The sequence below is a fragment of the Chaetodon trifascialis genome, chromosome 12 (genome assembly GCF_039877785.1).
Source record: "Chaetodon trifascialis isolate fChaTrf1 chromosome 12, fChaTrf1.hap1, whole genome shotgun sequence".
NCBI classification, from domain to species: domain Eukaryota; kingdom Metazoa; phylum Chordata; class Actinopteri; order Chaetodontiformes; family Chaetodontidae; genus Chaetodon; species Chaetodon trifascialis.
In genome coordinates, this window is record NC_092067.1 from 4,057,564 (window position 1) to 4,340,970 (window position 283,407).

At 42.4% G+C, this 283,407-nt stretch overlaps 13 protein-coding genes and 1 long non-coding RNA gene across 16 annotated transcripts; 6 read left to right on the top strand and 8 right to left on the bottom strand.

Moving 5' to 3' along the window:
• Positions 1–736: 736 nt before the first annotated feature.
• On the bottom strand, positions 737–5,908 carry rgcc (regulator of cell cycle). Its single transcript, XM_070975330.1, has 5 exons — positions 5,754–5,908; positions 5,280–5,453; positions 2,608–2,715; positions 2,405–2,467; positions 737–1,472 (listed from the first exon to the last, which is right to left on the bottom strand). Exons 1-5 carry the CDS (start codon positions 5,779–5,781, stop codon positions 1,465–1,467), a joined length of 381 nt encoding a protein of 126 aa, XP_070831431.1. The 5' UTR covers positions 5,782–5,908; the 3' UTR covers positions 737–1,464.
• Positions 5,909–8,285: 2,377 nt separating this feature from the next.
• On the bottom strand, positions 8,286–24,025 carry f5 (coagulation factor V). The gene is made up of 25 exons (XM_070976498.1): positions 23,865–24,025; positions 22,879–22,961; positions 22,330–22,452; positions 21,577–21,789; positions 21,314–21,475; positions 18,529–18,750; positions 18,254–18,419; positions 17,559–17,739; positions 16,982–17,078; positions 16,648–16,853; positions 15,521–15,668; positions 15,161–15,373; positions 12,876–14,907; positions 12,579–12,747; positions 12,143–12,379; positions 11,552–11,768; positions 11,117–11,296; positions 10,827–10,943; positions 10,643–10,714; positions 10,420–10,505; positions 10,124–10,279; positions 9,874–10,018; positions 9,236–9,387; positions 8,719–8,901; positions 8,286–8,594 (listed from the first exon to the last, which is right to left on the bottom strand). The coding sequence occupies exons 1-25, from the start codon at positions 24,023–24,025 to the stop codon at positions 8,448–8,450; spliced, it is 5,868 nt and encodes a 1,955-aa protein (XP_070832599.1). The 3' UTR covers positions 8,286–8,447.
• Positions 24,026–25,469: 1,444 nt separating this feature from the next.
• slc35a5 (solute carrier family 35 member A5) lies at positions 25,470–33,875 on the top strand. Of its 2 annotated transcripts, XR_011602940.1 has the most exons (11): positions 25,470–25,555; positions 26,280–26,439; positions 26,589–26,687; positions 26,775–26,908; positions 28,538–28,605; positions 28,981–29,169; positions 29,477–29,677; positions 29,764–29,891; positions 31,728–31,996; positions 32,169–32,345; positions 32,911–33,875. XR_011602940.1 is itself a non-coding variant. In XM_070975805.1 (10 exons), the coding sequence occupies exons 2-10, from the start codon at positions 26,313–26,315 to the stop codon at positions 32,235–32,237; spliced, it is 1,284 nt and encodes a 427-aa protein (XP_070831906.1). In that variant the 5' UTR covers positions 25,470–25,555; positions 26,280–26,312; the 3' UTR covers positions 32,238–32,626. The 2 variants fall into 2 exon arrangements, 1 of the variants encoding a protein (XP_070831906.1); XM_070975805.1 differs by lacking the exon at positions 32,911–33,875 and having other exon boundaries at positions 32,169–32,626.
• A 10,197-nt stretch (positions 33,876–44,072) lies between these two features.
• raph1a (Ras association (RalGDS/AF-6) and pleckstrin homology domains 1a) lies at positions 44,073–104,559 on the bottom strand. 2 transcript variants are annotated; one of them, XM_070975328.1, is made up of 20 exons: positions 104,324–104,559; positions 85,430–85,494; positions 75,118–75,252; positions 74,871–74,979; positions 74,623–74,762; positions 74,183–74,431; positions 72,966–73,118; positions 72,506–72,682; positions 67,243–67,317; positions 59,241–59,318; positions 54,211–54,285; positions 53,148–53,232; positions 50,890–51,011; positions 50,682–50,747; positions 49,899–50,042; positions 49,617–49,727; positions 49,225–49,323; positions 48,982–49,102; positions 48,732–48,862; positions 44,073–46,584 (listed from the first exon to the last, which is right to left on the bottom strand). In XM_070975328.1, exons 3-20 carry the CDS (start codon positions 75,250–75,252, stop codon positions 44,200–44,202), a joined length of 4,455 nt encoding a protein of 1,484 aa, XP_070831429.1. In that variant the 5' UTR covers positions 85,430–85,494; positions 104,324–104,559; the 3' UTR covers positions 44,073–44,199. The 2 variants fall into 2 exon arrangements, with proteins under 2 accessions (XP_070831429.1, XP_070831430.1); XM_070975329.1 differs by lacking the exon at positions 67,243–67,317.
• A 16,824-nt stretch (positions 104,560–121,383) lies between these two features.
• Positions 121,384–125,365, top strand: cd28 (CD28 molecule). The gene is made up of 5 exons (XM_070975244.1): positions 121,384–121,456; positions 123,303–123,538; positions 124,517–124,673; positions 124,798–124,961; positions 125,256–125,365. Exons 1-5 carry the CDS (start codon positions 121,384–121,386, stop codon positions 125,355–125,357), a joined length of 732 nt encoding a protein of 243 aa, XP_070831345.1. The 3' UTR covers positions 125,358–125,365.
• A 12,484-nt stretch (positions 125,366–137,849) lies between these two features.
• On the top strand, positions 137,850–140,093 carry LOC139340520 (uncharacterized). The gene is made up of 3 exons (XR_011602952.1): positions 137,850–138,134; positions 138,605–138,725; positions 139,882–140,093. It is a non-coding gene; the product is annotated as an uncharacterized lncRNA (long non-coding RNA).
• A 13,623-nt stretch (positions 140,094–153,716) lies between these two features.
• LOC139340459 (trace amine-associated receptor 13c-like) lies at positions 153,717–154,836 on the bottom strand. The gene is made up of 2 exons (XM_070976297.1): positions 154,664–154,836; positions 153,717–154,533 (listed from the first exon to the last, which is right to left on the bottom strand). The coding sequence occupies exons 1-2, from the start codon at positions 154,834–154,836 to the stop codon at positions 153,717–153,719; spliced, it is 990 nt and encodes a 329-aa protein (XP_070832398.1).
• A 22,275-nt stretch (positions 154,837–177,111) lies between these two features.
• Positions 177,112–178,341, bottom strand: LOC139340333 (trace amine-associated receptor 13c-like). Its single transcript, XM_070976110.1, has 2 exons — positions 178,169–178,341; positions 177,112–177,931 (listed from the first exon to the last, which is right to left on the bottom strand). Exons 1-2 carry the CDS (start codon positions 178,339–178,341, stop codon positions 177,112–177,114), a joined length of 993 nt encoding a protein of 330 aa, XP_070832211.1.
• Positions 178,342–202,273: 23,932 nt separating this feature from the next.
• LOC139340374 (trace amine-associated receptor 13c-like) lies at positions 202,274–203,505 on the top strand. Its single transcript, XM_070976164.1, has 2 exons — positions 202,274–202,446; positions 202,686–203,505. Exons 1-2 carry the CDS (start codon positions 202,274–202,276, stop codon positions 203,503–203,505), a joined length of 993 nt encoding a protein of 330 aa, XP_070832265.1.
• Positions 203,506–212,846: 9,341 nt separating this feature from the next.
• LOC139340375 (trace amine-associated receptor 13c-like) lies at positions 212,847–214,054 on the top strand. Its single transcript, XM_070976165.1, has 2 exons — positions 212,847–213,019; positions 213,235–214,054. Exons 1-2 carry the CDS (start codon positions 212,847–212,849, stop codon positions 214,052–214,054), a joined length of 993 nt encoding a protein of 330 aa, XP_070832266.1.
• A 21,865-nt stretch (positions 214,055–235,919) lies between these two features.
• Positions 235,920–237,145, top strand: LOC139340363 (trace amine-associated receptor 13c-like). Its single transcript, XM_070976148.1, has 2 exons — positions 235,920–236,092; positions 236,326–237,145. Exons 1-2 carry the CDS (start codon positions 235,920–235,922, stop codon positions 237,143–237,145), a joined length of 993 nt encoding a protein of 330 aa, XP_070832249.1.
• Positions 237,146–241,907: 4,762 nt separating this feature from the next.
• On the bottom strand, positions 241,908–243,083 carry LOC139340499 (trace amine-associated receptor 13c-like). The gene is made up of 2 exons (XM_070976344.1): positions 242,911–243,083; positions 241,908–242,724 (listed from the first exon to the last, which is right to left on the bottom strand). Exons 1-2 carry the CDS (start codon positions 243,081–243,083, stop codon positions 241,908–241,910), a joined length of 990 nt encoding a protein of 329 aa, XP_070832445.1.
• Positions 243,084–257,838: 14,755 nt separating this feature from the next.
• On the bottom strand, positions 257,839–259,020 carry LOC139340454 (trace amine-associated receptor 13c-like). The gene is made up of 2 exons (XM_070976291.1): positions 258,848–259,020; positions 257,839–258,655 (listed from the first exon to the last, which is right to left on the bottom strand). Exons 1-2 carry the CDS (start codon positions 259,018–259,020, stop codon positions 257,839–257,841), a joined length of 990 nt encoding a protein of 329 aa, XP_070832392.1.
• A 13,770-nt stretch (positions 259,021–272,790) lies between these two features.
• On the bottom strand, positions 272,791–273,867 carry LOC139340451 (trace amine-associated receptor 13c-like). The gene is made up of 2 exons (XM_070976285.1): positions 273,695–273,867; positions 272,791–273,607 (listed from the first exon to the last, which is right to left on the bottom strand). The coding sequence occupies exons 1-2, from the start codon at positions 273,865–273,867 to the stop codon at positions 272,791–272,793; spliced, it is 990 nt and encodes a 329-aa protein (XP_070832386.1).
• Between the last annotated feature and the right edge of the window lie 9,540 nt (positions 273,868–283,407).

Below are 283,407 nucleotides of genomic sequence, written 5' to 3' on the forward strand. Positions count from 1 at the left end.
GAAGCATATCTGCCTATAGTTAGTGACATTTGACCTCTGATGATCAGCAGACAGAGGGGTGCCTCTGACATTTGGTTACTTTAGCAACACCTGCTGCAGGGCCAAGATGGGGTCACACCCTCTTGTCTCCCTCCACCTCTGAAAATAGACCCTGTTGCTACAGAAGTTACATAAGCTCCTGTTTGTTGAGTGGTTGATTAATGAGCACATAAGGTAAAAGACATAATGTCTATTTCAATTTCAGTGTGTGCTGTTTACGTACTTGGAAGGAAGTGAATACCCCACCCCTTCATACACCATTTGCACACAGTCTGTTTTAATGAGCCTTACTCTTTGGTGGACTACAGTACAAATCTGTATCCACATTCCAAGAAAACAAATATGTAATGCTAAGATAAAATTTTGGAGGGAGATCAGCAGGTCACTGAAACACATAAAGAGATAGAGACAAGGACACACCAGGGAGGTGATGTTGACGGGTTAATAAAGTGCTGAGGTAGTGAAGAGCCAGCTGTCATTCAATGATACCCAGTGTGTTACTGCTCCAATTCAGCCAGTCAGCAGCTCTACACCTACTGTGTGGTTTGATTTTGCTGTAGATACAGCAGAAGGTCTTTCTGACAAAGATGATAAATATGCTATTTGGTTTAACTTCAGATGGGGCTACATTGCTGAAGCAATGTGACAGAAGCCCAAAGAAGCAGACGTTTCAAGTCCAAAATGAAGAGAGGAGGCATGTGGTAGTAAAAGAAAAATACTTTAATATTAACTCTGGCAGGCATTAGCTGTATTAAATACACATATAACTTTCCATTTTTATCAGAATGGATTAAGTTTTCAGTTCACATTTAAGTACGTAACCAACTTTATTCCAGTCAATGAGAGTCAAAACTTAATCTGAATGTTCTGTTAATACCAAGGCAGACATAATTTGAAACAATTATTATTTACATGAGATACAAAAATATATTTCACAAAAAAGACAACAAGGAGCTCTATAAAATTACAAATATATTTCTATTGTAAAAGCTATTTTTTAAATACTCTTCCAGCTCAAGTTTTGGATGAGGGGGTGTAACCTGGTCTGTGTAGTGGGGGAATTTGAATTTGTGATTCTGACAATATGTCTCCACAACATTTCATGTAATCCATTACATCAAGATGAAGTATTCTTGTCCCCAAGTTCCCTAAAAGGCTAAGTTTGACCCTTCCTGCAGCCCTTACAGCCCAGTAGCCAGATGGCCTTGAGTCAGAAGAGCACTAACTTCAGGAGTGTCCTTTATAGAGCTGATGCCGTCTTGGTGGAGCTGCTAGGAAGTTGCTGTGCCATCCAGCTGTATCATGGTGGGCCATGGTGGGTGGGTTTTTGTGTGGGGGCTGGGCACATGTTAGCTGCTTGTGGGGGGGTGGGGGTGGGGGGGTCTCCCTCATGGTTTGAGTCCAGGATGACTTTTAGCCTCCTTCTCACATGCCTAAAAACAGACAGACACAGACAGACTTGGTTAGAATAGGACTCCCTGGCTCCTTGGTTGCCAGCTCTATTCTCTGACTGGTGAGCGGTCAGTTTTACAGGCTGGTCATCATAAACACTGGCGGCCCTAATAAACGCCATTCTCCAGGGCTAACGGGGGGCTGGCTGGCTGCCCAACTGGCTGATTGAATGTCCAGAGTTACAGAGGGACTGGACGCCTGCGAGCTATGAAAGACGGACATTCAGTGGCTGAAACACAGAACAGAGCAGGGCGGTGGAAGGAAAAAACATGGAAATAAAGAAAGTGTTTCAACTCCCACTTCAGTCTCATTCCATTCCTGACATTTTCAGTTCAGTTTTCAGCCCGTGTTTTCACCAGCACGCATTCCTCATACTCTGATGCAAGTTTCAACACTCACAAGCCTCGTAGTAAAGAAGAGGTCCAAAACAAATTAGCCATGAATGTCTATCACCCATAAGCTCTGTAAGCTACTAAACAACACCCTGTTGCCTTCTTAGGTTACAGTTTCATTCATGGACACACGCAGAGATTTATCTTTGTTGTACTATAGATGAAAATGGGATAAGAGGAGAAAATGGGACAAAATAGAAAACCCATGGCTCACTATGTGAGTGTGTACCCTTTGCATGGTGTTGGTAGCAGCACTTCCTTCAGATTTGAGTGATGGCTGAAAAGGGATACCCTTCCTTTCTCTCCAGTGTAACCCCAGAGGCTTCATGGTCCACATAACATGCCCCAGCTCCCTCATAGTCCTGACACATTAATTTCCGTTAGAAACCCAAGGGGAGTGACACCTGTGTCACTTTCTGAGTGGTCGTTAGCATAGCTGACATAGCGAACAAATGCGGACGTCACCAGCACACAGACTAATTCATCAGGGGTTCTAACAACTAGGTTGCATTAGCACTTACTCTCTAATGTCTTGTCAAGGTCAGCAATGAAGTCCTCCAGTTCTTTAGTGTCACCAAGTTTCGCTGTGAGCAAAAGACAGACATTCAGACTTCAAACTAAGAATAGCTAAGAGTTCTAAGTATCTTCATCACACATTATAAAATGATTATGTCACATATGTGTGTGCACACGTGTGTGTTTAAGCATGAGGAGTGTAGCTCACGTTTTGGTGACATAAGAGGAGGTGAGTTGGTGGTAGGTGAGAGCACGGTGGGGGAGTTCAGCCTCTCATCACTGAAGCTGAAGCTGTTTCTGTTGAGTGAGTCTGCACCTGTTTGAGAGAGAGAGGACAAAATGCAGACAAATTAGATTAGATGAGCGTTAACTCATGTGTACTCCACGCAACACACACACACACCAATCTGATGTGTGTCAGTGGAGCATCTACAGGGTGTAATCACAGCATTCTCCTCTAATGACACCCTTCCTCTATGGCCTGTCACACGCATGCATGTGCTTGTATTTGCACACACACAAACATACTTCAGCACAGCAAAGTGTACAAATCTCTGGTGTTAAAACTGTACTCCAAAACCAATCCTGACCCCTGAGAGGATATGATCACTGGAATGACATTTTCTCTGCATTTCCATCAACAAAAGTTTCTGTTATGCTACACTGGACAACTCCAAAGCAAAAAATACCATTTGCAACAATAACTCAGAGACTGAATGTGACTCCATTGTGGTTGTACGTGACAGCAACATAACAGGTCGTCCTGATTTTTATCTCTGATATGTTTGGAGTCTGAGACAAGAGCAAAGCTTGTTCTTATTTAGGCTGCTGTTTCTGTCTCTCCTGAGCCACCCAAACTCTAAACAGATGATAACATAAATGATATCGTGGCTACTATTTCTTTCTGCCAGATCACATTTCAAGCCACCACATAACATATCTCATCTAAATGAAGGAAGAGAGAAAGAGGAGTACGACTTTTTTAAAACTCGACTCCTGTAATACAGGATGAGATGGCTTGTCTGACTTGGCTTTCACATCCGGTTGTAGAAATGTTGAACTGTAGTGAATGAGTAAACCTTCCTAACCATGATGACTATGTGAGTGAGAAAAAAAGCGTGAGGGACAAAAAGCAGATTAGGCAGCACTTAAGCAGCCCCTGTCTATCTCAGTCCTCTGTGCTGAACTCCAGCAAACATTAACGGTGTCTCAGATGTCGACCACTTACTCACTCCGTCCTCTCTGACCTGTACCACTCCCACCACTCAGCACTGAACACACAGCGTGAGAGACGCCACACACAAACACACACACACACACACACACACACACACACACACACACACACACACACACACACACACACACACACAGACATGAAACACTCCCATTTCTCAGCCTTCATTTCTGCTCTTATATTCACTTCTTCTCACAACCTCCCTCTCCTACCTTCCCTCTGTGTCTGGCCCTCATTCATATATGCAGACTCTTGGGTGGATCAGTAAGACCCTGCACAGTTTGTGTCATTTATCTGCACCTTCAACAGTTCATCCATCCATCAGGATACAACACAATAGGCTGTCGCGGCGTGGGACAGGTCCCTCTTCATTTGACTGCCATGGAGAGGACAGAACTCATGCAAGAATCTGATCCCTTAAGCAAATCAACAAGCTCATTTGCACCAGAGACACAGGTTTGAACACCTTCCCCCTCCTTCATCACTGATGGTGCTTACTGCAAGAGCATTAGTGTGGTAAATACAATAAGTCTAGCTAGATTACTAGACACTGTAGAGATTGATGATACGCACATAACACAATGGAACTCCACTTATTATGCAGCAAAAAAATCAGCATGATATTCTATTTGAGTCACATAGGTTTTCCATAGAGGAGTCTTGCATGTGACTGGAAGGCGGTCACATCTACAGTTAATGAGACAGTCCCTCTTCACTGCTAAATAGTTCTACAGACAGCCTTTCCAGAAAAATGAAGACTATAAAGATCTCGTCAAATCTTCCCTTGGAAGTCCCAATCCACTCACATGTGTTTGGGAAAGTATTTCTGCTCCTGAGGAACTGAAGCATATTTCTCTAGTAAGTGTAAGCATATGAGGCTATATCCCGTTCGGGTTAGAGGCAGCCCAAGGCCAGCTCTGCTGCTGGGGAAGCAGACTTTTAAATATCTGTATGTAATACAGTAAACTATGACAGTAAATCTGTTAAGAAGCAGTCAGAAAGTGGGGGTAGGTGTTCCAAAATGTGCAACAGTAGCTTAATCTGAAGCCACAATCTCTGGACTATGATCAAGCATTTCTCTCTCTCTCCTCTCTCTGTCCATGTGCAGTTGTATGTGTGAACATAGCAAAGAAGCATGTGCAACAGTTTGCCAGTGTGCCCAGCTGCCCTGATGGCACATGATAAGAAACCACACACAAGGCATTACAGAGCAGTGGACGAGGAGAAGGAGTCACTCTGACTCCAGTGGAGAGGCAGCGTTAATGAGGCAAAGCTGATGAGTTTTGGGGAAAAGGCTGACTTCTTGGGACTGTATCCTGTGGCAAAAAGAGCAGAACTAAGCCAAACTTAATCATTCGTCCCTCATCTCCATTCTGGAGTCTCAGGTGTCAAGGAGGCACTGAGATGCTGTCTGGAGCCATCCCTGGTTTAACCCTACTGTATCTATATGACATAAACTGCAGTCTTTATGGGGCCCACCCTCACGATCCCATGATGCACAGCACAATAAGGTGACGTGTTTGTCATTACATGGTCCAAAGAGAATATTTTTGCTGTCACAATTGGTCAACAAAGTCACACCACGACTGCCTAAATCTGGTGAATACAGTTAATCATTCATTTCACAGCACTTGCCAGCTTACTCTCAGAGTCGCTGATGCCGCTGTCGCTGACGCTGGCGCAGCTCCTCCTCTTCACGGTCTTCAGGTGTTCATCGTACCTGAAGTGTCGCTTCTCCACCGGCGACGTGAAGTCTTCGATCACCGCGTCGAACTCACACAGCACGTCGGTCAGATCCTCCTCGTTGGCGATCTTTGCTGCAAGAAAATCATTAATAAGCTCAGTTGAATCAGAGGCTGACAATAAGTCTAGCAGAGAACAGCTAGACCGCAGCTTAACAGGGATTAATATTATGGCAATAGAAAGATATGACGAGAGAAAGATGGGAAATGTATTCCTTTAGAAAATGAACATTAAAAGCAGCCTCGTAATAAACGTCCTATAATAGTTTATAATGGAATGCTGAATTCCAATACTTCAATATATATAGTGGCAAAAAACGTGCAGACAATCTAACTGTTATTACACATGAGATGGAAAAAACAAATTTTATTTACCTTGAGGTTTCAATTTTGGAGACTTCATTATTCCAGTAATGGGGTTTGAGATTATCCAGTACAGTCCCAAAAAGTCTGTGTTATATATACATGTGTAGAGAAGTCCTTGTCTGTCCCCCCGTAAGCGACACTGAAGCTGGAGAGATGTCCCCTCAGGTCCAGGACTGGCGCTTTTTGAGCCCTGCTCAGAGGGGCGGGGACCACCGAGGCAGAGAGGGGAGGAGAGGGTGTGTGTGTGTGTGTGTGTGTGTGTGTGTGTGTGTGTGTGTGTGTGTGCGCGCGCGCCCGCGGTCTACAACCCCGCGTGTGCTGTGACCAATAAAACCGAACACTCCCCTGACGTCTGCCTCATAGAAGTGTGTTTGTAAACAACTTATAGTAAGCTTATGTGTCACTTGCCAGGCAGAGGTGTAACACGGACATATTTATAATCATGATCCAGAGCATTTCAGATTTCGTCACCAGGCAGATCATGACAGAACGAGGCCAAACGGCGCTGAGCAGACGGCCAGATCATTTAGGAAACAACGCGTTCACGTACTCTATGTATATCAGCACGGTGCTCGTGTAATGATTACAGTTTTAAGGTGCCGCCTTTAAATCTGCCTCTACTTCATATCAGAAGTAAACATTTTAGTCCATTACACAATCTTTCAAAGAAGGTGATGACTTTACAAAATCTGATATGTTGTTATAAACCAGAATGTGAGAATATAAAATTAGGCTCACCTTGAAGCTAAAACACTGACTTTCTGCTTACATGTGAATGCATCAGTAACATGTGGATGTACAATAACACAGACAGGAGCCATTCTACCTTCATAATAACACTTTTTTTTCTCCATCTTTCATCAATGAGCACGTTTTGCTTCTGCTTTTACTCAATTACCTTTTTGACAAAAGGATTTGCCAGTGGCTCTGAATGTCTTCCACTATAGTCCATATGATTAACATGGGCCCCTGCCTTGGTGAGCAATTTTCATTCATACAGTGTAAAACCTATATAGTGAAAGCACCTGGGCCTCAACAGTCCCAGCAAGATGAAAAATTATATTAAGTACTGTTTCATTAACATATTTGTTCAGTAGCAAATAAAAAGAGCATGACAATATGATCCAGTGTCATTCCCACAGGGCTGGAATGAGGCTGTGAGCTTTAACTCATGAAGTTTTATCCTTTTTTTCTTTTGAACTGATATATTTAAATAGCACAGAATATATGTATTTTGTATTTAAGTTAAAGATCCTGTTTTTGAGGCTCAGAATGAAAGAACTGCTCTCAGACAGGACCTCAGGCAGGAAGTCATCTGGCTCTCCACAACTTGATCTATTACAATTTTAACAAGTGCAAGTTTATCAGACAAAACTTTATCACAGACATGAGAATGTTTTTTTCCAGGACTAATGTTCAACAAAGGTGAAGTTGGAGCGACATCTGGTGGTGCCCTGTCACAATCGCATCTTGTGTTTTGGACCTTTGAACATTAAGTCTGAATGAGCAGCTGGATGGCTTTCATTTTTAAGACCTTCACCCATAAACAAGACATGAAGCTTCTACCAGCTCTGATCTCTGCAACAAGAGCGTTTCCAAACAGTAAAGTGTCATTATCAATATGTACCACATCTCCACAGTCACACAGTTACACAGAGACTAACAGCTGGTTCTCATCAGTATTCCCAAAGCCAGAGACAGCCAGTTGTCCAACAAAACTACTAGTTTGTCTTCACAGATCAGGGGCAAGCAGGACAGCCATGCTGAGACGTTCACACCTCTGGTGCCTACTTTAACATCATCAGCAAATGGATAAACATGTCATGTGTTTGCAGCTGCACGTGTCTGTTGATTCTGGAAGTCTTGAGGTACTGCTTAACGATGCGCCCGGCCTCAGCAGAGGTGCTAAAAGCAGCACCTTCACGACACCATGAGAAGAAATCAGTGACCACATACTCATACTTGGGATAGCAAGACTCACTATGTTGCAAACAGAATGCATTCATTTATGTACTCACTGAGCTGGACAGTGAAAAATAACAATGACAATCATATTTATTGAAAAATAAATTGAAATATCTACTTACATATTTACATTTATTTTCATTCATTTATGATAAACAGAATGCCATATATCAGCTTAAAAATGCTGCTAGTTTTCCAGAAACACATACAACTATTGACAAAGGAGTTAAGATTGCTCATGCTTACTTTCCAATGAGCTTTAAAGCTTTAACTAGGCATGTGTTTGTAAAATAAAACACTGTAAAATGTAGTCATTTGTAGAAAACTGAAGAATTCTTTGCATTGTATTTGTTCTCAACATCCAAATCTGGCAAGAAAGAAAATAAAATTTTCCAATGGCAGGAGTCCTCATTTATATAACTGTTTAGTTTCACAAGCTGTACGACATTTGAGAAAAGGCTTCAGTAATAATGTACGTATGTGTTTGCTTTTCTTTGTATGCAAAGAATGACGTTTAGTACATTTATGTATTTAGCATCTGTCGTACAAGTGGATCTGGGTGTAGACTACGTGTGTTTAAGTGTTTTGGATGTATGTTTATTTGGATGTAGGTGTGAATGGTTGACCTGACCTGTCATCATTTGTGTGTGTGTGTGTGTGTGTGTGTGTGTGTGTGTGTGTGTGTGTGTGTGTGTGTGTGTGTGTGTGTGTGTGTGTGTGTGTGTGTGTGTGTCTGCATCACTCAAAGTCACAGCCCAGTAGTTCTATTCTCATAGTGATGGAGCCCATCCATCTTCTGGGAATGATTCGGATGAAGCGGGAGAAAATAGGAGGGTAGATGTAATTCTTCACATGGTCGTTGTTGTTTGTATTTCCAACAAATGTCTAGATTTGACGAAAGACATTGTTTAGGATCATTTGTCTAATTTCAAAAAAGCCCAGTTATTAGTGGACTGGTTAATGTATCCTAAATGATGTGCAATTTCCATGTGATTTTGCTGCAGCTCACCTTGAAAGGGAGGGTCTCATCATCTGTGTAGTGGTTCCAGTGTATCCCATTGCTGCTGTACTGCAGAGTGTAGGAGATGACATACATCTCTTTCCCCAGGGATTTAGCTCCTTGCGTTATGATACCTGTGATCTTTTTAACTTGGGGCAGCTCCACCTGAAGCCACTGCTTCATGTCATTATGCTGTGGAAGAAAGGGCAGAGAGAGAGAGACAGACAGACAGACAGACAGACAGACAGACAGACAGACAGACAGACAGACAGACAGACAGACAGACAGACAGAGAAAATAGGGTTGACTTGTGGATTGTTATGCGCATGCATATATGAACAACAAAAGGAATTCGGATGCTATTCAATTCACATATTTTTAAGGATCTTGCCAGCTGCAGGTGAATGCTTACGGATGGGAAAAACCCTCAGATCCTGTGTCACAGGAACAGCGACATTCTGTGTTCTACCTGATGCTCACTAGAGATTACAGTGCATTAATTTTGACCTGTCATTAGCATGTGTACCTTAGCCTGCCATGCATTGATGGTGCCTTGTCTGTTGAGGCGGGCAAGCGAGGGTCTCCAGGGTCCCCAGTACCAGCTGGTTGCTATGGAGCTGGCTGTGATGTGATAGTCTTTTATCAGTCCGCTCTCCATCCCCAGAGGCACCGAGCAGCCTGAGGCAGGAGATTAGAACTGTCACATTTACAGGATCCCCAACTCTATGACAATACACATTCATTTTGGAGCTATTTGGAAAAAGTATTTGTAAAACTGGAGAAATGATTTATCATCACAGTACCACCTATGGTCAGATTTACAAATGCTTTTGCAAATTGCTCAAAATACTTTATCTCAAGTCCATAGTGTATGTGCATAGCAAAATACTGTATGGTGAAATTACAAAAAAATGCATTGAGTTCTTTAAAAAAAAAAAATAATAATAATAATAAAAAAATATATATATATGCTCTTTGGAGAATGTATTGATGAAACAGATTGATTTGCATATTTCACATATTTGGAAAAACAAAAAAGATGGAAAAAAAGTGTGGCCTATATCAGGAGATGAGGCTTTATTTAAGGAATACATGAATATAAAATTTTTGTTGACTTGTGTTCTGGCTTGCCCACATCCACCTACACATGGAGTAATATCATACCATCAAGCTCACAGCCGTAGAACTCCATGCGCACTGTAGCCATGTTGTACCAGTTGATAGGGTGGAGCCTAATGAACCGTCCAACCACAGGAGGAAAGAAGGTGTTTTTCTTTGCCTCATATGCTTCCTGGTTCCCAGTGAATACCTGGTGAAAGATGGAGAAAGAGACAGAGAAATAAAGAGGTGATCACACACGGCTCTTAGTTTGTGGCTGTTTGCATTGTTAAAGGAGGTGATCAACTTCCCCAACCTTTCTCAGGTCCCTGCTGTCGCCCTTATAGAAGATCCAGTTCCGGCGATTGGTGCTGTAGGAGATAGAGTACTTGACCACATACTGGGAATAGAACAGCTGCCTGGCTCCCTGGGTGGCCACCTGGCTGATCACAACTGGCCTCTGGAAGTCCACCTGTAAAGGGGTAAATCCAAAGGTAACAGGTTGTATTCACAAGACAGTGCAAATATTCAAATCAAGTCACACACACACACACACACACACACACACACACACACACACACACACACGCTTATTAGACCTGCAACACATACCTGAATCCAGCTGGAGTTCTGCTCTGTGCTCCATGCGTTGTATTTACCCTGATTGTTTAATCTGGCGAGATGGGGCTCCCAGTATCCTTCAAAGATGGAAATATTGTCATACTTACTCCTGGAGCTTTACTGCAATACTTTTGCAAAAACTTTTCAAATCATTTTGATTGTAGTATAACCACATTGTATTTGTGGTTAAAACGGTGTAGGCAAGTGTGACTACCTCTAGTGTTGATCGCTGTAATCTGGTCATCCTTTACACTGCCTGACTGTAGACCCAATGGACGGTAGCAGTCTTGGAGTAGACACACAAGCAAAATCTCAGTATTAAAACATAGCATGACAGTATGTCAGTGTAGTCAGAAAATAATGCTGGAAATGCAGTAGAGTGTTTTAAGTATTTGTACCATTATCTAGAACCAGAAAGAGAGTCTGCATGCCCCTCTGTTGGTTGAAACCAACTTCCGTCTCCAGCTGCCATAGGCCAGGTTTTGTAGGATACATCTCCAGAGTAGCAAAGCTCCCTGCAAAGACATTTTAGTAAAGTAATTAAGCTGAGACATACTGTCTCTAATACATTGATGACATCAAATAGTAGTAGCTATTCTCTGCATAACAATTGTTGCGGTATTGTCAATCCAAACACTGTGTGACTTCAATTCAAAACTTGAAAGCACAAAAGCATTATATTGCTCACCAGGCAGTAGCGGATAGACAGCCTGTCTGTAGCTGGTGGTCTTCTTGTGGAGGAACGTCTGTCCGTGGAAGTGGACACTCTGAAAGTCTTTGGGAGATCCCATGTTGATCAGGTGCCAGCACACAAGCTGGTTGGTGTACATCCTCAGACCCTTCAGGTTGTATATAATGCCATTGATGGCTTGGGAACAACAGACAAAAATACTTTGTAAAACTGTCAGTAAGCAGTTTGTTTGCAAATGACCACATTCTGTTTGTTTATTTACATTTTAAACTGCATCCCAACTTTTTGGGAATCGGGGTTTTATGTTATCAACAGTGGATGTTCATCGTCTGTGTAAATTAGCATGCTATTTAATTCTTGGTTATCGCAGTCAAAAGATTTTGGGTGGAGGATCATTTAAACCAGTTTAGTTGAAGGTATATAATGCATTACAATGGAACTTGAGGTTCTCCTTGAAGTTGGGGTCCATAACTCTCCTTCGGTTTTTCCTCTGTATAATCTCATGGTTCTTCTCATAGTACCAGCTCTGCGACTCATCAAAGGTCATGAAAAGCAGTGTGAACTCCCTCATGTCTGTTAATTCTCTGTCCACGGTGCCTTCTCGGCACACCAGCAAAGGCCCAATCAAGCCTGAGTGTATATCCCTTTCCTAAGAGACAGAGCATACACTAGGGTTAATATTAGTTTTTTAAATGTGAATACATTCCAATGTGCTCAACCCAAACACATAGTTTAATATATCACATTTAGTTTAATCTTAATGTGAAGCTCCTATACGTAAAATATGTATGTGATTCAGGATCTTTCAAGTTATTTGATGACATGAGTTTGTAGAAAAGTGACACAATGCTAGTACTGTAATTTGTGTTACTTTCAGCACATTCATCTTTTTCCACAATAAGATCCTCTTGTTCTTCATATGTTGACTTTAATGTCTATTTGTAATTGTAATTTCCTCAATGTCTGACACACTAAATTTACAGTATAGTACATTTTTAAGCTTTTCATGCACAAATTACTCACAGGATTAACACCTGAATAGTAGGCCCAGGTCCGACAGTGAGACTCGCCTGGATTTGGCCCAACCATAGAATGAACCTTCCACATATATGTGAAGGTGGTACCAGGTTGAACCTCATTGTCATATTTATACCAGTATTTAGAGCCATCTTCATAAGACAGACCCTCTGTCTGCTTGGTATAGGAAACGCCATTTGGGTGTAAGGAGTATGGACGGTTGGCATTGTTCCTGAACACCACCTACAAGACAAAAAAACATTTGGTTGTTTTGGAAATGTCTAACATTTTATAGGACAGTTAGATCAGTTTCGCACAAAAATTGTAAAAAAAAAAAAGAAAAGAAAAAAAAAAAGGGGAAACAGCTGCCCCCCAGCAGGAAGTTACTGTGCCCAGCCAAGAAACAGTTTGAAGCTGATACAGCTGATGCTGACAGTCTTACCATGATGCTTTGTCCAACCTCCGCCTTTATGACAGGTCCCAGGATGCCTAGATGCTCATCTATTTCTCCACGGATTTCAGGTGTGCTGAAGCTACTGTCCATGTAACTTCGGAAAACCACCTTGGTGAACTTAGTTTCTCGACTCATTTGTTGTGAGTTGTCTTGCCTCCTGTGGGATAACAGGATCTTAATTCAGCTTTGCATGTCTATAGATGTGTACCCACTGTACACTTTTCCAGTCAATAATGTCTTTTTAAATGTCATATGATCTTTTCTTATTGCTATCACTGAGCTTACCTCTGTCCATAGCCAGCATAGTCCCACTCAACCTCCTCTGCAGCAATGAAATAAGTCTTGACATTTGGGCCTGAGAATTTTAAGTAGTATTTAGTTGTCTCATCCAGGTTGAGATTCTTGATGTCTTCATGACCGCTGTAGGGGTCTTTGTACATCACATATTCATATTCATCTTCTTTCACATTATGCTCTTCCAGACCTAGATGATCTGGTTCATCCCCAGGAACATATAGCTCGTAGTCACTGAAATCAGGTCGGGGAACACCAATGACCACAGGCATGTTAATGAGCTCCTCCTCATCAGAAAAAGGTTGTGGGGCTTGGGGTCGTGACCCACGTGGGGTCATGCCTGGATTGAACCCACGAGGAGAGAATGGTAAGCCACTCCTGGCCTGAGGCTTGTATTCCTTCCTTTTCTTTGTTTTCATGCCTTGGCCCTTCTGGGGTCTCTGTCGGAGGTTCACCCTCTTGATCTTTTTTGGGGTTGGTGTTGTTTGAGGGGTCTCTTTCCCAAAATATTTCTTCATGTAATCAGGAGTCTCCATGGGTACCATTTGGTGATTTCCTTCATAAGTCCAATTGTGCCCCTGTATTTGAACGGATGTGGTTTTAATAAAATCTGTATTGTTTTCTTTAAGGTAGATAAACACTTCTTCACTGCTGTCAGAGGGGCTTAGCTCCTCAGAACTGCTCTTTCTCTCTGCATCACTGGAGATGGACAGGTTACCTGAAGCCACATTGTCATTGGAAAAACTTTGCACAGAAGATGTGTGGTTCAACTCGGCATGAAGAGTTGTGACATTTTCTTTACTCTCTGAACTAATCTCCCCTGATGAATTTGATAAGGGCTCATAATACACTGTGACATTCTGTAAGGGCCCAGCTTCAAGCAATATATGTGTTACATTTTCAAGGCTGGAATTGGTTGGATTTGCCACAATTTCAGAGGAATTCTTTTGAAGTCCATACTCTGCTGGCGCTGCTGTGGTGATCAGAAAGTTGCTGTCGCTGGTGTTGTTGTCTGGTGTTGTTGCTGTCGCTGGTGTTGTTGTCTCCACCTCCAACTCAAAGATGGTCAAATTGTGTCTGTCTGTGCTGTTGATGCCACCCTCTCCAACATCAGCCGCTGGACCTGACAATGAATGGTTTGTTCCGTCTCCTGGCATGTTAACATGGTTAGTTGCTGTGTCATTCTCATCTTCCTTTTTTGTACTGTTTAACAGAGAGGTGACATTGCCCTCTGGTGTACTGTGGAGATCACTGGTACTCAAATTGGATAGAGGAGAGTAAAAGAACACATCCCCTCTGGTGAGTCTCTCCTCAGAGCCTTCTGCCAAGGTCCTGTCCACAGAAGTCGGGATATCACCAGTCAACGTTACATTCATTCTGTCAGTCTCCAAGATGGAACTGGAATTTCTATGTAATGTTACAGTAAGATTGGTAATCTGTCTTGATACATTTCCAACCATTGATAATTCTGTTGCATCATGAACTATTGCTGTTGTCGATGGAATACTACTGTTCTGCATATGAGTTGAATTCTCTCTGATGCTAGCTGCTGTAAGGTTTAGTGCATCTACCACCTTCCAATTTGGGAATGTCTCATTTAGTGCATTTGCCTTTGGAATAGAGGTCTCACTTGTCCTTTTTGTCCCTGTTAAATTAGCGGTGATATCTGAATCACCATCAAGCACATCAACAGCATCATAGTCAAGGAAAGAGAGGTCCAGCTCCTCCACATCTGAGATACTAGACTGGTTCTTCCGAGATCTGAGACCTAATTCATTTGCAAACATTTCTGTGTAAATATCTATCTCTGCTGGTGTTTCTTTCACAGGTTCTGGCTTCTCTTCTTCTTTCTTGATTTCATCCAAGCTTGGAGGCTTCCACACAGTAAATTCTTTGAACGATGCTGGATCATCATAGTCACTGTACTCATACTGGTGGTCACGATAGCACTCAACATCTTGAAACTTTGAGCGCATTCCTTTGGTTGTCTCATGGGAATTCAGAGAGGCCAGGAGCCAGACACCTGGTTCAAGAGAGACACATAAAAATCATCATAAAAGATCAATCAAAACTGAGCAGCTGTCACTTTCCACATAACTATCAATTATTTCTATGAATATTATACTTAATATCACCCTCTCATATATGTATATACAGCATATTGTGTTCGTGTTGTCACAATATTTTCTCAAGTTGAAAGTATTCCCACAGGTCAAATATTTGGATACACAATACACAATTTGATATTAAAAAAGATATTGTAAGCCCTGACTGACCAATGTTGTCCATGTTCATATTGATCGACTCTCCAGTCATGGGGTAGAGGCTGAGAAAGTCCTCTGTTCGCTCATTCAGTTCAAAGGTATGGCCGTAGAACGTCGCTGTTTGGATGTAGTTCTGTGCTCCGATGCTGGACACGTGCCATGTTGCAACCTCACCATTACAGAAGCCCAAGAGTGGGCCACTCTCAAACGCATAACCATTGATTGCTGTGAGGAAAATTTACATGAAAATTAGTCATCTGAATGGCAGCTGAGGGCTATGCAGGTAGATGTATGAACAAATGATGGAGGGAATATATCATATCTTTTAGAATGAGCTTTTATAAGCTTCAGTCTGATTATGGCAAAACTTACTGTGCATGACATTGGAATTATAAAAGTTTGGGTCTTCCTTGTTGACTTTGGATCGATCACAATATTGGCGTATGTTGGATTCCAGGTACCAGCTCTTATTCTCATCAAACACAGCAAACATGGCATGCTGCTCCTTGTCTGCTTTCAGCTGTTGAAACAAAACCTCCATTCATTTTCAAATATCTTACCTTTATCGTATATTTTTGATTTCTGAATTTGAGTTTTCATTTTAGCAGTTCTCTCTTTAAACATATTAAGTAGGATATGTCTAAAGAGGACAGAGGAATGTGCACATTCGCCAGAGTAATATCAATAGTTTAACAAATGTTAAAAGTCTGTGTAATACAAAATTAGTGTAGCTAAACATTTTCCTCCTCTCTCATAGGCCAAGAAAACCATTACAGGTCAGTCCTAAAAAATACAAGACATCGTTCATTATCACAAAACCACAGAAAACATCAATTGTAACTTCATATGTTAATGTACAAATGCAACAAAAATAGAAACTATGTAAATAACTAACTCACTCTTTGTGGATTATTCATGCTGAAAAATCACAAGTCTTATTCATTAAAGACAGGTTAAGAGTTTACAGCCATTTTAGGAGCTCTGGGAGGTTGTTCTTCTGTTGCACTGTGTAACTAATACACTAAGAATGACAACGCTAACACATTGATATTAAGCAGGTCTAATATTTACCATGTCCATAATCTTAGATTAACATTTTAGCATGCCAACATTTGGTAATTAACACGAAACACGAAACCATTAGTTTTGCAGGTATTTCCTAAAAAACAAAATCCTAGAAAATTTCCAATTTTGACCTGATGATGGCACTAGATGAAGTATTTACAAATCATCCTGAGAGAATGAAGGAACGAATGAACCATGAATGTCTGTACCAAATTTAGTAGCAATCCAATCAATGATTGGTCATTTCACTAAAACCACAAACATGAATCGGATGGTGGTGCAAGAGGATGCATGCATGAAATTAATAGTTGCTGAGATATTTCTGTGTGGACCACACTGGAGGATCAACTGATGGACAGACAGACAGATAAACATTGCCTTTTCTACAAACTATGCCACTAGCGTGCCTACAAATGAATGGAGAATCTTTTTACCTGCACATTCCTGACATTGAGGGACTGACTCTTGCAGATGAGGATCGGTCCTATGAGTCCTGAGGCGATGTCACGTGGTGTGTCCACTGCACTGTGGTATACCCGCGTCAGACATCGAGAGTCTCCGGCCAAGGGCTCATCCTCTTCAACTACTTTCCATACGTAGGTGTATGTCTCCCCTGGCTGAACACCATGATACTGATTGCCTGGCAACAACATTGAGATACAGCTCATAAATTTTATTGTAATCATTCTATATAATCAAACCAGAGTCGATAGTCCACTGTACTCAAGTATTCAATCCGTTTGTTTTCAGTAAGGAGACATTAAGTACCTCCTGCTGGGTAGGTGGCTCCCTCTTCTGACTTCTCTATTGTCAGTCCATGTGGATAGATGCTGTAAGGCCTGGAGGCCATGTTCTTGAAAACAATCTGTAAAAGGACAGAAGGATGTGTGAGGACACGCAGTCTGTAGAGTCTGTGTTAGAGTGACCTTGACTTGTGAGTTGGCTCTGTGCTCACAGTCATTGATTGAGGTTAAAGTGCTAACTTTAATCTTTAATTTGATAGTGTCTATATCCACAGCAGTTGAACAGTGTAGAACTGTAGAACTGTAGATTTTCTTATATAGTTCTCCAACTTGAGGAGACAGTTATTATATTAACATAAACACAAAATTAAATGATTTCCAAGTCTTTTGCAGTCCATAATTGAACACTATGACCAGATTTCAGCAGATACTTGGTACCTTTCCTGATATTCCTCAGGAAAGGTACCAAGATCAGTTTCAAGTATAACTCGTTTCAGCGATGTTAAATCATGAAAGAGAATTCGATTTTTCTTATATTTTTATGTTTTCATATCATCAAATATACTACATACTTGATCAATTTTAACTGAATATGGTCTCACCTTGATAACATCTCTGATTTGCGCTCTGATCACTGGGCCCAAGATCCCAAGCTCATTTTTCCTTTGCTTGGTCTCTAACCTTTCAGTGAATGATTCATTTTTGTATAGTGTGTAGACTGCCTTCTTGTACTTTCTACCTATACGTGTTGATGACTGTGTCAGGTACTGGATCTTGAAGTCCCTACACAAAAAAAAATATTTTATTTAATTCGGAGACATTGATATAACTTCCAAACACAAAATCATTTCAAACACTGATGCCACACTGCCTCAACACTGCACTTCAAGCTGTGTGGCACCTGTGATTTTAACGGTCCTGCTGAAATGCAAAACTGTTCTTCCAGTTCAAACAGATCTTAACAAATTGAAGGATTCTCTTAATGGATGCAACAGAGTTAACAATGGAAAATAACTCCTAATATCTTTAGCTCTCACAAGAAGGCAGAAGGGAAAAGAAAACCAGGTTATTGGGAAGAGACACAGTAATCAGCAGCACTATCACAGTCTGTTGTGACAGTAAACAGAGCAATGTATATAACGTCATTTGGAATGCTATATTGATAAATGACAATACTACAGCAGCACCTAAAATTAGTTGTAAACACAAAGGATATATTTGGCTACAGGGGATGTCTTTGTATGCACACCTTTAAAAATGCTATCAAACGCATAAATATGCTATAAATGTTGCTTACTCGTCAATATGCTCATGCATGTTAGGTGCATAGTCCCAGACAATTTCCTCAGCAGCGATGTAGTATTTCCATTCCCTGCTGTGTCGTTTTTGTTCAATGGTCATCTTTCGGCGGGGTGCATTGAAGCCATCACACTTTTTCACATCCACAAAACCATGCATTCCAGCTGCAATGGCAGAAACAGATTTTTTTTCTTGTAAATGTAGTTATGTTGGTAAAAAGCATTCATGCATGGTCAATGATGGATCTATTCATCTGTGTAGAGAAACACTTACCTTCCATGTGCTTGACGGTGTGTGACGAGAGCAGCCAGCGGCCTGTGTGGAGAGCCACCATGCTGGCAGTGGCAGAGGAGCCACTGATAAGGCCCACTGATGACACTTTATGCCCACTATGCTGCAGCACCTGCCCATTCATATGCACTGAGAATACCTCAGGCTCTGAGCTCATACCAACAAGATGCAGGCTCACAGAGGCATAGGCACACAGACTTACATCTGGAAAGAAAAAAGGAGACTGTTGGTCAGTTGGTGGATTTTGTCTTGGAATAGTTCTGTTTATACAGGACATCTGGTGAATGTCTTTTCACTGAATGTACACCGCATAGACCGTGGTGTTTATCATTCATCATGAATCTGTACATACAAGCATGGGTAGAGGAAGCAGTCGGATATTTCATTTGGGTGAAAGTAAATATACACTCTTTCTGAATTTGATGCATTCCAATCAAGTTGGGACAGGAACAACTAAAGACTGGGAACCTGTTTACCTGTGGAATGCTCCAAACAGGCGTTTTTGGAGCATTCCACAGGTAAAGAGGTTCAGTGGTAACAGGTGATAGTATCATGATTGGGTATGAAAGGGGCATCCTGGAAAAGCTCAGTCGTTCATAAGCAAGGATAGAAAGAGGTTCAGGAAAAACTGCGTGGGCAAATAGTTGAACAGTTGAAGAACGTTTCCTAACACACAATTACGAGGAAGTTAGGGAGTTCACCATTTACAATTCATGATATCAAGAAAAGATTCAGAGAATCCACAGAAATGTCAGCACCTATGCTGGGGCTATGCCGAAACCCAGCACTGAATGCCTGAGACCTTTGATCCTTCAGGCAGCGCTGCATTTAAAACCAACATGATTGTATAAAGGATATTACTACATGGGCTCAGGAACACGTCAGAAAACTATTGTCAGTAAACACAGTTTGTTGCTGCATCTACAAATGCAAGTTAAGGCTCTACCAGGCAGAGCGAAGGCCAAATATCAGCAACAACCAGAAACACTATTGACTTCTCTGGCCTGAGCTCATCTCAGATGGACTGAGGCAAAGTGAAAAGGTGCTCTGTAGTCTGACGAGTCCACATTTCAATTTGATTCCTCCAGGTTAAAGAGGAAAAGGACCACCCAGACCGCTACCAGCGCAAAGTTGAAAATGCAAAGGTACACACAGGTTTAGGAACAACATCCAGAGGACGTCTTTTCAGTGATGTCACTGCTTATTCCAGCACTGTGTCACTGTCAAGACACATTGTAAATTTCGTTGTATATATTGTCTATTTTATGTTTTTGCACAAGCTATTGCATGTCTTTTTTTCCACATGCAAGCAAATGTAAGTGTTTGAAAGTGCACACATTCTTGGCCAATAAAGCTAATTCTGATTCTGATTCTACATGTTACAACAGTCTGCCTTCACGACAACAGAGACTCTGGACTGTTGAGCAACTGAAGTCATACATCAAGCTAGTCATACTTCACTAATTAGTGTTTTCAGTTTCACATGTAAGTTGTGTCAGTGTGATTACAGGAAAAGGTAATGTAACACAGTGGTAAATAGACCCCTGTCTTTTTTGGAACGTATTGCAGACATCAAATTCAGAATGAGTGTATAAACTGACAGCAGCTCAATTTGACAACCTCTCACATGAAATGCATTGAAATCACATGCAGGTTGCACCTAAACCACAGAACAACCAGACTTACAAAAAAATGTAAATGTTATTGAGTATAAATTAATATCTTGACAAAATCAAAGTACTTTTATGCAAACTGAAAGTTGTGTTTATAAGTCGTATAAAGCTACATAGAATTATTGTCCCTCCTTAGTACGACTTTGATGTTAATTAAAATACCTTGTCTGTGTATTTAATTGACTAATGGTTGAAAAGGATTTTCAAATAATTGAATTCTGTCTTCATTTACATTTTACACAGCATCCCAACTTTATTTTTTTTTGAATCAGAGTTGTAATTAACAACAGTTCATTGTTAAATAAAAATACTAAAGAATTCTCTAGATCCAGTTTCTCGAGTGAGAGGATTCACAGGTTTTCTCTGTTTTCAAGCCATCTGAAGACATCATCCCCGGAATTCTAGGAAATTAGGATGGGCAGTTTTACTATTCTGTGACTTATCACTGACTAAACAATTGATCAAAAGATAATCAAGAGTCTATTTCATAATGAATATATTGTATAATTATCAAGCAACAGAGACTGATTTTCAGGCATCAGTGTCAGTGGTAGTAGGTAGTAGTAGTAGGCATCAGTAGTCAGTTTAATACACGGCAGTGTGAAGTATCAACTTTACTGTAATGGTTACTTGCAGTTAATCATACTTTAGATCAGAGGTTTAACAGTGATATAATGTATATTTTAATGTTTTAAGTTCCGATGGTGATGTAGTAACTTCCCTTTGCAGCGTTTGGGTAGTTAAATCTACAACAGTAAAGGAATTTGACAGGTAAGTATTTCACATGTTCTAAACGGAAATCATCACCTGCAGAGCACCTAGTAAGAACAACTGTTGTCTGTTGTGTAAAGTGAATGACAAAGAACAACATTTCCCTCTGAGATTTAGTTGAGAAAAGTAAAAATAAATAAATAAATAAATAAATAAATAAATAAATAAATAAATAAATAAATAAATAAATAAATAAATAAAAAATGGAAAAGCTTTTTCAGGTTCCTCAAAGTCACCTGCATATCAAGTTAAAACAAAATCACCAAGGTGGCTCACCCTCTAACTCCATGATGGCAAAATGACCGTCTGTTGGATACACTTACCAGGGAGCGATCCCTCTGTGAATCCGTTGATGGTGTATTTGACATGGTTGTCTGGGGCATGGCTGTTTGGCTTGTACTTGCTCTCTTTCTCATCAAAAACCCCAAAAAGGAACACATACTCTTGATGGACTCCGATCTGTTTTCCCACCTCATTCAGACTGCCTGCAGAGAGACAGAGAGACCAAGTCATTTAGATGCAACAGCCACTGATACTGTGTGATTTTCCCATCAGGCATAAGTGAGAGCACACATTTACTACTTACCTGGCTTGCAGATGAGCAAAGTACCAATGAGGCCGGAGTTGTAGTCCTCGACAACATTTTGGTGGGAGATATAGGTGTAGGTGAGACAGGTAGGGTCATCTGGCTGTGGAGAGACATCTGAGGTCACCTCCCAGTAGTAAACATGCTCACTGTTAGGCTGCACTACGTCATCCTCTTTCTCTTTCTGTGACGTGTTGTCGAAGTAGTGTGCTCCTGCAAAATCAAAGGCATTCAGTTTGAAATGGAAAACCACTGGAATGGTCTAATTAATGAAGTACTTTTCCCAAACATGGTTCTGAAGACATTATTGACTTTCCTAACAAAATTTGTTGACATTCCGCTTAAGTCCCAAAAATAATGAAGACTTAATGAAAACTTCCCCGTAAGATGTTGCAATGACTTTTGCATTCAGAGTGAATTAAGGAGCGCTTAGTATTAATTTCCTACATCCTGAGTGGCACTAATGTCTTGTTATATCCGATGGACATAGACAGTGATTTCCTAAGGCTTAGCAACGCTTCCTGTTGGACTTCAGTACCATCTGCTTTGATAATCTGCTTGTGCTGGTTAATGTTTCAGAAAAAGACAAACAAGGTTGTTTGTTGTGTTGGCCAATGCTGTGTAATTATTAGAGTGAGTAACATCATGAACACCCAAAATGATCCTAACAAATAGCGTCGTTGAGTGTTTCTGGTATCTTCAGGTTTGTCACAACTGCCAGAATCATCTGCAACTGGACTAACAGGCACTCACCCTCAGACTGTTTCCCATAGGCAACCCCATGTGGGTGGATGCTGTACAGTCCAGTTGCCATGTTTCTGAAAGTGACAACAATCGTCTCCCCCTCCTCTGCACTCAGTGTGGGTCCAAGTAGGCCTGCAAAGAGAGACAGACTTAAATTTCTTTGGAATCCCCAACATCATCATTACACACCAGAGCTGGTAACGAAGTGTCATACTGACTCATTACGGTTTTTCAGCGTTATTATTGGTGACTCGCTGACTGTCATTGAACAGTAAGTATACTTTCAACATTGTGTATTTTAATGTACACTAATGCCATAAGTATAAAATATATTTATCCTTTTCGGTACTGCATTATATTGTTCCTGGAAAGGAATAATATGTAACTGTGTCTCTTGTCTCAGTTGAAACAGTTGTTAATTATCTGCTGACTTATTAGCAGGTAGGAAGGAAGTTACATAGAAGTGTGTGGAAAGTAGATTTGGAGACAGAATGAGTGTTTCTTAGAGGTTAGAGCCAGACAGTGTGCGTGTTCATGCAAACCCAGTGCAAAGTTTACCTAACCAGGAGGGATGAGTCTTAGCCTGTATGAAGTCTTTCTCATACTCCCGAAAGACCACTTTCTTGTAGGTTGGACCAAACCTACGGAATGGGAGAAAAACACAAAACATGAATCACACACAAGAACAACAAACCACACACACACCACGCTGTATATCAAAAAGATGGACTTTAAAGATATGATGTCATAAGTTTCCTCAGATGTTGCAACTAATGTGTGTCACTCAGTATGGGTCTTGTGTGTGTGTGTGTGTGTGTAGGTGTGTGTGTGTGTGTGTGGGGGGGGGGGGGGGGGCTCATAATACAGACTGAAACAAGTTTTTAACCTGCAGGGTAAGGACATTTTTGGAAAGTGTCAACATTTTGGCTGGTCCTTACAACTTCCAAGGTCTGTTTGAAGGTTCAGCCTTGGTTTTAAGGGTTGGGTAGAATTAGGGTCAGGGTCAGGGTCAGGGTCAGGGCTGGGGTTTGGCATTGAGTTGTGATGGCTAAGGTTCGGGTAAGGGGCAAGGGAAAGAATTATGTCAGTGAGTGTCCTCACCAGGGCAGCAGTACAATCGTGTGTGAATGTGTGTGTGAGAGACAGGCTGTCAAAGACATTAAACAAGGAAAGACTGGACTGTTTTTACAAGGTGCAAAAAACTTTTCTAACAGACTGCTAGACAGGACTTCTCAGATGAGCTTAGGTAGACAGAATAAATAATAATCACAATGAGACCGAGCCCTGCAATCGGCTGGCGACCGGTTCAGGGTGTACCCCGCCTCTCGCCCATTGTAGCTGGGATAGGCTCCAGCCCCCCGCAACCCCGAAAGGGATAGGCGGTATAGATAATGGATGGATGGATGAGACCGAAATAAAATACAAGAAAATAAAATTGCCCAATACTATAGAATCCTAGAATTAAATTTAATATAGTCTTCAACATCTGTTGTATATCTTACTCTTGTCATTTAATATTATAAATTCTCCAACCAGTGTCCTACCTGTGTGTGTCATTCCCAGAGTAGTTCCAGTCTATCTCAACAGCAGCAATGTAATAGTGTCTCTCCTTGGGTTGATGCTGGTCTGCTTTGACATGGATGACAGCCAGAAGAACCAGGACGGGCAGGAGACACCGGGCTCCAGCCCAGGCACAGAGCTTCATTTTTGGGATCCAATCCTTTGAGTGAGACTGATCTGTTCTGCAAGTGAAGAAGCTGTGATCAGACAGAGAGGACCACCCTGTGCTTTATCTGTCGCTGACACACACACACTCACGGCTGTTTAAACATTATGTCCCAGGGCAATGAACTGTGTCTCGGCATACTTTTTTTTTCCCCTTGTAATTGAAACCTCATGTGTTCTGCTGTGAGTCATACTTAAGGGGTGTGCCTATTCCCAGCATCTCTGAGGAAGAAAATTACATTGCAAATTTCAGTAACCTCAAAATGTTTCAGGAAAAATCATCCCATAAAAACATCAGCGTACATTATTTGTCAGAACATATCAAACTGGTGTAGGATATGAGCATAGGTGGAATAAAACAGCTCTGCTTCCACCACCTACTTCTAATTGTAAGCATATCTCTCCTTTAAGAATTTGGAGTCTGTTATGTAGGAGTCACTTGTCAGCGTTATCCCGAGTACTCATCCAAAATCCTAAACAGTACCAAGAAGGAACAATATAACTTCTGTGTATTGGCCTCCCTTCACTGAAATACAGTATTTATTATTCTATTTGTTTATACTGCACTGCATGGATTTACACTATACCTTCCCTTTACCATATTATATAAGTGGATTATCAGTACGAATGCATTAAAGAGTACATCCACCCTTGATCATTTTCACAGCTGTGACGCTTTGGTTGCTGTGATGCAGAAAATCTGAGGTCACAGTTAACGTACAGTATGTGTTGCAAGTTCCTCATTTTCCAGATAGTTTGTGTAATCAATAAATACTAATGAAAATGTCTGCACCCGGCTGAGTAGCTGCTCTGGATGAAGGACAGAAAAGCAGGAAAGGACAGAGGACAGACAGGCCGGTCTGTGTGGGTTCATGAGAATTACTGGTGAGGAAACATCTTGATTATCATTGTTTCATTGCTAATTCATATACAGTTTGAAGTGTTTCAGAGTGGGAATATTTCAGGACAAAAATAGCCAACAATACCCTTTAAGGAGACACAAAATATTTATACTAAATATCAATATTCCCAAAATAAATTTATCACATTACTAGGATAGAAATTGTGCAATTTCCTCCCCCAGAAACGTATTTAAACGTCTCATAACAGGACAAATACACACACGTCTGCACATACATAGCAGCTCTTTGTTTTAGGTGTTTTGCCTGAAGGTTGTTGGATTTTCTTCAAGAGTCGCTGCAATTCTTGCTTAATATGTCACTAATTCACTGTGTGAATAAATAGAAGAAACAAAAGTCAAAAGTAGGTTGAAAAAAGACTTCCTGCAAACAGTTATTTATTCACACACAGCAAAGATAGGACAGACTTCAATCTCCTCAGGTAGAGATAATTCAAAGTCCGTGTACACACGAGTTTCGCGGAGTTGTAGTGACGTCAACGTCAACAGTGGACTGTGGCAGTGCGCCTGCGCAGAAAAATCAGGAAGCGCAAGGGTCGGTGGAGGCAACACAATACTTCAGCGATGTCTTGGGAACTGGGACAATAACAAGTAAGTCTGTTTTATTTCCTCAGCAGGCGATGTCTTCATTAATATTTGTAGGAATAATGAAAGGAATACGCGTATTGTTTTTATTGGAGGTGTTTAGGAACATGACGTTGCAAATGATGCTAACTTCACGTTAGCTTTGAGTTTAACATTAACGTTACGGGCTTCGTTGCTCGTTTGGTTCAATTCTTGACTTCAGTGTGTGAGTAGAACAGCTTACATCCCTGACAAAAATGTAGCCGTTGAGCTTTTGTTGTGAGTATTTAGCATTTTAGAGCATTCTAAGGTAGACCTCAATACTGCTAGTAACGATTATCGATCTGTCGCTATGTTATTTGTTATTATTTTTCCTTTACTCTGTAAGATGTAGGAAGATAAGAAAAGATTCCCATCGCTAGTCACAATCCAAGTGATTTCCAGCCTCACTATCTTGCAGTGTTGTTTTCATTTACCCACATTTCCTTCATTTCCATTTTTTTCTGGCACTGACAACTGTTCATCTTCATACCCTGCCAGCTGTGACTGGAGATTGTTTGCAGACTTTTCATTGAAAGCGTTTGAGCTGGAGAATATGACTTTGTTGATCTCAGTATTGTTTGATAGAGATACACTAATGTCACCCATTCCTTTTGCAACACAGATTGTAAAACTGAAACTCAGCACACCGAAGATACTGAGCACCACTCTCGTCCCTGCACTACATGTCTGTGTTTTCTTTGACTTCCAGCAGGTTTGACTGCATCCAGTTCCAGTCGGAGCCATGGTGAGCTGCCATTCCTGCTCCAGGCTGTGCTCCCGCTCATCAGCATACACTCTGGCCCTCGGCCTGGGATTCGTATCCTTGGGGACGAGTCGCATCCTGCTGCTCAAATTCTCTGCCAATGCAGGTGACGGATTGACAGTGATACAATGACACTTCAAGTCAGCAGCACGCTTTTGAAAGACGTGTTATAAAAAGGTTTTAAAGTCTTTCTGTGTATTCCATTGAAATGCTGGCAGCATGTTGACTGTGTCTTTGTTGATGGTCAAATTGCAGAAAACAAGTATGACTTCCTTCCTGCTTCTGTCAATCTTCTTGCTGAGGTGCTCAAACTGCTCTTCTGTCTGGTCATGTCGGTCAGGGTCATAGTCAGAGGTAATCATTGACGTCACAGCTGTCGCAGTGTTTTTATGTGTGTGGTGGTAAGGTGTGTTTATTTGCTCTTTTTGGCTTCTTCTTCAGAGGAACGATCATGCAGAGAGCTGGGCTTTTCCTCCAGTGTTTCCCTCCTCAGTTCCCTGAAGTGGGCCGTCCCTGCTTTCCTCTACTTTCTCGACAACCTCATCATCTTCTATGTGATGACCTACCTGCAGCCTGTCAGTTAAGACTTTAATATTTAACTATATGAACAGTATGCAAGGGAAATATTTTGTGTGCTAGGTTTATATTAGGGCGTCTGGAGGAAGTCAGTTGCCATTGTTCAACCACCATGAACCACACTGTGGTTAGCTTAAGGTTAACACGGGGTTAACTGTGCAATGAAATGTGTTGGATAAGAGAGCAGCAATGACAGCACTAGTCATATTAACATATTTACACACACGCACACGCGCACACACGACACATGGCACTATATACATACAACCCTGTTTCCAAAAAGTGAGGACACTGTGTAAAATGTAAATAGAAACAAAATGTGAGGATTTGCAACTCCACATTTCATTAAAAATAGCGCAAAGACAACGTATCAAATGTTGAAACTGAGAAATTTCATTGTTTTTTGAAAACAATATCCTGATGCCCGCAACATTTTGAAAAAAAAGTTGGGAAAGTGGAATGTTTTCCCGTTCTTGCTTGATGTATAATTTCAGCTGCTCAACTGTTGGGGCTCTCCTTTGTTGTATTTTACATTTCATAATATGCCAAACATTTTCATTGGGTGACAACTCGGGACTGTTGGCAGGCCAGTTCAGCACCCAGACTCTTTTTCTACTGAGCCATGCTGTTGTAATACGTGCAGGATGTGGTTTGGCTCTGTCTTTCTGAAATAAAGGCATAGTCTACTTGACAGCACATGTGATCCAAACCTGTAGATATGGTTCAGCATTAATGGTGCCTTCACAAATGTGCAGGTTAGCCATGCCATGTGCACTGATGCACCCCCACACCATCACGGATGAACTGTGTGCTGATAAGAAGCCAGATGGTCCCTCTCCTCTTTGGCCTGGAGGACGTGGCGTCCATGGTTTCCAAAAAGAATTTCAAATTTTGACTTGTCAGACAACAGAGCAGTTTTCCGCGTCACCTCAGTCCATCTTAAATGAGCTTGGACCAGAGAAGGCGGCTGCGTTTCTGATTCTGATTTCTATATACTTTCCTCTTTGCATGGTACAACAGCAGCTAACCTGTTGCCATTTAACCTGATTTATTGTGAGAGGTTCGACTGAGTGTTTTGTTTTAGCTTTTTACAACTTTTCCAGACTCATTTGTCTTTGTGCTATTATCAATTAAATATGGGGTTTCGATTTTTTGTGAATCATCACATTTTGTTTCTATTTACGTTTTACACAGTGTCCCAACGATTGTGGAAATGGTTGTATATGACAAAGAGGATTAGTAAAAGTAAAGTGTATGGAGCAGGTCTAGTGCGTTCTGTGTAACAGTGTATTCCTATGTAAACAGTGCAGACAGTATGCTAACATTATTGCATGAGTGTGTCAGTCCTGGTTGTGGCAGCAGTCATGGTCATGGTGGAAACTATCATTGAGTTTGGTGGTACATGCGGCCAAACTCCTGTATTGTCTACAGCCGGTAACAAGGAGAGCAGTCAGCGTGCGGGGAAGCTGTGGCTGTTGAAACCCTCTTGAGAATTCAGTGAAAAAACATGAGCTAAATGTAGACTTTGCCTCATACCCTACCAGCGTTTACAAAATGTCCTGTCCAAAGACTTCTGCTATCACTGTGCTGTTTATCTCTAAACCAGCTCTTTCTCCTTTTGTTCCCAGGCCATGGCAGTGTTGTACTCCAACTTTGTCATCCTGACCACAGCTGTACTCTTCAGAATTGTTCTGAAGTAAGTGGCTCAGTTGACAACTCTGTAATGTCCTGTTCTTCCATTGGATAGTGTGTGTGATTCATGAGTGTGACTGTAGATGAGAGGTGATGAGTGCTCATCTGTCGATACACTTTTTGTTCTCATTCCCTGTGACAGTGTTTTCAAAGTGAGGTTTGACATCACTACGCTGTAGAACAGTATTGCTGACTGTACTGCACTTATTCCGAAGCTGTACCAAAGCAAAGCCACACTCAGCGTTGCCATTTTTTATTGGTACACCATTTCATACATATCACTGTGTAATTCTTCATGTGTACTAATTTCAGAATATTTGAGATTTTGACACAAAATATAACTCACAGAAAAAATTGTGATTTTCACCTGTTCCATCAGGAGGCGACTGTCCTGGGTTCAGTGGGCAGCGTTAGTTGTCCTCTTCCTGTCCATTGTTTCCTTGACAACAGGATCAGGGAGCACCCAAAAGACTATAGCTGTAACAGGTCTCCACTCAAATCCCCTCTCTACACCCTCCAACTCCTGCCTACTCTACACACAGCTGATGGAGCAGATGAGGAACAGCAGGTAACAGAAAATGATTACAGAAATGCTTTAATAGGCAACGCATGGAACATCTGAAAAAAGTGTTCCTCCGATTTATGATTGCTCTCCTGTAACATTGTTGGACTCACGGTGGGCAGTTTAAATCAAAAAAGATCAAAATCAAAGCTGCATTTTAAAGAAATATAGTGAAGATTGTTTTGTCTCAAAGGGCAAAATATTCACCGTCTGTCAGAGTTGCTAATCATTGCATATATGATGCAGGGAGAACAAATGCTTGTCAGTTATGATGTTTTACTTTGCCTCGTTCACATTTTTTCTCCCATCACAGTGCCAGTGAATCGTGGGTGTCGTCCCTGCCCGGGCAGGCCTGGAGGGACAGGATGGTGGGGAAGCTGCGATCTCTGGGTGTGGGTCACATCTTGCTCCTCCTCCAGTGCTTCATCTCTGCCATGGCTAACATCTACAATGAGAAGATCCTGAAAGAAGGAGACCAGCTCACTGAGAGCATCTTCATCCAGAACAGCAAATTGTGAGAGCGACTGATGGAGAAAATAAGAAGACACAGAGCTCAGTTCTTCCATTCTAATCTGTGTCCTTTGCTGCCTGATTTTGTAGGTATGCCTTTGGTGTGGTGTTTAATGGTCTGACCCTTGGGCTCGGCAGTGAGGCACGAGGCCTCACAATGCACTGTGGCCTCCTCCATGGGCATAACATCTACTCCCTGGGTCTGGTGCTGGTCACTGGTGAGTTAAGAATGGATTGGTAAGGAGTCCTCACATGCCTAAATACCAACAGAACAGCTGATTTGTCAGTGTCTTCCAAAACAGCTGATATGAGTGTTCTGTGATTTGGTGTCCCGATGGTTAAGTGGAGATACTAAGGTATCGACAGGGATCAAAGTTCTCCGTAGCTATGATAATTTCTATCAGTTAAATTCCAGAGAAGCCACCTATGACATCAGAGGAGATATGAAGAGGAAAGCCATGTTACAGCAGCTGCAAGTGAAGTTGTGTCTGTCGCTTCAGAGCTGGAGCTTGTGTTTAGTAGGGCCCTGTGAAATCTATTCTGTTTATTCCAGAATCCGTTTTAGGTTCTCCCAAATTCTGCGTTTTAAGGTAAACAGTTTGTCATTGGACAGATTGTCCAATCATGTGATGAATGAATGAAATTTCAATTCAATAAGAAAAGATTCAAAATGTAATGAATGAATTTGAATTTGTGTTTTATCACACGCATTTTCTACAGAACATAGTTGCTTGAAACACACTGGGTGAGTGCGGTAGTGCTGCATTTGATACTGTACATCATAATATCGACAGACTTGAATACTGGGGGGGTCTCTCTGGCACAGCTCTTAAATGATTCATGTCCTATCTAACTGGTCGACAGTTCTACATGGCCATGAGTGACCAGAGAGGTCATTTTTCCAACGGAAGAGGCTGGAAACTGCAGGCAGGCATGGTAGCAGGACAGAGGTGGAGCCAGTGACCTCAGGTCGACGGCCTGGGGCCAGAACCAAGGGGTGGAGCTGGTCTGGAGCGTGACCATGAGGCAGGGCTGTAAGGTGGAGGCTCTCTCGAGGATGGGCGGGAGGATAACCAGACATGCAAAACTGCTCCGGAGGGCAACCAGGGGCAGACAACTGGGCAGAACCACTTGGGAGGTTAGGCACTAGGACATCCAGATCGCTGGAGTCCGTATGGTGGAAGTCCTTCTGGAAGCTGAGCAGGCAGGAGAGACTGGCGGTAAAGGCAGGACCTCCCTGAAGGCCAGGCAGGAGGCAAACAGCGAAGGCAGAGCCCCTGTGGATGACCGTGCCATAGGCTGCACCCCTCCGGAGGTCAGGCTGAAGGCCAGGAACAAAAGAGGAACCTCTCTGGAGACATCAGTGGAGATCAGGACCACAATCAGGACCTGGCATTCCGAGTGCAGCACTAGAGCTAAGGCAGGATGCTGGCAAGCTGGTCAAGGTGAAGAGGGGAGGCTTGCAGACTGGATGCTTGCTGCCTGGCTGGTTGCAGACTCCGTGCTACTCCCAGCGTGGGAGCGATGGGAGGAATCTATAATGGCCTTTTAAGATTAGCAGGTCCAAATAACAGTTCTGCCTCAGACTAAAATCAGGTCTTAGAGTTGATAGTTCTTTCAAAAGATATTAAAGCAGGCAAAAGTAGAAATAATCTATGGCGGAACTCACCTCCTCCAGATACTTCAGTGGGAAGATGATGTCCCCTGGGTCTATTTCAGGTCAGACCACACTATTGTAGTATTGTATTGTAGTCAGGGTGTAGGGAAACAAGGGGTCGGACCCAAAGGAATGAGACCAAACAGGCAGGAATAAGAAAGAAAAAGAAGCTTCAGTAAAATAAAGCTGATACCAGTCCACAATAAACAGAGGCAACTGACAAATCCAAGAAGTAAGGTGAAATACAAAATCAAATCTAAGAACAAACTAGGAACTCAGGTCGGAAAGCTGAAGAGCAACAAATGCAGACGTCCTCTTGACAACTGAAAGAAGGACTTGATAACTGTCCCCAAAGAAATGTTTGAGAAACTCACACTCCTCTCTGTCTTCTCCTCAGCTGCCTTGGGTTTATCTGTGGCCTTCATCTTGAAATACAGAGACAACATGTTCCATGTGCTGACAGGCCAGATCACCACTGTTCTGGTTACCACCCTCTCCTTCTTCCTCTTCAACTTCCACCCTTCGCTTGACTTCTTCCTCCAGGCTCCCATAGTCCTGCTAGCCATCTTTATTTACAACGCCAGCCGGCCCAAGGACCTGGAATACAGCCTGCAGCAGGAAAAACTGCGGGTCATCAATGGAGAGGTGTTTGAGAGATCCAGAGGGGTAGGGAGCAAACCACAAAAACTACAAATCATCACTAGTCACACACACAAGCCCACACTCTCTTCCACACACACACGTGCGCCAAGTTCTGTGTAGCAAACGTGGCTATTTATCTATAGTGCGTTTTCCTCGGTGCAGGAGGAAAGCTGAGTCCCTGTCTTTTCTGTCACAGGACGGCGAGGAGCTGGAGCTCCTGACAAAACCCAACACAGAGAGTGAATCTGAGGAGGAGTCTTTGTAGTGCTGACTCGCCAACAGATAGTTTCTTCTTCACTGCTGCTCATATTCAGCTGCACCGTGGTCGCAGATTGTATCCGTCAAAGACTTGAATGATGTCAGCGGGTAAACGGTTGGTGTCAGTGTTGATGAACTGTGTGATGAACTCTGTGGGACATTTGTGATAACTAATTCTATTGTGTATATTTTGAAATGTGCCTGTCTGTGTGAGTGCTGTCAGTTTATGTCGTGGAATACACATCAGTATCAGGCCGTATGAAATCTGTGAATATTGCAGATTCCGTTTAACTTTTTCAGAGCTTTATGATTTACAGTTGAAGCACATTTTGTCGCCAGAATGAGTTTCTAATCATGTGGTGGATAAATACATTTTCAGTTCAATAAAATGTTTTTAAAAGAATGAGTGAATTTCTGTGAATTTGAAGTAAAACAACATTGCATTTCACACATACAGCCACTAAGTTTTCAATGAACTCACGTCTTGCATCTGCTGATGTGGTTGCTTGTTGAAGTGATGAGTGGTGGTCATCGCACATGTTCTTACAGGTCTTCTGTGTGTGTGTGTGTGTGTGTGTGTGTGTGTGTGTGTGTGTGTGTGTGTGTGTGTGTGTGTGTGTGTGTGTGTGTGTGTGTGTGTGTGTGTGTGTGCACGTGCATGCATGCATGCATGCATGCAGCCTTTCCTTCTGTTTTTCCTGTCTGTCTCAACAGAACAGATCCCGATCATGTGAAGCTTCATGATGATTCCAGCTGTTGCAGACGAGAAATCACAGATAAGGATGACAAACCCCAAAATGAATACACACAGACTAGTATGTGTAGGTGACACATTCATTTCAAGTCAACGTCTACTTTGTGCAAGTAGATAAAACAGAAAGTATTTTGTATTCAGTTGGAAAGTAAGGCTGCGGTCACTGATGAGTTGAAACACATAAGTTTCTGTGTCGTTCCAACTGGAAACAGTCATAACAGCTGCAAGACCGAAAGCCTTTCACACCCTCATTTTGCATTTTGCAGCTAATGTATCTGTAGATGGTGCTGCAGGTTGTGTCCATAGACCTGCTCCTGTTCTGCTGATCAGGGCCAGAAAAAAATGAATGTGAAGATTGAAAACCTGAATGTGATCATGCTTTCAAACTCTAACCAAATAGTTACAATAATAATAACAACCACTTTTGGTGGTAATAATCCAAAAATTTAAAACAGAACATGAATCTCAGTGTTATGATTGTTAGGTTTCCGAGTATACAGGATCCATGTTAATGTTAATGGTTAACAGTCAAGGATTGTGTCATGGGTGAACCCAGACTGGGCAGAGAATCCAGAGTGACTGAATCCAGGAAGTGACAGGTCCAGTCTCTTCAATGACAGCAGACTGGCAGGGCGCAGATGAGGACAAGTGAGGATTTGGCATTTGAGCAGACACATGAAAAGGAAGGTCAGGAAGGCAGGTAGCAGACAGGAGCACACAGGGGGAGGGAGGGGAGACTGCAAATCTCCATGAAAGGATGGTTTCCCAGAATTAGTTCAACTTTCTGTAACATGAAAAGAAAACCTTTTTCAATTAGCAAATTGCACCGAAGAATGGAAGTCATATTTAGTGAAATGTTCATTAAATAAATCTTGTCAGTCTTTCATTTTCATGGCATCTGTAAGTGAAACAGCAGAAGGTCACAAGTGCAGGGACTGCAATCCTTTCACTGACAAACTTCCTCTAGTTCTTGAAAGAAACACCATGAATAATGTTGAAATTGTGTTGTGCAAGACAAATAAGGACACTTGTATCTCCTGCACATCTGACTAATGGTATTTGAAATGTAACTCAAGTAAAAAGCAATTTACCTGACAGAATAACACAGGGAATGTGTTCTTCCCCAACACAATACAGTTCTACTAAACAGAAAAGTCAAGTGAAAGGTTGTTACATCACAACTGTGACATAGTCTTACCTCTCTGAAGGTTGATGTAGGAACCCTACACAGTTTTCAGGGATCCTGGAGTAATACGTCAGTAATCCAGTAGTTTTATTTCCATGTCATGCCGCACATACATAGACAGTATATACTGCCAATATTTACCAAACTTCAAATAATATAACAAGACATCTTCTGGTGACAAATACAATAACGCTGTCTATACACACAAAGTGATTCAGATTCTGGACCAACATTGCAATCAAGCCATTACAGCCCTCATCAGTGTGCTACTCTTGTGCTTCTTTCATAAGACCTCTGTGCTTTGCCAGAGTTAGACTTAAGTTTAAAGTAAAGTTTTCCAAATTGAAGTTATTACAAATGAACAAATTCTTCAGGAAAACTGAACAATCATTAACTGCAAGTCTATAAAGCATTCATTCTCAATCTTTATAGTCTAAGACATACCCGGAGCTGTAACTTTAGGAGCTACTGGTTAGTGAGTTATCTTACTAACTAGGCTATGCTAACAAGTTTGGCGATAAGCCAGAATATTGTTCATAACATAAGAGCTGTAATTTTACTTTACTCAGCATATTTTTTTTACAATGAACATGAACATTGTAGTGTCCCCTTCAAACTTTTTTGCAACATTGCAGTGTTAGTGTGACCTTGGATAATCTGTTTATGTTGATCCAGGATTATCACTGACAGTGAAGGCCTGGAAACACAGAGAGTGGCCCCCATCATCTGGACCTCAGTGAGTTGGTCCAGAGATCCTGCCAAAAAGGCCAATAACAGTGGTCAAGAAAGTTGCTGGTGCATTATCACAAAGAAGCAGGGGAGAGAGAACAATTGACATTCCACTAAAGAAAACATGAAATTGGATCTTTTCTCTGTGGTTAGGAATGACAAGGGAGATGGGGACTGTGCAATGAGTGATATGGGCTGGCTGTCTACAGTCTTGAGCATTAGCAGTTATGGGACAGTCTAGAGGCTCGAGGGGAATGTGAGATTAGAGGGCAAAATGTTCATTTAAAAAACTCCTCTGCTCCAGAGTCAGTAAGTGTGGGTATGGACATGAACAACTGGTCATAGCAGAGAGTAGCTGGAATTTGAGTTCTGGATTGGGGTGGGGCTTCAGGCTGAGTTTGGTTCATCCGCACCCCAATAGATACAGATGAGCCTAGAGAATAGTTTGCTAGAAAATGTCCAATCTGCCCAGAGTAAAGACACTCACCAGCCGCCATTCTTTGGTTCTTCTCGGCTGTAGTTAATTGTGCCCAGCCTAGTTGCATGGGTTCTTCAGCGGTGGAAAGGACCAAGGTGGAGGCAGGGGAACCAGCAGATCAGTGTACAGCTGGTAGGGAAGGAGGGGGAGTGGAAAGAAACGCCTGTGAGGATGAAGGCTACTGCCTCAGCTGCTCCTTGCAGCATTTTCGCAGTCAAGCATCAATTCGTATGGCTAATGAGTTAGCTGGTTCATCTTGGGCCGCTAATTAATCTGATTTGCTCATTCAGTTCATCTAAAATATTATTTGAAGGGTGTCATCATTCCACTTGGTATTAGCGACTACTATGGGGAACTCAGTGGAGTAGTCCACTATATCCAGCAGGATCCTCCAACAAGGATCTGAGGGATCCCTGCTGGAGGCTCTGCAGCCGTTGAGTGTCCGCCATGATTAGGACGGTCAAATATTACCTTAACAACAATAATACAATAATACATTTTCTGGAAGTCAGATACAAGCTCATTATGAGATTGAAATTATTAGCCTGAAACGTCACGGCCCATGCCAGTGCCCTCCCTCTTAATAATCCCAGAACATAATGTACCTTTGAATGATCTGTGGCAAAGGTCAGCAGTCTTTGGCAAAACACCAGAGCGCACTGGAGGAGGAAGAATCTACATCTATCCAGGTATCCATCGAACAAATCCAGGTCTAGGCAGCTTCACTGTCATGACTGACTGCTGTAACCCTTTTTTCCACACAGACATTTTTTTTGTTGTAACCATACTGGAAACACAACAGAACAATGAATCCATAAGCACTTGGAATCTTTTAAGTTTATTAATTTAAGTTTCTATTTGACAGTTTTGATTGTTTCTCATAGATTTTAAATCAAATGAAGTGTTACTGAATAATCTTAATTTTGATCTTTATTGAATAATTTTAAATTAGCTGTTCACCAAGGTCTCAGCAGTTAAAGTAACTTAATAAATAAGTTCATAAAATGTCTGTTTACCTTTGTTCCTCGGACTTGCTGAATCTCACACTAACCCCCTGATCCCAGACATTGGGATAAACTCTCAGGACTGTTCCTGTCACACCCACGGCCCTGGTTAAATCCTTACTGGACATCCTTCAGTTTGCCTACCACTCAAAGCTGGGAGTAGAATTACCTTGGTGGGCCGGGTGGCACGATGAGAGCCATGTTCTTTGATTTCTCCAGTGTATTCAACACCAACCGGCCTGCCTTGCGGAGAAACAAGCTCATGGCGTGTCTGGCACTGTGGTGAGTAACACATTTGGCCCACAGTGACTGGCCCTGTCACTGTTCACCCACTGCATGTCGGACCTCAGATACAACTTCAAGTCCTGCCACCTGCAGGAGTTCTCAGGAGACTCTGCAACTATGGGCTCCATCAGTGAGGAGAAGGAGGCTTAGTGTAGGGGGGTAATGGACTCCTTAGATGACTGATGTGGGCTGAACCACCTGCAATTAAACACTGGTAATGCAAAGGAGTTGTATTTTAAACAAAAGTAGTTGTTCTGCTCCATTGTGCTGTACAAGAGCGACCTGGCACTATTTTTGTGGCCATGTTGTCTCTCTCGTTGGGAAATAAAGAAAAAAACTGTCTCAATGCGTTCTCACTTCCCTATTTCCATTATGCCACGAGGGGGCGCCACTGTACCATTAATCAGCTATGCCCGCCACAGCTGTCTGATGGCTTTGCTCTCACAGTGATTCTTCATTTACCTCACTAAACACACATGATGGGAGGGAATGGAACAGAACAGTAACTGTTACTCAAAGGTGAAAAGCTTGAATTGACACATTTAGTGTAAATAACTGAAATTTGGTTTACTGAAATAACGGCAAAATAAGTTAAACACTTTTTATACATTTTCAGTGCAGCAACACAGCAAATTATCGTTAATAATAACGATGGTTTCACTGACAGCTGGCATTGTGGCTTGGCCTCCCAGGTGTGTTTGTGTTCATCTGTCTGTCTTATTTATTACCTGTCTGACAAATCACTTCCTGTGTGAAAGTGTTTGACAGCACATTTAATAACAAACTTAAAGAGCATCAAAGCAAAAAAACATGCAAAGATATAGCACTGTTCAGAGAGGGAATGTTTAGGTCCTACAGGATTTTCTTTTCCCAAATGTCACCATCATTCACTGTTTTATTTGAGCATTTATTCACCAATGTTATAGGTTTGGCATAGTTACGATGCACTCGACGGTGTATTTATCCGGGTTCATGTAAATGACAACATTTTTGAAAACGATGTTGTGTGTACAATGTTATTTTTGAAAACGGAGGGGCCAAAATATCCGTTTTCCAACATACCCTGCTACGTGTAAACGTATGGTGAGTCTGCGTCAGGGCATGGCCGACAGGTTGGTCCCAGCCACCTCTCCTCCTGAGCACAGCTGCACCCAATCAAGGAATCAAGACTCACCTGCTAACACAATATACAGTGTAAGTAGCAGTGGTTTAAGACAGCATTCCATATGTCTGTTTATCCTTGTGGTAATGACTGAGACTCCAGAGATCACTGAAGTATTTTTCTGTTGTTTGCCTTGTCTGACTCCTGCCTACCTTCATGCTGTCAGTCTGTTGTTGTGAGTAAACTGGATCTGGACTCTCCCCCTGCCTGGTCACTCTGTTGACTCACCAGCTTCAGTGTGTGGATCTCTTCAACTCATCTGTTGCACATTTTTGAACCATTTATCAGACGTTGGCCTTTCTTTCACATATCCCTGTCTTTGTGTCGGTCTCAGCATTTGGGTCCACTTACACCTGTGACAGAACAATTCAACCAGCATGGATCCAGCTGACTCAGACAGGGTCACTTACATGCAGGTGTATGCTTGTATTGCAGAGGCTCATTATGACCTGTGCAGTTCAGCCAAAGGAGCAGACTTACCAATAGCGGTGGGGGTATTGTTGAGTTAACCCAGTTACCATTCAGAGCAGATCAGGTTATGTGCCATGTCTGGACCTCATACCCCTCTGTTTCCTGGTTAAAGAAGCATAATCCTCAGATTGACGGGTCTAATAACAAACTCTCTGCCTGTTCTGTTTATGTCATTGTCTACAGTCTCCTCCATCTCCAAGACTGTGAAACCACCACATTTGTCCACAGTGACCCAGGAATATCATGATCTCTTTGGGGTGTTCAGCAAGAAGCTAACCGTCTCACTACCCCCTCACCATCTGAATGACTGCCCCATTGATCTCCTCCCTGGAGCTCCATTACTGACCAGTTACCTCTACAACCTGTCACGCCCTGAAAGGCAGACCATGGAGACTTACATCAAGAACCTCTTCAGGGAGCCATTGTCTTTACTAAACTGGACCCCTGGAACACTCACCTGCTGAGGATAAGAGGGGGACGAATGGAAGACTGCATTTAATACAACTCTGGGGCATTTTGAGTATCTGGTGATGTCTTTTGGACTCACTGCTGCCCCTGCAGTCATCCAAGACTTGGTTAATGACTTTTAATTTTATTTTTTTCCAAGGAGGAGCACACAGGCAGGTTTTGCAGAGAGCCTGTAAGTCAATGGAGAAATCCTCAACTCCTCTTCAAACCCACTCCAATTTGAAATGCTGCTACTTCAGCATACTTTCAGCTTCAGACCTTATTCACACTTTAAAACATTCACCAGACTTACAACTTTTCAACCTGTATTCAACTTTTTCAAATCTTTCATACTTTTTTAAATGACAGTTTAAGTTTTATACCTTTTTTTTATAATGGGTGTGTATTGGATGGAATGTTTGCAGTTAAAGTGGGTGACTTCATCGCCAGAGTGGTCAGGAGCTGTAAAATCTTCCAAAAATAACTTCTCTTCAACTCACTCTTTCTCCCACAAGTTTCACTCTTAAGAAAAGGAAAACTTGTTGTCTTTCAGAAAATGAACCTTTTAAAACAATCACGACTTCAAATCTGTGCCCTTCAACTCTCATTGACTTCAGTGTTATTTACCTTTCACATCCGAGGCCCGTTTTTCACTTTATCCACACAATCTTCACATCTACGTCTCGAGCAGCACCTGAGGATGCTCACTTGATGATGACCTACACTTTTTGAACGAGGGACTCTTGTTTGAGTGGTTGTTCTTGCTCTTTTCAGTTAGTTGCAGTTACACACAGCAGATGTTGATTATCTTATTAAACCATTAAATCAGTTTGTTCCTCTGTTCTGAACTCTCTCTCTCTCTCTCTCTCACACACACACACACACACACACACACACACACACACACACACACACACACACACACACACACACACACACACACACACACACACACACACAGTCTTCATCAGATCATCCTCCTCATCATTCTCTCCTTCCTCCTCTTTTGTCTCTTCTTTCTCTCCTCGAACTCTCCGTCCTCCCCTCGTACATTTTCCTCTTACTTTTTCAGCGGTGCAGTGTTATGCATTTTAGCATTAAAGTTTTCAGGCAATTTCACTTTTCTGCATTTCCAGCAATGTTGCCAAATGTTTTTCAGCTCTCAGCATCCACACAGCATTTTCTTCAGGAATTCTGGTTATTACTAACGCCTGCGTTTCCCTACTGTGACTGGTGAAAGTGTCTGTTCTGATCTGCGTTCAGATACTGTTTCTCAGTGTTTTCTCCTTTTGGAAAGGGTCCCCAGAATGCATCAATATTAGAGTGTTTTCCCATTTATGACACCATAGCTCCACAACGTGATCTTGGTTTGAACATTTTATTTAACATAAGCGTCTGGGCAAGAAAACAGGAGGTGATCCTTGTTTTTTGATGCCTCACACAAATCTTTACTGAGAATTATAGACACAATGAGTTTGTCTGACTGTTAACCTTTCTAAGCTGTAACCTTCTGCTTCGTATGGTGCCTTCGAGTGAGAGTCCATTTGAACAATCCATTTATATTGCATTCACCACTTTGTAACTTTAGAATTTCTGATAGCTCAGAGTAGTGACATTCAGGTTCTTTTAAATGTTGGAGAAAATAACTTCAGTTAAAAAAAAAGAACTTTTGTCTACTCTTGCTGTTCCTAAACACGGACTAAAATTCAATTCAAAATCACACACCATATTCAAAACACAAAGCAACATCCACCTTTGTTAGCAAGTTTTCCCACAAATTAAACTACTTGAAAGCCAGGCATATCATAGACTGAACTTCCCTTGTTTAAAGGTAGCCTCACAAATTTGAAACAGTACTTTCATATTCACCGAGTGGAGTAGGCTGACATTGTGACTTTTTTGGTTTAATGTGATGTACAGACTGCTTTCAGGAGCTTCGTTCTCACTGCTCCACTGCATGCATCATCAAACATCACAAAGACAACAAAGTTCACAGTGACTCAAACACAGTGTGATGCCATACCTCTGCCCAAGCCTTCTCAATGCCCGAAACCCATCCATAACACTTTAAATCCCCAATTTCCAACCCCTGGGAACAGTCATCTTTGACCTGTGTAAAAACTCTAGGATTTGCACTTCAGATTGATTCATGTTTCTTATTTATTTGAAATGCAACAGCAGGTTTGACACCAATAACAGGCATGTGCTCTGCTGGGTGTCCCTGAGCAACACATTTCACTCATCAGTTTTAAACTGTATGCTGTTCTTCCGTCACTGAAATAAACCATGATGTAAGCCTAGTGATTCATTTCCTGCAGGGCAGCGGACACAGGAAGTACTTCTCTGGGGTGAATTCTCCACTTCAACAATATATATAAAAAAAAACAAAAAAACGACAAATTTGATTTAAAAATAATTGAAATAATTTTGCAATCGTAATTATCCTTTAAAGTGAAATCAGAGTACTTAAAAATTGCACATTAAAAACCAAAACTGTAGTAGTAATTTCAAATTTTTGGCAGAGCTGTTGCACTGGTGTTGACATGTCATGCAGATAATGTTAATCTAGGAACTGCAAGGATGATAGAAACAGTAAGGTAGACACAGACCTAGGCTCAGCTGCACATAAAGTGTAAAAACTATAGGAAGCCTTTATCAGCTGATCTCGACACAGAAAAAAACGGGATACTTCCCAAGAGCAACAGACTAGCTAACTTAAATGGCTAGGTCACTAGTTACTGATCTGATGTAGCCGCTCCCCTGAAAAAAATACTATCATGACTACCTACCTAACTAACCGACAGACGACATTTTTTCCAAAAATGTTACTAAAAACCACATCGTACTTGTCTTAAATGATATACTGACTAGCTAATTAGATAGCTAATTATCAAAGTGACTCAGGGTGGATCTATTAGGCATCTTTCTCCAAGTGCCACTGCTGTTTATAGTGCTTGAAAGTGCCTCCTGGCACCAGGGTCTGTTTTTCATTTCTTTAAGAGTGCTCTTCTTTCTTTATGTAGGGAATCTCTGAGCACCTAAGGTCAGTACACTCAGGAAGAAAGTAGTGAAAAATCTGCATCACAATTTCCCAGAGCCCAGATTGACATATTTTGAAATGATCATTTTGTCCAGACAAGAATCCAAAGCCCAAAGGTTTTCAGTTAACCATCATAGATGACTAATAAAATCAGTAAATACTAAGATATGAGATGCATTTTGCTTAAAAACATTACTTCAATAATTCTAAAACTTGTTGCAGAATAATTTCAAGTCAATTGACCAATAAATTAATTACCTAATGGCTTCAATTCCAAATATTAATTTAAAATTTGGTTGAATTTGGCAAAATAAAAACTCAGAGGCTCCGTTTTTCACACATTCCTAAGTATCATAGCAGAGGAGGCTGGAGATTACAGTTTAAACAACAAAACAATCTTATTGTTTACACAGCAGAAACAGATGCAAAACACTAAAATTACCCCAAGTAAGAAATAAAGAATTATAACTGGATATGGGAGCACATACATACATTACAACTGTAAAATAACTTGACAGGAGAATTCCGTAATTGCCTCTTCTAATATCAGCTGTCATGACTATTTTCAGAATTACTGTTTCATTAATTAGAAATTAAGGCCTAACAAGGGGTATGTTCTCAAGCCTGACTGTTGTCTCAGCCTTCTACTCTCAGCCAGGTCAGTTGCTGCTTGTTGTCCAACATCAGCTCCTCCCAGGCTTCCTTTTTGCTCAAATTTGGGTTTTCTGGCTGCAGTAGCTGACAAAGATGGCAGTGTGTGAATGGTAAACCTCAAATCCTAGCTTCAAAATGGCAGAAGTTTAATGGCCGACATCACAGAAGTTACAGTCAATGGTTTTCTGCAGGGTATGATGTTACCACACACCTGTGAGGAGAAAGTTTGGTTTTTCAGGCACTTGTTCTGTGGATCCCTTGGGCTTCTCTGATCATATAAGATGCTACCGTATGTGGACACACACCTTAAATAACTAACTAGACAAGTGACTGACCAGTTACTAAGATGACAAGCAAGAGACTGACTGATGAGCCCCTTCTTTCAGACTGAGTTCACTGTAGCTGACTAGATGCTTGGTTTACTTGCAAGCAATGGCCTAACTGACTAGCTGCAAAGCTGACGACTGATGAATTAACAGAATAGTTTTTAGAATTTGTTGAAAGAAGGTGGTAATCAAGTCTTCCACCAAAATGTGCCCAAATTGGTTTGTTGTTACTGAGATAAGCTCAGATTAAAGGAGGTTCTGGTTTAGTCTCTGCGGGTCAGGCCTGATAGTGAAAAAATGATCTATATTAATTTCAAATTTGGATGTCTTATTTGGGCAACTGGGATGAAGGACACATGGATCTAAATGTGCAAACTATTTCCTTACCTTACCTTATGTCCTTCAAGACATCTAACTTTACAGGGGTAAGGGAAGATGTGTGAACCAGTTGGTGTATAGGTCCTTCTTGTGAGATAATATGTAATATTGTGTGATATAATCTGATTTCAAACTGGTTAGCAGTTCAAAACATCTGTAATCTGAGAACAGACTGTCTGATTCTCAAAATAAATTATGAGAACTATTTGTTTCAAGAATTACGTTTTATCCCTTGGAGTCACCAACCAATCAGCCACGAAGCTCTAAGTTTAAAGAAATATGATTTGATAAAATGGTCCAAATATAATCTCAGTAAAACAAGCTGTATACTAGTTTGGTAACTCGGATCAACACTTTGACGATACAGACCCATGTCCAGTCAAACTCCTTCTCTTTTGACACTTCTTAAAAACTTCAAATAATTATAATAATAACAACATATCTTTCCAGTATTAAATAATCTTATATAAAACACACACAAAAAAGTTTGACATAAATGGCATTGCTCCACCCCCTGTTTCACAACATACATTTCTTAACACAACATCCCACTTTTGCATCTGTTGTTCCTTCCATTGATCCCTCCTTCCCTTCATCGGTAACACTACTTCCATTGCCGCGGCTCCATGCAGTACCAGTTATTTTGCAGCAAATTGTCTCTGTTGCTGTTGTCGATCAAGTCTCATCTTCTGTATATTTCAATGCAAAGCTGCACAGACATTGTGAAAAAAGCTTGATAGGTGACTTTTTCTCGCTTGCTTGTATACAGATATATATACATATATATATTTTTACTCATGTCAGTGGATTAAACATGTATTGGTATGATAGCAATGATGAGGGTGATAATAATAATGAGGATAGTAGGAACAATCATATTCTGAGATTAAGAGTCGGAAAGACGGCTTGCTACTACTCGGAATCCAAGGGTGGATGGTTCAGGATGAGGAGAGACGGACAAGTCAAGACAGACATTGAGCACTTCTTCTCTGGAGGAATGATGAGACCTAAATAATCCATTCAGTTCTTTAGGCTCCACCCAGTGTCCTTACTCCCTACCACTCACTGGTCAGTTTGGTGCTTTGGTCCCGTTTTGGAGGCGCGGGAGGTGGGCCTCGCCGCAGCGTTGCATAGCCTGAGATGTTGGCATGTTTGGTGGAGTGGGAGTGTGTGTGGTGGCGAGACAAAGTTTGGGAGTGTCCTCGGACACCCTGCTGCTGCTGCTGCTGCAGGAGCTCAGGGGGAGGAGGTGGGAGGAGTGCCATGTCGTCCATGGTGCCCACAGGCTCCATCTTAGAGGAGGAGATGAGGTGGGAAGAGGTGAGCGAACCATGGCGGGACACTGACTTCCTCTTAAGGGTGCGATTGAGGTCTTCCAGGAAGAGAGGCTTTAGTGCCAGGGAGCCTGGCCCCACTGCTTTCGGGGAGGTGGGGGGGACAGGAGAGGAAGAGGAAGAATAAGAAGACAGGGAGGGAGGTGGGGTCTGAGACAGGGGAGGTGGCGAGAGGGGCACTGAAGTTGTATTGTCATACTGTTTTGTGTTGCTGGCTCGTCGGTTCAGTGTTGGAGGAGGAACTGCCCCCTTCTTCAGTGAGCCTTGTTTCCATGATGATGACGACAAGGAGGAAGTTGCAGATTGCTGAGATGGCTGCATCTGAGGCTGGGGGTTCACCACAGCGACCTTTGGGGGGTGATGGAACTCTGATGGGTGGGGAGGAGGAGGGAACAGCTCAGAGTCACTCGGGGGAGGTGGGAAGTAGTCAGGTGATGAGTCAACATGAGGTGGCTGGGAGGGGGGAGGGGGGGGAGGGGGCGATGGGAACTCAGATGGCTGATGGTGCTGGCCTGTTTGCAGCCCCTGCAGCGCCAATGGGAGGTTTGCCAAGTTCAACTTGCCTGGCTTAGGGAGTGGAGCAGGAAGCGAGGCAGAATCTTTTGATGGAGACCCAGTCACTGACGAGGAGCTGGACGAGGTACCTGTTTGAGGAGCTTGGCCAAATTTGTTGACCAGGCTCTCCACCTTCTTTGGCCTCTCATCCTGGGTCTCACCTGACGACCGGATGGAGGATGCTCTCTGTGGGGTTGGTGGAGGCCCTCGCTTGGTGGAACCTGTGGACGAGGTCGAAGGCGACTTCTTTATTGGGGAGCCTGTCTTGGAGGAGGATGAAGACGGAGGAGGAGGGAAATCTCCTAGGGAGCTGTCAGGAGGGGGTGGAGGGAACTCTGGGGACTGAGGAGCCACAACGCCTCCTGGCTGCCACTTTGGTTTGGCCTTGACTGCTGGAGGAGACTGAGGAGCACTGAACTTAGATCCTTCTATGGAGTTAGAGGCAGGCAGAGAGGAAGGGGCAGAATTTCCGGGGAACTGATTGACAATCTGTTTGACCAAAGAGGAGGTAGCCGCCGCAATGGAGACTGAAGACGAGGAGGAAGAGGGAGAGAGGGCAAGGTTTTTGGAGGAGAGGCTGTGCTGCTTCGGCAGAGTGGGAGGTGGCTGATTTGGGGAATGTCCCGTTGAGAAACTTTGCTGCTTTTTAACTGGCCCGTGGCTGCTATGTGGCTGTGTTGGTGACACAGGTGAGAGGGCAATTGGAAGGGAAGATGGACCTGAGGGTTTGGGAGCAGTTTGAGGGGGAAAACCACCAGTGAAGGTTTTGGGAGGTGCAGGAGGGGGTGCATTGGGGGACAGAGGTTGGAGGACTTGCAGGGAGGTAGGAGGAGAAAGCTCAGCTGTAGGTGGGGGAGGAGAATGATCTTCAGTCACTGGTGGGCTAAAGTCATACACCATGTTGGGAAACTTCTGTGCCAGGAACTGCTGGAGGCCCTTGTTGGAGAGTTGAGTGCAGGAGCTAAGGACTGTCTCTGGAGGTGGGGGCAGAGGCAACCCATTGGTCTCCTGGCTCTCCGGTGGAGGAGGAGGGAGGTAGTAGGCCTCCTGCACTTCCTCCTCCAGTGGGGGTGGGGGTGGGAGAGCAGAAGGGCTTGATGGACCAAATTTCAGTGCAGCCATAGCTGAGCCAGGAGCCGGCGCTGCGGGTGGAGGAGGAGGAGGAGGAGATGGTGGTAGTTGAGGAGAGGTGCTGTAAACAGCTGGGAGGGTATTGTAGCTGGGTTTGCTGAACTGGATGGGAAGGGAAGGCGGGGCGGCTCCTGCCGGTTGTGTCCTGGGCTGGCTCTGGTTCTGTAGGCGAGCCAGTGTGCTGTACTTAATATATGAGGAGGTAGGTGATGGCTGATGGGCCACACTTGCGATGGGGGGAGGAGGCGGAGGTGGAGGAGGTGAGGGCGGTGATGGGGAGGAATCATCAGATGGGATGAGGCCGTCAGTGTAGCTGGTCCGAGAGGGTGGGGTCTGAGGCTGAGAGACAGGGAGGGGCTGTGGGGAGAGGGAAGGTATCTGGAGAGGGATAGGCCTACTGATAGGGTCGATCTTCATCATCTGGAGAGAGAACGGAGAAGAGGGAGAGAAGAAGAAGACAAAAAAGAAGGAACAAGAGGAGAACGGAAGCAAACAGAACGGATTGTGAGAAGAGGGAGCATAGAGGTAGTGAGAGAAGCAGTGGAGGTGAAGAGACAAGAGAAATGAGAGGGAAGAAGAGAGACAAAATGATAACAAGTGAAAAACAAATCTACCACTGTCCTGTGATCCCAAACAATATAAGATGCAAGAACAAAATGCAAGAAATCAAACGGCCAACCAGTGCAGTCTGAGAACACACAGTTACTGAAACTTCCATTGAAACATAGATTAAGGTGCAACCAGAGCATGACATTTTCTCACCCACTGTCAAAACACTGTCCTACAATAATCAGCTCGACGTTACATTTATTAGAGCTTTGTAATTTCATCAGCTGCAAGTGAAGGAGGTAACATCAACTAAGGTCAGTCCATCTATCTGGCCATTCTCTTAACTGTTGAGCTTATAAAAACAATGCTTAGTGCTTAACAGATTTAAATTCTAAACTGTGGGGGGTTGCCGCCCACAAGCTTAGCTTCAGTTTAATGGTTTAGTTCAGGTTTAAACCTGTGTGTATGAGACAAAGTAAAGTGGTCTCTAAAATCCAATTTCTGTGTCCTCAGGTATTTAAACAGACGCTAATAATGTTGTGTTCCTTAGAAACTTCTGTGGAGTTGATCTTAAAGCAACGTCATCACACATCCAATTTAGCTGCAGTGTAGCTATAGTTCATCTGAACCCGTGTTTGTTATTTGCCACTTCTGGATTATCTGGACCCAATCTAAACAGCAGCTATGATGCCAAATGACAGAGCAACAGCCCCTATCAGACTGTCTTTCAGTGGTGTCAAACAGGCTCTGAACTGTTCTGTAAACTGTCTGAAAGGTTGCGGTGTCAAACAGCATTTATCAGGTTACAATCTGGTTTGAAACTGGGTCAAATAGGTTGTAATCTGGATCTAAAATGTGACAAAAGTGTGCCTAATTGTGCCCTAAATTTTATTTGTTGGTTAGGACATTCCATCACACCACAAGGTTAGAACAAATCAACAGTTCAGCTGCAGCCATTTCTATACAAAGTTCACCTGAAACTTGTCATGACATGAGAAGCTTCATACAACACATATATCAATCATATACAACAAAGTGATTTGATGATTTGCATTTGTGTTGGTGGCGGCTGAGCTTCTGTCTTAATTCATCCTGATTTAATGTACTGTACATCATCAGTAGTTGTAAATATCCCCCTCAAGTAAACCGCAACACCAAAGACACCAGAGGCACAGTCCAGTGTTTTGCTGCTTGTCAGCCATTGTGTTGTGTATGTTTTTCGGCCTCTTTAAATTTGTACAATTTAACACTGGTGAAAATACTTGTGAAATACATAATTTAACACAGAGGGTTAAAAAACAGCTGAATAATGAACTCTTTCTGGATTAATATCGGCCCAAATCACTAATAGATTTGAACCAGTCACCTGAAATATTTGAATGGACATTGAAAGCTTGCATTCCAGGTCAGCTAAATTCTGACTGAATGGATTAGAATGCCTGCAAGATCTAGCAAACCAAATATATCCCATATCAAATATATGTTTTTAAAATATAATTGCACTGCTCTATGGCTAACATTTGGATTTGTTATATTGTGAAGACTGAGAGGGGCAAAAGTTTCATCGTTCAAAGAAATTTGACCACCAATGAATACGCAGCATCAGATGAGGGTTTGATGTGAATATAGAGTGTTTATGTTCAGTTACTTAATGTAACGGGAAGTTGTTACCGTGAAGATCAAGAATTATGCTATGCCTGTTTTTCTATCTAAAGCACTACATGGTGAACACAGCTTGTATAAGCTGCTGATGGGAATACAAACTGGGTCAAAGGTCACTTCAAAGCATCAACACAAACAGCTTAGCATTTTAAAGGCTGCAGCCAAACTGTTACCATGCCTGTTACATCACTTCCTGTCTAACCTCCACTCCCTCCTCCTCCTCCTGCACAAAGAGGAACTGGCATACGTCCCTTCACCTTAGAGCGCTGGCAGGGAAGCAGAAAGGAAATGTAGTTCACAGGTAAACATGGGAATGACCAGAAAGGACAGGACAGAGTGTTTGTGTGTGTTCACACCTCTCCTTGCGTTCCTCTCCTCCAGGCATCGGAGAAGATGGAGCTGACAACACTCTGGGAGCGGGTGTGGCCTGATGATGTCATCTCTGATACACCACTGTCCGACTGGCTGGAGTGGTTGGACTGGGACTCTGGAGTGTGGACACATAAGCAGAGGTATGTTTCATTGAACTTTTACTACTGATCACGCTTCTTCTTTTGGCCTTTGAACTTGCCAAAGAATGATCTCAGCCAAAGCGGACAGACAGACCTGGAAGGCTGGAGGAGCTTGATCCTGACTTAATGGAGGAAGAAGAGAGGGAGGACCAATCATAGGCCGCCTCTGTCCTTCTCATTGCCTCCTGGAAATTGATGTACAGCTGCTTCCCATACTGAGAGAGAGACAGACAGACAACAGCTTTAGCTTTAGCATGGAGAGTGTTTCTACACGATCAGATTCAGCATATGATACGGGGGGCAACATTTTGGGTTTTACCACAGGACATGTTACTACCTTGGCGATGCGAATACTGTTGATCCATTGTTGGAGGGTTCTGACATCATCACAGCAGAGGTACTTGATGTACTGAGACTTCTTCTGGATCTGACCATGCTACACAAACACATAAAGTGTGTTACTATGTTTACAAGTAGTGTTATTACTACTACTATTATTATTATTATTAGTACAAGTCCTGTCACTATTGCTACTACAAACACTCTAAAATATATGTAGCTGTAATTAAATCATCTGAAATTTAAATCAAACAGATGTGTCACTACTCTGTTACACCACTAGGTGGCTTTAGAAGACTACGATGCCACAAACCAGACAGTGGTAATTTATTCCAAACCTCATCACTCCTGTGTATACATGAATATATATGAGAGTGTGTGAGAGTGTACCTTCAGCACCATGCAGTAGTCTGTAGGAGCCTTGTACTTGCTCTTGTAGTCCTGACCATGGTACACATTAACATGATCCAACTGGAGAAAACACACCAGGTCTCTGGATGCCTACACACACACACACACACACACACACACACACACACACACACACACACACACACACACACACACACATTGAATTTTAGGTATGTTTTTTTCCGTTTTATAAAAAAAAAATCCTGCTGTGTTTTTCCTCCACATACTGTAGCCCTCTCAGCTTATTGTCATTAAACACACCTTGGCCTTTCCTTTGGGAACATAGTAGATGCCAGATGCCCTCAGCAGAAAGTAGCGTTTCTTCCATGACTTCTTCCCATCCTCTTTCAGCCACAACACTCCCTCCATCTCAGGGACAGACACAGAGCTACCGCCGAAACACTCCTGACACACACACACACACACACACACACACACACACACACACACACACACACACACACACACACACACAAAGAAACAACAGATACTTGTTCAGTTCAGTTTCAGCCTAAATCACATTTTCACCAGTATCAATTTACAGTACGAGCGCATTTTGTTGTGCAACCACATAATGAACAATTATTCACCACTATGACACAGGTTTGTTTTCTAGATCTCCTACTAATTCAGGTAAACTCAGATAATCTGATTATAATCTTTACTGATTTTCTGACATTCATGCCAATATAACATATTTCTACATTGCTATTAAGCAAAATGCAGAGTGGCGAATAATACTGAAACAGCAGTCGGTGGTTTGTAACAATAACGTCCACAATGACAGTGAGCAGAGCCACGGTGGCGTAAAAAACAGGTCATTGGTCAGTCTGGATGGTAGCTCCCAAGATACCTTACGCTGGGCTGAACGAGGTATGAGACAAAAGCTCAGGGGTCACCAGACTTGAGACTAAACACTTTCACTTTCCTGGCTGATGTTTGCATCTCTACTACAAAGAGCATCTTTTTAGAAGAATACCAGCATTCCAGGGTGAAGATTCATTTGAGGAAGCAGCTGTGTACAAGAGAAGCAAACAAACTAACCTCCAACAGAGCCTCTTTGTTTCTTTCAGCCATCTCACATGTCTCCTTCCGCCCCAGCAAATAGTTCTGCAGCACACAGGGAGCAGGTATGAGACAGAAGGACAAGAGAGACAGACAGACATCTGATTAGCATTTTAAAAACACATGGATTTTTTTCATTATACAAGCTGCCTTTTGGTGAACCCTCTGATAAGTGTCTGCATCTCACCTGTGGGTTTTTGAACAGAGCATACTTCTCGATGCGTTCTGTGAACATCAGGCGGTTCTGGCTGTCTCTGGTCCAGTTCAGCAGGTTCTCCACCAGGTTCTCATGATCCTCGAAAATCCGCTCTGTCCAGAGTGAATTCAATACTTAAGGTTAGTTCTGAGTTAAATCAGGTGATCCAGGATAATATATGTGTCGTAAATCAGTGAAATACACCTATCAGTCAGCAGGTAGAGCAAAGTATACAGCAATGAAATGTATGATTCACATATTACATAAATGTGTTCTGTAAGTTAAAGCAATGTGTTTCTATTCTATTATCATCAGATTTTTGGGGATTCTGAAAAATAGTTTCTCTAATTATGGAATGTCCTTTAGCATTAACCACGACGAGAGCCATGATTACTTTTCAGAGGCGACTCCTGCCCAGGTTTTAGGTGCTGAATTCACCCGTAATCTGCAGGTGACAGGTCTTCAAGGTTCAGCTTCCAACTGGAGTAGAATTTCAAGTTAACCTAATGCTTTCTGTGATCTTTCAGCACAGATTCTAATTTGCTTGGGAACGTGAAAATGAAGAGGCCTGTCGCTGCAGAGACTTTCCCCACTCATAACCCAGAGGCAGCATGTCTCGTGGCAGTCTGCTGCCCTCATTCTCTCTCTTTCAAACTCTGTCTCACACCCCAGCTGCTCTCCGTGGCTTTCAGATGTTTTCCTCTGGGGGCTGAAATGGACAAAACCATGTCAGCTGTGACCCACATTGAATATGTGGACTACTGTGTTGACCTCACTACCAAAAAGTGCCTTTTTTATTTGGGGCCAGATGTATTTAGTTAATTTGGGAAATTAATACTTAGAACAAGAAATCAGCACTATTACTGTTATAACAGCAAATACTACAGCTTCAACTACTCCTATGACTATTACTACTAATAACAATGAAAATGAAAATAATTATTCTTTTGAGATTATTATTATACACCATTATGTGATGGTGTCATTTTCTGCAGGGTACAGTGTGAGGCCAGCCTGCAGTGAGAGGGCAAAGGTTATGATCTGACAGGAAGTCAGTCTCTTGCCAAAGGGCACTCAGCAGGGTGGTGGTGCTAGTGGCACTGGTGTGTGTGTGTGTGTGTGTGTGTGTGTGTGTGTGTGTGTGTGTGTGTGTGTGTGTGTGTGTGTGTGTGTGTGTGTGTGCAGGGGGTTTTGTCAAAGGGTTTGTCTCCTGCAGCTACGCACACAACTTATTCTTACCTTAATTAACACAGGGGCCAATTTAAATCTTGCTGGCCTTCAGCCCAGGTTTTAGAGACACATGTGGAATAGATTTGTGTAAATGAAGAAAGGTTTATGTTCAGCTGAACGTGGCAGAACGAGCTACACTTTACCTTCTCTCTCTCTTTCATAACGATGCTGACTGGCTGTTCAGCAGAAGCCCTGAAGATGTAGGTTAGGTCACACGCATCATTGCACCGGACCTACATAAAGACTCTGTGTGTGTGTGTGTGTGTGTGTGTGTGTGTGTGTGTGTGTGTGTGTGTGTGTATGTGTGTGTGTGTGTGTGTGTGTGTCTGTGTATGTGCGTGTGTGTATGTGTTTGTCAAAGAGTATTAAGTGGAGTTGAAACTTGTAGTACAGTGTGTGCTGGCAAACACACATCTTGGTGTGTGTGTGTGTGTGTGTGTGTGTGTGTGTGTGTGTGTGTGTGTGTGTGTGTGTGTGTGTGTGTGTGTGCTAGCATCTTTATGGCTGAAGATCTGTGCTGTGTGATAGTAAGTGGTGAGCACAATCTTACTGACTACAAGCACACATGTATTCAACAATGGCTGTCCTTGAACACACCAGGAAACCTGAAATAGGACACACTACTCCACGTTTGTGTCAAACTAGTAATTAACTAAATCAGGCTGCATCACTCAAAAGGCTTTTCTGTCTAAGCTAGCAAACCATTAGATATGACTTCACTCTGTTGCTACAAAACACCTTTAGCAATTTCAACACGAAATGACTCAACAGTTAAGCTACAACAGCACAACAGCAAAAATGGAAGGCCAAGGTGTTATACTACACATAAATCTATCTTTCTAAAGCTAGCTCATCCAATTATTAATTCACTGAATCATGTGAAATTTGCTATTTGCTGAGATCTAACAGCCAGCAATAACTGTGTATGTACGGAGTATTTCAACAGTTAATAGAACAAAGCAGCGTTTGTGTGTGTGTGTGTGTGTGTGTGTGTGTGTGTGTGTTTTGAGCATGCTCACCCATCTGCAGCTCACTGATGGTTTCCACCAATGACCAGTCAGGACTGTAACCACAGTGAGATTTCTCGAGCAAACTGTCCAAAACCTGAGGAAGAGGAGAGACTGTGAGCTTAACACTGCACTAACAGCACTACCACGGTTAATGGTGCTATTGCTGCTGCTACTAATACTACTACCTACTACTGTTAATGATACTAGTACTACTACTGCTTATGAAACTGTTAATTACACAACAATTTCAAATGCCAGAAGTACTGCTAACACCACACCTACTACCACTACAGCTTATGACACTACTACTAGAACTACTGACTAATCTTACAAATGGTACCACCATATTTCCTCAAATTAAAAAGAAAGTTGTCAAATAAAAGCTGGGTGGTGAGAATTAAAGGCAGAGGAAAAAACAAAGGTGGATAAACTCCCAGTTGTTGTCACATTATCTGCATGCATGATATTTCCATTGCTTTAGTTTAATAAGCTCAAGAATATAATCATGCTATTTTCAACACTGTGTTGTCCTCATTTTAAGTGTTATCCAATTTCAGTCACAGCGGGTTATGTGTGTTATTATCTCAACCAAACTTTTATTTTGTAGTAACGTAAACTGCCACATGGCAGTAGCTATATATCAATTTTGTATGGGAACCTTTCAAGTCAATGAGTTTTGACTGAAGGGTTTCTGTCCACTGAAACGTTAGAGGCCTTTCAATTTGAAATAGATACAGGAAGTGCCATTATGTATGTTTTAACTGTGTCGTGTATTAACCTTAAGTGGATCAAAACGAGGCTTCATCCTTAAATATGATCAATAATACTTATTGAACAAACAGAATTACAAATAGAGGCCTGCCTCTAATACAACACTGCTTCAAAGGCTCCAGTCAGTATTTTAGGAAATATGGTAATATTATTGAATATAATGAAGAATATTACTGCAAATATTACTACTGGCACAGCTACTAGTACTTCTACTGTGACATCTTCTGCTTTTCACCTAACTGCTTCTGCTACATTACTATTATTGTATCCTTACTATAAGTGCAATGTGAGTCAGTCATACCTGTCTGACTGTCTGTCTCTCGTCCACCATCATGGTTTTTGAGCTCTCATCTGACAAATGGACACGAATCACCAACTACGAGAAAGAAAGAGAGAAAATGACCATTTACATTTTTATTGTTAAATCATCCATCCATCCATCCATTATCTTCCGCCTATCCGGGGCCGGGTTGCGGGGGGAGCAGTCTGAGCAGGGACGCCCAGACTTCCCTCTCCCTGGACACTTCCTCCAACTCTTCCGGGGGGATCCCGAGGCGTTCCCAGGCCAGCCGAGTGACGTAGTCACTCCAGCGTGTCCTGGGTCTTCCCCGGGGCCTCCCCCCGGTGGGACATGCCTGGAACACCTCCCTAGGGAGGCGTCCAGGGGGCATCCGATAGAGATGCCCGAGCCACCTCAGCTGACTCCTCTCGATGCGGAGGAGCAGCGACTCTACTCTGAGCTCCTCCCGGGTGACAGAGCTCCTCACCCTATCTCTAAGGGAGCGCTCCGCCACCCTGCGGAGGAAACTCATTTCAGCCGCTTGTATCCGGGACCTCGTTCTTTCGGTCATGACCCAAAGTTCATGACCATAGGTGAGGGTAGGAACGTAGATTGACCGGTAAATTGAGAGCTTCGCCTTTCGGCTCAGCTCCTTCTTCACCACAACAGACCGATACAGCGACCGCATTACTGCAGCCGCTGCACCGATCCGCCTGTCAATCTCACGTTCCATCCTTCCCTCACTCGTGAACAGGATCCCAAGATACTTAAACTCCTCCACTTGAGGCAGGAACTCTCCTCCAACCTGAAGGGAGCAAGCCACCTTTTTCCGGTCGAGAACCATGGCCTCGGACTTGGAGGTGCTAACTCTCATCCCAGCTGCTTCACACTCGGCTGCGAACCGCCCCAGCGCATGCTGAAGGTCCTGGCTCGAGGAAGCCAACAAGACAACATCATCCGCGAAAAGCAGAGACGAAATCTGCCGGCCCCCGAACCGAACCCCCTCCGGTCCCTGGCTGCGCCTAGAAATCCTGTCCATAAAAATGATGAACAGAACCGGTGACATAGGGCAGCCCTGCCGGAGTCCAACATGCACTGGGAACAGGTCCGACTTACTGCCGGCAATGCGGACCAAGCTCCTGCTCCGGTTGTACAGGGACTGTACAGCCCTCAACAGAGGGCCTCCAACCCCATACTCCTGGAGCACCTCCCACAGAATGACGCGAGGGACACGGTCGAATGCCTTCTCCAAGTCCACGAAGCACATGTGGACTGGTTGGGCAAACTCCCATGAACCCTCAAGCACCCTGTGGAGGGTATAGAGCTGGTCCAGTGTTCCACGGCCAGGACGAAAACCGCATTGTTCCTCTTGAATCCGGGGTTCGACTATCGGCCGGATTCTCCTCTCCAGTACCCTGGAATAGACTTTACCAGGGAGGCTGAGGAGTGTGATCCCCCGATAGTTGGAACACACCCTCCGGTCCCCCTTTTTAAAAAGAGGGACCACCACCCCAGTCTGCCAGTCCAGGGGCACTGTCCCCGTCTGCCACGCGATGCTGCAGAGGCGTGTCAACCAAGACAGTCCTACAACATCCAGAGACTTGAGGTACTCAGGGCGGATCTCATCCACCCCCGGCGCTTTGCCACCGAGGAGCTTGCGAACTGCCTCAGTGACTTCAGCCCCGGTGATGAATGAATCGACCTCCAAGTCCCCAGTCTCTGCTTCCTCTACGGAAGACATGACAGAGGGATTGAGGAGATCCTCGAAGTATTCCTTCCACCGCCCGACAATATCCCCAGTCGAGGTCAACAGCTCCCCACCTCCACTGTAAACAGTGTTGACAGAAAGCTGCTTCCCCCTCCCGAGGCGCCGAACGGTTTGCCAGAATTTCCTCGAGGCCAACCGGTAGTCCTCCTCCATGGCCTCCCCGAACTCCTCCCAGACCCGAGTTTTTGCTTCTACAACCGCCCGAGCTGCCGCACGCTTGGTCTGCCGGTACCCATCAGCTGCCTCAGGAGTCCTATGAGCCAACCAGGCCCGATAGGACTCCTTCTTCAGCTTGACGGCATCCCTTACTTCCGGTGTCCACCACCGGGTTCGGGGGTTGCCGCCACGACAGGCACCGCCGACTTTACGGCCACAGCTATGGACGGCTGCATCAACAATGGAAGTGGAGAACATGGTCCATTCGGACTCAATGTCTCCAACCTCCCTCGGGATCTGGTTGAAGCTCTCCCGGAGGTGGGAGTTGAAAACTTCCCTGACAGCGGGTTCCGCCAGACGTTCCCAACAGACCCTCACGGTACGTTTGGGTCTGCCAAGTCTGTCCCGCTTCTTACCCTGCCAGCGAATCCAACTCACCACCAGGTGGTGATCAGTTGACAGCTCAGCCCCTCTCTTTACCCGAGTGTCCAAGACATACCGCCGAAGGTCAGATGATACGACTACAAAGTCGATCATTGACCTCCGGCCTAGGGTGTCCTGGTGCCACGTGCACTGATGGACACCCTTATGCTTGAACATGGTGTTCGTTATGGACAAACTGTGACTAGCACAGAAATCCAATAACAGAACACCACTCGGGTTCAGATCGGGGAGGCCGTTCCTCCCAATCACTCCCCTCCAGGTGTCACTGTCGCTGCCCACGTGAGCATTGAAGTCTCCCAGCAGAACAATGGAGTCCCCGGTTGGAGCACTTTCCAGTACCCCTCCCAAGGACTCCAAGAAGGCCGGGTACTCTACGCTACTGTTCGGCCCGTAGGCCGAAACAATAGTGAGAGACCTATCCCCAACCCGAAGGCGCAGGGAAGCGACCCTCTCGCTCAGCGGGGAGAACTCCAACACATGGCGGCTGAGCTGGGGGGCTATAAGCAAGCCCACACCAGCTCGCCGCCTCTCACCGCGGGCAACTCCAGAGTAGAAGAGAGTCCAGCCTCTCTCAAGGAGTTGGGTTCCCGAGCCCAGACTGTGCGTGGAGGTGAGCCCGACTATCTCTAGCCGGTACCGCTCAACCTCCCGCACTAGCTCAGGCTCTTTCCCCCACAGTGAGGTGACATTCCATGTCCCCATAGCCAGAGTTGTTGTCCAGGGTTTGGGTCGTCGGGGCCCCCGCCCACGACTGCTACCCATTCCACATAGCACCGGCCCCTTCTGATCCTTCCTGTGGGTGGTGGGCCTACGGGAAGGCGGGCCCACGTCGCTCCTTCGGGCTGTGCCCGGCCGGGTCCCGTGGGCAAAGACCCGGCCACCAGGCGCTCGCCTGCGAGCCCCAACCCCAGGCCTGGCTCCAGGGCGGGGCCCCGGTGACGCCAATCCGGGCGACGTACGCTTCCTTGCTTTAATTCCTTTCATAGGGGCTTCTTGAACTGCTCTTAGTCTGACCCGTCACCTAGAACCTGTTTGCCTTGGGAGACCCTACCAGGGGCATTAAGCCCCGGACAACATAGCCTCTAGGATCATTCGGGTACTCAAACTCCTCCACCACGATAAGGTGGCAGTTCAAGGAGGAGTTGTTAAATCATGTCAAAGTCAAATTTTGTTGCTAAAGTCATCATGAGGTCACCTTGGTTTGTGCATATTGTCTGCATGTATAGAAAGTTCTCTTAATAAATTAATGCTATTTTATATGAAGGATTTACAAAAAACAACAAGAACGTTATGTACACGGAAAACAAAACGCATGTGATAATTTAACCAGAGTGACAAATGAAAGGGTGGAAAGAGATGAAGGGACCCCTGAGCAACAGTTAAATGAGAATAAAAGAAATCACCTGTCATTGGTAACGAAATCAGACGCTTTGCATGGAACATGTGTGGTTTTAATTAGGAACAGGTTCCTGTTTCAGTATCAAGTGCACAACAATGTCTATAACAAGCTGGAATTATCAAAGCTATTCTTAAACTTTAAAACTGATTTAGAAGGTTAGCCTGTTTTATGGAAAAAAAATTATTGAAGGACAGAAGAAAAACAGATAAAACTGGTGAATCCTAACTTTTGAACAGTGGTGTACAGACGTGATTGTGCATTTGATACATATTTAAAGCACTAATTTCAAAGTGAATCAACTTTCCATGAACTGTTTGATGTATTCAGTATATGTATGTTGCACACATTATCACAGCACATTGTGTTTTTATAAACCCAATATAGATGAGAAAAATGGCGTATCCACAGTGCATATGCATCATTTATACATCTGACCCACAATACTTTAACACCTATCAGCCAATCAAATGAAAGTATATTTTATGTCCACAGTAGGACATAGTAGGTTGAATGCTTGTCATTTTGTTTTTTGATCATATTATTGTTCAATATCCCTAAAATGATATTGCTTTGTGTGTCTGGTGAATGTGTGTGTGTGTGTGTGTGTGTGTGTGTGTGTGTGAGTGTGTGTGTGAGAGAGAGAGAGAGAGAGAGAGAGAGAGATAGAGAGAGATAGAGATAGAGAGAGATAGAGAGAGAGAGAGAGAGAGAGAGAGAGAGAGAGAGAGAGAGAGAGAGAGCAGCGGCAGAAAGATCCACTGTCACTTTTTTGGAGCTTTGTGCAGGATCAACATACAGACAATTAGACTCAACAAACACACAGACAGGTAGCTGGAAATCTGTCTCTGTGTAACAAATCCAGGTTGTTAATCCAGTCTCTCTCTCTCTCTCTCTCTCTCTCTCTCTCTCTCTCTCTCTCTCTCTCTCTCCTTGTGTCTGTGTGCGGGATTGGGGCTTAACTTGCAATGGTCATTATGTTGAGTGCTGTGTGTGTGTGTGTGTGTGTGTGTGTGTGTGTGTGTGTGCTGACCCCAGCTGTTATTGACCAGCACTTTCAATGTGGAGTAACACTGACCTGACCTAGAAAACTGAGTGCGCTGGACACGTGCCAGATACAGACATATATACCAACCAGCACATGCACAGCTCTGCAGTCAGTCAGACACACACACTCACATAAATGCACACAACACATATTTCTGTACCCTCTTTCTTGTGTGTGTGTGTGTGTGTGTGTGTGTGTGTGTGTGTGTGTGTGTGTGTGTGTGTGTGTTCTTGACTCACCTTTTTAACCTGGGCCTCTTTGATCTTCTCCAGGGCGACTCGGATATTATCTGCCTTTAGCTTGGCAGCCTGCTCCTCCTGCACACACACACACACACACACACACACACACACACACACACACACACACACACACACACACACACACACACACACACACACACACACACACACGCACACACACACACGCGCACACACACACACACACACACACACATACATTGATGACAGCAACAGAGATGATACACCAGTGAGTTGATAGTAACCAAAAGGAGTGACAGACAACACCCGCTCCCTCTCCGTCCACATTACGGACACACATGGTCATTAACATCCACTCATCCTCTCACCTACCTGATTCCTCCAACAGGAATTCATTGTTTATATGTCAGCTGATTTCTCTCAAACAACTAACACTTCTGTGTCTGCTTTGCATCAAACAAAACTACAAAATCTGGTATTTAAAAAAAAAAAAAAAAAAGTCCAGTGTTTTTGTTGGCAAAGTTTGGACAAAGTATCAGTGTGTTCCCGGTCCTGACAGATGACTGTGTGCCATTCGTCCTAACACATAACTCCTGTCACTTTAGGCTTCTTCCAGATGGATTTGTTTACCATGCTAATGGCTTCCTGATGGATTGAAGGAAGAGCTAAAATGAAATAATGTGCAAGCAAAAAAACACAGCAGCCCAAGGTTAGTCCCACCAAGACCCAGGTGCACTGCCCAAGGAGCCCAAACTGTGAGGAATCATCAGACTTGTCTGGTTGGCAGCGCAAAATCTGCTCCTCCTCCTCCTCTTCATAATCATTATCATCATCTCTGTATTATTACGGCTGCAGAGGTATGAGATTGGATTAATGCTCAGACGCTACATGCTGGTAGACAGTTACTGTTTCTCTGAAGGAGGATTATCCAAATGTCCCAAAGACAACACAGATACTCAAACTGCAAGCAATGCCAGCGTTTCTCTGCCGCTGCCAATGACAAACTAGAGGGCAGATGGAGACATGGGAGAGGAAAAAAGTCCAGTCTGTTTTCCTGTGACCACTCAGCAGTGAGACAATCAGCGATCACAGCTTCTTTCTCTTTCAGTTTGATTTGGCACAAACGCCCGGCCTTTCAAAAAAGAATCAGCCGTGAGGAAAATAAAGAGTTGACTGAGGCAGTAGAGAGGGATGGATGGTGGAAGGAGGAGCAGAGGCAGTCAGACAGCCATTCCAGCAGAGCCGAGTGCAGGCACAAACACAAGATCTGGAAGCAAAAATAAAGAGTAGAAATAGAAACGCAAGCAGACATAAACAGAAAAAGAATGACAGTAAATTTAGAAGACATACTGACTATCTGACCAGCGGTTTACACTCTGAGCTGCAGGTTGACTAATGTAGTTATGCACTGATTTACAGACTGACTGACTCCTGCCTTGACTGAGAGCCATATTTGCTCACTAATCAAACAGGAAATCTACTGACTGACCAGCAGACTAACTGACGCCTGGTTATTGATGCAACTGGCTGTTTGGTTTAGAGACTACCTCACTACCTCGCCAACTCGCTAACTGATCGAGGAGCGTCTCATTCCCTGACTAGCTGGTAAATCAAAGTGAAAGATGCTACCTTGTCCTGTCACATCCTCCCTGGCCGAGCGAGACAGAGGGAATGAGAGGGAGACTGAGGGAAGTAGAGCTGGACGGGGTGGGGGAGGGGCGCTGTTGCTGTGCCAACTTGCATGCAGAGGCACTGATCTCTTTATCTCAAGCTCTCATGCCCCCTCCTCGTCGTCGCTCTACTCCTCACTCGCTCAATGCAACGCAGTCTTCCCGGCTTTCCACTTTTCTTATCAGATTTGTTTTTCTCCTCGTTTTTGGCTTCGTCATTTTGTCCTCGTCTCACTCTCTAATTCACTTGTTATCTTTCTCTCAAGCACACTGTCACTCCTAGCGTGCAGTCAGTTTTAGGGGGTGATCTTTCAAGTCACTTCCTATGAGTGTCTGAATGTCTGTGCATGCCTTAATGGAGGTGCTCCACTTAAGCCAGTTGTCTGACACACACGCGCACACATACACACACAAGAAGCATATTGTGAACGAGCGAAAGGGCAGAATGAAATGAAGATGATGGGAACGAGGAAGAGATTAGGAGCCAATCTCCTCATCGGCATCCCCCAAAACACCCTGAAGTGTATACACACACACACACACACACACACACACACACACACACACACACACACACACACACACACACACACACACACACACACACACACACACACACACACCAGACCCAAATTCTCCAAGCAGAAGCAGAGAATCTGACAGTTTAAGCTCATGTACAGCTCCTTAATGACTAGCCAATGTTTTCTTGTTTGGAGTTAGCATCTGTTTATAAGGTTGACAGAGGAGGATCTGATTTAAAAGAAGTAAGGCATCAAACACACTAGAATGTGGTATTAAATATAAAATGTGAACATCAGTGATGGTATTTAAATTTGCCAGCAGATCACATATGAAAAGCTTATATCTGAATCACCGAACAGACACAAAATCAGTTCATAAATGCGTACTTGAGGTGTGTGGAAAAAAAAAAATATTAAAAATATAGAAAAACTATTGTGTTAAAATGTATGCAAGAACAAAATTAAAATAGCCAATGTTATAATGCAATAATAAAATGGTATATAACAAAACAGCCAGCTATGTCTGTTACGTGTAATATGACTGAATGAAAATACATGTTTGCTATTCATTTGTTTGTAGTTGTGAGCACTTACAATGGGTGAAAGACAAAAAATACAAAGCAGCAGTAATGGAAGGTTACAATGCAGCGTTATGTCATGTAAAAATGTTCTGTTGTGTAAATTTCGCATTGTCAATTAGCATTAGCACAGAGTAGTTGTGATGCACAAACACTGGAGTTGCGTAACACTTACTTGAGCTTAAATACAGCTAAAATAATACGTGGAGATGTGAATCTAACAAAAAGTAAAGAGGATTAATTTGGACGAAACATTACATAAGTGCCATCTGTTAGTGACTTTTAACTTTTGAACTGTAAGATAAAAGTCAACATTTTAATGACTGCAAAAAATATTTCATTGAATGTTAGTGTTAGCATGAGTGAGTGAATAAGGTAACGCAGGGAATGTTAAAACACCTACGCCATTATTCTCTGCTGCATGAATTCCCATTAGCATTTTAATGCTAGCTGACACTTCATGTTGTGTCAGCTAGCATTAGAGTGTTTTCACAATTCTTTCTCAACAGAATATCACGCCTGAAGCAGCTGTCTAAAGAGTGTCAGCTATCATCATCATCTTCATCACAGCCATCATAATCATCACTGCCCCCCTCATCTGTGTCGTCATCATCGCACTAACAAAGTGCGCTAATGCAAGGCACTGACCACATGTCTGATTTCCACACAATCTAATACAGCACCGTGAGTTCATTCTCCCAACTCTCAGTGTTATTAAAGGTGTTTTAATGGTTTACTTGTGACAAAAAATCCAATCTAAAAAGGTCTCTAGTGGTTGCTATTTCAAACAGGACAGCACCAACCACCTACTGATCCCAACTGTGTCCTCCAGCTTGACATGCACGTATGGCCATGCATGTATGAGTATTACAATTTGTCATTTTAAATCCCAGAGGGGACTTTGCTGTGGTTTCCCTGGACAGATTTCTGACGTACTTCTCCGATGGGCTTTTTAATTTATTCAGAAAATAAGATCCGTGGTTTACATAGGATAAGATAAAATAAGATAATCCTTTGTTGATCCCACAGCAGGAAAATTTGCAGTGTAGCAGCAGCAAAGGGGGCAGTGTAATAGAAAGAAGCATCAGTAAAATAATACAAATATATGTTGCTCTAAAACACTGTGTTTATCTGGCAAATGCTTTTCAGCAGAACATGAAACTCATTCATTTATTTGGACACTATCACTATAAAACTAAATCCCTAATTTCTTACCTCTTACAATACCAGACATTTACCAAAGTAATCATGGTGTAATTAAAGTATTTCAGTGCGATCACAGATGTAATGAATTAATTTATGAAATGTATTGTAGGGAGTTTAATCACTTCAAAAATCCTTCTATCATTCAGGAAATTAGTGAAATCCCATTTATATATGATAATCCATTCATTCATGCATGAAGCCTAAATCTGTTTCCACTGGACTCCTTTGGTCTGTGATGCTCTCTCACAGCATCATGTTGCATTTTGATTTGGACATAAAATGCTCAGTTTCTAAATATCAGACATTCAGGATCTTTTCTACAGTCTTCTTGTTCTGCAGATATCAGGGTATTTCTCTTTGCCACCTCCCACAGCATCAACGTCATTTCCAGCTTGCGGCATAAACGTTTCCTCTCCATCTCATAGATATTCAGTTGACCTACATCACAGAGCTGCTATGTTAACTTCTGCCCAGGAAAGCTCCTGCTGCCTTTGAAGTCATAGGGAATGTGTCCCTCCTGAGCCGCCATAGGCTCAAAACAGAGCGAAGCGATGAGACTTTTATAGATACAGCAGAAGTGGGCCAGCAGTGTGTGTGTGTGTATGTGTGTTAATAAGACAGTGTGTGGGCGGTTTGCATTTATTGCTGAGGCAGTGTAACACTGACACAGAAATAGTATGCTACATGCAACTACACACACACACTATTGCATGTAAATAGATTCACATACATAATGCTACATCCCCACACACACAGACACACAGACACACGCACACACACAGACACACACACACACACAGACACACACAGACACACACACGCACACACACACACACACACACACACACACACACACACACACACACACACACACACACACACACACACACACACACACACACACACACACACACACACACACACACACACACACACACACACAGAGCTGTGCCCTGGAAGCCAAGTCCATGAGTGTGATAATTACACCTTCAGCCTAATCACTGCTGTAGGAATTAGACTGGCCCCGTAGCTCATAATCTGCCTGGAATCTCATGGCGCTTCATAGCCCCTCCCCAATCTGGGACCACAAATGAAAACAAAATCAAGTTTTTCAGAGGCAGCTCAGAGCACTTTATGCCATGAACCAGGGGAGTCAGACTTACTGCAGGAAGGAAACACTGAGTGCTGATGAGACGGGTTATCTGGGCTTGCTCCACAGCAGTTAAAAGCTGGATTTGAAGCCAGTGGCAGCTGCTCTGAGATAAATGGATCTTAAAAGTAAACCATTAATCTGACTATATTCACTTAAATTGGAACCGCTGTGCCTAGAGTGATGTCTGGAGCCAGGATTGTGCTGTTACTATAAAATCCACTACTGTCCAACACAATGGTGCATCTGTTTGGAAAAGTGTGGACTGTGCAATTTGATAATTCAGGGATGTCCAATAGATTATTAAGTATGGTAGCCTACAGGGATCTGCTTGATCCAAAAAGTCAATGTGACCCCATGAAATTTAAGGAAATGACGATTCTTCTCCAAACTGAAAAGGCTGATAAAATGACAAGGACTTGGAGCAGACTGAAATGTTTGTATGCTGCCATGATGAAGACAGCCAAAGACAAGACATGTCCACAAGAGACAGCCCATTGGCAGCCAGCTGCTGTGAGTGTCTGTGTGTGTGTATGTGGGCACGTGTGCATATATGATCACCTCGTCTCTGCACCAAAGAGGATTATCCCCACAGAGCTGGCACATTCATCTAACATCCAATCAAACTGCCTTATGTGCTTTATCATCCAATCAAATCACGACACTGCCGATCCAATCAGAATAAAGCCTCCTTACTCTCTCTCTCTCTACACACACACACACACACACACACACACACACACACACAAACACACAGATAAATAAAACTTTGCCCTTTGCCATTAAGAAGCCTACAGCTTTAGGTTAAGACCAGCAGAGATGAGCATGAGTGTCTCATATCATCCACAGCCGTCCATCCCGGGACATTCCTCTACCTTGTGTATTACAGCATCAGAAGTTCTGAACAGATGTGACTCCTCAAAACTGTAACTGAATATTTTCTCTGACGTTCAAAGGTTGTTTGGTTTATTTTGTCATGTTGTATACAAGGTATTTGTCCATCCAGAGCACAGGAAAGGCTGATCTGCACCAGTGTCCTGGTCTGGGTAAAACACCACCACCACCACCACCAACAACAATTAGAGTAGTAGCTAGTCCAATTATCGGCATTGATCTGCGTTAGCTATCATCAGACTCATCTACTAAGCTCTATTACAGCAACTGGCTGAGTTCCAAACACTCATTCCCCAACAGAGCAAACCAATGCTGTTTAACAGCTTCCTCTCAGGTCACTGCTGCTCGCTGTAAACTACACACCGCATACCCCAAACACACTGGAGGTGAACTTAACGACTGTTGGGCAAAGAAGAATTCACTGGGATCCAGCATCCAGTACCGTGTCCAACAGTAAAACAAAGTAATGCCTCCCTTTAGGCCCAGCAATGCTGTTTAGAAATAAGTGCAATAAAAAGCACCATGGGCAAGGAGTCATGGTCTCATGACAGAAAATGAGCAGAGCTGAGAAGTATTGATCCTATGTGCAATAATGCAGCCATCAAATAAATGATGAGGGGAACACATGAGCATCACTCAATTGATTTTTGTGAATAAAAGCAGACACAGAAGCGCTGTTGCACTTACCTTCACTTAGTTTCGTAAAGCATCATCATTCATGACTAACATCATCATTACTGTTATTATCATCCCAAACATTTCATTAGAAGCAAACAGTGATGTTGAAGCAGTCTTACAGCACAATCACACAGGGTGTGTGTTAGCAGCTGAGGCTAGTGGAAGGAGCCTTCCATCATTGACACTTTGTCTCTCAACTGTCCAATTAGGGGCAAGACTGCTATGACAACAGACACAACAGATCAGTCTGGCCTTTGTGATTTGATATGCAAATGGCACAAATGTTAAGCCTGCAGTGGTCTCAAACAACACTTCAAAATGGAATATTCTCACAGGCAAAGTGGTGGAGCGCAGTGACTGCAGGCATGCTAGCAGAACTTGTGCTTCTTTCTTTACAATGACTCCTGTGTAATTGCATTCTTGTAAGACTCTTCAGTCCTGCCAGCCACTGGCACATCATAGCAATGAACGTATCACACACAGTGCAGTTTGCTTTCACTCATGCCTTTTCTTATTCTTAAACAGAGCAAACCTTCATGCTTCATAGAAAAAAAGCCAACAGCCTGTGCACTCCGGCTGCAGAGAGCCAACCAACACTGTCATCACTGTAACAAACACCGAGCGTGGCACATGCCTCTGCTTACACGAGCAATGTTTCTCCACACAAATGCACAGGTGAACACAGTAATGGCCAGTATTCACAAAGCTTTACAGATTGACGGCCATTTATGATTAAAATTGCATAGTTTGTATCTACCTGTGTGTCTGACTGTGAATGAAACAAGATGCAAGTAAAAAGAAAGCAAATGTTTCTCCATGAAATCAATAATGTCGTGGTTGCACCACAAAGGCCTTTTGAAGTAAGTTTTTTCATTTGTATTTTTGGACTATAATTGAAACTGTTTAACTAATGGTAATGCATGGAAATCAAGTTGCTGTTCAATTCTATTTTAGAGTCTGTTCAGTCAATAGAAACTTGACCAATGCGAATTTTAACTCATTCCACATGATGACAAACCAGATGAACACAGACAGGTTGGCTACAGTTACACTAGTTTCAAACAGTATACTGGTCCAGCTAAATTACCACGAACGTCAGAGTTCTGTGATACCGCCTGGGGACACCAAGTTGTATTACAGCCTCTGTAAAGCTTTGGGATTATACACTGTGCATCACACTAACACACACAAACTGGTTTCTGAGAGGGAGATGGTGAAAGACGGAGAAGCATCCTAAGCAAAACCGCATGCATGCTCATTTCCTCATGCATAGACATACACAGGGGGACAGGGCGTTGCCATGCATGAGGAGGTTGGTGTCACCTTGGTCAGCAGGTGGGAAGGTTTTCCTGCTATGTTTCTCAGAATCAGAGAGGTTTCCCTGTCCAGATAGGAGTGCTTTAAAGAGAGAGACAGACAGACAGACAGACAGACAGACAGACAGACAGACAGACAGACAGACAGACAGACAGAGTCCTGGTGAATTAATCTGGTGTTTGATTGACTGGAAGTGGCAGTTTAGCAGAAAGCTGTGTGGTGAAGCAGAGCTCAGCGGCAGGAAGACATCAGCATCACTGATTTAAGTGGTCAGAGACTGAAACCTGTGAAGGAGAATGGTACACATAATAAAGAGATTACAGGTATGATGGGATGGAAAGGAACTGTAAGGACACACATTAAAAACATCATATGAAGAAACTTAAGAGCTCATTTTGATGCTGGAGGAAACAGCTTAAGGAGGAAATGCCTGTAATTTGTTGCATTTAATTACTTTTTTGGGGGGTTTTCTTCTGTTTTCTTGTTTGAAGCATTTTGTGCTGTCTGCTCTTAAAAGTTGCTATATAAATAAATGTATTTTCATCTGTCATCAACACACTCAAGCAGTTATTTTGTTATGATTCCATTTATGCGAACTCACTGTCCTTCGACACATTCTACCCTGATTTTATTTCTTTATCTCTTTATTGTGATGTAAAATCACATTCTTGGGAGAAAGGGAAACTTAAATTAGGCTTCAAACATGTCCGTCACAACTGTGACTGTTTTGAAATGAAAGCTTTTAGGGTAAAAGCTTTGCTTCATGTCACCTGGTCAGCCTGACAAGACACTGCATATTTTGGTCAGATACTGTGTCTAGATAATCCTAAATAAAAGGGGAGGCGGCGAGGACGGACGGCCAGGTGGCGAGCACCCCAGCAGAGTGTGACAGACTGAGACTATCAATCAAGCAAATACTTTCCGAAACATATCCCTTTTAGACCTTATTGGATTGAATTGCCTCACACAGAACTCCAATAACATTAAGTATTTAATTCTATTCATTTCAGTTTAGTTGATTTTTCTTGGACTTCTAGAAGCCATGAGAGGAAGTGCATTAAGTGTTTTACCCTGTAACTGTGGTGCTTGTCACCTGCTTTAAACCCAGCTTGTGTAAGGTGATCTGGTCCAGTGATGCTGCTGTGTTGCATTCTGCTGTGCTTCCTGTTCCTGTAGGTGGAGAAATTGCTCCAAATTGTTTCATTCTGTCCTCTCTCCCTGTATGATGGCTGAACGCTGAATGTTTAAATTCGGCCCTGTGTTCATGTTTAGGCACAGAGAGTGTTACTGCTTCCTCTCTGGGAGGAGAGTGTGAGACTGAGGCTACAAACTACTGGGAAACTCACTCAGTGTTGATTATGCAGTTTGAGAAATGTGGATAAAAGCAGTGCAGAGACACTTAAGGCATCCAGTGACATCTGTTGTCTCACTGTACTTGAGACAAACTAAAGTGGAGTGGATTCCATTTCTCTGGGATAGAAAGGTTAAATAATTCAAATAGAAACGGATATGGAGGCACTACAGTTCGGAGAATGGAGGGCGTGCCAGCAAAACAAGGCTCACACACAGGAATTTAACTCCAGCCCAGCGGGATACCAAGCAAATCTATATTCATTATATATTTGCTTAATTATTTACCATATTACTCATATTTACTGACAATGTGAATTCCAGAGACATGGGCCAAATCTGTGGCTCAGTGAGCTGGATATAACCACACACATTCATGCCGTGAGTCACCAGTTCACCCAGAGCAGGTTCCTACTGAGCAGACTGAGGAGAGTAAGGCTGTGGTCGTCAGGGTGGAGGAGGGGTCAGAGGTGTCCTGCTCAGCTTTGTGGAACCTTGGTCCAAAGGCAGTTTGCTGATCTGATCTGATACCTCACATATATATTTTTGTTTCGTTCCAAACAGGAATATTGTTAATATCTGGAGCCCATTCAGAGTTTAGGAAAGATAGAAAGACTGTGGAAGAATGGACACTTCATGTTCAAAAATGAATATGAAATACTATCTTGTCTCATCTTTCATAATCTTGTCAGTGTGTGTGTGTGTGTGTGTGTGTGCTTCAATCACTAGAAATCATTTTATAGAAAGCATTAGTTATCTCTTGATAACCAAAGATTAAAAATAATATTTAGGTCAAACACACACACACACACACACACACACACACACACACACACACACACACACACACACACACACACACACACACACACACACACACACACACACACACACACACACACACACACACACAAGATTACGGTCAGCTTTTCCCTTTGGCCAAGATGTGACCAGCAACATCCAAGTGTGTGTGCATGTGTGTGTGTGTGTGTGTGTTGATCCCCTCTAGGACACTGAGCTGGTACATAGGAAGACTCTGCTTGTGTGTGTATATGTGTGTGTGTGTGTGCTCCTTCCTAACACACACACACACACACACACACACACACACACACACACACACACACACACACACACACACACACACACACACACACACAGGGTTCGTGGTTGCACTTGTGAGTTTAAACCTCACACGCAGGCTGAATTATTAGATATTATGTGCAGGTTTATGTTCTAACTGTGGCCCCTTCCTCCAGAACAATCTGACCTTATTTTGATTAATGATAGATGTGTGAATACTTTGACTTCATCAATGAGTCCATGCAGGATAACCCACAACATGATCCTACAGTCATATTTATTCACGTCATAGATGGTATTGGTACATAGTTCAATATTGGATATAACAATTTCTTTTAGAATAATTTCTGGCTCTACATGTGCACTAAATTGACTTTTTATAGGTATTTCATTTTTAATGGTGATTTATTTTAATAGAGACAGATGACAGGAAATGAGCAGCTACTGTATGACCTGCAACAAAACCGCCTTATCCAGACACCACTTACGTCTCCTTCTGCTTGTCCCATCAAACAAAACAGGCTGATAAGCTTCTTCCTGCTGCCCACCATCCTCGCTAACAGCTCCTCTTCCTCTTTACAACAAATCATTTATCTTCCATTCACTGTACTGTTAATGCATCACACTGTTATCATCTGGAGGCTCATCATGAGACACTGCAGGCCTTATCCAGGCTCAGTGCTGGGAATTTCTTGTCAAATAATCTGGTCTATCATGCAAAACCAGGTAGAATTTGGATTGTGTTTGTTAGTTGAAGCTGTGCATCAAACCATTATGTTCAGTGGTGGTTGCTGCTGCTTGCTCGTCCCATGTGGGGGAATTTAGTGAGTTCTGAATTGTTGTTATTGTCACTGCCTGGAATAGACACTCAGAGCGAGCATGTAAAAGAGAGAAAGACTCAGTGATTCAAAGTGCAGCAGTCCCAGTTTCTAATGAGCAGGACTCATGGGAGCAGCGCTCTGGGACATCGTCTCCTCTCATCTCTCTCTTTTTGTTTTCCTCTGCTTCTCTTTCTCTGCACTTGTATTCTTTTTCTTTTCTTTTCAGTGGTGTTGCTCCTCTCTTCTCTCGCCTCTCTCTGTTTGCCCTCTCGCCTTTGCTTTGTTCTTTTATTACTTATATTCATTTGCTGACTCACTCTGGCCTCTCATCTCATTATCCTAATTTTACTCATTCCGTCACTCTCTTACATTTGCTGTAGTATCTGTGTATGCACTGGATAAACTGGAGCAGTAACCCAGTTTCCTAGTCACTGAACAGGGTTTGTGTTTGCAGAGCAGCTCATTGGGTTTCCTTTTTGGACTGAGCAAGGCACTAACATAAACAAGGTTTCAGGTTAAATTTCCTCAGCATTAGGAAGAAGTGGCCTGCACACTGCATATGCTCCAAGGACATTTATTTACTAAAAGAGGCAACGTTTTGATCCCATGGGATCTTCATTAGGCATTTCCTCAGCAGCCAACAGTGTCAGAAATCACAATATAAGGTATAAAAACTCGAAAAAACCCTGTGAAATTGAAAATTTGATGTGAAAAACAATCTCTGTAATTGGCTGGGGGTTTTTTTCTCCATTTTTTCCATTTTCACATTTGCTAGCGCAGCTGCGAATTGTTCAAATTTGTCTACGCAGGTGATGCAGGCAAGATTATGACCAGGCTTTTCTTGTCAGTATATTCTGGGACAGAAAAACTGAGCGGTTTTGATCTTAAGAGAAGCGAGTACACAGCCTGAAGCAGCAGAAACTGTCAGCACCACAAAGCCAGCAGCAGGAGAAAATGCCAACCAACACAAACCACTGCTGCAGCAAAACCTAAAACAACCTACATACACTATTAAAAACTCAACAGAAAGGGAGGGCGGACCTGCTCCTGATTTGCAGCTCTGGGAAACAATAGGACTGATTTAGAAACATTTTTAGCAGCTGGGGGCAAAAATTCGACTTGAAACCTGAAAATACACTTTGGGTAAATGATATATCTATTTGGAAAAACAACTTGTTTCAAAATCTGATTAAACACATAAGATTTGACAATCATTTCTTTTAAATTGTGCTTCCCACATTGCAGCCAGCAGCTGAATGATGACTGAAAATCAAGCAGCAGTGAACATCTGCTTTTATTACTGTGTGTGCTGTGATTGTCACTTTCAAATGCAGAACACGTCCGCACTGCATTCACGAGTAGACGAAAGATCATTCCAACTAAAACCTAAAAACAACGGGCGGTACAGTAAAAGTAATGTAAATCATATCATATCATGATCCTCACATGGTCCTTTACATTCTGACCCTCTCAGTCGCCCCTTCTAAAACTGCATGTGTGCTAATGATTTTTCCTGTATTTTAAATGCAGCTATCATCTGAAACACATAATCCCTTCATAATCATCTTGAAATGATAGCAGACTCAGCATAATCCTGGTCAGTGGACAGGCTTTAGTGAGATAAATGCAGTCGAAGCAGCATCAGTCCCGCTGCTAAACACCTGAAACATGAAACCGGCGCTGATGTAGACTGCTGTGCCGGGCTCCTCCTGTCAGCACTATGAGAATCATTCCTCAGAGGGTTTTTGTGTTTAATGGCCACATTAGCTAGCTAGCCATAGCATCTGCTTAGGTAACAAGCTCATATTTCTGACTAACCCATTAGCTAATGTGTCTTACAGGCCATCAGCATGTTTGCTAAATGAGGCTGCTGGTTAGTTGAAACCTCCCGTTCGGAAGGTTACGATCAGTAGAAGTGTTTCTTTTATTTAGCCGGCTATCACTGCTATATATGGGCTGGACAAAATAATAGAAATGAAACATTCATTAATTCTTCGGTCAGAAAAAGTGTGTACCTCTGTGTTGTGATGACCTTGACTGGCTCCAGCTGAGGGAGTAGCTGAAGGCTGCTGACTGTCCGGCTCATTGGAGCGAAGCACACTGTCCAACGAATCCATGGAAGAAGCAGAGTTCACAGAAACCCCGGATGCTGAGGTGACGGAGGAGCGCGACGAGTGAACAATTGAACGCACCTAAAGCGGCATAACAGGAGGAAGAGAAGAGAAATGACAGGCATGTCATTCTCAAAGACCAGGAAACATAAAAGTCAGGTGGAGACTTTATGGCCCCAAATGATTGACAGAATTGATATAAAGTTGATAAGCTCAAAATATTGATTAGTTTCTATGAGTGTTTTGCTTCTGAGATACAATTTTTCAGGCTCTCCTGTGGTAAATAAATGTGCTATTTGACACATTTTAATCAGAAACTGTTAGAAGGAGATTGAATAAAAAGGCCGAGGTGACTTTAATTTACCTCATGTTCACTGACTGTGCCAACCGATCCTGTGCGTCGATGCTGGCGCTGAGACGATCCAGGCCGTCGCATTGTGGCTGACGTATAGGAGGAGGCGGAGCTAAGAGAGTGGGAGGAGGTCTGACGAGCTGCTTCATCCATACTGAGAGAGGCCTGATGGGTAAACAGACCGACAGGACAGATACTCGAGGTTAGGCTCATAGATTGTACAAAACAAACAGGAGTGAGCACAGAGGATTTTAGTGGGTGCTTTGGCCTGACAACATAAAGCAGATTTCACACCATCAAGGAAATATGTCATCCCACACATATACTGCTGGCAAAACTCTGGATGAATCAATCTTTTAAATCTCATCAAAAAGGTTCTAGTGCTGCTTCTTTCCCAAATTAAGAATCTGTGTATCTCACTGCATCACACTCACTGGAATCATTCACATGTAAGGTCACATGAGGCCAGGGGTTGCTGCAATGCCAAAGTTGGCGGCCCACCAACACTGAATGAATATATCTGACAGTCTCAGAGACTCAATTTTATACTTTACTTTTAGAACAGAAGAAGAAACTTTATTTACGTTTGACCATTATCCAAACAGCTTAATATCATCAGTGCACTGCCATGTTAGCATGGCCTAGCTGTTCAGTTTCGACTGTACTGAAAGCTCCACTGTGCTGACCTTGTTGCTAAACTTGGGAACTAATTCTTACATATTGGTGAATAACTGAATGTATTTGAATAGTTCTCAGTGAATAAAGAATATGTTGTTGCTGTTGCTCCTTGATGCTTCGATGGCTGTTTGCAACACTGGAATGTTTCAATACACCACCGGTTTCTGGTTTTCAACCAGACAATCCCACACAACAGGAAAAAACAGCATCTAAAAGGTTGCAGCAAAATACTGAACACAGTTGGGAGGAAGCCCATTGTTCAACCACAAACACACTGAAGCAAGTTTCCTTCTCTGCTGAGCAGCAGCTAAGGCTCTGCTTCCAATTCTCCCTGACCTATTTCTGCTGATTTGCAGTATTAAGAGACCCACTGTGTCCCTTTATGCCTGGATTTCTCCAGACTTCCATGAGCCTGATGAGGCAGCGGCTGGTTTGCTTACAGTCAGAAATGTGGTTCACTATGTTCTAAAACCAAAGAGGAATATGAGTTTTTGTTGAAATAATGGATATCAAAACACCAAGCACAAAAACATATTTATACTGAATTTCACCTTCTCCAGCTGGGCAGTGATGTCGTCCAGACTGAAGTTAGAGGCCAGTGCCGGCCTCCCATGATGCCCGGTGGGAGCTCTGATAGTGCCAGCTGGTGATGCTCTCGTGCTGCTGCTGCTGCTGCTTGCCCCACTGCTGCCCCCGCCACCACTAACACTATTACTGCTGCTTCCTCCACCACCACCACCACCGCTGCTCCCTGCTGGCTGCTGCCTGCTGCTGCGGCCTGCAGGGGGCTTCTGACGGACCTGGAGATGCAAAGAAGGAGCGTGTATAGACTCAATGAAAGCTAGCTGACCACGCAGAACAAAATGTGTCATTTAAGTTAAAAAAGCAAATTATAATTGAAGTTATTTTAATGAACTGGCAGAATACACAAACCTCTGATGAAGTTTGTGTGATAAGATACGATACATAAGATGCAGATGTGAATGTGTACCTTGGTGTCGGTCAACCCCAGGCGAGCCATGCTGCCAGCGCTGTTGGGTTTGGTGTTGATGGTGCTGAGTTCCTGCTCGATGGAGCAGAGATCAGCCATGAGAGCGTCGAGGTCCACGTTCTCCCCCTGATTCAATGCCTCTGCAGACCCAGAGAAATCAGAATGTCAGATACAACCAAAGCAGACTGAGAGAGGAAACTTGTGTGTTTTAAAACTAATCAAACTGCACAGGAACTGGAGGGCCTGACCGTTGATGTTGTATATGGAAAATCTGTAGGAGAAGTTGGCCATGTTAGTCTCTTGTCTGAGGGGAGCTTTCTGCTGGGGGGGCTGCTCTGGGCGTCCATCATCCAGACTCTGGAAAGACAAGGAGAAAATAAATGTGTGCGACACCTCTTCAGATTTTAGGCTTACAATACAGGCTTGCTCATTGGCACAATAGTACAGCAATGCATCCATTGTCAGATCAGCTCTGAGCCTCCCTGCTGTCTGTACCTGCGTGAGTTTGTCCAGCTCTCCCAGCCAGGCTCCAAACATCTTATCCAGGTCCTGGTCCTCCTTATCGCTGTCCTCTTCCTCCTCCTCCTCTTCCTCCCTGACTTCAACCTCCTCATCTGATAACTGATCCATCTAAGGAAATGACAAAAGGGGGTAAGAGAAGAAGAGAAGAGAGAAGGGAAAGAAAAGAAATGGCAGGAAAAAGAGATGCTGGTTAGTGTTTCTGCAGTTTCAGGGCAGACTGTGATCTGTCAGCTCTATCTAGTGGCCAACAGTCTGCACTACACTACATGACATTCTGATTTCACGTCGCTCTCTCTTTCTCAAGTAAACAGCAGAAAGTGCTTCAGCTCCTGGATCATCATGTGATAAGGAAGTCAAGGGTCACGGCGCCCTGACACACTGGATCCAAATACTCTGGAACTTGGTTGACTTCTCGAAACCTTTCTAAAGCTCCTTGGCACTGACATTACAACAAAGTTGAAAGCTGCACTTAAAATCCAAAAATAACAATAAAAGCCTGTTTGTGACAGATGACAGCTGGTGCGAGTTAGTAAAATGTAATACTGACAGGCTCTGAAACAAAAGGAATTTAGCAGTTAAAGAAACAAAGTCCAGCTGCATTTAATAAATCACACAAGCTGTAGACTGAGGTGTGTATGAAACATGTAACATTTTGCTCCAGAGTATAAAACTACTGAAAACTATGCCCCACATTGTCCAAAATGCTATCAACATTCCTGATCCCAAACTGAAGGTTTCTAATAATTTGGGTGACCCTCTGACCTTTCCTCCAGCACCACTGGCAGGTCATTCACAACAAAGACCAAAATCAAAAGGCCAGTATGAGCTTCAGAGAACACGTTTATTCCTCCAGCGAGTGAACGTCTATGACTGGCAAACTGTTAGTGTACTTCAGTTCCATGCATACTCAGTGTTTCCTCTAGGATTGTTTTCAGCAGCGGGGGCAGGCTCTCCAGGGAGCCGTGGCGGCATAAACAAATGACACTTGACAGCAGATTTTACTTTTACAACCTATTTACTGAATGGCCAGTTGAAAATTGCTTTTTAAAGGCTGAGTGTGTGTGTGTGTGTGTGTGTGTGTATGCATGCGTATGCACGCATGTGCTATGTCTGTAACCCCCGCTCCTCCCCCTCCTGCTCAGTGCATACACACTGAAGCCACCATCATGTAGTTGACCAATCACGTGCGGCTTGAACGGGAAAAAAAAGTTGAGAAAAAAAACAAAAAAAACCTCAAAGCGACTGACACATCACTGCTGACCAGCGTCATCTTCATCATCTGTCTTTCTCTTCTTAGAGAAATATCTGAACAAGCTCATCTGAAAACGCAGTCAGCAGTTACATCATGGCGTGCAGATATTAGCTTAAAGCTATCAATTAGTTTACCCACGTTGGCGACACTGAGTTGGCACCGGGTCCGATTATCTTAAGCTACCGATATGTTACGTAACGTTAGCTGGCCGTCAATATTTTGCGAATGTCTATTTAACTTGTAAAATCTTTTGTGAGTTATCTTAAGCTAATAAGTCTACCTTTTCTCTGGTAAGTCGCTGCCCTATTTTCTAAGACGACACTCCTCTGACTCTCTGACCTGGTGCCTGGGTGCTTGACGTGACGTCACTTTCAAGGCCGCGCTCTCGCGAGTAATTAACATTGGACTCTGCTGTGAAGGTGGAGACATGCGGCGGTGGTGTATTTGTGACAATTAAAAAAAACAAAAAACAAAAAACAAAAACATTTGAAGGAGCGGTGGCTAGGATTTAGGAATGGCGGCCCACCACTCCTAAATGAATGTAGAGGAAACACTGACACTTCTGTCGTGCAGTGAACACTGCAGTCACTGGACCGTTACAGCTTTAGACTTTATTTCAAAAATCCCAATGCTAACAATAAGTCAACATTAGACTGTTGCCAATGCTTGCAGGAAGACAGCACAGTCTGTTCCACCGTCTATGAGTAATAATCATGAACAGGATTTATAAGACAGGAATACAAGAAGTGAGAGACTAAGACAGTGTGTGTGATACATGAGAAGAAGAGGAGATAAATATGCTGTAAATTCAAATCAGAGCGTCTTCCGTGTGTGGAATGGATGTATTCGTGTATTCAAACAATTTTCCCTTGGGGATTAATAAAGGATTTCTGATTCTGATTCTTTAGTCTATAAGGTAACAATAATATAATAATAAGACAACCTTGTTTGAATTGTGAAAACTAAAACTAGACGAAAATAGTCACAGATAATTCTGACTAAAATAAGACTAAAATGCTCAGACTTTTAGTCGACTGAAACTTGACTAAAAAGAGTATGAACGTGACTAAAACTAATAAAAACTAAAATGACAGCTTGACACAAAGACTAGACTAAAACTAAAATTAAAACAGGCCGCCAAAAACAGCACTACTGACCTCTCCTGTCCTTAACATGCACTTGACAGTTTGCCTGTGATTCATAGCAGTGAGTGTAGCGATCCTGTGGTTTGGAAATGTACTCTGGATATCAGCAGGCAAGAATGTTTACATTTCCAAAAGAGCATTGTTGCTACGATCTGATCAAATCGATATCGTCCTCTCTTCTGCACCTCCTCCCCTCTTCCCTCATCTCCTCTTAATCACTTCTCTCCCATCTCACCTCCCTTCTGTAGCTCTACTTCTCTGCTCTCCTCCACCACCATTCTATACTCCCATCTCTCCTCACCTCCTCCTTTTCCTCTCCTCCAGATCTCCACCCAGGCGACCCCAGAGTATTGCCCAGGGCACAGTGTGCTATTCCTGGGTAACCGTTTTGTTGTCGCCCCCCTGTCCCTCTCTGGGGAGAGACAGCTAGCCAACACACACACACAAGATTAGAGAGCAGAATGTCACACACCCACATACAAACACATTGAAAAACACCACACACACACACACACACACACACACACACACACACACACACACACACACACACACACACACACACACACACACACACACACACACACACACACACTGTGAGGAGCGGTGCTACAATTAGATCCCTGTGGTTAGCAAGGTCTGTCATTTAGGCTAGAGGATAAGGCAAGTGTGTGTGTGTGTGTGTGTGTGTGTGTGTGTGTGTGTGTGTGTGTGTGTGTGTGTGTGTGTGTGTGTGTGTGTGTGTGTGTGTGTGAGACTGCTGAGGGACTGGAGGAGCGTTGTGAAAACTCTCACAGCTGCGCTCTTGTACAACAATCTGCTGTTTCCACACTGGCGAATGTTAGATGCGGGCCAACAAATGAACCTTTTTTCTTTGCAGGCTCAATCTCAATGAGAAGAAAATTCCCTTCACGTCGCATCTGACCTCCGCTGGCTTTATCTCGAGAGGAAACGTGGAAGCTCTGACCTGCAAAAGCTGCTCGACACAAATCTGATTCCAGCTCTTTGAGCTCGTCGTTTTGGTTATTATGGCCTCTCATGGCTTGCATCATTAACCTTACTTCCACCAAACAAGAGACAGACAGTGACAAGCTGGTGAACACTGTGAAGCATTTAGCAGCTAAACAGCCAGACATGTCCCTCAGGAACTGTCGGAGGCCCAGGCAGAGCTAAGGGGAAAAATAAAAAATTTGATTTGTCAAGTAGACAGAAACACGGCTGCAAAGAAATACTGGGGCTGCTCTAGGTGTGCTCGATGTGTAAATCAATTACTAGTATTTCACAGAACATATATACTCATTGAAGTTACTGGATTTTGTTCAAACAAAAAAAATTTGCAGGTAAATATTTGTGTCAAACATGGTCTTATATGTTAAACATGTGCTTCTGGATAGTGAAATATACAATACTTATATCAATATTTAACTAATATAGTGATAATAATCACTCTTTATATTTTATCCATATCAACCCAGCTTATCCTTGTGCATTTGTACAGAGAAATACTGTGATTCTATATATATCTACTGCATATAAAGAAAATGTGTGCAAACCCAGATGGAGCCCATATACACATGTGTATGGACCTCTTTTCTGAGGGTTGTCCAATGGCATTCTGGGACACGCAGGACAAACAGAGAAGACACACTGTACAATGTTTAGAGTGAGCATGTTTGGATTTAAGAGACCGTAATGCAGGTTTGGCATGTTTTAGTCAACTTACACCACATCTGAACATTTTTTCAAATTGTTTCATAGGCTTACTGTTTTGTTTCCCTCCTGTACCTGACAGGCAATGATTCCTTTTACTTCACTACGGTAAGAAATGGAGTTTCAGAGAAAGCGAAAGGGCTAACAGTCAGTCCCTGCTATTTATTTTTTAGAAATTATCACCACATGATGCCGTAGATGCCAGCAGGGACAGGAGCCTCAGACCTAATTTTGGTGTATTCATGGAAGCAATGGTGTCTGAAGAAAAGCAAAATAAACTGATCTGTCAACCCAGAGAGAAAGAAACAAAGGTTAAACATTGAAGGATCACATGCATTTGGCCGCCTCTGTGTGATACTGGTTGCTGCTCAGCTGTAGGACACTGACTCTCTCGTGTCAGACTGTAGTTGAATGCACCACCAGAAAGTCTTAAAACCAGCACTCTGTCAACCTCTGTTCTCTGTCAAACAGAGCTGAGACAGCAAGTCGTCCTGATGGGCTAAAAGTGCTGTGCGTGTGTGTGTCCAAAGTAAACAGTAATTACTTTGCTGCTGCAGCCACACTCCTCCTGTCTGTCAGACTCAAACCATGCAATCATACTCCCATCCTTCACTCCTCCTACTTCATTTTTTCTCTCCCTTAATTTCGCTCCCTTCTTCCTTATATATGACTGTTTTTCCTCCCCCATGTCTTGCTCCTTATTCTACTCACCCTTCTCCCTGCTATCGTTTACTTTATCTCTTCTCCATTTTAATCAGGGTGAGTGAGACAGTAAATACAAAATTTATTACTGCAGTTTCTTTATCTCCTGTAGCAACGATAGAGCATAGACTCTACAGGAGAGGAGAGGAGAGGAGAGGAGAGGAGAGGAGAGGAGAGGAGAGTAAAAGAGAGGAGAGGAGAGGAGAGGAGAGGAGAGGAGAGGAGAGGAGAGGAGAGGAGAGGAGAGGAGAGGAGAGGGGAGTAACAGAGGGGGGAGGAGAATAAAGGGTATGAGAGGATAGGAGAGGACAATAAACTCCACTGTTGGCAACTGTTTCTGCTCCCTCTTGACTCTACTAGCATCTACTGCTTTAGCGCCCTTGAGCACACACTGCATCTGTACTGGGCAGCTCCCAGTTTCCCACAGAGCCTCAACTGGTCCACTGCCACAACAAAACAACAACAGAAAAGGCTCTAAAGTTCCTTCAACAGCATTCAATGTGGCCTGTTCCCACGGCTCTATATCAGGACATCACACACACTCTCTCACACTTTAAAACACACACGCACATGTACAGGCGGGGGCACACACACACACACACACACACACACACACACACACACACACACACACACACACACACACACACACACACACACACACACACACACACACACACACACACACACACACACACACAGGTATTTTTAGACCTGGTTGTTAGGTTTTTGTGAAGTGGAGCTATAAATCAGATTCAGAGAAAAAAAGTAATGAGTAAATCTAGACAGTAAGTTGAGATGTTGAGATGATCTCTCTCTCTCTCTCTCACACGCAAACACACACACACACGCTCTAAAGGACTGCCTGTGAAAAGAACTGACCACTTTCTGAACTTATGAGAAAACACGTCCTTCCTTATCTTAACAGTCAGACGTTGATTTTGTTACAAACAGTTCACTTCTTTTGTCAATTTTTGGGGTGTTTTCCACTTTTTGTACTCATTTTTCTTTTTTTTCCCTGGCTGACAATAACGGAAATAACATTTGACATTAAAGAAAAACCCAAGTAGGAGAAATATTTTGTTTCATTTCCTCGCAGACTTTAAGCTTTAATGTCATTCTTCGTGCTCAACTCCACGCTGTAACTAAAACACACACAGAGCCTGTGCATGTGTGTGCGCCAGTGTCTCACCAGGGTACATAATAAGCCCCAGGATTCACACTGTGACATCAATTACAGGAGCCAGTCTGTGTGTGTGTGTGTGTGTGTGTGTGTGTGTGTGTGTGTGTGTGTGTGTGTGTGTGTGTGTGTGTGTGTGTGTGAGGCCTAAAGGCTGCCAGGTCAGGCAGTGAAACCCTGCTTGGCTGATGTCATAGACTGGTAGTCAGCTAAGACACTGAGTGTGTAGCAACCTGGAGAACAGAGAGGACTATCAACACACTGTAAAATCATAAGTCAAGACCCAGACTTCATCTATCTGATCCAACATAAGAACAGTATCCACACTTTGAACTTGCTTTGAGGAACAGTGAGTACTGCATGTCTCTAACACAAGTTCTCACAAGCTCTGTCATGTGACAGTTTTCAGGGAGGGTTATTGTTTGGAATAGCATTTGATTATCACTGACTGGTGCAGCCTGACTTCCTTTCAGTAAAAGTAATGTAATAGTGTTTCGAAAACAAACAAACAAAACATTACAATGCTTCTTTCGAACATCTACCTTTCTTTAAGAAAAAATGTCGAAGTGGAAAGTTGGTAAAAATTACTGTATGTGACTGACTATATATGTAGCAGGAAGACAAAAGTAAATGTTTCTACAGGTTATAAAAAGACTCTAAATACGCAGAGCTTATGGAGCCCCCATTTTTTCCAATATTGGTAACACTAGTGGGCACATTTTTTGTTTTTTGAAAAATCATCACAGAAATGCAACAAAAGATTTATGGCTTTATACCTGCTATACTGCACAACAGACATTTTTCAGTTCATCCTACTTCTAACAATGACTGTGCTATTTCCATAGAGGTGCAGGCAAAAAACACAACTTGAGGTTCAGAGTTTATCATGAAGTGGTGACAGGAAATACAATGTGTTTGTCAGTGAGATTGATACTGACTACTACTGTTCAATAAAAATGCATCTTCAGAAAAAGACAGCAGCTCAGTCTGAAATTCTGCAGGTAGTGATGGAATATGAAGGAGCAGCCACAGCGAGCTGTTCGATGAAGAGCTGCAGGCGACAGGCTGCACACCTCTAACTTGTCATTGAAGTAACAGCTCCTTTTACTGAGAATGATGGGAAAAGACATTATCATTATCATTAAATTATTGCTGACTTCGTTGTTTTACTGCCCCTACACTTCTGGGACCTGTAGTATGAAACCACACCTGCTGTTACCACCAGTAACCACAGATCTTGCCAAATCAACCAGGTCTGAAATCTCAAAGACTACAACTTTTGTGGTCATTTTATTAGGAATACCTGTAACATCTAATGCAATCCAATACAATTGTTCTGTAAAAGGCTACTTTTATGATGCCTGTAACCTGGGGCGCACATAAGTGGTATCGCAGATGCGGAATAACAACAAAAATCTGAAATGTTTAATGTCAGGTTGTTTCGAAACATGCCTTTGCATACCGGGCAGCAACTGAACCGGGTCTGGATATGAATGGGATCACTTTGGATGGACACTGTAAATAGTTTGAACTGTGAAATCGCTACGAGAAGGAAGAACTTTTATCTGAAAAGTGGCTCCAAGATGTGCCGAGGCTTGAAGCTAACGATGAGCACACTGAAACGTGGTGCAAAATATGTTGTCCACATCCACATCTAACAGACAGAACAGGTGCATTTTACACAGGCTGAGAGGATTTCTATCAGCTATTATTTGAGAAATATGTAAAGAGTAAGCAGCACATGAATGCCGCACAAGCTATTGCTAACACACAAGCTAGACATGCTGAAAAGCCCGGTTGCCCACTTACTAATGGTGAAAGATTCAGTAATTAGGTAAAACACACAAAACCACCACCATGTTTTTTATTCACAGGCGTAATTTGTGACTGAGCATGGCGAAACAGAACAGAAACATTTCACTGACATCACACAGGAAGAAGAAAGGAGAGAGGCAGAGGAAGCAGAGCACAAGCGAGGAGCCGCCTGCTGATCCAGCACAGCAACAATGAAATCACTTCCCCTGAGACCAACAGGAGGGATTACATCATTTCCTTTTTGTTTCCCTGCCTCATATCGACATCTGCCTCTGTCTCTCAATATGAGGAAGGGAGATTAATACAGAGAAGAGTGGGAGGTAGAGACAGACTGCGTTCTGTGGTGCTCTGAGTTTACTCTGCTCGGCTACACTCGGCCCATCTTTTACTCTAAATACTTCACACTACTGCAACCTGCCTGCTGTCCTGCACTGTTTGCCACAGTGTGTTTCTCTTCTTTTCCAACTTCCACAGCTGACACACACACACACACACACACACACACACACACACACACACACACACACACACACACACACACACACACACACACACACACACACACACACACACACACACACACACACACACACAAAATCTCAACAACCAACATTCCAAAGTGTCCCTAAACCACCTCCAAGCCAAAACAAATGGAGATTTTTGTTGATCTCAGAATGTCATTCATGACCTTGGACACAGTAGTGAGACAGATTTGTGTCTGAATGCTGGCTCTGAGTTTGGGTAGAGTAACACTCGATTTCTGCATTTTACTTTGATTTGAAATTTTATTTGTTTGAGGTTCCAAGTTTTTCTGATCCATGTGCTCTATAGATTTTTCATTTTATATACAGCACACTTGCCATCATTACTGATGTTTTCTTCACTATACCTTGTCTACAGTTATATCAAATGGTAAATGGACTGCATTTACAGTATAAAGCACTTTTCTAGCCTACCACTTGAAGCGCTTTACAATACGTTCCGCATTCACCCATTAACACTCACACACTCACACACCGACAGCACAGGCATCAGGAGCAGTTTGGGGTTCAGTATCTTGCTGAAGGACACCTCGACATGCAGACAGGAGGGAGGAGCTGCTCTAACTCCTGAGCCACAGCCGCCCCACAGGTGGTGTTGGAGGGTAAACGCTGTGCAAAAATCTGCATGAATAAAGCCATAATGTACTTTACATTCAAAGCAATAATTCCATTTGATTGTTTATACACACACACACACACACACACACACACACACACACACACACACACACACACACACACACACACATATAGATATATATGGAAAATAAAATTCCATCACATAAAAAGTATCATGTCGCTTTCCACTCTGCATACCTACCCCCCACAGGCTGTAGCAGAAAATGACATGGCTTCTCTCACAAGCATCCAGGAATTAGTTTACACTGACCACAGATTTAAAATTCTGACACTCAAGAGTTGGCGGTGGGTAAACGTGGGATCCTCTTACCGCAGAGACATCCAGGATCCCACAAAGCTCAACAGGGATGAAACACAAGCGTAAAGAATGCAGAAGCCTGAAAGAGGCTGAGGGTGATTGATTGTAACATTCACAACAAGAACATTTACTTTGGAAACCTTGACACAGCCTTCAAACCATCGGTTGAATACTGGCTTGATGGTTTTTCTTACAACTGGTTTGATATTTATGGACTAAAAGAAAATAAGTGGCATACAGGACATTAATAGAAAAATATCACATGCTGTACTTTGGATATGGCTCAAGTATGAACACAGTGGGACAATAACAAATGCTGCACAGTGCGCCCCAACCAGATGTCAGCACACCAGTTTCAATAATATCATAGCCAAGACATTGTGCCCATACTTTACCAGACAGTTGAACATCTCATTACAAAATATGGGAATAACTCTGCTTTTATAACAGTCTTCACTGGTTTCAGGCTTTCCATATGATGCTGGAATCGTGCTGCAGGGATTTGCTCCCATTCAGCGAGAAGAACATTAGCAAGGTCAGTGACTCATGAAGGGTGATAAAGCCTGGCTTTAGTCTGCCTTTCTGCCTTCCAGTTTGTGTCAAAGGTGTTGGATGGGGTTGATGTCAAGGCTCTGTGCAGGCCAGTCAAGGTCTTCCACACCAAACTGGGAAACCATTTTTTTATGAACCTGGCTTTGTGCACAGGGACATTATCAATGTTGAAACAGGAAAGAGTTATTCAAACCAAGAGCACCACTGTCTAAAACATAATTCTAAAGATTTCTCTTCACTGGAAGTGAGGAGCCAACTCAAACAGCCCCAGACAAGAAGTACCCAAAATGGCCACATACTTTTGGGCAAATTGTGAGACAGAAAAACTGTGAGGGCATGTACAAAGTGCACGACTCTGTAAAGTGAACACTATCTGGAATGAAGCACAGACCAGAACTTTCCACGTGACAGTGAGATATGAAATGATAAGAGTGCTTTAATGCTGTTTACCTTTGGTCTGCGAACACTGCTCAGTCCAGCTCCAACACAGCACAGAGTGGATGAATTCAATCAGCCTGCAGAGACACAGGGGCAGAAAATGTTTTATTATAGACGATTGTATTTCCTTCGGACGGACGTGGAAGCAGCAGACACGTGGTCTTCCTTCCTGCTGACAGCACTATATGAAAACCACACTGGACTTCTGACAGTTGGCCTTGGTTCAGATGATGTCTCAATATTTTGGGATTGTAGGTAACCATGAATTTTTAAAGGACCCCTTTGTCTTTTTGGGAAGTACACGTGTCAGTAAATGTTCCACCTTTGTGGCTACTGAGATCCGTCCCCTGGCTAGCTTGATCAAAGGTGAAAGGTGAAAATTTCCAACAACTCTGAACACACACACACACACACACACACACACACACACACACACACACACACACACACACACACACACACACACACACACACACACACTGGCAGCTGTCTACACACCATGTGTAATGTCAGCAGGTGGCACCAGTGTGTGTGTTTCTATCATGCTGAGCAGGCTGGATGTGTGTGACCTAAAAATAACTGACAGGCAACAACATTTAAATACACTGCAGCAGTCTCTCTCTCTATGCCAATGTGTCTGCGCGCCTCTTGACCCACTGCTTTCCTTTCCAGCCACTCTGCGCCCTTTGCCTTTCGCTCCATTTTGATTTTCCTTGCTCAAATTCCTTCAGCGAGTCTCTCTTGGTCTGCATTTGCTGACTCAGCTGAAATTGGTGACATTTGACTAAATCATCACAGGCGTTATTAGAACTTCATCGAGTCAGATTCAATCATGCTGAAATCACGTCTGACCTTTTTCGGGAATTCATACACAAACACAGTGAGTGTTGAAAGTGTGTGTGTGTAAAAGTTTAATATGTTTGCATCTGACTGAGTCTTTTGGAAGCTGCAGTGTGCATGATTTCATCTGTCACATGGATTTGTGCGAGTGTTCATCTGTCCTCCTTCCACAAACTAGCTGTGCAATACAAATACAGAATAATGACAAGACATCACATGCACACAAAAAAATGACACTGTTGCAAACACACATACGCACACACTCCTCACAATCCTTGCTTGCATAAGATCATTAGCAGCTCTCATATGATCAGTAGCTGATGGCAGAAACAACAAGAACACTGTTGTTGGGACAAAAATGCATTTATCTGCCCTCTTCCAGTGTGCTGCTCATGGATACATCAGAACAATGAATCAATCAATTGAACCTCCCAGCGCAGATCATCTAAACCTGTCTGGGGATTCAAACCAACACCTGTCCTGTGACAAGCCAACATTCAGAACCTGGACAGCAGACTGCAACATGCATCCCCAATTTAGCAACAATTCTGGCCTTATTTAACAAGTTCTAATTGCAAGCAAATCTCATACAAAGACCTGAAGTAGCCTATGGCCATAGATCTTCAATGTTGTCCACAAACTATTACATAACATAAAGTGTCCAGTGCTCAGCCTAAAGGCCTTTCCTAGGTAATGAAAAGATCATGCATGGATACAAACAATGGTTCTTCTGCCTTCACAATACATCTAAGTGCACAGACATGCATGCCAAACACACTTCAACTGAAGACAGGGGTTGACTGCTGAAGGTTTTAGGCCTCCAGGAAGCAACAGTGAAAGCAGTATTGGATAAAACACAACCAATCTGACAATAATGACAACAAATCAAAAAAAGATGAGATACCACGAACAAGAATAAGAAAAGGTATTGTAGAAAATGTACTAGCAAAGTAACAAAAAACTGGACTCAGAAAAGTACAGACAAACAGGTCATCAGAAATGCAAATAAAACAGTAAAATAACACTTCGGGCTGCTCAGCAGAGTCCTCTGTTAGCGCTCTGCTCAACTGCGCAGTTAGACCAGTCAATAGCTCAGCAACCCATTGGTCTATTTTGATGATCGACACCTCTATCAACCAGTCAGAGTCAAGAGATTCGAGGGTCAAAATTCACCACAGCAACACCAATGATGATCCAGAGGGAAGTAACCCCAGAGATAGGTTATTGCATGAAGAGCGCTCTCTCTAATCTAGAAACCCCCTGTTTATGAAAACAACCAGGACCTTCGTGAATGGTCTCAAACTAACACAGAGTCATAGGAGGAGACATTAGCAGCGTTTTTTCAAGCTGGAATATAACTTTTGACCACAAAGCAGCAAAAGTAAGACATACTTTATGATTTAGTGATGTTTTTTCTGCTACACTTTGGCTGCTAGCTCGCTGAGTTTTGGACTGATGTGGTTGTGGCATACAACTTAACACTTCCATCTCATTCCAGGAATTAAAAACTGATTTAAAAATAGTTCCTCAACCCACTGTTTTGCAATTGCTTTCTTCACAGAAAAGTATTTGGAAGAATTGTTTCAAAACCGCTCGTGGTTGCCCATCTGCCTTCTATAAATAACTCTGAAGGGATTGGTGTGCTTAATGTCTTTGATTGTGGGTTAATGCTAGAAATATCATTCTCTTGCGGTTTGTCTCTCAATTTCATTTACTCAGAGTTTCCCCAATAGCTTTGTGGATCTTCTTTCCTGCAAATTTTTTTTTGGCCTCTTATTTGGAGTGTTCATTGTCTTTTGTCATCCAGAGGGTTAACAGCTACGTAATCTTACCACTTTGTTGGTATTTAAGAACCCCAAAAAGAACAATTGAAAAATCAGAACTACTGAAAACTAATGGCAACTGAAGATTCCACTTTATGACTTTCACCCTTTCACATATACAAAAATGGTCAAACCCAGGCACAAACCTTCAACCACTAACAATACATTACTTGACTTTTTACCGGCCAACTCTAAAAGCAGTGCGTGGGAGTATTGTCTTCCCAGTCTCAAACCTTCACTCACAGTCAAGACCAGGGGCCATGTTCATAAAGATTCCTTAGAAAACACACAATGATTCTTGTGCTTGCTTTCATGTTTGGCAAATTATGTTTACCATGTGGTAAAGTCAACAGGTTTTGGTTGGATAAACTAATACCTGGATCAGACTAGCCCAATTTTGGGACAATTTTGTTGTGGCCGATCTGACACAGTGAACATCTCCAAAGGCAAAAAACTCTGAGAGTCTGAGTGGCTGCTCGGTAATGAAGGAATTAGGAGCTAAGCCATGTAGCGATTATAAGTGATTCTTAAGAATCTTAAAATCAAACCAGAACTTCAGTGGCAGACAGTGCAGGAGTGAGAGAGATCTACAGTCAGCTCTACTTAAGAGCCGGCTGCTGCATTGTGTACAAGCCGAAGACATGCAGGTTTACTACGGCTGGTGAAAAGGGCACTGCAGAAGTCAGGCAGGGCAAAAATAAAGGCATGACTGACATGTTCTAAATCATGTTAAACAAATGAGGACACCATTTGTAAAACATGGCCTGTTTGTTTCCTCTATTTGGCAGGAAATTAGCTCTGTACTGGAACCAGAGGACGTTTGTTTAATTTTTACCTAAAAAAAAAAAAAAAACTGTATAGAATTAAGCACTGAAATTGCTGGCAATCCTTTTACTGTCAATCGACTAATCAATCGATTGACTAATTGCTGCAGTTCTAATCACTTCTGAGACAGCCAGCCTTTCATGGTACATATATTCAGATTTCAGTTTCCCACTATGTCATGTGAAATATTTCAGTTTTAAAACCTATTTTTATTAATATCCTTTCTATTAGCCAAGTAAGTTACATTCAACTTACAGAATTAAGCATCTTGAGTTGGTTTTCTTATATCTTTTTACTTTTGAGGTCATCTTCTTGTAAATGCAAATATGTTTGTAATATGAATACTGAGGATTTGTGATGCAGAAGCTCTGGTTCTCCTTCTCTGCAGATTTATGACTCGTCTGTTGCCCAACAGGCCGCATTAAAGGGTATTATGAAACAACATGGCCTGCCAAAACAGAGGCTTTAAAATCTCGGATTGAAAACAATAGCTTTACCTCTCCATTATTTCACTCATAATGAGACTTGGAAATCTGATTTAGGAGGGCTGCACAATTAATAGTGTGTATAATGTCATGATTATAGTTTCCACAATAAATTATCAGAATAATTGGCAAACTGGGAAACATTTAATTGAAACAATAAAGACACTGTTACAACATTTCTAATACATTGCTTAATCATTTTGATTCTTCAAAGCATCAAGACAAATAATCCTGCTGGCAGCACACACATACATCATTTATTAACCATCTTAGATCCACCCAGGTCTCATTTTATGGCGATAGTTCAGTAACACTATGCAACATCTTATTATGTGACTACAGCGTGTCAGTTAGAGGTTGACTAAGACTATGTAGATACTGTATTTAGTGTTGTAGCGACAGGTACAGTCGTTTTGGGTTAAAAACAGTAGAGATTCAGAACATGAAGTAAGAATCACACCAGAACAGACTTGGCTTAGAACAACAATTACCACCAGTGTAATGAGGACTGTTGTTCTGTTGGCCATCACACTTCAGATCTGAAGTTCATTTACACAATTTATCATGTAGTGTTACTCAGGACAAAAATGAAAACATACAAGTTGTGTGTCCAACTCAGCAGTAAATGTGGTTTTAAACACAGGAATTTCTGTGTGTGTGTGTGTGTGTGTGTGTGTGTGTGTGTGTGTTTGTGTGTGTGTGTGTATAAAATCCTGTGACTGTTCACTGAATACCAAAATATGAATTCATTTCAGACTGGATGATATGCGTGTGTGTGTTTGTGGGCTTGTAGTGGTATTTTTGGGAGGACCACTGTCTTCAGGACATTTTTGCATTGTGAGGACATTTTAGATGTAACTCATTATTTTTTAGAACTATTTGAAGGCAAGGACCTGGTTTTAAGATTAAGATATAGAATTAGGATTAGGATTGCAGCCGTGTATTAAGAAATGAATGTAAGTCTGTCTGTGTGCGAGAGAGAGAGAGAGAGACACATTTACAGCTGAGAAGCATAAGGCATACGGGTGGTACACAAACCCCTAACACAACAATTTAGAAAAGTGTGTCTGATTAGTAGCATTCAAAACATCAGATGTTGTTACTGCAGCAAGTTATATAAAATGAACTCTTCTTCACTGCCGGTGTTTAACAGATCCAGAGGGAATCAAACCCTCAACCCTGTCAGAGTCAGTGCCTTGCTGCTGAGCTGCGAGTAGTAAGTAATACACTGATCTGCCTGGTAACCAGCTCACACACGTACTCACAACCCACCACAGAACTACTTAGTGCACTGACAGACACACACCCTCAGGTTAAATCTGCAGCCTGCTTTTCTTTCCTTCTTTTTTTTTTAATTCAAATGGTACACAAGTTGCCAGCGCTGGAGGGCAGGAATAACAGCACAAAGAGCTGGTACTGGTCTGTTGGCATTGCAGTGTGAAGTTCAGAGACAATGCCGTAAATTCAAATTTGAAAAATCCCCCCCCCCCCCCCCCCCCAAAAAAAAAAAAAGAATGTAAAAAAATTAGACCTGCTACTAACTGAGCTGGATTTTAGATGACAGTACAGTTTCACAAAATCGATTTTGTAACTGCTGGGCATAAAAACATCTGCAAAACATCAGCTTTTCAGGAAGCAAGTTAGCGTTCACATTGCAAGCCACTAGGTTAACGTGTTGTCACATTTCCTTTGTATCCAGTCTGGCACAGCGGGTTCCTGGACCTTTTGCTGACACACCAAATCTGTGCACAATATTTCCTCAGTTAATGTAACAGTCTGTGTGCAAAAGGTTCATCTCTCCATTGGCTGACAAGGAAGCCATGAATAAATTGTTTAAAATAAATTAACTAAAATATTGAATATATGACCTAACAGAGATTGCTTAATTTATGAGTCGATTACTGAAAACTGATTGGCAACAATTTCAATAATGAAATGAATCACTCAAGTTCCTTTTTTTTTAAAGGAAAGCTGCCAAATGTGAACATCTGTTGGTTTGGTTGGTCTGACTGTTGGTCAGACGAAACAAGCATTTGAATATCTGAATATTTGAGTGGGACTATGATCAGCATTTTATAGAAGAAATGATTCATTGAGATAATAGTTCATCAGCAGTTCATAATAGTTGTAACCCTAGCCTGGGTAAGGGCAGGGAACTTTACGCTTTATCCACTGTCCTCAGCAATGCCTTAATATCAGTGTGGTTACCCCCTGCTGTGACAATGCTGACACAGTAGGAAGCACGCTACACCACCTCGGTGTGCATCTTCACACTGAAATCTGATGCGTGGCCTCTGATGGTCAACACGTTTTTGAATTGTGCAGCACCAACACAGAAAAACTGTCTGGTTTCAGAACGACGGCAACATGACACGAGACCACACAGAACCCCCCAGACTGGCGTTAAGAGGTTTCCTCATAATCACCATTCAGACACTGCAGACATCAATGGAAGAACACACACACACACACACACACACACACACACACACACACACACACACACACACACCCACACACACACACACACACACACACACACACACACACCCACACACACACACACACACACACACACACACACACACACACACACACACACACACACACACACACACACACACACACACACACACACACACACACACACACACACACACACACACACACAGGTCTGGTGTTGCTGCAGTGGATTCGGTCGCACTGCAGAACTGTCAGGAAGAATCACAGCACTCTGCTTTGCTGCTCTGACACACACACACACACACACACACACACACACACTGAACATGCTTTTATACATTCAGTACAAGGTCACTGAGCTACTGGGTTAAACTATTGCTAAAAGAAGGGGAAGAAGAGCAGGACAGAGAAAGTGACAGTTTGACTGCATCTGTGCCTGTATCCAGTACACACTGCACACATGAGAACGAAAGGCAAAGAAGGACCCCTGTGAGGTCTCAGTCAAATCAGAAAAACTCCAAATTACCTTTATACTGAGTTTTTATTCTGAAGAATCCAATCCTATCTTTTCCAGGCTTACAGAAAGACACAGTGCTGGTTAGTGAACACTTGTTGTGGCAGTCTGTTCACTGACAATGTGACTTACCCAATCAAAATCACAATTGAAAACATTTTGAAGAAAACAATAAAGGATTGAAGACCAATGAAAAGACAGCAGGTAACAATATAAAGTCTAAGACTCTATCAACTACTACTGTTAAATCTACTGTATGACAACTGAGTTGAACTAGCTGAAGCTTCACATGTAGACACTGGGCTGATAGCCTGTTAGTTACAATCCTAACCAAGAAGCTGCCACCACAGCTCAATGTGACATTTCACTGTGAAGTGCCACTGTGCTCGGAAGAAATTCTCAGTATTGAAGTTAATTTGAAAATCTCCCTCTTCTCCCCAAACAGAATATTATCCACTACAATTTCTGTTCTTAGTCTTTAATTTTATTTTGGTGGTGATGTTAAGAGAATAGTTCAACGTATTCAACAACGCTTTTTCACTTTCTTGCCGAGTTAGACGAGAAGATTGATGTCATTGTGTCTGCCCACTGGCCATAATGGATACCAAATGTGATGCAATGTTTCTTGACTATGCTAGCTGAAAATCATCAGTGTAACATGGTCAGAATCATTATCCACACTGGGCCTTTTTGTTTCATCAATCAGTGTCAAGTATCCACACTTTGCTTCAAACACCCACGACACTGGCAACATTAAACAACCCCACCAAAAAACCTCCAAAACAGACCAATTTTAGCTTCCATTACATGACAGCGGTTACAGCGTAGAATTTTCCTTCAACGTACACACAGTGACACCCAAACTAAATGCCTCACGGTATAAAAAAGCAAAACTTTCCACTTCTGTCTGTCCTCGCTTGAACTGGTTCCTGCCAGAAACAACATCTGCAGTAGCAACCGACAACAATCTTTTCAGCAGGACACAGAAACAGGAAAAGAGTGAACAAATAATGTTAGAGAGTGTGTTCTGGGGGAGTATTTGTGTATTTTTTCATGAACATGTCTGAATTTGTGTGGGAATGTTGTGTTCACTATGTTGACCTTTTGTTCCTTTTAGAAGCCCCACAGAGGGACACACGCTGCCACGTTCAGTGAGTGATCCCCTCTGAGCTTTGCTAGTAGTGCAAGTCAGGGAGGAATAGATGAGTAATGTAAAAACCTGCTCAGACACATACAGCCAGAGATAGAAATGACACACACCTGTGCAGAGTTATAGAGCTAATCATATAATGACAGAGCAGAGAATGAGCGACTGAGTCTGACTCAGCTAAAAACCATCAGACCTGCTCCAGTTCTAACAAGTCCTGAGCTAAGACTGTTCCAGGCCCGGCTTCACCTCGCTGCTACAGAGAATTCAAGTGTCAACACTTGCACTTAAGAGTGTTTGCTAACGCCTCTTACGCAGCAACACCACAACTCTGCTGGCAGTGGGAGTTTATTGTAACACATGGAGAATGCTTCACTCCTCAGCAGGCCTGTCATTCAATGCATGCATCCAATGGAATACAAACCTGACCAGAAGTGTCAATGTGTCTACTGATGGGTCAGCTAGAGAAAAGACATCACAGCTTCCATAACATAAGATTACAGTATGTTTAATAAGGCAGTTGCTTTGGTCCAAAACAAATTGAATTTCCTTCCTATAAACACATATTGGGAGCAACTTCACTGTTCAGTGATCGTTCAAGAATACTTGGACAGGAACAGGAGGAGCTGGGGATCGAAGCACCAACCTTATGGTTCATGGCCTGGTTCCACACTCCTGAGCTGGGGCCCACATCTGATTTCTCAAAAAGTCGAGCCGATTAGAACTTGATAGGTGAATTGAAGAAAATCATTCTGATGATCACACTGAACAGTCTCCTGCTCCAAAGTTTGAGTTCTTATAAGGAACTCCAAAGTGCAGCAAATGAGCTATCACTGAGATAGCAAACCCACAGAAAAACATGCCTCTGTAAGCAAGGTTCAACTCTATTTCAGCTGCTGGAAATATGTGGATATGGAGTTACGTCATCAGCCCAATACACTTAAAACAGGAAGAAGAAACATGTAAGCAGGGTATGAATATAGTACATCTGTCTTTTAAGAAAGCTGAGGAGTTCCTGGACAGCCTGTTCCCTACTGAAAGACACCTACGCAGTAACTGCTGAAGTAGGTGAGTATCTTGACTTTCCATCCCCACATTTTTCCAAACCAGTCAATCACAAACCAACCACACTTAACTCTTGTGCAATTTCCCCAATGCCAAGTCGATTATGCATATTTCTTTTTTCAGTATCTCAGTGGGCTTCAGAGCAGATTCTGCCACGAGTGGTGCAAGTCTGAACCATGACCTCTGTCACAGCGGATCCCGACACAGTATAAATCCACATCCACACTGTGTTTGATTCACACTGAGACAGAAGTCAGCAGACAGAAAGAGGGCTCGCATACTTTCCATCTCTTCTGGAGCGTTGTCTGGATATAGGAGGTAGCTGTGGTTTGGTCTGGACCCGCTTCACGAGTGAGTGTGTTTTCACGAATGAAAGAGCCAGCACAGAAAAACAGTAGCTGTTCCAGGCGTACTCCAAGCCATAACATTAACACACACATCCAACCAACCAACCACACACAACACACACACACACGCACACGCACACACACACACGCACGCACGCACGCACGCACGCACGCACGCACGCACGCACGCACGCACGCATGCACGCACACACACGTTCAATGCCTGTACTTTCTTCTCTTCGTATGAGCAATGGAAAACAGACAGGCTTACAGTATCAACAGCTTCTTCAAGCCAGCGCACACCCACACATACACACACGTACAACTTACTGTGTCAACAGTTACTTCAAACCAGGCTGACCAACCGACCGACAAACCCCAAACACACTCTCACTATGTTTCAGCCTGTCACACATATACACAGACTGCCACACACACACACACACACACACACACACACACACACACACACACACACACACACACACACACACACACACACACACACACACACACACACACACACACACACACACACACACTTTATAGAAACGCCATTGACACACACATTAAAGGTTATGTGGCAGAACTCAGGGTTTAACTAGCACTGCTGCTGTGGCTTGTTTTACTGCTTTGTGTAAATGTAGAGCTAACAGGCTAACAAACTTAACTAACATTGTCCTTTCCGTCTCTAATCAGGCTAACAGTGGATATATGGACATGGTTATGTTTGCCTCTTCTTTTTGCTGCCTTTTTTTACAGTTTTTTATTGACGTGTCTTTTTAAGAACTACACAGACTCAAGTTTTTAGGCAGATGCCGATATTGATAATTGAGAGTTGTTCTACAGATAGTATTTGTTTATGCTTTGTTAATAAAAACACAACAGAAGCAAACCATGAAATAAATACATGTAAATAAACTACAGCAAAATAGATAATCGACCAGCAGCAAGAGCTGACACGGTAACTGCTAACACACTAGCCAACGAGGAACATGCTAGTCATGCTGCATTAGCTCTCTGAGCTAGCTTGCTAACATTTGCTAGCAGCAAGATTGAAGTCTGTTCTGACAATAAGTTCATGGAGTTTATTCACATGCATATGTACCATCAACACCTGTAATATTACTGTCTACTAGCCATGTTTCTTTTATGGAGCAGTTTCTTCCATCAGAGGAAGTTAAATAAATGTGAATGCTGCAACACAGCTAATAAGCTACCTCCCTTTGGACTCCTGCTTCTCTGCTCTGAGGTCAGCGCAGTGAAAACAGTTCATTAGTCTTCAAAAATGCAAATTCAAATGTCAAAGTTCACCAAAAATAATATAAAAAAATTTAAATTTAAATGAAATAAATAAATAAATGGCTCTACCAACAAGAATGACTCCACTAGCTGCAGTGATTCCACTGAAATGAATTGATATATATATTGGCCAACATTTTATTTCTTTTTACATCAACATACTTAAACTTTTTAAAATTAGGATTCATTACTTTTGAGGGAATGAGTAAGATAAAACTATCACTGGAAAGACATTGTAATGCTGCAACTTCTTATTACTTATTGACAGATGTATGCACCAATATCAGTATATCTGATAATGAGCTAATAAGCGATTAAACTTTCCAACAGGATAAAAATTAGCTCCACTTCAACCATTTACAGTATTAAAATTCTTCTTCTTTCACATTTGTAATAACAACATGTAGCAATTCTGCCGTCACAAATACTTGTTACACTTCTTAATAATACTGAAAAATTCTGAATACCAAAACTCTACTTGTAATGGATGAATGGACATTGTGCCATTATTTTCACTGCCATGTGTTTCCACTCTGCGTGCATTCTATGATCTTGTTTGAGAGCCACGTCAAATACAAACTTCCATTGGCTTCTGATGGACAACAACATTTTCTTAAATTGAAATCTTCAGCAAAGAATTTGAATACTTCCTCCTCCACTTCGAAGGCGGAAAGTTATTGGAAAGAATACACTTTAAAAACAAGAAGAGCAGAGTCAGCCTCCATTCAACACAGTCAAAATGACAGTCCTGATTTCCAGCTGCACAGCCTGCCCCCGGATCTCCACGAGGGCCGAGGGACATAGACACAGAAAGACAAAGAGAGAGAGGGAAGGAGCAAAAAGGGCCTTGGCGAGAGTAATGTAGCTGAGGAAAAACACGAAAGGGAAAAATAAAAGAATAGAAAAAAAAAAAACAGAGAAGAAGAAATGAGATTACATTTTCCAAGAAGGAGGGCTGAGCAGTACCACAGCAACAGCAGCCAGAATGGCTCTACATCTGTCTGGAATTAAAGAGAGACAGACAGTGCTGATGCTGGTTGAAAACTGTATTTGACCTTCAGTGTTTTCTTCAAGCTGGAGTTGAAGGGAATCTGGACAGAATCCTGTCCAAAGCTTCCTGTCACAACAAATCCACAACTAAAACACTAAAGGAAAGTGCAGAAATCAAGGTAAAGCCATGAGGGTGTTATACTTAGAAGCTATATTTCTCAATGCAGAACTATCCGCTGTCAAATACATTCTGTCTACATTAGATTGCATTAAACAACTGGACTCTTTACCTGAAGATAATTAAATGACAGGGATCAGAGGCATCCGAGCATCCATGTGAACGTTCAAACTCAGGCTGGGCATCGAATCCCAATTGGTTTTTTGGTAGCAGCTGAAATGTGTCCAGAGCATCAAACACAGTCAAATATGAAAGCTAACAGCTTTGAATACTGGGTCAGATTTATAATCTTGTTTACACTTGTACTACTACACTATTTAGGCAAAGTTCTTGTGCAGCAGCTACAACATTTAACAATTTAGAAGTCTTCTTTTCTTGAATAAAAACAAATAAAAGTAAGTTTACATTTCTAAAAGTAAGACAGGGAATGTTTGAGTTACTGAGCATAAATTTGCTTGGAGCCTGTGCTTTTGCTACTTGTATGAACAGCTGACTGGATTTGTCATGGTGACGACTGCACCCACCGCACAACACAACCCCGGGTTTGTTTTCCCAGATTTCCTTGCTCTTTGACCATGTCACTGGAGCTTCAGACCAACACCAGCTTTCTAAATGGCATCCCTGACCTCTGAACCCTGAGGGTTTTCTTAGGATTTCCCAGTACACATACACAAAAATAGAATCCCAGAACCATTGAAATCCTATCATGTAGTCAGTCTCTTGAAAATGTGCAATCATTTTAAGAAACTCCAAACTGAACACACATCAGGCCCTTTGACTGTCCTCCTGTTTGTCCACGATGTCCACTTTACAGAGCAGTTAACTAAGAGGAGACAGAGGAAACTTGAGTGCTGTTACCTCATCTGGATACTCCATTAATAGTGTGTTTGTTGCTATGTGTGAGTCTGGCTCCCTCACACACACACACACAAACACACACACACACACAAACACACACACACACACACACACACACACAAGCTGAGTCACTGCATTCTGCTGCCAGCTGCCTGTTTCAACAACAAACAGCAGAAAAACCATTTATTGTTATCAGAGCGCACGCACGCATGCACGCACGCACGCATGCACGCACGCACGCATGCACGCACGCACGCATGCACGCACGCACGCATGCACGCACGCATGCACGCACAGCTCAACTTTAATAAGAGATGGAAGGGGACACAAGATTCAGACACAACTCTTAATGCCAAAATTTGCAACACACATATTTCTGGGGACATTACATAGGCTTGCATTCATTTCCTGGAGACTTACTCTAATCAGAACCACTTGCCGAACTCTAACTTTAACTCGTCTACACCCTGAGATTTAATGATTGAAATTGATTATGGGGACCTGCATTTTGTACTTAAGCTTTTTTTTTTTTTTTTTTTTTTTAAATAATAAGTTATCTTTTGTGCTTCATTACTACACAACCAAACACCTTTCACTGGTGTCCTGATCGATGTTTTAGCTGATCTGATTTTTTTTATAACATTCAGATTTCCTGGGCTCGGCCTCGGCTTTTGACTTTATGAAAAAAACAAAACAAAACAAAACTTAAACACCAAGGATTTAGTTCAGCTTCGACACAAGCTTCCCTTTGAGATTTAATCTAATATCTAATCTCAACCAATGAAACTAGGCCATTTTATTAAATTTGAATATAGCTGTTAATCTACCTGGGCAGGTCATCTGGTTCAGGCTTGTGAGCACCATCAAGGTGCTTTTGTTATCTGTGTCACCCACACTGATGGCTCTGAAGCTCTGAGCCACAACAAAAGGCTCAGCAGTACAACCCTCTTGAGCACTTAAACTATCAGAAAAGCCAGAATTTCACTAACAAGTGGTTGCAGTTCAGGATAAATCGATATTGGGAAATTAATTACCATTATTAGTGCCACTAAGGAGGTCTTTGAACGGGGTCATAAAGCCCCAACTTCTGCAGTGCAGTGGACCCTCAATGGGTTGTAAATGGTTGGACAACATCTTTTATGCAATAAGAACACATAACACAAGTCCAATTCAACAATAGCACAAACAGCCATCAAAAGGAGCAGAAAGCGGCCAGAGTGGTCCAGATCGTGCCAGACAACACTGTTCCAGCCCATCAGCAACAGGTGGCATTCGTGCACAGGACAAGAGGAAGAGGATGGAGATGGAGGGAGCGAGAGGAGTGGTGAGTGATGTGTAATCATGTAACTGCATTGTGAAGAAGAGGAGGTGGCAATATCACCAATCTTTCTCCAGAATGACTCACCCACCTTTAACTAGGCACACCTAGCAAACTGGCAACTGGGTTTATTTGCACAGCAATCTGTACTGGTGGCACCTCATATGTGGACGGAGTCAGACTCGTGAGAAAGGGGAAGATAAGATGCAGCCAAATTCACCGAGACAGACATCGTCCATGAACATCAAAATACTGAGGAAAAGTGTAGCATTTAGGTGACCCTGTTAGCGTGACTGAACCTCCATGTTGAAAATAGCCCTGCTAGCCATCTTACATGAGGCCAGTTAGCCATGAAGCCATACATGTACAACCCTCATCGCTGCATTGAATGAACAGATAAGCACTCTACATCACTGCCAACCAGACAAACCAGTCAGCAGTCCAACAGACAAAGCCACGAATGAAGAACAAACTCCACACACACACACACACACACACACACACACACACACACACACACACACACACACACACACACACACACACACACACACACACACACACACACACACACACACACACACACACACACACACACACACACACACACACACACACACCATCTCCAGTTTCCTGCCTCACTCCTGATGCTCTTTGATGTGAGAGTGTCTCTGCAGGTTTAGCACTGACACAGCGAAACAGTCCGCACTACAGACTACTACAGTAGTGCTGCATTACACCATACACTACTCAACAGCTTCAAACGTTATAGGTTAGTGCTATTTACTGTGATGTGCAATGATGTTTCACATGTGGCAAGTTCACACAGAGACACTTGTTTCTCATCCACTCCATCACCGGACCTGTGAAATACATGAAAACATTAATTCCACACTTGATTTCTAACAGTGATGGTTGTTTCTTGCATCAGTCTGCTGGCTTTGATGTTAAATCTCAAACATCTGAGCTTTCTTGAATGCAACAAGGATATAAAGCTTCATAACAATGCCTACTCATAACTGCCTTAACATGCTAAGATAGTGTAACTAAACGACAGAGACTGCAGTGAGTAAGAAAGTGAGGCCTGGAGTGTCCCTCTGCAGCAGATCCACTCTGCTGCTCCCTCACTCCCTCTGTCTGTCTCACCCCTGGGACGAGGAGGAATTTCCTGAGAAAAAGAGGGATGACTTTTCCATACACTTGGCGAGAGAGAGACACAGAGAAAGACAGACAGAGAGCGAGAAGAAAACATCAGATGGTGACCTGGGCTGACCTCTTGCAGCCACCAGTGAGAATATTCTGACAAACTGCACCAGAGCAGCTGATACAGATGTAACCAGCGCACTGAGTGTGATGTTTACAAGATGACTGCAGCCAGAGGAAGCACACAAGACCCACACGGCCTCTTGATGCTTGCAGACCGGCCCTTTGAATGGAAATGCAGATGTGCAAATCCCACAACAGGCATGCATTCACGTATGTGTGAGCAGGACCCTGAGCACAAATGTGGGTTATCAAACTTATCGTTCACATTACTTTCACTGTAACACATCGCTAGTATCTCGGATGCAAAGCAGACATCTTGCTCTGTGGTGGGATTCATCCTCTGGGAAGCATAAAGGTGACAATGTGCCTCTTGGATTCTGATATTTCTTGTGTAAAGGTAGATCTAAAAGCCCCGAGGTGTCTGACTTCCATACTGCGTACTGACTCTCAGCAGGTGATCATGTAGAGTGTTCATGCTGGGAAAAAAATGACAAAAACTGCTAAAAAATGTCAGAATTCAAACTGACAAACACTTGATTATTGAGTGTTTTCCCACATGCAAACAGGAAATGGAGGAGCTGCTCACAGCTGCAAAGCTTTAAAGCAAACTGTAGATGATAAAGCAGCTCTGAGAGAGCCAACTTTTTGTTTGTTTGTGACGTTTAACAAAAATCAGTTGGTTTTGAGATAACTTATACTGAGAAAAGACTCAGGATTCTATCAGCCAGTTGGATTAACAGATATTGGGAGGAGTCAATGACCAAACAGGTGGAGCACATTCTATTCTTTTTTTATGTTTCAGCATTATTATCATGTATCTGTTCATCTATTTATTTTGATGATTTGTGTGTAATTTTCAGTTGTATGACGCTTGTGAAATCAATACTGATCCTCTACTTAGCTTGTATCAGCGTGTGATCTGCTTTCAGTGGAGGGCAGTGAGAGAACAGGTGAGACAGACGTGATTGATATCAATTTAAATGTACACATGGATGGAATGTTGGGGGGATTTTGACTGTATATGTAAACGTGTGTATTTTTGTAGGTTATCTTTAGAGTTCTGATGTTAATTGTCCATTTTATCCTTTTTTTCCCCATCTATTTCTTTGTCTTCTACCTTGGTTATATTATATATAAACTGTTTGGCATTTGATGCATCAGTCTGAAGTACAGAGCACAAACACAATGGGATGAGCACTAACTAACAGTGAAGGATACTGAATCAGAAATGCACAACCCTGCAGGTCTCAGATGCAAAGCTCAGGCCGACTGGCTGGTTGGATACAGTCAGAGCAGCCTTTAGTTGAAGTAGGGCAGCAGGGATTTTTATACTCCAGTTAACCCTCAACACGACTGGGAGATGCTGAATTCTGCTCCACTTAGCTGCACGCAAGTGTGTTATAGAGGTGGGCTGCCTCGAGCCTGTCCGAGTGATTACACTTCAGCTCTGACGGGCTGGGTTACACATCACAGCGCTGACACAGAACGTCCATTCAAGATTATTGGAAGTTAATTTGGTTCAAATAATGTATTAAACATCTGAAGAAACACTGTTTGAAAATTTGAGCTTTTTTTTAAATATCATGCTTGAAATGGCCATGCAGGTCAGTGTGAGGGACATCAGTGCGATTATTTCACATGTTAATATCAATGCATTGGTGGAAGAACACCAGAAGTCTTGGCATTTAACCATCTATGTTCTCTATCTATCTCTGCGCACTGAAGTCGGCAGTGAGGTCGAAGCCGCTGTCAGTTTGCTCTGTACAAAAGGCAAGGAAGGACAAGGACGGTCACTGCCCACTATTTGCCCACAGAGAGGGCAAAATATATATATATATATATTTTTTTTTTTTTCACATGGCAGCGTTTACTCTGCTTCATACTGGCACCAGTGCTGACAGACTTTAAACAAAGCCACCCTCGAGTGGGTGATGCCACATTCAGACTGACTGGCTGCATGAAAAACGACCTCCTAGTTCATTTCAAAGAGATTCAGAGAGAAAAGTCAATCCTGTCTCAGTTTTTGGCAAAGCGCAGTCTGACGCTGTCTGAGCAGCAGTGGATGAGCTGCACTGGTGAGGCAATGCAACACAAACCAAGACGTCCTTTTTGACCATTGGTTGGCCAGTAGATTTCGTTGCCAGACAGCGTCAGACTGCGCTTTGGCAATGAAATCTACTTGCCTCACCAGTGCAGCTCACTCACTGCTGCTCTGATGCCATCGATACATAAAACTCCTTGCTGACCCATGACTGCATGACTCCATCATGAACAATTATAAATCCACCTTAACAGCTAGGGTGGACTCATTAAATCCAAAATCTATGATCACAGTTTATGGGTTCAAATCTTCACAGTGGTCCCATGAATCAGACGTCTTTAATCTTAGCTTTAAGGTAGATATGTCCAACTTTACACCTAAATGTATCCATTCCAAGGCCTAAAGTGGTCTAATAAATCCCAATGTTCAGTGCAGCATTTGATCACAATATTTCTATAATTAACCCTGTTGGAAGTCATGTGAGACAGAGACAGGTCTACCAGCAAGAAGACATGACAGCAAGTCAAGTCCAACTTACAGCAGTCAGACAGTGAAACAGCCTGCAGGAGGACAAGACAGTAAGACTGACTGACCTGCAAGGAGACAGACAGACAGACAGACAGACAGACAGACAGACAGACAGATGGCAGGCCTGCATGTCTGATGATGCTGAATTTTAAATGACTGTTAAACGAGGCTTGGGGCAAAGCTCTGGCCTGCCTTCTTATTAAAGAAAACAATAACGAATAGGAAGATCACACTCAGAAGTCATATTTATAGGGTCACATCAATGCGACCCTAAATAAAGGATGCTGAATAAAGTGCCCATTTTAAAGTGGGCTGTGTGGCAGCTGCGGGGAACACGCCCATGGCTGTGTAATGCTATATGAATGCCACGCCTTGCTGGTGTCAGCTCTGCACGCCTGGCCTCCGAGCTGCAGCTCTCAACACACATATTCCGGCTGGAGAGGCGCTGACAACCGGCTGCTGCTGCCCGGCGAACCTGCGCATCCAGGCCGGGAGTCTGTGCTCTGCAGGCCCTGCGGCGTTAACTCAGCACCGAAAACACACATGCACAACAAATAACGGCGCTCATGGGCAGAAATCAACCCACAGTGTGCACATGCAGTCACCACTGAGGAGCATTTAACAGGCTAAAGTGAAGCAAAAGCCCTTTTCTGTGGAGCTGCTCGTTTTCTCTGTCACCCCCACCCCTGCTCTTTTCTCTTCACACACATGCATCCACTAACGGGATTAATTGGCTTTTATTCCAGCGGATGTTAATTACCGGCTCCGCTCTCCGTTTGCCACACAATAAACACCCAATGTCGTGTTTTATCTGCCACGAGTTTAATCCCACAGATAAAACAGCGAGGGGGAAGAAAGCAGGGTGAATGTGGTGGGATAGATATGCGTTTAGGTGAAGGGGAATTGAGCGACTTACTGTGAGGATCCAGGGAGATTTGAGGGAGAAAAAACGCAGCCACCAGCGGGAGGACAGAGGAGCGGTGTCCGCCGGGGACCCCGCGGTGTGTCGGTCGAGGCCTCGTCGGGATTTCTGCCGATTTAGTCCCCGTTTTTACCGACTCCCCTTTCCCAGATATCCCAGATTTCCTTGATTTCCCCTGCTGCCACACTGAATCCCGACACCTCTAGCGTCAAGGTAGAGGCAGGCAAAGTGGAAAACTTCCGGGCGGGACTTTCACAATAAAGCCTCCTTGCTGCAGAATTTACCCAGCAATGGCTATTTGACGAAAAAAAACAGAAAACAAAAAACTTTTCAAGCAAACGCCTACTCTGCACTATGAAGCATACAAAATGAAATTCAAATAAAAGCTATTTTATTTTTTTTTTTTCATTTTTAATGAACATTTATAATATACATACATATCATGTGCTTAGTGCATTTATAATCTAACCAATATTGTTAACAATATGTTGCTATACGTTTCCATTTCCTTTTTCATCACCACTCCAGCTCATCTTCTGTTGTTTTGTAGTCTGCCATTAAGTACTTGACTTCATTTGTCTCTGTGCAATACATTCTTTTCATCAAATTCTCATTAATATCCTTTTCTGATATCTTTACATGTATTCATTGATTGATTGAATAGCCTTGCTGACTCATCTAACCTGCACTGCTGAGTCCTGAATTGTCATTTGCAATCACAGTGCTGAATGGAGCCAAGGGAAATCATAGCCTACAACAATGATTCCCAACCCTTGTAGCTTGTGAAACCTTAAAACAGAGCAATGTCTAGCTGCAGCCCCTTACGTGCCTACAGTTTGCAATCAACTCAACAAACGAGCAAATCTTTTTCCTTTTGTTTTATTCCAGTCATTTCAAGGCCTGAAGACTAATCATGTAATTCCCAACACGAGAAAGAACCACAAACATAATGGAAACATATTTTTGTCTTCTTCTCTATCCTGGTCATCGTCTCACACTCCCGTATATTCATGTAATAATCTCTTGGGGAGCTCCACCCACTACGTTGAGAATCACAGACCTATATTATCAAAATAGATCAATAATTTGTTTTTTAACAAACTCTTTTAGGGGAACAGCTATTGTTAAAATCGTACGAAGTGTAATTACAGCAAGCAGACTCTAGTCAAATGGAAATGTCGGTTTTTAATTTGTTGTTCCGTTAATTGTTTATTGTGAAGATGACATTACCTCACTTCCGGTGTTTGAGTCTTGTTTGACACACACAGTAAGATCTACACCGGATCCCAAAAAAGTCAGCGGGAGCGCGTATCCATGCCCTGCGCGTTCCCGGTGCCTTGCTTCCTGTCCTGCCCAACCCAAAAACCACCATGAATCAATGAGTCCTGATGAGGTTATTCTTCATTCCTATTCTATTCTGCTTTATTTTTATACTCTTATTATGTATTGTGTTGTTATATTAAAGTTCAAATGATCTCTCTCTCTCTCTCTCTCTCTCTCTCTCTCAGCATCATGTTCAGTTGTTAAGACGCTTTTAATACAAAAGTCTGCCCTCTAGTGGTCTGACACTGCCTGTGTAGGTAGCAGTGAATTAGTGGCAAGACAGCATACTGCTCACATAAAGGTAGGATCTGTTCAGCTCGAAGCATTAACAGGATAAAACACAGGCATTATAAAATCATAAAATCAACTTTGATAATGTAAAACTGATTAAAAAAAATTGCCTATTTTAAAAAAATGTTAATTACATTACATGTACTGCGTCTCTCTATTCTCCCTATTTTTTCATTTCATAACTTTAACACCAGGACACAACATGTGTAATACTTCACTGAAAAGTCATTATATTTTTGATAAAAGTTTCAAGCTTCCACATTCCACATGTGTGAGATGTGTTGAACCACAAATGGTTAGTTGTGATGTCACAAAATCCTGCTCGCACGTACGTGTGTTAAATTGACATTTAAGGTGACACAAAAAAACTTTGCCCCTTACGTAGCATCTAGCGTTAGTCTCTACACAGACGTCATTCTGCACAGTGAAGCTCAGACATCCAAACAATGGAACAATAAGCAAAACACATTTTTTAAGGGGAGGGGGACTTATATCTCATTTTCTGAGTCTACATTCAAATAAAGTGTTGGACAAACGGGCTCATCGCCTGGTCCAAAGTGATGTAACCGAATGCCTTGTCTTTGAACAAACAATCCTTTCACTTACAAATTATTGTATCACTGTTGTACTGATGATATTCTGTCCATGCCAGCAGTGTAAAAACTATACTGATGTATGTGAGTGCATAAACAATATCCTATTGTAGAGCAAGACAGACAGCAGAGAGGAAGGAAGAGGAGGTGATCTAAGACGCAGCCATAAACCACAGAGTAACACCTCACTTCTGAGTGCTCTGAGTAGGTGGGGAAAACTAACTCAAAAACATAATTTTTCCATCATTTCAAAAACCAACATCAAGTGTGAGGAGCTGCAGAGATCACATGCAGAGAGACAAGCAGTCAGTTGGGACATCCCCTGTTGGCTTACAAAAGATATGTGATGGAACAAGGACTTCAGCTTTTCCACCCAGTTGTTCTCTGCTGAACAGAAACCGCTAAATCGTTAACAAAAAACAAAACAAAACCATTTTATCTGCATGATGTGTGTCAGTGCATTGACAGCACAAGCGATCAGTCTTTCCCAAACTTAGGGTAACCCTAACCCTAACCCAACCTAAGAAGGCTCACAGACCTGTTTTTATGGGCTCGCCACTTGGTATGCTAACAATGCTATGATAGGTGAATACATGGGCCTAATTTCCCATCTCACTTCTCGTGAACCTGGATCAGAAAATGTGTTCACACTCTCTGCGGAGCTAACGTTTGAGTCTGACTTCTGTGACTCCCTCACCCTCAATCACGTGTGTAAAGTCGAAACGAAAATGCAAAAGAAGAGTTACACGTTAGCTTCACCAAAGCGCTGCGAAATGCAGAGCGGGGGCATCAGGGTGTTTTGTGTGGAGAGGTGCTCAGTAATGACAGCTTAAAAATGCGAATTAAAAATTCCTCCAGCCGAAGCATTCTCAGCCTGGGGCAAGTCAAAAGACTTTTTTGTGTGCAAAGAAGAAACTTTCTAGAGACACTGTTACGACAACAGAAAAGTAACTTTGAATGGTTTATTTTGTGTGTTGATCTTCTAGTGTGCTTTCTGGCTAACATTACTTGTCACTGTTAACTATGATTACTGACTCTTCATCCCAACCTGCAGGCTTATTTCTAATGTGTATTAGACAGTAAACTGCATTTATTCAACATTCTTTTGTCCTGTGTGTGTGTGTGTGTGTGTGTGTGTGTGTGTGTGTGTGTGTGTGTGTAATGTTGAATTAGTTAAGCATATATGTGTGTCAGTTGTTGAACAAGTGTCAGAATCTCCTTGTGTATGTTTGTGTGACAAATGTGGTGATGACAAGTGAAGTTGTGATTTGTAATGGTTATCCTCTCTGTCATATGCATTTTCATTTTGTGATTTGTTGTGTTGGGGTGGCATGGTGGAACAGCAGGTAGTGTGCGTGCCTCACAGCAAGAAGGTCGCCGGTTTGATCCCCGGGTCGGGGGGGGGCCTTTCTGTGTGAAGTTTGCATGTTCTTCCCGTGCATGCGTGGGTTCTCTCCGGGTACTCCGGCTTCCTCCCACAGACCAAAAACATGCTCATTAAGTTAACTGGGGACTCTTAATTGTCCGTAGGTGTGAGTGTGAGCGTGAATGGTTGTCTGTCTTTCTATGTTGCCCTGCGATCGACTGGCGACCGGTTCAGGGTGTAGTCTGCCTTCCGCCCAATGACAGCTGCGAAAGGGATGGTGGGGGTATATAGACGATGGATGGATGGATTTGTTGTGTTCTTTATCAGTTTTGCAATATATTTCTTATGGCAATTTGTGATGTTTTATTGTAAGTTTGGGTCCCAGGGAGACACCAAATGTGTCTTTTGCATCTTGAGCTGAAAAGGCTTGGAAGCCCCTTGTTCTGCACTGATGTCTCAGCCCAACCAAACCACACACTTCACAGCTGCAGTGTTTCACAATGTTGACCCCTTGATAGAAAGGCTTGGCAGGAAGTCCTTATGCGTCGCACATGGACACTGAAGGGTATGTTGTGCATCTGGATAAGACACAGAGGAGCATGACAACACAGAACCGGTGTTTGACGACCTGTGATGAGAATGTTGTGTGCGTTGTTGCGGTGCTTAGCTGCACAGGGTGTGGACAGTTCATGCAACAGCCACTAGATGGCAGACATATTTTAGATAAGATTTTAACACATGCTCTTTGACAATTACAGGATGTGGTTGAAGAGCAAAACACTTGTTTTCAGTTGAAGGTACATTGCACCTGTACACAGAATGAGTTTATCGTGAACTCTTTGAAGAGCGACGGCCCAGTACCTTAAAATCGTGTTTTTGCTGACCTCTTGGGATGGACATTGTCACCTTGCTGTAGTGATGTAGAAGTGAAACTTCCAACCAGAAGAAGTCAGTGAAACTATTCTTTTTTAGTTTAATATTTAGTTACTAATTTATTCTTTAAATGATATTTCTGGTGAACTTTTAGATTTTTCTTATTGTCAACAAAGCCCATGTTTAGACCAAAACCAACAAGGAATTGATCCTACTAACACGTATTGTCTGAGTATCCAAAACCTGATATATCTTATTCTATACTGTTTGTTTAGTGTTGGTTTTAACGCTGCAAAGGTAAAAGGGTAGGTGCTGCTGAATGCACTGCAATGTTTCCCATTTGGGAAGGAGGACCTGGTTCAGCCTGGCCTTCATCTGTCCAAATTTTGATGAAAGTGAGTATGTGTGTACAGATGATGGTATAAAAACTGTTCATGGTTAAAGGAAGTTTCGGGGCATGAGGAGTTTTGTGATAAACAGTTTGATCACAAAAACTGGGACTACTATGTGATATTTGTTCTGACTTCAGTAAAGTAAACTTCAAATAAAATCAGAGATCTGTACCAGAGATCAGACATTGGTGTGACAAGCCTTGAAAAGAAAAACTATAAACACTCAGGGCTAAAATCACAATAGAAAAGTGGGTATATGTGTGTGTGTGTGTGTGTGTGTGTGTGTGTGTGTGTGTGTGTGCGGTGTGCCCATGTATTACTCATGTTGTGGGGACATAAATCTGTTTACACAGTCACATTGTGGGGATTCACCATACTTGTGGGGACAAAATGCAGGTCCCCATAATGCAAATTGGGATGATGTAGTTGAAACTCTCCAAACTCTTTTAAAATACTTTGAACATATAAAATATAAAACATTTGGAAAATTGCAGAATATTGTTCAAGTAAAACAATGAAAATCATTTCAGTTGATTTTTTACCACGTCTTTGTGAGAAACATTACAACTTATCACCACTGTAACATGTAACAATGTTTTCTTTGAATACTTGGCTGACTTTTCACTCTGTCACATCATTGTACTTTCAGTTGAAGAATAGAAAACACAACCCCCACAATATATAAAAACCTGGGACAGTCTCAATGATCCTCCCCCTGCCGGTGCCCCTTTCAGCTGTACTTGTAAACTTCTGACTGTTAGTTTGTCTTTCGGCTAAGAATACTTTTCTTGATGGAGGTGGAGGTGTGAACTGAACGTCTTCCACCTAAATGTCAGTGATATTGTTGTTCATAATTTATTGTATTGTATAAGACTATATTATATGTTTTGCATGCACATGTTTCTGAACATGTTGTTATGCATGCAGTATGTTTGTACTCACATATAGATATGTAAGTGTTTATATGTGTGTGCATGTGGTTGTTTTTTTTTGTGTTTGTGTGTGTGCATGCATGTGGGTACATTGTTTGTGGCATGGTTTCACAGCTTCACACAGGAAGTGTTTCTATTTCTCGTTGCTCACGTCTCTGTGATAGTGAAGACAGGTGGAATTTTGTTGTCCACTAGCCTTTTTGCAGAGAGGAGAGTGATGGTCCCTTTGCATCTTGCAGGAGAAGAAAACATTCCTCACTACAATCAAACCCTGATAATCATCAGCAAGCAGTCAGGAGGACAAGATGAGAGCTGAGGTCCTGGTGATGGTGATGGTGATGGTGGGTTTGAATAATGGAAAGGTCACACAGTGCTCAGGTAAGATGATACAAGGTTAGTGAAATTGCTTCAGAATTAAAGCTGTTTAAACTGAAACTGTTGAGACTTGAGAATTTTGAACATCTCACCTTTCGGAATGACTATGATGGCTTTCATGTGCTCTGTCAAATCTGGACTCAGATTCCTACGTCAAGAGAAAGGAGTTTGATAAAATAAATGTTGCTCATGAATTTTAAGCAAACACACAACAAACACCTTGATTTGACTTAGGGTGTAGTGTGGAATTAGAATGCATGTTCTTGCCTTTGCATGAACAACATATTATCAATATATAATATAGGTTCTTTCTCCATGTATGGCCAGTAAGGAAATCAGGACTATCAGGGCGCCCAGCAGATCAGAATGTGTCCTCAGCCCGTTTTCCCTGCTACCACTGAGCACACAGAGCCATTCAAACTGACACAATCATGAGCTGCAGTCACTCTCCTTGCCTCTTTTAAAGTGTTGCAAAATGTGGCAGTTTTCCACCCAAATGGGCATCTAATTATTTTAGTGGGCTGGTAAACTGGGAGGGACTGGGTCCCCACTGAAGAGTTAGGCTACAGTCAGATGAACTGACCTCTCCTCTTCTCCAATTAGTATGATTTTAGAATCTTGACAGGGCAAGAGACAAAACCATATGGGTTATAAAGAAACCCCAGGATAGGCAATCATACTCTCTGGAAGAGATATTAAAGGTAAATGGTACAATTGTTCCCCAAACTGTCCATTGTAAACATCTATCACACTTGAGTCTGACCTCCTCTGCTGACTTTAGTTATATGTGCACCGTTGGCTGTAAGTGACATTTCAGGTGCTCTCAGTTTCCTCCAAGTGATTTAGAATAATGTTGCTAAACTGTTGGTTGTTCTTGGCACTTCTTGATTATCTGAAGGCTTGTGGTTCTTGCACTGTCGAACTTCGTCAGACAGGCTTTGCATGATGTTATCATAAGTGACAAACAGGAAGGACAAAACTCTAAACACATGACCCAAGTTGACTTGTAATAAAATGGAATTAATGCCATTAATTTGCTTCAGTTTTCAAATTCTCTGCCATGCTGCTGAGAAGAAAATAGAAATCAAAGACTGTCCTGTATGTCCAACTCAGTCTGTAACTACAGTGCGCCACGTCATTTTAAATGAAGAACATCAAATGCAAGAAACAGGAGGACATGGTAGCCAGTGTGCAGTGGCTTGCAGATTGTAAACTTTTGTATGAGTGTTATTTTTCCTCAGGTAGAGCAGATAGTTGTAGAAATAACAATGTTTTAGGGTGAAACTTCACCAGTCCACTTGAAGATGTGATTTTTTTCTTTCTGCTTTTGTTGTTAAATTTTGTCAGCCTATCTTTGTGCTTCTTCTGTCTGTCAGTTGGGGTGATTATCAAGGTGCCAAAACTCAGTAAAGCATCCATCTCCTGTCCATCCATGGCTAACAGCTCAGACCTCAAGTACCTGCTCCACTTCAATGGCAGCTGCATCAGCCAAATAAGTCTGAGTGAGGTCAGTCAGTGTGTGTTTGTGTCTGTCTGTCTGTCTGTCTGCCTAGATGTGTCTTTATTTGTGATGTATCACAAAGGTCTGCAGCCTGAGGATTTCAGTGGTTAGCAGATTTTTCCAACGAAAAAAATGACACCATGTGAAATTTAAAAAACCTTTATTTATCTTTGTATCATTTAAGAATCATCTGTACTTGTGCTGTACATGTCATAGTTCATGTCATGTTTATTGCTTCATGGCTTTTAATGTGAAAGAATGGCTTTCCCATCCACAACCACAATTATTACATCTCAGTTCATTACTGTACATTTATGAAAGATTTATCGGTTTCTTTTACACAAAGAGACTTGACAGAGTCTCACTGACAAGTGGCATGACATGCATTGCTCTGCCACATTAGGAAGCCACAATATCTCACCTCTGCTCCAGGTCTGCACTGCACTGAAAGTTCATGCAAGTAAAGAGCTTTGGTAACTGAAAGGTTACACTCTAAGAAATGATTTATGGGCTGAGAGAATATAGCTTCAAAACAAGAGCTTTATTCTGCATGAAAAACAAGTTGTTACATGTAGGTGTTTTAGTTAGTTGATAACTTATTTTAAGAAGTTGGTCAAAATGAAAATAACTAAAACTGTCTTAATTCAGTAATATATTAAATTTTAATAAACATTTCTGCCTTTGCTTTACAACAAAAAAGTATTCAATCAGTTCAAGTTGTATATCTAGTGAGTATCCTTTAAAAGCCGAGTGCAAGGTTGAATTTGCCTGGACGTGTTTTGCTGCCGACCTGACATGCCAAAAGAGACAGGAGGGGGAGAAACAGAGTTGGCACGGAATATAACTTAAGGCTAAGTTATTTAGTGAATAAAGTGACTATTTCTGCTTTGTTGTATTTGAAACAACTAATAATTGCATCAGCACACAGTGTAAGAAAACATTTTTACATAACATTGAAAGCTTGTCCTATCTATGTTTTACGATGTCCTAATTTAACATTAGCCCTACTTTGACAGCTGCATGAATTTGACACACACACACACACACACACACACACACACACACACACACACACACACACACACACACACACACACACACACACACACACACACACACACATTCTGATTCTGATGACTAAACCTGCAAGGTCACTACACATATTTCCATTTTAAATTGATGCATGTCGATGTTTAAGCCATAGAGTTATTTTTTTGAAGTTAAAGTTGGTTACTTTAGCCACAGCTGAAGACTAAATAAAAATCTGTGATATCAGGAAATCAAATCAGAACTGCGCAAAGACCACACTTCAGCATGAGTCATACTACAACATATGTGTATATAAGTTAGCCTGTGACAGACAGATGGTTCATCCAATCACCTGTCACCACCACTGCAGCAAAGTGGGGTATAGTGTAGTGTGCTGGTGTTGTTTGATGCTTGTGAAAGTCTCAGCAGATGTACCATGTAATACATTGTGCACAGGCTGTCTGCAATGAATGTCCCTCAGTCTAAATTATCACCCTCCACCCCTCTTCATTTAGGACTTGGATTCTGCATATAATTTGTTCTCCGGTCACTTTGAAGTCACAGCCGACACTAGTGGAGTGTACATCTGCGAGAGGGAGGTGATTTATCCTCCACCATTCAGTGTGGACTGTCACATCACTGAACTCATAGTGGCAGGTAAAATGCATGACTAAAATTCACATGTACACGCAATTATATTTCATTATAACATATTTTTTGTATATAGTGTGTAATATATTAAAATGTAGAAAATCTGTTGTGACCAATTCATAGAAAAGCAGTTTTTTCCGGAAAAGAATGACACTGTCCCAGCTGCCAATCAGAACTGTCCAGTCAGGTCTCCATTCATCCCAGAAACTGTGATGTGGGCAGGATGTTGTGTTTTATTGGTCTACAGTCTGTCAATCACCTGCATTATCATTGTTATATGGGTAAGAGATTAACTTCACTCAGTCTCCTGTGCTTCACACATTATGGAAATTACTTGTCATGATAAGGAAAATACTTAATATGTAAGTAAAATACTCTCCTTGTCTGCACTGTATTCCTCAGAGGAAGCTGAAGAGAGATGAGGAGGACAAAAACGTGTATGTCAACACCCGACCCAGAGAGTTCAACAAACCCTGCAAAGCTTAAAACCAGTCTGTAGCAATTATCAAGAAATACTGCTGCTGTTAATGTATTGTGAATGTAGTCATTACATATAAAAACCCAGAGAGCGGGCGATGATGGTAATAATTAATTAAAATTAATAATTATTTTTTTTTTTAGATTTTTTTTTCATGCACCACTATCTATCAGTGACGGAAACTTAAAAAAAAACATGTACATGTTTGTGAGACAGACATTGCATTTTGTTGAATAAGGAATTTTTGAGTGTTTTTTTTTAATGTTAGTTCATTTTGTTCTGTAAAAAAAAATAAAATAAACATCAGTATCCATACATGTGCTTTTTATACCTGCTTATTTTGTTGGGGTTAATTGCAGCTCAGTTGCCCTGAACACAGTGTATCAAAGGGATGACTAACTTAGACAGACATTAGTGTTTTGGTGTTAATCACTTTTGCCTCAGATTTTGGGGTTGCAAACTGAAAAAGCTCAGGAAGTAACAGTTTTAAACAAGATCTGATGATGATGTTTTTGATGTGGCTGTTAGGACTAACTTTCCACAAGCAGACCACGTATAGTTTGACATCTGCTTTCAGTGAGTTGGACTGTATTTTTCTAGATCTATTTGTTCTGTATGTAAAGTTGGAATGTTAATGATGTTATATGCTGTCTTATCTTGGTGTTTTAATTATCAGGATATTGTGTAGAGCTATTAAAATATTTTAATGTATCGACATTGTATTACAGATATTTTCGAAAATTTGATATTTGAAACATTTCGTGTTGGAAAATAGAAATATAAACATGTCTTTTTGATAATCTTGTTTTCTTTAGTAACACCTGTGATTGGCATAGAGAGATTAAAACAGCTTACTCTAAAATATTTTTATTACCACTGTAACTGCAATCATTTTTAAAATTCATGGAGAAAATCGATTATTTTGAGTACTTATTGATTGGTGTACTGAAAATGGATCTCATCATCTGCTTATGTGGTTAGAGGAGACATGAGTAATTTTCCTTCATGTTGAGTTAAATTGCACCTTGAAGAGTTCAGAAATGTCTCACGCATGAGGAAAGTTACTCAGAAATGATATCAAGAAATATTGCTGATAATGGAAATGCAAAGTGGGTGTGATAATATGCTAGTTATCACTATTCAAAGTAACTGCTCTCATGCCTCTGCAGGAAATGAACAGATGTCAAGCTTGACTCTTAGCAAAAACAGACCTGAATGAATGACACCTCACCTGATTTAGCTCAAAGTGGAAAAGAGGCTGAGCAGCTCATTAGTAGGAGGAATACAGAATCAGCTTGCGGAATCAGGCCATGTAACGCTAGTGGTCAATAACACAAGGTCCTCTCATCCCTTTGAAAGCAGGAGTCAGATTAAATGCGCATGGAAAAGAAAGTAAAACTGATGTTATTGAAGTGGCATGAAGTTTCAAAACACAAATATAAATCACCCCATATTTTAACATACACCCCAAATAGGGAGGCACTGACATCGCTACAGTGAGACTGAAACATCACCATCTTGCCGGCTGATAAAAGAAGATGATTACCATGCCAAGGGGACCGGTGTACTCAGTGACACAGCCACCTGTGAGACACTGAAGTGAGATCCCACCAGCAGCTAAAAGAAGAAGGTAATCAACTGCTTACAACTACTGGAAAAGGACAAAGCCATTGACCGACCACTGTATTACCACCTGTACCCCAGAGGAACGTGGATGACACCTAGGTCAAATTAGAACACAGGAAGTAGAAGCTTCCACAGATCACATCAATGCAGTAGACAGCAACAAGTTCATTCAGGAGGATGTGAAAGGAGACAGTCTGGCCTTTTCGATTGCGCAGTGCACATCGAAGATGACAGGAATGCAGAAACAGGATGCAGAAAACCCAGGCACACAGATCAATATGCGCTCTTTGATTCTCACCACCCTCTGGAGCACAAGCTGGGGATAATCAGAAAGCTACAACATCGAGCTCAGAATGTGCTCACAAGGACAGAAGGCAAGGATAAGGAGCAGAAGTACATCAGGGAAACACTCAGAACATGTGGCAACCCAAACCCAAACTTTTCAACAAACACCACATCCCTGTTCACTTCAAGCCCAGTAACACCCTGAGGCAGATGCTTGTCCACAAAACACCCAGACAAAAGCTGAGCAATGTAGTGTATGCAGTCCAATGCAGCAAGGAATACACAGACTTGTACATTGGGGAAACAAAGCAACCACTTCACAAGAGCATGGCACAACACAGAAGAGCCAACACCTCAGGTCAAGATTCAGCAGTCCACCTACATGACATTTATTTGAGGATGTACATATTTTATCCAGGGAAGACTGATGGTTTGAAAGAGTGAAAGAACCCATCCATGTCAAACTGGAAAGACCATCACTGAACAGAGGAGGTGGTCGAAGACACCACTTATCAGCCACTTACAATGCAGTTCTGAGATCTCTTCCCAGGCAGCTTAACAGCCATTCACACCAGGACTCATTTGACCCTATTGAGTCACACGATGGGTGAACAACCCACTCATTCTTACCTATCAGCACCCACTGTGCCTTCAACACCATGCTGGGCGGAGCTATGATCCTGCAAGAGGATAAATGCCTGGGACTTCCCATCAGTCAGTTAGAACTGAAGAAGCCTTTTGGATGAGAGGTGAAACACCTAGAACCACAAGCAAGTCCAGTTGCCTTTGGAAGCATTTAGGAACACCCCAAATAGATTAGATTAGAGAGTGCAGCACAGAGACAACAAATGCGGTTTAGCATCTAACCAGAAGTGCAAATAGCCACAATATCCAAAACATAAATACATGCAAGTAGTGCAATTGGCTTGAGGTATAAACAGTATGAGGTATGTGCAGGTAGTGCAAGTAATTTCTATGAAACCATAAGAGATATGAGCAACAGGTAGTAAGTGGCAGTGCAGTAAAAAGTAAAATGTATAAGAGAGCAGATGAGGAATATAATGTATATAAAATATAAAGTTATATGTGCAGTATGACATGGGCTGAGTTGTAATGTTCATATTCATGTTCTCTTGGGTCCTCAGTGAGGACCATGAGGTGGTAAGAGGAGGTGTCAGTGTCAATGGGAGGGTGGTGGGGGTTGCAGGGGGGCCAAGAGGTGGTAAGAGGGGAGTGCTGTTATATGCTGTTGATAGCAGATGATGATATGAATTTAATTTAGATTGTGACACACACCAAATTTCCAGCTGGTGCGTTATCGACCATTTAATCTGTGTACAATGTGGCAACAGCGACATCTGTTGTCTTGTTTTGTTGTTTACTTACTTTAGTGATGGATACTCCTCCATGCATACTGCACATCTCCAAGGTGTCTTAAATAGAAAGCAAAGTTTTTGCCTCTTGCTTTATTCACATGAGAGGTAGAACAAGAAAGATGTTCGTGGTGGTTTTTCCATGTCAAAATAAACACTTTTCATAAGGAGTTCCTTTTTCATGATGGAATGCTGGTGGCCGAATACTTGGACAGTGACAGACAAAACATAATGTGAGTGACAGCACAGAATATGAAAAGTTCATCTGGGCCTAAAGTAGGATCTCACAGCCCTTTCTGGATTCATTTTCAGTGAGATGTTTATGTATTATTTTAGAGACAATGGAGGCAGCTACACATATACAAACGTTTCATTGGTACTGTATATAGAAGAAAACAAGAAAGCAAATATCAGAAATGTTGCCTGGAAACAGTACACTAAAAGGATATTCAGAGAGATGTTACAGAGCAGGAATGGGAAACGGCTTGTTATCAAGTGCAAACGTTATCTGTTAATAGTAGATTTAAATTGATCCAATATAATTGGCTTATGAGAACATATGTAACTCCTGAAAAACTCAATAAATTCAATCTTAACATCATAGAGAGTTGAATAAAATGCAGAGTAAAGAAATTAACCCTGTTTTTCCAACATCATCTACAAATAAATCCCTGTACACCCTGCAATTTGTATTCTTGGTCCATTTCCTGAGCTTTGGCTCTGAGAACTCATGAAGGTAAGTTGATTAACTTTTGTCTAATACATGTGAGGTGTCTTATTGCTAAACATCGGAAAAGTGTTGTCCGTCTTTGAACCTTTGGATCAATGACTTTTCTTCTTGCTTAGTGACTGAAAGGCTCACATATGCAATCAAACAATAAAGTAACTTTCTCCAATAAAATATCCAATTCATTTCTTACCTTTTTGGAATCAAGCTGCATTCAAGCAAGCATGCTCTCTTTCTTAATGTACAGTTACTTATGGCTTACAGACTTTCTGGACTTCGTCTTTGGGTGTGCTGTGAACGAGTGAAATCTATCTTCATATGCATTTAATCCAGTTCACAACAACGAAACTTTGGAATTCAGACAGAGTTACTGATCTTTATTTTACTCCATGTTAATCTGCATTAAATCGCTGTTAATAGACGAGCACTTGCTTTGGCCATTAGATTCTTGGTGTTTATTGGATATTGTGCACACGACACTGAGATCTACCTCATGTGATGAATTTTCCACATGTACAGACAGACTTGCTGACTAGCTTCTGATTATATTTTTTGCACTTCATATGAAACCATACTGAAACAATGACATCAGCAAAATCAAACCACTGTTTTCCGGGTGACTGAAGACTGTAGTGCTGACTGCAACTTCTGTACGTAAACTCTGTGAGAATGGGGCTTAACCCCACAGAGTGTTTCCAAGCAAAACATAGATGTGATGTCAGGATGACACCAAATGTCGTAACATCAGCATTTTCAGAATTAGCTATTTTCCAGTGCTTGCAAATTATCATTGCATAATAATGTGCGTGTGCTGAGCAAAGTGCATAGAATATGGAACAGCAAAAATGATTCCAAAGAAGAGCTGTGATTAGATAACGGAAACTGTTCAATATAAAACTTGTGTACCATCAGATTCAAATGTGTGAAATTAGCTTTGATTGCGTCACACTCACTCCAAGGAACTCAGTCAGCATCCAGCAGGAAGTTTTAGGATGGATTTCTTTGAGGACTTTCAGCATTTCAGCCTCCATTTTTAAAAATGCTTCAGCTGCAAACCCAATTGTTTTTTTGTTTGTTGTGCTTTGACACATCAACATGGAGATGCAGAAGAAAGAAGAAAGCATACAGAAGATGGGCCTACATTAATTGTGACTGTAAATTTTCATGAATCAGCAGAATAACTTACCTGACCTTTGCAGGCCTTTAGACTGCAGTGGACATTCAGACACCAGTGGACTAAAGGAACCTCTGAGTTCCTTAAAAAGTGGTTCTTGCGACTAAAACTTCTGAGTGGAAATGTGGGCAGTGTCTGTATTAAAATAGTGGCATCTGTATCTGTACATCCCACTCAAAGCGTTGTGTAATCACTCTGCTCCTATACACAGCTTTTCTTTCCATCCCATTCTGCTCTATTGCAATTGTGGTGAATGCTGCCCTTCAGTTGTGTATTAGGTCATTGCTGCCTCAAAGTTGTATGCTGTATGTAAATTATCATTTACATCCATTTCTGTCTATACTCATAGAAAATATGTAGTAAAGAATTTAATAAAAGGTATTAAGTGCATTTTTTGTGAAATGGAACTTATCACTATCACATCTATGATTCTAATGAATGATTTCTAGTGAGAAAGGACCCAAAGTGCCAGACTCAGACAAATGAGGCAGGAGGCGGAAAGCAGTTAAAACAGTTTTAATGAACAATGAACAATGAATGAGTGCAGGCAGAGTCTATTGTACTGAGCAGGAGTGTTGGCAGATCCAATTTCCTCATGAGAGTAGACAGACTGATCCAAGATCTCCCGTGAGAGCAGACCAACAGGGCATGGACAGAACAGGTGTGGGCTAAGCACCTGAGCACAACAGGGAAAAAAACAGGAGTGCCAAAGGCAGGCAAGACAAAAACACTGAATGCAATCTTCAGGTCTGATTGCGTTCAGGTGTGTTCAGGGTGCTGGTCTCAACCTGCCGACCATGCCGTGCAGCAACACAGACACAGATGAGGCAGACAGGGGAGAGACCAACAGGAGACACCAGGAAGGGGAAACACCGGAGCACAGAGGGGAAAAAGAAGGGGAGACTGCAGATCTCCACAGAAACATTCTGTCTTCACTTAGAGACTATTTTTACAGAGTACAGAGGACTGATGGAGAGCTTCATCACATGGTGCAACAATAATCACCTGAAGCTCTGTATCAACAAAACCAATGAGCTTGTGTTGGACTACAACGCTTCAAATATGGATGGTTCTGCAAAGAAGCTACGAATGGTAAAATGTGGAAGCTTCACACACATCTTCAACCTGGCAGCACAGAAGATCTACAGTCACCACAGTTTCAAGGTGGACACCCAAGATTAGTGTCACCAATTCAGTTTCTGACCAAATGTGAAATATGGTCACAATCTCTCCCTCTGTTCCCGAGTTATGGTTCTGAATAAGGGACAGAAAAACAGAATATTATGATGTCATAGGGAAGTTGAAATTGAACTTTTTGGATATAAAATGCCATCACTTTATCCTATGAGACATTTGTGTGAAATTTTGCCACAATTATTGTATGAATTCTTGAGGTGCGTTTTGTGTGGTCACAGTGACCATTGACTGCCACATTTTAGTCAGTTCATTCTTGAGTCCAAGTGAATGTTTGTGCCAAATTGCAAGAAATTCCCTCGAGACCGTCCAGTCCAAGACAAGGCTGGGATGTACATACACAACCTGAAAAAACAAAGTAACAACAACAACTCAGTTTCTGCTAAGTTTTAGCAGGAGAGACTCCTGACTCTGACTTTCTGTCTGAAATTAAGTATACATATTATTATATTTGCTACAACTGCAAGAATGAACTGATGTGCTGTGGTACAATCATCACAGTGGAGCCTTTGGGAGGATCATATATGATTCAAAGGTATGTAGATGTGGTTATTTTCAAAAGATAAAAAAAAGAGCCATTAACCCTGAGACTAAACTACCTTATTAAAATTACTGAAATGAGCTCTTCTCAGCTTTCCTGCAGAACCGCAGCTGTTTAAACTTGCCGTCTCTCTTTACTGGCAATCAGCATCATTTCCTGTGCTGGTTTCCATGACAGCTGAGGGAAATACACCTCTACACTATAAAGGAAAGTTCTACGGTTATGCTGTATTTTAATTAAATTTGTTCAGTGTGAGGGTGTGTGCTCACCAGCTTTTTGTGAAATCGAAGTGTTTGTGGCTTTCTGTGTAACTGTGACAGACACTGTAGGATGTTCCTGGCTCACTGTGTGATGGAATGGACTGTGTTGACAGTCCTCAGTTGCTGTCTGCCTGTGTGGAGTGGTGAGTATAAACAGACGTATGCCGATATGATGATAGTGATGTTTAGTACATGGATTGGTAACATTTTTACACAGTGTTAATATTCAACTATCAAGTGACAAAAGATGCATGTTCAACTGTTACTTGACAGTTTTGCTGGACCTGTGTAGACTCCTGCAACTAAAACTCTGACCTCAGCCTGAGGTAACTCTATGAACACTGAATGGGGTTAATTTCTAATAAAATTTCACAAATAATATGAGGCAACAGGATTAATTTTTCCTATTTTTAGAGAAACAAGTCTGTGACAGTACTGTACAAACATGATTGTTACACTCATGTGTTCTGTGTTGGAGCAGACCAGTTATATGAAGGCAGAAATCTCCTTTCTAGAATCAATTTTATGTGTAAAATGCAGGTGGATGTGTCGTCAATTAGAAACCTGCTTTAATTTTGAACTGAATAAAATACCATCCAGAAAGCAGAGAATATGAAAGCTGAATATAGATAGTAGTCTCATACAGTACATTGGTTAAACAATGTAATGTTTTTCGAAATATGCTTTCTCGGCAAGAGTTAGATGAGAGGATCAATATTACTCTCATACATGTACAGTAAATATGTAGCTGGAGCCAGCAGCTTAGCTTAGCACAAAGACTGGAAACACAGAGAAGCAGAAAGCCTAACAAACTCCACTTTCACTAGCTCTAAAGGTCATTAATTAACATGTTATATCTGTTTAATCGGTACAAAAACCAAAGTGTAAAAGCAAGTGTCTGTTTAAAGGGGTTTATGTTACAGACTTTTTCCTCTAGTCTTCATGCTAAACTAACTGGCTGCTGGCTGTGTTAAAATTACCGCAAAGATGTGAGAGTCATATCGATCTTCTAACTAACGCTCACCAAGAACACAAATAAACATAATTTCCAAAATGTCAAACTACAGGTGGAGAGATTATGGTAAAAAGTGCTTATGTATGAAACTTTTCTATCTTGTCAAGCTGTTTTTCACCAACACTGTTGAATCAATTTCAGATTTCACAATAGAATTCTCATTATTGATTGTCTTGTGGTGGACATAACTGTCTCAGACCAGTGTTTAATGTTGCTAACTTTTTTCACTGGCAAGTAGTTGAAATTCAGTAATTACCTGTACATTATGGTTAGAAATTGCAGCATTTTGAGGTATTGCCTTGTTTGCTGTCTTACTAGCAGTTGTGTGGAAGGGTTGATATCAGTTTTTTCTCTGTGTATTGAGTGGAAAGACTGGCCAGAAAGTGTTTGTTTGGCTTCTTAGCTAGTTAGTCACTGATGAGCCTACAATTGGCCTCCACTGGGGAATGTGTGTGAACCCCACAGCTTCACTGTGAGGACGGGACTTCTGCAGAGCTGTTTTTTTTTTTTTTTAGTACTGTCTCCATGCGTTAAACGCAGAGGAAGTGACGTGTGGGTGTGGAGAGTTTCAGGATTTTGTAAGTTGCCTATTACAGAGCCGAGTGATGAAAGGTAATGTCACATGTAATTAAATGAATTACTTCTGCGATAATTAGCAGAGTCATGTAATTGCATTTTTATAATATGCAATAAGTGATTGATTATATTTTTCAAGTAAGTGTCAAAACACATTGATGTTCATCAATTGATCAATCAAAGTTGATTGAACAGTTGATAAAAATGTTCCATTCTGCATGTCTGCCTGCAGCCTTCAAAGGTGGATATAAAGGTTTGTTTCATGCTCCTTCACAGACAGCAGCAAATGTACTAATGCTGTTTACCTTCTTTCTTCTCTTTCCCTGTTGCCCACGTAATCACAAGATCAAAGCTGACATTAACTATTTCCGCCCATCCTTCTCTTTTTTTTCTGCCAGCAGTGAAAGTGATCCAGCCCTACAGAGTGGTGGCCACCAACGGTACAGCACAAGTCCAGTGCTTTGTCCAATCCCAACCTTCCGACCAGGCACAAGTCCACTATGACCAAAGCCTGCCAAACCCTGAGGAGCTCCGTGTGATTCTGCTGAAAGGCCTCTATGGCACCCAGGCACTCTGCTCGTCCATCCTCAACTTGACAGGAGAGAGAGAGACAGGTGTGGAGAAAGAGGGACAGGTAAGTTTGTAGATGGATGGATATATTTGCAGTTTAAATCATGTAATATAACTTAAAACTTGAATGCATATTTTCCTCCATCACCTTTTGACTGCAACTGATGGGACATCTTTTTTAGATTAGAACAATTTTTAGTTAGAACAATTTTGGACATGCCATTTTCTGTACTTGTGTCTTTGAAGTGGGCGAAGTTCAGTTGGAGAAACTTTGAGGTTACTCATCACTGTGCACCAATTAGGATTTGGCAACATTTCAATCAAAATCTGATGAAAGTTAGGTGGTTGCTTCTCCTGCCAGGCCATCCATCCATTTTCTATGCCGCCTATCCCTTTCGGGGTTGTGTGGGGGCTGGAGCCTATCCCAGCTGTCAACGGGCGAGAGGCGGGGTACACCCTGGACCGGTCGCCAGTCGATCGCAGGGCAACATATATACACAAACAACCATTCACACTCACACTCACACCTAAGGGCAATTTAGAGTCACCAATTAACCTACTGAGCATGTTTTTGCTCTGCGGGAGGAAGCCGGAGTACCCGGAGAGAACCCACGCATGCATGGGAAGAGCATGCAAACTTCACACAGAAAGGCCCGACCCGGGGACCGAACCGGCGACCTTCTTGCTGTGAGGCACGTGCACTACCTGCTGTGTCACCGTGCCGCTGCCTGCCAGGCCACTGTTAATGAAACGTGATGAAGCAGTCTTTTAGTGTTAAACTGTTAACAAATAATACACAATGATGTTTCCCCCTGAACTTTAACTATGATTGTTCCTTATTTATTAAAGAATATACCAAGTACTTGACATATGAAACCATGTTTTTACATGCAGAGGCTTTATCTTTTGAAAAATTGGTATTTTTGGCTTTGTTTGAAATAATTTCTATAAAAACCCATCTGTAGTCTTCTACCTGTTCCAAACTAACGAGACCATTTGCTAACTGCTGGAATCAAACTCAGGCTTAATGTGTGTTTTATAGGTGCAGTGCTCTGCTGAGATGAGAGGGGGCGCTGTGGAGGTGACAGTGTCTGGCCTGAAAGTTACAGACACAGATATGTATCGCTGTGAGATAGAGATCTTCTACCCACCGCCTTTCCTGCGGCTCACTGGCAATGGCACACTCATTCATGTCTTAGGTGAGATGTCCACACATCACATGCACACAGTCATGTGCATGTTTACCCACTGAGCTCACAGGTCACACATCTTCTGTCCTACTTTCAGTTTTACTTTTTCCTTATTCATTTCCTTTATCCACAGACAGCTCTGACTGTCCTGTGCAGGAGGGTTACAGAATGTCTGGACACCAGGGTGATGAAGAAGAGGATGGTGAGGTTGAAGAGAATATGGGACCAGTCAGTGTTCCTGTGGGTGTACTGGCAATTCTGGTCATGTTTGTCCTCGTCATCATCATCACCTTCCAGGTAACTTATTTTTATTCATGTTATGATTGTGATGGTGATTGTTGTTTTAATAATTGGTAGTAGTAGAATCATTGATGGTGAGGACTGATGATCCAGTCTTGCTGGCACTGTTTATATCTGCTTTCATGCCTCCATTATAGATAATAAATAATAGATAATAAATTCACAGATTTTTCTCCTAATGTTTTCTTTTACTCCCCCTCCCCCTTGCATCAACCCATGCTGAAAACTAAATAAAAGGAAATTTTCCTCAATTATTTAATGCATTAAAAGCGGTGTGTTTTCCATTTGCAGATTCTCCAGTGTGAACGAGGGAGGAGGGAAATCGTCAGACCTGCGCTTGGTGTGCTTCGCAAAGTGGATGCTGCTGGATTTTCATGTCAAAACATTGCATGAAAAGCACGCAACCATTATTCCTTGACCTCTGAATAGTCACCGTTGGGCTATCATGTCCAAAGCAGCCTTGGGTTTGCTGAGAAGCATCAGAAAACCATTGATTTTGAAGGGAGTTTGAGGATCAGTATGTTTGTTAAATGTCACCTCTGTTATGACAGAGGTTCAGTTTTGTCACAGATATAAAAAAAACACCAAAATGACATTGACTGTCTGTGCATATTTTACTTATTAAGTATAAAGATAATGTTTACATTATTGTAAACAAAAATTCTAATAAAAAGCTAAAGCTTGTATATTGAGTTGACTTGAGTTGTGGAGGCACCTATGAGTGCTCGTCCAAACTGCAGCTAGGAAGGTTTGAACAGCAAATACTGTGTACAAACTTGATTGATTAAAAACTGAATCACTTGAAGTTTACCTTGGCTAAATCCTCCAGCTAAGAAAATGCAGTGCTTTCAGTCATTTGGCTGCATTATGGTTATAAGTTATTTGCCTGTAGGTGTAATGAAAGTTACTATATATTTGTATATTTTGTTGCCATTGCAATATTAAGCAAATATTCATGTTGGATATTTCCTTAAAATAAAGTTTCTTAACTTTAAATTGTAGTTTTGTGTATTATTGTTGATTATTATCTTTAAAAAACATAAATACATCAGCTCAGGAATGAAGCAAAATCTAAAATCCAATCCAGTATCTGTGCTTTTTTCAATTTCCTCCACGAGCTAATCAGCAAAGTGCTCATAGAACAAAGTCACAACATGAATATATACAGAGTGGTTTAAATTTGACTGTGTCAACTGAATTAAAGTCAGTTTCTGTCATTCATTTTTATTGTGAAATAGTAGTTGTAACGTATAAAGGCTCAACAAAAATGTTTTCTAAAACATATAATACACAGATAACAAATGAAGCCAAGTTCTGTTTTCTCAAAACAGACTGATTGAAGCATGTAATTTGCAGATTTGCCCATCTGTAAATCTACACTTTAGATATGTATGAGTCAATAAATTTCAAACATTTTTGATATATAGCAGCAGCAGACCCTTTCAGCTTTGCTCTAGCTCCACCACCAGTCCAATATTCTACTACTACTGTGGTGTTGAAGTTTAACATTGATGATTTTGATTATACTTTGCTTGTGACCTCAGAAACAGTGAAGTGTTGCAGGTGTGGAGCTGAGCGGTGTTTGATTCATTCATACCCGAGAGAGCTCGTGAGAGCCGGTAAGCTGCTTCTCCACTAAAGCTGTTGCCTGCCAGAGCTGACACACAGGATTTACAGGAGGAAAGCAGTGATGAATGAAGTCATGGAAGGTCTAGGCAGAAAACTACAACTCAGTTGGAAAATGTTCGTCACACCGCGACTTGTGGTGTAGTCAGTGATGTCTGATGAGGAAGTCATGACTGATGACAAAGTTTCCAATGTGACAATCAAAAGGAAAAATCAAGAAACCAAATCAAACAAGCTACAAAACTGTCAAAGACAAACCTGACATGTTATTCTTCTTAATCAGAGGACAGTTTAATGAATGCAAAGGAAAGCGAAAGTGATCGAACTGGAAACACACAGGTGGATGTGGGGAGTTTACTCCGTCAACATAATCCGGTCATTTTTACAAGACCCAAAAGGCACGAGACTCGTTCAAGCTCAGGATTTCTTCCCAGATTAAAAGTTTTTCCTGGACTCAGTCAGACTTTTCATGAACAACACATAGAGCACAGACCAACCAGCCTTCACTGAAGACAGATGTTGTCTCAAAAAACTGATCCAAAAAGTTGTCACTAAATCTTGTTTAAGTACAGTTTTATCATTAACATGTGTGATATAAAGCTGGGATCTTTAAACTTTAATGGGGCCAGTGAGGATGTTCGGAAATTAAATGTTATTTTTCCACAGGAAACACACAGCAAATCTGAGAATGAACCTGCATGGAGGAGGGAATGCAATGGAAAGGTTTTCTTGTCTTTTTTTTAAACCACCCCCTCAAAAATATATTAAATTCCATCCATTATCTATACCGCCTATCCCTTTCGGGGTTGCGGGGGGCTGGAGCCTATCCCAGCTACAATGGGCGAGAGGCGGGGTACACCCTGAACCGGTCGCCAGCCGATTGCAGGGCCACATGCAAAGACAGACAAACATTCACACTCACACTCACACCTACGGACAATTTAGAGTCATCAATTAACCTAATGAGCATGTTTTTGGTCTGTGGGAGGAAGCCGGAGTACCCGGAGAGAACCCACGCATGCACGGGAAGAACATGCAAACTTCACACAGAAAGGCCCCGCCTGACCCGGGGATCGAACCGGCAACCTCCTTGCTGTGAGGCACGCGCACTACCTGCTGCGCCACCGTGCAGCCCATATATTAAATTATTCAGCATAATTACAATTAAACAAAAGAAGGCAAACATACAGTAAATACAATGGCTAGCCTTGGTAGATTTTACATCAGGCCAATGTACAGTACTACAAAGTTTGATACACCAAGAAGGAATACTCAGGAATTTCCTGTACAGCTTTCTTGTGCAGTTTTCTCTTTTTGGTAAAAATATACATGTAAAATGCAGCACCGCCTATTGGTATTTCAGTGTGGCCTTGCTTTTTCTTAATGTTTTTGAAAATGCAAATTTTACAAATAGTTACACAAAGACTAAATCGGAATACACTTCAGTGGTGGGTTATAGGGAAGGGTGAAACAAAATAACTGTGCCAACAGTGTGAGAGGAGAGAGCTCTGGAGAGAGAAATAGAGGAGCTGCAAAATTTACTCCGTGGGTAGAAAGAGAACACAGACTTTTGCTGCTCAAAGGCCTCTGGTTTGCTCTCTGTTCTCTTTCTTCCATTTTTCTCCAGTCTCAAACAAAAACAAAAGGACAAAAAACACAAATGCATTCCCTGCAGTCTCACACTGATCAGCTTCTGCAGCTTCTGCAATCTGCAGAGATTTGCACATGTGCAGTTGCATTCTATGAAGACCTCTTCAAGATGGAGTTCGAGGAGAGACCAGAGGTAGTGCAGTTGTTTTGGTTCCCATGGAGGCCAATAAAGTTGGATGCAATGACCTCCACCAATGAAATGCATGCAGCTTTGCAGAGCCAGGAGAGTGGTGACGCTCCAGGCACTGATGGTCTTCCTGCAGACATCTGCATGGTTTTCTGGCCTGTGATTGGCAAGGATTTGCTGATTGTTCTCAGAGTCTTAATAATTGACCATTACCTTTGAGCTGCAGGAGAGTGATCCTCAGCCTTCTCCAAGAAAAACGCTGAAGAAATGGCTGCCAGTATGTTTTACATCCTCGGAATGCCTGCTGGCCAGGATTCAGTTATTGGTAGATTTCCTCTGGGACCATCCCCACTGGGTCCCAGCATGCTGTTCCTGCCAAAGGAGGAAGGAGGACAGGGCAGCAGCGACTTCAGTTCATCCAGAGCTTTAAAAACTGTTTTACTACAATCGCATCAAATATCAATCCAACAACATTAGTGAACAACATCCCACTGCTGAGCCCCGATGTCCAAATAACAATAGATTCCATTTGTACAGACAGATTTTGGAGCCTGTGCAGAAGACAGATTATTATAAATATACAACTGCCTTCCTCTGTTAGGAAGACTCTGCCTCCCCCTCACCTTCCTTGTGTCTCTCTGTGTTTTCCCTTTCCTCTTGTATCTTGTGAGTCCCCCCCCCTGTTTGTGTGTGTGTGTGTGTGTGTGTGTGTGTGTGTGTGTGTCTGGACTGGGCAGTTCCTCCTTTGCCATGACTCATCTACACCTGATCCTTCCTTTGCCTGATTCCTGACAATCAGCCATCACAGCTGCAGCCAGTCCTCTAATCAAAACCCACAGGATAAATACCCAGTTCTCCTCACCAGTCTTTGCCAGATTGTTGTACTAGCCATCCACACATCACATCTTGGCCATGAGAAGCTCTTAGTGTTTTGTTTCTTGCTCAAGTACTGAATTATTTTCTTCTTGTGACTAATACTGTGCTCTCCTAGTGTGTCTGCCTGCTCAAGTCTGCCCAGCTACAGACCACCTGTCCTCTACCTGTCCTCCAGCTGATTCTACTCACCTGTCTGCCCGCTAAATCGTGGATCTGTATGGATTGTCTCCCCAGTGAACAGTATTCCTTTTGTTACAATAAATCTTTTTTAATCATATCCACCTGAAGCTATGTTCTGCATTTGGAGTCTTTTTTCACTTTTTCTTAATTAAGAAAAAGTGAAAAAAGACTCTAAGACTATTATTATTATTATTATTTGTGGCGCACAGATGACCAATAGCAGCAGAGTTGTCATCCAATCACATGATCGCTCACTCATGTGATTGGAGTTGCTATCCAATCACATGATGGTTTCCTTTTAAAATGCCTGTGGAATCATCCAATGGTTGTTTGTGAAGTCAGCAGGCCAGCCTGAGTAGATCAACGTCTGTAGCATTCATGTGCTAATTAGAGCTATTTGCACCTTCGATTAACCACGCCTCCCGACGACAGATGGTTCGTTTCCGACGATATTCGGAGCCAGCGAAGTTCCCCGTAAACTTGCCATAAATCGCCGAAAATCAACGAACTTCACGGGGATTTACTGGTTGAAAATGTGGTTTTTCATGCAGTGTAACATCCTCTGTATAGCCTCACTATTAACCAATTAATCAGTGAAAACTCAATTCAAATAGATCTATGGACATTGTGGTGGGTGCAACAAACAATATCAAGCTGCAGAAATTTAATGACTGCCAGTTTAACATTAGAATAAAACACCATCACAGCAGACAGATGCACATAGTTCATAGTTCATAAGCAATGTAGCAAACATGGAGGATCCACCATGGGTATTTTAGCATTTATCCAGACCTGTCACCCACCATCATCTTGGGTGTATTACATCAATCATTAATTCAGGTAAATGCAACTTTTTGAAAAACTATTTTAATGGTAGAACATAAAGGTTTGTAATATGTCAGTTCCTAACTGCAGGGAGGAATGGACAGTTAGCATTAAGACTGGTCAGCAGCAATGATATGAATCTATTTGAAGAAACATAGGCTAGTGGCTGACACAGACATGTTGATCGGAGCTGACTTTCTTTTTCTCACTGAATGATAATGAACCAAAAAGAAATATTGGTTTCAACTGACATATTCGTGCTTTCCCGAATAACATATTTGGATTTGGATGAATCCCTACTGGTGAGTGTGCAATATTCCTTCATGAATTTGACGAGAGGTTTTCAGGACCTGAAAAGTAAAAGAACTGAACATATTTGCTATGCAAAACAGCACATCCAGCCATCGCATTAGAGGTCAGTATCATATATGTATGTGTTCAGCAATTTATTTTAGCTCTGGAAGGATGTTGTAAAAATTTAAATGGTCCTTGATAGGAAAAATGTTCCCCACTCCTCTAACACATGATGAAAATGCCAGTGGCAGCATGTATACACAGAAAAACAGGGGGGCAATGATGGGGCCATGGGGAACACCACTCATTTTGGGCCACAGAGGAGGAGGCTTCACCAACCACTGTTAAGAAACTTCATTTTGGTAAGTAAGATTTGAACCAGTCTAGGCCAGTATCCTCAATGCTAATCCACTTTTCAAGGTGATCCAATAGAATAAAATGTTAAACTGATTAACTGATTTAATCCTGAGATGAAATCGAGAAGATTTTAAATTCAACAATCTCCAGAATCAGCTCCAAGTGAAAGATTTTAAATTTAATCAGGGCAATTTTGGTGCTATGACAGAAGCCTGGTTGAAAATTGTCAAAGACATTATGATTAATCATATCACAATTTAGAAATGTGTCTACATTTTTTTAAATCCAGAGGGTCAATGCTGGGATTTTTAAGGGGCAAAACTGCATGTTTAAACAGGAGGGAAGATAGCCAGTGGACAGAGAGCTATTTACAATAGATAGATTCATGGGACCAACATCCCTCTGAAAATTGCCGGGAAATACTTCTAAAGGACTCGATGAAGGCTTTAATTTTACACAGGTGGAGTTTGAATTCATGTCATGACAGAAATTATGAAAATGACTCGGGTTATATCAGTGTGTTGTTATGATATTGGAGCAATAGGAGGACCTGCTTCTGTCACTGTTTTTTGTTAAGTGGACATTAGTTCTTTCATAATTTCAGTACATTAGGGAACTTTTCCATTTCCATTCTGCTTGTCTGCTTTTTACTTTTTATCTTTGGTATTGTTATTTAGCCAAGGTGTGAAGTGTGTTGCTTTGACTGATCCGATTTTTGTACTTTACAGGTACAGTTGAACTTTACTAGTACTGCAGCTATTCAGTAAATCATCTGTACATATTCGGTTTTTGGATATTACAAGGTGCAGAGGTGAAACCCTTATGAAAGTTGTCAGAGGAGGTTGTATTAAGGACACAAGAAGAAACATGATTAGACACAGTGGGAGCAGGAGGTGGAAATGGGGCTTTCAAAATAATACCTTTGTGGTCAGAAACACATGAATTCATAGTTAAAGAGGGATCAGGTAGAACTGCTACTGGCTAATAGCCAGCCAATATTTGGGACCCTAATCTGCTTGCACTTGTACACAAGAAATTTACTGAGCACATTCATGTTCCCTTGAAGATAAACCACATTGACATACATTGACCTCAGGACCTTTCTATGAGTGCTACATTCTGGAAGAACTTTACATTTTTTTGCCACTCTATTAGTATATCAAAATTGTCAATGTGTTGTTTGTTTCATTCGTTCAATTCATTTGTTTAATGCAGTACAACACTTCAGACTCTAGAGACTGCTAGTGGGTCTTTTCAGAAGAGTCCTAAAATGCTACCCACAGGTGACCCACATTTCAAGTGAAAGCCCAATATGAACCCCAGAAAAATAAACCAGAGAGCGTGGCAGATGCACACTAACAAATTGTGAGCAAGAGAAAAATAGATAAGTTTTCAGTTTGCTTTTGATTATCAGGCAGTTGGTTCTAGAGAACAGCACCAAAATGTGTGTTTGTGAGGGGTGCTGCATTCTTTAACGAGCTGGAGCCTTTCTATTTTTTGTCTGGGTTATCAAGTAAAGAGGATTGCTGTAGTTTCTAACTTGTTTGAGATAAAAGTATTAACCGCTTTCTTAGAATGAGCGTGAGATATAAATAATTTAAATCCTGATATATTTTTTCTGCCCTGCAATCGACTGGCGACCAGTCCAGGGTGTACCCCACCTCTCACCTGTTGACAGCTGGGATAGGCTCCAGCCCCCCTGCAACCCCAAAAAGGGATGGTCTTGTATAGAAAATGGATGGATGGATGGATGGATGGATGGATGGATGGATGGATGGATGGATGGATGGATATATTTTTTCAGCTGATAAAAGTTGCCCTAGTTATGTTACTGACTTGCTGGCTCTATTCCAGTCACAGAGACTCTCTGTGTAAGTGCATTTCCTGTCTGTGGTTTTTAGGACATACCACAAGTATGTCAACCTTAGGGTCAGGATTCTGACTGAACACCAGTCAGAACAAACAGCCACACTTGAAAAGCTGGCTCTCACAGAGATGTGATGTTATTTCAACATGGATATAATGGTGCACATTAACACAGTCTCACAACACACATTCATAGTGTCAGTTGTTCGCATGAAACATGACAGAGCAACAGAGAGTTCAAACCCTGGCTCCCATCTCTCCTCCAGTGGGTGTGAATGCCAGATTGTCGTCAGAAAGAAAAAGGTTGGACAAAGCTCCCTCATTCACATGTTGGAAAGATGTGGTAGGAGGGTTCTCTGAAGATGTCTGATGATCCAAAATGCACTTCTTTTTTTTTTTTTTATTAAGTGATGCAATACAGGACAAAACACGTGACATGAGACATGTGACATGACAGAAGCATCCAAATAACACAGTGAAGACACGGCAAAACAAAAAACAACAAACAAAACAGAGACGGGCAGGCACCAGTGGAGTATTTTCACATTGTATGTTGAGGGTGTTGAAGGGCAGTGTGAGTTTGTGTGTGCGTGCGTATATGCATTGCTTTTGTTTCATTATGATTTGACTGGCTTTGTGGCATAAGTGTGTGGAAGTGTGCGTGTGTTGAGAGATAGAAGATGAGAGATGGCTTGAAAGTAGTTGTGGTGGGGAAATGTACAAAGGAAAAATTTACGAAGGGGTTGGGCTAAACAATTGAAAAATTAAATTAACATTGAGATAAATAAATAATAGTAAATAAACAACGGGGCAACCCCCCTCCGTCTTAAACTAAATGCACTTCTGAAGAAGCAGACTGGCAGGTTTATCATGATTCAACTGTTAAACAAATTTTGGATATCCACAAATGAAAATCTCAGCTTGTTTCTAGGACTGAGTTCATCAGAAGAGAATAAAATAAAACCTATATCTATAACAGGAGTTCTAAAACATATCGTTCAGATGCCTGCATCTGTTTTTTTGTTTCAAGGTCAGAGACCAGGGAAGAACAGAGCCTTGCTAGCTTTCTTGGATTATAATCGTATATATTATATGCATTAGAAATTGCCCTCATGATTTTGTGCTATATTTTGTTTGTTTTTTTTGTGTGTGGCTGTGTGTGTTGTTGTTTGTCTGCAGCTCACTGTTATTGCTGCATATCTTGCTAGGACACAGTTTTTATCTCTGTGATTAGGTCCCTGAGCACTGCTAAGTGTTGTGGGCTAAAACAAACCCTTAAGGAAACAAGCAAGATGATTTTGCTGTAAGGTCCATGTTAAAATTGTTTTATTTGACTTGCCTTATGATAGAAAGTTGACAAAGTAGTTGTGCCCCAACACTGAAAAAGTAAAAATAAAAAAGTAACCCAGTGTTTTTGACAGAAGGACACTGGATAAGCTCTTCATCCCATTTTATCTTAAAGCAGATAAAACTTAAACTTCGGACCAATCAGAGAGCAGAAATCAGGCTAATGCTGACTGTGTCTGTGGTTTTTCTTCTGCCATACACGTACGCACAAAGATTTCACAGAAGCAAAACCTCTGAAAAACAGGATGTGAAGTAACACTGCTGGGAGTTTGTTTTCCTTCAAAGAAACTTTATGCTGATAAAGATAATGGTCAAAAGCGTGAGTGGTTGCATAAATGACATTAAATCAAGATTTCTTTTCTAAAAGCTTGTCGCAATTCAGTTTCTTCAAAGAAAGTACAGACAACCACAAATACAAAAGACACATTTTCCTGCTTATCCCACTTACTAATGATATTCATTCATTCATATTCATAACTTGACTGCAGAATTAGAATGTTCTTTTCATGCCAAGTGAGGGAAAATGTGACAAGATGGAAGACATTGGTCTTTTACAAGCTTTGGCGTGATACTGGGTTGAATAAGGTGTCACATTAAAATGTTCAGAACAGTTAAAATGAGCTCCATTGTAGCCGTGAAAAAGCTGCACCAACTTGCAACTTAGAGTTTTACATTGTGCTGTTGTTACCTTTACTTGAGAACCTGAATACCTCTTCTACCACTGGCTCCCAACCAGGAGAGTGTTTCTGAAAAGAGATACTGCTGCAGTGTTTTTCAAATTTCACTTTTCAGAGCTTTGACCAACAGACAACCAGCGTGGTTTTTCAGCAGTGCTCGGTCAGTCATCGAATGCACATTTGGGGTTCTCAAAATGCATTTTAGATGTCTGGACTGGACAGGTGGTTCATTAACATACAGCCCTCAGAGTGTCGGTGCATTCTTCGTGGCATGTTGCGTTTTACACAACATGGCTGTAAGACGTGAATGTCAGTATGAACTCACGGAGGACACATTAAGGGACTTAAGACAGAGAGAGGCCGAACTGCATGTGCCGTAGATATGGCCATTGCGAGCCTGGACCTCCCGGACCAGAATGTCAGTCTCCTCTTGGGAGAAGTTTGGGCGTCGGACACTTTTGTGCACGGGCTCAGTCATCCTCGAAACTTGCCATGCGCCTCACCAGCGGTGTTTTTAAAGATGAGGCGAGGAGCTGGTGCGATTGGTGAAGATTGGACTCGGCTGTGTCAAACCCACTCCACGCCTTCTCCCCTCCCTCCTTCCAAGTTTCGCCGCTGCGTGGGACTGAGATGACAAGGGGGAGTAGTTGCTGGCTGTCTGTCCAGTAATCAACACTAAATCCATAGACACTAAATTGAGAGAGTGAACCCCCCCCCCCCCCCCCCAAAAAAAAAAAAAAAAAAAAACATATGTGGGGAAAAACTGGAAGAACCCCCAGGAAGCACAACAGAGAACGGATCCTTCTCCCAGGATGTGGACAGACATGCAATCGATGTCATGTGTACAGAATAGACCAACATAAAAATGACAGTATGGACAATCAGAACAACAAAAGTCACCTCTGACTGTTACGTTTTTTAACCAAGAACAGAATCTTTCCCTAACCTTGATCAAGTTCTGTAAATGTCTATATAACAGAAAAAATGTTGACTCCTTGTGAGAATACATTGTATTGCAAGAGAGAATATTGAAATTGTTGTCAGTACTGATATACAGTATTCTCTTCATCCATCCATCCATCCATCCATCCATCCATCCATCCATCCATCCATCCATCCATCCATTTTCTCCCACTTATCTGGGGCCGGGGTGCAGGGGGAGCAGTCTGAGCAGAGACGCCCAGACTTCCCTCTCCCCGGACACTTCCCCCAGCTCTTCTGGGGGGATCCCGAGGCGTTCCCAGGCCAGCCAAGTAACATAGTCACCCCAGCGTGTCCTGGGTCTTCCCCGGGGCCTCCTTCCGGTGGGACATGCCTGGAACCCCTCCCTAGGGAGGCGTCCAGGGGGCATCTGATAGAGATGCCCGAGCCACCTCAGCTGACTCCTCTCTATGTGGAGGAGCAGCGACTCTACTCTGAGCTCCTCCCGGGTGACAGAGCTCCTCTGCCTATCTCTAAGGGAGCGCCCTGCCACCCTGCGGAGGAAACTCATTTCAGCTGCTTGTATCCAGGACCTTGTTCTTTCGGTCATGACCCAAAGTTCATGACCATAGGTGAGGGTAGGAACCACGACAGACCGGTACCGCATTACTGGGGCCGCTGCACCGATCCGCCTGTCAATCTCACGCTCCATCCTTCCCTCACTCGTGAACAGGATCCCAAGATACTTAAACTCCTCCACTTGAGGCAGGAACTCTCCCCCAACCTGAAGGGAGCAAGCCACCTTTTTCCGGTCGAGGTCCATGGCCTCGGACTTGGAGGTGCTGACTCTCATCCCAGCTGCTTCACACTCGGCTGCGAACTGCCCCAGTGCATGCTGAAGGTCCTGGCTCGAGGAAGCCAACAAGACAACATCATCCGCAAAAAGCAGAGACGAAATCTGGCAGCTCCTGAACCGAACCCCCTCCGGCCCCTGGCTGCTCCTAGAAATTCTGTCCATAAAAATGATGAACAGAACTGGTGACAAAGGGCAGCCCTGCCAGAGTCCAACATGCACCGGGAACAGGTCCAACTTACTGCCGACAATGTGGACCAAGCTCCTGCTCCGGTTGTACAGGGACTGTAAAGCCCTCAATAGAGGGCCTCCAACCCCATACTCCCGGAGCACCTCCCACAGAATGACGCGAGGGACATGGTCGAATGCCTTCTTTAAGTCCACAAAGCACATGGTTGGGCAAACTCCCATGAACCCTCAAGCACCCTGTGGAGGGTATAGAGCTGGTCCAGTGTTCCACGGCCAAGACGAAAACCGCATTGTATTCTCTTCATGTTAATAGAAAACATAATCAAGGGGGCATTATGTTTCTTTCAATTTGTATTTGCTGTTTCAAAATTGGTGATATTTAGACATAATTTCTAGGAGACGGGGTTGCTGGTTGAGGGGCCTGATGTAAAAATAATATATTACACTTGATGAGGGCTGCAATTAACAATCATTTTGCTTATCAATTAAAATGCTGATTATTTTTTCAGTTAAACATTTGCAAGGTAGCGTCTTGAGATCACTCCTTTAGACTAAACTCCATGACACAACCTCAAAATATTAAATGTAAAGTAATCAAAGACAAAGAAAACTGGACCTATTACAATGTTACCTACATGATGAATCGATTATTAAAATATTTGCAGGTTCAATTACTTTTGATCATTTAATCCATCAACTGAATAATCGTTGCAACTCTAGAAAATGTTTTCTTTTTTAATTATTTTACTTGGCTTTTTGGTCCAAGGATGTTCTAAAATACACCCTGCAGTCTCATCACGTTTGACGGTGAAAGTCAGGATCCATGGTGTTGGATATTGTTGGTGCCTTTTATAATGATGAGCTAATTATAGGTATTCAACTCAGTTTTTTTTCCCCAAAGACCCACATATAATTTGGTGTACTCTGATAAAAAAATTCAAACACCAAATATATAATATTTCCATTGTACAGGAAGTGGTGTCATTTACACTTCTTTCTGATTAGTAATAAAAGAAGAAAATGCACTGCATTGCATGACAGGAAAATGTCCACCCACACAAACTGCAGAAACAACAGCAGTTTGAGTAACCGTTGATAACTGGAGATAGAGGCATGACACAATGAAGTGCAGGCACCATATAAACACAGATTTTGGTTAGATCAGCATGTAGCTCAACCTCAAAAGTTACCTTTTCCTGTTGCTGAGCATCAGAACGAGCTGTTCGTGATTGTGATGGTGGTTTTCTCCGCTGTCTTTGTTTTCTATTCCAGTTTTTACCACAGTGCAAGACAGAGCAGAAACGCTGAGATGACAGCTTGCAGCTTCGACATCTTTATCATCTTTACAGTTTATCTGGGCTTCATCCTCCACCCAAGCCATGGTAGGACATTTAACCATCTAATGTCTGTAGGAATTTACATGGTCCTTTTTTCCATTTCAACTTCTTATTCAACTGTATTAGAATAAAATAATAACAATATGATGAATAGCAGTAATTCACCGAAAGATCCAATGAAACTGCAGTTTCGTTATAGGAGCTGAGCTGTTTCCACAATTGTTGTTGAAAAAGAATTTGAAGTCATATAGCAGTGACATTCAGTATATTAACATACTGAATGAAGTAGAGGTCCTGACACTGTTCAGCCTGTTCAAAGAAAAGGGAAAAGAATTGTAGACTGAAAACACTGACCTCCCTTTGATTTCTTCAACAGGCTGATTTCACTTCTTAAATGATACCTGTAATGATTCTCTGATGAAAATTAATAAACAAAAGAAAACCTAGTTAGATGTTAATGTTTACGATTGATTAAGTGTTTTCCAAGGCTAGCTAATGCCATTGTCATTCATCAGGTTTTGAGGTGATTCAGCCACAGAATCGGACTGTGAGCTTCGGAGGGTTCGCTTCTATCAGCTGTGAACACACCGCAAATGTCACATCTGTTGAAGATGTTCAGCTCAGTGGCATATCACTGTATGTATTCTGGCTTCATTAAGGTAGTGGTATCTGTGTGGCGGCAGGATGAGGGCTGATGCTTTTCCAATTTGAAGTGCATGCTGCTTTTTATTGTATTTATACAATTTGAGCTTTTTTTGTACCAATGTCTATGATTCTCATCTCATTTCACTGTACTTCCTTTCTTCTAGCATGAGTGTTTTGTCTTTCTGTGCATAAACATATCACAAGAACAGTAATTATTATTGTCCTCAATCGCAGCATAAAATGCTTTAACAGTCCTATTGAGAGGTCAATGGGATAAATGTTTATGCCTGTATTTGTGAGGGTTTTCTGACCAGCTGCCAACACCAATAACAGATTTGTGTTGCACCACCTTAACTGCATGAGAGGACTTCAGCCAACTAAATTACCAAACATGTGCAAGAACAAAACAAAACAAAACAAACCATAACAAACCTGTAAATATTCTCATTCAACAACAAACAAAACAAAACAAAACAAAACAAAACAAAACAAAACAAAACAAAAATACTTCTCTGTGACTGTGTTATCAACAATACAGTGTTAGCAGCATCTAAACGTTCATTTTAGATTAATTAATGAATGGAGATCAGAAGATTGATGCCACTCTCCTGTCAGTGCTTAGCTAATCCTATGCATCAGCAGTGGTGGAGGAGGTACTCTTCCACCACTTCCACCTTTACTTAAGTAAAAGTAGAAATCCTTTGGTCTAAAAACTATTCCATTACAAAGTAAAAGTCCTGAATTCCAAATCTTACTTAACGGAAACGAAAGAAGTAATACTAGCAAAATATAACATGTAAAAATATCAAAAGTATTCATTATGCAGAAAGACTCCTTGTCGTTGTGTGGTGTAATGTGGAGCCAGTTTTAGATACTTTTTATACTTTTGGGTAGATTAGTAGTATAGTAATGCATATTTCATGCATTTCATATGTTTTTTATGTAAAAAGTAACTTGTAAGTTTAAGTGTTAAATAAATGTAGTTGAGCTTAAAGTGAAATATTTCCCCCTGAAATGTAATGACATAGAAGTATGAAGTAGTAGCATAGAACAGAAATACTCAAGTAAAGTACAAGTATGCCAAGATTGTACTCTTGTACCTTGCTGGTCGACGTACTCTATCTAACACATCTTTGTTCAATCTCAGAACGGACAAACCTGGGCGAACGCTGCTCTGCCAGAAGGGAATGAAAGACTGTAAGAACATTATCATGCATCAAGAGAATCCCAACAAGTGCCTTTTTATCATACTCAACATTGGGCCAGAGGCCCTGAACATGAAATATCAGTGTGAGTTCACAGTGAAAAAAGATGATCTCGATTACACCCAGACAGGAACACCAACCACACTACTGCCAGGTAGGTTTAACCCTTTGGAAGATTTGCAGTGCCTTAGTTAATGAAGAAATAAAGCCAATAGGATTTATGTGGTTATATATCTTCAATTTCTATAAAGTTAGTGTCTTACTTAGCTGAAAATCACTGAAAAACATTTCACGTTTCATGTTTAATACTCTGGCACAAAAATTCTCAAAGTTTGAAACCACATTTTCAGGGGCTTCAGTATCTATTTGTTGTTTATCTTGTTTGTCCATTCACTTACTGGCTATAATATGAAATTGAGAATTCTCTCAGGTCACTGCTGGTGTTGTTGAAATCCAACTGGGAACTGTGCTTGAGTTTGTGCAAAAGCTAAAGCTGTGTTTGTCAGACAGTGACCCTGCATTTGTGTGTAAAGTAGTTTAAATATGAAGTAGTCTTACTATGTTTTGATTAGGTGAAAAGGAGGCAGTTTGCACCCCTCCTCCTCCTCCTCCTCCTCCTCCTCCTTCTCCTCCTCAGTCTCATCAGCTCAGGTGGATTCTGATTGGTCTGCTGGCTCTGATGTTCCTGTATGGCTGTGTCATCACCTCCTTCTACATCAGACTAAGGGTGACTTTCTGTTGTTTTATTGTTTTTTTGACAGTGGTGCAATGTAACTATTTTACTTAAGTATTGTACTTAAGTCTAAATTCAAGGTATTTGTACTTTACTTGAGTATTTCCATTTAATGCAATTTTATGCTTCTCACTCAAATACCTCCCAGAGGTAAATGTTGTCATTTTTTACTTCACTGCATTTGTTGGGCAACTTTAGTGACTAGTTACTTTTCCGATTATAATTTTTCATACCCTTCCTGTCTACAGTATCTCCAAACTTACTGATTTTTATGACAATTTTTTTTTCTGATGAACTGAAGCATTCCTTTTCAGAAAACTTAAACTGAACAAACTATTAAAAAAAAAAAAACCCTTGGATTAGATGGAAAATGTGTTGTCTCAAATCTAAAAATAAGTCGTTTTTCTGAGCTCAGTTTTTACAGAAACGTAGTTCTACCAGGATAGTTGACACTACAAACATGATGATCTTACAGAAAATGATTACACTATTTTTATGTTTCGATTACACTGTCCAACAGTATAGAAAGTAAATTTGCTCAACCTTAAACATCTACAGTGGTAAAATACAGCACACACAGTGCAGCAGTAAAATTAATCCAGAAATCAGATGGAACAGTCAAACACTGACAATACTTTTACTATTTTACATACTTTACTTACTTTTACTTAAGTTAGGTTTTGGATGTAGGTCTTTTACTCATACTCGCACTATTTTCACAGTGTGGTATTAGTACCTTTCAGTCAAAGATTTGAATACTTCCTCCTCCACTGCTGACAGCCTCTCTTACTTGTCAAATGTCTTGGCTCCCTGACATTTCATTGTTCACCTCCTGCAGCTCATTGGCACTTACCATATAGCAACAACTCTCTCCAGATGTCCTTGATCATTGCTAATGTTGGATGTTATAAGTTTAATTTACGTGTCTGAAAAGTCTATGAATAATTTCAGTGCAATAGCACAAGGGCAATGCACTAAGACGTTTTGGTAAAACAAGGCTTCATCATTGCCTAATTTAAAAGTAAAACTTTATAAAGTTCTCATAGGTCATTTCTAAACTCTGCCACTTTATCACTGTTTATTTGTTTGTTTTTTCTCTTTTCACTGTGGTTTGTTTTGAAAGCTTCATCTATGGCAGCTTGAACTAGTAGCTTTTTGTCGTTTGTGACAAAATTTTTTAGAAATCTTCCATGACTTTGTCTGAAATCAGAGGTACAGAAAAGCACTGGTTGTCTGCAACATTGAACTTTGGAAAAAACACATCTCCAGTAGTATTGGAGGGTGGCTTTTACTCTTTGAGCTACACATGGTTAAGAAAAGAAAACCCTAAGATATGTGTTATTTTTCTGTTTCTGTGTTTCAGGTTAACAACAGAGATCCCAAGAACTGCACCTATGTAGTAATGAGGAAGGCTCCTCTGCCAAGGAATCCACCTCTTGACATTTATTGTGGGTAGCTCATTTATCTTTCCTCACATCAACATCATGTTGAATATAAAGACAGAGAAAACCTTTGCCCTTTTATCTCTGTCACTTTTCATCAGAGCTGAAAACCATTGTAGTTCTGAAGATAATCAGCAGGGGGAGACAAAGACTGTCTAAAGTGAACATGCTGTCTGCTACTGTACATCTGCTCCTTTCTGTGTTTTACAATTGTATGCAATATGGCACCTTGATATTATCCATTATATATTATATGGATATGTACAAGTAATTATCAATCTTAACCCTTTTCATTCAGTTCTTCTATGGAAGTTTCTATTGGACTTCAATAGTTGTAACCCACAGAAGACAACCCACAAATGTGGACCATGATCGACAAATATTTCATTGTCCACAAACATGATTTTTTAAAATCTGTGGCGTTTAAAAGTCATATCCACAAATATACAGGGTTATTTTCTTATATGCATAACTTACTCTGAAAATATGTATTTTCATTTCACATAAAAATGACAACAGGAGACAACAAGAGGGACGGTGGCCTGGCTTCAGCCAGGAGGTGAAGACAAAGTGGAGCGTCTTTATTTAACCCAATGGTCATGATTCAGGATCAGGTTCATCACAGTAGCCTCCCAAAGTGTGCTGTGCTGTGCTGTGCTTGGTTACTTACTGGCTTTAGCTAACTTAGTGTAGTTGTGGTAATTGTATAACATTACCAGCTAGCTCACATTAGTTTAGGTACTGAGAGATTTTTTTATATAAGGCACAAAAAGCAGCTACACTGTAGACGCTGATGACTGTCAAATAAATACAAGCAGCATCTGTGGGCCAGGGGTATTTAGGTATAACTTAATTCAAGTTATATTAAAATACCCGTATATTAAGTACATTAATATGCAGTACCTGTATACTTGAACTTTAATGGACTCATTAAAAACTATATTACTTTTTAATGCCTCAACATGTACAATTGCTCTAAGTTTAAGCATATTTTGATGATTTTACATAAAAGTATGCTTTAAGTACACTGGAATGCAGTATTGTGAAGTGAGATTTACTGTATGGAATCCATGTGAAAATGTTCTTAATACAATTTTACAAAGTAATATGAGTGTGTGTAGCACAAATATGTATTTTACTAAGTATTATGTAAATGAATACAACAGTAGTGACTTTGAATTTGTTGTGACTCACTATTCCTAGAGTGTGTGAATAATAAATGAATTAAGTCATGTTTATTTGTTGTTTTCTGGAAGAAGAGCTTCTGGTGGCCCTCCACCGCTCCTCCATTGAGAGTGTACTGATGTACTGCATCTCAGTGTGGTATGGCAGCTGCTCAGCAGCAGACAGGAGAGCTCTTCAGAGGGATCATCATCACTGCACAGAAAATGATGGGCTGCCACCTGTCTGACATGTTGCCCTCTGGCAGGAGCTACTGGACTATTAAAGCACCAACCACCAGACTGAAGAACAGTTTATTTCCATAAGCAATGAGGATACTTAACTCCAACAAGCACCACATGACCCCACATGTGCAATATGATGACTGCCTGTTACGGCTGCCTCCGTTTTTGGAGGTATTTGTGTGTGTTTGTGTGTGTGTTCTCGTGCCCTCTGTATATGGAAACAGGATTCCTCCCCCGGAAGAGGACGGCGATTGGGGAGGAGCCAGCCAGTGTCCAATCCCCTGCAAACACCTATTCGCCTGCCGGCTTCAAGAGACGTCTCAGCCTGGCAGTCTGCGGCTGGCATCTTTGGTGACCAGTCCTCGGCACAGGAGAGATCCACTTCGTGTGTGACAGATTTGTCATAAGTGTGTTTTTGTTATATTGTTGGCAACCAGACTCGAAAGAGCTAGGTTTAGAGGGGGGGGACTGATTGACTGATTTTTCCATACACTTAGTTTTGATTTGTTAGCTTCAATAGGCTTAGGGGTGCTTGTTCCCCCTTGTATTTTGGTTCTTGTTTTGTTTCCATTTGACTAGTAGGCCTCATTTAGGAGGGTTTTGTTTTCCATTTTGTTTGGTGTGGGATTTAGGTAGCTCTCATTTTTAGAGAGGTCTCATTTGGTTAGTATTACTTCAGCTCTTCCTTTTGAAGAGTTCTCTTTTAGTTATAGTTAGTTAAACTCTCATTTTAGGAGAGTTCTCTTTTGGTTTTGATTATTTAATTTGTTTGAAAAGCACCTACTCGCTCTTTTCATTGTCTTGGCCCTTTGCCTTTTGTGATTTAAAACAAATTTGAATACTTTGATTTAAATAAATAACTTCTTTTCAACCACTTCCACCGGTTGCTTTTTGTTACTTCCCTACTCCTAGCAAGCTGGGTTGTAACAAAAGTGGGGGCTCGTCCGGGATATCTGTTAAAAGATTCCCGAAGGTAAGTTATTGTTTGGACCAGAGTGTTTAAAATTGTTTTGTATTAGTAACTGTGTTGTGACGCCAAGGCAAGGTAGGCAGGACTCAAAAGCAGAGTGGCAATGATAAGACAGTTTATTTAACAAAGTAACAACAGAAAACTCTCAGAGGCTGGAATCTGTGCACTGCTGAGGAAGACAGTCTGCGCTGGAGGGAAGCTCGACAGTGGAACACAAAACTCCAAAAACTGGGAAGGCGCACAGGCCGGTGATGACAGGAAACAAGGCTGGAGGAAACACTCGACAGCTGAAACAAAAAACTCTGTTAGGGGAAAAATGAACACAGGCAGACAAAAGAAGGAACACGTACTGTAGGAAAACAACGCGACAGCACAGGTAAAACAGGCACTCAAGCAGAACACAAAACACTCGAGAACTGAACAAAGGCTTAACTCAGCGGTGGGAGATACGTGGCAGGGACCAGAGACCATCAACCGTTCGACACACACTCGGGGAAGAACCATAATCTTCTGGCACCTGAGAGTGAGAGAAGCGTGCTTAAGAGAGGGAGCTCTGATCAGTGAGAATTAATTGCAGGTGCGTCTGGCTGCTGCTTAGTCTCAGGTGAGATCAGCCCCGCCCCTGCCACGTACCAGCCCTGGAGAGACACAAAACCAAAAACACAATCAAAGGCAAAAACCCAGCCATAACATGTGTGTGTGGTAGTGAGAACATGTTGTTCGATTTGCAACGGTTTTTGGCCAGTCCCTCATTGGACAAATTGGAGGGCTGCCGCAAAGATGATCTGGCGCAGATTGCAAACTATTTCAGTCTCTCGTTCCAGAAACAAATTCTGAAAAGGGAGCTTAAAGCTCTTATTCTAGATAAGTTGGTAGAATTGGAGATCATCGGAGTGCTGGTGCAGTCAGGGCTAGCAGAAGATGCTCCTCTTGGTGTTCAAACAGTCTCAGGGGCAGAGACTGGAGTGGCTGAGCGGCTGCAAACGTCGTTTACGCTGCCTCGGTACGAGCCCCTGTCGATCAGTACTGGCTCCAGAGGTGATGCCAAGCTGAAAGTACGGCTTGCGTGTCTCCAGATGGAAGCTCAGAAGAGGGCACAGGAGAGAGAATTCCAGCTGGAGATCAAACGGCTGGAAATTGAGGCTGACGAAGCTGTGTGGCTACGCCAGCTAGAGCTCGAGGCTCATAGAGACGCCGCTGTGCTGAGAGCATCCGCTGCTGCCTCAGGTATGTCTCCTTCTACCACTTCGCAAAAAACATTTGACATAAGCAAACGCATTGCTATAGTTCCTACGTGTCGAGAGACTGAAGTTGATTCATACTTTGCAGCCTTCGAACGCATCACATTGCAGTGGCCGCCAGAGGTGTGGTCTCTCTTGTTGCAGTGTAAAGTGCATGGGAAAGCTCAGGAAGCTGTAGCTGCGCTCCCAGTTGAGGACAACCTCCACTACGATTCTGTTAAAGCGGCAATCTTACGTGCTTATGAGCTGGTCCCTGAAGCATATCGGCAGAAATTTAGAAATCATGAAAAAGCTCCTCATCAGACCTACAGTGAGTTCGCCAGGGAAAAGGCTGGGTTGTTTGATAGATGGAGCACTGCGTGCAAAGCCTCTGATTTTGAATCACTACGGGAACCGATTCTGCTGGAGGAGTTTAAGAAATGTTTGCCCGAGTGCATGGTGGTTTATCTGAAAGAGCAGAAAGTAACCACTCTTACCTCCGCTGCGTGCTCGCTGATGAGTATGCGCTTACTCACAAGACTGTTTTTCAGTCAGTCTCTACTGATAAGCCCTGGTATACTACAGCAGCACAGAGCAGCATTCCCAAACCCCTTAGTCCAAGGAGGGGGGAAAGGGAATGTTTTTATTGTCACAAAGCTGGGCATGTTATTGCAAACTGCTTAGCACTTAAGCACAAGGAGCAGCAGTCTTGTCATGGTGCGCCCACACCTTCCCATGGTGCACCGCAGCCGAAAGGCATTGGTTTGTTCAGGGCAGAAGCCAGTGTTAGAAAGAAGAAGAAGAAACGTACTTTATTTATCATGTCACACAAGTGAGTTACACTACACGCCATGCTTCTCGTGAAATTATATTTCCGCATTTGACCCATCCTCGGTCTGTCGTTCCTCCACGGCAGACCAGGAGCGGTGGGCTGCCAGCTGCCAGTGGGGGTTATTACGGAGGAAACCCCGGGTGAACACGGGGAGAACATGCAAACTCCACACAGTAATGTCACTTTGACCGTGAGACGCCAGATGAATGTTTCAAACCACTCATTTTTGAGGGCATGGTATCACTAACAGGAGAGCCAAGCGATCAGCAGAGTGTGCAGATACTCAGAGACACAGGTGGATCACAATCAGTGATTCTTGCAAATGTACTGCCATTCTCTGAACAGTCAGCATGCGGGTATGGTGCCGTGTTATGTGGCATTGAAACGGGATACGTTCCCCGACCTGTACACCGCATTCATGTACAGTCTCAATTGGTCACAGGGTTTTTTCCTGTCGCTGTTTGTCCTGCCCTGCCCATTGAGGAGATAGTTTTTCTTATGGGGAATGATAAAACTGGAGACAACGTGTTTCCTGCGCTAGAAGTGCCGGATTCCCCGCGGCACACTGAGCTCGGTGGAGAAACTTTGACACGCACTGATTTAATTCCTTCATGTGCCCTCACTCATGCACAAGCACTAAAAGACAATGTTTCCCTGTCTGATAATATTTCGATGACAGCCTTTTCAGTAGAGGGTGAATTGGCAAATAAAACGGAGAGTCGCTCTGCAGCTTCGAGTGACAGCGCTGCGGAGCTGGCACGCTCCGACAGTCTCGACGCGCTCGTGCCTGATTGTCTAGCCTTGCCGGTGATCAGAGAATGTGTGTGTGCTGCTCAATGGGCTGATCCAGCACTACAGAAATGCTTCTCAAACATCCCGGGGTGGGTTTTGTGTGGACTCCTGAGTGTCTGTATGCATTTTGAAGCGTGGAGTCTCTTTTCAGGTATGCGCCTGTGCTCGCTGCTCCTGATCTTTCTCGCCCTTTCGGGTTGGGGGTGGATGCCAGTGCTGGGGGTGCAGATGCTGTGTTGTTGCGAGAAGATGCAGATGGGGTCGACCACCCGGTGGGTTGCTTTTTCCGAGCGTTCGGCGGGCCTCAAACTAGGTGGCCCACCATGGAAAAAGAAACCCTTGCCTTATTGTTCAGCAATGGAAGTGTACCCTGGGTCCAGCCTGTTGCCAGTTGTAGTTTTCACAGATCAAAACCCGCTTGTTTTCCTGTCCTGCATGTACAATCATAACCAGCACCTCATGCGGTGGGCTGATTGTACAAGACTACAACATGGAAATCCAGCATAAGAAAGGGTCAGAGAATGTGTTAGCCGATGCCTGATCCAGACTTTACGTCTTGAGTGTAAATTGGTTAGGCTGTAACAAAACCCCTGGTTTTGTGCTTTAAGGGGAGGGGTGTTATGGCTGCCACCGTTTTTGGAGGTATTTGTGTGTGTTTGTGTGTGTGTTCTCGTGCCCTCTGTATATGGAAACAGGATTCCTCCCCCGGAGGAGGATGGCGATTGGGGAGGAGCCAGCCAGTGTCCAATCCCCTGCAAACACCTATTCGCCTGCCGGCTTCAAGAGACGTCTCAGCCTGGCAGTCTGCGGCTGGCATCTTTGGTGACCAGTCCTCGGCAGGAGAGATCCACTTCGTGTGTGACAGATTTGTCATAAGTGTGTTTTTGTTATATTGTTGGCAACCAGACTCGAAAGAGCTAGGTTTAGAGGGGGGGACTGATTGACTGATTTTTCCATACACTTAGTTTTGATTTGTTAGCTTCAATAGGCTTAGGGGTGCTTGTTCCCCCTTGTATTTTGGTTCTTGTTTTGTTTCTATTTGACTAGTAGGCCTCATTTAGGAGGGTTTTGTTTTCCATTTTGTTTGGTGTGGGATTTAGGTAGCTCTCATTTTTAGAGAGGTCTCGTTTGGTTAGTATTACTTCAGCTCTTCCTTTTGAAGAGATCTCTTTTAGTTATAGTTAGTTAAACTCTCATTTGAGTTCTCTTTTGGTTTTGATTATTTCATTTGTTTGAAAAGCACCTACTCGCTCTTTTCATTGTCTTGGCCCTTTGCCTTGGCCCGTTGTCTTGGCCCTTTGCCTTGAATACTTTGATTTAAATAAATAACTTCTTTTCAACCACTTCCGCTGGTTGTTTTTTGTTACTTCCCTACTCCTAGCAAGCTGGGTTGTAACAAAAGTGGGGGCTCGTCCGGGATATCTGTTAAAAGATTCCCGAAGGTAAGTTATTGTTTGGACCAGAGTGTTTAAAACTGTTTTGTATTAGTAACTGTGTGTGGTAGTGAGAACATGTCGTTCGATTTGCAACAGTTTTTGACCAGTCCCTCATTGGACAAATTGGAGGGCTGCCGCAAAGATGATCTGGCGCAGATTGCAAACTATTTCAGTCTCTCGTTCCAGAAACAAATTCTGAAAAGGGAGCTTAAAGCTCTTATTCTAGATAAGTTGGTAGAATTGGAGATCATCGGAGTGCTGGTGCAGTCAGGGCTAGCAGAAGATGCTCCTCCTGGTGCTCAAACAGTCTCAGGGGCAGAGACTGGAGTGGCTGAGCGGCCGCAAATGTCGTTTACGCTGCCTCGGTACGAGCCCCTGTCGATCAGTACTGGCTCCAGAGGTGATGCCAAGCTGAAAGTTAGTTTAGTATTACACCAGCTCTTTCTTTTGAAGAGATCTCTTTTAGTTATAGTTAGTTAAACTCTCATTTTAGGAGAGTTCTCTTTAGGTTTTGATTATTTCATTTGTTTGAAAAGCACCTACTTGCTCTTTTCGTTGTCTTGGCCCTTTGCCTTTTGTGATTTAAAACAATTTTAATACTTTGATTTAAATAAATAACTTCTTTTCAACCACTTCCACTGGTTGTTTTTTGTTACTTCCCTACTCCTAGCGAGCTGGGTCGTAACATGATTTGTAAATCAATGTATTTTTAGTAAGATCCAAGAGGCAGATAATCAGCCAGAGAACCAAGGGAGCCGTTAAAATGAACGGTTTATTTAACAATAAAAAGACTAAATCGGAATCCCTTGAATAACAAGAGAACACAAAATCAGCCCAAGAAAACAAAAACATTCACTACACCGTGGCAAGTGTGTAGGGAGAAAAACACACGACTAACGAAAAAACCAAACCTAGGACTCAATACAATGGTAATCAAAAACAAAGACAAGGTCTGCACACAGGTGACTATGAAAATTAGACTAGTTAACAAGGGAGCTATGGTCACAGGAAAAATGGTTGGAAAGTCTCGGCAAGTTGCTCTGACAATCTGGCTTTCTCAGTTCCGGTCTTTGGGTCCCCCCTGCCCTGTATGTTTTAGATGTTTCCCTCCTCCACCACACCTGATTCAAATGATCGGCTCGTCATCAAGCTCTGCAGTGGCTTGATAATGAGCCACTCATTTGAATCAGGTGTGTTGGGGCAGGAAACATCCATCTGCTTGTCGCATCGCTAGGTCACACCTGCACTGCAAACAAGGAAAAAAGGGTTAACAAAAACACAACCAACCAACAAGAAAAGAACAAAACCAAATCATCATAACACAGATTCTAACAATAGTCATACCTTTATCTGTAGTGGAGTATTTTCATTGTGGTATTAGTGCTTTTACTAGAGTAAAACGTTTGAATATTCCTTTCACTACTGATCATATCCAAGCCTTACCCTTAATGTCCTAGCCTTACACAGCGCGGCAGTAGTGCCCACATATGCTGGTTGTTTTACCTTACATTCACACTGGCCACGCAAGTCTATAGTTGTCAGCATCTACAGTACAGCTACTATTTGTGCCTCGCAAGTCTCTCTGAACCTGAACTAAATAATCTAAATTGAGCTAGCTGATCATGTTACCAGTGCTAACACTAAGAGATCTACAGACCAAATGACAGGACAAAGAAGTCAAATATCAGTACAACAAAAACATGAAGAAAATAAACGGAAGGTTATTAAAGGATCAACATGAAAAAGGTGAAGTGCAAATGTATCTTATTGTTGACATAATCATGCAGATTTCAGGGAAAACAGTGTCAGATTTAATCAGAATCTTATACTTTTTCTTGTAAAATGAATAATTATAAATAATATAATTAATGTGACAGTGTCACATAATTAAAGTAGAGATTTCAGTTCTAAGTAGTGCTGTCAATCAATTAAAATATTTAATCGCGATTAATCTCATGAATGTCATAGTTAACACGCGATTAATCGCACATTTTTATCTATTCTAAATGTCCCATTAATTATCATTTTAATACTTTTATCAACATGGAAAAGTGGATAGGCTTGCTTTGAGCAAATGTTTTTTTATTGAAAACAACGTGTAGTGTTATATTTCACACTAACATTCTCACTTTGTGCAGTCATTCACATTTGAAGCAAAATCTCACACACAGACAATAAACAGATGACAAAAAAAAAAACTTCGTTACACAAAAGCCCCTTCAACAACCCTTTCTAAGGGATCAAAAGAGGGTGATACAAGATAAAGTTACAAAGTGCACATCATTGTAAACTAGGACTCAGGCTATAGTGCAGTTAAACCATGGCTTAAACTTTCCTTTCTTAAGTTTCCTTTGAACATACAAGCAGTCAGACTATAATGCTCTTCTGTTTATTCACCAGAGGCTTATCAGCCCAGCCTCTTGTTTCTCTCCAGAAAGAATGAACATTGCTTAGCTATGGCTGCTGTAAGCTTGTTCTTAGTTGTGGTATCCATGTGCCTCTGTCGAAAGCCATCCATTGTCGCATGGTTTTGACAAGGAGGTGGCAGAGAATTTGTATTCGCCATGTGTTTCGCCATCAAGTGGTATTTCAGACTGGATGTGCTACAGTGATACGTCAGTTCACACCAACAATACACACAGATAACTTTGGTCTTGTCAGTCGACCCATTTGGCAACTTTTTGAAACTAAACTTTCCATTCGGAATCTTGTTCGCCTCCATTTCGGTGTTTCGTACTTGACATCCACACAAACCAGTAGCCTTTTTTTTTTTTAATCATCTAGCGAGCAGGCAAGACCAAACACGTGCGTGGGGCGTGCCTATTGTTTTGTTTCCGGTTTATAACCGGATCCTGCAGTTACTAGCAGGAACTACAAGTTCACTAAGTCACAAAGGCAAGGCAAGGCAAGGCAAGGCAAGGCAAGGCAAGGCAAGGCAAGGCAAGGCAAGGCAAGGCAAGGCAAATTCATTTGTATAGCACAATTCATAAGCAATTCAAAGTGCTTTACAGAAGCATAAAATTACATTAAAATCATACATTTCAAAGAAAGAGAAAAAGAAAGAAAGAAATTAGAAGGGAATAGAAAAACAAAAATAAAATACATTTAAAGGAAAATTAAAAACAGAAGCCAGTAAAAGACAATAATTTAGCATTTAGAATGATTAAATCATTGAGCAGATACATTTACTTTAACTAAAAGCTTTAGCAAATAATAATGTTTTCAACCCTGATTTAAATGAGCTGACAGTTGGTGCAGACCTCAGGTGTGCAGGAAGAATGTTCCACAGGTGAGGAGCATAATAACTGAAAGCTGCTTCACTTTGTTTGGTTCTCATTCTGGGAACACACAATAGACCTGTCTCTGATGACCTGAGAGGTCTGGATACTTCATATGGGGTTAACAAATCTAGAATATAAATAGGATTTGAACCAGTGTAGTACAGTGCCATTATGTCCCACCCACTTTTCCAGTCTGTCAAGAAGTATGTCATGATCAACCGTATCAAAGGCAGCACTGAGATCTAATAATACTAAGACTGAGGTTTTGGAAGCATCATTATTCAGATGTATGTCATTTAAAACTTTGATAAGTACAGTCTCAGTGCTGTGGTGTGGACGAAATTCAGACTGAAATGCATTCAAAAGTTTGTTCTGCATCATGAATGCATGTGTTTGTTGAAAAACAACCCCTTCAATATTTTTTCCTAGAAAGGGAAGATTTGATATTGGCCTGAAGTTACTAATTACTGAAGCATCCAGAGTAGGTTTTTTTTTTTTTTTTTTTTGTTTAAGGAGAGGTTTTATTACTGCAGTTTTCAAGGCCTGGGGAAACTGACCAGACTGAAGAGAATTATTTATTATCTGCAACACATCTGGAGCTATGCAATGAAAAACATTTAAAAAAAAGTTTGTTGGCAGAGTATCAAGGCAGCATGTTGTGGATTTTAACTGTGATACAGTTTGTGTCAGCCTTGTGTGATCTAGAAGGTTGAAATGTACTAGATTAACTGGAGAACAAGAACGCACAGACTTATCATTTTTTTCAGTGTGCAGCTCCTGAGCTGGAGCTGCACACTGTTTGTCTTTTCCTTAAATTTTTTTCTGTAAAAAAGGCAGCAAAATCATTGCATGACTTGTCGGATAGCAGTTCAGGAGGGACTGATGCTGTGGGGTTTGTAAGTCTGTCCACTACAGAAAACAAAGTGCGGGCATTAGTACAGTTTCTGTTGATAATCTCTGAGAAGAATGCTTGCCTTGCCTTCTTCAGATCATGGTTATAGGTGTGGAGACTGTTTTTGTAAATCTCATAATGAACCTGGAGTTTGGTTTTGCGACCTGCACTCTGCCTGTCTGCAGACTCTTTTCTGGACTTTGACCATTGTGGTCTTTCTCCAAGGTGCCTTTTTCCTTCCTGACAAAACTTTGGTCTTAATTGGGGTGATGGAGTCAATAATAGTCATAACTTTGGAACTGAAACTATTTACAAGGTCATCAGTTGAAGCTGAGGGCAGTGTTAGTGATGGTGTAAAAGACTGAGTGAAGACTGCACAGGTGTTATCATTAATATAACGCTTTTTGATTACCTCTGTTCCACTTTTGTTAAGAATAGCGGGTGTTGCCATTTGAAATGACACACAATAATGATCAGAAAGCGCAACATCCGTCACCACAACCTCAGAGATATTAAGCCCTTTGGAGATAACCAAATCTAATATATGCACTGTGTTATGTGTTGAATGTGTTATGTGTTTACGTCATTCAATCACTATTCCAACATATTCCTGTCATAGAGCATGAATGGTTTCCCTTTTCAGTTTTCTCACATATTTAGATTTTGTAATTCACTGACTCAGCAACATTAAGAAATATTTTATTTGCATTCACATCACATTAGTTACCTAACAACACTGCAATGTAGTATGCTGGCCTCATTATACATTCTCTCTATAGCATGTTGGAACCACTGGAGTCAGCCTCCAGTATCTTAAGTGTAACAATGAGTTTGATAGATTTTCTGAACCAGGAGTAAAACAAGGCATAGATCACAGGATTTAGACAGGAGTTAAAATAGAAGAGAGATAATACAAAGGCAGTGGATGAAGCACTGAGCATAGTGTCCTGACCTGTAAGTGCAATACAAAAATATGGGCAGACACATATCAGAAACACAACTACAACAACACCAAGAGTCCTGGCTGCTTTCAGCTCAGATTTCATTGCAGTTACCTTCACTGAACATTGAACAGTGACAGCTACAATGTGAGACCGCATGGCACGAGCCTGAGACACAGCCACCACAAATACTCTCATGTACAGAACTACAATGACAATGACAGGACCAATAAAGGACAACAGCAGATCAACAAGGCCCGCTACATATTCAACAACAATCACACACTCTCCAACGCAGGAGTTATACTTGCCTGGTTGTTTCAGGTTATTCTTCAACAGCAAACTGTGACAGAGAGTGGAACACATCCAACACAAAGAAATACAGATTTGAACTCTTTCTTGAGTGACTTTGGTAGGATAGTGTAGAGGATCACAAATAGCCACATAGCGGTCAACTGAGATGAGCACCATAGTTCCTACTGAGACAGAGGTAATAATATAGTTAAAAACATTATACACAGCACACATGAGGTCACCAAAAAACCAGCAGCCATCATTAAGGACAATTTGAAAAAACATGAGGAGGCCCACAAAGAAATCAGAGACAGCCAGAGAGAGGAGGAGGAGGTTGGAGGGTGTTTGGAGCTGCCTGGAGAGATGAGGGCAATATAACACAAATACATTATTTAGAAAATGACACTTTTTCTTCACATTCTGAGAGTCCACCACATCTTTCTGTCCTGCTACCACTGCCAAGAATTGATGAAGTGTTTGCCTACTTGAAGTGTGCGATGGAGATGATGACCAGCAGGTTGAGAGTCACAGTGAGGAGAGAGATGGAGGGCTGTATGATGTAAATGAGCATGGATAAAGAATGAGGATGCATGGTCTTCCTGCAAGAGGAGTTGAGGAGCTGTGGAAAGCAGAGTTCAGCTTCTTCAAGGGTTTTCATCATTAGAAAGAGGAGAAATGGAGCTGCTGAGCAGTTTTCTGCTTGATGCTCTCTGGCATATAAGTGATTTATCTCTTTGCTTCTTCCACATCCCTCCTCCCTCTTTCCCTCTGGTGACATTTTTTTTCAGCAGCAAGGTCTGAACTTCTCTCTTCTTAAACTCTCTCTTTCTTTAGTTCTTTATCTTTAATCAGACTTTTCACTCTATTCCATCTCCCCTTCGCTTTTGCTTTTTTCTTCTTAACATTTCTTCAATGACAATGTCCATGCTACTCTGTAGTGGGGAACAGGAAAGAACAACACAACACAGACACAGCTGTCTGTTTATGGAGCCAGGATAGTGACTTTATATTTTGGCAATGAAACAAGCATTGGCATTGCAAAAGTTCCATGAAAATATAAAACACAAGCATTAAAAAGAATTCAAGTAAGAATTGCTGTGACACACTTGATAATTTGGCATTGAATAATGGCATTGCAAAAAATTGTAATGGCACTGAAATCAAAGCAATCAACACATCACCATAGTAGTGACACATGCCTATAGTTATGCTGGTTTGGCAGAGGTCTGCTGACGTAAAAGTTAATGGTAGTGTGACAGGATAGCGCTACACTCCTCACCCTAGGGGGCAGTGCAGCTGGCAATTAGCGGGCGATCACCCATAAATAGGCCTGGTCAGACCCTTCCTCCCCCTTTCCGCTTCCTCTTCCTCCTTCATGGAGCCGACAGCCGCGTGTGTGGCGGCGTCTCGCTGGATCACAGTGTGATGTTACCGCTAGCTGGCCTTTCCGCCTCTGCTTCCTTGCGAGAGCTGTATGCCCAGTCCGTGTCTTATGTCACCTTGCAGCAGGCTTTCTTCGCAAGGCAGCAACAGGAAGGTGAGACACTGCAGGAGTTCTCATTAGCCTTATTGGCTTTAATGCAGAGCATCAAGCAGTGCGCTCCTGATGGGATGCCAAATTCAGAAGTTCTGCTGTGTGATCAGTTCGTCAAGCACGTCCTTGACAGTTCTCTACGCTGGTGCCAGCCCTCTGCTTCATTGCTGGAGGTGCGTGGGGAGGCCATTAGATGGGAGAAGGAGGGTCTTCCTGGGGGTTCTTGTGGGGGTAGCTGCTCTCTTCCATCTGCTCATGGTTTGCAGTTTAGTGTCCAGAGTCGCCCCATCCCGGCTCCGGTGGTTGTTCCCCAAGGGCCTGGTTTAGCGGAACTGATGGACCTCCTGAAGAGACAGCAAGAGCAGCTTAACCATCTTACCCGCACCGTAGCTTCCTTGCAGGCCCCTCGACCTCAAAGTTGGATGTCACACAATGCAGTCATATGTTACAGGTGTCAGCAGCCTGGGCACTTTGCCCGTGAGTGTAATGGTGAGCCCGTTCCACCTCGTGCTCATGCCCACTCTGCCACGGGACTAAGTTCCCATCTGTCTAGGTCTGCTTTGTCCCCTCAGCGGCCGGAAAACTGAAGCCCGCTGAGCTTTTGAGCCACAGCTCAGTGGGGGCACTTCCAGGCTCTGTGGAAAGTCAACTGTCTGGTTTAATGTTCTCTTGTCCAACTATAAATGTGTCAATGGGCAATGTCTCGGTGCTGTGTTTGGTGGATACCGGGTCAATGGTTTCCACCATCACGGAAAGTTTTTTTCAGGAGCATTTCGCATCTTGGGACCAGGATCGCCTGCAGCCCTGTAATCGGCTGCGGCTCCGGGCAGCTAATGGCCTAGCCATCCCATATGTTGGCTATTTAGAGCTGGATGTGACCCTTTGTGATAAGGAGATGTCCCGTTGTGGGATCTTGGTCGTTAACACTGCATGAAAAGCCACATTTCCGTCAATTTCCGTCACTGTAAATTGCCGTGGAAGTTCTCTCTCAGCCACTGTGACCATGAGGTGTTAAAATGCAAATGTAAATGCTGCAAAGCTATACAAATGCAAATTGGGATTTTTTTTTTTTTTTTGTGTGTGTGTGTGTGTGTTCTGTGCCTACAGAATACAAAGATTTTTTTTTTTCATGAGGATTTAAAGGTGTGTTTTAATAATTTTATAGGTTACATATAGGATAAGTGTCCTGACTCTCAAAGGCCTTTAATTTTCCACTTAATTTGCTAAATCAAAGTTGTGAAAATTAAAGCATCTACAGTTCTTGGACATGTCACAATTTTTCGCATTTTGCCACCACAACACCAGATGAACAATGCTTGTGTGATTAGCTTGCAAAATTCCAGCAGAGTAAGTCCACTGATGATTCTTTAAGTAGGAATAAGAAGGGAACACACCAAAATAATTTTTCTTTTTTTTATTTTCGATGATGTTTACGTTTTCTAAAATATTCAGATACAAAAATAGAAAATCAAAGTACCTAACAAAATCACAGCATGTTTTTCATTCTACGCAACAAAAATGGTCTCGCGAGAAATTCCGAGAGCGCAACCTCGCATATGATTGGACGCCTCCTCTGACGCAATGACGTCGGCAGAAAACGACCTCGGCGCGTCCGTGAACGCGAATCGAGCTTGGAGTACAACAGTTACATTTCGGGTCCTGCTAAACTTTAACTCTGTTCATACAATGGCCGGACGTCGTCTTCAGTTCATCCCAGAAGGCACTCCTCTGCGACGAGTGGACGGCCTGGTTGTGGAGCGACCATATCCAGAAAGTCCAAACAATTTAGAGAAGAAACTGCTGAGCGTCTTCAGTGGATTGTCTCGGCTGCTAACGCAGCTGACAGCGCAGTTGGCAAGGAAAATGGCCGTGATAAAAGCCAGACTGCTCGCTCTGGAGGAGCAGCCCCAACCGAACTGCAGCTGCGGAGATGAAGAGACGGGTGCGTAAGTTATGTAAGTAACGTTAGCATTTAGTACTCCATTGTGCAGTTTTTAGGGCGCCAAACCTTTATTGTTCTTGTTGCACTACGTTCCGAACGTTAGGTAATCGTTCACGTTACATTTAACATTGCAATGTATTTTGTATTTTAAAGGAAAAGGTGCGACGTCTGCACAATAGTGACGGACACGACAGGCGATATGAACATGAGCAGGGGTAAGTTAATAAAATACACAGGAAATATTCTGCAGAATGTAAGTAAATATAAACGTTGCGTGACGTGTTTGTACTTTTTGTGTTTTACAGACTAAACTCGCCCCACAACGAAACGGTGACGTCATATTTGATGGCGACTTTAACTGGGAGTCCAGACATGGATGGTGTGGACAGCAGTCTTTTTATGTAAGTTGTTTTTTGTTGTTGTTGTTGCTGTTGTTTTAAACCCTTTCTGTTGTTTCTTGTTGTTGTTTTTACTGAAGCCTGTCTTAATTATTTCAAACCAATATATATTTTCTTCCAGCGGCCTGTAAGACATATTGGTGTGGAGGAGCTTCAGGTATGCCCAGCCAGCTATTTCAGTTCAGGCAGCAACTGTGAAGATTTCAGCTCGCAGCAGACAGAGTAGGAAGCGGGTAAGAGTCCCATGAATGCCGCTTTATTTTCACAACAATGTCGCATCGAGTCCCCTTCAAAGCGACAGGCGGCACCTCAGTATGACCCAGAGGCAGCAAAGAAGCATTTCCAGAGGCCTTAGACTCTTTTTCATGCACCATGGACCAGCGGCATGGCCCAACCCAGAGACTCTTATCAGTGAACCCCTCTGCACATTTCCTTGCTTTTTTCCCCAGTAGTCACTGATTTTACTTGGTTGATCCTTGTTAATGTGTGTGTCACGATTTCATTAAAGACTTTTTTTCAAAATGTTTCTGTCAACTGTGTTCTTTGTGTTCTACTGTGTGGTAGTGTAGAAGGTGGATTGCCAAATAAATCAATGAATCATCAATCAAATAAAATATATATATCATTTATATTTTATATATACATAAATATAACAATATAATAATTATTTTTAATATATGAATTTATTATATAGTATTTAAATTAATATGTATTTATTATTATTATTATTATTATTATTTGTGGTGCACAGATGACCAATAGCAGCAGAGTTGTCATCCAATCACATGATCACTCACTCATGTGATTGGAGTTGCTATCCAATCACATGATGGTTTCCTTTTAAAATGCCTGTGGAATCATCCAATGGTTGTTTGTGAAGTCAACAGGCCAGCCTGAGTAGATCAACGTCGGTAGCATTCATGTGCTAATTAGAGCTATTTGCACCTTTGCGAAGGCGCGATTAACCACACCCCCCGCCGACAGATGATTCGTTTCCGACAGTTTTCGGAGCCGGCGAAGTTCCCCGTAAACTTGCTGTAAATCGCCGAAAATCAATGAACTTTGCTGGGATTTATGGGTCGAAAATGTGGTTTTTCATGCCGTTTAAGGACTCCCTTGAAGCTGTGACCTCAGTCCCTGGAGTTCTGGGGATGAACGTTATCAGACGCTGTTATCGCGATCTTTTTGGGGCCTATGGCCGGTCTCTGTTCGAGGCAGCCCCGGTTCCCAAAAACCCTACTGGTTCAGTTAGGGTGCAAGGTAAGCGGGCTCTTCGCATCCCTGGTGGGGTAATGAAGATAGTGGCCAGCACTTGCGCATCAAATTTTTCAGACCAGGTTGTGCTGTTTGAGCCCCCTGACTCTGGTCTGCCAAATGGGTTACTGGCGTCCCCCGTGTGGTTCGCGTTGTCCGGGGTACGGCTTATATTCCGGTGGTCAATGTGGGGACGACTGATATTCTCTTGTACGCACTCTCAGTAGCGCCCAAGTCGTCAGTTTACCCACAGGGGCAACTGACAGCTACTGTCTCTTCCCAAGTAGCCTCGAGCTCCACTTCTGGGCTTGCCCCGCAAGTAGATCTGTCCATGTTGACAGAGGAAGAGCAGGTGGAAGTGAGGTCCTTGCTACAGGAGTATAGCTCAGTCTTTGCAACCCATGATGGAGACTTGGGCTGTACCAGCCTCATTTCTCATGACATTTTGCTCCTGGATGATGTCCCTGTGAGGCAGAGATACCGCCGTATCCCCCCCTCTGAGTATAAGGCTGTAAAAGCTCATATCAACCAGCTTCTTGAAGCGCAGGTCATCAAGGAGAGCAGTAGTACTTGCCTCACCCATCATTTTGGTCCGCAAGAAGGACGGAAGTTTGCGCTTGTGCGTAGACTACCGTCTTCTTAACAGCAAGACCCGGAAGGACGCTTTCCCGTTGCCTCGCATCGAGGAAAGCCTTGATGCACTCAGTGGTGCCCGCTGGTTCTCAACCATTGATCTCGCCAGTGGGTACAACCAGGTGTCAGTGTCGGAGGCAGATCGGCCCAAGACCGCCTTTTGTACTCCATTCGGGCTTTTTGAGTTCAACCGGATGCCTTTCGGGCTGTGTAACGCCCCAAGTACTTTCCAGCGGCTGATGCAGAGGATGTTTGGAGATCAGCAAGGTCAGTCTCTCCTCCTGTACATTGATGATATTGTCATCTCCTCCTCTGTGTCCCAACATCTGCAGCGGCTGGAAGTTGTGCTTGGTCGCCTTCAACAGGAAGGCTTGAAAGCCAAACTTGCGAAGTGCACCTTCTTCCAGAAGGAAGTTAAGTACTTGGGCCATGTTATTTCCAGTGAGGGTGTTTCCACTGACCCCGAAAAGATTGAGGCTGTGTCCAAATGGGAACGGCCCTGTCAGGTTTCCGAGCTGCGCTCCTTTTTGGGCTTCGCCAGCTACTACCGGCGTTTTGTGCCGGGCTTTGCCCAATTGGCCAGCCCTCTGCATAAGCTAGTGGCTGAGCTCACCAGCAAAAGGTCCAGAAAAGGGCCTGATCAGGCGTTTAGTGCTTCCTGGTCGTCCCAGTGCGAGACCAGTTTTGAGGCCTCGAAGGCAAGGTTAGTGTCAGCTCCTGTTTTGACTTATACCGACTTCTCTCGTCCTTTCATCTTGGAGGTTGATGCTAGCCATAGTGGCCTTGGGGTAGTGCTCTCCCAAGAGACCGACCGAGGTGTTCAGCCTGTGGCTTATGCCAGCCGAGGCCTCAGGCCCACTGAGCATAACATGGATAATTTGAGCTCCATGAAATTGGAATTTTTGGCATTGAAGTGGGCCATGACCGAGAAGTTTCGGGAGTATCTATTGGGGCATAAGTGTCTGGTCTTCACTGATAATAACCTGTTGAGTTACCTGCAGTCCGCCAAGCTTGGAGCCACTGAGCATCGTTGGGCTGCCCAGTTGGCTGCCTTTGATTTTGAAATGAAGTATTGCTCAGGTCGCAGTAATTGGAACGCGGACGCACTTTCTCTGCAGTATTTGTCTGGTTCTGGCTTGGCTGAGGGTGTTGTGCCAGGCACTTCAATCCCCACTTCCCTCCAGCTTGCAGCACATCCAGACCTGGGAGTTGTGGCAACCCAGGGTGTTGTATCTGTTCTTCCATCTCTCTCCTCGGCTGATATTCGTGCCTTGCAGGCAGATCCCCTGATCAGTGAAGTTTTGGTGTTTTGGCGGAGACAGGCTAAGCCAGCTCCCGCCGAGAGGCCACAGGTTTCAAAGCCAGCAATGGCTTTGTTGCGTCAGTGAGACCACTTGGTTGAAAGAAAGGGTGTACTCCACCGACAGGTCTTTCAGCCTGATGGTGGAAGTGAATTCGTCCAGCTGATTTTGCCTGCTATCCTGAAGCATGAGACCTTAAATTGGTTGCATCAGGAGCATGGCCACCAGGGCATTCATCGGACCACCGACTTGGTGAGGCAGCACTGCTACTGGCCGGGGATGTCTGTGGACATTAAATGGTGGGTCCCAGAGTGTGAGCATTGCCAGGTCACTAAAGACGCTTCCACACAGTTTCATGGGTCATTTGTTTGCCTCGGAGCCCAATGAAATTGTGGCCATTGATTTTACCCTGCTTGAGCCTGCCCGCAACGGTGTTGAGAATGTCCTGATTATGACTGATGTCTTCAGCAAGTTCACCGTTGCTGTCCCCACACAGGACCAACGGGCCTCCACTGTGGCCCAGGTCCTCTTACTGAGTGGTTCTACAAATTTGGTGTTCCGAGCCGTTTGCATTCAGACCAGGGTAGGAGCTTTGAGAGCGCCTTGATTAACCAACTTTGATGTTTGTACGAGGTCACTAAATCTCGCACTACCCCGTACCATCCAGCTGGCAACGGGCAGTGCAAGCGGTTTAACCGAACCCTCCATAATCTCTTGCGCACTCCTCTGTCTGCCCCAAGTGTTGTTTTCATATAATACCACACCTCATCAGGGTACTGGAGAGTCACCTTTCTTCCCATTGATTTCCTCTTGGGGTGAGTTCAGGATCCTGTACATGGGGAAGTACAAGATTGGGTTGCTGTTGCATCAAGCCAGACTTAGTGTGGCCTTTGAGGGTGCTCAGGAGCAATTGCTGGCAGCTGCAGGTCGCCGGAAGGAGCGGCACGATCAGCAGGTTTGGGAGGTGCTGTGAGCGTGGTCGTTTTTGCAGAAAGAGGTCAGGAGATATTCTGTCTTCAGATCAGGATATTTATTAACACACTGATAAAATAGAGAACATGTACATGGATCTCAGTCTTTTGGGAAATCGCAGTCTGCAAGCAGTTAGCTGCAACCACCCGCCAGATTGAGAATGCCTGACTTATGATTATACAAAGTTTTAAAAAGAAATGTGCAGCTATCTGATTGGTCAAAACAGGTGGTGATCATCGTGGTTTAGACTTCAGTGCCCTCTCCTTGGTCCACAGGCTGGTCCCAGCCTGTTGGCACACGACCCATCCAATTCATAGGAGACAGCGCCCTGAAAGAGAAGATAGCTAGACCCCCCTCTATATGTAAATTATGTGTTACCTGACACGAGATATCTTAAGTTTCGTTTTCTGTGTTTTCTGAGGTTAAGGTCACATTGCCTGTGTGGCTATGTGTGTGCAGCTTATAGTTACTGGAGGGCATGTTGGTTGTGTTACTATGTGTATGTAGCTTATTAAGAGATGTGAGTAAATATGTAAGTCTAACAAATCCCTCCTTTTACACCTTTTAAAGTGTAAATCATGAGGTAAAATATAGTTGAAAAATAGCCATGTGAGAGTTTTTGGTATCCCTTCTTTCACACCTTTTAAGGTGTGAATCCACAGTGTCAGGACTAATCACAGATTTTACTTTTGTTCTTTTTATACAGCAGTTAGTGCAAAACGTAAATGTGTAAAATATACTTTTCTCTTGTTGTTCTTTAGTACCACAGTAAAATAACAGCTAATATAAACATAAAAAAACAACAACACATAGAAGTATAAACACACAAAATATGAAAATGTAAAAGTAGAAAAAGTATAAAACTGAACTAGTGCAATATGTAAAAATATTAAACTTAATTAGTGCAAAATCTAAAACCGAACAAGTGCAAAATATAAATGTGTAAAATCAAACAAGTGCAAAATATAAATGTGTAAAATCAAACAAGTGCAAAATATGAATATAAAATCAAACTATGCAAAATATAAATGTATAAAATCAAACAAGTGCAAAATCAAACAGTGATAAAAGCAAACAAGTGCATAATATGAATTCATATTCAAACAGTGTAAAATCTAAAAATATAAAATCAAACAAGTGCATAATATGAGTTTAGAAAAAGTACAAAATAAGAATAAAAATGAATGTATTGTATCATGGTGTGACAGTGTACAGCACTGTTAAAACCCTTACTTTTAACAGATCCTCCGCTGTGACCTGAAGCCCTTGAAACCTTCTGTTCTTAGAAAACTAGCTACACATGTCTGAGCTTACATGTAGAGGTCCATCTCTCCGTCAAGATTGAGCCAATCTGATTCTGGGAAGAGATCAGGAACCCTCTGTTCATCACCCTCCTTTTGCTCCCCTGTATCTGTCTGTCATGTCACTTAAAAGGGGCATTTGGTATAATGGGGGTTCGGCTTTTTCTTTGGACAGAGCTGTCACAATCAAACGATTTATCAGAGACCTGAGGCATGGGATGAGACAACAACCGCAACAGACCAGGATACCGAGGAAACAACCTGCTGAGACCAAAAGAGAAATATTGAGGATATATGTGTGTGTGTGTGTGTGTGTGTGTGTGTGTGTGCGCTCACACCCTCTTAACCCTCCTAACTCTCAGCACCCAACCCTCATTTTACCTCTCCTCTTACAGGGACGCTGCTCTGTGTGTGCTCCTCTGTGTGTGTGATTCTACTGTTGGTGTGTGATTTTGACTTACTTGAAGAAAGCTCCTTTCTGACTTCAGGATTTTCATCTAAAATACCACTGCTGTGGCTGAAGGGCAGATATCCATGCAGTATCCTAAACAGCAACTACACTGAGCTGCCACGCTCTCATGGGTTCATGAGAACAGGAGTGGTACAGGAACCACTCGGGGGGTATAGTGATAGGTTCCAACAATACACACACAATGACAAAGGTTAATGGTGAGCAACAGAGGAAGAGAACAGGCACACCAAAGATGGTGGATTGGCTCAGAGAACCAGATTCTTATAGAAAGATGGCATACCTTAATCTCTAGAGTATTGCCCCTGTTTCAGGTATGTACCGCAGCCAAAATGAATAATGCTGAAGCGTGGAACGTCAGAGCCAGTCTCAATCACAATGTTGTCCAACTTGATGTCCCTGTGGAAGACATTTTGGAGTGGATCTCAATGAGGGCATTGACGAGCTGTTTGACTATGATCTGAGAGGAAGAGAAAGAGAAACACAGACATTGGCTTAGCTTACGAAACATATAGAGTGGATACATGAATCAAAGTGTGTGTGTGTGTGTGTGTGTGTGTGTGTGTGTGTGTGTGTGTGTGTTAAACTGGCTTAACAAACATGTTCACTTAGCCTACACTGTTTAAATTTATACATTTTAGTACAAGCTAATGTTTGTGTTAAAGAATTTTTGCTTACATTTTTGTTTTTTGTACTTGATACTCAACAGTTTTGTGGGCCAGGTTTACAGTAACAAATGGTCAGTGGTTTTATAGTTGCCCTAGCATACTTCACTGTGTGAGTCTTACACAATTACAGACACAAGTCTGAATGCTTTTCAACCAGTTTAGTTCTGATCAGACACAAGAATTGTTTGTCATTGGGACATTGAAGAGAACAAACATGTACAAATAAAATGCCTCTGTACTATTAACAGCATTCAAGTAACATTTCCAAGAGGATTCAAGAGGTAACATTACAATCAACAAGTTGTATTACTGTTCAAAAATAGAGCATACAGTGTTCAAATGAACTTCCTTCAAAGAGCTTGGAATTTAACTGACATCAATGGTATAAAAAAAAACATTGCTGCAGTAAACACTAAGCAACCAAAAAGTGCAATTTCTGTAAACTCTTATTGCAGCTGCCAAGACATCAGACAAGCCTTTATACTTGCCTTTAAAAGTGCAATTTGTGTAAACTGTAAACAGAAACAACCGTAAGGATAGTGACAAATTTTGGCTAATCTTGAAAAGGTCTTGGGTGTACGAGAACTGCCTTACACCGCCCTCAACAGGCCTGAAGGACAAATCTGCAGGGTTAATGGTACTAAGTGCGTGTGTGTGTGTGTGTGTGTGTGTGTGTGTGTGTGTGTGTGTTCTATTACTTGAGGAGTTTTGTGGGAATACCTGATGTATTGGATTTGGCAGATATAGGTGTTGTGATGGCTGATTTGAGTGTTGTGATGGCAAATGGCCTTGTTGGGCTAGTGTTGTGGGTAGGGGCTGCTGGACCATAGTGGGCCAAAGAGAGAGAAAGAGTTTATTTTGGCAGTCTAAGTCTTAGTATTGTCTAATCAGCAGCCTGAATATTGCTGTGACATTCAGGCCACTTACCCAGCCTGAATGTCACTATCTAACCAGAAGCCCCACCCCCTTGGGGAAATTTCACTCAGATTGAAATTTGCCCCAGGCGCTCTCATAGACTTGCATGTTGAGATTTTTTTTTTTTTTTTTTTTCCAAATTTTGGACACTACAATTCATTTCTATGGGCTCCGGGAGGACTTGCCCAAACGTGATTTCGTTATACGCACTTATGCATGCTCAGACGATAGGCACAGCGGGCGGAAAAAAAAAGAAAAAGAAAAAAGACGCGCCGGGAGAACGCAAGATCAACATGGCTAGCATGCAGGCCATGCTTTTCATGGAGAGAGAACTTGTCAGGAACATGCCTGATTGTGAGAGGGTATAGTGGTCTGTGTATATTTTGGCAATTGGATTTTCTGTTCTGAAATGGTTATGAAATGGTTCTTTGATTTTCGTTTTAAAATACAAAAATTTAAATTGAAATACAAGGCGTTTTTCCTTTTCATGATCAAAACGGGATACATGAATTTTTAAAAATGCTTTGATTTTCATTTTCTATTTAGAATAACAAAAAATCAAACCAGTAAGAGACAGAAACGTAAAAAGGTCAGTTTTTTCATTTTCTGAGACCGGATGTGGTCAGCAGCAAGAGCGCCAAATATGTGTGCCGGTGTGTCCACTCCTGTTGGATCCTAGGCTAGGCTTTCTACCATGAAGTTATTTTAGACATGGCAGGAGAGGATTATGCACGATTATAATCACAAATAGTTAATAAATCACAATAAAGAGCCTCCCCCTACCATCACTTCTAAGTAATCATCACGGGTGGAAGTAATTAATTACAAATACTCAAATTACTGCAATTAAGTAGTTTTTACGTGTACTTTTATGAGTAGATTTTCAAGTCTGTACTAGTCCACAAACCACACACACAAACTGCCCTGTCTAATGTCATGATAAACATATATCAGCAGGAATATGGAAATCATGTTATTTTGTTATTTTCAAGACAGGACCTACATATGGGAGAAGAATGATGAAGGGGTATTTCGCCATGAAAGGAGTGCATGCTGCAGAGACACGTATTGGATCAGTGGTCAGAACTATGCATCAGCCTTATCATGAAGCAAGGCGTCAGGCATGTTACTGTCTCAGCCTTCATATTTTACATCATCAAACTTGTGTAATTTATGTCTAACTATGAGCTTGTGTGTGTGTGTGTGTTTTGGTGCTTGTTTAGCTGCAGTTACATAGCACAAGATTTAAAAAAAAAAATCATGTTTTTATCGTATAACCAGATCAAGTGCCCGAATTTATTTTTAATTTTCATTTTGACTGAGATAGTACAAATAGACATGGTTACATTTAAAAAACTTTTAACTGATGCAGTATATGATTAATGGGATGTTTTTATACTGTGAAGTAGTGTAAGGGAAATTCTCCTTGTTGCTTGTTGAGAGTTGCTAATTCTCTGAAGAATTATAGACTCGGTGTGATGAATCAGGTCTCTTTAATACATGCAGCATGGAGGGAAGACTCATGCAGAGTGTTCTCTGCAGATCTCCACAATGTCTTGGCTTTTATACTTGACAACAAATGGTTGTCACAGACACCTGGTAATGATAAATCTTTCCTTCAAAAACAATGTCCATTTGGGGGAGTTCACTCATCCTGTTTCCCAGGGTTCATACTATACCATAAACTCCTCAGGTACAGTGAATCGCACCTTAACCCCTCTATCCTGTGTCCCTCACTCAATTGTCCTTTGCTCCTCTTTCTCCCCTCAGTGACAAAAGGCCGTAAAGAGTTTTACAATTTACAGACTGATTTCCAGGATTAGGAAGTCATCTAATTCCTACAGTAGTTACATTTTTCTCTCTTTTAGGGTGCCCGCAATCTCAACCCCATACCATATCATGCTGAATACATGGGACACAAGATTCATATGGACCAGAATGAAAAACTGGCCATGTTTGGAGTCACCCATGTTTTAGCCCTTGATGGCTTCAGCAAAAAGGTTGTTGCTCATTCTACTATGCCAATGAAAAACAACCTTACCATCTATGAAGATGTTTTCAGGTAATAGTCTATGTATTGCTGTGGACAGTAAATGGATATTCTGTCATTTTTTCAGTGTAGGCATGAGTGTAGTCTCTTTCTGGTTTTAAAGGCTGCGTTACAGTAAAAGGATGCATCTTTAGGAATTTCTTAGACTGTGGTAACTATTATATTCTCTGCCTCTACCGGCTTGGTCATCATATCCACTAATGAGTCGTTATTAAAAATATCTTATGTGTCAATGTCAGTAGCAACAGTAGTCAAAATATCAACATTGTGGTATTCAGTCAAAGATATTTGATATTCGATTTTTTCCCTATTACCTAGCCCTATGTCCCACTAGTGTTTTTGCACTGGTCATTTGCAGACACTGGTTTATATTCTCAAACTCTTAAACCCCTAAACCTGAACCCCACCTATCAGTTATGCCATTCAGATGTTGGAGTGAAAAGAGAGGCTGCAACTAACAAAAAACAACATGTTGTTACCAAATAAATCAGACTGTCCCTTTCAAGCCATTGAAATAGCTGTATATATTGCATGACTACCACATTCATGATAAACTGTGACTAAATGATACCTGCTGAACGTCATTGTTATAAACCATTTTTACTGAGAATGTCTGATTTGGAATGGTGAAGTCTTAAAATGGACTTTTTCATCCAATAGGCCTGCAGTACTTGCCCATGGTATCTGGGACCAGGTGCGAGTCGATCATGGCAAGGAGTTTTACTTGACGTTCTTCATGCAGGAGCTGCTGTCGTCTCATCGCCACAATCAGGAGAGAAGGCCTTGTGTACAGACTTCATCCACAAAGGTACATTTTAGTTTGTGTGGTTGCTTCAGCAACGCACTACTTGTTGTATGCCTGCCTTTATTATCATTACTATTATGGTGACTTCAGCAGGTATTCTTGCATACATTTTATTATTACTATGCCTTCCAAATTTTAGAGTTAGCATTATATTAAACACATTACCTTTTGCCAAGAAGTGGTTTATTTATTTATTTTTTTTAATCTGGTTATTTCTTTCACTTAAAACAACTGCAGAAGCAACCGCACTGTAGTTATTCAAATTTTATATTCTAGTTATGTGATGAGCATTGTTTTTTTTTTATCAAACTTTGGGAAAATTTAAAAACGGTAAATTTACTAGCTCATCAGTCAATGTCCATAATACCCAGATAGGTGGTCAGCATGCAGATTTCCTGGTAAATGTGCATATTGACTGCTGAGTCCGTAAATTTACAGATTTACAGGAATTCTACATAATGACCATTTTTCCTGAATGGACTATAACATGTTTTTTTTATTAACACACCAGAACAAATTGAATGATATCTAATCTGTCTTCAGAAATTCAGAAATTCAGAATCATGTAGTTGATCGAATCTGGCCTGAAGTCAACAACCGTGTCAACTATCCACTGAAGACAACCTTACTGCAGTTGGGGGATCAAGAGGAACTAGAGATGAATGATGGCCTTGTGAGATACTGTGTGTCCAACCTGACTGTCCAGTTGTGCCAGATTGGTCTCACAAGACTGGTGGAGTCATGGAATTCTCACCGCATTCCAGGTGAAATAAACCAGTGTTGCGAAGATTAGAATAATTACAGCGCGCACTTTTAAGATTCAAGAACCACACTGATTTCTTTGTTTTACAGGTAAAGGTGTACCAAACAACTTGGCTGGCAGTGGTTGTCCCAAAAAAATTCCACAGGAGCTGTTGCCTCATTCAGTTGAAGCAGCAGACCTTTAGAGCCAACAGCTGGGCTGCTCATTGACAACACTTTCTACTTTTGGAATTGATCCATTTTCAACTGAACAGAACAGACTTACAGTTGAGAATCAGTTTGCAGAGAAATATTCAGACATTTCAGTCTTGTTCTCGAAAGCAGTGAACGAGGACTTTGCCCCATACAAAGAAGCATTGCTTTATCTCATAACAACAACTCACAATGTGTGAAAAGACATTTGCTGTATTTGAACTTAGTGGACCTTTATAGCTGGGATCCTCACTGACAACACATTCTACTTTCGGAGAATCAACAATCAACAGAACAGGACAAACTTGAGAGTTGAAAATTGGTTTGCATAGAAATATTCAGACATTTCAGAATTCTCTAGAGCAGTGGACAACAACATGGCTCCATACAAAGAGGCACTGCTCTCTCATAACCACAACTTTAAAGAATGTAAATTAGTAACTATAACAATTAAATGGTGGCAATGGATGTTTGGTAAAGATAAATGTTAATCTCACTAAAACAGTGAACACTAATATGACGTCATCCAGCCCAAACATGTAAATGAATTCACATTACTAGTACAAGAACTCTGACCCAAATATCTGAATCAGTAAAACAAACAACACAACTTGCCCACAGTATTTGAGTATGAAAGTGCAAAATGTTACTCCTCTTCAAAAAGGGATCTCAGAACAGAAAATGCCTCTGACAGACCATTAACTTCAAATATGTTGCTGCCTTCGGTGTTCCCTCTGCATTTTGCACAATGCATAGAGGTCAACTGCCACTGTTCCAAACATGTTTTGTAGCCAGTAATGCTTCGGCAACACTCTGTGAAGACTGGCTCATCGATGAACTCTGAAAAATAAAAAGAGAAAACGAGTCCTTCTCTGTGTCCCCATCTGTCCTTAATGTGTTTTTAATGTACTGGATGACAGTGTTTTCTTCTTCTTTTTTGCTCCAATGATTCAGGGTTCCCACACATTTTTACCAACTCATTTTCAAAACTTTTCCATAATATTTTACCTCATTTAAAAGGCTTTATCTAGGTACGGTAGTTTTAAATAAGTAGGCTCACGCAGTGATCAAAGGGTGCAATAATGAAGCTCTTAGTGGAGGAGAGGAGGATGAGGAAGAGAAGAGGAGATGAGAAGAGGAGGAGAAACAATAGCCATAAACACTGTATATTCAAAATTTTTCCCGTTAATTTCAAACCATTTCCAGGTCTGGAAAACACTGTTTCTAATTTAAAAACCTTTCCAGGAATTTCATGACTGTGGGAACCTTGACTTTTAAAAGATTCTTTGTTATTGTATTATTACACAATGGGCTGTTACACAAAGGACTGCATCAATACATGTATTGAGGAGGAAAAATAATAACCAAAAACAGTGTATATTCAAAACTTTTCCAAAGCATTCTGTTAATTCTGAATCATTTCCAGGTCTGGAAAACTCTTTTTTTATCATTCCATAACTTTTCCAAGAATTTCATGACCATGGGAACCCTGCATAATGCATTTTCATACACGGGGAGGCGGCTTTTAGTCATTATGGCCCCCGACTGTGGAACAGCCTGCCGGAGAACTTTTTTTAGCCTTTTTCTTTCTTTTAAGCCTATTCATAAAAATATTTATTTCCCTCTCATGTCTTTTTTTTTTTTGTCCCAACAGATTCTGATGGTGCTATCTGCCTGGTGGAGCCCCCTCTGTTAAGGGGCTGTACAGCCTATTGTAATAGGACCCAGAGATGCAGACCCGAAAACAGAGGTTGTGTGAAACAAAACAAATTTATTAATAAAAAGGAAAACAGAAAACACGCTCAACGAGCGGATAATACTTAAACAAAAGACGCACTCAAAAGGAGTGGATAAACAGAAGGAGCACCGACGAAGCGGGTATGACACGAGGCACGCGTGGAAGCGGCAGGCAGGCACTGAAACAAAGGAAAAACACAGCTCACTTAGAGACTGGGAAAACGTGGACAACAAAAAACGTAAATCTGGTTGAGAGAGAGAGACTAAAGACATGTACTTACGAACCATAAGACCAAACATCGACAAGGAGCTCGAGGAATAATTCGGCGACGAGGAGCAGGAAGTCCACGTCTTAAATACTCTCCCTGATGAGGGAGAGTGACTGCAGGTGAGTCGCAGTGGGAGGAGCTGGCAGCAGGTAAGGGGCTGCCCAGCCATGGAACCAGGGGTAGACAGACAGACACACACACAGGGAAAAAGGAGAGGAGACACACAGGGAGAGACAGGAAGCCAGGATCGTAACACCCTCATGCCACAACAGACCTTGTGACTGTAAGTAGGCAATACTCCAAAGATTTTGCCAAATGGTAGTTTAAGTATACTGAAACATATCACTCATCTAGGATGAAGAGCATGAAGAAACTGTGTCTGCTGCCTTTACAGAGGGGGATCCAGAAAGGCCTATAGAGGTAACATATTGATATGTTACTGATAGTTCTCTTCCCATTTACATTTCTTAACATTCAACAACAATATAGAGTGTGACATTTAGCCTACACTGAGGAATTAACACATTCTCATCCTCTATAACAGAGCATGGCTGGGCAGCAGCAGGAGAGTCCCTCAACTTCCACAGCACAGATTGACACAGTGAGATGGATGTTCAGTAAACACCAGAGGTTCATTCCGTGGAATTCATGTGCAACTGTATAATTTAATGTCCTCCTTATGTATTCCCAGTTACCAGTAAAAGAGATTTATAAAATTCACCTGCTGAAAAAAATCCAAAAAACCAACAAAGAAATGCAATACTTGGACCGCCAGATTAGGAAGGCAGATTTAGAAATTGAAATACTGGAACACAAATTAGAGGTGGGTGCATGGTCACAGGTGAATTATGTTAATTATGTTAACTATTGGAACATTAACTAATCTAGCTCTTTTATTTGTAGGAAATAAAGAAGACCAAATGAAGTGTGTATTGTGTCTTTATTTGACTGCTGTGGTGGTGGTGGTGGTGGTGACTCAATCTCTGAAATGACTATGGCATATGGTGTCTCTGACTGCTCTGCCGTCCTGCATAGCTGGCAGGTGGATGGGGTCATCATCAGGGTCTTCAATTTGTAGGGCAGGGTGTCGCTCTCCTCTAATAGTGGCAATATTATGAAGAACAACACATGCCACAATGATATCACAGGCCCTCTCAGGGGTCACCCTGAGGTGACGTAGGCACTGGAAACAGGCTTTCAGCAGGCCTATGGTCATCTCCACCCGGGCTCTTGTCCTGCAGTGAGCCCGGCTGAAGTTCTGTTGGGGGCCTGATTCAGGGTCAGGGTAAGGAGTCAGCAGCCTGGGTTGGCATGGGTAACCTCTGTCACCCAGCATCAAACTCTCCTGTAATGTGTAGGGGACACATCAGAGTATATTAAAGGAGGGAGACAGGTGAATTATATTGTGCAAATCTTTAGGCTGCTTACCACGTTGCAGTCTGTTGCTCAGGTTAGACTCGCGATAAATCCTTGAGTCATGAACAGACCCAGGCCACTTGGCCTCCACATTGGAAATTAAGTATGCAGCATCACATACGATCTTGACAGTGCAGAGAATGACAGATGTTGAATTATGATGCAGTCTTTAACATTTTGAAACAGTAGTCAATCTACATGTACCTGCACATTTATGCTGTGGATGGACTTCCTATTCACATAATCTGCTTCATTATGTGAGGGAGCCGTGATGGGGATGTGTGTGCCATCTATGCAGCCAATCACACAGGGAAATCCTAAAAGAAATTAAAATTACTAATCCCATTCTGAGATTGCAGCACAATGTCATTAATGGAATATAATTTAAAATTCATTTGGATCTCTGCATCATTCACCTGCAATCCTGTGGAACTCCTCCTTGATGACTCTGACAGGTTTATGTCCAGGGAAAACCACGAAGATGGGTAATAGCCGTTTCAAGGCGAGGCAAACTTTTCTGACCGCCCTGCATACAGTTGCCTTGCTTAAGTGCTCTGCATCTCCGATGTTATACAAAAAACTCCCATTTGCAAAGAAACGCAGCGCAACACACAATATCTGCTGGGATGTGAGAGCACGACTATGGCTGGTAATGTTGCAGATATAAGGACGGATTAGGTTGTGGATGTAGGTGATGGACTGCGACGTGAAACGGTACCGTTCAAAAAGATAATTGTCTGGAAATGCCAGAACATCTATGCGTGGTCTGATAACCATCTCCCGACGAATATTTAATTCCCTGCGCAGTAATGCTGCACCTTCATCCACGGGATCGTTGTCAAAAGGACATGCCATAGTGGAAAAGTGGACTTCTCATATACGCCGACTGGCTGATTATTTTTTTTTAAACAACAGACGGCAGAACTATGTTATACCAAAACTCGCCTGCTGCCTGAATGAATGAGGAAATCAAAAAACGTGTGGCTGACAGGGGGCGGAGACAGAGAGAAACTCGAGGTTCATTGAGAAAAACCTGGTCCCGACCAGGTTAGGTTCATAGAGTCTGTTACCATGGTAACTGACCGAGAGTTTAAGTTACCTCTCTCTGTGAAACAGGCGAGAGTTACCCCTCCTCCTCTGGTTTGAGTTACCTCCCTTTGTGAAACGGAAAACTCTGAGTTTCCTTCATTTCAGGCTTAACAAACTCAGAGTTTTCACAAAACCTGCTTTGTGAAACGGGCCCCAGGGCCGCAGAGACCGTTGATGTTTTTAAAAAGAGGCTCAAGACTCACTTTTTTAATCAGGCTTTCAATTGCTACGTCTGATTTATCTCATTCCTTTAATCAGGCCTCTTATCTTATCATACTTTAGTTGTATGTTTTAATGACGTGACTATTTACTATTTATTTCATTTACTCAGTTTATTTATAGTTTATCTATAGCTTTCATTTATAATTTATTTACTATTTATTTCCTACTCATCTCATTTCACTCAATGTTCATGTCTTATATATTGTATTATTTTACTCTATTTTATCTACTTTACTTATTGTCTTATGAACTTTTCTTCCTTTAAATGTTTATTTTATTTATTTATTTATTTATTTTTATTTATTTATTTATTTATTTATTTATTTATTTATTTATTTATTTATTTATTTATTTATTTTTAAATTCCAGTGTTTCCCCGGCGGGTCCTCCACACTGAGAGATGTGTCTGATTTGTTGCAGGGGGGGGCTGTCCTCGGGCCCTCTTGGCCCGGCTGGTTGGGGGACTCCCTACCTTGGTGTGGGGTCCACTGGTCTGTCTTGCTCGGGTGGGCCCGGGTGCGGGTGCCCCCTGTGCTCACAGTCCCTGATGTCTCTCGGTGTGGACGACCCCAAAGGTGGCCTTTTCCTCAGTCATTAGTGCCCTGCAATGTCTCGTTACCCCTGCCATCGTCTGCAGTAAGAATGTGTATATGTGTGTGTGTGTGTATGTATGTGTGTATGTGCTTGTATGTGCGCATGTGTATGCATGTAGTTGAGGGTGGGTGTTTGTACATACGGAGGGTGGGAGGGATGGGTTTTTATTGTTGCTTTATTTTGATTTCTGTGTTGTTTTCTGTCTCCAGTCTGCTTGGCAGTCCAACAGTGGAACCCGGTCGAACCGCTTGGCTGAGTCAATCTTGGACAGAGATGTTTCAGGGGTCTGGATGTCCAGTGTCCGTAACAGGCACAGAGTGTCTTTTGATGGTTATTTAACCCAGACAGGTGGGTCGAGGCTGGCTACGGGTCTTCGGCGATGAGAGCTGGCGGCCGTATGGCAAAACTTTAGATTAATAATAAATTGAGAGTCTCTTCGATGGCTGGTTGAAAATGTCTCCAAAATTATTATTATTAAGTGACTAGAATTTTAACTTTGGAAAAATGTGCTGCTTAACGTGGCAAGCAAAAATTAAAGTTTCACGAAGATAAAAAAAAAAAATAGAAAAGAACATTTTCTGAATAACGAAATCAAGCTACTCAGCATAACTATGAGCAGTAAGAAAAAAAAGGCTGAGAAGACAGTGAAACAAGACGAATAACTGAAGACCAAAGAAGAATGGTTGAAGACTAAAAAACTGAAACAAAGGATGAGAGAAGACTCAGAAGACTCACAAAAGACTTAAAAAGAAACTGAGCGTCTGCTGAACGCTACAGACAGTATATTTGCATACAGATTACATACATAATACATAATATACAGATTATGGGCTGAGTACTGTAAGAACATCCAAAATTAACTCAGACATGTAGATTCCTTTATCCTGGTGTGATAGAAAAGAGGCACACAAACAAACAACAGTTTGCTTTAGGAATGTCTAATTTACAACCCATCAGCATTATCTGATCTCAGATTCCTCTGAGACCTGGCACTTGTCCATTCAGACAGTTTTATTGTCCTTATCTCTCATTGAGCTATCAAGAAAGAATTAGCATCTCCGTGAGAAACATCCTGGGTGAAAGGTAACCTTAGAAGTAGAAGTGTCGGGGTTTCCCGCTTCCCTGAAGGAATGTGGAAGAGGTGTTTCCCTGTAAACAGTCCAAATGGTCAATAACTCTTAAAAGTTGGGATGTTTTATGACTCCATTTCTCCTAAAGAAACAGGGGGGAAAAGGGGTCAGTTATAGGTCAGCTCTGCGACACACCCAATACAATATCCACATTATCCATTTCAAGTCATCATTGGGCCCTCTAAGCTTTGGCAGCCATGGAGCACCAGGATATACAGGCATCATCATTTTTATAGTGTTCCTTGATCACTGCAGGTGCTCTCAAAAACCTGATCCTGTCGACAATGCCAAAATATATATCAAGGGGGTTATGGGTGTGGGATGATGGTTAGGCAAAAAGCGATAATTTACTTTATTGTAATTTAGCAGATTCTTATGAGGATTTATTGGGGGTGAGAGCAGCTCTGACCATGATCAAGGAGCACACGACAACAGACTGGGTTAAGATAATTTATTGTGGTCTTGGCTAAATAATTAAAATACAGGGACTAAAAAGGCTAAAAGCAGAAAAAGATATAATAATTAAATGTGTGGCCTGTCACTGTGTGTGACCGACAGTAGCAGTCCTATGGCTCCTTCTCTCCACCCTCACACGCCTGGGGCTGTCCACCTGCCACACACAGAGCTATCGGCAGTATCATGCACACATCAACCAAACCAACACACCGTTCTAATTTACCAGTGTATCTTCCTGTGTTGTCCTTAGGGATGCTGACACTGGAGGAAGGCCTCACATTCAAGGGCTGAAGTGAACTCTATGACTTTACTCAAAAGCATCCAAAAAAAAAAAAAACACAGATCAAACAATAAAAACAAGGATCAAAACACATCAAAATCATAATCATAAAATGTGGAATAAATTAAGTATTAAAAACATGCCTTCAATCCATGAATTACAAATAATCCCAATAAAATCCCTTCCGCCCTGTGACATACACATCTTATAAATTCTGCGAGGGGTATGTAAATTTATCTGTAAAACTGTGTGTAGCGCTGTGAAACACGCCATTTAATGATAAGAGTTAATTCAACTTTATAGTCTTTATAGTATAACAATTCATGAAGTATTATTAAAATTAAAGTTGTTATGGGGAAAAAGATTACAGCACCTGATTTGGAAGTTGCAGTTCAGATGCAGTAATGACAACTGACTGGCAGATAGAGAACATGACTCATAATGTTTGACAAAATAAACATACTGTGCAAGAACAATTCTCTTTTCTACAGAGCAAATACATTTTCATATTCATATTCATAGAACATTTTATTAGTGTTACTCTCTACAGTATTTTAAGATCACAAGAGTCAGGCTGCAGTACCTTAAGTGTAACAATGAATTTAATAGATTTTCTAAACCAGGGGTAGAAAAACGCATAGATCACAGGGTTAAGGCAAGAGTTAAAAAACAGCAGCCAGACTACAAAAGTCGAGGATGAACTACTGCCTTCAATATCCTGGCCGACAAGGGCTGGAGCGTAATATGGACAGAAACATGTTAGAAATACAAATACTACAACACCAAGCGTCCTGGCAGCTTTCATCTCAGACTTCTTAGCTGTTGCTGTCTTTGAACGCTGTAGTGTGACAGCTGCAATATGTGACCGCATAGCTTGAGCCTGAGACACAGCCACAACAAATATTCTCATATACAGAAATATGATGACAGTTATGGGGCAGATGAAGGTAAAGACAAAGTCAGTAGTTCCAGTGATGTAGTTAAGGACAACTACACACTCTCCAAAGCAGGAATTCTGTGAATCAGGTTGTCTCAGAAAGTCCTTTAAAATTATACAATTATAGAGAACAGAGCCAATCCAGCACAGACAAACACAGATCTTTGTTCTGTCCAGAGTAACTCTGGTGGTGTAATGTAGAGGTTCACAAATAGCCAAATAACGATCAACTGATATGAGCACCATATTTCCGACTGAGGAAGAGGTAATGATAAAATCTACAACATAATACAGAGCACACATGAGGTCACCCAGGAACCAGCAAGCTTGTGTTAAGAGAATTTCTATCGGCATCAGCAGGAGGCCCACGAGGAAGTCTGAGACAGCCAGGGAGAGGATGAGCAGGTTGGTTGGACTATGGAGCTGCCTGGGGAGGAATCATTATTATGACATTATCAACATGGTAGCTTGTTAGTAACAGCAGTAGCAGCAAAGGCATTCATTAATTATTTTGTCTCAACATTGTGTTTGAATATCTTATTTTTTCTAATGAGGAACACAGCATTAGTATCAACTGGGACATTGGCATTAGAAGGAAGACATGTAATGGCTGTAAATTTTCATGATGAAAATATATGAACTTATGCTGAAAATTTATCTCTGCCTGAAGTGGGAGATAGAGATGATGACCAGCAGGTTGAGAGCTGCAGTGAGCACAGAGATGACAGACAGCAGAATGTAGATGAGCATGGCATCGGACTGAGGCAGCATGGGTTTCTTGCAGGAAATGTTGACTAGAAGAGGGAAGCAGAGTTCAGCTCCACCTGGAGACTCCATCTTCAGAGAGAGAAGAGAAAGCACTTTCTTTTATTGAGCTGATTTGTTTTTCATTCATCTCTCCTCATGTCTCTCTCTGTACTCCTGCTAATTTAGTCCCTCCTTTCTGCTATCTGCGGTCATATTCATCTCAGATTTCATCACCTCCTTCCACATCTCACTTTGCTTATTCTGTCTGTCTGTCTGTCTGTCTGTCTGTCTGTCTGTCTGTCTGTCTCTCTCTCTCTCTCTCTCTCTCTCTCTCTCTCTTATTCATCATCCATTGCTTTGAAAACTGACTTTCTTGATGATGGTTGCCATAATCAAAAAATACACACTGGGGGCTGCTGTGGCTCAGGAGGTAGAGCGGTCGTCCACTTATGAGGGGGTCGGTGTTCCCTAGCCTTGGCAGTCCAAATGAAGTGTCGTTGGGCAAGATACTGAACCCCAAAACTGCCCCCGATGCTGTGTCATCTGTGTGTAAATTCATATGTACATCGCTTTGGATAAAAGCATCTGCCAAATGACTAATTGTAATTGTAATTGTACAAAAAAAAGTCGAGTTAATTTAGAGTCTGAAGTCCCTCCTCTCTACTTTCTGCTTTCATCTTCCACTACGTTTACACGTAGCCGGCTATTTTCAAAACGGACATTTCACCCTCTCTGTTTTCAAAAATAACAGCATGCACACATGTCCATTTTCAGAAAACTTTTTGTTTACATGAACCCATGTATGCATGCCGTCAGGACATTCCAAATCTGTTGACGGCAATATAACGAGAAGCTCAAGCCGACGTTAGCCAATCAGAATCCCAAAAATAGCAACAAAAGCAACAAATCACTTCTTCTTTCTTGTTTGAAGAAAAATGATGCCAGGATCATCATTCGTATGGACTGACTGACGCCCGGAGCCTCGCCTGAAGGCTCATCAACATTGGACGTCATTGATGCTACTGTCGTGTCTGAAGTAGATGTTGAAGGAGATCCTGATGATGACAGTGTGGCACCACCATTACCACCAGTTAAGGAGAGGAGAGATCTTGTAAACATATGTATACAATTGTTATTAGTAGCCTAGTTCCCTGTATGTCAGACCTCATCAGACGGATGTGGTGTGATAAGTTCATTTCATTGTTTCATTGTTCACACAGTCACACAGAGAGGAGCTCATCTCCCTCTCAATTCATAAATGCTCTTAGTTAATGCTGCTATCAGTAGCAAGTCACAGATATGTAGTAAAGATCTAAAATGTCACTGAAAATGCTCTTCTCTGACCGGAGTCATGAGTGTATGACGCTCTCCCACCACCTCACATTTTTTTTATAAATTAATTAGAGACAATTTAATTGATTATATGATAATTGATTCATTGTCATTTCATCCTCCCCCTATAACATACAATAATATCGTCATGTAGAAAGCTGGTATTTGGAAAAGATTCCCCGGTAGTCACTGAAAAATGTTCATTGAGAAAGGGTCGGAAATAAAAATGTATTTATTATTATTATGAATTTCTTGACAGGTCTCATCTTGTAGTCAGTACATAACTGACGACGCAAACGTGGCATTGTTTCCTGGGGCATCTGGCGTTTTCAGCTCATTGGACCTCAATCCAAGAACTCATTATGAGGTTCATGGTGAGGATGAGGCAGGGCCGGAGTGGGACTCATTTTCAGCCCTGGAGTTTCATGCCTCAGACCGGCCCACTTTAGATCACGACCTATTATTATTGAAATCATGTAATTACAACCTTACATTTAAAGTCTACAACAGCGCACTGTTATGTAAAGCCTTGTAATTCAGTGCATTTTTCTAAAATATTTCCAATTCAGTGCAAGTAAGGGTTGCTTCACAATGTAAATTTATATCAACAAGTGCACAACCTCAACTTTATTCTTTACAACACATGCTTTTCAACAATATCTGAATCTATATTCTGTTCAAACAAGTGTTCGTTTGGGTGTAGAAAGTGGTTATATTAGAACTAATTCTTGCTTGTTCACACACTGTTACAACAGCTCACCTATTCCTTCCATACTGACAGGAGCCATCCCCTCATCACTACTGGCTCCTGGCTCTGCTTCCGACACTAAATCACATTTTAAAAATGGTCATAATTCTCACCCTGTTGTCACCCATATCCTCTGTTGTATTATCCATTATTCATATTCATTATCTTGTTGAATAAATGTAACCGGGTGGTAAATTTAGTCAGTACTACCTACACTCAGGTTTTAAATAGCACTCAAAATTGTTAAAATGTTTATACATGTGCTCTTTGTTGTTTTCTTGTGTTGCACAGTTTGAAAAAAAAGATAAAAGATAAAAAAGATAGATTGTAAGCAAGTTCTGACAATTTTCTGTGCAGTTCCATGTTTTGGCCATGAGGTGGAAGTAATGAGTTGCCGTATTGTCACTTTGCCAAGTGCATTATGGTCTATGCTTCCTGTTTATATGTGAACTACCTGGAGATTGGCGGTAACAGCCGTGCTGAGACATTGTGGTAGAATTAAGTGGGTATAAACAGATATGTCTTGTTAAAATCATCTTATCGTCTTAAAGATGTTATCTGTTAATATGTTAACCGGATGGTTTGATTTAGGCACGACTGAAGCGGATGTGGGATGATATCGAGCGGCAGCCGTGACAACTGTGTTCCAAGCCGCATGGTAAAGTTAGCTTGCATTAAGCTATACTGTGCTAGTTATTTGTTACCTGAAAACAGTTTTATTACATGACAGTGTTGGGTTCAATCTCCAGGTGTGTGGTGAACCGTTTTGAAATGTAAGTTAACAGGTTACATTTGCAGAGTAATTAAGTGGGTTTATGATTTTGAAACACATTTTGAAAAGAATGTTTTCTGTTTTTTTTTTTTTTTTTTCTGTCAATAGTTTCAGCCCACTGCTGTATTTTCTCCTTCTGTTTCATTCTTCTTTGATTTTATTTGCCATTTCCTCTTATGGATAACACTTGTTAAGCTGGTTAAACCGGCACTTGGTAGCTTATACACAGTGTTAACAGACTCTGCTGCAGAAGTTACAAATAATAAATTTGAAGCTACAACAACCCCTGACGTATTGTGTCCTGTGTGGCATCTAATTCAACAGGCTACATAATTTTGGTACCAGGAGTGGGGTGTAGCTAAGCAGTATATTTTGAGATTGCCGACAGAATGGCATATTTTTATTTTTTATTTGGGAAATACGGCAGTGGTGAAGATTGCAGCCGAGGTCCATTGGTGTTTGAGTCCGAAAGGCGCCAGCTGACTAGTGATGTAGTGACGGGCAGGAGACGACCTGAGGTGCTCTAAGGGCTGCTGGTGCTTCCCGAGTGATGTGACTCATCGACACATAGGAAGGAGATTCAAGCTGAAACTTCATCGGCATAGAGCCAGATCAAGTATGGATTAAAGCTAGAGACTGTCTGCAAAGTACCCTTGACCCACATTTTTGAACTGAACATTTGCACATTAGACTGATTCAAGAAAAAAAAACAAAAAACAAAAAACAAATGTTTCATCATGTCAAGTGAGTCCAGTGACGACGGTGCTACAAGTAATGATAATGCACGGTTGGAGCAGGATATAAGTGGAGCTGCAGGTCCCAGTAAACATGCTACAGGTGAACTGCAAACTCAACTACAAGAACCTGCCAGATTACAAGATGAACTCACCAGGTTAAATGATGAAGTTAGAGTTCAGAGGGAAAATGTTAATAGTGCACCCACACGTTCCTATATCTATGTTCAGGTCCAGACATTTATGGGGGAGTGTGATTCAGATGGGAGGTCTGTAGAAGAGTTTATCGAAGAAGTCAAAAGGGTTTTAAGGTCAAGAAACCAAACAACAGAAGAACAGTGTGACTATCTACTTTCTCTGTTGCGTGGTCCTGCATTAGAAGAGGTAAGACTGTGTCTGAGGGGTCAGTCAGCAGGACCTAGTGACATATACTCCTACCTCAGAAATGCATTTGGTGAGAAACGCAGCACCACACAGCTTTTGCAGACCTTTTACAACCGTAAACAAGCTGAAAGTGAGGATCTTCATCACCGTAAGAACGAACAGTACAAGTTTGTTCAAAGGATTAAGTTGTGTTAATTCAGAAATTTAAAAAAGTTAATTCATGGTGATTTTTTTGAGTTCTCTTAAGTGCAGAGTGCTCAAAAACTCGAATTCAGTTTTGTCACTGAACTCGCCGTATGCGACATCACTTCCAGCGAGTGGAAAATTCTTGTTCCCACATGGCGACTCTGAAATGCAGCGGCAACTTTGCAGCAAGATAATAATTCAGATATATTTTTCCGAAATGTCATCTTTCTTGTGGAAACTTCGCTTCCAGACCGCCAGGGACGACCTGTGGAGTTAATTTTGTTGGCTTGCAGCATTTTTTCAACCGGCCGATTTTACTTTCTCTTTTCCCTTTTTGAACACATGGTGAGTTGTCCTTCTTTATCATTTACCTCCTGCTTAGCGAATTATTTGTTGTACTTTTCATATAAAAGTTATTTTTATATTATATATATATATATATATATATTATTTTAGGCCTAACATTAAGTAAGTTTCATGTTAAATTTAAACCAAAAACAATATAGTTTATCATATAACATTCCACCCCCCCCCCCCCCCCCCCCTCCAGCTACAACCGCTGTAACATTATAGCCCTCCAGCTGCGTGGATAATAACTGAATAACGTTAGCTACGTAAAATGATTATGATGTTTTAAATTCTTTTCCCCCTATATATTTGGTCTGACTGCAGAGCTGCACGTGGTAATTGGCCTCCACGAAGTCTGGCACGGTTCAAGTCACATTCATTGCATGACGTGGCTGAGTGGAAACACCAGTAGTGACAGCTTTTTGTAAGCCTTTTTCTATTTACAATGAAATAGGTACTGATGTTGTAATTTTGTTTAGTATTGAAATAGTTTTTGTATAGATAGGGTCCTTATTCTGCTAGGGAGTTTAAATGCATTAAGTCAAAGGCTGAAAACACTATTTAGCCCAGAAAAAAGGCTCCTTTGTAGTTGGGTGTTACATGATGTCTGCAAGCTGGTACGTACTGTAGATGTTTTAGACATCTATTGCCTGCTTACTAAAAGTGCTCAGTTTTCCAATGGTTTGGAAGTGCAAGCTTTGTGCTGCTGCCTTTGATGAACGGGCACAGTTGCTTCAACACTACCGTTTGCATCATACCAATTTGTCCTCAATTAGTCCATTGGCATGTCTGTATGATGACTGTATCTGCACATTTCAGTCAATAAATGCATTGGAAATTCATTTAACACGGATACATACAAAGACAGTAGAACCAAGTCAGGTGGGATGTGTGACATTCATCTGTCCCAAGTGTGGATACAAGCAGCCATTCAATGATAAAAATCTTCTCAGTCATTTAAGATCACATTTACAAAAAACACGAGATGGTGGATTGTCCATTCAAAAATTGTCACTACCGTACTAACGTGTATTCCTCATGCAATGCCCACAAAAGTAGGACTCATCCAAACTGTGATGTCTCAGATTTTAAGAATGAGATTCTTCACACAGAAACTGATAGCTAGTCAATGCAGACTGAAGCTGAATCTGATGAGGGTGACCTTATTCAAAGTACCCCTGAGATGGGTACTCCTACGGGTAATCCTCTGGAGTCTGGAGATGACACAGACACTTTGCGAACTCAGTTGAGGAACAACTTAGCTTCTTTGTTTTTGAAAATGCACAGTGTTCTTCACGTATCAGAATCAGCTATACAGGACATAGTTGAAAATTTGGCACAGATATTCTCGTTGTCTAAACCTCTAGTGAGAGACTCTGTCATCAGAGTTTTTCAGGAACATGATCAGGTAATTAGTGACTCCCTTCTTAATGAATTAGTGGAAGTTTTGATGAAAAGTAACATTTTTGTCAGTGCCACATCAGGTGGTGCAGAGCTGTCCACTGCTAAGCGCAGGAAAACATTTGTAAGGGCCAACAACCCTTTGGTAATGCCAGTGCAGTACACTATAGATTCTAGTGGACACACAGCAGTGTATGTGTCAATACTACAGATGATTCAAACAATATTTAGGAATACTGACATTCTTGAATGTCAGTATAGGCACAGCTAGAAAGATCCACAAACTTTGTGCAGTATACTGGTTGCTTGCCAATGTACCTAGTAAATATAGGTCCAGTCTGCATGTCATTCAGCTAGCTCTTCTATGCAAAGTACCTGATCTACAGAGATGTGGTTATGAAAGTGTACTTGCACCTTTGTTGAGAGACTTGGTCAGAGTATCAGAGGAACTGTATTTTGTGTGGCAGCTGATAATTTGGCTGCCCATGGCCTTGCAGGCTTTATGCAGAGTTTCCAAAGTAACTATGTCTGCAGATTCTGCTGCTGTACTGCAGAGAAGATCCAGTCCAGAGCAGTTTCTGAAGCAGAGTTCAACATGAGCACCAAGGCCTGCCATGATGTTCATGTGCAGAATGCTGTGCAGGGAGAAAATGCAGCTCACTTTGGTGTTAAATGTGAGTATGCACTTAGCAAGGCTTTGCGACATTTCTATCCCATTACTGGCTTCCCACCTGACATACTTCATGATTTATTTGAAGGTATTGTGCCAGTTGAGTTGGCATTGTGTATCCGTGAGATGATCTGTCGGAAGTATTTCACTCTTGAATATCTAAATGCACAAATCCGGAGATTTCCATATCAGCATGCTGATAGGCTAGATGAACCACAAGTGATTCCCCAGGAACTTTGCAGCCAAACTAAGCATCGGTGGGAATGGGCATGAAAATTGCACTTTGTTGAGGTTATTACCTTGTAGCGAAGGAGTTCCTCAAAATATGAAATAATGTTGGGCGCCAGACTGGAGAAAACTCAAAAAATCAACCTGCCAATATTTTAAGACAGATACTACCAGAAATAACCCAGAAAACCCCAGCAGCTGGTCTCCTCGCCACAAAATCACACAATAAAAACACAACAGAGTGATCCAGTTAATAAGTTTTCTTATTAACAACCAATTATTAATCAAAACATATCAGATCAATAATCGACTCAAATGTCTCTCAGTTCATAAAGGTTCGTTCATAAAACAGAAACCAAATTCCTGCTACAACCTCTTATGGTAGGAAGTTAAGTCCCAGAAGGAGATGAAGCCTGGGCCATATTGATGGACCTAAAAGACATTGTGCAACTGGTATTGTCTCCATCTTTCACAGAGGAATCCATCCAGTATATGCAAACCAAAATAAGTGATCACCGACAAGGTCTTCAGTCGGTATTTCCAGACTTTAAGCTGTGACCCAAACATCATTATGTTTAACACTACCCTGAACTGACCAAATGTTTTGGGCCTCTTGTGCACCTATGGACCATGAGGTTTGAAGGCAAGCATCGCTTTTTCAAAAGGGTCATACATGATACACATAATTTCAAGAACATTTTGAAAACTCTTGCTACCAGGCATCAGCACGTGATGGCATACAATTTCAGTGCCCCAGCATTTTTCAGACCTGACATACAAGCTTCTAGTGTCACCTCCATCCAAGTTTCCACACTGCCTCTGGTGGCAAAAAACTTCATAGAGACAAAGACTGATAGCCAGAACATATACAGTGCACCAAAGGCCTCCGTAAGTGGCATAGAGTTTGCAAGGGGAATGTTTGTTTCTGCAGGTCAAACAGGAGGACTTCCAAAATTTAGCAAGATTGAGCACATCCTGCTTGTCAATAACTCTGTTTTCTTCCATTGCAGAGACTACAACTGCTGGTACACTGAGCATTTGTGCTCATTTCTGCTGATGTATTCAGAAACTTCTCTGTGCATCAGCTATCAGACCTTAACGACACAGGAAGTCTCCCAGCGTACAACACTGATGGGCATTTAGTGTTAACACAAAAAAGACTTATTTTAATCAGAGGCTGAAAGAATTAAAATGTGTTTCAAAGTGGTGACCTGTAGAAAGTCATGGAGCAATGTGGGGAAAAAACACAAGGATAATCTCACATCCAATAAGCCACTGACACTGCCCAGTTCCCACAAGCCTGGAAGAAGTGAACTAAGTGATTTTTTTGTTTATTGTTTTGCAAATGCTACACTGTTACATAATGCTAAAATTATACATAATACAAACCAATCAATGTATGTTTTTTCATTCAAAACTGAAAATGTGCTTGAAATTGTAATTCCAAAGCTAATGTTCCTAATGAATCCATTCTATTCTTATTCTCTAGGAAATGGCAGCTCAAACGCTCCTTCTCCACATCCATACCTCGACTGACAAAGTTAGGAAGATGACATTATCTCAACCAGATACTGTAGATGATCTGAAAACAATAATCAAAGAAAGATTTAAGTTAGACTTTGACTTCAGCATATCTTTCAAAGACCCAGACTTTGATGAGCAATTATGTTCCCTGGTAGACATTGAGGAGCTTCCACAGAAGGCTGTATTAAAATTAATGTGGTCTGAGAGTGATGCCAGCTCAGCATCAGATGACACAATAATCTTACCCCATGCAATCACCCCAGAGAGGGTTAATAGGTGGCCCACTGATTTTCCAGTACCTACATTTTCACGAGGTAGAGCTCATCCTTAGAGAGGGAAAGAACAGGGAGAACTGTCAAGCTGTCTAAGAGCCAAAAACACAACATCCTTGAGACTCTTGCAGAGAAAATACACAGTTACAAAGCATACCCTAGCGACGGAATTTTCAGAAGTTGCAGAAGCGCTCATTCCCAAACATCCGTGTCTCAAGGAGCTGGGGTCACAGACGGGATGGTATGGCTGGAAAAACAGTCTGAAGTTTAAAATGGGGAACTTCCGTACAAAGTTGAGTCGGGCAGGATTTAGTGAGGTTGCTGTCAATTCTGGAAAAAGGAGTAAGAACAACCCAGACAAACAGCCTACCCACTCTAACATTAAAAGACCAAAACGGGCAGAGGTAAATTTCCTCCCAAATTTCCCAAGAGGTGAGGATCTTTGAAATTTGAAGCAAATTAGGCTCCAAATTGTGGACGAGGTAAAGACGACTGACAAAAACCTGTCCCGGATTGCATCACTGATGCAGATGACCTTTGCCTTTCGCCGAAAAGAAGTAATCATTGATGAGCTACCTGTTAGAGAGATCCCGGAATGCTGGCCTATCAGTATCACTTTTAGGTGATCAAACTTATGCTGTGTTAAGGTAAAAATCTAAATGACCTCATATCTGAGAAATGGTTACAATGATTTTCCATTATGCATGAGATGTGAAAATTCTTCTTTTTTCTGTATTCATTTTGTACAGGGCACAAAGACCACAACATTTAACCATCTTTTTTTTGTTTGTATAGATTTGTTCAAACAATTGATGTAATCAGTAAGTAAATATAAAGTGAAAAACTCAGTTTTACATTCAAGAACATTTAAGTTATCAACACTTGTATTTATTTTTACTGTGAAAACTAAATGACTAGTAGAATGTACTAATCAGATTAAGTTTGTTAAACTTGCCAAAGTAAGTTAGTGCTACTTAAGCTTACAAGCAAAGCATACTTAATCAAGATTGTTTCTTTAACTCAAAAACTTAAGTTAACATTCATTAAAATGTTTGATGTAATCAGTTTCAACAAATTTTTTGAGTTAACTGAACTTATTAGGGTTTACAATGATGATTACACCCATGCACTGTCCCAGATCAGTCGTGCAGCAAACGTATTAGACATACCTTATTTTGGCTATGTAGAGCTTGATGTAGAGGCTATGGGACTGACTATTCCTGAGCGAGGTTTCTTGATAGTCAAAGATTCCACACACACTTCCTCTGTTCCTGGTCTCATCGGCATGAACACTGTCAAAAAATGCAGAGAGCTAGTTCACACTGAACTAGCACCACTTTGCAGAGTAGCCTTGACTCAGAGTGGAGAGAGGCTTTTCATTGTCTTCAAGCAGCAAACGTGACCAACAAACTCTCTTTCGCTAGAGTAGCTGGAAAGGGCGTAGTTCACGTGCCGGCATCAAGTGCTGCTACAGTCATGGCTAGGGGTGAGTAAGAGTGGCCCTTTACTGTTGCTGGAACCTGTGACTGCACCCTTGCCTGGAGGTTTGGTTGTGGTGCCCACCTTAGTTTCATCTGAGACACATATTTTCCCTGTACAAGTCATGAACATGTCTGATGAGGACATCTGGCTGAGGCCGTGGACCAGATTAGGAGATTTGAGTAAGGTTGACAGTGTGAGGAGTGACGAGGTTTGTGAGGTATATTTTCAAAGAATCTCAGCTGATACAGAGAAAGTGAACATTGACAAACACTCTGAAGCATCTGCAGATGTGCAGTCCATCCTTGAAAAGCTCAATGTTTGTGGTAGCCCAGAAAAGCAAGCTCAACTAGCTTTGTTACACGCATGAGAGAGATAGGGCTAAGACAGCTTTCACGACACTGTTTGGTTTATGTGAGTATGTCAGGATGCCCTTTGGTGTTTGTAACAGACCCGCAACATTTCAGAGACTGATGCAAGTTACCATGAGTGACCTAATTTTTCAGATACTTCTGGTTTACTTACATGATATCTTAGTTTTCTCTGAGACATTTGAGCAGCATCTAGAGAGACTGGAGATTGTGCTTAAGAGACTGGCAGAGACTGACCTCAAGGTAGAGCTGCAAAATTGTGCTTTTCTACAGTTTTTGGGTCATCAGGTGTCAGCCGAGGGTGTAGGGACTGACCCTTTCAAGGTCTCCACTGTTAACAACTGGAAGGTCCCCACCACTGTCAAAGAGCTGCAGTCATTTTTAGGCTTCTGCAGTTACTACAGGAGGTTTATCCAGGGGTTCTCGCAGATTGCAGGGCCATTACATGACCTAGTCAATCAGTGTTCAGGTCTGAAAAAGACAGGAAAAGAGTTTTGTGGTTTGTGGAAACCAGAGTGCGAGTCCTCATTTGAACAGCTAAAGGAAAAACTTACCTCCGCTCCCATTTTGGGTTTTGCTGACTTCACTCAGCCTTTCATCGTTGAAACAGATGCCAGTCAGCATGGCTTGGGTGCTGTATTGTCCCAGCAACAGGGTGACACAAAACAAGTCATAGCATATGCTAGTCGCTGACTACGCCAGGCAGAGAAAAATGACCGTAACTACAGTAGTATGAAGTTGGAGTTACTTGCCTTAAAATGGGCGGTTGTGGAAAAATTCAGAGGTTACTTGCTTGGTTCAAAGTTTGTGGTCCTGACTGACAACAGTCCCCTCTGTCACCTCCAGACAGCAAAATTAGGTGCCATAGAGCAGTGCTGGGTTGCACAACTGTCAGTGTTTAATTTTGAGGTTAAGTATCGCCCTGGGCGTTGCAACGCTGCTGCAGGTGCCCTCTCAAGACAGGAGTTTGCAGGGGAGCTTGTTGAAATAGTGGAACTGTGGAGCTTGTTGAGTGAGGTTATAGCAGAACTGTGTAAATTCTATGGAGTTAAGAAGACCAGAACAACTCCTTCCAGGCGACAAGGTAATGCTCAGTGTGAAAGATACAATTGGACACTACATGATCTGTTAAGAACACTTCCACCAGAGAAAAAGAGGCGCTGGCCAGAACATCTCCCTGAACTGGTTTATGCCTACAATATTACTCTTCATTCCTCCACTGGTTACTCACCCTATTATTTGCTTTTTGGGGTGCAGCCACATCTGCCTGTAGACGCATTGCTAGGGAGCATGAGATGATGTCAGACAGGAAACAGGATGGGCTATTGGTTCATCAAGAGAGACTCAGACAGGCACATGAGAGAGCAAGGCAGTACTCAGAGCAGAAGGTGGTTGAGAGGATTGCACTGCAAAATGAGAAGGTGTATTGTCCTCCTGTGGATGTTGGTCAGTTGGTTTTCCTGCGCCACAGGCCTTTAGCAGACATAAGATCCAAGACGCCTGGAGTCCAACAGTCTACAGAGTGGTTGATATCCAGGGCACTACACACACTGTTGAGCCTTTTGAAGGACATCCCATCAAGAGAGTTCACAGATCAGAATTGAGACCTTGTGCAAAACCTGTTCCCAAACCCAGAACTAAGACTGCCTCACCGGCCAGTACACAGCCTGTGGCTGTAGGCATACCAGAGTCACAAGAACCTGATTTTGTCATTGTTGAAGGAGTACTTCCCCCCAGGTCTGTGCAAGTACCTAACCCCCCCCCCCCCCCCCCCCCCCCCACAGCAGAGCAGGTTGCTTTGTCTGATGTGGGGCATGCAAGTAACACTAACAGAACTGAAGGAGACTGTGCAGGCCTGAGTGATTGTGACGAGCAAATAGAATGTGAGAACAATGAGGTGCATCCAGATGTTAGGGAGGGTGACTTGCCTCTCACCAAAGACAAGGATAGGCATACACTAATAGACATCCATCCATCCATTTTCTATAACGCGTATCCCTTTCGGGGTTGCGGGGGGTGCTGGGGCCTATCCCAGCCGTCAACTAACAGACATTTCCAATGAAACAGAAAGTGACATCTATACACCTATACCTTCTGTAAGGAGGAGCAAAAGAGTGACATCTGGTCTCCATTCAAACCCATTCCACTTGCCAAGGTCAACCTGTAATGCCGTTTTGGTTGGTACAGAAATGGTGCATTATGGCATTATGGTCCATGCTTCCTGTTTATATGTGAACTACCTAGAAATTGGCGGTAACAGCCGTACTGAGACATTGTGGTAGAATTAAGTGGATATAAACAGATATGTCTTGTTAAAATCATTGTAAATACAGTCCTAAAGATGTTATCTGTTGACCGGATGGTTTGATTTAGGCACGACTGGAGCGGATGTGGGATGATATCGGGCGGCAGCCGTGACAACTGTGTTCCAAGCCGCATGGTAAAGTTAGCTTGCATAAAGCTATACTGTGCTAGTTATTTGTTACCTGAAAACAGTTTTATATTAATTCTAATTCTGTCTGAAGGTTCATGACAGTGTTGGGTTCAGTCTCCAGGTGTGTGGTGAACCGTTTTGAAATGTAAGTTTACCTTTGCAGTAATTAAGTGGGTTTATGATTTTGACGCACATACCTCTTGAAAGGAATGTTTTCTGTTTCTTTTTTTTGTCAATAGTTTCAGCCCACTGCTGTATTTTCTCCTTCTGTTTCATTCTTCTTTGATTTTCTTTGCCATTTCCTCTTTTGGATAACACTTGTTAAGCTGGTTAAACCACCACTTGGTAGCTTATACACAGTGTTAACAGACTCTGCTGCAGAAGTTACAAACAATAAATTTGAAGCTACAAGAACCCCTGATGTATTGTGTCTTGTGTGGCATCTAATTCCATGGGCTACGTAAATAAGACTTTTCATTCAAGTCCTGGTCAGATGGTGTCCCTTTGAGCTGGATATAAGCAATCCCTGTATCGAGAATTTACGCCTCAGATTATCAGACTGGTCTACTGTTGGTTAATTCGTTATCATTACATCAGCATTACAAGAAATAATAAATAAAATCCTTCTGAGCTAAGATTTCTCCCGTTCGGAATAACGAGCGCGCCCGAAATATTTCAGAGGAAGATAATGGAGAATCTGGGCAGCTAGAGGGCATTGAGGTCTTGATAGACGATATTCTCATCGATGGAGCCTCAGTGGAGCAACATGACTGGCGCCTGGAGAAAGTCATGCAGTGTGTCGAGAGGGCTGGACTGAAGCTCAACTGCGAAAAGTACGTTTATCAAGCAAAGCCATTTGCAGCTCTTCAGGCACCTCATAGACAAGTCTGGGATCCAGCCTGACCCTGATCAAATCGAAGCTATCCAGTAGTTGCTGCCACCGTCTGTGGGTCCGTGAGAGACAATGGCTCCCATTGTTTACAGTAGGGATCAGCTGCTGGCCCTGTGTAACACAGCTGTGCGGCCGGAGGAGCGACCTGATGTCCCCCGCAAGTTAAGGAGGAGGATGCGGGGGTGCCGCGCAGGGATTAAACGTCGCGACAGGAGGAGAGCTTACAGACCGACTCTCCCGTCCGTCATCATGGGGAACGTAAGATCTCTCCCAACGAGATGGATGAGCTGGCAGCGCTGACGCAACATGAGCAGGACTACCGGCGGTGCAGTTTGCTACTTTTGACGGAGACTTGGCTGGGAATGCAGCACACGGACGCGACTGGCATTGGATGGATTTTCACTCGTTCGAGTGGACCGGACAGAGAAGAGCGGTAAGAGGAAAGGAGGAGGGCTGGCAGTGTTTGTGAACGATAGATGGTCTGACGAGGCTGAAGAGGCTCTGAAGGACTGCTTCGAGACAACCGTGTGGGATATATTCAACGACTCTCATGAGGAGGACATCGACAGTTTGACAGACAGCATCACGGACTACATAAACTTTTGTGTGGAGAACACTGTACCCACCAGGACTGTACGGTGTCACTCCAACAACAAACCCTGGATTAATCCTGACATTAAGGCTCTTTTAAAGGAGAAGAAGAGGGCCTTCAAGTCAGGAAGCAAAGAGGAGCTGAAAACTGTTCAGAGGGAGCTCAGAAGGAAAATCAGGGAGGGGAAGGACAAATACAGGAGGAAAATGGAGGAACAGCTGCAGGAGAACATGCAGGAGAACAACACCAGAGAAGTCTGGAGAGGCCTGAAAACCATTTCAGGCCACCGGAAGCCAAACTCCCAGGCAGCCGGGGATTCAAAGGGGGCAGATGAGCTGAACAGCTACTTCTGCAGGTTTGAGGGAGCATCTGCCCCTCCCCCAGCTGTACCAGCCCTGCAGCAGCCCTCCTTTGTTCTGCCAGCACTCTGCCCAAGTACCCCCCCATCCCCCTGCAGTATTCAGCTCACCACCTCCAACGCCACCCCCCACTGTTCCTCCCAGCCCCCCAGCCACTTCACAAGACACTTAGCCCCCCTGCTCCAACTTGTCTCTCACACCTCTCCAGGTGAGAAATCAGCTGAGGAGGTTAAAGACCAGGAAGGCTGCAGGACCGGACGGCCTCAGTCCCAGACTCCTCAGATCCTGCTCTGATCAGCTGAGCGGGATCATTGGACATTTGTTCAACCTGAGTCTGAGGCTGGGAAGGGTGCCGCTGTTACGATCCTGGCTTCTTGTCTCTCCCTGTGTGTCTCCTCTCCCTTATCCCTGTGTGTGTGTCTGTCTGTCTACCCCTGGATCCGTGGCTGGGCAGCCCTTCACCTGCTGCCAGCTCCTCCCACTGCTACTCACCTGCAGTCACTCTCCCTCATCAGGGAGAGTATTTAAGACGTGGACTTCCAGCTCCTCGTCGCCGGATTATTCCATTGAGCTCCTCGTCTTTGTTGGTAGTATGGTTCGTAAGTACTTGTCTTTAGTCTCTCTCTCTTGATCAGAATTACGTTTGTTTGTTGTCCACATTTTCTCCAGTCTCTTAGCGAGCTGTGTTTTCCTTTGTTTCAGTGCCTGCTTGCCGCTTCCACGCGTGCCTCGTGTCATACCCGCTTCGTCGGTGCTCCTTTTGTTTTCCACTCCTTTTGAGTGGGTCTTTGGTTTAGTATTATCGGCTCGTTGAGTGTGTTTTCTGTTTCCCTTTTTATTAATAAATTTGTTTGTTTTCACACAACTTCTGTATTCGGGTCTGCATCTCTGGGTCCTATTACATAGGCTTTACAGCCCCTTAACAGAATAATCCGGCCAGTATGGACCCAGCAGATCCCGTACGGAAAGCAGTGACCATGCAAGGCACTCTGCTGGGCCAGAATTGAGCAGCTGCTACAGGCGTTGTGTGAATCCTCTCAGCATATGGCGGCACAGGTTGCCGATCTGTCTCGCCATATGTCCAGCCTATCTAGCTTCCTTTCCTCTCCGTCGCAGCCTACTGCTAGGCCGTCTGAACCTGCTCTTCCCGACTCTTTGGCTGTTAACCCCGAACCGTTCGACGGCGCCCGGGAGAAGTGCAGAGGGTTTCTGTTGCAATGCGACATTGTTTTCCGCCAGCGTCCCCGAGCTTTTCCTTCCGATCGCGCTCGTGTTCACTACGCGTTCGGGTTGCTACGGGGCAAGGCGTTAACCTGGGCGGAGGCACTGAACTCCTCCGTGGACATTAGCTCTCTAGCGTACTCTGATTTTGAGAGGAGGCTGAGACTGGTCTTCGACCATCCCGACCACGCGGGTAATGCCTCCAGCCGGTTGCTTCGGCTTACCCAGGGCTCCCAAGCCACTGCCGATTACGCCGTAGATTTCCTCACCATAGCTGCCGATTCTGGGTGGAATGACACTGCGCTACAGGGTGTGTTCCTTAATGGTCTCTCCGAGTGCTTGCAGGAGGAGCTCGCCACCCAGGAGAAACCCGCAGATCTTCATGCACTCATCGACAGAGCAGTCCAGTTGGACAACCGGAGGAGGGAACGATCTCGGCGCCGCTCTTCCCGTCATTCGGCTCCTCCGCCATTCCGTCGGCAGGGATCAGCGGCTGTTTCCCGGGAGCCCCTGTCTGACCAGCTTCTCGTCTCTCCGCCTCCGCCCACCGACAGGGAGGAACCCATGCAGTTGGGCAGAGCCCGGCTTTCCGCAGCCGAACGTCAGCGCAGGGTTGCCGCGGGTGAGTGTGTGTATTGTGGACGAACTGGTCATTTCCTCACTGCTTGTCCCAGTCGGCCAAAAGACAGGGCTCGTCAGTAGATTTGGGGGTACTGACGAGCCCAATCACCAAGAACTCTGAACTCCCCAAGGCTCGCAAACTCCAAGCCCAAGCCTCTCTGGGGGTGGGGGAGGAGACTTTCTCTTGTCTGGCACTTATAGACTCTGGTGCTGAGGAGAACCTTTTGGACGAACACTTGGCAGCTGACCTGGGCTACGTCCTGGAGGAGCTGGAGGAGCCCATCAAGGCCTACGCCCTCAATGGAAAGATCATGGCCCAGGTAACCCACCGTACTGCACCCATCCGACTCACCATTTCCGGTAATCACCAGGAGGAAATTTCACTCTTTGTTGTCCGTTCTCCACACTCACCTCTCGTTCTTGGGCACCCCTGGCTTCAGAAACACAACCCGCAGATCGATTGGAGCCAGGGAAAAATTTTGGGCTGGAGTGTTTTTTGCCATGCTAATTGTCTCCGTTCAGCCATTCCTCCCACAGGGGGAGACAAAGAAGCCCCTACCATACCTCCTGAGCCTCTGGATCTCTCTCTGGTTCCGGCGGCCTACCACCACCTCGGAGAGGTATTCAGTAAGGAGAAGGCGCTATCTCTCCCGCCTCACCGTCCCTACGACTGTGCCATTGACCTCCTTCCTGGCGCCCCTCTCCCCTCCAGCAGACTTTTCAATGTTTCACGCCATGAGAGGGAGGCCATGGAGAAATACATTCAGGAGTCACTAGCAGCCGGGATAATTAGACCTTCCACTTCCCCACTTGGGGCAGGATTTTTTTTTGTCTCCAAGAAAGACAAGTCCCTCCGTCCCTGCATTGACTATAGGGGATTGAACGAGATCACTGTTCGCAACAAGTATCCCTTACCTCTCATTAACTCCGCATTTGACTCTCTCCAACAGGCCTCGGTCTTTACCAAGCTGGACCTGCGCAACGCTTATCATCTGGTACGGATTAGGGAGGGGGACGAATGGAAGACCGCGTTCAACACACCTCTGGGACATTTTGAGTATCTGGTCATGCCATTCGGTCTCACTAACGCCCCTGCCGTATTCCAGGCTCTTATTAATGATGTGCTCCGCGACTTCCTTAATCGGTTCGTTTTCGTCTACCTTGACGACATTCTGATTTTTTCCCAGTCTCCAGAGGAACACGAGTCACACGTCCAGCAGGTCCTATCCCGGCTATTGGAGAACCGCTTGTTCGTTAAGGCGGAGAAGTGTGAGTTCAGTACTAACACTGTTTCTTTCCTCGGCTTCATTATCCAGGAGGGCAACCTGAAGGCGGATCCCGAAAAGATCAGGGCCGTCGCCGAATGGCCAGTCCCGGAGACCCGGAAGGAGTTACAGCGCTTCCTTGGCCTCGCTAACTTTTACCGTAGGTTTGTCCGGGACTATAGTAAAATAGCCGTACCCTTGACTAAGTTAACTTCTTCCAAAGTGAAGTTTTACTGGTCAGTGGAGGCTGACAAGGCATTCCGGAGACTTAAGACACTCTTCACTTCCACCCCAGTTTTGATCCAACCTGACCCCTCCAGACCATTCGTGGTCGAGGTTGATGCTTCCGACACTGGGGTGGGGGCTGTACTTTCTCAGTATGCCCAGTCTGACGATCGTCTGCACCCATGTGCGTTCTTCTCATGTCGCCTATCTCCTGCAGAACGTAATTATGATGTCGGCAACCGGGAGCTTCTAGCGGTCAAGCTAGCCCTGGAGGAGTGGAGACACTGGTTAGAGGGGGCAGAACAACCATTCGTGGTCTGGACTGACCACAAAAACCTCGCATATATCAAGTCTGCTAAGCGTCTTAACTCCCGTCAGGCCCGTTGGGCACTGTTCTTTAGCCGGTTTAACTTCACTCTCACTTACAGACCCGGCTCCCGCAACACTAAACCAGACGCTCTTTCCAGACAGTTTTCGCCTCCCGAGGACTCCAGGGAGCCTGTAAGCATTCTTCCCCAGGAACGCATCATTGCTGCCCTCTCCTGGGAAATCGAAGGGGTAGTCAGGGATGCACAGCGCCAGAATCCCGACCCAGGTAATGGCCCTCCCAATAAACTGTTTGTCCCTGACTCTGTCCGCTCCCAGGTGCTTCAGTGGACTCATGCTCATCGTCTCTCCTGCCATCCTGGTGCCAACCGCACTATCTCCCTGCTGCGTCGGCATTTTTGGTGGCCATCTTTGGAGGCTGACGCTCGGGAGTTTGTTGCAGCCTGTTCCACCTGTGCCCGCGGCAAGGCGTCTCACAAGGCACCGGCTGGCCTTCTCCGTCCTCTTCCCGTTCCTGGCAGACCATGGTCTCACATTGCCGTGGACTTCGTCACCGGGCTGCCTCCCTCCCGAGGTAACACCACCATTCTCACTATTGTTGACCGCTTCTCCAAGGCTACTCACTTCGTCGCTCTCCCTAAGCTTCCTTCCGCCCTAGAGACTGCCAACCTGCTGGTCAGCAATGTTTTTCGCCTTCACGGCATTCCCTTGGACATCGTTTCTGACCGGGGCCCCCAGTTTTCCTCTCAGGTGTGGAAGGCGTTCGCCAAGGCTCTGGGGGCCACGGTCAGCCTGACTTCCGGTTTCCACCCGGAATCCAACGGCCAGACCGAGAGAGCCAACCAGGACCTGGAAACAGCTCTGAGATGCATCTGTGCCGAGAATCCTACGGACTGGAGCTCTCTTCTCCCCTGGGTGGAGTACGCCCGCAACTCGCTCACCTCCTCAGCCAGCGGGTTTTCTCCTTTTGAGGTCTCCCTGGGCTATCAGCCACCTCTGTTTTCCACACAGGAGTCTGAGATTGCTGTTCCCTCCGTCGCTGAGCACCTCAGGAGGGTTAAGGAGATTTGGCAGGCTGCCACCAGAGCTCTTGAGCGCAACCAGGAGGTCAAACAACGTGCCGCAGACCGCCACAGGACCCCTGCTCCTGCTTATAAGCCAGGTCAGTCTGTTTGGCTATCCACAAGAAACATCCCACTAAAGACTGAATCACGGAAAATGTCCCCCAGGTTCATCGGTCCGTTTCCCATCACCAAGGTTATCAACCCTCAAGCCGTCACTTTGAAGCTCCCCGACTCCATGAGGATTCATCCCACCTTCCATGTCTCTCAGCTTAAGCCGGTCTCCTCTAGCCCTTTGTGCCCTCCAGCCGAGCCCCCTCCTCCCCCCCAACTCATCGACGGGGATCCTGTCTTCTCTGTCCGCCGCCTGCTGGACGTAAGACGTCGTGGCAGGGGTTTCCAGTACCTGGTCGACTGGGAGGGTTACGGTCCGGAGGAACGCTCCTGGGTACCCCGGTCTTTCATCCTAGACCAATCCCTCATCGATGACTTCCATCGGACACACCCAGATCGTCCTGCTAGGCCGCCAAGAGGCGACCTTTGAGGGGGGGGTACTGTTACGATCCTGGCTTCTTGTCTCTCCCTGTGTGTCTCCTCTCCCTTATCCCTGTGTGTGTGTCTGTCTGTCTACCCCTGGATCCGTGGCTGGGCAGCCCTTCACCTGCTGCCAGCTCCTCCCACTGCTACTCACCTGCAGTCACTCTCCCTCATCAGGGAGAGTATTTAAGACGTGGACTTCCAGCTCCTCGTCGCCGGATTATTCCATTGAGCTCCTCGTCTTTGTTGGTAGTATGGTTCGTAAGTACTTGTCTTTAGTCTCTCTCTCTTGATCAGAATTACGTTTGTTTGTTGTCCACATTTTCTCCAGTCTCTTAGCGAGCTGTGTTTTCCTTTGTTTCAGTGCCTGCCTGCCGCTTCCACGCATGCCTCGTGTCATACCCGCTTTGTCGGTGCTCCTTTTGTTTTCCACTCCTTTTGAGTGCGTCTTTGGTTTAGTATTATCCGCTTGTTGAGTGTGTTTTCTGTTTCCCTTTTTATTAATAAATTTGTTTGTTTTCACACAACTTCTGTACTCGGGTCTGCATCTCTGGGTCCTATTACATAGGCTTTACAGCCCCTTAACAGCCGCGACTTTGGAAGACGTCCTGCGTGGTACCTGTGCCAAAGACCCCACATCCTAAGGACCCTAGCTGCTACAGGCCGGTGGCACTAACATCGCACCTCATGAAGGCCTTGGAGCGGCTGGTCCTTGCCCACCTGCGCCCCCTGGTGAGCTCATCCATGGACCCACTGCAGTTCACGTACCAGCCTGGCATTGGAGTGGACGATGCCCTCATCTTCCTCCTCCATCAAGCCCTGTCTCACCTGGAGCTGCCGGGGAGCTCTGTTCGGGTCCTTTTCCTGGACCTCAGCAGTGCTTTCAACACCATCAGGCCAGCCATCCTGAGGAACAAGCTGGAGCTTTCAGGAGTCACCTCACACGCTGGATAGTGGATTACCTCTCCAACCGCCCACAGTATGTGAGGACACGGGACTGTGTGTCAGGGACTGTCCTCTGCAGTGTGGGCCCCCCCCAGGGAACGGTGCTGGCACCATTTCTCTTACAGCGGACTTTTCCCACCTGTCACCCACCTGCCACCTGCAGAAGTTCTCTGATGACTCTGCTATTGTCGGCCTCATCACAGATGGGGACGATAGGTCATACAGAGGACTTATTCAGGATTTTGTGGACTGGTGTCAGCAGAACCACCTGCTGATCAATGCGGATAAAACCAAAGAGTTGGTTGTGGACTTCCGCCGCCCGCACTCTCCCCCATCACCAGTGAACATCCAGGGAAGGGACATTGAGATGGTCACATCTTATAAGTACCTGGGTGTTCATCTGAACAACAAACTGGACTGGACTTATAACACCACTGCACTTTATAAAAAAGGACAGAGCAGACTCTATCTGCTCTGGAGGCTGAGGTCTTTTGGGGTGCAGGGGGCACTCCTGAAGACCTTCTATGACTCTGTTGTGGCCTCTGCCTTGTTCTATGGTGTAGTCTGCTGGGGGAGCAGCATCACAGCAGCTGACAGGAAGAGGCTGGACAAACTCATCAAGAAGGCCAGCTCTGTCCTGGGATGCCCTCTGGAACAGGTGGAGGAGGTGGGGGAAAGGAGGATGACAGCCAAGCTGTCCTCCATGACAGACCATGACTCCTACCCCCTGAGGAGCTCCATCAGTGACAGGATGCTACATCCAAAGTGTGTGAAGGAGCGGTATCGCAGGTCTTTCCTTCCTACAGCCGTCAGACTGTACAACAGAAACTGCTCCAAGTAGGCGGTACAATAATCTGCATAACATTCTGTGCAATAACTGAATTGAACAATGTTTTGGAAAACAATCTGTGCAATAACCTGGGCAAATCTGTGCAATATTTCAGTACATAAAAGCCTGTAATCTGTGCAATATTTTTTCTGTAAGCTGTGCAATGTTTTAGGTTTGTAAATACTATTCCCGGTACACCCTTTTGTATATACTTTGTGTTAACTGCGTGCACTTTGTCTTTTAATATTCTATTCTGTTATTGATGTTGCTGTGAAATTCGGAAAAGGGACGAATAAAGGAATATTGAATTGAATTGAATTGAATTGAATTGAATTGAATTGAATTGAATTGAATTGAATTGAATTGAATGAAAGGGACAGCTGTTGTATGAGCTCTTGAAAAACAAGAACGCGTGGACATGGAGTCACGCACAACAGACAGCTTTTGAGCACATCAAGGAGCTGCCGAGGACAATGCCAGTTCTTGCTAACTACAAGGTGACCAAGCCTAAGGCTGTGTTGTCAGATGCCAGTAGTTTCGGATTCATTTCATTTCTCCAACCCGTGCTCCACCACTGGCTTCAGCCAGGCAGAGCTGTTGATGGGGAGAAAGATCAGAACAATGTTCCCTACCCAAGAAAAATCTTTGACCAAAATGGCCCAGCAGAGCTGCAGTGAAAGAAAAGAATGGGGGAGAGAAGGTTAAGCAGGCCTATTACTACAATCTTTGATAAGGTTTATTTGTGTTAACTGTACACATGTAGAGCATTACCAGAGTCCTCAGTAAATGAAACAAAACATTCAACTGCCTCCATTGCCATCATTACAGTTAGTGTTTTAAAAAAAAATCAGTATGGCCATGGCTGATACCAAAGAGTGGACAGACCACCCTGATACAATTGCTGGCACCTCCAAATCAGCCCCCTCCACTCCCTCATGGCATATATATAATAAGCTTCTTAGGTGGTGCCCAATAATCAGTGCCACGCCGATGAAATTTTTTTTTGAGAGCCACTGATTATGGCCCTTGAAGGACACTACAAAGAATATTTAAGTATGCTGCCTAAGTAACAAAAAATTTCTCTACTTTTCTTTGTATTTACAACTAACCCACTTTTTGATTGTGGCAACCATCATGAAGAAAGTTAGTTGTCAAAGCAATGGATGATGAAAGAGAGAGAGAGAGACAGACAGACAGAATAAGCAAAGTGAGATGTGGAGGGAGGTGATGAAGTCTGACCCTGTGTTCCCACCAAACGCGATGAAAATTATTTAATCGCGCCTCAAATGAAATCGCGTCGCGCCAGATGCTCCAGTTTTGACGCTGGTACAAAAACCCCTTGACCTGGCATCGCGTCACGCGTCAAGCCCGTCCAACAGCAACATTTCTTCTGCCATTTCATTCTCTCGTCGACCGGAATGTGGTTTTAAGATTATTTTATGAGAGAAAGTGGATGTTAAAATTTAAAATCTGTGGTCGATTCATCACGATAGCGCATAGTTTAAAATTTGCTCCAAAGTTTTCGGAGATGTGTCGTCCTACTAACGGACGAGCTGAGATGGTGACGTCATCAAGTACGCTGCCGTCCCAATTGCATGCAATGACAGTCCTGCGCTCTCCCGTCCTGGAGAGACTGTACTCCCAAGTCGAACTTGCTCAGTCTGAACTTGGTATTGAGAAACGGTTCATGGCTGAAATAACCACCATCACTGCACTGTACCTGTACTGCACAAAGTAGTGCAGCTATTGTTGAATGAACCAGACAAGTATGCTAGTAAAGCAAGCTATGCTAACTGGGGCTATGCTACGCTGAACTGTCATAAAGCTCTGGGTGAGCAGTGACGGCAACGATGAGCAGCTCCTCCATTGTTTCTGGCAGTTTCATTTAGCGAAGGAACACCAGGACGTCCGTACGTCAGCACGTCGATGAAGATCTCAATGCTGATAGGCTGTTGCGGCACGTCTTCACGCGAATCCGCCGCAAAAGTTCAATTATTTCAACTCGAGCGATGAAGCGATCACGCGCAATCGCATCCATCGCGTCGCCCGGCAAATCGCGTCTTTGCATTGACTTTGTATGTAATCTTGCAGCGCGATCTTTGTTTCATCGCGTTTGGTGGGAACACAGCCTTAGATGAAGATAACCGCAGAGGAGTAGAGGAGGGACTAAATTAGCAGGTGTACAGTGAGAGAAATGAGGAGAGAAAAATGAAAAAAAAAAAAACAGCTCTACAAGAGAAAGTGCTTTCTCTTCTCTCTCTGAAGATGGAGTCTCCAGGTGGAGCTGAACTCTGCTTCCCTCTTCTAGTCAACATTTCCTGCAAGAAACCCATGCTGCCTCAGTCCCATGCCATGCTCATCAACATTCTTCTGTCCCTCATCTCTGTGCTCACTGCAACTCTCAACCTGCTGGTCATCATCTCTATCTCCCACTTCAGGCAGAGATAAACTTTCAGCATAAGCTTGTATATTTTCATATAGAAAATTTACAACCATTACATGTTTTACTTCTAATGCCAGTGTCCCAGTTGATACTAATGCTGTGTTCCTCATTAGAAAAAATAAGATATTCAAACATAATGTTGAGACAAAATAATTAAAGACTACCTTTGCTACTACTGCACTTACTAAAATGCTACCATTGTTGATAATGTGATAAATGATGATTTCTCCCCAGGCAGCTCCATAGCCCAACCAACCTGCTCATCCTCTCCCTGGCTGTCTCAGACTTCCTCGTGGGCCTCCTGCTGATGCCGATAGAAATCCTCTTAACAGAAGCTTGCTGGTTCCTGGGTGACCTCATGTGTGCTCTGTATTATGTTGTAGTTTTTATCATTACCTCTTCTTCAGTTGGAAATATGGTGCTCATATCAGTTGATCGTTATTTGGCTATTTGTGAACCTCTACATTACACCACCAGAGTTACTTTGGACAGAACAAAGACCTGTGTTTGTCTGTGTTGGATTGGCTCTGTTCTCTATAATTGTATAATTTTAAAGGACTTTCTGAGACAACCTGATTCACAGAATTCCTGCTTTGGAGAGTGTGTAGTTGTCCTTAACTACATCACTGGAGCTATTGACGTTGTCTTTACCTTCACTGGCCCCATCACTGTCATCATATTTCTGTATATGAGAGTATTTGTTGTGGCTGTGTCTCAGGCTCAAGCTATGCAGTCACATATTGCAGCTGTCACACTACAGCGTTCAAAGACAGCAACAGCTAAGAAGTCTGAGATGAAAGCTGCCAGGACGCTTGGTGTCGTAGTAGTTGTGTTTCTGATATGTTTCTGTCCATATTACGCTCCAGCCCTTATCGGCCAGGATATTGAAGACAGTAGTTCATCCTCGACTTTTGTAGTCTGGCTGCTGTATTTTAACTCTTGTCTAAACCCTGTGATCTATGCGTTTTTCTACCCCTGGTTTAGAAAATCTATTAAACTCATTGTTACACTTAAGATACTGCAGCCTGACTCTTGTGATCTTAAAATACTGTAGAGACAGGCTGGTGAGTAACACTAATAAAATGTTCTATGAGTTTTATGAGTTGTATGAGTCATGTTCTTTATCTGCCAGCCAGTTGTTTTCATTGTCATTACTGCATTTGAAAGTATAACCTAACATGCTTCTTTCATTCTAAAATTATTGCGACAGTGATATCACTATGTTAGGCCTTCATCTGACTGCAGCAGTAACAGTGGATATTTGTGCACTGGGATTTCTTTTGTCCCAAGCAACATAAATGTAGAATTAAATATACATGTAATAACAATAATTTTAATAAAACCTTGCGAATTGTCATACTACAAAGACAGGGACTTTCTTTTTTTTTTGTTGTCTTATTGCTAGATTCTCAAACCAACATTATATTTGGGTGCTAGTTAGCTTTGTGCAACGATTAACAGAGTTGAAGACTGCAAACCACTTGTTGAATCTAATAGCATGTTTGGTACCATTTACTGAAATTTTCTTTTTGGGTAAATGACACACTATGAAGGGGAACGTATAACAAAAAGTTTTTCATGTTTCACAGTGCTACATACAGTTTTACACATAAATTTGCATACCCCTGGCAGCATTTAAAAGATGTGTACCATTTTTGTAAATAATTTGAGTAATCAGTTACATTACATTTCTTTCATTCTCAAGTGGTTAAAAACAAACTATAAGGCACCACAGAACAGCATAATAGGTTGTTTACATATGATGTCACATCACAAATTTGTTTTGATGGGACCGGCATGTGGAGGGCAAGGAAGTGATTTTCTGTATAGAAAGTATGAAAACACACACTCCAAATGCCTATGTTTTGCGGTTGTTAAAATCCATCAAACTGAGGAAACAGGAGGAGCTTTTATCGAGTACCAAAAGTTGTTGTTTATAAGGGTGAAAAATGCAAGAAATTGTCCCGGAGGAACAAAGTCAGATAATTGTCGAAATGGTGTAACATTAGCTATTGCTTTAAATCTGTGGTGATTGTAACCCTTTTTGAGAAAGAAAAGGAACAGTAAAGGAGGATAGTAACTAGATTCAATGGCCAGTGAAACAGAAGTCCTAAGATCGACTACGGAGCCCAGGATTGATCAAATGATGACGTAGGAACGAGACAAACACAGTACTAAGAAACAATGACATTTCTCTATTTATTACAGGATGGGAAGGATGAATAACACATTAACTGCACAGAATATCACAACTCTTATCTGGGTAAGTACAGAAAAATAAAAAATAAAATAAAGTTTTGCAGCTATTTTTTTTTTCTAAAATTCAGTTCACCTTTTTCAGTCACTTTTTCAGTCGACACCATAGAGGTGGAAAATCAGTCCCACTGCACTGTTGTGTGGGTGGTGTGTGTGTATGTGTAAAGGTGTAAAAGGATTCAGGTTCCATGGCGTCATATCTCTAAGTATCCTCCGGGGTCTGGCTCACCATCAAACTTCGACTGGCTCCAATATCCAACTAGGTCTAACTCTCTATGGTCCATCAAAAAAAAAAAAAAAAAAAACAAAAAACTGAACCATAATTAGGATAAGAACATTCATTTTAATTTTTCTCAATTCTCAATAATGAATTATAGAACATTAATCATGTTAAATCCACATAAATTCTATGTCAATAGAGAATAACTGTTTACTGAATTACCATTGCAATATAATATCACAATGTTCAGTAGTAAAATAAACAACTCAAAATATCAGATTATGTTATTAAAATAATTACTTCAAATCAACAGTTTCAAAATATTTTGTGCTCTTTACATGGTAATTAGCACACAAACAACATCAATCATTCAGAAAGAAAAATATGTAATGTGCACAGTTGGTAAAATATGGCTAAATGTGCTTCCTTTCTCCTCCTTCTCCTGGATCTCCAACTGAAAACCTGGATAATTTCTCAAGGAAAGCAACTCACTGGTCCTGAGACTCTGGTTGTTGGTGATTCTGCTATTAAAGATGTGGGAAGAATGTACAACAGAAACACAAAAGTGTTGTGCTTTCCTGATGATACAGTCTCCAACGTGACAGACATAATCCTCAGTATTGTTGTAGAAATTCCAACTCCAAAATACCTTGTACTGCACACAGGGGCAAATGATGTCACGAAACGACAATCTGAAGTGCTCAAACGAGATTTAGATAAACTGCTAAATACAGTGAGCTCTCTGAATGCTGAAGTCTTCTTCAGTGGGCCTTTACCACCAGTCAGAGGAGGAGGAGAGAGATTCAGCAGATTGTTGGCAGTAAACAGATGGCTTTCAACTGCATGTGATGTCCACTCAGTGCATTTTATTGACAATTTCAACTTTTTCTGGGACCACAGACATTTTTTCAAAGGAGACGGACTTTCCCTAAACAAGTCAGGAGTAAAACTTTTTGCCTCCAACCTATCTTTCTTCCTGCGTCACACTGTTCCCACTCCCAAGGACAAGAGACAAGACGGATCCAAACAAAAGCAGCAAACACCAAAACATGAAGGAGAACCAACTCTTCCCCCGCCTGTGTGCTCTAACCATGAGGGATGCCAGAGCAAAAAAACGGATGCCTCATGTCCTCCACCAGGGGTCGCTGCTCATGAGGATTCATCACTAAAACTCCACCTAGGTCACCATCTCCAACCACTAAAACTCCACCTAGGTCACCATCTCCAACCACTAAAACTCCACCTAGGTCACCATCTCCAACTGCCCAAACTCCATCTAGCTCATCATCTTCACTGGATATCCCATCACCCTCATCCCCCCTGCTGGAGTTTACTGACCAAATGAATAAACTTGTCAGTGCTGGTATCAGGCTTACTCCTTGCCCATCTGGGATCTTGTCCCCCCAAATTCCACCCCACCCCCTACAACCACCCTGTCCCCCTCCACCACCACAGCTCTGACGGGCACCACCTCCACCCCCTCCACGGCTTGATCTGAACCTACTCCAGTCCCCTAGTAAGAGCCCAGCACAGCCACCTATTTGTGTTGGTAACTGATGTGTTCTAGGTTCAGCTTTTAAGGCAAATGTTATGCCTGACTTTTCCAAGGAAAAGCCAGGGCCCATTGTGCTGGAAGCTTCATTGATTCACGTCTCAATAGGTAGGAGGAGAAGATCGGTACATCTCTCCAGAAACATCACATCATCGAATTAAACATGTATTCCATGTCAGCCACCGTATGTTCTCAAACATGGGGATGTTGGACTTTTTAGCACATTTTAGTTAGCTCATTTAAATGTTAGGTCTTTGGCAGGCAAATCATTCTTAATCAATGACTTTATCACCAAGCACAAGCTTGATTTTATGTTTTTAACTGAATCTTGGCTAAAACAAGATAACAGTGCAGCGGTTCTCAATGAGTCAGCCCCTCCGAATTTCAGTTGCACAATAGAGTTGGGCAGTATCCAAATTTTGATACCGTCAAATTTTCCCCCCATTTTCCCGGGGTATACGGTATTACCGTGACTAATTAAAAATCACTTTGCAGGGCAGCATGACATGTGCGCAGTTCAGATGGTCAATGCTCACGCTAAGAAGCACCAGTCCTAACTTAGCATACCAGACTGACGGGGAGAAACTCAGTTAAAATCCTCTACTAAGCATTGCCACCCAAACGAAACATAATTCATACCCCATGAAATTGTGTGTGCATGTAACGAAAACACGAAATTAGTGCACGTCAAAGGTATGGAATCTGCTGATTTCACCACTTCACGCAAACCTCAAAAGGTATCATATTGTAGCGTCCCTTAACAATGAGGCTACGAGACGTGAACTCGGCTTACTGGCTTTTTATTCCTGAACTTTAACACAGGCTACTGTGGGCCGTAGCCAACGCCAAAATAAAAAAACACTACTTCAACAACTCACGCTATCCCCCCATCTACACAAAAACTCTCTTGAATAGCAAAGCCCTCCCTCCTTGATCCTCTTCAATCACAGGTGGGTATCTCACACAAATCATTGCCATAGGTGCTGGTATTGATTGACAGGCTTCACAGTGTCTAGAAGCATGAAGACGTAGCTGGAATAACACATTCACTGACATTAAGGAAACTCAGTAACTGCCCTAATGAATTTCTGACTGTAGCTGACCAGGGGCCCGTTTCACAAAGCAGGTTTTGTGAAAACTCTGAGTTTGTTAAGCCTGAAATGAAGGAAACTCGGAGTTTTCCGTTTCACAAAGGGAGGTAACTCAAACCAGAGGAGGAGGGGTAACTCTAGCCTGTTTCACAGAGAGAGGTAACTTAAACTCTCGGTCAGTTACCATGGTAACAGACTCTATGAACCTAACCTGGTCGGGACCAGGTTTTTCTCAATGAACCTCGAGTTTCTCTCTGTCTCCGCCCCCTGTCAGCCACACGTTTTTTGATTTCCTCATTCATTCAGGCAGCAGGCGAGTTTTGGTATAATATAGTTCTGCCGTCTGTTATTTAAAAAAAAAAAAAAATCAGCCAGTCGGCGTATATGAGAAGTCCACTTTTCCACTATGGCATGTCCTTTTGACAACGATCCCGTGGATGAAGGTGCAGCATTACTGCGCAGGGAATTAAATATTCGTCGGGAGATGGTTATCAGACCACGCATAGATGTTCTGGCATTTCCAGACAATTATCTTTTTGAACGGTACCGTTTCACGTCGCAGTCCATCACCTACATCCACAACCTAATCCGTCCTTATATCTGCAACATTACCAGCCGTAGTCATGCTCTCACATCCCAGCAGATATTGTGTGTTGCGCTGCGTTTCTTTGCAAATGGGAGTTTTTTGTATAACATCGGAGATGCAGAGCACTTAAGCAAGGCAACTGTATGCAGGGCGGTCAGAAAAGTTTGCCTCGCCTTGAAACGGCTATTACCCATCTTCGTGGTTTTCCCTGGACATAAACCTGTCAGAGTCATCAAGGAGGAGTTCCACAGGATTGCAGGTGAATGATGCAGAGATCCAAATGAATTTTAAATTATATTCCATTAATGACATTGTGCTGCAATCTCAGAATGGGATTAGTAATTTTAATTTCTTTTAGGATTCCCCAGTGTGATTGGCTGCATAGATGGCACACACATCCCCATCACGGCTCCCTCGCATAATGAAGCAGATTATGTGAATAGGAAGTCCATCCACAGCATAAATGTGCAGGTACATGTAGATTGACTACTGTTTCAAATGTTAAAGACTGCATCATAATTCAACATCTGTCATTCTCTGCACTGTCAAGATCGTATGTGATGCTGCATACTTAATTTCCAATGTGGAGGCCAAGTGGCCTGGGTCTGTTCATGACTCAAGGATTTATCGCGAGTCTAACCTGAGCAACAGACTGCAACGTGGTAAGCAGCCTAAAGATTTGCACAATATAATTCACCTGTCTCCCTCCTTAAATATACTCTGATGTGTCCCCTACACATTACAGGAGAGTTTGATGGCCTTCTGCTGGGTGACAGAGGTTACCCATGCCAACCCAGGCTGCTGACTCCTTACCCTGACCCTGAACCAGGCCCCCAACAGAACTTCAACCGGGCTCACTGCAGGACAAGAGCCCGGGTGGAGATGACCATAGGCCTGCTGAAAGCCCGTTTCCAGTGCCTACGTCACCTCAGGGTGACCCCTGAGAGGGCCTGTGATATCGTTGTGGCATGTGTTGTTCTTCATAATATTGCCACTATTAGAGGAGAGCGACACCCTGCCCTACAAATTGAAGACCCTGATGATGACCCCATCCACCTGCCAGCTATGCAGGATGGCAGAGCAGTCAGAGACACCATATGCCATAGTCACTTCAGAGATTGAGTCACCACCACCACCACCACCACCACCACAGCAGTCAAATAAAGACACAATACACACTTCATTTGGTCTTCTTTATTTCCTCCAAATAAAAGAGCTAGATTAGTTAATGTTCCAATAGTTAACATAATTAACATAATTCACCTGTGACCATGCACCCACCTCTAATTTGTGTTCCAGTATTTCAATTTCTAAATCTGCCTTCCTAATCTGGCGGTCCAAGTATTGCATTTCTTTGTTGGTTTTTTGGATTTTTTTCAGCAGGTGAATTTTATAAATCTCTTTTACTGGTAACTGGGAATACATAAGGAGGACATTAAATTATACAGTTGCACATGAATTCCACGGAATGAACCTCTGGTGTTTACTGAACATCCATCTCACTGTGTCAATCTGTGCTGTGGAAGTTGAGGGACTCTCCTGCTGCTGCCGAGCCATGCCCTGTTAAAGAGGATGAGAATGTGTTAATACTTCAGTGTAGGCTAAATGTCACACTCTATATTGTTGTTGAATGTTAAGAAATGTAAATGGGAAGAGAACTATCAGTAACATATCAAGATGTTACCTCTATAGGCCTTTCTGGATCGCCCTCTGTAAAGGCAGCAGACACAGTTTCTTCATGCTCTTCATCCTAGATGAGTGATATGTTTCAGTATACTTAAACTACCATTTGGCAAAATCTTTGGAGTATTGCCTACTTACAGTCACAAGGTCTGTTGTGGCATGAGGGGGCTCCACCAGGCAGATAGCACCATCAGAATCTGTTGGGACAAAAAAAAAAAAAAAAGACATGAGAGGGAAATAAATATTTTTATGAATAGGCTTAAAAGAGATATATAGGCCTAGGCATATTACATTTTATAAAGGCACTCGTGTCTTGGGGGGCGAGCTCTGAAGATGAGCTCCCTCCAGGAATTCCCTCAGCCACTGGCCTTCCTAAATTGTGGCTTAGGGCCAGCTCCTCTGCCTCCGTTAGAGGTGGCGGTGCTGGGCCACCACCCGTTTTGTGGGCATCTGCCTTCTTTCTGTTGGCTGAGCAGAGGTCTGTGTTAGTTTAAATAGGCTTAATTATTTAACAATATGATATAGATGAGAAGACGTTTATGTGTGTGAAAACAGCATTATGTTGGGGATAAAACAACAGCCACTTAATATTTACTTTACAATGTAAAACATGATCAAAATGAGGTACCCCTATTTAATTATGCCGGGGTCTTACCTGTTTGAACAATGTTTTTATATTTCATCTTAAGCTGCTGCCAAGTGCGCTTCTCCCCCGCAGGATTGCATGAAATAAATTAATGAGCTACCATTCAAGCAGTTTTCGCCTGTAATATTATTGCGATTGCAAAGGACTGCATTTAAACTTACGCATTGACCCGAGCAGCAATGTTTTCCCACGCCGTCTTTCTCTCTTTTGCGGCTGCAGCGGTGTTGCACTTTTTTCTAAAAACGTGTTGAAACTCGCTGTATGAGCGCATTAAGATTTCTAGCTCCAAAGAGGTAAAAAACGCAGCCCTCCTCTTCCCCGTTGCCATGGTGACTCGTCGAATCGGGGCTCCATTGATGTTGGCTTTTTATAGTCGTGGTGCACGCGCTTAACTCTGAGTTGACTTACTCTGAGTTGATTGAACTAACCCAAATCACCTGTTCTGAAACTGGAAACTCTGAGTTTCCTATCTCAGGCTAGATCAACTCGAGGTTCAGGATTAGACTCGGAGTTTGTTGAACCTCCTTTGTGAAACGGGCCCCATAACATTCTTAACAATAACAGAATAACATGTAATTGACAGCACCCAGTCCATTACAATATGAAAGCAGAGGGTCTGATGATCACGAAGATGTCTGCCTCCTCACTGTGCGACGAAAACTCGGCGAGCTAACAGCCAAAGAGTACCAGAAAAAACTTCGCTAAATCATAAAGTATGTTTTACCTTTGCTGTTTTGTGGTCAAACGTTATATTCCGGCCCGAAAAACGCTGCTAATGTCTCCTCCTATGACTCTTTGTTAGTTTGAGATCAATCACGAAGGTCCTGCTTGTTTACATAAAGAGGAGGTGGTATCTAGAGTGGAGGGAGCGCTCTTCATGCAATAACCTATCTCTGGGCTTACTTCCTTCTGGATCGTCATTGGTGTTTCTATGGTGAATTTGGGCGGGTCGCTGAGCTATTGACAAGCGTAACCACGCAGTTAGTTTCACCGCTCCATCTCATGAAGGAGCAGAGCGCTCACAGAGGACTCTGCTGAGCAGCCCGAAGTGTTATTTTACTGTTTTATTTGCATTTCGTCCTTTTATGAGAGCTATAACAATAGCAAGCAGAAAAAGGCTGAGAAACTGTTTTCAAAAGAGGAGTTTCTCCGTATGCTTGTACGACATAACGGTACTCTGCTTAGATGCGCCTAAATGAGCGCCTGGACATACCTGTGTTAAAACATCTGTACGACTGCTCGGGTTCATTCTTAACATGTATACATTTTCCTCGAGTAAAAATTTAACCAGATACATCATACGGAGTGGACTTCATTTTTCTCATGACGATGCTACAATTATGTTAGACCCCTATAGATCTATATGCGCAGCATTTTTTAATGACGGTAATGAAACTGATAAGTTGCTATTTTTAGATGGCGGGATACCTTATTACCGGATTACCGCCCAACCCTACTGCTAATGCACATGTAAGGTCACTAACAGCTGGCTTTGTTTCTTTTAAAGCTTGCCTGGCGTTAAGCTGCTGTTTGCCCTGCAATAGCTGAACATTTTTTGCTGTTGGAAAAAACGGTAGAATTTTTATTTTTTTTGCCTTTCATGTCTCTTGCCTTTTTCCTCATGTTGCCTAGTGAATGAATTTTTTTTCTTTCTCTCTTTTTCTTGCTGTTTGATTTGAGCTAGTAATTAGTTTGTAGTTAGATATTCTGTTTGGTTTCTTTTTTTTTTAGTGTGATTATTTGAGTGTGCAGAGACCTCTGCCATAGCTAGTTGTGGCCTGCCTCTAAATCACAGTGGGTTATTGCAATAGCTGAACATTTTTTGCTGTTGGAAATAACGGTAGATTTTTTTTTTTTTTTTTTTTTTAAAGAGGAACATAATTTAATAATAGCAATATTTTATTGTTGTCAGGTTCAGACAGACAAACTGGGGGACCCACAGAGCAGACCAGACTCACAAGTGAAATTAACAGTCCAAGGTCGGTACACGGGAGGCAGCCAGGACAGGCAACAGTACAAAAATTGCTAAGCAGATTGGCAGTCAAAAACACAAAACTATCTCCTGAGACACAGCTGCCCCTAATGTTTCACCGCTATTTGTATTACAACTAACCCACTTTTTGATTATGGCAACTATCATCAAGAAAGTTAGTTGTCAAAGCAATGGATGATGAAAGAGACAGACAGACATAATAAGCAAAGTGAGATGTGGAAGAAGGTGATGAAGTCTGAGATGACGATGACGATAAAGTAAGAGAGAGGAGGGACTAAATTAGCAGGAGTACAACGAGAGAAATGAGGAGAGATTAAAAAAAAAAAACAGCTCTACAAGAGAAAGTGCCTTCTCTTCTCTCTCTGAAAATGGAGTCTCCAGGTGGAGCTGAACTCTGCTTCCCTCTTCTAGTCAACATTTCCTGCAAGAAACCCATGCTGCCTCAGTCCCATGCCATGCTCATCTACATTCTTCTGTCCCTCATCTCTGTGCTCACTGCAACTCTCAACCTGCTGGTCATCGTCTCTATCTCCCACTTCAGGCAGACATAAACATATTCATAATGAAAATTTACAACCATTACATGTCTTCCTTCTAATGCCAATGTCCCAGTTGATACTAATGCTGTGTTCCTCATTAGAAAAACTAAGATATTCAAACATAATGTTGTGGCAAAATAATGACTGCATTTGCTGCTACTGCTCTTACTAAAATTCAACCATTGTTGATAATGTCATAATAATGATTCCTCCCCAGGCAGCTCCACAGTCCAACCAACCTGCTCATCCTCTCCCTGGCTGTCTCAGACTTCCTCGTGGGCCTCCTGCTGATGCCGATACAAATTCTCTTAACAGAGGCTTGCTGGTTCCTGGGTGACCTCATGTGTGCTCTGTATTATGTTGTAGATTTTATCATTACCTCTACTTCAGTAGGAAATATGGTGCTCATTTCAGTTGATCGTTATTTGGCTATTTGTGAACCTCTACATTACACCACCAGAGTTACTCTGGACAGAACAAAGATCTGTGTTTGTCTGTGCTGGATTGGCTCTGTTCTCTATAATTGTATAATTTTAAAGGACTTTCTGAGACAACCTGATTCACAGAATTCCTGCTTTGGAGAGTGTGTAGTTGTCCTTAACTACATCACAGGAGCTATTGACATTGTTTTTACCTTCACTGGCCCCATCACTGTCATCATATTTCTGTATATGAGAGTATTTGTTGTGGCTGTGTCTCAGGCTCAAGCTATGCGGTCACATATTGCAGCTGTCACACTACAGCGTTCAAAGACAGCAACAGCTAAGAAGTCTGAGATGAAAGCTGCCAGGACGCTTGGTGTCGTAGTAGTTGTGTTTCTAATATGTTTCTGTCCATATTACGCTCCAGCCCTTATCGGCCAGGATATTGAAGACAGTAGTTCATCCTCGACTTTTGTAGTCTGGCTGCTGTATTTTAATTCTTGTCTAAACCCTGTCATCTATGCCTTTTTCTATCCCTGGTTTAGAAAATCTATTAAACTCATTGTTACACTTAAGATACTGCAGCCTGACTCTTGTGATCTTAAAATACTGTAGAGACAGACTGGTGAATAACAACAATAAAATGTTCTATGAATGTGAAAATGTATTTGCTCTTAACAGTCAGTGAAATAAAATGAAAAGGTGTAGACAAGAGAATTGTTCTTGCACAGTATGTTTATTTTGTCAAACATTACGAGTCATGTTCTCTATTTGCAAGTCAGTTGTTTTCATTGTCATTACTGCATCTGAAAGTATAACCCAACATACTTCCGTAATTCTAAATATATTGTGGCAGTGATATCAATATCACTACACTACACAAAGTTGAAGACTGCAAAACACTTATTGAATCTATCAAAAGCTACACATAACAATATAGTATCATTTAATGAAATTTTCTTTTTGGTAAATGACACACTATGAAGAGGGATATGTTCGAAAATGTTTTTCATGTTTCACAGTGCTACATATATTTTTACATATAAATTTACATACCCCTCACAGCATTTCAGAGATGTGTACCATTCTTGTAGAAAACATGAGTTATCAGTTATAAATTATAATTATAACTATCTCTCTCTCTCTCTCTCATATGTATATATATTTGGTCTTGCCTGCTCGCTAGCTGTGAAAGAGTAGGTTACTGTTTTGTGTGGATGTCACGTGCGAAACGCCGAAATGGATGTGAGCAAGAATCTGAATGGAAAGTTTAGTTTCAAAAAGTTGCCAGATGGATCGACTCGAAGTTATCACCGCAGCACATCCAGTCTGAAATACCACTTGATGGCCAAACACACAGCGAATGCGAATTCTCCGCCGCCTCCTTGTCAAAACCCAGCGATAATGGATGGCTTTCGACAGAGGCATATGGGATACCGCAACTAAGAACAAGCTTACTGCAGCCATAGCCAAGTAATGTTCATTCTTTCTGGAGAGAAATAAAAGACTGGGTTGATAAGCCTCTGGTGAATAAATAGAAGAGCATTATGGTCTGACTGCTTGTATGTTCAAAGGAAACTTAAGAAAGGAAACTTTAAGCCATGGTTTAACTGCATTTGTCATTAGTTTATTGACAGTGTTAAATTGTGTGAGATTTTGCTTCAAATGTGAATGACTACTCAAAGTGAGAATGTTAGTGTGAAATATAACACTACATGTTGCTGTTTTCAATAAAAAAAACATTTGCACAAAGCAAGCCTATCCACTTTTCCATGTTGATAACAGTATTGTGATGATTAATGAGAAATTTAGAATAGATAAAAGGGGGGGGGGGGGTTCAGTCATGGCACTGGGTTGATCATGTATGCTGCTACCACTGTCCCTGGGCTGCCTCCGCCTCCACAAGCAGCTCTTTTTTTTTCAGACGCACCCTGACATAACATGTCCGTGCACTTGGTCAGCAGTGTTTGAAAGATGGAAAATAGAAAGAGCAAGGGTGGCACGGAGAAGGCAAGAATTAAAAAGAGGAAAGCTCTGGAAACAGATGCAGCCAAATGTGCTAAAATTGGCAACTTTTTCACCAAAACGAGCTTGTGGTTGGAAATGACAAATGAGGATGATGAAACGGGTACGGCAAGATGTTTGAACTTTTGAAAAACAGGCCTTGACCCCTCTCTCTGTTCCAACTTCAGACCTATCTCTAACCTTCCGTATATCTCCAAGATTTTAGAGAAAGTGGTCTACAACCAGTTGTTGCCCTTTTTAAAAGATAATCGTATCACTGAGCTGTTCCAGTCTGGGTTCAAAGCCCTCCACAGCACAGAGTCAGCACTTCTGAAGATGTCAAATGATATACTTGTAGCAGAACTAGCCTCTAACTGACCTTCTCTTACCCTCTCTGACTTCTCATGAGAAACGGAGGTGTAAACCCGCCAACCGATTGAATTGTAGACCATCTGGTTTACCTATAATGCAATCTGATTTCAAAGAGAGACAGGATGTCTGGCTCAGTAAACTACTCTTCTCACATGTTGAAAAAAAAAGAGCCAAAAGGTCAACGCCTATCTCCTACCCAGGATGTCCCACTCAATGCTGATTACTCCCCAATAGCCCTGAGGGCTCAAGACAATAAAACTGTCTGGAGAGACAAATGACATGCCTCAGAGGAACCCACAAAAATCAGCAAATGCTGATGGGTTGTAAATTGGACATTCCTGAAGCAACTGGTGCATGCGTGTGTGCTTTTTCTCAATACTCCAGGATAACCAAACTTCTATGCTAAACTTAACTTTTGATGTTTTCACCTTACAGGACTCATTGCACGCATAATATTGGTGTTTTCCCAGTATCTCTGACCTGAAGTATGACAAAGTTGTGATTTTAACGGTTTTATAAAAGTTTGTCTGAATTGTCACCATAAAACCATACTGCCATCCAGAGGTTCCTGACCGTCAGATTGAATATGCTTGACTTGACACATTTATCGATAAATAGGCAAATATAGTCTGCCTTTCTTTATTTCTTTATCTTTATTTTTGTGTTAGTTATACCGTGAGTCATCATACATATTAGGATGAAATTGTTACCATGATTATCTTTAATGTTGTCATACAATCATAGGAATTGCCTAATGCATGTTGTGAACAATGTTGAAATGTCATTGAAAATCGTCCATTCAAAATATATGTGATTGACCATGGTGAGAAGCAGATGAGCCCCTCATATGAATCATTAATTAATTCCAGCTCCATGAGGCGAGATTACATCGTGCGTCACAAACAGTCTCACGTGTGTTACGGCCTGCCCATTAGACACGCCCTGAGCAAGATTTAAATGTCTGCAGCCGCAGCATGAATTTAGTGCGCGTTACTCTGTCTTGTCTTAAGTTATGTTGTAGTTTGTTTTATTTTTGTTTGTTACTTCTTAGTTGTCTTAGTCTTGTACAGTCATTTTGCTCTTTAAGTTTTTCCCGTCTTCGAGCTACGAAAAAGCCAAACCGAGTAGCGTGATTTAATTTTCCGAAGACGTGTTTCTATAGTTTGCCGTAAACCTTCCTTTTTCTAAGCCACACGTTTTTGTTTTAGTCTGTAAATTTTAGTCAAATAATAATAATTTTGTAGACCCTCTTCGATTGGCCATCGAAGAGACTATCAATTTTGTTACTATCAGTCTAAAATAATCCTTCACGGACTCAGCCGAACCAAAACCCTGCAGCCAGCTGTTGATCCTTGGTCTGGGTTAACAACCATCCGGAGCCGTCCCTTATCTGTAACCGACACCGTAGAACCCAGTTCGAGAGACATCACCGTCCAACATCAGCTCTTCACCTTGGTGTGCCTGGGCCTTCCACCGGACCACCGAGCAGATCGAGCCACGGACGAGCACCTGCATCTTCGAGTTAGTTCGGAGCAGAACTCACTGGGACGCCAGCAATCCAGTAGGCATGCTCAGCGGGTTTGAATAAGAGTTGGTCCGTGAGGTTAAGATACTGCTAATTTATCCAAATTCTTTCAACTGCTCGTTTAGTTCCTTAACTTTACGTTTGCGTCCCTATTATCCCCTTACAACTACTTCTCACTATCGCCAAACTTATTTATCATTGTGTTGCCATAAGTTTCTTGTGTGTTCTGTCATATCACCTCAAATCTTCTGTCGTACCATTCATGATATATCATTCATTATCCATAATTCTGCGTAATAAATTATACTTTGATATAAGTCCTGGTTAGACGGTGTCCTTTTGAGCTGAATATATACGATCCCTGTATCCAGAGTTTACGCTTCAGGTTATCAGACTGGTTTACTGTTAGTTCATTCGTTAGTATTTTATCAGCGTATAGCAGTTAATTTCTGCAGTCCTTCTTAGCTGAGGAAGGTGGTGCCCCGTCATTTTATCAACGAATGCAACGTCAAATTAAGGTAGTTCCCCTACATACTCTTGTCAACAGACTCTGGCAAGTCTGTTGTCCTTGTGCTTTTAGATTTGTCTGCTGCTTTTGACACTGTTGACCACAGCATTTTAATCTCTCGCCTTGAGCTCTGTGTGGGCATTAAGGGTGTTGCCCTCGACTGGTTCCGATTGTACCTGACTGACAGAAGCTTCTGTGTTAAACTTGACAACACTGTGTTCTCAACAGCTCCTCTTCCATATGGGGTCCCCCAAGGCTCAATCCTTGGCCCTCTTTTATTTGCACCATACCTTCTCCCCCTCGGTTCTGTTTTCAGGAAACACAATATGTCATTTTATGTTTATGCTGATGATTGCCAGATCTACATTCCATTGCCTCAAAACAATGCATACTCAGTCCAGCCACTCATAGACTGTCTCACCGACACTAAAGCATGGCTTTCACTTAATGTTTTAAGTCTAAATGAGAACAAGACCGAAGTAATGTTGTTTGGACCAAGCCGCTGCCCCCCCCCCCCCAGTGTCGACCTTGGCCCTCTCTCACCTTATCTCAAGGATTGTGTCACAAATCTGGGGGTCAAATTCGATCCTGATTTTAAATTTGAAAAACAGATCAGCAGTGTCGTACAAAAAAGTTTTTATCAACTACGACATATTGCTAGGGTGAAACCCATTTTATCAAGACCTGACCTAGAGAAATGAATTCATGCTTTTATCATGACTCGTCTAGATTACTGTCATTCCTTGTACATAGGAATTAACCAGGCTTCTCCTGCCCGTCTGCAGTTTGTGCAGAACTCTGCTGCACGCCTGCTTACTCAGACCCATAGGCGTAAGCACATCACGCCCATCCTGGCCTCCCTACACTGGCTCCCTGTGTAGTACAGAATCAATTTTAAACTTCTTCTATTTGTTTTTAAGTGCCTGAACAACCTCGCTCCTCCATATCTTTCCAATCTGCTTCAGCCTTATTGCCCACCTCAACCCCTGAGATCAGCAGATCAATTATTGCTCACAGTCCCCAAAACAAGCCTTAAGCTCAGAGGAGACAGATTGTTTGCTGCCCCAGCTCCCAAGCTTTGGAACGAGTTACCACTGAATGTCAGACAGGTCCCCTCGCTTCCAGTTTTTAAATCTCTTCTAAAAACACATTTTTATTCCTTGGCTTTTAACACTTCTTAATTTATTTTGACTGGCATCCCCCCGAAACAGAACCTGCCGTGAGCCCATCTATCTGTTTTCTGTTTTCTGTTTTAAGTGTTTTATTTTTGCCTGACTTTTATTTATTCTTTTTATTCTTCTCAATTTTTATTTTATTTTTTGAATAATTTTATGTACAGCACTTTGGCTGCCTTTGTTTTAAATGTGCTATACAAATAAAGTTGTTGTTGTTGTTGTTGTTGTTTGCCTGCAAACCACCGATCAAGTTAATTAATTATCATGTCAATGAATTGAGTAGCGTTGTGGCATATAACATAACATTATATACAGTCCCTGGCAAAAGTCTTGTCACTTATCCAAGTTGTAGGAACAACAAATAATAACGTGTAGTTGATCATTTGGAATCAGAAATAGCTTATATGAAAGGCAAAGGCCTCTAGATTATGCGTATTATACCAAAATACAGTAACGTATTGTATCATTTATTGAGTTTTATCATTTAATTAGAACAGAAAAGTCAGATTTTCTCTTTTTCTTGTCGCATACACAAAATAATGCACTTCTACTTCATTTTGAATACACAAACATGCTACAACAACATCAGAACATGAAGCCATGGTGCCTTGGGAAAAACAGTTATTATCGTGTTTGACTCCCACGAGCTTGGAGGACTGCATCCATACGTGTCGGCAATGACTCATATAACTTATTGATGAAGTCATCTGGAATGGCAAAGTAAGCAGTCTTGCAGGACTCCCAGAGTTCATCAAGATTCTTTGGTTTCATCTTCCAAGCCTCCTCCTTCATCTTTCCCCAGACATGCTCAATAATGTTCATGTTTGGTGACTGGGCTGGCCAATCCTGGAGCATCTTGACCTTCTTCGCTTTCAGGAATTTTGATGTGGAGACTGAAGTATGAGAAGGAGCGCCATCCTGCTGAAGAATTTGCCCACTTTTGTGGTTTGGAATGTAATGGACAGCAAGGATTTCTTGATACCTCAGGATGTTGATGTTGCCATCCACTCTGCCGATCTCTCGCACACCTCCATACTGGATGTAACCCCAAATCATGATTTTTCCTCCACCAAATTTGACGGGTTCCAACAGGTCTTCTGCAGTATTTGTGGCGATTGGGATGCAGTTCAGGGCTGCACGGTGGCGCAGCAGGTAGTGCGCGTGCCTCACAGCACGAAGGTTGCCGGTTCGATCCCCGGGAGTGTGAATGGTTGTTTGTCCTTGCATGTGGCCCTGCAATCGGCTGGCGACCGGTTCAGGGTGTACCCCGCCTCTCGCCCATTGTAGCTGGGACAGGCTCCAGCCCCCCGCAACCCCGAAAGGGATAGGCGGTATAGATAATGGATGGATGGATGGGATGCAGTTCAATGGATGATTCATAAGAAAAATCAACCCTCTGCCACTTTTCCACTGCCCATCCTTTCTGCAAGCTGTGGGCCTTGGCAAATGCAACACGATTTTTTTGTTGTCTTCTGTTTAATGCTGGTTTCTGAGCACTAATTCGGCCATGGAGACCACCGCAAGAGAGAATTCGACAAACCGTTCTTGTAGATACAGGGATTTCTGATGACCAGTTCTAGCTCTGTAGCTCTGCTGCAGTTGAAAAAGAGCTGGCCCTGGACTGTCGAAGCAAGACACGCTCCTCTCTTGTCCTTCGGGGTCTGCCCGACCTGGGCTCGTCATGAACGTCACCAGTTTCTTCATATCTTTTTCTTATCACTTGATGTTTGGATACATTGAAGATGTCTGCCACCTTAGTAGCAGACTTGGTCTTCAGGCTCTTGATGATCAGCACTTTGGTCTGTGGTTGAATCTTTGGCATGTGTCAGAGGTCAGGTTGCACTTCACATGAAGGTCTGGTGTGCTGGGATTCTTTTTATACACACCTGGGAATGTGTTAATTCCAGGATTCGTCACAGGTGAAGCTCTGGTCTGTGATTGGTTGAATCATTCAAAGACACAGGAAGACTTTTGTCCTTGCAAAAACAGATGTTATGGGCTTTACCAAGCTGTGAACATCAGGACACATTTTGACAGTTTAATTTTGCACCCAGTTATTATTGTGAAAGCCCTTGACAATAAAATGAACCATTTATTGTAACAATTGATTTGAATTAAAGTTAAATGCCATTTTAAGTTACGATGTCCTGATGCAGCAAGACTTCTGTCAATGACTGTCATTTAAATAATAGTATGATTGTCTCATTCTCTCTCAGTACAATCTGCTAACTGATGCCTACCATGTGATTGGACTGCCTACAAGTTGCTATTAACACTGTCCATCATACAAGTAGCCTGTGAGAGAAGTTTCTCAACAGTGAAATTCATAAAAACAGACTCAGGAGCACTTTGACACAGAAGAAACTTGAGACATTCATGCTCATGTGCACTGAGAAAGAAATTGTCATGTCTTTGTACAATGATACTTTAATAAACAAAGTCGCAGAGACCAGTGCACTGCTCAGGTGTTTATTAATGTTTTAGGGCTGGCCATGTTTCTTTGAAACTACTCTTATACAGAGGAAAAAAATAAAATGGCATCATTAGAAAGTTATGTTTATACTGTGAATAACAAACTTACAGAGAACAGTGCAATAATTATTTTATTCTTTATTCATGAGGATTAGATATCTGTGAACACTAATTTGCTTGATATTTGATATTGCAGAAAAGGATGTTGTAAAGAACGGTGTTGGAGATTTGCCCTTTAACTCATTTTCTCATATTTGTGAAATCTAAGTCATGATGGAACTGTTTCTTTGCAGAGGAAAAAGAGATGATAGTGTTATTAGGAAGTGCAACACTTTTTATTTTATTTTTTTTAATTTAATATTTAATATTTTTATTTATTCTTTTATTTAATTTTTGAGGTTTGGATATCTGTGAACACTTATTTGAACAGAATATAGATTCAGATATTGTTGAAAAGGATGTGTTATAAAGAATAACGCTGAGGTTGTGCACTCCATCCATCCATCCATTGTCTGTGCCTGACTATCCCTTTCGGGGTTGCGGGGAGGGGAGCTGGAGCCTATCCCAGCTGTCATTGGGCAAGAGGCAGGGTACACCCTGAACCGATCGCCAGTCGAATGCAGGGCAACATATATAGACACACAATCATTCACGCTCACACTCACACCTAAGGACAATTTAGAGTCACTAATTATAAGGTTAGTTGTAAGGCTATAATTACATGATTTTAATAATAATAATAGGTCATGATCTAAAGTAGGCCGGTCTGAGGCATGAAACTCCAGGGCTGAGAATGAGTCCCACTCTGGCCCTGGACAAGTGAATGTAAAAAACATATCCTGTCTTGTTTGGCAATGATCCACATCTTGAATGGCGTTTCACCAGACCTTTGCAAGTGGTTAATCCAGCAAACAACCATAACATAAACATTAATATTCAGCACCATGGCGCTATTAGCTGATGTTTTATATCTGTGGAGCGCTACATCTTCATCAGCCACAACAGCTCCCCATACCGTATTGCATAGCTCTGTCACTCCATCCACCCTCCCACCAGTGAGCAACAATGCTGTTATTAGTCGGATGTTTTGTTTTCGTTTCCTGCCTTTTCTCTTTTTCTTCCACCCCATAACCCCTGTGTTTTCAGTGTTTCTCATCACTCATTTAATTTACCTTTTCCTCCCACAGTTCTGCAAGTAGCAGATGGTAGCGCCTGCCCAGCTTACCTCCTTGTACCTAACAGTTTCTCCGTAGCCACCGCTCTACCTCCAGTATGCCCAGTCACATCAGTCTGACGATCACTTGTGTTGCCCACGCTAAGGCAACTGAGCCTCACCGGTAACTATGTTGACCTTGCTTTATTGATTTGTCCATCTAGATGTAATCCACATATCCCAAGGGAAATACAAGGGCCCCTCCACCTCAAACAGCCAACCCCTATTTGTTCCAAACAGCTCACAATAGGCGAATTCGCATTCTTTTTTCTCTATACCGTGACACATTTCCTTCCACTCTGCCTTCGCATGACACATGACAAACGAGCATGACAGTAAATCGCTCACCTTACACCACAGACTAGGCGCTCAGATTCAACCTTTCAGACAGCAATCTGTTCGAAGATCAGCAGACTCCCAAAGTCCTCTCGATTGCCTAACGTTGATTTCCGTACTCAAATGCGCTCAGCAAACCATATTTCCCAATGCTCTAGGCCTTCAGCCTCTGACAACTCCGACATTATCGGTCTCTTGCCTACCAGAAACTCCAGAGTAACATCCTGTCCTCGGCTCTAAACGATTCTTTGGCGCTGCTCGAGGTCTAGTCTCCTCATCGACAGACGAACCTCCACAATGTGCTTTTGCCATGTATGTGAACTGTATCTGGTCGTCATAGCAGCCATTCTTTGGGGGTACGAATGGTCAAAAAGATAACTGCAATCCACACCGACATCAGCGCCGTCATCAACATAGTTAACGGAGGATGGTCACACTGTCTAGACAAGCGATTCGTGCGGAAGTTCACCTCAGTTTCAGCCAAACAGCAATGTAGGAGAACAGACCTGCAAATGACCTTCCCCTCTCACAATCCCTCAGGAGAGGTGGGGAGGAAAAACATTTTGACTACACAGGGTTACCTATCACTTAAACTGTTTTTCATGGAGATGCTAATCCTTTCTTACAGCTCCATACCAGATGAAGGCGTTAAAACTGTCAGGATGGACAATGAACAGGTCTCAAGAGGCCTCAAAAATGAGATAACATTGACAAGTAAATCAGACAATCCTGTAGCAAACTGTTTTGTGTGTCTGTGTGCTTTCTTTTCTACCACATCAGGATAATGCAAACGATATGTTTGATTCAACTTCGGATGTTCCCACAGCACTACACTCACAATTTGTATGGTATCAATTCTTTCCTTGTGTTTCTAGTTTGTAAAATGATGAAACTATGATCTTAACTCTCATAAACATTCTTGTCTGGGTTTCTACCATGGAACCGTACAGCCATCTAGAGACTAGAAGCAGTTAGGTTTCAGATACGCGACGTGAATATTATTCAAATATTATCCACATTTCCTTGTTCCTTTGTTCCATTAGAGTTATACTATTAGTAATCATATACATTGGTATTAGTATTGAAGAATGTTGCCAATAATCAACGAAATGTCTCTGATGCATGTCTATTGGTGTCGATGTACATGTTATAAACAATGTTGATGTGTGATTGAAAATTGATCATTTAAACTCTGTGATTGACCATAGTGAGAAGCAGATGAATCCATCACATGCAATCGTTAGTTAATGTTTTCTCTCTATAGGTGTAACAACAGCATTCTCCCGTAAGTCATTCTAAAGCGAGCGAAGGCCTGTTTGTCACAGACACGCCCCGGAGCGCCGGAGATATATTCCCTGCAGCCCACAGCAAGTGCTCACTCTTGCCTTTTTACTCACTTTTACCTTCACTTCACTTCAGATGCATTTACTTCACATTAAGTTGTTTTCCACTTCTCTTAAGAAAACGTTTTTCACTGTTTTTTTTCCCCAGTCTTCTTGTAACTTCAATTTTTGCTCTCCACGTTAAACTGCATAACTTTTTCAAAGTTAAAGCTAAATATTTTTGTAGATATTTTTGACCGGCCATCGAAAGTATTCTCAACTCTATTATTAACTGAGAAGTTTTGCCATATGGTCGTCAACTTCTTTGGACCAAGGTCCCACAGCCAGCCTCAACCCATCTGTCTGGGTTAAATAGCCACCAAAGGAGACGCTCCTCGTCAGTTACTGACACGAAATGTCCAGCCCCTGAAGCATCTCTGTCCAACAGTGGCTCTCAACACTGCGGTTCGACTGGTTTTCCCTGTTGGACCACAGCGCAGATCAGAGCTATGAGCGTCAGCCTGGGCCTGTCAGGTCCTAGTCTGTGTCACTTCCTGTTTTATTTTGTAGGGTTTTCAGTTCCTGTTTTGTGGTGTCTTGTTAGGTGATTTCCCCATTTGTGTGATAGTTCATTGTCTACACCTGTGTCTAATTGTTCCACCCCTCGTGTGTATATATACCTGCCCTTCCCAGTGTGTCTTTGTCAGATTGTCTGCGTCCTTGTGTCAGTAGCTTTCCGCTGTTCTTCCTCTTGTATGACTTCCTTGTGTTTTGATCTGTTTTGTCTCTTGTTGCCTTTTTGCCCAGCGTCTTTGTACCTTTGCCTGATTCACGGTTTTCTGGTTTTTGAACTCTAGCCGCGGTTTTCGTCCTGGCCGTGGAACACTGGACCAGCTCTATATCCCCCACAGGGTGCTTGAGGGTTCATGGGAGTTTGCCCAACCAGTCCACATGTGCTTTGTGGACTTGGAGAAGGCATTCGACCGTGTCCCTCGCGTCATTCTGTGGGAGGTGCTCCGGGAGTATGGGGAGTATGGGGAGTATGGGAGCTCCTGCTCCGGTTGTACAGTCCCTGTACAACCAGAGCAGGAGCTTGGTCCGCATTGCCGGCAGTAAGTCGGACCTGTTCCCAGTGCATGTTGGACTCCGGCAGGGCTGCCCTTTGCCACCGGTTCTGTTCATTATTTTTATGGACAGAATTTCTAGGCACAGCCTGGGGACGGAGGGGGTTCAGTTCGGGGGCCGGCAGATTTTGTCTCTGCTTTTCACGGGTGTTGTTGTCTTGTTGGCTACCTCGAGCCAGGACATTCAGCATGCGCTGGGACGGTTCACAGCCGAGTGTGAAGCAGCTGGGATGAAAGTCAGCACCTCCAAGTCCGAGGCCATGGTTCTCGACCAGAAAAAGGTGGCTTGCTCCCTTCAGGTTGGGGGAGAGTTCCTGCCTCAAGTGGAGGGGTTTAAGTATCTTGGGATCCTGTTCACGAATGAGGAAAGGATGGAGCGTGAGATTGACAGGCGGATCGGTGCAGCGGCTGCAGTAATGTGGTCGCTGTACCGGTCTGTCGTGGTGAAGAAGGAGCTGAGCCGAAAGGCGAAGCTCTCGATTTACCGGTCAATCTACGTTCCAACCCTCACCTATGGTCATGAACTTTGGGTCATGACCGAAAGAACGAGGTCCCGGATACAAGCGGCTGAAATGAGTTTCCTCCGCAGGGTGGCGGGGCGCTCCCTTAGAGATAGGGTGAGGAGCTGAGAGTAAGGTGGAACACTTGGAGCACCAGATTCAACTCCAAGCTGAGTCTGCCGAATCTGACCAAAGGTGCCTCCAAGACATGCGTGCACGTCTGACGCAGGCTGAGGAGCAGGCTAGTGAATCCCACCATCAGCGACAACTGATGGAAGCAAAACTGGCAAACGCCAGAAGAGAGCTCCCCCTTGAACAAAAGGGAAGACGCCGAATATCTCTTGATGATTTCTTTCCAGAAGAGAAGGGATGTTTCCTCCCCACGAGTTCCACCGGAACCAGTCTATGATCCAAGGAGGCTCTCACCTAACCATGAAAAGGGGAGCCCCAGTCAGCGTCTTAATCCAGCCACCTCTAACTATACGGCACAAGGGCCTACAGATAGAGACTTAGATAAGATTGCTCGCAACATAGCTCGGTTTGAACCAAATCTTGGTGGTTCTGATCAGACCAGCCAGTATCTCAAAGACATCGAGTTCTATCTTCGTAAGTTTCCCGGTGCTACTGTCGATGATAAAATCTATTTGATGAACTTGAACCCACTCTCCCTACAAGGCAGATTGCAGGGTCAGACAAGGAAGAGACTATGCCCCTGAGCGCAATTCTGGTGGTTCAACTCGATTCCACAGAAAGCTCTACCAACGAAAACCCTTCAGTCCTCGAAGGTGAATCACCCTGTCTCCAGTTCTTGTGTGATTTGACCCAAAAAGGGGCGGCACGAAAATTGTGTCTGTCAACTATACTTGAAGGTGAACTAAGGCAAGAAGCTCTCCTTGACACAGCGGCCGACATCACCGTAGTGTCAGCAGCACTGTTCAACACACTGCAGGCTGCTGCCCGTCGATCGAACAGGGACTTGAAACTACAAGCCTGCTCCCTGGAAGTCCAACCGTACTGTCCGACTAGTACCACTTTGACAAATCGGGCTTTGATACAACTAACAATCGGCCCAATGACCTGCGTTCACCCTGTGTACGTGTCTCCGATGGACACTATTCCGCTCCTTGTCGGTAATGACCTCCTTGATCATTTCAAACCTCTAATTGATCTCAAACACTTGAAGCTCTGGGCACAGGTCCGCGAACCTTTGCCCCTTTCTCTTCTCCAGCAAGACACGGCTCAATGCTATGCCCTTGACACTGAACCTGAGAGTCAGAACATTCTCCCAGAACCGCCAGAGGCCACTGGGGATGATAAGACATCAGGCGTGACTCCAGATGTCACCCCAACAACACCTTGGCCACAACAAGAACTGTTGACCGAACAAGACACTTCTCTGTGTAAGTTCGATGACACTGCCACTGACAGTAAACACTGTCCAAAAGTGGTCAACAACACTGATATAAGTGGTGTTTATGCTGATGACATGGTCTTGGCCCTCTGTGCTGACAAGTCAGCTATCAGCTGGCAATTCTCTGAGACAGTAGTACAAGACCACTCCAGCAGCCAGCTTGTGAAAACCACCTCCTGCTTTCCTGCAGATCCCCTGCCTCAAACCATTTTGGCAGTCGATGGTATCTGCTCATTGAAGGTGGAACAGCGTCATAGAAAGCTGACTCATGCCTTTGTGGTTGCCCCAAATCTACCACATGATATCGGCAGCGATGTACTGGTCAGATTGGACACTCAGGTAGATACAGTTCACAACGTCCTTTGGTCACTGCCAGGGGTTGAGGAAGAAACTCCCCGACACTGAAAACCTTAAACCAAACCTTTTTCCCCATCCACCCGCCCCTGATGTCCGCATTGTTATTCCACCTCTCTCTGCTGCTGTCGCTCGACCACGTCCCAGTGCTCGTGGCACACCTGCTTTCTCTGGCAACCTCGGGTCCGTCCAGACGCCATATCCTGTGCTTCATTGCCTTCCTTCTCGTATTCTCCTGTTCTTTTTCGCCGTCCTGGGCTTTCTCGTTCATGTCTCTGATGCACTGGCTTCTGTTGCCCTCGCGGTGTACCAGAGCCACAGGTAATGTGGCTAATGGTAATGTACTAATGCACGCCCATGACTCTCCACGTGCTGAACACAAAGTCTGGGATTTGCAACTGACTTTGATTCTGATGGCTATTAGAGCAATGCCACGTACCACCATAGGTTTCTCTCCTTTTGAGATGACGACAGGTCAACAAATGACCCTGCCAATGCACCTGCTTTATCAACCAGGTGAAGCCAACGTTGCAACAGCCTACACTATGCATCAGTACACGGCTGATTGGAATGAACACTTGGAAACTACGTTTTCCTTTGCTCAGGAAAACCTGAGCGAATGTATGAAAAGATGCAAAACCTATTACGACCAAAAAGTATCACATGTTGAGCTCCAAGTGGGGGACAAAGTGTGGTACTACATCTTTGCTCCAGCCATTCGAGTAACCAATCAAGGTCTCGGGAGGCTCACCTGCAAGCTCCTTCCCCACTGGGCAGGTCCTTATTTGATCACTGACAAACTTCCTCCAGTAATGTACCAGAACCAGATAAAACCACTCGAAACAGGGACACCAGAGTCTCAGTTAAGAGTTAAATTACATTATATGACGTTGACTACTGGGAAGAAGGATTAACAATTTTAAGTTGAACACCTCCAACAATTTGAATTATCGGTGATACTTGCTTCGTTCTTGTAATCCAACCATTTGACTAGGAATCAAGTGGGGGACAGTTTATGCCATAACGATTTCAGTGATCCTAATTAAAAGGTATAACAGCAGATACAATCCACACGTTGCAGCAGTTACAGATGTTCACTATCACTCAGTCAGAATTAAGTGGACACAATAAGAGATCCAAACGGTTTATTGGTGGTTTGTTAACAGCAGTTGCTGCCTTCGACACTCTTTTCAGCATCAGACTCTTGTCAGATAACGCAGTTGGTTGAATATGGTCAATTAATCTGTAGACGAACTTCAATCTGTAAAAATTTTATAAATTTTTGTTCTTCTCTTTCTCTCTTTTCTGTAGTGCAGGTTGACTATACTCACACACAATTAGTTGACGTATTAATGTTGGGTGTGTTGTGTGACATTGGATCCTCAGTGAACAGTTTAGCTGTAAGTAGGATTCCCCCATATCTCTAGGTTACCTGTAAACTTTTAGAATCACGTTTTTTCTTCAAGTGTATCCTAAGCTCATAATGTAAAGGAGCCAACGTAGCCCCTGCAATCTTCGAGCTTGCATACTAACCTTAGTCTCCCCTTTATTGCATGTTTTTCCCTTTTATTTTGTTATTCTTCCAAGTCGCTATAACAAGTAATTGGCTCATAGAACACCTTAACAGATACCAACTCTGTTCAAATGCTGCTGCACGCGACCTGTTCTGCTTAGTTTTTCAGCGATCCGAAGTTCCCTGGACAGCGATCATCGAATCGACTGGGGGATATGTAGCAGAACTGGCCTCTAACTGACCTTCTCTTACCCTCTCTGCATTCCTTCAAGAGAAATGGAGTTGTAAAGCATCCCAACTTACAAGAGCTATTGACCATTTGAACTGTTTACAGGGAAGGTGTTAATTTCAGAGACAAGATGTCTGGACAAGAGACATCTCCTCCATGTTTTCTTTTCAGGGAAGCCAGGGACACATACACCTCAACATCAAAGGTGGCCTTCTCCTCACCTTCTCCTCACTATGTTTCTCATGGCAATGCTAATTCTCTCCTGATAGCCCCAAGAGAGATCAAGACAATAAAACCGTCTGGAGAGACAAACGCCAGGCTCCAGAGGAACATCCACAAACATCAGCAAATGCTGATGGGTCGTAAACCGGACATCCATTGAAGCAACTTGTGTATGCTTGTGTGATTTTCCTCAACACTCCAAGATAACCAGACTTTTATGTTAAACTTAACTTTTCATGTTCTCAACTTGCAGGACTCGTTGTACGCATAATATTGATGTTTTTCCAGTATCTCTGACCTGAAGTATGACCAAGTTGTGATTTTAACGGTTTTATAAAAGTTTGTATGAATTGTCACCATAAAACTATACTGCCATCCAGAGTTTCCTAACCGTCAGATTGAATATGCTTGACTTGGTACATTTATCGATAAGTAACCGTAATCGTGATAATCATTTTTGACAAATATAATCTGCCTCTCTTTATTCTTTCATTGAGTTATTATACCTGTTGGGATAAAACTGTACCATGATTACCATTTAATGTTGTCACCCAACCATAGAAAGTGTCTAATGCCTGCTGTGAACAATGTTGAAATGCCATTGAAAATTGGTCATTGAAATTATATGTGATTGACCATAGTGAGAAGCAGATGAGCCCCTCGTATGAATCATTGATTAGTTCAGCTCCTTGAGGCGATTGCGCGTCACAGACCGTCTCACGTGATTCGATGGCCTGCCCTTTCGACACACCCCGGAGCGACCTTTAAAAACTGCGTGTAGTGCGCGTTACTCAAGTTGATTTTAGTTAGTTAGTTAGTTAGTTAGTTTTGTTTTTGTAGTTCTTTTGTTTTCTTTTTCACGTCTAGTTACTCTCAGCTGAGTTCTTTTCCTTACTTCTTTGTCTTAAGTTTTGCACAGTCGTTTTGCTCCTTAAGTTTTCGTCTTCGAGCTACTCCAAGCCATTCCGAGTAGCGTAAATTATCTTCAGAAGACGTATTCTTATAATTTGCCGTAAGCTTCAAAGTTAACTTTCTCTTTAGCCAAACGTTTTGTTTTTAACATCAGTAACTTTAGGCAAGTAATACTAATTTTGTAGCCTTCTTCGACCGGCCATCGAAGAGACTCTTAATTTGTACTATCAGTCTAAAATAGTCCGTCACGGACTCAACCGAACCAAACCCTGTGGCCAGCTGTTGATCCTTGGTCCGGTTCACAACCATCCGGAGCAGTCCATCATCTGTAACCGACACCGCCGAATCAGTTCCAGAGACACCCCGTTCAGCACCAGCTCGTCATCTTGGGGGCCTGGGCCTTCCACCAGAACGCCAAGCATATCGAGCCACGGACGAACATCTGGAACGTCTTCGAGCCAGTTCGGAGCAGAGCACAACGGGACGCCAGCAACCAAGTAGGCACGCTAAGCGGGTTTGAATAAGAGTTGGTCCGTGAGGTTAAGAGTAGGTCAATTCGTCCAAATTCTCTCCATTAATCGTTCATTCCCTTAACTCTGCGTTCGCGTCCCCATTATTCCCTTTCAACTACCTCTCACTATCGCCAATTTATTTACCATTGTTTTGCCATAAGTTTCTTGTGTGTTCTGTCATATCACCTCCCATCTTCTGTGTTATTATTCATGGTACATTACCCATTATCCACAATTCTGCTTAATAAATGATATTTTGATTTAAGTCCTGGTTAGACGGTGTCCTTTTGAACTGAATATCTACGATCCCTGTATCCAGAATTTACACTTCAGGTTATCAGACTGGTTTACTGTTAGTCCATTCGTTAGTATTTATCAGCGTTATAGCAGTTAATTTCTGCAGTCCTTCTTAGCTGAGGAAGGTGGTGCCCCGACATTTTATCAACAAATGCAACATCAAATTAAGGTAGTACACACTACAACTGTATCGAGAGCTTACGCTTCAGATGATGGGACTGATCTACTATTAATTAATTAATTATTATTAAATCAGAATTAAAAGAAAAGAATAAATACAACCCATCTGAGCTGTTGAAGATTGGTAACCCTTTCTATATTATTGAGTGCAAACATTATACCCAAAGGTTTAATGACCTAATTCCTCTACACCAGTCCATCATCCTGTTAGGCTTAGCAGCCGCCGAGTATTAGGACCCAGAGATGCAGAAACCAGAGGCAGGAATTGTGTAAAACCAAGAGTAATTTATTAACAAAACGAAGAACAAAAAACGCGCTCAACGAGCGGATGATCAAACAAACAAATGGCGCACTCAAACGGAGTGGATGAACAGAAGGAGCACCGACGGAGCGGGTTTGACACGAGGCACGCGTGGAAGCAGCAGGCAGAGACTGAAACAAAAGAAAACACAGCACAATAAGAGGCTGGAAAAACGAAGGACAAAAAATGACTTTTCCTAACAAGGAGGGGAAGACAAAGAGACTCGTACTTACGAACCAACAACCAGACATCGACCATGGAATGAGGATAATCCGGCGACGAGGAGAAGAAGGTCCATGTCTTTTATACTCTCCCTGATGAAGGGAGAGTGAATGCAGGTGAGTCGCCATGGGAGGAGCTGGCAGCAGGTTAGGGGCTGCCCAGTCACGACTCCAGGGGTAGACAGACAGACACACACACAGGGAAAAAGGGAGAGGAGACACACTGGGAGAGACAGGAAGGCAGGATCATAACACATCCATGCATCCCATATACCAGGCCGCAAAACTCAATCGTTGACTTACTCTCACTTCTCTTTCCAGAAATTCAGGCAATTGGCTCCAGCCTCTGACCCTCTTCCAACTCCAGTCCCACCATTTTCAGAGACATTCAACAAGCCCAGAGCTAGAAAGCTTACAGATCACCTCGGAAGATGCCATTAACACTGGAACTGCCTTAAAGAAAACTGACTACCTGATGATGATGATTGATTGACAATGGAAAGATTGATGGTGCTACAGGTTCATTGCAAATGACACTTGACTCTGTTGCCCCTCTAAAAGAGGAAAAAAACAACAACAACAAAAAAAACAAAACGGAGGATAGCTCCATGGTATTCCCCCCCAAACTCGCAAACTCAAGTGAACTACAGTAGAAAGGAAATGGCGTTCCATCAATTTGAAAGAATCTTGTTTCGCCTGGCAAGAGCAGTCTTAAAACATACAGGAAAACCCTTAGCAGTGCTGGGGCAGCCTATTACTCTTCACCAATAGAACAGAATAAGAACAATCCCAGGTTTCTCTTGTGGCTAGGCAGAGAGCTATAATTCCATTGAATCACATATTCCTTTAGCCCTCAGTAATAACTTCAAGAGCTTCTTTAAAGTAAAGTATCTGTAAACCTCTAATTAAAAATCCTACTCTTGATCCAGGGGTTTATCCAACTATAGACTGTAATGGGATTTCTTATTATTCATCTTCTCTGTTCATCAATTGTGAACTAAATGATTTCAACTTCAATTTACTCAGTCATAGGCATTCACTACCTTAAAGCCAAACGATTAACTATGTCATTTGATCAGGTATCCCACTGTATCTAAAAATAGCAACGTATTAGTTTGGATGTTAGGATGTGTCGAGCCAGAACCCATGGTCTCTCCTCAGGGCTGTAACCCTCCCGATCAACCAAATACTGAAGGCGCCCTGTCAGTGTGAGCGCAGCGAGTGGCCTATTGAATAGGCAGGTCCTCCATCGATGATCCGAGGAGGTGGAGGTGGTGGCTCTGCAGGCATGAGAGGGCCCTCCTTCACTGGCTTGACCCGGGAAATGTGCGACATGGGATGAACTTTCATGGGGAGGCTCAACCTTATCACCATGGGGCTGAGGATTCTCTGGATAGGGAAGGGTCTGATGAACCTGGGAGTCATTTTCCCAGATTCCACTCTAGTGGAAGGTCTTGAGTAGACAGCCACACCCTCTGACCTTCATGGTATTCTGGTTCCCGCGTGCAGCAACAGTTGCTGGCAATGGTGTAGTGACCCACGACGTGGGGGAGTGAGGCTGTGGCTTGAACCCAAGTTCATCAACAGTGGCATCACAGTCCATGAAGCCACAAATGTTGTAAAATGTAAAAGCAGTAAAATAAAGACAAACTCTCAGCATGCCTCAGCATGCCTGCCTTTTAAAAAAGTAAAGCAGCTGCAGTTTGCCATGATTGGAAAAAAACTATCCACAGGTGGCTGGAAGAGCACTATCCCTCTCCCCACCATGGGTAGAGCACCACTGTCCATCTTCAAAAAAAAAAAAAAAAAAAAGTTTTTCGAGTATATAAAGAACTGTAAGAGATCAGAAAAGTGGTAGGGTAGAGTAGTCCAGAGAGAGAGCTTTTGCTTTTAAGTGTTTTTGCAGGACCCCAGTGTCCACTCAACTGTTTGTTCAAACTATCTTTACTTTGAATAAACAAGCTCAGACCATACTTTGAAGACCTTGTGCAGCCTATTTTTTGAACCATTCATGAAGACACCAATAATTGAGCAAGAAGGTTTTTGAACTAAATATCAGACACAGCTGCCTGACCATATCTGGCCCAAAGGCAGGCAATTTTTGTGAGCCAACAAGGGGTTTTGGGAAGCCATACAGCGAAGCGCAGTCTCCATTTTCTGACCTGGGCTGGAACCTGGATGATAGGCAGTAGCTCCCAGTAGGTTGCAGAACTGCGTCCTGAATATGGATGCAAACTGGGGTCCCTGATCTGACACCATGTCAACGGGGAGGCCATGGAGACAGAAGATGAGGTGTAACATCAGCTCCGTGGTATCTTTGGCAGAAGGAACCTTGGGGAGAACGACAAAGTGAGCCATCTTACTGTCCACTATTGTCAGAATGACTGTGTTCCCTTGGGATGGAGGGAGACCGGTGAAGAAGTCCAAGGAGATGTGAGACCAGGGACGATGCGGGATAGGAAGGGGCTGGAGGAGGCCAGCTGGGGTGTACATTGTATTCCAAGGTGGGCCACCAGAACCGTTGCCAGAGGTGGCTGACTACTGAGACTGTATGGCCCCTACCTGAATGTGCGAGGTGTCCACTTCCACGACAAACTGGCCTGGTCTGGGTCAAGTATCTGGTGGATGGATGCTGAGCTGAACCGGTCTTTTTGAAGGCCTTCTCCGCCGTCAGAGTCCAGAGTCCAACCTTCACTTATTTCTGCTGTAGCTAGTGATGGGTTGGAAAGTCCAAGTACATCCCATGTGCAGCTTCCAGGCTGATAAATACAAATTGTCCACCAGTATTTTCTGATACCATGTTGCATTCATCCTTCCATCAAAAATCCAAACAACACTCCAAAAACATTAGGGATCCACATTCATGCATCAGAATAAGGATAGTCTAACATAACATGGTGTTTGTGGTTGTTGCTAAATTTTGGTCTCATTACTTTCATGACTTGTTTTGAGGCTTGTCTTGGCACAGTTTGGTATAAGTAGGTTGCTTTGCAGTGTTGGAGAAGAAACACCTTTTTCCTGGCAACTCGATCATGTGGCATGCAAAATGTACCATGTACCATTTTTGTGCTAGCACATCCTGCTTGTCCATCTTAAAACAGCAACACCAATTTTTTTCAGAGAAGCAGAGATGCTTGTATTGTAGCTAAAGTTGCCCGTTGGGATTTCATCGCATCCTGATCAATTTTCCTGGCAGTTGTGGGTGAAACCTTTGTTGGTCTGATAATGTCCTGGTATCAATAGAACCTTTAATTTTCAACTTATTTATCATCCCATATATAATAAGCTTCTCAGGTGCTGCCCCATAAACAGTGACCCTCCCACCAATGGCCCCATGCCCCCACTTTGTGTGCCACCCCTATCAAAAAATTCTTTGGGCTTTGAGTTAGTTGTCAGTGCGAAGGATGAGGAAAGACACATTTCTTTGAGCGCCATTGAGTATGGCCCTTGAAGGATGCTATAAAGAATATTTAAGTATGTTGCCTAAGAAACAAAGAGGTTTTTCACCTTTTTTGTATTACAACTAACCCACTTTTTACTATGGTAACCATCATCAAGAAAGTTAGTTTTCTAAGCAATGGATGATGAAAGAAAGAAATAAGACAGAATAAGCAAAGTGAGATGTGGAAGGAGGTGATGAAATCTGAGATGAATATGACCGCAGATAGCAGAAAGGAGGGACTAAATTAGCAGGAGTACAGCGAAAGAGATGAGGAGAGATGAATGAAAAACAAATCAGCTCTATAATAGAAAGTGCCTTCTCTTCTCTCTCTGAAGATGGAGTCTCCAGGTGGAGCTGAACTCTGCTTCCCTCTTCTAGTCAACATTTCCTGCAAGAAACCCATGCTGCCTCAGTCCGATGCCATGCTCATCTACATTCTGCTGTCTGTCATCTCTGTGCTCACTGCAGCTCTCAACCTGCTGGTCATCATCTCTATCTCCCACTTCAGGCAGAGATAAATTTTCAGCATAAACTCATATATTTTCATAATGAAAATTTACAGCCATTACATGTCTTCCTTCTAATGCCAATGTCCCAGTTGATACTAATGCTGTGTTCCTCATTAGAAAAAAGATATTCAAACATAATGTGACAAAATAATTAACGAATGCCTTTGTTACTACTGCTCTTACTAAAATGCTACCATTGTTGATAATGTGATAAATGATGATTCCTCCCCAGGCAGCTCCACAGCCCAACCAACCTGCTCATCCTCTCCCTGGCTGTCTCAGACTTCCTCGTGGGCCTCCTGCTGATGCCGATAGAAATCCTCTTAACAGAGGCTTGCTGGTTCCTGGGTGACCTCATGTGTGCTCTGTATTATGTTGTAGCTTTTATCATTACCTCTTCCTCAGTAGGAAATATGGTGCTCATATCAGTTGATCGTTATTTGGCTATTTGTGAACCTCTACATTACACCACCAGAGTTACTCTGGACAGAACAAAGATCTGTGTTTGTCTGTCCTGGATTGGCTCTGTTCTCTATAATTGTATAATTTTAAAGGACTTTCTGAGACAACCTGATTCACAGAATTCCTGCTTTGGAGAGTGTGTAGTTGTCCTTAATTACATCACAGGAGCTATTGACGTTGTCTTTACCTTCACTGGACCCATCACTGTCATCATTTTTCTGTATATGAGAGTATTTGTTGTGGCTGTGTCTCAGGCTCAAGCTATGCGGTCACATATTGCAGCTGTCACACTACAGCGTTCAAAGACAGCAACAGCTAAGAAGTCTCAGATGAAAGCTGCCAGAACCCTTGGTGTTGTAGTATTTGTATTTCTAATATGTTTTTGTCCATATTACGCTCCAGCCCTTGTCAGCCAGGATATTGAAGACAGTAGTTTATCCTCAACTTTTGTAGTCTGGCTGCTGTATTTTAATTCCTGTCTAAACCCTGTGATCTATGCCTCTTTTTACCCCTGGTTTAGAAAATCTATTAAACTCATTGTTACACTTAAGATACTGCAGCCTGACTCTTGTGATCTTAAAATACTATAGAGACATGCGGGTGAGTAACATTAATAAAACGTTCTATGAGCATAGAAATGTATTTGCTCTTGTTCTCTAGTCACTGAAATAAAATGAAGGTGTAGACAAGAGAATTGTTCTTGCACAGTACGTTTATTTTGTCAAACATTATGAGTCATGTTCTCTATCTGCCAGTCAGTTGTTTTCATTGTCACTGCCACATCTGAAACTATAACCCAACATGCTTCTGTAATTCTAAAAATATTATGGCAGTGATATCAATATCACTATGTTTGGCCTTTAACTGACTGCAGCAGTAACAATTTCTGTATTGGGAACTTAGTGGAAGCTTCTTAATAGGGTGCTGTAATTGTTTTTGTTTCTTTTCCTAGCAACATAAATGTAAAATTAAATATAGATGTAACAGAAGAATGATTGTGTATTTATGTCTTATCATTAAATGGCATAGAGACACACTCAACACTGAGTCCAATTAGCTTCTTGCAGCATTGTCAAAAATGTTGAATCTGTCAAAAGCTACACAAAACATTTACCAATAAAGTATCATTTACTCAAATGTTCCTTTTTTGGTAAATGACATACTAAGAAGAGGAACATGTGGTAGAAAATGTTTTTCATGTTTCACTGTGCTACATACAGATTTGCTCATAAATTTACATACCTATGCCAAAATTTTAAAGATGTGTACCATTCGTGTAAAACTCATGGCTGATCAGTCAGAATGCAGAAATTTCTTTTATTTCTAACCTGATAATGGGAAGTAAATATAAGGCATCACAGAACAGCACAATAATTATATAAAACATAACAATAAAGAAAATACTGAGATGACACCACTTTTTTGCAGAGAAGTCAATATTTCAGCTGAAGTTGTTTGTGGGTTTTTGAATCCTGACCAATTTTCCTGGCAGTTGTGGCTGAAACCTTTGTTGGTCTACCGGACGATGTCTGGGTATCAACAGAACTCCTAATTTCCCACTTCTTTATTTTCAACACTACTGAATGATATTTTCAAATCTCTGCATATCTTTTTATGTCCTTTTCTTGATTGAAAAAGTTCAACAAACCTTTCTCGCAGGTCCTTTGGCAGTTTTTTTGCTTTTCCTGTGACTCAGTGTCCAGGAAAGTTGGTGCAGCCCTGGATGAAATGTGTGGGGGTCTCTCAAGAGCTGAAGAACTCATTCACTATTTTTACACAGACACTAATTACAATCAAACAAGTCACATGCGTGGAAGCTTACCCTTAATAGCCATTTAATCGTGTGTGTCAACTTGTGTGTATATTTTCAGGCAAAATTTTCAAGGGCATGGAAACTTTTGATCAGGGCCATTTGGATGATTTCATTTATTGCTATGATTTGGAAAAGGCAAACAAAATTGTGTGATAAAAAATGGCTGATCACTGTCCCTAAAGAAAAGCAAAGTTTTCTGCATTGTCAGACATATTTTCCTAATAAAATGGCAAATTTTTCAAAATTTGTCAGGGCTATGCAAATGTATGAGCACAACTGTAGCTATTTGCCACTGGAGCCTATCCCAGCTGTCAACAGGCAAGAGGTGGGGTACACCCTAGACCGGTCACCAGTCGATCGCAGGGCAACACACAAGACAAACAACCATTCACACTCACACTCACACCTAGGGGCAATTTTAGTCACCAATTAACCTAATGAGGTTAGATTTTAGAGTCACCAATTAACCTAATGAGCATGTTTTTGGTCTGTGGGAGGAACCCACACACCCAAGAACAAGCAAACTTCGCACAGAAGGGCCCCGTCTGGGGATCGAACTGGCAACCTTCTTGCCGTGAGGCACATGCACTACCTGTTGTGCCACCGTGCTGCCCTGTTAGTAGTTTTGTTCCTTGTAAATAAATTCATTTTGCAATTGCCCTGGTATCATTCTGCTTCAACCAGTTGATTGTGGCTGATAACCTGGAAGAGCCAGGAGGGATAAAGAGGAAGTGCAAGCCCAATAGACTTTTTTTTTCTCAAAAAGTTTCAGTCAGTAAGAAGCTTAATTTGTGAAATGTGACTGCAGCTAACAAGCAACTAGGTGTGTGTCAGGTTACTTTCTGAAATATTTGATAGTTTGTTGAATAATTGTAAGGTAATGTTGCCTGCCCACAATTAAAGTTTGCTTGACTGAATAAACTTTAATAAACTTTCAAAAGCACAAGAATAAAAACAACCTTTTCTCGCACGCACCTTGTCACATACGAAAACTTGGTCAGGACCCCTTGTTTCTTGTTTTGAAGGTACTGGCTACCCCTTTAGCGTCAATGTGAATGGTAGTCCAATGGGCTTTGATAGATACCCCGTTCTCACTCTCAATGCATCAAATGACCTAACATAAAGAGCAAGAAAAATCTGCGTTTGTGGAAAGGTGGGGTGGCTGGATGGATCAAGCACAGTATTTTCTCCCAGGAGACTGGGATTGGTGTCCTATGTGAAGCTAAAAGTGAAGTTTTGTTTTCTTTTGTAAGTGAAGCCACTTAATGTACATTAGTGACTTACATGTGGGGGTTATTTTAAAGACAAACATGCTCTTGTATTCCTAATCAAGTAGTTTTGTTTCCTAAACATAACCGAGTAGTTTTGCTCCCTAAACCTAGCCAAAGAATGGCCGTTAACAATGTGTTTATTAGCGTTTTCAGTAAGCTTTATTTTAAATGTGTGAGCAGACGTTTCTAATTTCTTCATCACATGTACTAGTCCCACACAAATAGGGCTTAAAACAAAGTCAAAGTCATTATACTATTGGTTCTCAAGCTGTGCAGTAAGTTGGAACCAAATGTCATACATTTTACACAGACATAAACAAAACATTTAGATTGGACCTGACAAAATTTTAAAATAATGGCTTATCTACACCTGCTCCCCATGCCAATCAGCTGCCACAGCTGCAGCCAATCCATAATCACCAGCCACAGGATAAAAACCCAGATCTCATCAACCATCTTTACCATATTGTTGCAGTCATTAGCCTGGTAACATGGCCAGGCCACAGGGCTCTCCTTGTGCTTAATTCTTGCTTAGGTATTGTTTGCCTTGCCTACTTTTTCCAAGTTTATTGGAATTAAATCTGTTGTGCCTTGTAATAATCTCCTCGTGTCTCAATCTGCCAAGTCCACACTTTTCTAAAAGCTTTTTTAATTATTTGTTTCTAGAAAAATGTTATCAATCAACTCTTTCCCCTCATTTGACTGGAGGAAGTGTCCAGGGAGAGGGAAGTCTGGGCGTCCCTGCTCAGACTGCTCCCCCCGCAACCCGGCCCCGGATAATCAGAAGAGAATGGATGGATGGATGGAAGTTAATATGATATTGAGTTAAGAATATAATTCAGTGCTTAAAGATACATTTTTATATTTTAGTTTTCCTTCAACAGCTTCAGGTCAAACATAATGAATCAAAGGTACACGACAATGACTTCGTACACATTGGCTGAGCTTTTATGAGCAAATTGAGAGGTTACATTCAAAAGCAGGTTTTATTCCCAATAAAAGGACCACCACATCATACAATGCTTTTGCTTGTTGTTCAGGTTCACCCCTTGAATGTGACAATCCCACCCTTCTACCCAGCATTGAAGACTCTACATATGTTAAGTCTAGTCCAAAGCTATTCCTACATAAGATTTTATACATTTGAATTATGACAAAATGACATATCTGATATTTTTACTGTGATAGTCATGGGTGACAATTATAAGACATTTTTTGCATGTATCAATGCACTATGTAATATATGTGATTTTAAATACCCACTTTGATTATTTGTGTGTGAAATAATGTCTAGACATCTAAGTTTTAAGTTAAGTTAAAGTTAAAGTGCTCATTCAGTTTAGTTATAGTAGGATTCTACTGATAACATCATCTGGCGGCACCTTACTTTGCTAAGCCCCTGAATCCATACGTGCTTGGCAGAGTTGGCTTACTCTAAGTAGTTTAGCTCAGTCAGCATTGAAAAAACTGTATTTCTTAAAGGTTTCAATGTCACCTTGATTAAAAAATTGTTAAAGTCCCGAGTCACCCCTGTACAGGAGATACTGGAGGAATAAAGGGGGCTGGAGGAAACACATCGTGGAGAACTCTGGGCCACAGCTGGTGACAGAAGGCCTCCATTCCCAGTGGAGAGTTACCATCAGCTTTGACAGCGATATCCCCTTCAGGGAAACACAGATTCAAAATTTAATACTTCATTATCAAAATCCATTCAACTTTACCATTCACCATCTTTTTGTAATGCAAATATTTATTTTGTTTTTTAATTTGCCCAAAACCATAGCACATGGAAAATGCAGCAGCCAGACATCACACTGATTTTAGCTTCTCTTCATTGGCCTTGTAGTTTGTACTGTATGGACAACATTTTCTGTTTCATTTTATTCTTGAAATCATTCACAAGAATATTTGCGAATACACTGGAGAAAAACTTGCAGATATGTGATTTTTAGTTAGGATACTGACACTGTTTTTGGTTTTAAAAAAGCATACATGTAAGCTTCATTTGCTCCAAATGTGAAGCAGGGTTTGTGACTAAAAACAACAATCAACAGCAGAGATTGACTCATTCAATCACTATTTTTACATATTTCTTTAACAAAACATGAAAGGTATCCTTTTTCTTCAGTTTCTCACTTCGTTAGATTTTGTTTGGTTTGTACACCATAAAGAAATATTTTCTCTGCATTGAAAATATCACGTTAGTAACCTAAGAACATTGTTGGCCATGAAAATGCCAAAATAATTTCTTCACATCGCATTCTCTCCTTACAGCATGTTGGAATCACTGGAGTCAGCCTCCAGTATCTTAAGTGTGACAATCAGTTTGACAGATTTTCTGAACCAGGGGTAAAAAAAGACATAGATCACAGGGTTTAGACAGGAGTTAAAATAGAACAGACACATTACAAAGGCAGCGGTTGAAGCATTGAGCATGGTGTCCTGGCCTGTAAGTGCAACACAAAAATATGGGCAGACACATATCAGAAACACAACTACAACAACACCAAGAGTCCTGGCTGCTTTCAGCTCAGATTTTTTCGCAGTCACTTTCACTGAATACTGTACAGTGACAGCTGCAATGTGGGACCGCATGGCACGAGCCTGAGAAACAGCCACCACAAATACTCTCATGTACAGAACTACAATGACAGTGACAGGACCAATAAAGGACAACAACAGATCAACAAGTCCTGCTACATAATCAATAACAATCACACACTCTCCAATGCAGGAGTTATACTTGCCTGGTTGTTCCAGGTTATCCTTCAACAGCAAACTGTGACAGAGAGTGGAACACATCCAACAGAAAGAAACACAGATTTGAACTCTTTTTTGATTGACTTTGGTGGAGTAATGTAGAGGATCACAAATAGCCACATAGCGGTCAACTGAGATGAGCACCATAGTTCCTATTGAGGCAGAGGTAATAATATAATTAAAAACATTATACACAGCACACATGAGGTCACCCAAAAACCAGCAGCCATCAATAAGGACAATTTGAAACAACATGAGGTGGCCCACGAAGAAATCAGAGACAGCCAGAGAGAGGAGGAGGAGGTTGGTGGGTGTTTGGAGCTGCCTAGAGAGATAAGAGGGCAATATATTCATCACTATTTGTACTGTTATTTATTACAGTAGATAAAAGCCATCACTAAAACACAAATACACTATTTAGAAACATGACACTTTTTCTTCACATTCTGAGAGTCCACCACATCTTTCTGTCCTGCTACCACTGTCAAGAATTGATAAAATGTTTGCCTACTTGAAGTGTGAGATGGAGATGATGACCAGCAGGTTGAGAGTCACAGTGAGGAGAGAGATGGATGACAGTATGATGTAAGTGAGCATAGATAAAGAGTGAGGATGCGTGGTCTTACTGCAGGAGGAGTTGAGGAGTTGTGGAAAGCAGAGTTCAGCTTCTTCAAGGGTTTTCATCATTAGAAAGAGGAGAGGAAAAGCTGCTGAGCTATCTCAGTTTTCTGCCTGAAGTTCTCTGTCATGTAAGAGATTTATCCCTTTTCTTTCTCCACATCCTCCTCCCTCTTTCCCTCTGGTGACATTTTTTTTTCCAGTAGCAGTGTCTGAACTTGTTATTGGGCTGGAATGACAGCACTGCCACTTTTCTCTCATTCTGTTTGATGGTTGGGAGGCCACACAAAGAGAACCCATTGCAGAACCCCGAGACATATGTGATCATTTGAAAATTCTGAGATGTTTATTATGTGAACAGAATAGACAGGGCCCCGCCTCAAGATGGCGGAGGCAGAGGTTCTGCTGGCATGCTTGGTCTTTCCCTTTCCAGTTTGACCTGGGAGATGTGGAATGTGGGGCCCTTTGTCAGAAACAACATCAATCAGGAGGCCATGGAGGTGGAAAATCAGACATAGCATCAGTTGTGTGACAGACTCTGAAACAGGACTCAGATGCAGAGCGGCAGAAATCACAGTTTATTTAGTAACGTAAGTAAGTAACAACAAAAGAAGGAAACAACTGAGGGCGCCGATAAACGGGAACGGAGATGACAGTCTCTGCTGGAGGACACTCGACAGTTTCTAATGAAAAAACACAAAACTCTGTTAAAGAATGCACACGGGCAAAAAGGTCCAAAAAACAAACGCTGGAGGGAAAACTCAACAGCCACTACAAAAAACTCAAAATCACCACTCGGGGAAAAACTCACTGGTAAGAAGAAACTCAGGTGCTGGAGAAACTAACTCAGGGAGGACGGGAAAAAACTCCGCTGGAAAAAAAGAGCACACAGTACACAAAAGAAACAACAAGCGCTGGAGAACAACTCGACAGACACTTAAACAGAAAACTCCACAAGGGGATAGCACTCAGGCAGGAACAAAAACTCACAAAAGTCACTTAGCGTGCACAAAGGCAAACAGCTGGAGAACACGAGGCAGGGGTCAGGTAATCGGCACAGAGATGTGGACACGAGCGTAAGCATGGGTATCATCTGGCACCAGAGTGTGGGAGAAGCCTGCTTAAGAAGGGGAGTCCTGATTAGCGGCAATTAGTGACAGGTTTGTCAGGTAGAAGCTCAAACCCCAGCAACGATCAGCCCCGCCCCTGCCTCGCTCCAGCCCTGAAAGAATACACAGAACAAATCAGAGCAGATCGCTAAACCACGGCCACAACAAGTTGAGTAATTTCCTTGGCCGATGGGAGCTTGGGGAGAGGCACGAAGTCAGCCATCTGGATAAAGATGGCGGAAGTCCAGTAACAAAGTCCAAGGAGATGTGGGACGTGGATGATGCGGAACAGGGAGAGGTTGGAGGAGACCTGCTGAAGCTTGTGTTGTTTGCATACAGGACAGGCATTGACAAACTCTGTGATGTCATCATCCAAGGAGGGCCACCAGAACTATTGTTGGAGGATGTCTCGGATTCGCTGGATTCCTGGGTGACAGGGGAGAGGCGTCATGAGAAGAAGGCACAGGGATGGACTTTCTGGTTGGTGGCTGACCACTGGGACAGCACTGTTCCTACATCCTAAGCATCCACCTCCACAACAACCTGGTGCTCAGGGTTGGGCAGTTGGAGAATGGGTGCTGATGTAAACCAGGATTTGAGAGTCTGGAAGGCCTTCTCAGCCATTGAGGTCCACTGGAAAGTCACCTTTGAGGACATGAGGGTCATGAGGGAGGCAGTGATGGTTCTGTAGTTCCATATGAACTGTCTATAGCAATTAGCGAACCCCAGGAATCACTGTAGCTGCTTGCTGGTGTTGAGAACTGGCCAGGAGGTGATGGCAGAGACCTTGGCTGGGCCCATCTAGATACTGTGTCTAACCACCATGTACCCCAGGGGGCGTGGAACTTTCTTTTCTCTGCCTTCAAGTAAAGCAAGTTCTGCAGGAGGTGCTGCAGGACGGTATGTTTGTGGTGGATGTGTTCTTCATGGGACAAGAAGAAGATCAAGATGTCATCCAGGTAAACAAACACATAGTAGTTTAACATGTCTCTGAGGATGGCGTTTACCAGGGCCTGTATCACTGCTGGGGCATTGGTTCATCCAAAGGGCATCACCAGATACTCATAATGATGTGTTAGGGTGTTGAAGGCCATCTACCTCTCGAGGGCATTGGCGGACACGGGTTGGGAAAGGGGGACATGTTGAATGTCCAGCTGAATGGCCAGTTCCTCATCACTTATGCTAGCGTCCGCCCCCGGGGTCAGTAAACGTTCCCAGCATGAGAGCCTTCTGGGAGGAGGAGCTTGGAATGGAGGAGTGGGTGTTGAGGAAGAGAGGAGAACGAAGCGGAGGTGGTGCTCACCAGTATCTCCCCAACTACTGGCCAGCTCCATGATGCCATCCAGGGAGTATGGCAGATCTTGGACACCAGTTCATCCTTGATGTAGTCGACAATGCCATGCAGGAAGGTGTCACAGAGAGCAATGGCGTTCCAGTCACTCTGGCGAGACTTAGTCCGGATGTCGATGGAGAAGTCCGCCACTGGCTCAGCAGGCCCCGAGTTGCAGTGCGCCCCATGCACCCCCACAATGAACGGAGCTAAAAGTCTCCATCCTTAATTTACGTACAACAATGAGCAGGTTGAAGGTGAAGTCATCTGGAAATATTACATACTGGACCTTGTTTTTAACTGTAAAGTAAAAAACAGTCAGGTAGTCACAAAGATAATGGTTTTCCACAGTGTGGGAAATGTTTTTCTGTCACTGGTGATGTTCTGCAGACTCTCCACACTGAGGCAGGGTCGTTATCTGAAAACCTGTTTTTTAACTTTTCAGTACAGCACCTCTTTCCTACCCTGTTCTCCTTTGTCCTTCTGTGGCCTCTGCCACATTATTGCACATTCCCCTCTTCTCACAGCAGTGCACTAACACACATCCACTTCATTTCCTGCTGTTAAGTAGCTTGACTGATAGTGGGATAAACGAGAATTTGTATCTGTTCAACTTACAGTTTGGTATCCTGTACCTTCTGCCTGAAGGCATCAGTTCATACTCTTTATAGAGGATGTGGTTTGGATCTGTGGTGATTTTTTGACCTTGTTTCATAACTGTCTGTTCAAATATCTCCTGTAGAGAAGATGGGGTCAGCATGCCAATCTGCAGAGAGTTTTACTCATACATGGTCTCACAAAAGCTGATTTAAGATGTCACAGTATCAAGTAGCTCATGCAGGTTTGTAGCAGCAGCCTCAAAAATATTCCAGTTGATGCAGGCAAAAGAGACCTGTATTTCTAACTTTGCTCTGAAGGTCCATGTTTTCAGTCTCGATCACAGTCTCCATTACAGGCTTAACACATTTTAATTTCTGCCTGTAAAAGGGGAGAAGATGAACGAGAACCACAAAGCTGCATAGGAACAATGCAGAAGGCATAATTCAGTTGCCATTTTGTTTAATGATAGCATTTAGTGCAAGAGAGTCTCTTATGGTCAGTTTGAATCTTTTGAATATGTTGCCATTCAATCAAAGTCTTCATAACCATCTACAAACCCCCAAAATACAATGCAATTTTTTCCTATGAGTTTGCCAAACTACTGTCTGTTGTTTGTATTGATTTTGACTGTGTTATGTTAGTGGGTGAGTTCAACATTCATGTTGATAATCTCAAAGATGGATGAGCTAAAGAACTTTTAAACATTCTGGATCATTTTGGCCTATCTCAGCATGTAACACATTCAACAAATAACAAAGGGCATATTTTAGATTTGGTTATTTCCAAAGGGCTTAATATGTCTGAGGTTGTGGTGATGGATGTTGCTCTTTCTGATCATTACTGTATGTCATTTAAAATAGCCACACCTGCTATTCTGAGCAAAAGTGGAACAGAGGTAATCAAAAAGCATTTTATTAATGCTAACACCTGTGCAGTCTTCACTCAGCCTTTTACACCAACCAAAGTTTTGTTAGGAAGGAAAAAGGCACCTTGGAGAAAAAACACACTGATCAAAGTCCAGGAAAGAGTCTGCAGACAGGCAGAGTGCAAGCTCCAGGTTCATTATGAGATTTACAAAAACAGTCTCCACACCTATAACCATGAATTAAGAAGGTAAGGCAAGCATTCTTCTCAGAGATTATCAACAGAAACTGTACTAATGCCCGCACTTTATTTTCTGATGTGGATAGACTGACAAACCCCACAGCATCAGTTCCTCCTGAACTGCTATCCAACAAGTCATGCAATGATTTTGCAGCCTTTTTTACAGATAAAATTTCAAGGATAAGACAGTGTGCAGCTCCAGCTCAGGCAAAATGATAAGTCCACCTGTGCCTTCTTGTTCTCCAGTTAATCTAGCACATTTCAACCTTCTAGATCATACAAGGCTGACAGAAACTGTATCACAACATGCTGCCTTGATACTATGCCAACAAACCTTTTAAAATATGTTTTTAATTGCATAGCTCCAGATGTGTTGCAGATATTAAATAATTCTCTTCAGTCTGGTCAGATTCCCCAGGCCTTGAAAACTGCAGTAATAAAACCTCTCATATAAAAAGACTAATCTGGATGCTTCAGTAATAAGTAACTACAGGCCAAAATCAAATCTTCCCTTTCTAGAAAAAAATATTGAAAAGGTTGTTTTTCAACAAACACATGCTTTCATGATGCAGAACAATCTTTTTAATGTATTTCAGTCTGGATTTCATCCACACCACAGCACTGAGACTGTACTTATCAAAGTTTTAAATAACATACATCTGAATAATGATGCTTCCAAAACCTCAGTCATAGTACTTCTCAGTGCTGCCTTTGATACAGTTGATCATGGCATACTTCTTGACAGACTGGAAAAGAGGGTGGAACATAATGGCACTGTACTACACTGGTTCAAATCCTATTTACAAGATAGAGACTACTTTGTGTCAATTGGTGAGCATGTGTCTGATTGAAAAAAGATTATGTGTGTGGGGTGCCACAAGGGTCCATTCTTGGACCACTTCTTTTGAATATCTACATGTTGCCCCGAGCTCAGATTATGGAGCATCATAATATTTCTTATCATACTTATGCAGATAATACACAACTTTATATTTCTGTGTCATCACATGACTACAGTCCCTTACTTTCACTGAGTAAGTGTATTCATCAAATCAATGAGTGGATGTGCCAGAATTTTCTTCAGCTTAATGCAGATAAGACAGAGGTGATTGCATTTGGCCCCAAAAATGAAAGGTCAAAGATCAGTGCTCACCTAATTACACCAATCTTGGTGTAATTATTGATTATGACCTGAATTTTAACAACAATTAAAATTTAAAGGTCATTATCAAATCAGCCTACTACCACCTGAAAAATATAACCAAAATTAAGGGATGTCTGTCTAAAGAAGACATGGAAAAAGTTGTTCATGCATTTTCAGTAGGTTGGACTATTGCAATGGAGTCTTTACTGGCCTAAACAAAAAAACAATTAAGCAACTACAGCTGATTCAAAATGCTGCTGCACGAGTCCTTCCAAACACCAGAAAAATGGACCTTATCACACCAGTCCTCGGATCACTACATTGGCTTCCTGTGAGTCAAAGAATAGACTTTAAAATCTTACTGTTGGTGTACAAAGCATTTAATGGTCTAGGACCAAAATATATTTTAGATCTATTAACTTCATATGAAGTATCTAGACCTCTCAGGTCATCAGGGACAGGTCTATTGTGTGTTCCCAGAATCAGAACCAAACAAAGTGAAGCAGCTTTCACTTATTATGCTCCTCACCTGTGGAACATTCTCCCTGCACACCTGAGGTCTGCACCAACTGTCAGTTCATTTAAATTAGGGTTGAAAACATTATTATTTGCTACAGCTTTTACTTAAATAGACCTGCTCAATGATTTTAATCATTCTAAATGCAAAATTATTGTCTTTTACTGGTTTCTGTTTTTAATTTTCCTTTAAATGTATTTTATTTTCATTTTTCTACTCTCTTCTAATTTCTTTCTTTCTTTGAAATGTATGATTTTAATGTATTTTTATGCTTCTGTAAAGCACTTTGAATTGCCTGGTGTATGAATTGTGCAATACAAATAAATTTGCCTTGCCAAGAACATTGAGCAGGGAGCCAAGATGTTTCTGCTCCATATTACACTGATAAAAATACAGGGCTTGATCTACTTAAAAAAAGTAAGCCAATTTTTTTGCATCATTTTATCACGTAGTTCAAACATAAGTAGTCTTTGTTTGTACAACATTCATTTTGCAAGTAAGTCAATTTACTTTTGCAAACGAAGTCAACTCAATTATGGTAAGTTGACTTCACTTGCAAAAGTAAGTTGCCTTAACTTGTAAATGTGAGTTGTCTTTACTAGCAAAAGTGAGTTGACTTTACTAGCAAATGTAAGTTTACATGACTTGCAAAATTAATGTTGTACATACAAAGACAACTCTGGCTTGATCTATGGGATAAAATGATGCAAAAAGTTGCCTTACTTTTTCTCAGTAGATAAAACATGATATATCTTTATTACAGTGAGCTACTTAAATCAAGTATGTGATCTATGTGTTGGTCAATCTGTCCAATGTAAAAATTGTCATTTTTGCCTCATGGTGCAAGAAAAAAATGACATAACAAAATTAAGAGGGTAAATTCCGTGGTACACTCAGCAAATTGTGTGAACGTTGCACTAGAGGAAAGGTCAGAGGGTCAACACAATCAAGAGGTCATAAGTCACCAAAATTGACATATTTTATTGCAAATTCTCAAAAAATTGTCATACATCTCATACATGAACTGCCATTGAACTGGGCATGGGATGAGACCCCATCAAAAGACCTTAAAGGTTTGAACATCCTAATCAAATGACGGCTAAATTCAAAATCTGAACAATATATTGGTTGCACAAAAAACACCAAATCCAATTCAAAGCATAAAAATGTAAATTGAAGAAGCATGGGGGAAAACCTGAGAAGATGCAATGTAAAACTGATAACTAAATCGTGACAAGAGGGAGCTCACTCAAAACCTCTAGCAATGTCTGTATGACTTTTATGCACGTAAACTGACCTTGAGATCATGGGCTTTGGACGACAACTTTTGGTTGACATCCTCCAGCTCTAGGAAGATCTTCTGAAAAACCTCAAAGGTGTATTTCAGTTTTCCTGTTGTCCTATGAAAAAAGAAATGAGATCATGCTAAGTACAGACATCAGAAAGGTAATACATATAACTAACTATTTAACTGTTGTGCAATAAGTACATATCTCATTTAACACGTCAAGAGTTTCATCAAGTTTCTTCCCAACAGTGCCTCCCTTCCTCCTGTAGAGGCTTAACAGTCTGGGCGCGTATTGGTCCAACTTCCCCAGGAATGTGGATTGCAGTGGCTTCAGTGTGATCCTCTGGAATTCCTCCTCGATCTGCAAAAGATGTCAGACGAGAGATGGAGAAACATCATGAGATATAGAAAAAAAAGAATTACAGAGACACGGAGCAACAAAAACAGAACACTAAGGGTGAATCCCATTTCTCTTTTCTACCCCTACCCCTTAGCCCTACCCCTTGTCCCTTGCCCCTTGAAACGGAGTGCCAAGGGGTAGGGCCGAAAGTCAACCCCTCCGAATTGGGACACCCCTTCGACAATTGCGTACGTCATCAGTAGTCGCCGCTGCCTCTTACGTAGGCAGATGCGACAAGCTAATGCTACCGTCACATTCGATTTGTGTATGACATTCCTGCATGTTGTATCCCACAACGCTATCAATGTAACTGAATACCAGCAGCGAGGTTGCCAAAGTTATTATTGATAACGTTATCACTGTAGATTATCATCAGGGCTGCCCACAGAGCACCGCTAGTGGCATTCAGCCTGGCAACGGTAACCACGTAACTGAAGCCTCGAGTACTATCGATTTTTTTCGGGTTTTTTTTTTTACGAGGAAAATGACCACTACACATTGAAACAACGTTAAAATAGACAATAAAGTGGTTTTCGTACATTTTAAAACTTCATTCATGGAGAAAATACCGGTCTTGCAAGGCATTCTGAGAAATCTGTTGTACCCCTCCGTTTGGAGTGTGCCTCGGAAAAATCTCCGTTTGGAGGGGTACATAGCCCTACCACTTCCCCCTACCCCTCCGTCATAATGGGAATTGGGACACCCCTACCCCTCCACGTGAACGCGCAAAACGGAGGGGTAGGGCCAAGGGGGAGGGCCAAGGGGTGAAATGGGATTCAGCCTAAGGCTACACTGAAAGCAACACTTAAGTGGTCACGCGTTTTGCAAGGAGTGTTCCACAGGCAATCAGGGTTAAATCTTATCCTTCAGTTTCATTAGGTAGGAATACTGTTCATCCCCGCCCCACCACAGGTAATCAGGTAAGTTTAGCTTTTATTCTGACAGTCTCATCAGGTTTTTTCCACAGGTAATCAGGTAAGTTTAGCTTTTTTTCTGACAGTCTCATCAGGTGTTTTCCACAGGGAATCAGAGAGGTTTCATCAGGTAAACATCATCTCCATATGTTTTCACAGGTAAAGCAGGCAATATTTTATTTTGGCTGAAGACTTTGAAACTTTACCATTACCACCTCTATTGGAGAAGACACAATTAAAATGTACAACATACCTGGGAAGGCCCAAACAGGGCATGTCATCGAGTTTTGAAGTCAATCACAGCTGGTTTATTGAGGATGACATCATTTCGACGCAGTGAAAAGTTTTTTACCATCTTCTCATTGATGATGTTGGTGTTGTCCATCTTTTGTACTCATAGAGAAGCTCTACTCTCTTCTTTTCAAGGGTTTCATCAGTTTCACCTTGAGGATGAAGTGGGAGTTACTTAGTTTATAAACTTATCAGTCATAAACAAATCACATGTGCCATCTCGCGTTACATTTGTAAAGGCATGGCTCCCGTGTATGTAGTTGAGAAGGACGGCTTTCGAGACCTCGTCGAAGTCCTTGATCCGAGGTACGTTATGCCCGGTCGTAGGCACTTCAGTAAAGTCGAGTTGCCTCGCTTATATGACGCATACCGGGCCAAAGTACATTAAGATGTTTGCAGTGTGGTACATTATGCCTTGACTACTGACCTGTGGACAAGCAGAGCTATGCAGCCCTACATGAGAATAACCATCCATTTCATCAGCAAAGACTGGACCCTCTGTGCTCGCTGTTTACAGACTGCGTACTTTCCAGGGGCCTCATTTATAAAACTTGCTTACGCACAAAACGGGGCTTGAAAGTTACGTACACAACTTCCTACACAAAGGTTATGGTTTATAAAAAAATAAACTTAGCGTGAGAATGTGCGCACCGGTACGCCAACTTTGATGCTTGCGTACGAACATTTTGGAGACAGGGGGAACTGGCGGTGCAGATGGTGAGGTGGTGAATTGAAGCCAGATTTATCTTATACATTTAATGTCATCACATATTAGACTTACAGACCGGCGTAATCATAAACACCCAAGTCTGCAGTGTTATAGATGTGTTACTTTAGTGAGCCATTAGGCCTACTACTGTATGCACTATGTTCATATATCATATTTCCATCTTCAAATGATACAGAGCGGTGGATGGCACTGATGGATTAGTATTAATTGTGACAAGGTGTGTAACTATCATTCAATTTTCTGAGTAAGCATATAAATAGTGCAGTGACGCTCATGAGTAATGCTGCACAATGGATGCGCTGGCACTGCTGGAAGATCACGCAAATGGTAGGATCAGGATGGAGAGAAGTTTTAGGGACCATGGAGATTTCCTGGCCCATGATGATGACTGGCTAATAAGCCGATTTAGATTCCCTAGAGCCGTGCTCTTGGATCTATGTGCTGAACTGGGCCCAGTGTTAGATAGACCCACCGCCGGAACAGCACCATCCCGTACCAAGGATCGAGGCTATCTTGGTGTCCAGCGGTGTGGGCTCGGGTGCACCCTTGCCCCCACCAGTAGCAAATGCGCTTTGACGGTGCCATGCCACTTTCTTCTCGGCCTCCGCCTTCACATCCGACCACTTCTTTTTAATTTCTGCAACAGATCGCTTTGTGGCACTGGAACTATTCACTGCAGTGACGAAGTGCTGCCACTCATTTTTTTTTTTTTAAATTTTATTCGTGACGCCATTACTGTGACCACCAAACAAAATATCATTTCTGGCCTCCACCTCACCCACAAGCACCTATATATATATATATATATATACACACACACACACGCACAATTATATATTACTGTTTTATTACACTGTTCTGTCTGCTGTAGTAATTCCAAGTGACCCCTAATTAAGTATTCATCTATCTAGGTCTGAGAGATACACTGGACTCCAGTGAACTTGTGCATTCCTGCTACTAGTTAGGGTTAGGGTTAGGTTGGTTGGTCATCTGAAAGGGCCTTCAGTGCGAGTGGGAACATCATCACATGTAAGAGGTCATGTCTTAAGCCAAACACAGTTGACCAACTTGTCTTCCTTGTACTCAACCTATAAATTTGACAGAAACATATCTACTTCCACAAAGTAGCCTTTTATGTTTGCACTTTTATTCATGGTTAATGCCTTAAACAGAGTTCTGTTCAACCCTGATGTTTACTTTAGACACTTTGCACTACAAGGTTACAGAATTCAGAAAGTTGAAAAATAATTTGTGTTTATTTTTTATAGCTGAACTTTTGTGCAAAAATCTGTTTTTCTTCTCAGAAACTTGAAACTGTTGTGCACTTTAAAAAAATGTCAAAAATAGAGTTTATTTTGACAATTCAGTTTAAATAACTGTATGATTTTGAAAAAAATGTGAAGGCTACTGTACCTCAGCCACAGCTGTTTTCATATGCTACATTTATATTGCTGCACTAAAACATATGTTTCTCATTTGTGACAGTTCAGTTAAATGTCACTTCAAAATAAAGTTGGGGAAAAGTAAGCAATGAAATTTTTGTCAAACTTTTCAGAGAATAACTGAATACATACTTTATTGTGGTATATCGTGATATATATTGTTATCGTGATATAAAATAATCCATATCGTGATATATGATTTTTTTTCCATATCGCCCAGCATTACCCTGTCACATGACTATCCAAATCCAAATATAGTCATGTATAGCCACTTTATGTCTGTTACCCAGGAAGGACATTTGAGAATCCAAAAATGGAGACAAAAGTATTTCTTGAATAAAAATGTAAATGAGTTAGTGTTAGTGTTGTTACTATACTTGTAGGTGTCATTCCAAACATCAACACAATTATGCCCCGGTACATTTATGCTTTTATTAACATTTTTGACGTTTTTAGCATAATTTTGTGCTTAGATTTTTAGCCCGGACGTTATCCAGGAAGGACAATTTTGTACTTTTGAGCTGAATAGCTCCTTAAATTTTAATTTTCTTATACTAAATACTCATATGAGTAAGTAAAGTGGCAAGAGTTGAGTAACAAAATGTAGTGTTTTTTTATATATATATTTCTAACATTATAAACATGCCTCGGACACCAGAATTGACATGCCACGTCTTTGACCCATATACCATCCATCCACTATCCATATCCATATAGACCTTTCTCAGGTACCAGACTGGAAAACTAATTATATTTCACTAATATGTCATAATCGCTATTCATCCAAATATAACTGTTTTTGGCTCATTTTGAAAATTCGCCCTGACCTCTTTACATTTTCCCATTCAAATAAGACTATACAACAGAAACGAAGTTTGACTCCAAATGCAGCAGATTTCTAATAAAAAATATGCAAAGATATTTGAAATATATATTACTATTATATACTATCTACTACTCTCTTACTAATATATGTGTGTGTGTGTGTGTGTGTGTGTGTGTAGTTATGTGTGTGGTGTCAAACTAAGGGAAAACAAACAAAAAAAACCAACAAACAAACCTGTTTCACAGTATGCATCCACGCGTAAGGTGAGAAACACAGCTGACGCTAGGAAGTAACCACAAAGATAGTACATGGTAAAAAGAGCGCACACTTCACTCAAGAAGCCCCTTCGTCTTTAGGTAAACAAGACCTTCACAATGAATTTCAGACTAACTACCTAGCTAACTAGCAGCGTTTTATCGAGCTGGAATATATTATTTGTGTTTCGTTTGGGTGGCAATGCTTGGTATTTGCATTTAGCTGAGTTTCTCTTCTCATGTAATGATTGGTGCTACCTCGCGAGCGAGCACAGAGATCATCTTGGCAGCACGCATCTCACGCTACCCTCTGTGTAGTATGCTATCGTATTTGGGAACTCTGACATCGGTGCCGTCTATAACCTGCGGCTGGGCTCGCTCTGCCCGCTGCTGCGGTTCAGCGGCTAACAAGCAGAGCTAATTTAACAGTCTAAAGCCACCGCTGTGACCAAAAACTGGCCACCCGTCTATGTCCTGGTGTGGCCACATCCAGACATACACGGCCGACTTAAAGCTAAAACCCCTCGGTAACGGCTAACACTGGTGTGTTCTGCATGCAGCCGAAAACGCAGCACCTGGCGCCGTCGGATTGACGTTACGTGGAAGAAAAAAACACATCCCTGTTCACTTCAAATTACATTTGAAGCAAGTATTTTAAAACTTGCTAACATTAGTTTCAAGTCACACAAGAAGTCTTTTGAAGCCACTTGCTATTGTTAATTACAAATCACATCAAGACCCTCCAGTTATCTTATTCATTTCTACAATATAAAACCTGAAAGACTGTAGTAATTAACAAACTATATCACTAACATCAACTTAATTCTTACCGTAAAATTCAGTCTCCGACTGAAAAAAATCAAAATGACTTGTGTTTTGAACAAATGTAGAGTAATTCACAAATTGATATACTCGTGTCAAGAGACAAACTTTGTTTTTTATTGTTATTGTCACAAGCTTAATTATGTCACAACTACATATTCTTAGATTTACTTTTTTCAGTGTAGTTTTCTGGTCAGCCAGGTATAATAATACCTCACTAATTAATGCCTGAGGTGGGACATTAACACAGACCACAATAAAGGAAGACAACTCCTTCGGTTAGTAAAATAGTTTACAATGTATGAAAATAGTTGGGAGTATGGTGTGGAGTGCATGATTTCTTTTACCTCTTAGGACCTGGCGTCCACATATGTGGACATGACATTTTGGGTTTTCTAAACCACAATACTAAATTTTGCTCTGCAAGGCCTGATGTCCACATAAGAGGTGATTATGCTGCTTATATATATATATATATATATATATATATATATATATATATATATATATATATATATATATATATATATATATATATATATATATACTGATTATTGTTTTTACACTCATCAAGCCCCAATCAGCCCAGATAGCAAAGAGAAATTAAAAATGCATGCCATGCAAGAGTTCGGGTCTTAGGAGGTTAACACTGTGACATGTGAAACTCCTGTTCTCTCTCTGCATGTTACCCTGGGGGCATGTGATCTGCAGGCATTATACAGCCTCTATTACTACCAAGATGAACTATTTGACAAGACACCTCGGAAATCAGGTTGATGTTGATTTTTTTTTTTTTTTTTCAGAATTGTATCCCCAATAGTTAAATTGATGACTTTTTTTTTTTTTTTTTTCTTTTTTTCAATTTTGTGACATCTTTCTGTCTCTGCCTTCCTGGTTCAGCAGCCAGTGGACAGTGGGAAACTACTTGCATCTGGTTAGTTTAAGCCTCCGCCTGCTTAGCTGGCTTTCTTGTGAACACCTTCGTTCTCTCCTCCTCCCAGGCCTCCACCATCTAAACAGTATAGGAGTTCTTGTTTTGTTTGCACGCATAACACATACTTCTTTCATTCACACATTGCATTCATTACTGACCTTGCTGACTAACATTGTTATTTTATTTTGAAAGTTGACATCAAAGGGCTCTATTTTTGACTCTGCTGCTGGCGCAGTGCAGGCGCAGCGCAAAGTCAGGTCCGCTGCGCCAATGGGGCGAGGCGGCGCAGACTTTGGTATTTTCGTGCACTGCGCTGCCGGCGCATCTCCTCCCCCTTCTCATCTCAGTCCCACCCAGCGGTGCAACTCGGAAAGAGGGAGGGGAGAAGGCATGGAGTGGGTTTGACACAGCCGAGTCAAATTTTCACCAATCACAGCAGCTCCTCGCCTCACCTTTAAGAATGCCGCTGGCAAGGTGCATGGCAAGGATGACTGATGTGGTCAGATGAGACACAGATCAAAATATATAAATTTAGGTCTGACAAAAATGTATAAATGTATGTGCTGACTGTGCTGCATTGAATTGCGGCTGTTGCTAACTGACTGTGAGGTGTTGGTGACGTGAGCGCACTTTTCCGCCGGTTTATGAAAATCCGCTTGCCTGGCGGTGTGCCGCTGGCGCACAGAGTTGACCAGGTCTGGGGTGGCCAGCTTTCAGCGCACTTTTATGCCGCCAGCGCAGACCAAAATGGTCAAAAATCCCAATGCACCGGCTCATTATGCCAACACCTCCCCCCTACTGCATCACAACGCCCATCCTAGCACACCTCTGTATGCCTCATTTTACAAAAATACCAAGTGTGCCATGCGCCGGCCTGCGCTGCTTGAAAATACCACTGCACCGATGGCGCAGCCTGCACTGCGCTGGCGGCAGAGTCAAAAATGGAGCCCAAAGTCTCATTTTAGAAGCTTGATTACAATGAAGAACCACTGAACCACAAAAAGCAACCATGAAGAAATATTTTCTCTGCATTGAAAATGTTAGTGATGTTAGTAACCTGAGAACATTGTTGGCCACAAAAATGCAGATGGAATTTCTTCTCACCACATTCTCTCTTTACAGAATGTTGGAATCACAGGAGTCGGCCTCCAGTATCTTAAATGTGACAATCAGTTTGATAGATTTTCTGAACCAGGGGTAAAAAAAGGCATAGATCACAGGGTTTAGACAGGAGTTAAAATAGAAGAGACATATTACAAAGGCAGCAGATGAAGCGTTGAGCATGGTGTCCTGGCCTGTAAGTGCAACACAAAAATATGGGCAGACACATATCAGAAACACAACTACAACAACACCAAGAGTAGTGGCTGCTTTCAGCTCAGATTTCTTCGCAGTCACTTTCACTGAACATTGGACAGTAACAGTTGCAATGTGGGACTGCATGGCACGAGCCTGAGACACAGCCACCACAAATACTCTCATGTACAGAACTATAATGACAGTGACAGGACCAATAAAGGACAAAAACAGATCAACAAGTCCTGCTACATAATCAATAACAATCACACACTCTCCAATGCAGGAGTTATACTTGCCTGGTTGTTCCAGGTTATCCTTCAGCAGCAGTATGTGACAGAGAGTGGAACACATCCAACATAAAGAAACACAGATTTGAACTCTTTCTTGATTGACTTTGATGGAGTAATGTAGAGGATCGCAAATAGCCACATAGCGGTCAACTGATATGAGCACCATAGTTCCTATTGAGGCAGAGGTAATAATATAGTCGAAAACATAATACCCAGCACACATGAGGTCACCCAAAAACCAGCAGCCATCTATAAGGACAATTTGAAACAACATGAGGAGGCCCACGAAGAAATCAGAGACAGCCAGAGAGAGGAGGAGGAGGTTGGTGGGTGTTTGGAGCTGCCTAGAGAGATAAGAGGGCAATATATTCATCACTATTTGTACTGTTATTTATTACAGCAGATAAAAGCCATCACTAAAACACAAATACACTATTTAGAAACATGACATTTTTTCTTCACATTCTAAGAGTCCATCACATCTTTCTCTCCTGGTACCAGTGGCATGAAAATAATATGGTAAAGTGTTTACTTACTTGAAGTGTGAGATGGAGATGATGACCAGCAGGTTGAGAGTCACAGTGAGGAGAGAGATGGAGGACAGTAAGATGTAAGTGAGCATGGATAAAGAGTGAGGTTGCATGGTCTTCCTGCAAGAGGAGTTGAGGAGTTGTGGAAAGCAGAGTTCAGCTTCTTCAAGGGTTTTCATCATTAGAAAGAGAAGATATGGAGCTGGTGAGCTCTCTCAGTTTTCTGCCTGAAGTGACTGAACATTTCTGTTTTATAACTCTGCCTTTCCTTTTCCATCTATTGCATCTGCCCCTCCCTTATGCAGCTTTCTTGTCTCCATGGTACTCTGTGTTGGGGAACAGCAAAGTTCAGCATGTTTTGGAGCCAGCTTTAGATTTCAAGTGTAAACTACTATATACGGATCCTAGTTATTCTGCCTGCTTGCATTTACTTTTGAAAGTAAGTCATATCCTATTCTTGTGTTTGCACTCAAAAAATTAAATACAATCTGAAGATAAAAACCTGATGCACATTCTTACCTGAGATGAGTCCCAACAGTACAGAAATCATAATTCATGTGTGCAGCCTTGCTAGTGGGCTGAAGGGACAGCACTGGCACTTTTCTCTAATTCTGTTTCCAGGTTGGGAGGCCACACAGCAAGAACTCATTGCAGAATCCCAGACATTTGTGACCATCTGAAAATTCTGAGATGTTTATTTATTTATCAAATGAACTTTCATTTTTATAGCTTTGAGGCATGTCGAGAAATACTGCGCATTTAGTGTGCACAATTCAATTCAATTCCATTTTATTTGTATAGCGCCAAATCACAACAAAAGTTGTCTCAGGACACTTTCCATATAGAGCTGGTACAGGCCGAGCTCTTCATGAGCAAGCACTTGGCGACAGTGGCGAGGGAAAAACTTCCTTTTAAGTGGCAGAAACCTCGGGCAGAACCAGACTCTGGGTGGGCGGCCATTTGCCTCGACCGGTTGGGTTAGAGAGGGAGAGTGGGAGAGAGAGTGAGACAGACAGAGAGAGACAGACAGAAATGCAGTCAGAGAGAGAGAGAGAGACAGAGAGAGAGAGAGACAGACAGACATGCAGTCACAGTAACCGTGACAGTGGATGTAATAACAGTAGTAGCAGTTGCAGTGGATGTCAGGCAGGGCCATGGGAACATGCAAGACAACAAAGCACAGAGACTCCAGGGAAGGAGCTAAGTTGGTAACACGCCATGGTAGGACATGAAAGCGTGCAAATGGAGAGGGAGAGAAAGACAGAGGAGCTCGTCGTATCTTTGGATGTCCCCCGACAGTCTAATCCTATAGCAGCATAACTCGGGGCTGGTCCAGGACAAGCCTGAGCCAGCCCTAACTATAAGCTTTATCAAAAAGAAAAGTTTTAAGCCTACTCTTAAATGTAGAGACAGTGTCTGCCTCCCGGACAAAGACTGGAAGATGGTTCCACAGGAGAGGAGCTTGATAGCTAAATGCTCTGACTCCTGTTCTGCTTTTTGAGACTTTAGGAACCATAAGTAGACCTGCATTCTGAGAACGCAGTGTTCGAGTAGGGCAATAAGGTACTATGAGCTCTTTAAGATAAGAAGGTGCCTGGCCATTTATGGCTTTGTAAGTAAGGAGGAGAATTTTAAACTCTATTCTAAACTTTACAGGGAGCCAGTGCAAAGTGGCGAGTATTAGAGAAATATGATCTCTCTTCCTGGTTTTTGTCAGAACACGTGCTGCAGCGTTCTGGAGCAACTGGAGAATATTCCACAACGAATTTGGGCAGCCTGATAGTAAAGAATTGCAATAATCCAGCCTGGAAGTTGCATGGACTAGTTTTTCTGCATCATTTTGAGACAAAATATGCCTGCTTTTTGCAATATTATGTAGGTGAAAAAAGGCAGTCCTTGAAATTTGTTTTACATGGGAGTGAAAGGACATGTCCTGGTCAAAGAAATTCTTTACAGATTCTTTACAGTGGTGCTGGAGGCCAGCGCAATGCCATCCATAAATGCTATGTCATCAGAAAGTGACTTTCTAAGATGTTTAGGGCCTACTACTATAACTTCAGTTTTGTCTGAGTTTAGCATCAGAAAATTGTAGGTCATCCAGGTCTTTATGTCCTGAAGACATGCTTGTAGTCTTGTTAACTGACTGGTTTCCTCTGGCTTCATTGATACATATACAGTGCTGTGAAAAAGTATTTGCCCCCTACTGTATTTCTACTGTTTTTTACTTTTGCTTTTTTGTCACACTTAAAAGTTTTAGACCATTGAAGAAACTTTAATTTAATAAAAAGACACTGAGAGTGAACATAAATAGCAGCGATTAAATGATAATTCAATGTATTAAAAATAATTCAAAACCAAAATCATCAGTGTGAAAATGTAATTGCCCCCTTAACTTAATAACTGGTTGTGCCACCTTTTGCTGCAACAACTGCAATCAAGCGTTTGCGATAACTTGCAATGAGTCTTTCACATCGCTCTGGAGGAATTTTGGCCCACTCTTCTTTGCAGCACTGATTTAATTCAGCCACATTGGATGGTTTTCGAGCATGAACAGCTAGCTTAAGGTCATGCCACAGCATCTCGATCCGATTCAGGTCCGGACTTTGACTAGGCCACTCCAAAACCTTAATTTTGTTTCTTTTGAGCCATTCAGAGGTGGACTTGCTGGTGTGCTTCGGATCATTGTCCTGCTGCATAACCCAAGTGCTAAATGAATTGCAAGATGGCGCCTGTGTGTATGGCTGGCCGTCTGCTGCTCCTGCAATGTTTAGTGTTTTTATTGTTTTTAACCATCGGCACTAAACAAATCGAGTCTCTGTTGGTGTATGATCACCAGTCCCTTTTGTTTCTCCGGCAGAATGTCAGAGATCTAGGGACTTTTAATCACGGTGGTCAGAATACCTTGCCCCCACTCTTGGCGGGGATTCCGCCTCACCTATACCGGGCTTCGGCCCTACCTTCTCGGCGGAAGCGTCTTCGGCGCCGCGGCAGGCGCGGCGGTCGGGTAGTGAGGCTGAAACTCCGGCTGGCATGCCCTTCGTCCATTTCCCGGACAGGACATGGATTATTCCCTCCTTTTGCGGTGCCCCAGCGTTTCCTGGATCCCATTGATGCCTGTCTGGTACCTGTCACCGGCTCATCCGAGGGATTCCGGCCCCGCCGCCTCTGCCCTCTTTGGCTCTAGCTCTCAGCGCGGGGTAAACCACCGGCTCCTGAGGACGCTGCCCCGGGCTCCCCGAACCACCGGACCACAGGCCCCAGCTCCCACCAGGATTGGCTTGGTGAACGCTAGATCCCTGGCGAACAAAACCTTCATCGTGAGGGATTTCTTCAGCTCCCGTGGCCTGGATTTCCTCTGTGTGACAGAGACTTGGATCGGTGCCGGTGAGTGCAGCGCTCTGGTGGAAATTCTACCTGCCGGCTGTTCCTACTTTAACACCCCGCGAACGTCGGGTCATGGTGGAGGAACGGCAACGGTTTACAAAAATGACTTTAAATGTAAGCAGCGCATCGCCTCGTCCTCTTTTTCCAGCTTTGAGGTGACTTTATTTGAGGTGGGTCGCTCCGACCCGGTGCTGTGCGCCGTCATCTATCGACCCCCCAAATATAATAGTGACTTTGTAAATGACTTTTCTGGTCTTCTGGCTGAATTTATGCCTAAGTATGACCATGTTCTCCTTCTCGGGGATTTTAATATTCACGTGTGTTGCCCCGATAAGCCTTTGGTGAAGGACTTTTTAAGCCTTATTGACTCTTTTAATTTGGTGCAGTGTCTGCTCCCACGCATGAACATGGACACACATTAGACCTTGTCCTCTCTCATGGGTTATCTGTGTCTAACTTGGAGATCTGTGACGACGTGATTTCTGATCATATGCCTGTCCTGTTTGAAGTTGCTCTCTCCTACGCTCAGGTTGAATCTAGCGCCCATGCTCAGAGATGTCAGATTTTTAACTCTTGTACTGCCGGTCAGTTCTCTGTGGCTTTTGGTCGGCTCTGTGTCCGTTCTGCCTCTGTTAACACAGAGGAGTTCAGCTCCTGGTTTCACTCCTCCTGCCGAACCATACTGGACTATGTGGCTCCATTAAAAACTGTGCAGCCCAAAGCTAAATCTGAGCCATGGTTTAACGAAAGAACTCGCGCAGCTAGACGGGAGTGCCGCAAAGCTGAGCGCAAGTGGAAGTCAGACAAGCTGCAGGTTTCCTTCCAAATCCTAAAGGACTGCTGGCGCTGCTACCAGAGCACTGTTAAAGAGTCCAAAAGAAAATACTTGTCAAACCTCATTGAGTCTAATCGTCACAACCCGCGTGTGTTATTTAAAACCATTGACACTGTTCTTAATGCCCCACAGCCTGTCAGCTTGGAGGCATCTCCTGAAATGTGCAATAGCTTCCTGCGCTTTTTTATTGATAAGGTTGCTACTGCTAGGGCTCTCATCTCAGCTCCTGAATCTGATCCCTCTGACCCTGTCCTGTTTTCTGTAGCTCTTGATAAGTTTGAGCCTGTGTCTCTGTCGTTTTTAGAAGATCTGGTTGGCCGAATTAAGCCGTCAGGTTCTCCCTGTGACACTGTCTCTCCTCATCTTTTTAAAGAGGTTTTTCCTAGTATAGGAAAAACGGTTTTAGCTATCATTAACAGCAGTCTGACTTCAGGAGTTGTTCCCGTGAGTTTTAAACATGCAGTGGTGCAGCCCCTACTTAAGAAACCTGGCCTTGATCGCAGCGTGTTGGCCAACTTTAGGCCCATTTCCAAGTTGCCTTTTATTTCTAAAATCTTGGAGAAAGTTGTCCATGCTCACTTAAAGTCTTTCCTGGATAAGCATGCTGTCCTGGAGGTCTTTCAGTCTGGATTTAAAACTCAGCACAGCACTGAGTCAGCTTTATTGAGAGTTTTTAACGATATCTTCCTGGCTACTGACTCTGGTGACCATGTAATCCTGGTTTTGTTGGACCTAACTGCAGCCTTTGACACTGTGGACCACAGCACCCAAGTGGCTCGGTTACGTCACCTAGTGGGCATCTGTGGTACTGTAAGCCTTGGAAATTCGGAGTCCAGCTCTGCTCCACTACTGTATGGGGTTCCACAGGGGTCGATTTTAGGCCCCCTGCTTTTCTCTCTATATTTACTGCCCCTGGGCTCCATCCTGAGAAAGCAAAGCATCTCTTTTCATTGTTATGCTGACGACAATCAGATTTATGTTCCACTGTAAAAGAAAAATGCCTTCTCCCTCACACCACTTCTGGCATGTCTTGAAGACATCAAAGCCTGGATGGCCTTGAACTTTCTAAATTTCAATGAGAAAAAAACTGAAGTGATATTGTTTGGCCCCAGTGGCCCTTGTGATCCCCCTCCTGTTGACTTGGGCCCTTTGGCAGGCTATGTAAAGCCAACAGTCAAACACTCAAACTTGGGTTTTAAGATGGACAGTGATTTTAAATTGGATCGGCAAATTAGTGCTGTAGTGAAGTCCAGCTTTTTCCACATTAGGCAGCTGGCAAAGGTGAAGCCTTTCCTTGCACAACAGCACTTTGAAACAGTAATCCATGCCTTTATTACATCTTGGCTGGATTACTGTAATGCACTTTATTGCGGAGTCACCCAGTCTTCCCTCGCATGCCTCCAGCTGGTGCAAAACGCAGCTGCTCGCCTGTTAACTGGAGTGCGTAAGAGGGAGCAAATAACTCCCATCCTGGCCTCCCTCCACTGGCTGCCTGTGCACTTTAGGGTCCATTTTAAGATTCTTTTATTCATTTTTAAATCTTTAAATGGTCTCGCCCCGCCTTACCTCTCTGAGCTCCTTCACCTCTACGCTCCTGCTCAGTGCCTCAGGTCAGCTGATCTACTGTACCTGGAGGTACCGAGATCAAAACGGAAGCTCAGAGGGGACAGAGCTTTCTCTGTGGTGGCTCCAAAATTATGGAATGAGCTACCACCAGTCATTAGGCAAGCCCCATCACTGTCCATTTTTAAAACTCGTCTTAAAACCCACTTTTATTCCTTGACTTTCAACTCCACATGAGACTCCGCTCTTGTTTTAGTGTCTTGTGGTTTGTTTTTACTTATTGTTTTATTGCTTTTAATTGTTTTTAAAAACAATAAAACAATTATTTTAGTGTTTATTCCTGTTTTATTTTATTTATCTTATTCCACTTTTATTGTTTTGTCTATAAATTGTACAGCACTTTGTCTCAACTCTGGTTGTTTTTAAAGTGCTATATAAATAAAGTTGAAGTTGAAGTTGAAGTTGAAGTGCGCTTGAGCTTAAGGTCACGAACTGATGGCCAAACAATCTCCTTCAAGATTTTTTGGTAGAGAGATGAATTCATGGTTCCTTCAACCACAGCAAGTCGTCCAGGCCCTGAAGCAGCAAAGCAGCCCCAGACCATCACACTACGATGTTCTTTTTATCGAATGCTTTGTTAGTTTTGCGCCAGATGTAACGAGACACACACCTTCCAAAAAGTTCCATTTTTGTCTCATCAGTCCACAGAATATTTTCCCAGAAGTCTTGGGGATCATCCAGGTGTCTTTTGGAAAATGTGAGACGAGCCTTTATGTTCTTTTTGGTCAGCAGTGGTTTTCGCCTGGGAACTCTACCGTGGATGCCATTTTTGCCCAGTGTCTTTCTTAAGGTTGAGTCATGAACACTGACCTTAACTGAAGCAAGTGAGGCCTGCAGTTCTTTTGATGTTCTTCTGGGTTCTTTTGTGACTTCCTGGATGAGATGTCGACGTGCTCTTGGAGTAATTTTGGTTGGTCGTCCACTCCTGGGAAGGTTCGTCACTGTTCCATGTTTTCTCCACTTGTGTATAATGGCTCTCACAGTGGTTCGCTGGAGTCCCAAAGCCTTAGAAATGGCTTTGTAACCCTCTCCAGACTGATGGATGTCTATTACTTTCTTTCTCAGCTGTTCTTGGATTTCTTTAGATCGTGGCATGATATTTGGCCTTTTGAGATCTTTCAGTGTACTCCATATTGTCAGACAGGTTCTATTTAAGTGGTTTCTTCATTGTACAAGTCTGGAAGTAATCAGGCCTGGGTGTGGGCAGTGAAATTGAACTCAGCCTTCCAAAAGATGTTGCTAATCACAGTTAATTCATGATTTGACAAGGGGGGCAATTACTTTTTCACATAGGGCCAGGCTGATTTGGATAACCTTTTTCCTTTAATAATTGAAACCATCATATAAAAACTACATTTTGTGTTTACTAAGGTTATCTTGATTTACATTAGTATTTGTTTAATGATCTGGAACATTTTAGAGTGCCAAATGTGCAAAAAACAAGAAAATCTGTAAGGGGGCAAACACTTTTTCACAGCACTGTAGCTGGGTATCATCTGCATAGCAATGAAAATTTATTGAGTGCTTCCTGATAATCTTACCTAAAGGAAGCATATATAAGGTGAATAGAATTGGTCCAAGCACAGAACCCTGCGGAACTCCAAAGCTGACTTTAGTGAGCACAGAGGAGTCGTCATTAACGCGTACAAACTGAGAGCGATCTGACAAGTAGGATTTAAACCAGCTTAGCGCAGTTCCCTTAATGCCAATAAAGTGTTCCAGTCTCTGCAATAGGATACCATGGTCAATGGTGTCAAATGCAGCACTAAGATCCAATAAGACTAGTACAGAGACAAATCCTTAACTTTAACCAGTACTGTCTCTGTGCTATGATGAACTCTAAATCCTGACTGGAAATCCTCAAATAAACTATTATTGTTTAGAAAGTCACACAGCTGATTGGCAACTGCTTTCTTAAGAGTTTTTGAGAGAAAGGGAAGATTGGATATCGGTCTATAGTTGGCTAAAAACCCTGGATCAAGATTAGGCTTTTTAAGTAGCGATTTTATCACAGCTACTTTAAAGGACTGTGGTACATAGCCTGTTGATAAAGACAGACTGATCATGTCTAATACTGAAGAGTCAATTAAAGGTAATACTTCTTTAAACAGCTTAGTCGAGATGGAATCTAAAATACAGGTTGATGATTTTGATGATGAAATTATTTAAATTAGTTGGTGAAGGTCGACAGATGTAAAGAAGTCTAAAACTGCGATAGGCTGAGTAACAGTTTCTACGGTTTCTGTGTTTGAAGATAAAACAGTACCTGTTGACGGCAGGAGCCGATGAATTCTGTCTCTAATAGTTAGAATTTTATCATTAAAGAAGAACATGAAGTCATTACTGTTCAGAGCTAAAGGAATACATGGTTCAACAGAATTATGGCTCTCTGTCAGCCTGCAGTGCTGAAGAGAAACCTGGGATTGTTCTTATTTTCCTCTATTAGTGCAGAGTAATAGGCACTGCGGAGGGCTTTCCTGTATATTTTAAGACTGTCTTGCCAGGCGAACCGAAATTCTTCCTAATTGGTAGAACGCCATTTCCTTTCTATTTTCCGTGAAGTTTGCTTTAATTTGCGGGTTTGAGGAGTATACCATGGAGCTAACCTCCTCTGTTTAATTATCTTCTTTTTTAGGGGAGCAACAGAGTCAAGTGTCATAAAGAAACAAGCACAGCCATTCTAAAAATTATCATATCATAGTATATACAGAAAAACTGAAACAAAGTAAATGAAAAAAATACACAACTAGAAATGAAAACAAAAATAAAAATAAATGAAATGAAAAGACAGACAAAAACTCTTAGGACTGAGTAGGATCACTTCCCAAGTAAGTGGGGAATGTCTCTGCCCTGTCTGTCTAATCTGTGTCTGTATTGCTGTACGGTGTGGCCGGCAGGTTGGGACCGACACCCTGAACACACTTGCATGCAATCTGACAATACATGTGGTATGAAACCATACAGTATTGAGTATTTTTATTTAATGTAACTACGTAAATATTAAAAAATAGGCCCGAGAGTCGATCCTTGCAGAACTCCAAAAGTTGTTGGGGAGACACTCTGATGTACAGTGATGCAAAATAGTCTCTATATTGAAGAAGAACTTGAACAAGGACCCCAGTTTTGAAGAGGCCAAATCAAGCCAAAGTCTATCTATTAATATATTGTGATCAACTGTATCAAATGCAGCAGCGAGGTCCAATAACATGAGGAAAGAGACTTTACCAGATTCTCTGATGAGATTAATGCCATTCAGTGTTCTGCCCCCGTCAGAGTCCCCTTCCATAACTAGACACACAGATAACTTCTTCAATACACTGTGGACAATAAATGATGGATTTATTGCATACCACCAGTTTTTATTGTCAGTACAAGAATGGACTAAAACTGAAATGAAGGAAAAAAGAAACAGTGAGTATGATGAGCCTCATTAAAATGCTTTCGATAGACATACTTACAATGCTAAGGTTGTAGATGCCTGACTACACAGTTCCACAGTGCTACTCAGAAAACTCAGAAGGAAGTGATTCAAGGCGGCATTGGAGGAGTTGAGTTGCGCAATGTGAGGACTGTGAGTGTTTTGGGACTAGGGAGGGGCCCACTGAAGCATCCGCTGTTCATTGAGAAGAATAAGAACGATACACACTTGCATGTCAGAATCTCCGAAAGTCTCCAATAACACAAAAAAAGTCACTAGATTTGTCGCTAGTCATTTTTTGGAAAGTCACTAGAGGGGTCTGAATACTTACTAAATAAAGCGACAAACTTGCATAGTTAGCAACACTGGTTGGTAAGTATATCCACAACAGCAAACAGTGTATGTACATTCTTGTTCTATGAATTAATGATCTGAGACAGGAATGATTGTCTTGCATTTTTCAGGTCTAAATAGTATTTATGGTGACTCTGTCAAAAAGTTTGCTCAGCTTTTTGTCACATTGTTTTTTCTTTTTACTGTGCGCTGTGGGGTATATGTCATTAATAGAATGCCTGCCAGGGATCTTACATTCAAAGCCAAATGTATTTTGTTATGGGATGGTTAAGAGAATGTTGTCTGTTGGCAAGAAAGAACAGGTTTAATCATTTTACAAACTGAGTTGGATACACCCTCTTACCACTATCTCTAACAAGGGCAGGAATCTTCACTATCATATGATCTGGACTGACCCACACAAATCCTCAAAGAATTCCCACTATGAACAGATCAAGTTGCTTTCAAAGAGAGACTGTTGCTATTAACCACCAGAGCCTTAAGTATCCACAATTAAACCCAACTGGGACTGACTTGTAATACCTTAATGTTAAGGCTGTCTTGTTTAATGTAAGGTCACTGACCAAGCAAATGACTTTTAGCATGACAATTAAAAAAAATAAATTAAAACAAGTGATAAAATCATTTAAGAAAGAAGTTTAAAAAAATAAAGTTAATAAAGATTGAACTTGTTTGAAAGTTTGTGACTATAGTCAGCTGAGTGAACTGTGGCCCCGGTTAAGACATTGAGGGAGCCAGACTTTCAAATAAAAGAATATTTAGGCCTGATTGGCCTACCATTGTTTAATTTTGTAAGAAAGGAAAAATATTAATGATTTTATATCTGTATGAACAGGCTCCAAACATGGGCAAGCTTAGGGATTCTTAGGGCAGCAAACATATATGTGACAATCACATACAACATAACAGCAGATAAAAATTCAGTAAACTTAACTTGTATTATCTTTCAATGTTTCTTCAGTCACCTGTTTTATCAAATTAGATGGGAATAAAAACAGACCAAAATTCTTGAGAGACTGGTTTTAGAACAACTACTGGAGGTGCTTCATAATGACAACATTTTTGAGAAATTTCTATCTGGATTTTGCAAGCAACATCATACCGAACCGGTTAAGGGTGACAAATTACTTCGGCAGCAGATTCTAGACACTGCTATGTACTTTTGCTGTTTGACCATAGCACAGTTTTTGAAACCACTAATCATACTTGGCTAATTACTAGACTTAAGAATTGGGTGGGCATTTCTACAAAGGCCCTTTCATGGTTCCCTTCCTATTTGTCAAATTGGACATTTTATGTCTCGGTGCATTTATCTATTCAGCGGCACAGACAACATGTAGCATACCTTAAGGATCCATTAATGCAGCATTGCTATTCTCTCTGTATACGCTACCATTAGATCACATCATTCACCACCATAACATCTAATTTCACTGCTGATGGTACACAGTCATATCTCTCCATTAAACCCTCTGAATGCAACAAGCTACACACATTGCAGAGCGGTATAGCTGAGGTGAGACACTGGATGTCACAAAGCTTTTTGCAGTGAAACAGAGGTGCTGATCATGCGCTATGTGCACCAGACTTCTGACAAAAACCAAACACTCTTCTCACATCACCTCATTTTAGCCTCTGTGCACTGGTCACCAGTTTCTTGTAGAATCCATTTTAATATCTTATTCATGACTTACATGGCTGTACATGGTCACGCAGAAAAGTACATCAGTACATGTACATGAGTACATCAACTATGGGCAGCTGAGACCCACAGTGAGATTATATCCACAGGGCGGCTGTGAATTGCCTGGTTTGGTGTAATCAAGACCTGTGGTGAATCAGTTTCTGTGAGAAGAAAAAAGATTCTGTTGTGTCTGAGAACCACAGAAAGCAGAGAGAGAAAGATACCAGAGAAAGAGTTATTTCAGAGCTTCATCTTGATAGACTTCTTATCCTTATTCTGTTTTTACCTAGATAATATTTTATTGTGTGGTTTTATGCATTGTCTTTATTTTTATTTTCATCCTTATTTCAATCTCATTTTACATTCATTTTTTTTTTCCAGTTTTTATGTCGATTCTGTTTCACTTGGTGCAAGTGATTTATTTCTTGTAAAGCACTTTGAGCTGCAATTCCTGTATGAAAGGTGCTATAAAAAATAAAGTTTATTATCAGTGATGTCTTAACTCCTTACTGTCCAAAAAGCCTCTTAGATCTGCTGGGTTAGGCCTGGGTTCAATCTGTGGACATTGTTTCTGCTTTTAAATCTTGTCTTTTAAGTCCTGACATTGTTTTCTTCTTCTTCTTCTTCCTACTATTATTTTTATTACTATGTGTAATATTTCATTTTTTGTGGAATGAAGATTTGCATCACAAGTTGATGTGTGGATTTTACACCACATGTTTACTTTGGAACATGGATGTTTTTTTCACACCTCTGATTGGAATGATCCCTCTGAGACAAGAGTTTGTAATCATCTGACATTAATAGAAGAATGTGTGAATCGTTGTTGAGAGATATTCGTAAGGGACTATTAACTACATGTGGATGTTTGTTTTGTTAAGCGCTTAACGCAAGTCAAGTCTCGTGGGCTTGGATAAGTCTGGTACAAATGAGTATGTGTGTATGTGTGTGTGTGGAGGGGGTCTTTGTGTGTCGGTGTGTGTGTGTGGGGGGGTGTCTTTGTGTGTCTGTGTCTGTATTTGTGTGTGTGTGTGTGTGTGTGTGTGTGTGTGTGTGTGTGTGTGTGTGTGTGTGTGTGTGTGTGTATGAAAGAAAGATAGATGGGGAGAAGAGAATATTGTAGCACAACACACAGAGTATAGTGAAGTCTTCTGCTTGTACCTCCAGACCCAGCTCAGGACAGGTTAGGTGTTCAGAGGCTTTCCCATGAAAAGTGTCAAGTTTCAAGTTCTTTATTGTCATATGCACAACAATGACAGTAAATCAGACATTGGCAATGCAATTCTTAATTCTCCAACAATGATGAGCTTGGAGGGGACATTGGCAAAGAATGCTGAATTATAGTCAGTGAACTGCATTCTCAAATATGCACTGCAGGTAATTAAGTCTCCTTTATAAAACTCCTAATATTTTAGTGCATTATTGTGTGTGCCAGCTTATTCTTGGTGCCATGTAGCAATATCCTTTATACAATCATGCGTTGCACAAAGCGTTTAACTTCACCCCATCCTTGCTTGTGAACGACTGAGCCAGGAACAGGTCTGTTTGGAGCTTCCCAGTCTTTTGTTGCTCCTGTCCTAACTTCTTTGAAACATGCTGCTGGCATCAAATTAAGAATAAGCAAATATTTACAAAAGACAATGAAGCTGATGAGATAAAACATTAAATATATTCAATGCATTAGTATTATATTAACATTAAATATATTGCCTTTTTGTTTGCACTGTTTTTAGCAAATTATCACATTCTGTTTTAATTAGGTTTTGCACAGTGTCCCAGTGATTTTGGAACTGGGATTGTATGGGGTCATTCTTTCATAATGCAGTTTTTGCCTACAATATCTCAGACATTATGTGTTTGATGATTCAGAACTTAAATAATAACTTTTCACAGTTTGACATATCATTACTATGCTGACCTCCTAATCCCCTAAATGCTCTGGCATAGTCTGCCTACATGTCTTGGATCAGTGTGTAGACTACTGTCACTGTACCTCTGCTCTGCCTTTTATTGTTTCTTCTTTATTCTTTGTAATGTGGCATATGTAAAATATATTTTGTATTAATTTAAACTATTATTTAATGTTTGTACTGTAACATATATAGTTCCACACACAAAAAAATGAAAATAGAATTGGAAAAAAGGAGATGTTCTTCCATGCTAATTTCTCCACCAAGATTATGAGTGGGAATTATTTACTGTATGTGTGTTATAATATTTCTGACCAACACCATTAGTAAAAAGAAAGACTAACTGATAAGGCACTTGGTTTTGAAACAACACTTATCTAAATTTGAATTCACACTGTATGTGAAGCAGGGTTTATGACTAAAACCATTCAGGGTGCTGATATGGATCACTGAAATTCACATTATATTAAAGCGTATTTCACCATTGTAACAAAAAAGTCACAGAAATGATGAAAAGGTGACAGTGAGGCTGACTCATTCAAAGATATTCCCATCACAAACCACAAAAGGTACACCTTTTTCAGTTTTCTCACACATTTAGATTTTGGAATTTACTTTTTCAACAACGTGAAGAAATATGTTCTTTGCATTAAAAATGTCATATGTGTTATAGACAACATTGCTTCATAGTAAGCGGGTCTAAAATATGCCGTAAGAATGTCTTCACGTCACATTCTTTCTTTACAGCATGTTGGTCTTACTGGAGTCAGCCTCCAGTATCTTAAGTGTAACAATGAGTTTGATAGATTTTCTGAACCAGGGGTAAAAACAGGCATAGATCACAGGATTTAGACAGGAGTTAAAATAGAACAGACATATTATAAAGGCAGAAGATGAAGCATTGAGCATGGTGTCCTGGCCTGTAAGTGCAACACAAAAATATGGGCAGACACATATCAGAAACACAACTACAACAACACCAAGAGTAGTGGCTGCTTTCAGCTCAGATTTCATCGCAGTTACCTTCACTGAACATTGAACAGTGACAGCTACAATGTGAGACCGCATGGCACGAGCCTGAGACACAGCCACCACAAATACTCTCATGTACAGAACTACAATGACAGTGACGGGACCAATAAAGGACAAAAACAGATCAACAAGTCCTGCTACATAATCAATAACAATCACACACTCTCCAATGCAGGAGTTATACCTGCCTAGTTGCTTCAAATTATCCTTAAACCGCACACAGTGAAAAATTACAGAAAATGCCCAACACAGAGAAACACAGATTTGAACTCTTTTTTGATTGACTTTGCTGGAGTAATGTAGAGGATCACAAATAGCCACATAGCGGTCAACTGATATGAGCACCATTGTTCCTACTGAGGCAGAGGTAAGAGTGTAGTCCGAAACATAATACACAGCACACATGAGGTCACCCAAAAACCAGCAACCATCTATAAGGACAGTTTGAAACAACATGAGGAGGCCCACAAAGAAATCAGAGACAGCCAAAGAGAGGAGGAGGAGGTTGGTGGGTGTTTGGAGCTGCCTGGAGAGATAAGAGGAACATATACTGGTCATTATTTGTAGTATGAATTATCATCCCAGCATAATAAAACACAAAAACATTACTTACTTGTAGTGTGAGATGGAAATGATGACCAGCAGGTTGAGACTTGCAGTAACCAGAGAGATGAAGGACAGCATAATATATATGAGCATGGCTAGAGAGTGAGGATGCTGTGTCTTCCTGCATGAAGCATTGAGGAGTTGTGGAAAGCAGAGTTCAGTTCCTTCTGTCATCTCCATCATCAGTGAGAGGAGGAGATGAGAAGATCCTGAGCACTGGCAGCTCTCTGTGAGCTCTCCTCAGTTACTTACAAATACTGAATATGTTTTCATAACGCTCCTCCTTCTATTTTTTATTGCCTTGGTCCCCTTTCTTCAAAAACTATCTGGCATAACAAATTAAGCATTGTTGGATATGTAAGGTTGTATGCAAATGAAGACGGCAGTGTGCCATGTCTACAGGGTCTGCATCTCTTTTATTACACATCGAGTCACAGTGCCATGTATGCAGAAAATGAACAGGATGATCTGTGAGGAAACATAATTGTTTTATTCCACTTTTTCTAGCACACTTTGGGCATTCATTTTTATATGACTTATGTGGCGACATGAGGGCGGAAGGAAAGTGAAGGTGTTTAGTGAATATAATATTGACACTAATCAGGACAAGCTGGACAATGCCACCTTGGGAGTTTCGCCCAAGGATATAGAGCAACAAACCCAAAATTAAGGCGCTCAGGTTCTCTCTACCATGAGGCAAGAGACGTGCTTCCAATTAAGGTCAAAATTCAACACTTTATTACAAAATAATAATAAAAAAAACAAACAATGCACACAACCTGCACACAGGGGTGTAAGGACAAGGGAGCCTTCCAGTGCTGAGGCCTACCGGCAGGGAGATGGGTCCGCAAGGGTGTGAGGGATCCAGCAGAAAATTAAGGTCACCCCGGTCACATGTGACAGCCACACACACACATGCACGCACGCACTCACGCACGCACACACACACACACACACACACACACACTCTTTAGAAAAGGGAAAACAAGGCCAGGGGACGCACAGCACACCAAAAAAGAAGGTGAACCACCACCCAGGACACCAGGACCACCATCGTCGGCTCTCAGCAACTGCAGGGGGAAAGGGGAAATAAAATTACTGGGGTTGCACTCACAAAATCATAAACAGAATCCCCCAATCAAATAAACAAAAACAAGTAGATTAACGAAATAAATCGAAATACAAGAAATCAAATTAATACCACAAACCAAAAGTTCACAGAAATCAGGAGTGAAATAATCTAACCAGCCACAGAAGAAAAATAAATTAACACAATATAACTTAACCAAAACAATCTATATTTATCACATTGGGGGGACAAAAATCTGTTTACACAGTCACATTGTGGGGACTCACCTGCCTTATAGGGACAAAATGCAGGTCCCCTTAATGTAAATTATTAAATTTTAGGGTGAAGACTGAGGATAGGGTTATGGGTTAGGTAAGGTTAGGTGAAGATAAAAATGTAACATCCTATTGGATGTAACAGTGGGCGCTGGCACAGGGGAGAAGGAGAAGAGTTTTATTAAAAGAGTCGTTGGAGTCCAAAGATGGTTAAGAAGGGGTCCTCCCAGAGAAAACCTTAAAAGGGGTTTCTAAAAAGATAACAGAAATAAGATAAGTGGAGTAAAATAGCCGATAAGACACAGGGTGGGACCGTTATCTTAGTTTTAAGAGTGGTCCATGGCACAGGTAGGGCAGTGAGGATGTAACATAACTGAATTAAAACCATTTTCCTCTTGCTTTAGTTTTGGTAAATTGTTTTATCCCCAGAAGTTTTAGAAAGATGATGTTAAAATGACTGTTCATTGTTTAAAAAGTATAAATATGAATAATTTAATAGATTGTAAATGAAATCATAAAATACTGGATTGGTTAAAGGAATAGGCGCAGTAATAAGACAGACAGACAGACAGACAGACAGACACACACACACACACACACACACACACACACACACACACACACACACACACACACACACGCGCGCGCGCACGTAAAACCGAAGCGGTTACGCACGGAACTGGCTAAAAATTAAGGCTCTTCCAGTCAGCGTTGTATCTGCATCGCTGTACAGGGCGAAGCAGTCAGCGCCAGGCACAGCAGACCATAGAGCATAACAAACCCCAGTGGCGCAAAGCAGCGTGGAATAGTCACCAACGTAGAGTGAAGCAAGAGTGGTGCAACGCAGCGCAAAAATAGGCTACGTGAAGCAAAACAGCGTCAGGCAAAACAGCAGCGGCCCCCAGTGCTGCCTCCGTTCCACAGCACCTGTGCCAAATCAACCAAATTAAAACTTAACTGATTGCTCAAAGTGTGCACAACAACAATTGCAGTCAGGCTAACTTACCAATCGGGTGGTGTTTGACCACCTGAGCAGGAGCGGAAAGCTTGCACTGTGCAGCAGTGGGAGGAGGACAGCCAGGCAGCTAGGGAGAATGGCGCGTGAATCATGACGGGACGCTACAACAAACAAATTTGTGAGGCAAACCGCCCGATTCCCACACAAATACAGGCAGCTATTGCTATGTTACCTGCGCAGGTGGCACCGGATAAAGAAAGTGAGGTGACCAGGAAGTGGCCGGGCTCGGAGCCAAAGAGCAAGAGGGAGTCCAGATGGACCCAGTCCCCTCATATAGAGTGCCCTCCTATGGTGATTGGCTACGAGCGGAAATGAGAGCAAGGCAGCACACTCTCACATTAGTGGCGCGGCTGAGCATCTCACCCTGCTACAATCTACTCCCCCCAAATGCATTGTCACCCCGACGATAAATCAGTCAAGACCAAGGACAACCTGTGCTAGCTCCAGGGTCTAAAGAATGGCAAAACCGCATTAGACACAGGAGCTGGCAGGTTCACCGCTCCATCTACCCTGCCTCTCACAGATCATGGGAAATGGTGCACATTAGAATGTTGACCAGCGTTTGACCGCATGCTCCGGCGAGCTATAACTTCGCAGGTGTCAGGGTAAATGGCTGGTGGGACTGCCAACTGTGCAGGTGGCGCATCCTCTGCCACAGCCACTGAAACTGCAGAGGGACCTGGCAAAGTCAGGACAGGGTCTGACTGAGAAAGCAGCAACCGAGGGGTGGTTTGGGTCACTGCAGCCATTTATGTGGGAGGGGCATGGGGGGCCTCATGCCCCAAAAACAGCAATTCACCATTACACGACAGCTCATCCAGTTTGGCAGATCAAGAGGAGGTGAAAGAGGGGCAGCAGCACAACCCGGAGAACCAACTCTCACTACAACCTTCAACAAGGATTGATGGACATGTTTGACTTTGGTGTGGTCTTCTTCTGGTGCAAAAGTGTACACCGAACCTCCATGTTTTGGCGCTCTGAGGACTCTGTACATCACGCTTATAAAGGCATGGTCAGTCAGTGACACATTCTCAGCCTACTGATTAAATGCATAGTTCAAAATCCATTACAGTATCATGAAACTGTCTGTGAAAATTATGACTAAAACTTTTGACTAAAAACTGAACAAAAACTGGATTCCACAGATTAAATCTTGACGAAAACAAGATAGATAGATAGATAGATAGATAGATAGATAGATAGATAGATAGATAGATAGATAGATAGATAGATAGATAGATAGATAGATACTTTATTCATGCCCAAGGGAAATTCACAAATTCCAGCATATTCCACAAATTTAAAGTAAAAGGCATGCAATAAATAATCCAAAAGCACAGCAAGCAAAGAATTTAAAAAATTCAGATTAAAAAGAACTTAAAAACTGCAAACATAATGCAAGTTGAATGGAATGGAAGTACACTTGGCTCTGTCCTCTCCTTCACAGAGCATCTGTGTTGGCAGTCCAGTCCATTTTATCATCCAGCTGCACTCCCAGGTATCTGTAGGTCCATACAAACTCCACACAGTCCCCTTTGATGGTCACAGGCTCCAGATGAGGCCTGGGCCTCCTGAAGTCCACCACCATCTCCCTGGTCTTGTTGGTGTTGAGGTGCAGGTGGTTGGAGTCGCACCTCATGACAAAAGTCCTGGATCAGTGTCCTGTACTCCTCATCCTGTCCACTCCTGATACAGCCCACAATAGCAGTGTTGTCTGTGAACTTTTGCATGTGGCAGGACTTTGAGCTGTATTGGAAGTCTGATGTGTGCAGGGTGAACAGGACTGGAGAGAGCACGGTCCCCTGCAGCGCTCCTGTACTCAAAACAACGGTGTCAGACCTGCGTTCCCCCAGTCTCACATACTGAGGTCTGCCTGTCAGATAGTCTTTAATCCAGACCACCAGGTGTGAGCCTACTCCAATCTCTCTCAGTTTATCTCTGAGGAGCAGAGGCTGGATGGTGTCGAAGGCTCTGGAGAAGTCCAAAAATGTAATCCTCACCGTGCCGCTGCCCCTGTCCAGGTGAGAGAGGGATCAGTGTGGCAAGTAGACAATGGCGTCCTCTGCTCCCACCTCCTCCTGTTAAGCAAATTGCAGAGGTTCGAGGGTGTGGCGCACCTGTGGCCTCAGGTGGGGTAGCAGCAGCTGCTCCATGGTCTTCATCACGTGTAATGTCAGGGCAACTGGCCTGAAGTCATTCAGTTCCTGAGGTTGTGGTCTCTTTGGGACTGGGATGATGCAGGGTGTTTTCCACAGCTGAGGGACCCTCCCCTGCTCCAGGCTCAGGTTGAAGATGCGCTGTAGGTCTTCAGCAGTCAAGGGGATACTCCATCTGGACCCACTGCCTTGCTGGGATGAAGCCTTCTCAGCTCTCCGCACACCTGGGCTGCTGTGATCTTGGGTGGGTCTCCTCTGTGCTGGTGTTGAGAGGGAGAGCAGAGGGTGGGGAGGGGGGTACAGTACTCTGAGGTGTGAATGAGTTGGGTTGGTCAAACCTGTTGAAGAACTTGTTCAGCTGGTTCCCTCTCTCCACATCTCCTTCGATGGTGGCACCCCACTTCGAGCTGCAGCCGGTGATGATCTTCATCCCGTTCCACACCTCCTTCATGCTGTTCTGCAACTTCTGCTCCGGCTTCCTTCGGTACTGCTCCTTCGCCTCCCTGACGTGGACTCTGAGTTCCCTCTGCACGCGTTTAAGCTCCTGCTGACCACCATCCTTGAAAGCCCTCTTCTTCTGGTTTAGAAGGCCCTTGATGTCACTTGTGATCAGGGCTTGTTGTTAGCATAGCAGTGTACAGTCCTTAAGGGAACAACAATGTCCAATCAGAAGTTGATGTAGTCAGTCGTGCAGTTCACAGCCCCCTCAATGTCCTCGCTGTGTGACCCCTGCAGTACATCCCAGTCTGTAGTTGCAAAGCAATCTCTCAGAGCCTGCTCTGCCTCAGGAGACCACTTCCTGAATGAGCGTGTGGTTGTGGGTAGCCTCCTCACTCTTGGTTTGTAGAGAGGCTGAAGCAGAATCAGGTTGTGGTCTGCTTTCCCCAGTGCAGGCAGCGGGGTGGTGCTGTATGCGTCCTTTACATTTGCATACAGTAGGTCAATAGTCCTATTTCCCCTGGTGTTACAGTCCACATTCTGGAAGAAACCAGGTAGCGTTGTGTCCAGGGTCATGTGATTAAAGTCCCCAGAGACCAACACAATGGCCTCAGGATGTTGTGTGTGTGGATTGGCAAAAGCGGAATGGATGATGTCACATGCTACCTCCACGTCGGCCCATGGAGGGATGTAAACAATAACAACAATGGCATGTCCAAACTCTCTGGGCAAATAATAAGGACACAAACTTACAGCCATATGTTCGATGTCCCTGCAGCAGATGGAGATTTTGGTGCTTTGGTGCTAAAGCCGGGTAGCTCCATGCCGTTTCAGAAAAGCAAACTGCACTCCTTGTAGGTCTTGACATTTTTCACCAGTGCAGACAGTTCATTGATTTTGCTCGGTAGTGAGTTCAAATTTCCCATGATCACCAAAGGTACTGAAGGCTTGTATCTCCCCTTTCTTGCTAGCCGCTTAGCCTTTAGCTTAGCACTGGCTCTGCAGTCTTGATACGGCCTCCTCACCTGGTCAGGTAACTGGGGAACCACACCGGCACGGGACTTTGTTTGTTTGTAGAGTGAGCAATTGGTTCCTCGAATACGAGTTTAGGCTTGTTAAAATCCATATCCATAGGATAGAGGGTAATCAGTGACAAAAAAAAAAAAGCACTGAAAGCTCAAAAAGTACAAAATAGCACACAACACACACAGAGCTGCTGTTAGGCAGAGTGCCACTCAGTTATAGGACCCAGTGATGCAGACCCAGAGACAAGCTTTATGAAAGTAACACAATTTATTAACAAAACCAAACAAAAGACGCACTCGGACGAGTGGATGAAAAAACAACAAAAAGCGCACACAAAAGGAGTGGAGGAAACGAAAAGAGCTCCGACAAGGCGGGTATAAACACAACTGGCAAGCGTGGAAGCAGCTGGCAGGCACTGAAACAAACAAAAGGAAAAGCACACAATAAGTGGCTTGAACAAACAATGGAACATTAACTGTTTCTCAGATGGAGAGGAAGACAAAGAACTAGTACTCACGACCTGTTGACCAAACACCGACATGGAAGGGCAAAGGAATAATCCGGCAAAGAGGTGAGGTCTGCATGCTTCTTAAATACTTTTCAGACAATCAGGAAGTGTGCTCCAGGTGAGCACCTGGAGGTGGAGCTGGCTGCAGGTAAGGGGATGCCCAGCCGTGGGAATAGGGGTAAACAGACAGACACACACACAGGGAAAAAGGGGAGGAGACACAAAAGGAGAGACCGAAAGGCAGGATCTTAACAGCTGCTGGAAGGGATGCCACTTACAACAGCACCGGAGACGTTGACTAAAATGTGACTAAGACTAAGAATAAAACTGAATTTAAAATTCTTTTCAGTAAGCGACTAAGACTAAAACTAAATTTAAAATTCTTGTCAAATTATTATTAGTATTATGTATATGTATGGTTGTCATTGAATGTTATTACCTATTTTATTATTGTTAGTTTTCTGTCTGCCAATTGAGACGGTTGTGTTTTGAAATGAAAAACTCATTATACAGATGTGAGAGCAGTAGCAGCATGTCCTGTGTTCTTTACATTGCAAGGTATGGTGTTTCCCAAATAACAAACCCTGGGTGCTCTATTTTCGATTCTGCTGCCGGTGCGGCACAGGCGCAGTGCAAAGTCAGGTCTGCTTCGCTGGTGGGGCGTGGCGGCGCAGACTTTGGTATTTTTGTACACTGTAAACTGTAGTGATTAATTTGGATATGGACTCATTTGGACTCATCTGCCTGTTAAGTCTCAGCCCATTCACCTGCAATGGTGTTGGATCATCTGAACTTTTCTGTTGTACATTTTGAAAATTCATTATATCATGTTTACCTCTTACTCCTGCCTCTGTGTCTGATTTCAGCATTTAGGTCCAGTTTCTCTAGAATAAATCTTCAAAAGTTACCAACAAAGGATTCAAAAAGCACCAAGGCACTGCAGGTCATTATCAGAAGCAGCTGAATCAGTGCCTCTTAACAATGAAATCTGAACATTCTAACTTTAATGAAGGGAGGATTTACTGCAGGACTGTCAGACTGCATTAGTTTTAGCCTGGTGTACCTAATAAACTGTCAACTGCATGCTTATAAGCTTCATAGACACATACCAAAACTAAAGAGTAGTGACACACTAATAACATATCCCACCTACAATAATGCAGACAAGCTCTCTATTCTATATATAAATGGTGTATATGGGACATACAATTATCATTCCTTTTAGCTACTCATCTTCACTTTGCGTGTGTATTGTGGGGAGACAAACTGATTTACACAGTCACATTATGGGGATTCACCCGTAATGTTAATGATAATGTATAAGTAGTGATCCGGGATTATAGTGAGATTGTTTTGGGTGTCTGTGTTTTAAGTGAAGGCATGATTAACTTCATCAGAGGGTGAGGAAGGTTTGATGAAGGTCGCTAATTTGGTGACATGCCTAGCCATTCCCTTGGGTGAAGTTTGTGCTGAGATAGTTTTGTTGATAATATTCTTGTGGTGTACTGCCTGTATCAGTTTGAAAAAGATTTTAGCTAGCTGTCTGGTCTGTTCATCTGAAGCATGATGAAGAGGGTAAATTGTAGGCTCAATCTGTGTTTTCCCTTCCTTTCTATTTCTAATGTCCTTTTCTCTCCCTATGTATGGGTTACTGTTTTCCCTAGTTAAACTATTCAGTTCAATTGCTGTGTTCCTCACCGGTAGGCTGAAGTCGGCCACCTTAGAACTGTGGGAGACAGCCATGGTCAGTGTTGAGGCCAACTTCTTGCAAAGTCTGAAAGCTAAGCACACTGTAGTACTGGGGCTTCAGCAAGCCCCAGCTAGCTGGTGCATCAATGTTACTGTTGTCCTTTTGGAAAATGTTCAGTATCTTCTGTACCTATTCCAAGCCTTAATACTTTCAATTGGAGAGGTTAGCTCTTCTAAAGCATGCAGTTCAGTTATGGTTCAATGGAAAGAGTCTATTTTTCAGTTCAGTTGTCCAAGCAAAGACACTCTAGGCCTAGGTGGTGGTGGTCTTGCCCATTGTGGAAAAAGCCTCCACTGAAATTAACATTAACTTTATTTACCTTAAACTAGTTAAAAGCTACAAGACGAGAAGGTCTGTAGTGATTAAAAACAATTTGGGTAAAGGTGACAAGGTTGGGCTGAATTCATCCTGTTTTTTCCTACGTTTCACAGCTACGCTGCTTCCTCAGAGGAAATCACAGTGAGGGGGGCTGTAAATGTTGGAGGAGAAAGGGAGGTCCTGCCCACAATGTTCATCAACCTTTCTGATGGGTTCAATCCAAAAATCGCACTCTTAAAAACCCTGGCAACCTATTCATAACAATAAAATAATTGAGAACATGGTAAAAGGACAATTCCCCCTAATGGGGTAGAGGAAGGAAAAAAGTAAGAGAAGGTTAGACAGGGGACCAGTCAGAGACTAAATCCTTGGTTAAGGTAAGGAAAGGTACAAACACAATACACATGCAAACATGCACATGAACATATGCATATACACATGTACGCACGCAAATACACATGTGTTTCTCTCCCCTCCTGAGTTTAGATCCTATGTATAGCAATATGTACATTAAATGTAATATAATTGTTACGATCCTACAGACCTGTCTGTTCTTAGTGTTTTCCCTTTTCCCCAGTGTTATATGTTGTCTGTCTGTTTTCCCTGTGTGCCTAGCAGGGTGTATCTCTACACCTGGCCTGCTCCGCCTCCACAGATGCACACCTGATGCGCATGACACTGATTAAGGTACAGGATCAAAGGGGAGAGCTCTCTCTTACCTGTTGTCGGATTGTCTTGAATTCTTGAAAGCCCCGGTGGATTTGGCTGTCCTTATCGACAACCGTCTGAAAGAATGGCGCCAGAGAACTTCTCCAGCCACTGCCCGATCTCCTCCTCGCTCCTAGCGGCCAGTGCTGTCGGTGTCCAGGTTCCGAACATCCGTGACCGCCCCTCAACCAGCCTGCAGAAGAAGAGCCAATGCAGCTAGGGAGAGCTGCATTGTGAGTGTGTGTACTTTGGTAAATTGAGTTATGTTCTGTGTGTCTGCTCCATTCGGCCAAAAGGGCCAACTTGTCAGTTCATTTGGGGGTATTGACGAGCCCATTCTCCCAGGATTTGAAATCCCCAGGTAAATGCAAGTTTCAAGTACGGGCTTGTGTCTATGTGAAGGAGGAGGGTCATTCTGTCTTTGCTCTTATAGACTCGGGTGCGGAGGATAACA

What these genes read in the sequence shown, in the direction of transcription:
- rgcc (XM_070975330.1), bottom strand. Translation starts at nt 5,781, where the DNA reads ATGAAGTCTCCAAAATTGAAACCTCAAG. An exon ending in TCCAAAATTGAAACCTCAAG is followed by an intron (nt 5,454 to 5,753) that starts GTAAATAAAATT and finishes ATTTTCTTGCAG; the next exon opens with CAAAGATCGCCAACGAGGAG. An exon ending in CGGCATCAGCGACTCTGAGA is followed by an intron (nt 2,716 to 5,279) that starts GTAAGCTGGCAA and finishes TCTCTCAAACAG; the next exon opens with GTGCAGACTCACTCAACAGA.
- f5 (XM_070976498.1), bottom strand. Translation starts at nt 24,025, where the DNA reads ATGAAGCTCTGTGCCTGGGCTGGAGCCCGGTGTCTCCTGCCCGTCCTG. An exon ending in AAATCAGAGATGTTATCAAG is followed by an intron (nt 17,079 to 17,558) that starts GTGAGACCATAT and finishes GTCCTTTTACAG; the next exon opens with ATTGTTTTCAAGAACATGGC. An exon ending in TCAATGTCAGGAATGTGCAG is followed by an intron (nt 15,669 to 16,647) that starts GTAAAAAGATTC and finishes TTGTTTCAACAG; the next exon opens with CTGAAAGCAGACAAGGAGCA.
- slc35a5 (XM_070975805.1), top strand. Translation starts at nt 26,313, where the DNA reads ATGGTGAGCTGCCATTCCTGCTCCAGGCTGTGCTCCCGCTCATCAGCA. An exon ending in CTCTTCAGAATTGTTCTGAA is followed by an intron (nt 28,606 to 28,980) that starts GTAAGTGGCTCA and finishes CTGTTCCATCAG; the next exon opens with GAGGCGACTGTCCTGGGTTC. An exon ending in TTCATCCAGAACAGCAAATT is followed by an intron (nt 29,678 to 29,763) that starts GTGAGAGCGACT and finishes CTGATTTTGTAG; the next exon opens with GTATGCCTTTGGTGTGGTGT.
- raph1a (XM_070975328.1), bottom strand. Translation starts at nt 75,252, where the DNA reads ATGGATCAGTTATCAGATGAGGAGGTTGAAGTCAGGGAGGAAGAGGAG. An exon ending in GCACAGTCAGTGAACATGAG is followed by an intron (nt 72,683 to 72,965) that starts GTAAATTAAAGT and finishes ATGCCGCTTTAG; the next exon opens with GTGCGTTCAATTGTTCACTC. An exon ending in ACTACTGCATGGTGCTGAAG is followed by an intron (nt 49,324 to 49,616) that starts GTACACTCTCAC and finishes GTGTTTGTGTAG; the next exon opens with CATGGTCAGATCCAGAAGAA.
- cd28 (XM_070975244.1), top strand. Translation starts at nt 121,384, where the DNA reads ATGTTCCTGGCTCACTGTGTGATGGAATGGACTGTGTTGACAGTCCTC. An exon ending in GTGTGGAGAAAGAGGGACAG is followed by an intron (nt 123,539 to 124,516) that starts GTAAGTTTGTAG and finishes TGTGTTTTATAG; the next exon opens with GTGCAGTGCTCTGCTGAGAT. An exon ending in CACACTCATTCATGTCTTAG is followed by an intron (nt 124,674 to 124,797) that starts GTGAGATGTCCA and finishes CTTTATCCACAG; the next exon opens with ACAGCTCTGACTGTCCTGTG.
- LOC139340459 (XM_070976297.1), bottom strand. Translation starts at nt 154,836, where the DNA reads ATGAAAACCCTTGAAGAAGCTGAACTCTGCTTTCCACAGCTCCTCAAC. An exon ending in ATCTCCATCGCACACTTCAA is followed by an intron (nt 154,534 to 154,663) that starts GTAGGCAAACAC and finishes TCATCTCTCCAG; the next exon opens with GCAGCTCCAAACACCCTCCA.
- LOC139340333 (XM_070976110.1), bottom strand. Translation starts at nt 178,341, where the DNA reads ATGGAGTCTCCAGGTGGAGCTGAACTCTGCTTCCCTCTTCTAGTCAAC. An exon ending in ATCTCTATCTCCCACTTCAG is followed by an intron (nt 177,932 to 178,168) that starts GCAGAGATAAAT and finishes ATTCCTCCCCAG; the next exon opens with GCAGCTCCATAGTCCAACCA.
- LOC139340374 (XM_070976164.1), top strand. Translation starts at nt 202,274, where the DNA reads ATGGAGTCTCCAGGTGGAGCTGAACTCTGCTTCCCTCTTCTAGTCAAC. An exon ending in ATCTCTATCTCCCACTTCAG is followed by an intron (nt 202,447 to 202,685) that starts GCAGAGATAAAC and finishes ATTTCTCCCCAG; the next exon opens with GCAGCTCCATAGCCCAACCA.
- LOC139340375 (XM_070976165.1), top strand. Translation starts at nt 212,847, where the DNA reads ATGGAGTCTCCAGGTGGAGCTGAACTCTGCTTCCCTCTTCTAGTCAAC. An exon ending in GTCTCTATCTCCCACTTCAG is followed by an intron (nt 213,020 to 213,234) that starts GCAGACATAAAC and finishes ATTCCTCCCCAG; the next exon opens with GCAGCTCCACAGTCCAACCA.
- LOC139340363 (XM_070976148.1), top strand. Translation starts at nt 235,920, where the DNA reads ATGGAGTCTCCAGGTGGAGCTGAACTCTGCTTCCCTCTTCTAGTCAAC. An exon ending in ATCTCTATCTCCCACTTCAG is followed by an intron (nt 236,093 to 236,325) that starts GCAGAGATAAAT and finishes ATTCCTCCCCAG; the next exon opens with GCAGCTCCACAGCCCAACCA.
- LOC139340499 (XM_070976344.1), bottom strand. Translation starts at nt 243,083, where the DNA reads ATGAAAACCCTTGAAGAAGCTGAACTCTGCTTTCCACAACTCCTCAAC. An exon ending in ATCTCCATCTCACACTTCAA is followed by an intron (nt 242,725 to 242,910) that starts GTAGGCAAACAT and finishes TTATCTCTCTAG; the next exon opens with GCAGCTCCAAACACCCACCA.
- LOC139340454 (XM_070976291.1), bottom strand. Translation starts at nt 259,020, where the DNA reads ATGAAAACCCTTGAAGAAGCTGAACTCTGCTTTCCACAACTCCTCAAC. An exon ending in ATCTCCATCTCACACTTCAA is followed by an intron (nt 258,656 to 258,847) that starts GTAAGTAAACAC and finishes TTATCTCTCTAG; the next exon opens with GCAGCTCCAAACACCCACCA.
- LOC139340451 (XM_070976285.1), bottom strand. Translation starts at nt 273,867, where the DNA reads ATGGAGATGACAGAAGGAACTGAACTCTGCTTTCCACAACTCCTCAAT. An exon ending in ATTTCCATCTCACACTACAA is followed by an intron (nt 273,608 to 273,694) that starts GTAAGTAATGTT and finishes TTATCTCTCCAG; the next exon opens with GCAGCTCCAAACACCCACCA.